Source organism: Boleophthalmus pectinirostris, unplaced genomic scaffold (assembly GCF_026225935.1).
Source record: "Boleophthalmus pectinirostris isolate CB_2022bp ecotype Guang Dong unplaced genomic scaffold, ASM2622593v1 HiC_scaffold_11, whole genome shotgun sequence".
In the NCBI taxonomy this organism is placed as follows: Eukaryota; Metazoa; Chordata; class Actinopteri; order Gobiiformes; family Gobiidae; genus Boleophthalmus; species Boleophthalmus pectinirostris.
In genome coordinates this window covers 11,181,631-11,428,961 of record NW_026570994.1, presented here as the reverse complement: position 1 = coordinate 11,428,961, position 247,331 = coordinate 11,181,631, and the positions used below count along the sequence as shown (strand labels likewise).

The window sequence follows — 247,331 nt, the reverse complement described above, 5'->3', positions numbered from 1 at the left end:
CTTCACTCTGGGCTTTGCACCCAGCGCTCACCCAATTTACACCTCTCCTCTCAGCGCAAACCCCACCCAGGCTCCCCCCGGTGACAACCCCTCTCTAACCACGCACTCCCCACTGGCATGGCTCAAAGTGTGTAGAGAAAGACTTGAGCTTGATCTACAAGGGGAGAGCGAGGGGGTGTACAAGCGTGTTTATCCATGTTGTATCCTTGAAGCTGTTCAGACCTTCATGCAGACCGCCTTTTGACAGCAAGAGGTCATGTAGTTTAGCTCTACTGTATATTCTAGAGAAAGAATGAAAATCTACCAGGAAAATATTGTGATAGTGTGGCTGCATGTATGTTTGTAGACAGGAATAGTTGTTGCCTGAACAGCCAGTCCTCTCTACATTCTGTTCGAATCCAGAAGGGACTGGGACTAGACCACAGAGCGTGAAAAACCTCCGTCCAAACATGAGGCTGTCCAACCACAGCTGCTGATTTGTCACGTGTCTCAAAAGTTTAAGACATCTCTTGAAAATTCTTGTACATTCAGTACAAAATATATTGCTTCTTTTACCTGAGATAAGTAATAGTTTGGTGCTTTGATTGTTGATTCTGAGAAAATCCACGCTGTTTTTTAGTCATCTGTGTTCTTTTTTTCAATTTTTTTACTGTAAGCAGCCATGTTTGTTTTTGATATGAACAGAGCATTCGTGTCTCTGATTATTTAATCTACCTGTCAATCATGCTCTCTGAAATCAGGGAGACAGGATATGGCTCCAGATCCACTTGTCTTTGTAAAGTTTTGTCAAACCACACTTTTGACAAAATGTGTGGTTCTGACTGGGGAGATAAGGATTGTTGTGTAATGTATACATGTATTTTGCTACACATTTTAGTCTTTCGTTGGCAAGTTTTAAGGGGAAGAAGTGGAGAAATTACATTCAAACGGCCAGAGAGCATCTGAAGTTTCAACTAGGGATGGACCAATATGGATTACTTGAACCAATACCAATATCTGATATTTTCCACAAAAATATATGTTAGTGTCCTCCAAATGTTTTTTCTGGCATTGGATAGTTTGTTTTCAAGTAAGACAGTGGGTTGCATTTTGAAGTGTGGAAAAAAATGCCTTCAAATTAAAGGCCCCATATTATACAAATTTGATAACTAGAATGTTGTTACCTCATCAAAAACATAGCTGGAGCTGAGTTTCCAGGGCTGAAATTATCCAAATGATTCTAGTAAAGGTGTATGGAGTTTTAAAACACAGTGGAGCACTTCCTGTGTTACCTCATAACACCAGAAGGTGGAACAGAGTGTTTTCAGTATGAGTGAACACTACTTAAATATGCAGAGTTTGTGTGTTAAACATGTGTGAATGAAACAAAGCACAACTCTGGGTATGTTTTTTGATGCGGAAACAACATTATATCATAGATCAGAAAATAATGTACATGGACATAAGCAATACTTTAATAGCCAATGTAACATCAGTGTAACATCTTAACATCACTCTCCATCATCTCCCCTGGTCTCACTTTCTACTTCCTGATCTTGGCCAGGAGCAGAAGCAGCAGAAACCGTCCGTGCAGAGTGGTCTTACAAAAGCCCCTGACACGGTTGAAATGATGTACCTACTGTACGCGAGGCCTGTTTAAACATCCTGACAGGATTAGAGTGGAGTTAAACTGCTTTGCGGGCACAGTTAATTGAAGCGGATGAGGTTTTTAATAAAGCGTGCAGTGTTAGCAGCTGACAAATGGCTGGGCTGACACACAGGGGAAATTGCATTTAATGGCATCAGGTATGTGCTTTGCTGGAGCTTATCACATTACACTGGTCGGTGCACATGCATAGACATATACAGAAGGACAGAGAGAGCATGGAGACACACACAAGCCTGTTTGCGCTCACCTGAGTCAATCAAGATGTTTTTTCCCCACTTGGAATTTAATTATGGTTCAGAGGGTGCAAAGGAGCAAAGGGATTGGTGGAACATCTCGCTGTAGCCAAGTTTGTTGACCAATCAGATTTGCTTTTGCCATTGAGGAAGTACAATTTGTTAGATCATAATGACACTCCACTAACATTTATTTTTGTACACAGGTATTAATAAACAAATGTTCACTGATATTCTTTTGACAGTAGGAGAGATCCGCTGTACTGGAGTGGCGTTACCCTCTGGGAGCATCAGTGAAAGTTAATGGGTAATGTTGCATGTGTCTTACTTTTATTCTTGTGACGCCATAGAGCAGTGAAGCAATATAAATACGCTGGTGACCCAAATTGACCTTTTAGTTGTTTTGCTCACGTGCTGAATGAAGACACCTGGGAGCGAGTGCAAACAATAGACTTGTTTTTGTGGAAAGTCAGATCTAAAAACAATGCTGTTAATATGATTACAAGAGACCACAGTTAATTTTCTGTTTCATGAGATTTCATAATTTTATATTTTGGAAGAAAGGAAATTAAAGTGAAACATATATATAGTTTAATAATGACCCTAATTAGGTGCGCTGTGGCAATTTTTGATATAGGGTTCATCATTTGTCTTGTTTCTATGGTGAGGTGATCACTTTATTTAAAATGCCTGGAAATGAATTAATTCAAAAACGATACTTTTAACTGACAACATTCCAGTCAAAGCAATAAGACAAGCAGGTAGTGGACTGTAGAAAAGTTAGAAAAGTTACACAGTTAACCTTTAATTCATGGTTGTGATAACATTGAGCAGGGGTTGATAAACACTCCTAAAGACACTATAATAATAGAATACCAACAAAAACATACTATACTATATTTATTTTACCCCTCATTTAAAGACTTACAATTAGGCCTGTCACGATAACAAATTTTGAAGCAGGATATATTGCTTCTCATGAATATCACTCTAAAAGATAATCTTGAAACTACTTTATGCCACTGACAGTAAAATTAAAGCAGGATAATCCCACTGAACATTTTTTCTAAATACAGTATCAACAAAGGCATGAGCTACTGTATAACAAATAAATACCAGAATTAATAAATAATTTGTTCTGGTATTTCCTTTTTTATCCCTCCACAGCTCAAATCGTACCATATTCCGTAAAAAATAGCAGAAACTCCCCACTATTGCTGTAAAAATGCAATATGAAATATATAAATACTGAGCCCCAAAATATATTGATCCAGCTTTCATATATTGAAGTCGATATAGCAATTATCATGACAGGCCTACTTAAAACTGGCCAACAAAAGCTCTCTTTATGCTTTGACCAAGAGCTTCCAGATCTGTTTCCACCCTGTGATGTTGTGTCTGGACAAGGCCACAAGACGCTACAAAGGCAAGGAACTGTCAGAAAGGACAAGCAGACAACATGAATTATTTCAAGTGATATGTTAGTAGAGCACTGCGCACATGCCCTTTAGGACTTGTCACTTTGATATCTCACCCAATACTATGCACACTCACACATTCACACATGCACACAGCAAAATTCCTCATATAGGAAGACAATTAGAGGGACTCATTTTCCCCTAATATCAATCACCCAGCTCATGAATAAAGACAATTAAGGTCCTGGCCATTCCATACAATTGCACGTGGCCTTTGCGCTCCCCCTTGGATTCGGAGCAATGCCTCTTGGGTATGTGTCCCTCTCTCTTTCTCATCAGTGCGACGCAGCGTGGGCCTCCCCAGTCAATAATAGGAGCGAAAACAGGGGAGACAAGAGCCCGGTTTGAGACTAGATCAGATCCTGCGGACGCGTGTCACTCTTCATTAGGGAGGCGGGGAGTGGGGGACGCCCTTAAGGTGAGGATGGCCACAGAGCAGAGGGGAAGAGCGGGGTGGGGGTGTGTGCGGGGGGGACAGTGGGTGCGGATGGGTGAGGGGGGTGGGGGTGAGTGACAGCTGTGGAACAATGACAGGGTCTGTGTCCAAGCGCCCCCCAGGCCAAACACCAGCTCCGCTCCTCCATGAACTGATCTCCTGCCTCTGGACTGAACTAAGACCAGAATAGACCAGTCACACTCTCACTCTCACATGGTACTCAAGACTTGAACCTGACATTGATGTAACGCACCAAATCAATGCCTCTAATGCCATATTCATAGAAGTCTGATTGGTTTACCTCAGGCGTGGGTGGTTCCCGACAGCAGCAGTAGCAGCAGCAGCAGCTTGGATAATGTCAGGTATTAATCTTTTATAGCATTCATTAAATTAAGCACTTTGATTTACTTATTATTAATTTATACTGATTGCTGCAATGTTGGTGTACACACAGAGAAAGGCTGTTACTAAAGGACACGCTACACTGGGTTTTGCCATTTAAAAAGACACTGATCTTTACACCAGTAAGAGCTGAGAGTGAAGGATGAACCATGTGCTAAAGCTCAAGATAAGATGTTAAACATAAGGGCTATAATTAGACCTGTCACGATAATTACAAGAATAACAATTGCAATATTTCTCTGTAGCAATATATCACGCCGTAAAACTTAGCTATAATCTTCTTAAATATTTGACTTTACTTTGTCATTGAAAATCTTTACATATTTCTCAAGTGAGCTCCTTTAGAAAGTAGAGATTATGGTTAAAACAAAATAGAAAAGTAGTTAGTAGTAAAAGTAGTAGTTGTCTATTCAGTTATATTTACTAGTATTTAAGCTAGTTTTATATATGAGCAAGCAGAGCAGTGTATTGTGTTTCATAGAGCAGTGATATAAGAAAGTGTGTGCCCACTGATGTTTGGGCATGTTTTTGTCAGCGGCCATACATCAAACTAATAACGTTGTGTAAAGAGGACAATGGGAGGTGTGATGGAGGCAGCATTCTCCTTTGCCAAACGTAGGTGGCACACACTCGCCTTATTAGCCAGGTCAAACATAATCAGTGATAGACACGGCAGGCCTGTTTAATTATGGCTGGCAGCTGGCAGCGGGGGCCTTCCTTTAGGGCCGGGTTATGCCCATGCATGAACCCCCCCGGACCCCACCCTCCCACCTAAATGCACTGCCCCAAATGAAGAATAAATCTCACCTCCCTTTTGTCTGGGCTGAAGCATGTGGCAGCCCCTTCATTTAAAGCAAGAATAGAAATGTGGACTGAATTTGCGATTAATAGAGGGGAATGGGGCATTAAATTAGTGTAATTGTGAGCTAACAGCAGTTCATGCATATGTGCATGTGTGCTCATCTGTTAGTGTGTGCAAAGGTAATAACATTTGTTCCAGCACTGACAAAGATTCTGAACAAACCGTCAAACAAACAAAGCACCTGAGCTACTTAAGGGCTTGAGTTTTTCCATTTCATAAAGCATGAGCCTGACAGCTTGTTTGCAGCAGTTGGGATGACACAACAGATGTATTCAGGCGCACTCTCCTCCCAACTAGCATCTTGAAAAAGGCACCTCGCCTCATCTCTGCAAACAGCTTGTAAATCTGTGCTTAAATGAGAGCAGGCGGCAGGCGACTGTGCCCGCGCTCGCCTGCTGCGTCACCACAGAGACGCGGCTCTGAAGTTTGGACGCCACTCGAGGCCGCTGTCATTATCCCGTTCTGGCTCTAAATGTCCATTTAGTTTGGAAAACTTATTACGGCTGTATTTGTGGCTGCACTGCACTAAAAAGCAGCTGTGTAAGTGGAGCTCTTGTGTCTCCCAAGGCTGTCTGTCTACACACACCCTCACACATGCAGAGCCCCCAATTCAGCCCTCTCTATATTGATCCACTTCATTCTGCCTCAATGAGATGCAGACAGCACCCTGCGCCCAGACCGCTCATAATCTTGATATAACACTGGGCAGTATTGAAACCTGCCATAGGAAGGCATAAATTGGATAATGCTATGGCCTGTGTGATGAACAATATATTTGCATTTTCATGTGTAATAGTTATATACAGTATAGTGATTTTGAAGTGATGTCTTTATAGAGACTTGTGCAAAGCTACGACATCATTTTATCTCCATCAGTTTGCGACAGTCTGCTTCAGGTGAGAAAGCAGAAGAGGCACACACATTTTCCAGGACCTTGGACAGCGCTCCATTCAAACTCAAGGGCTGTTGGTACTGTGCGTGGCTGTGTCAATGTATGGCTGCATGCTGTGCTAGACTTGGATCTGAACTTAAATCCACTCTTTTCCTGCTCCCCTTGCCTCCAGTCACTCCCCCCTCGAAACAACCCACCGTCACCATGGCAACTACTCTGATCGATCCGGTGCCATCTAATACCAATCTTTGTCCAAACGAAAACTTAAACAATCGGCGGATGAGGAGCTGAGAGTGCTGTGAGTCCACTAGAATCACACAGAAGAGGCTGAATTTACCGTAACTGTAACATAAAGCTTTACTACTGTTGGGAGTGAGTGGTACTGTAACAGAGAAGAGGAGAGAAAAGCAAAGATGACACCACCTTAAAAAATATTATCACACAAGATCAAAGGTTTATTCAAAAAACATTTTACATATGAAATAAAATTGAGATGTAGTGCATTGTTGGATGATAAATGCTGAACAGACAAGTGTGTGTCTTGGAGCATGTGGGGTGTATGTGAGGAGGAAAGTGTCATGTTAACTTTATGTCAACAGTCTTGGGGCTGGTCTGAGTTCAGAGTGCACATTGTGATATTTCACTATAGCTCTGTTTCCAACCAGAGCTTTGTATCCAAAAGCTGTTTCTCTTGCTAGTTGTTTGTTCAATTAATTGTTCTGATGTTTATGGTTACAGAATGAAATGATCCCAGCAAATCAACAGAGAAAGCAGTGCATTTGAAAAGGGTGATACAAGGAAAGAAGAAATGCTAGAAAGAGTGAATGAAGAGAAAGCTTATTACCAGAAAACAGATGGCCCCCAATTCAAAGAGGCCCCTGTGGGACATGGAGGGACGACTTTTTGCACCTCCGGGTTACCAGCGCTGCAGAGAGGGTGGAGTCCTTAAACACCACTCTGTGTGTGTGCACTTTTGTTTGTTAACTTGTAAACAAAAAGCAAATTTGTGACATCTTTGGCTCTGTGCCATTCCTCACATGCACATTTCCCTGGGGTTGCTGCTTATAGACAATTTGATTTGGATGGTTTGTTACAAGTATAAAATAGAAGCAGCCTCTGTGGACATTATAGTACAGAAATGCTCAAAACCAAAAAGTGGAACAGTTCTTTGAAAACAGCCCAGCATCATCAAAGCCATCACTCAACATCATATCTGGATGAGCTAATGTCATAACATCCGTAAAATGAGATCTCACACGTGCTCGAACATTCACACCCTTCATTTTGTGTGTGCATATGCAACTATACGAGTGGACACACTCGCACATGACAGCCACTGAGTGGAAATGAAGGATTTGGAGTTCCATCCCGTTACATTATGCAGCAGATGGCGTTCAGGCCAAGCCCGGCCAGGCCGCTCCCAGGAGAAAAGGAGTGAGAGAGAAAGAGGGAAGGAGAGAAGATGGGGGAGGTGTAGAAAGAGGGTGAGGGACAAAGCTGTTGTGTTTTTTCTTTGCATTAAAGCACGTGTTTGTTTTCTGTGTATTTTTGATAGACTCCCACTTGGTTGGCTTTTGGGACAAAGTCCTGCTCTCCTCTTTCTGCTCCTCTTTTCTGCCCTCTCCTCCCCCTTCTGCCCAGCTGAGCCTACACCTGAGCCCAGCCGCGAAGCCCCCGACCCCAGCTGACCTGACACTGCGCGCAGCACACACCAGGAAGAGGGTGAGAATGTTGGAAAGGAGAAAATTACACCAAAGTTGAAAGGGCAGGTGTAATGGATGCCTATGTCAGAGACTGAAAGAAGTCACTGCTAGTGTATACTAAACTGCCTTTTTACAATGCACTTACAGGCACTTTACAATGCACTGTTGTGTTCTCTCTGTTTTCACAGACACACAGTGGAAAGTCAGCTTTTCATTGGAGCTTCTAAGATTTTTAAAGATTTATGGAGTTCACTGGGGGTAATTATCAAAATCTGTATTATTGATGACATTTTATGATGTTTCTCACACCAATTCAGTCAATTACATAACTTCACTAAAGATTTAATGATATTGTTAATTGTAGCTTTTGCAAATCAGCCATTGAAATCATAGGTTTCTAGTTAAAAAGTCATATTTTTTTATCTGTCTTTTAACTGGAGCATGTTTTGTTGAAACAGATACACGTCCATGTGTCCACACATTGCAGCTGATCAAATGCCACAATCAATACACACACACACTCTTCCAGACACCAATACAAAGCGGCCTGTTAAGACCCCCAGATCTTTGCCCTTGGCGCTTTTTGTTTTGTGTTTTCTGAATTAATTGAGCTGAACACAAGTGTAGGGCCAGATGTCACTGCGACCTGTGGGGATTATTAGAAATCTGTTTCCCTCATTGTTTATGTGAACCCCTTCAGACCACAACGCCTCACAGTCTTTACACTGAAGTTTCACACAGAGGCCAGACCCAAACCAGATTGCTAATGCACAAAATAACAGTCTCCAAATCCAAGCATGGACAGCGAGTGACTCTGGACATGTGGGACTTTCTGTACCACCTCCAATGCCCGTGTCCGGTGCCCAGTGGCGTCTAGGGGCCCATGATGCCCTCCTAGTTTGGCCTGAACACTACGATGCTCCTTGGCAGAGCTGAGGGTCTAATGAACTCATCAGCCAGCTGGAGGCCCTGGATGGTGGGGCCAGGGCCACTTGGGGTTTGGGGGCCACAGGGAAAGAGGAGCAGCGGACTGAGAAGGGTTTGGGGTATGTGGAAGGATAACACACCACTATAAGGTAAATGAGGCAGGTGCAGCTTTGGAGGGGGCAAGGGGCCAGGACAGACAGGTCAGAGCACAGAAGAGATATGAGGAGAGAATATAGGTCTGTAGTGGGTTTGAAGAAACCATTGACCAAACAATACTATTCATGGGTTTCAGCTTGCTGTTTTAGGCAACATTTTTCCCATTAAATTTCCCATTATGTTTTAAATTGTTAATCACTATGGCGACTGTCCTAATTTTTCATCATGAGACCCATGAACAGGTGAAAATTAACTGTGCAGTAACTTGTGATAGCCAAACTGATAATACCAGTCTTCAAGTTAAGCATAGCATTATCTATTTACGCTAATTCAGTTTCTAAACTAGGAAAATCAAACCATTATGCAACATTTTACCCATTCAAAACTATTATGCTTTAAAATGTTAATCACTATGGCAATCGTCCTAATTTGTCATAATTCTTAGACCCATGCGTAGATGAAAATCAACTGTGAAGTAACTTGTGATAGCCAAATTGATGATAGCAATCTCCAAGTTAAGATAAACATTACCTAGTTTTGCTAATACACTAATTCAGTTTCTAAACTAGGAATATCAAACAATGGCAAAATATTAACATGACCCAAAAACATATTTCAAAATGCTCATTAAGGGACGTAGGGAAGGAGGTAACTAGATGTAGGAAATGATGTAGTTTGGCCCAACCAGTAAAACACAGCTGGGTCGTTTGCTGACTAATAATCCTGCCTCTCTCTCCTCTCTCTCTTCTCTCTCTCAGCTGAAGTCATCACACTTATGTCAGCATCATCACCATCAGGAAGCTACTGGCCCCATTCACAACCGTAACAACTCCTGGCCCTCGCTGCTCAGACTTCCTCTTTTCCTCCGAGAAAGCCGAGCAGAGGGAGAAAGAGCACCTTTGTATGTCCATATGCGTCTGGGTGGCGGTGAGCGTGCCGGGGCGTCCTGCTGGGAGGACAGATGGCGCCAGAGCCTGCCACGACAGCGCTGACGATGGCCACATTCTCACATGGGACTCCTGGTTCTCGGAGTCCCACACCTCCTGTTCAGGCCTGCACCAACACTCCCCCTGTGAGCGCACACATGCACTGTTTCCCATTAATAGAGGAGACTATAGTGACCCTCCTCCAATTTTTCTTCATAGACAAGCTGAAAAATACTGGTACTACTTTATGTGGTAGATTTTTGCTGCAAGAGTAAAATTCTGTTCAAAGTTCAAATTTTAAACATGCCATTATTATATGAAAATACTGTATAGAGGAAACTATTGTATATTTGTTAACTAGAGATAGCCCAGTGGGTTTGGGTTATGGGTTATGGTTTGAAATGGCAACAAACTTGGCCTTGACTATATTTCGCTGCAAACCCATCAGAGAACAGTGTAGTCACATTTTGAACAGTGCCCTCTTAGCATGCCAGTGTTCCAGTGAAGCTAAAGGTTTCTCTATCTAAATCAGTCCTATTGCTAACATATTGGAGTTTTGATTGTGATTTATCTTGCAGGCCTAATTGATAGAACAACTTCAACTTTTTGCCTCTATCATATTATTATAAGCATGTAAAAGTTTATTGACTGTTCAGAATTGACTGCTTAAATATTAAAATAGACATTCATTGACACTCTTCTCAAAAAATCTTTCGAAACAAAATGATTTTTGAAGGATCACCAATACCACTTTAGTCTCAGCGTGGATCGGCTGGGGTCCCTTCTCTGGCAGAATAATGCAACATAACACATGAACACTGCGCTCACACTGCCCTCACACTGAGTGATGCTTGTGGTGCAAATGCAGAGTGACTGTAGAAGTTAAATGATCAGTTGCCACAAGCTCGTCAGAACGAATGGCCTGATTTGACACTCCGTCTTCATTTCTACCTGCTTGTATTCGTCTCTTCCATGTTTGTTCTTCTCCGTCTGTGGCCCCTAATTCTTTTCTTTGTCGCAGGTGCCCCCCGTGGCTCGTGGTCCACCTCAGAGGAGCTTCATACGTCTCCTGACAAGGTGACTAATCCTTCCCATTTCACAGCTCCGTCCCAGTGCATCCTGGGAATGTTTGGACCCGAGTGGATGCACTGGTGTTGTCAAGTGTGATGGGTGACAGGTGGGTGGGGTGTCACCAGGGTTCAAGGTGTTTTTTTGTTGTAACGAACCAGACAGGCACAGCCTCTACTGAGTTCAATGGGGTTATTAAAAATACCATTACCACAGTTGGACATGAAATAAATGTCTATTGTCTTTAGAAATTCAGACATTTTGCATTAACTGGTGAAGATTTGTTCCTTTCTGTAAAACTGTTATTTTCACAGATACTAGAATATTGGGTCTCAGCTGGAGCTTTGAAATAAACCCAGCAAAGTAAAATCATAACCATAAATCACTGTTCACCATGACTTACAATGACTGAATAATTGCAAGAATCAGAGTGAAAGGACAGTTTGCCACAAAAGCCCTCAAGGTTTTGCTGCCCACTTTTCAAATTGTTGCTAAATATTTGTTGTTATCATCTAAAACGTTAGTGTGTATTGTGTTTTATTGTAAAAACTTTGAAAAGTTGCCTGTCAGTGCATTACATTGTAAATGGGGTGAAAATGGCAAGTACATGGGGGTGTTTGAGTCACTGACAATCAGAGCTGAAACTGATAAATACTCATGACTACTGCATACTCATCTGACCCGGGAATAATGCATATTAATTATATTGTCACTAAAAACAAAAGTACATTTATAATCAAGCGTGCCCGTTGTCTTTTGATAAAAAAACAGAAAAACACAGGAAAGATGACTTAATTGAGTGTACAGAGCTCAAGCAAGATGTCCATGTGAGTGTGTGAGGTTTATTACCAGAAATGACTAAACCAAACGTCATCCTTGAAATAATTGACCATCCTCTGGTGACTGAATCACTCTACTGCTCTCTGTCTCCAGAGTCCCTACATCAGCTGTGGGAAGTAACTGCAGCAGGCACAAACAAAACCGCCTCGGAGGGGTCCTTCATGTCATTGGCCCAGAGCCTGGATAAGTGTGGAGGGGTCCGGGCACAGTGGACCCCAAGTACCAACCTCTCCATCTTTGGTGCAATTAGAGGTAGTGTGTTGTGTGTGCTGTTTGTGTGTGTTTTGTGTGTGAGGGGTCCAGCTGTCAGGAGGCCTCTGTCTCCTGCTCCTGACATGTCTCTGATACGCCCCACTGTGAGTCCCTGAGTGTCACACACTCTCCCTGGACACGGTCAGAGCCCAAGGCAAGCTGTCCATCACTTCACACACACCGCATGCAGCGTCACATACTACACACATACAAACACACACTACATTAGGTCTGGTACAGGCCTTCTGGCAGCAGGCTCGTCTCTCTCACTGTCTGTGTGGACGTGGCTGTGGGCCACAGCAAGTCATCCATGGTTCCTCTTATTGTTTTAATCACCTCGTTAGGCGCAGCTAGTCGCCACACTTACTGGCCAGTGTCGCTCCTCTGGATCCATGCCCTCCCAACCCAGTGCTGGTGGTGCCACCAGACATCGAAAGATGCATGATGGGAGGAAAAGGTGGCTGAAAGTGAAGAAATGATGTAGAACCCAAAATGTACCAGGTATAAAATTTCAAATAAGAACAAAATGTGATTCCCCAAATTATGAATGTATGAGGAGTGATGTTTGTTGTTGGTAGTATTTTGAAGTATTTTATGTACTATATATATTCTATTTACAACTCATTACATTATTGTATAATATTATATAACTCATTATATTTCAAAATATAAGGTACAAACAGAAGAAGCAGTTTGGTTCAATCAATGTTATTATGCATTATTAAAAATTCTCTTCAGCCGAATGATTCTTGAACATGTCTATAATTCAGCAGAGAAGCAATACTGTCATAATAATGACACTGATAGCGAAGCTAAGTGATAAGATTTGTTGTAATGGGATTTCATTCTGTTGTGTCTGACATGATACATTTTAAGCACTATTGACCTTTGATGAGTTTTAATCCGAGGTTTACATTTAAATAATCCTCTGTTTGGGCTTATACAAGCAAGATCTTCATCTTTAAACCATTACTGTTCACTTAAACACAAACGTGCGCGATCTCACACTTTGTTTCCATCCTTTATCGTGCGCACACATCTCCGCTTTCCCTTTGCCCACCGCTCCCACGGGAGCGGGAGCGCTTGAGGGCTGAGGAGAGAGAGAGAGGAGTGAGGGAGGGAGGGGGCGGCGTTAGACAATACCATTCCTCAAATATATTCCGACCCTGGAGTGAGCCTTTATTAGTGGGGCTCGTCCGGATCTTATCTTGCACATGACACCGAGAAAGACAGACCGGATTATCCAGAGCACAGCTTCCGATCCGCACGCTCCTCTCGCCGGAGAGCCGCGCGTATATCTCGCCTTTATGCTCCTTCTCATCTCGCGGATCGTGCACTTTCCTCACTCCGCACATCTCTCCTATTGTCTATCCAACCAAGGTTCCGCGCACATAGGACGCTCCATTAGTATTTTATCTCCACATCTCTGATCTCGTGCCGCACTTCAGGACTGCGCATCATTCTCCTGCCTATATGCTTATCCATCTCTAACTCATGGTGCTAAATAGCCAGAAAGTCCCGCAAGTATTCGTATAGCTAACGTTACGCGCATTTTGTGCTTTTACGCACAGTTCAAAACTCACTTTGCCGGTGGGATATGAGTTAACTTCAACTTCGCACCAAGGCCTGTAATACACGACAAGACTTAACTAAGGTAAGTTTTAGTTCATGTCACTAACTTAAATTTATTTATTCATTTTTTTTTTTTTTTATCTTAAAATATCGACTGATGTCAACAGTACATCGCAGTGTTCTGCTGTCAAGTCAGTGTGGCCTTAGCCAAGCAGATGTGTTCATCACACTGTGACAGATGGCCCGTTCTGATTATGGTAATTCAGAAAGGAGAACTGTGCCATTAGAAACGGTCACTTCTATTTTTCATAAAAAAATAAAATAATGTAGAGATTGATTTTTTCATTTAAACAAACTTAATGTCATTGTTCCATGTATTTATATTTTTTGCTTTTCTAATACATAAACCATTTATACAATATATGCTTGTGCATTATTTATGAACTGTAATGTTATTACGCAATGGGTGTAGACTACACTAGAATTTATAAGGCGTTTATTGGCCATTCTGAATAATTGGCTTTAAATCTCAATATAGCCATCCTATAAGAGAAAATGTCTATATTAATATGTTTTGTTTTGCAAGTGAAATAACTGTAACGTTTATGTACCTGTGCGATAGGTTCTTTGGTGAAGTGAGCCCTAAAGCGAAGCAAAAATGATGCTGAGCCCGGACCAGGCTGAGGCGGACCTCTCGTGGACACAATCCGACCCCGAGTCGTTGCTCAATGGCCTGAAGTCTGCGGGGTGCACGTCAGACGAGCCCATGGAGGGTGACGAGAAGGCCAGATGCAAACCTGACCCGCCGCTCAGCCGCGAAGAGAAGCGCAGGAGGCGGAGGGCCACAGCCAAGTACCGCTCGGCCCACGCCACGAGAGAGAGGATCCGCGTGGAGGCGTTCAACGTGGCCTTTGCTGAACTTAGGAAATTACTGCCCACCTTGCCCCCGGACAAGAAACTCTCCAAGATTGAGATCCTCAGACTGGCTATATGTTACATCTCTTATCTTAATCACGTGCTGGATGTTTAGGCTGTTCGTAATTCAAGCGCACTGAACTAAGGCGCATGCCGTGCGTCATTTGGGCTTGGCAAGGCCGTGAGAACAACACTAAAATCCAGTGTTTTGAGCTGCTAGACCTCCTGTCTGTGCTTGTTCACATTGGCACATTTTGATCTGGCCGCTTTTAGAAAATTCTTTAACACTGAAAGGCACACAATTTGCTCCTAACTAGATAATCAAAATGATGTTGACAAAGTAAATGAATAGCTATGATGTTGCGTTACAGAATGTAGTATTTCAGAATTTACTGTCGGCACAAGTGAATCCGTTGCCTTCTCTGGGGTCAGTAAAGGTTCCACCTGTTAGACGCTGTGAGGTGCTGTGCCATACCTTTGACTGAGCTGACACTTATGAATAGTCCAAGTCTACACGCGCAATGGGTGTCTTGAGCGCTTGGTAAGTGTGTTCACAGAAAGGGAAAAGGTGATAGTCAGCAGCTGTAACCACGTTGTAGCAGTTTAGAGTTGACAACCTCAACTTGCGGCAAGTCCTTTGAGCCTTTAGATGCAATAACAATTACATACAATTATATAATATTTAAATGCCTTTTAAATTTGACAGTTTACCTTGCCCAAGGATTATGTGTGTTTGACGCCATGCACACTCTGCCTAATGTGATACAGACCTATTTAGTTTTTTTTAGGAAAACACCAGGGCACGTTCCCCGGTGGGACGTTCGTAAAGGCCGATGTAAGAAATGATGCCGACGAAATAGCTGCTTTAGAACTAGTTTAGCTTTCCGTAATGGGAAAAAAAAAATTCACTGAGTAAGTGCCACTTATGACATATGAAATTGTGACCTTAATCATGTCTCAAAGTGTATAGAATAATTTATTTATCTGTCTTTATATTTAAACTAATTTATTTATTTATGTTTGTTTGTATTGTGGTGTCCTTTGTACAAATTAATTATATTGTTTGTTGCTTCTATATTTTACATATTTCAGCTGTAAAATTGACATTGGAAAGTGATTGTGTTACTTTCAAATTGCACTTTTTGTTTTCATGGGTTTAAGCATAGCAATGGTTATTTGTTTTTAATGTATGTTATGATGTATGTCATTATCTCTTGGTTATATTGTTGTCAATAACAACGATAAGCACTTCAAGATGGCGCGTAATGGCTCCATAAATGTTTATCCCCCTAAACTGTGTAAGGAGGTGTAGAAATTGGCTGTCCTAAACATAATTTCAACCTTAATTTATTTAGGCTAGATAGGCCTGTAATCACACGAATATTATCATTGTGAAACAAAAACTAAAAAAAAAGAGCATCGCCTCCTTACGCTTTGACCAAAAATGTATCTTGAAAGTTAGACAAAATTATCTTTAATTGTTCTATTTATGTGGTTTAGATTAATTGCGTGTTAATTTGTCTCTGCTTTGTATTATGAAACCCAATAAGTAATTTTCTAGTAAAGAAAACATATCCTCTATCCAAAGATTTTCTGTGTCTTCAGGGTTGTGTAGGCTACTTGTTGCTTTATGCAGATCTTTTGTAGTAGAGGTGTCGTGTGACAGCTGGTTTCTAAGGAACAAACTTTTCATATATTCCGGTGTTATTTTTCATTAAAAACAAAAAAACCAAATCAAAAACATTTGCGTCGGTACATGTTTGTTTGTTTTTTAAATAGTGGAAATATATATGCCAAATCATAATGTTGGACTGATACAGTTGAATGTCTTGATGAATCGAGCGGCGTGACGTCAGACGTGCGTGCACCACGGTAAAATAAATAGAAAAAAAATAATAAAATGTACGTGCAGAATAATGGCCTACATGTGGAGTGAGCAGGCGAATTAGCACACGTGGGTCGTGGTAAACACACAGTAACCCAGTATAAATTACGCAAGGAGTGCAGTGATGAGAGCAGATTGGAGAGGGGCAGAAAGTCAGTTTATACTGTACACACACACTGTGGTCAGCAGCTTAAGGCAGTGGTAGCCTACATGTGTGCTCCTGGCTGAAAGGCTCGCTCCCTCCCCTGAGAGGGGGCAGGTGTTACTCCAGACGAGCCAAGACAACCAAATTACTGGCCGTCTGGCACCTCCCGTGGGAAAGCCGGGCAGAGAGGAGAGATGGGAGCGATGGAAATTTATGAGCGAGCAAGCACTGAGATGTAATATTGCCAAATGGTACGAGCAAAAGATCCAAATATTTATATTCATTTGTAATATAGGCCTTGCATTGGCCATTGGTTGTGTCGAAATGGCTTGTTGTCAGGTGCTGAGTTATGTTTTTATCCAAGATACACTGGATTATCATGAGTGAAGCTTTTAAAGCTTTGGTGGTCCCGCTGGGAATCAGGCCCTTCACCTCTGAATGGCCATAAGCTGTCCAGAGAGGAGCAACAGTGTGTTATGTCATATCCATTTATCCCCTTTGAACTATAAGGGACACTTCTCCCATTGTTAGCCAACTTTAGGACATCTGAGCATTTCTTGTCCTTCATTAAGTTATAGCTTTTATTTGTCAGTTTGTAACTTTGCCTCCTCTTCCAATGTTTTCGTCTTGTAACTGAGTTAGTAAAAGTTTGGTGGCGCCTGTTTGCTGTTGCTCAATACAGACACCAAAACAGAACTAATGCAAAAACTGGCACTATTTGGCATTTCTGTCACAACACAATTACTTTGAAACATTAAATAAATGTCTGATAATTGCTCCATTTCCATTGGAACATTGAATTATTCAAACCTGACTGGTCCAATTTTTCAAAATGACATGAATTTGCTCAAAATCCAAAAACACCAATTTGTCGCATCAACAGATTGTCCACTTTGAGAAACACAAAACACGATTCTGCATTTCTGGCATTGCGTGGAGAGAGACAGACTTCTGCCTGAGCTTATTGAATAGAGCAGTCCATCTGTACAACGCCGTGAAGCACAAGGCCATTTGTGCATCTCATCCCAAAGCTTCCGTAGCATCAGTCCTCTTCAATTTATTCTTTAGAAAGCCCAGAAGGGTCCAGGGGAGAGCGGAGGAGTGACAGGCAGGGCGCGCAGTGCTGTGGGGCAGTGGACAGGCCGGTGCGTGTTTGACTACTACACCCTCTCTGTCTGTCTCCTCTTTAGGCTTATGTAACTGTGGAGGCCTCTGAGTGACCATATGCCAAGGAGGTGTATGAAGACAGCAGGCCCATTATCAGAACTTGGACATCCCTTCTCCTCATCACCATTCAGGTAGAAGCCAGGAGCGCGCACACCCTGCTCCACACATGCTCCATTCTGAGAGGCCCTGTAGAAATTGGACTGGGATCTCGAGTATGACAACAAACTGCCATATGTTCACAGCGCGCGGAACAACATTTGGGCTTTTTGTGCTTTCTTCTCCACCTCGTCGCTTGTATTAAGGTTCAAGGCGAGAACTCCCCCACGTCAATATCGCAAACTCCCTCAACCCTCTCCCCCTCCCCTCTCTCCCTCCCAGTCTTGTTGAGGTGTGCTGTAAGAGTGCTCGTGCCCAAGTACAAAAAACCCTGATCCATGTGTTGAAATGCAGCCCCCGGGATGGGCCGCATTATCCCTGCCTACTTCACCAGCAGGGTCCTACGCTGGGGGTTCGGGGCTGGCTCGTGGCCCCTTTGTCTCCAAACAGATGGAAATGGGCGAGAGGAGAAGGGAGAAGTGGAGAGAGAGAGAGGAGGAGGAGAGCAAGGAGGAGTGGCATGAATGGAGGAAGGAGGGAAAGAAGGAGGGAGGGGTAGGGGGGCGATGGAGTCAGTCTGTTGTCATTAAGTGCTGTATTGAAGACCATATCCCCCCACAATGCGTCAGCAGCAGTGGATGGTCCCCCTCTCATTCAGAAGCACGCTCGCACCATCTGTACTCTGACTGAGGGCCCGTCCTGAGGTGTGTGCGCATGCATTAGGCCCGGGCACCAATCTGGACAGCCAAAACGCTCATATTCATTGGGCTTTCCATTTGATTAAGATCTTTGGAAATCTAATTGTTAGGCTTTTGTTGTGAGGGCTGTGAGTCCCTTTTGAGGCTACAGATTTATAATTACTGAGTTAAAAACAGCGCATAACAGATTACATTTTAAAATCAATTTAATCCTATTATAACAAATAATTCTTTGTAAAATGAGTCTCACAGTGAAAGTATTTTTTTCCCTTGCTGTAAACAAGGACGTTAGATTATTAGAACTTCATGAGCAAATTTTTCTAATTCACTATGTTTTACACTGAATGAAGGTCGATGTCACTTTGAAATAAAATACACAAGGGGTCAGTGTCACTTTTTTACTGCAGTCCTTTTAAAATTACAGCACAAAAATACTTATTTCTTGCAATTCACGTTCTATCATGAGAACTTCAATAATGCCCTTTGCTTTGCCCAAATAAGTGACTGAGAATTTCCATCACTTAGTTGATAGAACATGCATTCCCCTTTTATTTAAACTTAATGAAAATAATTTTGTAGTTTTAAAGCCTTGTAGTTTTAAAGCCTTGTAGTTTTGATTGTTCACAAGATAAGACAGAACTTTTGAACATATGATTTTCATGTCATCCACCTGGCTGTGCACCTGGCGCTCCTCTGCCTCCTTCCTCTCCCTCATATGTTTGCGTGTGGTCTCATAAACCGTATCTCTTTCCGCTTCGTCTTCATTTTTACGCGCTTTCATTTTTCTGCCTCTATTTACAAAAAAAAAAAACAAAAAAAAAACTCCTGCTTAACTCATAAACTCCGTGTCTTTGGGGAGGGATCCATCCATCTTCCGGACACCAAATTGAATTGATCTCAGGGGCCCCGCGTCGCCGTCTCAATAGGGGCCATCTGCGCGCGCTTCCCCACTTTGAATAAACCTGAAAAATTGACAGCACGTGCTGCTTCTGCCGCTCGCTGTCACAGGACACGCGTGGCCCACAAAAACGCAGACTCGCGACTATCACCTCCCCCATACAGCTGTGTAATGTGATTTCAGCGCGTTCTCTGCAGCTGATGGGTTCACACACAGCGGCGAGGGCTTTTGATAATTTCAGCTGCAATTTAATAACAACAAGCTGGTGTCTTCCTCAAATGCATCATCTGAGCAAAGTTTTGAAAGACAGAGAGATAAGTCGGATATATTACCAATTGGTACAAACTACATTCATTAACTAATGTAGGTCAGTAGGACTATCTATTTCCCAATAAACTGCACGTTTCCTTGACCAATTACAATTTACATGACCTAATTTCTTATCCCTGTGGCCATATGAGGTTAATCATCGTGGTACAGGCACATCTAATGTAATGGCGGGAGCAGTCCACATGGTGGCGTACCGATCATAAACTACAAACTGCTATGCAGACAAGCTGTACTCAAACAATCCGGGCAAAACTGTTACATTTAATTGAAGTTGCTTGCATTTTATGGACAGCAGCTGTTCATATAGGCCTAGTAATTTTATTTACAAATTTGAAATGACCCAGACATTGCTATTACAAATTAATTTCCCATTATTCCCCATCCATAAATACAGGTTATAAAAATAATATAGGCTTTCTATATGGGTGTTTTTGGAAGGCACACCCTCTTTAGCCCCCATACTTGACATTGCATTGATGTTTATCTGTCTCCCAGTGGAGCGGGGGCTCGGGGTCATGTCCCAGCTCTGACCTCCATTGTGTTCTGGAGGGGATGACTTATATCCAGGAGAGTGTGAGCTGAGAGCGCGCTAAAGGATGCGCTTCAAAGCAAGACAAAATATTGATTCATATACAGCCGTGTAATTGCTGGAGGCATCTGTTGCCGTGTGGTTTGAATGCTGTGTGTTTGGACTGTGAATGAGCTGGCCCGTGCCCCTTTGTCAGACACACAATAGAGCAGAGAAGAGCAGTAAAGTGAGAGAAATGAGTAATCAATCAGACATATAGAGATTTATGTTTAGATTGACTTTATGTTGCCTTATAATTACACTACAGACCAAAGGTGCCATAACATATAGCAAAGGCTAAATGATTCATGTGCTCTTTTACAGCACAATTTATAACCTGTAACAAATGAAATCTCTATTTATAGAATTTATTAGCCAAGTTAATTACAAACTGACTCTGAAACATTGAACAAAACTGTCAAGACTTGCATCTGACACATTATTTACATCAGACACATCCAAATATATTACAGTACATCATATTCATTAGTAATTATAAAATAGATCTCTATACCTAATAATTGTTGGAATAAACTAAAGCATGCATAAGTTAAAGGTACACTGCATGACTTTTTGGTATTGGCTTGTCTCTATTTTATTGTTTTTGCTTGGAATGTTCCACAGTATGGCATCAATCTCTATGGAGACATGTGAGACATGTGATGCCAGTGGGCCTTTTTACAGTCCAGATCTATGCAAGGGTGAGCCCCCTCACAGTAAGAATACATGTTGTTTGCTTGATTAAAATATGGAAATCACAGTTATTTGGGTCATAATTGAAATCATGATTATATGAAATAAAGTTTCAGAAGTTAAAGGTACACGTTGTAACATTTCAGGTGAAGGGTAGGGTCTCCGTGGTGATGGTACTGCTTTGAATATTTTTATTTTATTTATTTTTTTGAGCAATGTAATGCCAGATAGACATGTCTAATGCTGTTGTGTGGAACATTCCAGGTAAAGTAATGGCACATCCATAGGGAAAAGCCAGACCCCACCCCACCAGAAAAATTGCATAATGCACCTTTAACCTGTAAAGGAAGATTAGACTTTTGATTTCATAATACATTTTTCCACCATTAACCACAACAATACTGGTTGTCACAATGAAAATATGATGAATTGCACTACATGTTTAAAGTTTACATTTTACCTGAAAAACCTTGAGCTGCTCTGACAGTTGTTGTGCATCGATCCCTCTTTACAGAGACTTTAAGTGTTTATAGTTGTTCTTGGCAGAGAGGCCGTTTGGAGTCTTGCCATTGTGCTTTTTCAGTGACTGTGGTCAAACCTGATTTGTATCTATGTTTATGTTGTTCTAGTCAGTGGTTTGCAACAATAACATTGATGTAAATGTCTGTAGTAGATACAGCTGCTATTTCACAGCTCTGGGTCAAAACAGGAGAAAGAAAAGTATTACATTCAAATATTAAATTTCACCTTTAGAAATAATTATGTGCATTACTGCTACTCCCTTCGACCCCCCTATCTGTTAGATAGATATACTGACAGCTCATAACATTTGACCAGTATTTTACGAGTATACCATTTACGTTAATTTATACCGGTGCTTTCTATTCCATCTTTACTCATCTCATTATGCAGTTGTTTCCCATGACAATTATGTATGCTCATTTATTTTCAGACTCCCCCTACCGACTGCTCCGTGGACTACACCCCCTGCACTCTGAAGCACTGCCCCCTGTGAAATTCCTGACTGCCAGGGTGATTCCTACGGTTACTAAGGGCTGCTTCCTATACTGTACGCTACCGTGATCTGTGGAGCAACTGTTTTATAACGCTTGGATAAATAACCGACCACGTGGATGATATCCCCGCCGACAAAGGGTGAGTTCGGTTTAATTAGGAGCATACGCGCGATCATATGTATTCTGCAGATGTGTAGCTCGCGGGTTCAGTGGTGTGAGAAGCTCCTCACAGGCTAAAACGTCCTGTCTGCATTCCCGTAGCCGACAAAGATGAGGGTTACCGTACGTCTACCTGCTTTTACCACGGAACAATGGCTGCTGCGCTTCAATACCAGACACGGTTTGTGTTTATAAATGAAAAGAACAGAGAACACGCCCTTGCTGTTTCCTACCTGTATCAAAGGGAACCCTTCAACTTCATCAAAATGCCTGAAAACTGTGGTCAGGCGAATGCGTAAAGCGGCTAGGTGAAGTTTACGCACAAATTGCGTCTTTTCTCTACCTGACTATTGTTCATTGTTCAGAATAATAACAGAGCGTCTGTTCAACTAGCTATTCACAGTCATTACATTGGGTCAGGGGAAAAAGTCAACTGTGTTTCATGCGGTTGAGTGGACATGCAGTAGCCGGCTGCTGGTCCCTGCCGCCTGTCATCTGTGAGTTGCCGCGGTGTAGCAGACGCGTACGGGTACAGTATAACCGAAGAGGCGTTGAAAACTACCGATTATGAAAAATGAAAGTTGTGTGTGCTTTAAACACTGATGTATAGTAAGAGTCTAGACGTGCGCCTTTGAGGCCACGAGAAAACCGGGGAGTTTCCTACGTGTTTGTGCGCTTGGTCACAGGTAGGAGCAGGGCGGTACAGCGTGTTCGCTCCACATCATTTACTTTGATCCATAACAACAATAACATAACTGACAGACTGTTTCTTTCTTTACTTCTCAATGTCGCATTGGTTTGGTAGCAATGAGTGCTACCTAATCAAACACAACTTTGCACGTGTGCGGCAGCTAAGCCTGTTGGACACAAGGGATGGATTAACATGAATGACAGTACATGCAAGCTTGTCATTTCTCCTACAGCTGACTAACTGACATAATTATTGGGCTATTGCCTGTATAATGATGCATAGTCCTCTTGTACACTCCAATTCAATCTTCTATGACCTGACCTAAAAGTAACTTATTTGTATGGAATAGTCTGACTGACGTATGTCTCAACCTTTGTAAGATTTTGAGTAGGACAAACTTAAAACTCATTTCCACTCCATATCTGACATGCCAGAATGAACAGTAAACAATGTTGACATAGTCAGAGCAGCATTAAAGACTGACAACAACAGTTGCTTCCTCACTATTAATTATTCAGGACCCTCATTATCATTTTGACTTTTATGTTTGGAGACAGGCTAACGGTTGTGACAGAGCTGCAGGGAACAGGTTTGATCTTCCCCTGGGTCTGTATGTGCACAGAACAGGCTGCCTTATCTGACAGTGCAGTGTTTCCACTGACTACAACACCTGTCAAATGTTTTGTGATGGGAGATTGACAGCTTAGGTGCCATGGTGATATTATAGACTATATCTGTGACAGTTCTTATAGTGTTTGTAATTGTTAGCTGGCATAATTTTGAAGAGTACATGGAGTGATGGATTAGCTACACATAGTTTTGAGCACTTAATTCTTGTCACGTATCATATATCAAGGGCATAGTGTTACTTTCACACCCACCCCAACATTTTCAACAACCGACTCTTGTTTCCATGGTGAATTCATAAACAAAAAGATACTATCAACCCCATGTTTCTCCATGTGTTGTTGGACCCACTGCTGTACATTCTTTTAGAAATACATTGTAGTAGTTAGTCAGTAGTTGAAGAACAGAAACCACTTTACCTTAAACATAAAAGTGAAATTATTATATATAAGGCTTACTATAAACAAGTAAGCTGTTGGAAAAAGCAACCTATTATAATGTGTTAGGCGAAATATGAAAACCTGTCACTATCTTGTTCTTTAATTATTATTATGTAATAACAATTCAAATGTCAAAACAGCATGATGTTCATCTGACAGTTGAGGATGTGCTTTCTGCTGTTTCCTAGCAACACCACCACCACATAATGCAACAGGTAAATTTGGCCCATAATAAAAGTAATGTATTATTGTCAGACTAGAGCTGAATAGTAGGGCTGTAATTTACTACATTAATTCTTGGTCGACTAAAGACATGCCTTGTGCATTGATTAAAAGTGAAACTGGGTGTGGTGTGACATCAGCAAAAGCTCTCAAAATTGTAGGAATCTTGCACTAAATTTTGTACTAGTAAACAACATCTGGACAGTGCATTCTCCTTTCTGTTGCTGTGCATACAACACCTTATGATAATAATGAATAATTGAAATTTCTGATTGTTCTTAGAAGTATTGTGATTGCAAGATGTTTTAAAATTAGGATTCAGTTCATAGAGGAAAATATCAGCATTACTAAGATCTTCAACATTTGAGTAAAGATACTTTCCAATATAATGCAAGAGTCATATGCATTTCAGAACATGTTTGCAGAGGTCTAAACTATACAGTTACCAGATCGTATACATTGTTAGACTGTATAGAAACAGGATATTTTGTTCTTTGTGGAGATATAACATTATCTAAATAATTCCAACCTTTGTAACTTGCTATTCTCGACCAATCAAGTTGTAATTTCTAGGAATCAGATGGCGGATCAATCGATATCAGTTCAGTCGATATATTATTGGTGTATTCAAAGTTGTTCTGTACTTACTTAAAATGTTAACCAACAGTTACAAACACATTTGTATATTTTTTTACCTTATATTATATTATTGCCTTATATTGTGTTTAAAGGAAGTAAATTATACTTTTACTTTATTACAAGCCAAAATATTGGCATCGTTATCTGAACAGAAAAAGCTTGATCTGCTCATCCCTAGTCATTTCTGTTAATTGTAAATAATGTTTCACCCTAAGCACAGACACATCTCATATAAATAGTTAGACGCAGTTATCAACAACGTGATGATTAATGCGATCAACACCACATCCTAACGCAATCTCCAGATGTACAGCTCTTGTGCCAAAAGCTTGTACCCCTGTGCGTCTATGTGCGAGGTGTTAAGTTCACTGACACTGGGGAATGCTGATTGAATTCCACACAGCTAATGACCCTCATTTGCTCGGCCATGGACAGAGATGCGCCCATGTGACCAGGGCAGACTCAGGCCACCTCTGTTCTCCACATGTCCCAGCCTGTCTTGTGATTGTTGCTCCTTCGCTCCCCCTCACCTAAGTAAGTAAGTAAGTCATTATGATTGTACATGGACAGCGACGTGTCTCTGATTATGAAGTGTTATGATGTGTGTAATAGAGGCACCACAGCCAGGGTGTCATGGTTACGGACCAGGGAGCTTGCAGCTGTGAGAGAGGCACAAAGGAGCTGCAGGGGAACATGATTTAATTTCAATGTGAGATAGAATGGAATTTGTATTTTTGCTGTTGTATATTGTTGTACAGGTCATATTTCTTGTTATTTAGAATTGGGCTTATTGGAGGTTATTTTTACAGTTAAGTTTATTTGATTTTTTCTTGGAATTGATCTGATTCGAAATCAGACATGGGAAGAATACTTTAGAGATCTATTTAGTTACGGAATACTGAATACCTGAATCAAAATGTATTTTGCAGCATATTCAGATACATGGGCCAATCAGAGTACTGTATTCTGAATACTTAGAATACATTTACACCAAGTTTTATTATATTGTAGTGAAAAAAATACAACATTACAAACTGTTTATGCACTAACATGTCTAATAAGAGAGAGAAAATTGCACACGCTGTAACAGAATAGAGTTACTTAAAATTTGTGTTCTGAATATGTATTTTCGGTACATATCTTCAGTTACTTCCCAACACTGTTAAAAATCCTGGTTTAGTCTTTGTTTATTCTCGGATCAGCCCCTTTCCTATTGTGTTAACTATTCCTGATACGTAATTTGCATTCAAAGATTTTCACACATAGGTCATACACTGAACCAGACACTTAGTTGTGAAAGTTGAAGATCTTAAAATAGCCTCTTTGCTCAAATTGGCACAGCTCCCATGCCATGTGCTCCTGCCCGGGTGACTCCAATCAGGGAGAGCAGTTTTGTGTCAGATTCACCACAATGCTCTTTGACCACTTATATGTGTCTCCTACAGAGGAAAGTGCAGTTCAATGGGGTGCCAAAGAATATCTACAAAAGGACCAGGATTAAGTCTCAAGCTAAAGGGGCAACATGCTGCTTTGCTCTTGTAGTCACTGAAAGAAAGAACGCGTGATTGGCTGGTCTGAAAGGAGCTTCCAAATGAAAACATAACACAACATCTCATTTGGTTCATTAGATGCTTAATTTGCTGCTCACTGACTCCAAGAATTAGTTTTCCTACTTAAACTTGTACTCAGAATTTCTTTTGGAATTTGACGACAGAGTTTGATTTCTGAAATTCAATTAGTACAATAATAGTGGCATCACAAAGCTTCAGAAAAATATGCTAGTGCTTTAGTTTATTTTGTCTTGAGGGGATGATTGTTTGCAATTTGGAATAGCAGTTAGTCTCTTTTTAGTTTAATAAGAGTTGCAATACTGTACCTTGTCACTTTACAAATTGTAAACTGTATTTCTAGGCCTGTCACAGTAATTACTAAATTGATTTATTGTTCAGTATATGAAAGCTGGATTTTTTTTTTCGTTACTTATTATGTGTACCTTGTCTTTGTACTACTGGGAAATTTTAAGTAATTTTTGGGCTATACTGTACAATTTAAGAAAGGTTGTAAAAGGTTGAATGAATAACATCTCTGGCTCATAACACATGCAAACTAAGTACTAAAGTGTTTCATTCTGCTATTAATTTATGGTAATTTTTTTAACACTATTGCATTTAGAATAGTTTTTGTGGTTTAAATGTGCTTTAGGCTTATTGTGTCAGTGGTATAAATTAGCTCCAATATTATCGTTTATTGTCTCTCTCTCTCTCTCTCTCTCTGTATATATATATATATATATATGTATTTCTTAGCTTCACATGCAAACTACTCCCCATTTTTACTGCTACTGCTATTACTACTTCTAATACAAAGCCATACGCTTGTCTATAAAAAAGCAATTAGCCTTACTTATGTTACTAACTTTTATGTCCATTAGCAGCTTTGTTTGAAATGGTGACATGTTTCTCTCGGCTTTAACTTGTTGTCAAAGATGAAAGCAGTTCTCTAGAGGGGTATTTGCCTTTCTTGCTAGTCGGATGTTTACTATTTGCTTGGCTCATGTGAGTACGCTCTGGTTGTCACACCTGTTAGCCTGTGTGTGTTTGTGTTGGGATACAGAAAATTCTTGTTTTACGTCTCTCCGCGCTCTCGCCAAATTGTTATTGCGTTTGCTCCTTCTTCAACAAAACAACACTATTTTTATCAAGTGTAATATATGATTTGTAGATAAATTGGCCGTCTTATACCCTTCATGCTGTATTGCCTTGGTAAAAATTCACAGCCTCTTTCCTCGCTGAGTTGCCAGTATTTGCCAGGACAAACAGACATGCCGGCAGCGCAGTAGGGGACTTGGATTACTGCAAAAAAGCTGCCCAGGCTCCCCTCCCGTTTTGACACGGGGATTCCTGTTTCACATCTCACCAGAAAAGTATTGCTCATAAGTGGTCTCACTCCAACACACAAACCACATGAAATATACCGCCTTATACTGCCCGATAGTTTGACTTTTCTGTTTGTTAATACATCGTTAGGAGGCTTTAATTGTTGCTTTCTGAAGGGTAGGGCTGAATCAATGGGGTTTTAACCTGGCTGCCCTCCCATCTCATTTCTGCACTGTGTCTGAACTAGGAGCGTGCACTTGTTTAACCCATTAATCTCCCATTTAGCCATGTGCCATTGCTTTAAGAGGATTAGCTCAGGTGATGGAAACACCTCTTAACGGACCATATTATAACGCAAGAGTTGTAAGCTTACAATATATCCACATTGAGGCTATGAGCTAATTAATATCCTTAATTAACTATTGCAAATTATAGTTCAATAAGCCACCCGTAGTTAAGTCAAGAACCCATAAAAACTCCACATGCTCTGTTACTGGCAATGCAGTTTGGAAAGTGGAAACTGTTTAAAGTGCCTATGACAAATTAGACTACTAATTTTACTAAAACAAAGATAACATCATTAAATAAAAGATTTTTTGCAAAAACCTTCATGCTTGTTTTCCCAATTTGGTTCAAAATTATACTTGCCTGTTGGAAATCATGAAATCACACTAGAGAATTCCAAAATGTTACCAAGCAAAAGAATATTATCTGACAAATACAAATATAAGAAAACGCTTTTATTTTGTTGAAATCATGTTTGAAGTATCAGAAAAAAATTTATTTGTTAAGGGTAAATTATGCAGAACATTTGGATAGAATTCTCCCTAGTGTGACGTTATCCATGTTTTAGAACTTTCTACTTCCTGTAATTTAAAAATTTTCTTCGCTAATTGCTTCTTGGTTGGTGTAAAGTGATAATTCATATTTAGTTTTAATCTCTCCAAATTAAGTAATTAGATAATCAAAAAAAATCTGTCATATGCACTTTAATGACTGGAGTAATGGTAATTTAGACTCCTCCCTAGCTAGTATTGTAGCTCTTGGACAAATATAATTTAATATAAAATATCTTGAGAAAAATAAGGTCTCAATTTACATGTTCATTTATTTAGATATATGGATTTTGCTTCTTACAGAATTTTACAGCAATCACGCTTGCACTCTCAGTTACACTTTAAACTAGAAGATTTCACCAGTTCCTCAGCTGTTCTGCCCCACTGTGCCCAATCACAGTTTTTACTCCAAATAACTTCAAAAATCTCCTGGTTTTCAGTATAGGAACATGCTGCTCCAAGTTGAGTAGCTCGTAAAAATCCTCAGATCACAACTTGTCAGAGGGAGGATTTGTCACTATGCGAGCACTCATGATTCAAGCCTTTAAAATGATCCCGAGAATGAGCCTATCCAAAAATGTTGTTACACAACCTTCAAAGACACTTGTTATCGTCACGGAAACATGCACGCGACATCACTATGCACACACCATACAGATGTGCGGACACCTCACCCACTTCTGCTCACAACTGGGTCACACTGCGCAGAGTATTTTTGGAGCCAGTGATTTGTGCTTCCCTCCCTTTCGCCGATAAGGACTTTGGGGGAGAGTCAAGGAGGGTGAGCACAGGAAACTGGGGAATTGTGTCTTCTCCGTGTTTCTCACTACCTTTAGGAAGAGCTCAGACATAAATCAGAAATACATTTTTAGGCTTAAGTTGAGTGGGGGAAACATAGAAAGTGGATTTGATGTAAGGGTGACCTGTTTTTATGGAGGTTATGTTTCTTTGCCTGGAGTGTTCCACAGTATGGCATCATATCACCATGAAGACAAGCAGGTGGTACCTTGAAATGAAGTAACAGGTCAGATCTGTGGAGAGGCAGTTCCACTGAAAGTAATAATGGAAGATTTCAAATTATTTTCCTAGCAATGAAAACAGTTCTAATTGAATAAATACAAGCTATAAAACACCAATTTCTCTTAGAATATTTGTATTAATATTTCTAATTATTTGTAAAATTTGGGATTGATATAATAACACAATTGTCGTATATTTTTTCAAATTTTCAGTAACAAATCAGGACAAATCAACGAGCATCAAAGAATGTATGTAAAAAAGTCAATTTAACACAAATGCATAAAATACTAGAAGTCATTTTAGAAAGAAAAACTTTGGTCTTTTGTTCTTGGGGTCTGAACTAACCCACTGTAACACTGGGTGGAGTACATGAAGACTCCTAAATAGTAACTTTAAATTTCAAACTAGTATTGATTATTCCTTTCACTGCGCTTCTCATAGTGTTTGCTATTCGGACAGCATTATCTGAAAGGCGATGGGATTTAGGGCTTTTTGAGTTACGTTTTAACTACCTGCTTTACAATTTTCTCCTCCCGCCTGCAGCTCTTGGCCTGTGCAGGTGCATGACTTAGTCCCTGTGGCATTTACAACCAAGCCACACAGGTCCCTTTGGGTGTGTTTACCTAAATATATGCTTTAATAACACTAACGTTGACCTATATTTCTTTTTTATTCATTCAAACTGTGCCTCCATGGTCCCACCTTTATTATTTTTTCCACCAGCTTTGTCAAAACCAGAAGCAGCTCGATAAATGCCCTGTTATCAGATAGTGTAGGCTTTAATGCGGTTGGCCTGAGCTCTCCACCAGCTCAGAGGAATGCACAGGGCCTTGCTTAAGACTGACCCTGACTTTTATTGTATATTGATCTCAGAGATGAAGAAAACAGCTCAGTTTTAAAAGACAGGAAATGAGTTTGTGTAGATTCAAAGAGCTGGAGTAGAATTGAAGTTATTATTGGCAGTAAATTGTATATTTTATTTATTTATTCTTTATAGCAGCAAAAAAACAACAACATTGAAACTTAAAGGTGCATTGTCTAACTTTTCCAGTTGAGGACCTACAAAATACTATTCTCTATGGATATGTTATTGCTTTGTCTGGAATGTTTCACAGTATGGTATTAAACCTTTCTACCTTCATGAAGATCAAGCCAGACCAAGTTACATATCAGATCTGTGGAGAGGCAGCCCCATTCACAGTCGGAGTGTAGATATTTTTGAGCTGTAAAACAACCTGTAATTTAATAATTGTAAGATAGAGCTGTTTAATGTCATACTGTGGAACAATGCTTGGTAGAGCAATAACATATCCATAAAAACTAGGCAGTGTCAGACCCCAAACTAAAAAGTTACATAGTAAACTTTTTCATTAATTTCACTATAGTCATAATAGAATATTTGAAAATTATGTAATCTATTTATACTATTAAAGTAGTAATGTCAAAATTTTTAAATAAACTGTGCATATCAAGTCTTTGATTTGTCTCCCAATCTCAAATGCAGAAGGCCAAAAAGCAAGGCTAAACAAGTACACTTAGAAGCAGATGATTTACTGTGGGACTTTTAAAATTATATTCAAATTTTAGACAAAATATATGAATAATATATGTTTTAATATCACAAAAGTCAAATAAGGACATTGTCTTTATTCTCTGCTCCTCATTTCAAACTCTCATTATCTTGGTCTCAAAGCTGCGCCGCCTTCATCTTCTTCAAGCTTTTCGAGTGAACAGGCTGCTTTCATGTGTCATCTGAAAGCTCGTCAGTGTCAGCCCTAAATTGTTTGCGTGTGTCACAGAGTTGAGGCCGTCAGCTGTTTTGGGAATAGGAGCAAATTGCTGTTTCACTGCAGCTTTTTTCTTTTATCTGCTCGACTCAGCTGGAATATGAACCTCCTGAGAGAAGCAGAGAGCTGTCACTGTGCACTCTGCTGCTGAAGATTGGGTTTAATGCAGCTGCAGCCAAAGAAAGGGACTTTTTAAGGAGAAATCAGAGCGCATAGAAAAATAGCCACCTGAATGAATATGTTACAAATTCCCACTTAATTAAAAGTATTGATTTCTTCACTTTTTTTATCAGTGCATCAGAGCTTGTTTCTTGTGCTGAATTCTCCATTTGTCTGTGTGCCCCCTCCCACAGGTTGATGTTTCCTCACCGGGTGCCCCCTCCGCCCCTTTCAAGCCTGACTGCTGACAGCTCTCCACCTTTGTGCGTCTCCTGAGTATTGATCTCCCCAATCTGGACAAGATCAGCGCACACGGTCCCGGCGCGTCAGCCAGCGGTCGGGCTGAGCACCTGGGGCCCATGCCCAGGCAGGAAAGCGTCGCCATGGACACTGAGTCCACATACTCGGGCTACTCCTACTACTCTGGCCGGTCCCGGGGGTCACATCGGCATGGGTAAGTCCCATCTTCACCATTGGGTAAAAACATGACATTTATTAAAAAGAAGAAGAAACACATCTTAAAAAACACAAGCCCTGAGTAATTCTTGACTAAAACCCCATTGAAAAAGTAAAGGAATCATATACACTTATTCTGGTTCCACAGGAGTATTTCTGCAGTGTTGAAAACTTTTGTTCATTTGTAAGGTTGAAAAAAACTTATCCACTCAAAAAGTTCAAAATTATTAAAAGTACTTATTACCACCTGGAAAATTAAGATAAAAAGACATGTTTCTGCCCTTTGGCCTTCATCAGGAAAAACTGTTAGTTAATAAAGACTTTTCATAATTTTGTACTTTTTGAGTGGCTCGGCATTTTTTTTTTTACTTTGTATTTGATACTGGTCTCTACACTGAAGAAAACCAAAAGGACAATTTTACACAATCTATACGCTATGTATCAGTACTTAAAATTTCTTGCTGGTTGTTTTGTTCAGAAATTGACTTTTTTGTTGAAATTTCGTAGTAGTATCATGTCTTTCAACAAAAATATTGACCTATCCAAAATGGGAAGACTTTATCTGAAACACTATGACAAAAGGAAGTTTGAATATTTCCACATACAGTGACACTTTCTCTGCCCTTTGCTTATACCTTCCTGCCCTCTGGCTCCCTCCCTCCATGCCACTCTCCCTCTGCTCCACCTCTCCCTCTCTTTTCCTCTCTCCCTCTTTCAGTCTCCCCCCCCCCCCTCTCTCTCTCTTGTATCATATGTGTGATGGTCTGTCCGTGGCGGTGTAGGGGGCATTAGCCTGTCAGCGTGCAAATAGCCCCAGGAAGGCAGAGGAGACAGGTGCTGAGGAGGTCCGCCCGACTGATGGCTCAGCGGATACGTGGAGCGCCTCTCCCCACCTCCTCCTCCTCCTCTTCCCAGTGCTGCATATCTCTTCTTCACTGCCACCTGTTGCAACTTCAGATCCTTTGGCTTCCCTCAAGGACCTCTGGAAACATGAGAGCGCATATACATGCTTTCCTCCGGCTTCTCTTAAGTCTCTTTGTATCGCTCCTCTTTCACTCCTTATCTCCGGTCATGTACGTCTTCTGCCTCCGTTCATCCCATCTCACCCTCTCCTCTGCTCCTGCACTGCTCCATGTGTCCATTGAGATGCAGCCAATGCCCTTCTCTGGTTCGTTCTTGACCTCTTCTCCTCCTCCTCCTCCTCCTCCTCCTCCCCCCCTTCTCCTGCTCTCCGAGGATGGACTGGTGTAGCACTTGTTCACTCACATTCCTCGAGAGGAGGAATGCGCTCCCTTGGCTTGCGGTGACATGAAGTTAGATTGGTCACACTTGAGTTTGACGGTCAGCCTGAAAAGTGGTGGTGGATGTGACACTGGCATACAGCCCTTTGCCCTCTTTCCCGTCTCCTGTTCCTTCAGTTTTTTGAATCCATGGGAGAATATTGAAAGGGACATATGGTACCTCCCTGCCAGGCAATTTTTCTGCTCCTCAGCTCCTTGTAAAACGGAGCCAAAGCCACCAGCTGGCCTCTTAATTTGATAAACAAAAGCAAATCGTTGCCTTTGAAACCCCTCGCGCTTCCATGGTTGAAGGTAATCTTTTTACACTGTGGGGTGCCACGCGTGTAGCTGCTTTGCATCACTGTGGTCTAATTACACTAACGCCAGGGATAGCAACAGTGGGTTTGACACTTGTGGGCACTGGGCATACATTCAGACCATTTACAGTTGCATGTCTATATGGGCAGGACTGCGTTTTGATTTATTTAAAAGTATCATATTGTAGTAATAATAAAGCATTAACTAGGCCTGTCACAATTATTACTACATCAACTTATCATTCAGTGCAGTTGGAATGAGCCGATATTTCTTGTGAATACTTTTTCTTTGCAGTAGTGGGGACATTTTTTCCATTTTTATGTAATAATGTAAGATTTGAGCTGCAGAGGGTAGAATAAATAACTTCTGTGGCTAATTGTCTACTTTTTAATGACACTCTCTATTTAAAACTGGTTTACAGGCATTATCTTGCTTTGTATCACTGGCATAAAGTATCTTCAATATTATCATTTATCGCAGTATTTCTCTGTAGTAATACAGTATATCATGCTTCAGTATTTGTTATTGTGACAGGCCTAGCATTAGTCTTCCCCATACTCAATAGTGTGGTTCTTTAGCCACAGTTGCCCTTGGGTAGACTGACAGTAGCATGGCTGCCAATCTGCACCTATGTCTTCTCCAACCACCACTAATCACTCACTCACACAAGGCATTCACATATAGGCAAAGTGAATGAAGTTTCTTGCCCAAGGACACAACACCAGAATGCACTGATTAGAGCTTTGGTTTTGTGGTTTAGAACTTCTGAGCTTTTCCTTGAGTTGTTTTGATCTCAATAGTGGTAAGAAAATTGAAGGGTAGACAAAATGATAATGAATGAACACACACAAGAATTCATTCTTGACTCTTTGCATCTTGTTTATTTCACAGTGTCATTGTCTGTGATGATTGTCCATTTTTCCAATGTGTTTTTTTAACTTTAAATGGCAAATAAACTAACATAATCTAACATTCATTCACAGTAGACAATGCCTTGTTCTTATCAGTATTCAGTCTCTGTTAAAAAGTTAACTTACTTAAATCTGAATCCTTACTTGCATTACTGCTCAGGCCAAATTCCCATGACCCCGTAGGTTCCATCTTTAACAATGCTGCCTGGACTGCACATTAAGTAGAACCAAACTTGCTGATCTTACTTCTTCCCTTTATTAGTGTGGAGTGGCACTGTATAATATCTCTGCAACTTTCACCAGCTGTGTCTAAGCAAAACAGTAAAATCAAGAAGGCAGTTGTTTCTGTCATTATGGAGTATGAGAGCTCAACCTCATTTATTTTTCATTGATTCAGAATCCAGAGCTGTATAATGAACCATGGTGGAGTGAATTAACATGATTTGGAGTCCTTATGCTAACTATTTCATTACCGCATGACCTCTGGAGAGCCCATGACATTTGGGGATAAGATAATATTATGCTGTATGAAGCCATTGGTTTATTTAATACAAATATTGAAAAAAATGTTAAAACATTTTTTAAAGGTGCACTGCGTGGTGAATCACGTTCTAGTTGAGGGTCCGCCACCTGTTTGTCTCTCTGGAAATGTTCTATAAGAGAGACAGGCAGTTTACAGCACTATGCTACATTACATTCAGGTCTGTGGAGAGTCGTCCTTATTCACAGAAGGAATTATTGTATTTTTGAGCAATAGAAACACTCATAATAAATACATGGTAGATGGATATGTTTAATGGGAAAGCAATAACATCTCCATGGCGACAAGGAACTAGCAGACCATCCACCAGAAAAGTTGTGCAGTGCACCTTTTAACAGTTAAATTGCTGAGTTTTTTATGTAATTAAGTTCTGAATATGAAAATAACTTTATATGGAAAAATTCACATTACCAGCTCCTAATGTGGAAAATTGCTTCATCTGATTGGTGGAACTTCAATTATATGACAGCTCACAGTGTTTGCCCAAATTCAAGGCAAATTTGCATATTATTATAAGTAGGTCAGTGCATTTATGAGGATGTCTGAGCACAGCAGAGAAGTGGGGAGTCAAATTTTCAGCATTGTGTATCAGTGGGTTCATTTTAATGTGGTACAGCCACTTTCAGCTTTTGTCAGGTTTTGATTAGTCTGTGCAGGTGCAACGGGAACTTGGATAACTCACTCTCACATTGCATTCATATAGGCAAAGTGAATGAAGTTTCTTACCCAAGGACACAACGTCAGAGTGCAGTGATCAGAGCTTTGGGTTTGTGGGTGAACTACCAAGCTTTTCCTGGCTGACTTGAATTGTTTTTATCTTACATCTCGATCCTGGTAAAAAAAAAACTGAAGGGTAGCTATAATGACACACGCAACAATCCACTCATAACATTCTTCTATTGTAGTGACTGTTAAATAAGTGAAAATGAGTATTTGGCCATTGCTAAAGACCTGAATCCTGCCTTCTTTGTAGTCAACTAAAGAAATTCTTGGTTAACTAAAGAGGGATGTAGAAAAAACTCTCAAAACTATACCTTGCCATGAAATATCCAAAAGGTAAATTCATTTCTATTAGTCACTACACCCAAGAACTCACTGTATTAAAATGTGCAATCCAGCTTTATTATAATTATATTTAGCTGACCCTCACCTGTATAAAATAATTTAGGCCATAGCATATCTGTATGTATTTGGGAAATCAAATTTTCAGTATTGTGTATCAGTGAGCTCATTGGAAAGTGTTAGGGCCACTTTCAGCTATTGTCAGGTGTGGATTAGTCTGTGCAGGTGCAATGGAGAGCTTGGATAAACATCAACAGTAGTCGCATCACCACCTTCTCTGTCCAATTGCTTTTCTAATGATCTGGTTTCTTAATGTGACTTGCTCATGAGTTTGAAAAGTCTTCAGAGAGCGTTTGGTGGCTGGGTTTTGACTTGATTTCAGGTTGACCCATTTGGCAGCAGTTATGATTGCACTGCACATTTGGCTGTGGGTTCGTGCATCCACTCCAGGCTCGGTGTCACACAGGTGGGTGGAGTGGCCTGCCAGGAAGAGAGGGAACAAATTGGTCCACAGACAGCTTGCCGTACCCCTATTGTTGGCACCACTTTGCAGCTCTTCCTCTTCTCTTTCTAAATGGCGAACACGATCACAGACACTCATTCTCAGGTGTTAGATGAAACTGTGGCTTCCAGGGTCTAATTGGCATCGCTCTGACCAAATTCGCCAGGTATCCACGCCCTCACGTCACCCTCGCTCCACCCCGCTCCTCTCCCAAAGCCTGCCCCATTTCCGACATCCTCACTGGAAGTCAAGTCCCATTAATCAAATCATAGCACCGCACTGTTTCGGAATACCAACAAGGCTGTGCATGGTAATGAAGCAGGAAGGATGTGGGTGGGGTAACCAGGGCTGTTGCTCCATGTGGCGGGCGCAGGAGTGAGAGAGGAAGGGGGCTGGGGGAGGGGCTGAGACACAGAGGCCGATCTGTTCAAACTACTGCTGTGCACCCGCAGGTCTGGTCCCAGTGCACATCCATAACACTACATTAGTCTCCACTGCACTCTCACACCTAGTCCAAGAGTCATCACATTTACAAGTTCCACTGGCTCTTCTGCTGCCATGTCTCACCCCAGAACCAGGTGGTGCACTTTATATTGGGCACCCACTGTGAATAATAATTTCCATGGGGTTGAAAAATGATTCATATTGCAACATAACACAATAATGCAAAAAATAATTATATATTATTACTTTGCAGTTGATGTCATCAACATTTCCTGGGGGTGTGATGCTAACTGTAGGCTCTACTTTCTCTGAAGCTTTGTTACTCAAGTTTTTTTCATTTGATTTAGCTGAAACTACAACAGGTGAACTGATCTGTAATTTGCTAATGGCCGGATCAGTGTTTCCCGCAGCACTTTATAGTGGGAAGTCGAAATGAGGCAGATTTTTGTCATGATTTTTTACCTAATTTACTTTTGTTTTGGTAATTATTTTTTTTACACCTGTTAACTACTAAATTAGTTATTTTGTTTTAATTTAACTGAATTATTGCGTTAAAAGGTTTACTAAAATATTACAAACATATAGTTACTGCAAAACCCATCATACTTATTCAATTTTTTCCATTTTTCTTCTCATACTGAACAAGTCTACCTGGCAAACAACTGAACTGCATTGCCCATGGATAGACGTATTTGAATGCTCTCCTAGTTTATGCCCTCGCCCTCTCCTGTTACTTAAAATTCTACTGTCTGCTTCTCAGCTTTGACCTAGTGCTGGTGCCAGGCTGTTTATAATTCCACTCAGGATTTAGAAGAATGATCACGTCTTTCTGAGTCTCACTGCTCAGGTTCTCAGTGCAGTCCCTGTCAGTTAATCGTCAGACAACAATTGAGTGGTAATTACTCTCCTTGGAATAACCCCAGACTGGAGAGATGAGAGCAGCCTTAATGACATTTAAAGCAATAATCCTGTCTGTAATGTAGTTAAAGTCTTGCATCATGTTAGACTGGCAGTAAGGGTGAGACTATTTTCACATCATAATTAAAAAAAAAAAAGTATTAATTGTATTTGCTGTACAGTTTGCAAGATTATCTGGTTAATCGATAATTGTTTGATCAGAGAGAGAGCGCGCGAGAGAGAGAGAGAGATACTTTATTGATCCTGAGGGAAATTCACGATTTGCTGCAACAACATTTACACTGCACTTCTCGGTCACCTTTGTGTATCAGTCAGAGGTGTCTGTGCAATTTAACAGAAGTACTGCTCAGGTAGATTCAGCTTATCTGTGTCAGGGCAGCTGGACGAGAGAAAGAGCCCAAAGTGTCCCTCTTCTGGGTTCAGCAGCATTGCTCAAGTCAAAATAGAACTAGATGTGAAAAAAACTTTGAATGGATTGTTATCTTACTGTTTATTTCAAATTAACTTTACTTTAACACACAAAAGTTGGATTTCTTAAAGCTGGTCACAGACTGCTGATCGAATAGATAAGGACAATGAACACGGATTAAGGTTTTCATTCCGCACTCTTCTCTCCAATTTATGTCTCTCTTTTTTAATTTTAATCTTCATGATTATTTATGTTTTGATTTGTTTTTATTATGATTTTAATGTATTTCTTATTCTGTAAAGCACTTTGAATTACTTTGTGTACGAATTGTGCTATACAAATAAACTTGCCTTGCCTTGCCTTGCCTAATTTCAGTGTTGTGGCCTTGGTGTCAGTATTTGTGAATAGTACAATTGTGATGTTTCTTCTTATAATAATGTTAATACTCAGTTTTATATGGTGACCTCCTTATTTTACTGCATAGTTTGTACCAGCTGTTTTGATTTGGTTTGGAAACATAGGTTGTGTGTAAATCTAGCCAGCATAGGAAGTGTGAGAGTAAAGACGGAAGCAGCCCAGTTAACTCCCTTTATTCAGAACACTTGGAGCCAGTACAAGTCTATTATATTACAGCCCTGCACGGCCCTCCATCACTCTAGTTTCCTTCATTACCGCAGAGCAGGATATCCTCTGCATTATGGCCTATGACGGGGCTGAGAAAGCAATCAATAGGCAATCTGATGGTATTATTTATGTGGCTCATGTACTTGTCAGTATGTATGCTGCAGCTATTTACTCTCTGTGAGGCCTGCAAGAAACTGTAACCAAGAAACTCAACACATGGAGCAGTTTAAACAGTTAAGTTTATACTAAGGTTGTGCTTATATACGTAACCTGGAATGACTGTTTTAGCTTTATTTAACCAGGTCTCACTGAGAGGGAAATAGAAATGGAAATCCTCTTCTGGAACTAGAGGGAACCCTATCATATATACTTTTTAAAATAGAGATTAAGGCAGTTATCATTCAGCAACACGTGTTAGTTTTGCATTATACTTGTTGAAGCAATACATGCAGACTAGCAAGTTAATATTCGAAAGTTTGAATGTTTTTGGAGTCAAATGCCCCAGATACTATAAGCGAGTTAAAATTAAGACAACTGGATTTACTTAGATTATTTTTTAAAACAGCATTTTGCTATAAATCTTATAGCTTCTTTAGGGCTTATGTAGGTAAATCAAAATGTGCATCAATTAACCCCAGATACTCTTATACAAAAATAAGAATAATTTTAGATAGGCACAAAGATTGAAATTTATTAGGTAAATGACACCTCTCAACCAAAAAAATATTAAAAATGTTTTGCTGAATACAGAAACCTCTTATACCTTAACAGTGAATATTACTTGTGTTCATTTCATTATAAAGGACATGTGGTGGAGGGCAGGGATGAGGGATTAGCGGTAGCTGTGCTAATGTAGCCACTATCAGGGCACTGTGCCATGTGGAGACCCGGCGCTCACTCCACACACAGGATTATAGGGCTGTAAGTGCACGAGGTCCCCCCCTCTGATGGAGCTCATATGTTGCAGCGCACGGCAACAAGAGGGCCTCGCTGAAAAAGCACTGTGAAGATAGGGGAGGGGGAGAGGAGAGGGGCAGAGGGGGAGCATGGAGAAAGAGGTGGAGATATATGGGCCAGAGGTCATGTAAGCGTGACACGTCCATTGACAATTATAGGAGGAAACAATACTTGAAAAATATTGCACAAAATTGACTCTTGTGAGCTTTTAGCCATGTTATAAAACTGATACCTCTTCAGAAACATACCCAGAATTGTTTCATTCACACATGGTGGAGTAATCCTGCATTATTAGTCTGTTTACATCTCCAAAGCTCAAAATGTTCTGTTCCATCTTGTGATGTCATTAAGTGGTAGTTTTTAAGTTAACAGCTACATTTACCTTTAGTTCAGTAGAGATTGGCAATTCTAGGGCTGAAATTATTCAAATGATTCTAGTGAAGGTGTACAGAGTTTAAAAACACAATGCAGCACTTCTTGTTTTACCGTATGACATCACAAGGTGGAACAGACTGTTTTCTGTTTGAGAGAACTCAGCCTACATATGCAGGGTTTGTGTGTTAAACGTGTGAATGAAACGAAGTACAACTTCAATGAGGAATGTGTTTTCGATGGAAACAACAATATAACAGAAATCAAAAAATAGCATAATATGGGTCCTTTTTCCCCACCTTTACACAGAGATTGGAAAGCTTTTCTTACTACAACACAAGTTTAATTTTCCATATAGGCACTTCACCTACAGCATTTTCCTTTAAATTCAAGTTCAATGCAATTATATTGTCTGGCTGTCATTTTCTATCAACTGCTTTCTTCTCCTCTCGTTATAGACTTAGACTATTGGACAGGTCTCTGTGTGAATATTGTGAACACAGTAGTAATTGGACTGCGTTATTGAGTGACTGCACAGCCATACAGACCCAACAATTGAACACTGATCACAAAATGAGAACTACTACAAACTACAGAACAAAATATGCTCCTAAAACCCTTTTCTTCAGTTTCTTTCTTCAATTTGTCTAGTTTTATATTTCTCTTGTATTCACTTGCAGCACACATCTGTTATTGAGCTTCAATTAAACACGGCTCATTGGAGTTGCCACAGAAAAGCCAATTAGGAAAATCATGACTGTGACTTGAGAATATAAAGCAAAGGTTTCTATCAGCTCAAGAGGGTCTATTCAGATCCTATGGGCTTCCTACATGTTATATAGTATCATTTATAATGTTGTGTATCAGGTTACATATTTAGAGAGAAAATGACTTATTTTGAAGTCAGTGATGGGATGAAAAATGTATTTAGTTACAGAATACTGAATACCCAAATTCAAATGTATTTTGTAATATATTCTGATACATGGTCCAATCAGAATAGTGTATACTGAATACTTTGAATACTTTTACATCGAGTTGCATTGAAATTACAGTGAAAAAACTTGATATATATTTATAAACAGCTTGAGTTTTTATTTTGCATTAACTTATGTCTAATTAGAGAAGGAAAAATCATACACAGACACATACATTGCTAAAATTCAATTATCACCATGTATTCCTTTTAATTAAAAAGTTAACTGTATTCTGAATACCACCAATTGAAAGAGTAACTGTCCCGGAACACATTTAGTCAAAATTTTTATTAAGAATACGTATTTTTGGTACATGTATTTAGTTACTTCCCAGTACTTTTAAAAGCTTATAATAATACAATGAGCAACAAAGTCTAATTTTGTTATGCCTATATAGTCCAGGTTGTTTTTAGACTATGGGGGAATATTTTAGTTTATGACCATAGTTTCCTGTATTAATGGGAAACAATGGTGATGTAAACAGCAACCATTTATCCACATGTTAGCCACATTGTTTTGTTTTTCTTGCAGAGAGAGAAGTCGGGACCGGCACAAATCGCGCAGTAAAGACAGTCGCTCAGAGAAGTCTGTCACCATCAACACACCACCAGCCGAACCACTGCTGGGGGACTCTTCTGTGCGAGGAGAGCCCGTCCAGGTGAGCCTCTCTTGGGCTTAAGGTCGCGCACAATCACCCCTCTGTCTCCAGACCTCCATTTCCTGTAGGGAGAGCCAGGCTGATTCCTGCAGGATTTGGAGCAGAGGAGATTTATCAAGCACTAGTCGAAATGAGGGAAGGAAATGATTGTGTTTAGTCCTTTGGCAAGCCATCTGGTATTTAGGGGCAGAGGGCACGGGGGCTAGTCCACTTTTGCAAGTCTAGGCTCTGGTATGCTATTTATAACACTACAGCATTTCTTCAAACTAGTCTAATTATTTACAATTGGAACATTTATTTATATAATTTGAACAAAGCCAGAGATTATAGTTAATAGCTTCCTTTACTGAAGCCATGCGTGATTGTTGTGACACATAAGGTAATTTCTGGATTATGTTGCATTGATAAAATACCCTTAAGAGGTTGTTAACAAGTTTAAACATGACATTATATACAGTAAGGCAGCACTCAAGGTTTCGAGTCCAATTATAATAATCCTGATTGACAATTTATGGGCAATTTGTTTTTAAATCTTTAAATTGTATCAAATCATATTCATTTTCTGCTGTCTATATATAATTACTTTTCATTCGTAATCTCATAATCTTTCTCTCAATGCTGAAGTGTATACAGTCCATTGATTAGCAACAGGCTGTCTTATTTAGATGCGTTCCGATATGACTTGGTGCCGTGACGATGAGAAATTGATTTATTGTCCTGTCTGGCTTCTGGCAGGTGTTACATTTTATTATTTTTCCATTTTAATAAAAAGAATAGAGACATTGGCGCTTCTTTACTCACACAAGCTTAGCCCCTCTCTCAGCCAAAAGTGTCTGGCTCCATGTCCTTCATCAACAAAAACCACAGAACACAGAATCATCCACTACTAATGACCTACTTGGCACTTCCTTTTGCTGGAGGGGCTAGTCGCTTGTGTTACTCACCTATCATGTGGTTTTAGTATAGGTGGGTGATACTGACAAAAATCAATTGATACTTTGATCCTGATACTAGAACTAGAACTATACAACACATGAGCTGATTTGTGATGCTAAGTCCCTCTCAAATTCCATTGGTATCACAAGCTAGCTAGCATTAGCTGACAGTTTTTCAGTTAGTTACTCTTACCTTTTTTGTTAAAAATCAAACACTTAAACAGGATCATGAATGCTCGTATTGATCACAGGCTCCTGAAAATGTGTTGTTTAAATCCATTTTGCATTTTATGTTTTCAGGTTTCAGGTCATCTTAAAACGTTTTTGACAGTGTTTGCTCACATGTGCATTGTGTCTCCATGGTAACTCCCAAACATTCCACCATTAGAAATACATTTGCAGCACCCCCAGCATGATGTCACTGCAGAGTATCAACACCTCAATAGGGCTGAACGATTTGGAAAATAACTGTAATTCTCTAATTGTGATTTTTCTGACAAGCAGTTTATGTTAGATTCACAATATATGTTTAAGTAATAGGATTCTGTCCATAGCTCACATTTAAGAACATCCAGAATTGAAAAACAAGAGACTGAAACATGAACTGCAAACAAAGACAAGAATAATATTTTGAAACATGTTTGTACAAATCTAAACTACATGATAGCTGTCTTTATGCAGAATGAGACAGGGTATGCTGTTGGTGGAGAAAATGTTGGTACTTCAAAAATTGCAGCCTTTGTGATTTGCTAATTGCATCCTTTCAAACTGTAGTTTTTACTTCAATATTTGTGGGCTTTCTTTCTATATCAATGCTCAGATAATAGTTTTGCAATGCTTTTGAAAGGTGCTAGCTTGTTACCTTAATTGAAAGTTTGCACAGCTAGTTTCTGCTTTTTATTGTCTGTTTTTGCCTCATTGACATTGCTATAAAAACAAAATTTGTGGTTTAATCTTGCAGACAGTACTGTGTATGGCCTATTTAATTTCAGAAAGCATGTCGAATTTAATTTTGTAGGTGGAGACTACACTTTGTTGTTCACATCTTATTCCTGCCATGGCTTGCTGTTGCTTTGCTGTGATGCTGGGCGGGACTGTTTGCCTGAGTGTGTAATCAGGGCTACAGCAGAGTGAGAAAGGGCTTAAACCGTGTGTCTGTGTGTGTGTACCATTTGCATGTGGTGTTCACATTGTGCGTCAGTCTGGTATCAGTGCGGTGCTTAATCACAGAGCAGGCTGAGGGAGCAGGGCAGCGCTCCAGGCAGGGATGTCCTCAGTCTGCCAAAGCTAAAGTTTCCCAACAATAAGACATGACTAATGAAATGTATGAGTGGAGAAAACTGTTCACACCAGTGTAGTTTGTAAATAGTAGCTTGATTTTCCAAAATGGTTTCTTGAGCTGTCTTCTTTGTCAAAAAATTTATCATTTTAAACTTATTGGTTTTCTCTATTTGGGTGAGTTACTGTAGCCATCCTTGACTGATAAAATAAACGGAACTGTATTAGCTAACTATATAATATTAGCTATTGTAATCATACAAATAGAAGTCATTAATCTTCTTAAAAATGTAAGGTAACTGCAGCCCTCAGACCAGCCTTTCTTGGCCCTCATGCTTCCAGTTGGATTGGCCCATACTTTTTACTGCAAGTTTTTGAAAATCTACCTTGATAAAGCCAATAACAACTATTTAATGTGTCTTACTGAGGATCTAAACATGAACAAAGGTCTAGTATCTCATTTTAATCTGTTATATATTCACATATTTGATGCATTCACTGTATTGACCTCTAGTCTATCTATGGCCCTCAATCAGCCCTCTGTTTTGTTTGTGTTTCAATATGATGAAAAAGTTTGGGCACCCCTGCTCTAAGCTATATAAAGCAACCCGGTGCTCTTAACAAACATTGGTAAAATTTGAAATCATTATATCTTTTTATCTTGAATTGGTTTCATACTTTGTTTGACAGCTGTCGTAAATTATCAGATGTTATGCAGTTTTCTTTGAGTCATTACCAAACATAGCAAATAGAGTTCTTTGTATTGACTCCTTTCTGCTTGACTACCGTAAATTATCTAAAAAAAGAACACCGTAAATTCTCTTGTTGCATTGGATACAAATTACAAAGCCAAACAACCAAGCCCAGTTTCTACTCCATATAACCCTGTGATTGCCATTGATTGCTTTTTATGTTCGTTTAGCTTTTCCAGCAAGTTAGACTTTTGTAAACAAGCCAAATGCTGTAGGCGGTTTACTCATGTGAATAATACATAGAACTGAGCGGTCTTGACATGGGCGAGCACGCTGTCAGCAGACAGTGAGAAACCTGTCTTTGGTTTTACTGAAGTACAGCTAAATCATGTGAGTAATTGGTTTCATTCACTTACAAGAATGTGTTGATGTTATAATTCCAGATGGCGGGACAGGGGCTATGTACTAGTAAGTCTGAAGGGAATTTTGAAAGAAATATCCAAACTGATGATCCACAAGTGTTAAAATGTATCATTATTTGTCAGGGATAGGCTCAGCAAAGTTGTCATATTAATATCAAGGCTTAAAGTCCTTTCAACTAACAACAATCACGTATTTTGTGTTGAATAAAGCCACCACTTTCAGAAGCTATTGTGAAAAAATGATGCCTCTTTTGTTTGTTTAAGCTGACAAAGAATACATTGAACTTTGTGCCAGTTTTTTTGTTTCATGTGGATAGGCCCAGTATTACAGAAATATTAGCCATAAACCAACTCTTCCACCTGACCTGGTTAAACAGCAAATGCCACCATAGAATGACCTGATCTCCAGCTCAGTATTAAACTTTAGTGATTTTAAAATGTCATGTGAGCACAAACTGTTTAATACTTTGCAGCTGATATCATCAACTTTCTCTGGGGGTGTGATGCTAACTGTAAGCACTGCTCTGTCTGAAGCTTTGTTAGACTTTAATCTGTGCTTTATTTTAACACAATCTGAAAGAGCTGACTTTACTGGAACTACAACAGGTGAAAGGATTTGTGCTGTTAAACAAATCTCTCACATATAAAATTATTAGCCAACACTTTTCCAGTTAGTCACACGCACCTTTTTTGTTGAAAATCATACACCTAAACAGGACCATGAACACTTGTTTGAATCACAGGTTCCTGACAATGTGCCAATTAAAATGATTAGTTTATTTCATTTTGTTTGTTTGTTTGTTTTCAGATGATCATAAAACTTATTTTTGTAGTGTTTGTTAATGTGTGCCTTGTGTCTTCATGGTAGCTGCTGAACATTCCACAATAGATATATATGTAGAACACCCCTAGCGTGATGTCACTGAAAGTTGCCGCTACCCTACTATTACTGCTGCATCTGCGTGAATATTTGTGGTCATGAGACGTGAGGTTTGGACCAGGCTAGCATGGGTTAGCGTGGGTTAGCGTGGAATGCTAAGAGAGCAGCTCTGATGTGGCTGTGGCATTGTGTAAAGTGTCAAACAGAAGAAATGTGATCCGTTTAAACCAGAACACATTCTCAGAGCATTAGCGCCTCATAGTTTCACCGCTGAGAAAGTGCTGTGTAGTTTATATTTAGAAAGTGTTTATGCTTGTGTTATTAGCTGATTATTTTTAGGTACAACTTCTTTCCTGTCACACAATCTGAATTTAACATTGTATTTGGGTTCAGTATCTTGGCTTTATTCGTTGACTTTAACCACAAACATCAAATGCCACAGACATAGCAAAGTGGTGAATACAAAGATACTTTTTGACACACTCAGATTTCAAAGTCAAAAAGGTATATATATATATTTTTTTTTTAAATATGCAAAAAAAACAATACAATAATAAACATGAAAACAAGACTCACATAATCTTTAATAATGATTCCTTTTTCTTGCTTGTTCCCCTGATCCTCCCACTGTGGCTGCTCAGTTCATTCAAATCATTGAAGTCAGTTGCTGTTCTTAGAAGCCTGCTGCTTTCCAACATGAGTCAGACCCAAACACTCATGGGAACATATACAATACAACATATTTTATGCATTTAGCTATGAGTAGTCAACAAAAAATACAGATCACTTGGAATGACTTATTGACTAGATAACTGTTTACATTTGGATGGCTGGTAAAGAGGTCAAGGATGCAATGAAATGAAAATTATGGATCTGTGGTGGAAATGACTGTCTCCAGGGCCGAAACACTTGTGTATAATAATCCGCTGCTGCAATGCTGATGGAGTGTTGTGACTTGTTGCTGAAATTGCAAAAAGTAGGGGAGAGAGAGTGCATTTATATGAATGGCTTGTGCCAGTTTTTGTTTCATGTGTATAGGACCAATAAAACAGAGATGTAAGTGAACAACTCTGCCACCTGACCTGATATTTTTGGGCCGATATGTAGGTATTGATTTTGATTATTTTCCTCAAATTATGTGATTTATTTACTACAAACTCACCTACAAACTTTTTTTAAGGGAGTACATCACATTTAGTGTAGTTATCTAATCATATTATTGCGTTACAGCACACAGTATTAAAATAAATCTTTGTGTGTTTGATCAAGGCTGCAAATTGGCCAAAACATAATACCGTTAGCCAATATGTTAAGAAGTTCAAATATCGGGTTGATATTTTTTTTATGAGTTTATAGGCATGTAACAATAACCAAAATATTGTGATATTGTATCGTCCAAAGTCTCACAATAATATCGTAGACCTTCACAATATATCGAATTACAAGTCTCTTTGCTTATATTCTTTGTTACTGCAGGAGCTAAAAAAAAAAAAAAAAGCAGGGAGCTGCAGAGAGGATTATCTTTTGATCTTTTTCAGTGGAGGTTACATGAAGAAATAACTCTTATTAAGAACTTTTAAATGTTAGCTTTTTGGATTATAACAGTATCAAAGTTAAGGAATTTTAATAGGCAAAAGTAGCATATTAACAATTTGCTCCAAAAAAAATTGCAATAAATATCGTACCGTGAGATGCATATCGTGAACATTTATGACAAATTTCAAACCACTTTTTATACTGTATATTGCGTCATTTTGAATAGTGTACTCCAAATGTTGACGTTTCATACTAAAATTTACCCAACATTTCATGTCAATACATCTTAATTACAGTCTATGTTAAGTTTCGCTCCCATTGTTAGAAGTGGTAGCTCTGACTAATCCCTAAATAGTTGTGAACTCATGTACCCCTCTCACTGACACAGCCGCACTACCAAACCACAATGTTCACTGGGCCAGAAGCAATGGACTGAGAGTGGTGCAGAGGCAACACTGAGCACAGAAAGAGAGGAGACGCCTTTAGGGCAGAAGACATAAAAGGAAGGATACAAGGAAACAAGGAAGTGGTGAACACGGATAATGGAAGATCGGCAGCGCTATGTGGACGCTGATGGCACGTAATTGGAGTGTTATTTTATTTACAAGAAGGAGGGGGGTGCATGTTTACTTTTGTGCAACCCCCCCTCCCTACATAAAGCTTTACATTAGCTGGCGTGTGCAGTCCTCCCAAGGCATCATGGGAGTTTTTTGTAGCGTATAAAGCTGGCTGGACTCCATAGCAGCGGGGTATCTGAGAGGTCACTCACTCCGAGATGAAACAAGGGGGAAAAGAGCAGATTTGAAGCGGAGATGTGTGAGTGAAGAGCCGTGACATTTAGCTGGTAACAAATGGAGGAGCTGACAGCGCAGTCGCCAACGCTGATGGAAGATGAGGTGCTGCAGGTGCTGGAAGTGTGTAAGACGGTGGAGGAAATAAAGCAAGTTATTGTCACCACGCTGGATCCAGACTCAATCACTAACTCACCTCAAGTGTCAAGTGTAGCGCCAGGAGACAAGACAAATCAGGTAGGGAGATGGGGGAGGAATGGGAAGATGCTGGGAGGCAGGTTTCATCATCAGAGTTGGTATTGTAATTGGAATTTGAAAAGTTGCACCTAGTAAATTACAAAAGCTTTAGTTATTTGGGCAACATAAAATTTGCCAATAAAAGTTTGCTGTTGTAACATGTCTTGTAAATGTATTGAGATTTAGGTATTAGACAAATGTGAATGGGTGTAAAATGCTAAAGATTTTAAGATTGTATTGTTATTGTCAAAGAAAACAACAAAATTATGTTTAGAGCATCAAACACTGCATAGTTTTCATATATCCCTTCATACCCTTCAAAAAGATGCTGAACTCTCTAATGATATCTTATTCATGGATGATTATAAATTATAGATTTGTTTATTTATTTATTTTCAATTTTAAAAAAATACATAATAAGATGCATTATACAGTAGAATGTGAAGGATGGTTACCAAAAATGTGCTAACCTCCATATAAAATGCATAAGGCTCTAATAAACCTGTGCAAAATTCATAAAATAGATCAGTAATTTCTTTAATTTTTTTTGTTTTAATGAACTCTTTTTTCATATTTTGAGTTTTTGTATTATAAACAATATATCTGATTTATAATACACTTTTGCATATTGTCTTCAAACCAACTTTCATATTAATATATTTTCCTCAAATCCTACTCCTCACTGACTAAATAAATGTGCGTGATTGAGATCCAGGCCTTCTCAAGCATGAAGTATACAGGTCCCATAGGTTTTGTGTAGTCCATATTGTAAAGTCATGCTTACAGTGGAGCTTCTTTAGATTTGTTTATTTTTAGCTGTGCCTCAGGATGTTGAGTTCTGGAGGAAAAGAGAAATTACTGTTTATGTCAGTTGCATTCCATAGCGTGCTCGGGAATACATCATTTTGTTGAAATTTAACATGTGTGTTGATAAATATCTCTATTGGGAAGTTGTGCAATCCTTCTGCTTTTGTGAAAATTCTATGTTGGTTGTGTTTGGGATGGGTTTTCTAAGACTTTTGTCAGGCCCAAACCATAGTAGGGTTATTAAAAGTATCAAAAATCAGATACAAATTGAAACTAAAATTAGTATCAAAACTAGATACTCATTTTAGCATTCACAGGACAAAAATTAACCTTTCCTGAATAGTTTTAGTGATCTTGAGCATTGTCAGATTAAGTATAAAACCACATAGACTAGTATATTCTCATGGACCTCTAAGAAACCTATCTGGACAACTGAGCAATTACACAGCTATTAGACCGAATGATAATATAAAAGGAAGTACTGTTATTTAATGTTCAAAATCACCTTCTATTCTAAAGAAAGTTTTTACTATTATTATAATTTCAGAATCAGTATTGAGTATCAAGTTTATTCCTTAGTCAAAATGGAGTTTAAAATTTTAGTATTGTGACAACACTAACCCACAGATTATAAATATGGACTTTATTATTATGCTAACTAAAAAACTCTCCCAGTTGTTCTCTACCATCTTAGCTTGTATTTTCAGACATTCAGTCACCCGGCCTTCATTGTCTTCATGCTAATCAGTTTTCAGACATGCTTTCAGTCTTGTTTTACCATTGCCATTGGGAGCTTAGTGCCCTCTCCGTGCTTTAAACAAAGATAGTTTTAAATGGCGTATTCTCTGGTTGTGTTTTACCCAACAAATGCACTGCTCTTCCTCCCAGGAGTAACTAGAGTGCACTTGTTCATGACCTCGGTGCTTTGAATACAGCCCTTGACTCACCGCGGAAACAAAAACAGCCATTAGTGAACTTTGATTTACCGCAAGAGAATAGACAATAGTTATTTTTATCTATAGTGGAGAAAGAAAACATGACAGAAGGCTTTTTAAAGGTGCACTGTGCAAATGTTCTGGTGGAGGTGGAGAGTCCGCTACCTACTTGTCCCCATGGAGATGTTATTGCTTTGCCTAGAATGTTCTATAGTATGACAGCAAACTTAAAAATACAGTACAGTTTGTGCACAGGGGCAACTGTCCACAGATATGAATTATAATGTAGCGTAGTGCTGTAACCTGCTTGTCTCCCTCCTTGTGAGATAGGTTTAATATATACTGTGGAGCATTCAAGATAAAGCCTTAACATTTCCATAGAGACAAGCAGATGGCGGACCTTCTACCAGAAATATTACACAGTGCACCTTTAATCTCCAGCTCTATTTTTGCATGCCCTGTCGTGACCTATATTACTGTACATGTTTAAACACCTATGCTATAAACCAATTTGCCTAAAGTGCATATATATAGGCTGTACTCATTTTTATAGATTATAGATCTTTAAACTTGCTTTGACCTGAAATCCTCCTCTTTCTAAGCAGCCACGTTTTGCCTTGATCAGCTTAAATGTTAATACCTTTACATAAAAAATCAATACGTTGCCAGGTTATGAAGATATGAAGATGAAAGCACCGCATTTTAGTAATATCATTTGACCCTGCATTTATGTGTTTAAAGTGCCTTTGATGGACTGAACTACTTATTTTACTTTTAAAACACATTAGACAGTTCTACCTTACATTTATTAAATTACAAGTGGTTTTATAACTCTAAAATACCTAGAAAAACAGACATTCTGACTGGGAGGGTTGCCTTTCCAAACCATGCTGCGAAACATTCCTGACAATGCAACAACATAAAAGCATTTGATCGACAGAAAAGTTACACAATGCATTTTTAAGTAGAAATGAGAGAATCCTCAAAACCTGTCAAACACACTTAAATGCTTACCAGCCATCTCATATTGCACTCTTTAATCTGTAGCCCTGCCAAATGCACTATATCAAAGGAATACCTAACTGGCACATTCTTTGTCTTATCGGCTGCTTTTCCCCTCTGTTTGAAGCTGTTTAAACTTGGTCGTCTGAGTGGAGCTGCTGCTGTGTGGAGAGTGATGGAGAAAGATCTTTGACTTCTGCACATGGCTCCTGTTAATACCGCCTGATTAGAGGCCTTTGTTTTTCTTTGACGCAGCTTCTTGCCTTGTTAAGTTCCACGTTTGATTGAACCGAGCAGTGCAAATAAACATTTAGTTGATTACATTTTGGTTGCAGAAACATATAGGGAAACTTAAATCAGACAGCTCAAGCATCTCCCTAGTAGGAAATATTCCACTACAAAAATCTCACAACCAAGTTAAGCCATCCAGAACAAGGCAAAGAACAGTCAGAGATGGAGATTCATTGCTCCCTACAACCCAGAGTCTTAATTGGCAGTAATTAAGTAAGACTGGAAACTTGTCCTCTCTATTTGGCACATCCTTCAATGCCAAATTTTAATATAGGTTTTGTCAGGAGTAGTACCTAAGAGAAATAGAATTTGTTTTTTCTACAAGATTGTTGTTAATTGGAAACCGGAATTATCATAAGAAACCCACTCACATACAGAGAAAACATGCAGACTGCAGAAGTAATACATTTTGTTTAATATATCGTTTTTCTAAACACTGATAATGAAATGTGTGCAAATTACTTCTACAATTACTTATTTATTGCTAGTATTTTAGTATATTATATGCATTGAGTCCATATGACATTTTCCCATTTGCCAGCCCAATTGAAGCCCGTCTCTTCTCTGTTTAGTTAGTGGCATTTGGATCGTGACATTCCTCTTCTCTGCTTCATTATGCTTTTCTATAGTCCCTCCTGCTTGTCTCCTCCTCCTCGCTGGGCCCAAGTTTTCCGTGTAAAACAGTCTTCAATGGGCATAAATCAGCCCAGACATGAAACAGGAGTGAATCTGACAGGTGTTTTGCTCACTGTAGTTCTCCCTGTTGGCTTGTGTGCACGGTAATCATGGAACCATCTCTCTCTTTCTCCTCAGATCAATCCTGCTCTGGAGTAATTGGCTGCCTGTCTTTGTACCACACCTTTCGGCTCTTTGTTTTCCCTCCCTTACACACCATTACCTCATGTGTGCATTGTCCGGGTTACTCCTACTTTAGAGTGATAAATGGGAATAGGCCTGAACCAGATCACGTCCTGGTGATTGGTTAATCCCAGCAGGAAATGTGGGTCACTACCAGCTATTTTTAGTGTTGCTAACACAGGGAAAGCCCAGGTAGCAGTGAGGACACAGTATGGCAATAATGAGCAACACTGCAAAAAATATACTCGGGTAGTCTGAAAAATTGCAAATATATATTGTCCCCAAAATCTTCATCCTTAGTGCCCTAAAATTACTATAATTCAGAATAGTAATCTCAAGAGTGGAGTCATCTCATGTACAGTTATTTATTTAAAGTGGAGGGTCCGTTACTTGGTTCTCTCCATGGAGATGTTATTGCTTCCCCTGAAATGTTCTGTGGTATGATTTTAACCTTTCTATCTAGCATTTATTCATTATGGGTGTTTCTATTGCTCAAAAATGCAATTACTCCTTCTGTGAATAGGGGTGACTCTCCACAGATCTGAATTGTAATGTAGCGTATTGCTGTAACCTGCTTGTCTCCCTCATGATAGATAGGTTTAATCTGTACTGTGGAACATTTTAGACAAAGCAATAACATCTCCATGGAGAAAAGGAGGTGACGGACCTTCCACCAGAAAAGTTACACAATGCACCTTTAACTTGTTTCATGGCATTATTACTAATAATATAATTTTATTCATCTTATTTTATCTTGTTTTAAAATAATTCAGCTTAAATTGAATAAATAATAATAAAACATTTTATTTCTATAGTGCCAAAAGAGCAACAGACAAATAATACAGTAAAGATCTGCCATTGTGGTAAGTTTACTTCAAGTGTAATTTCTTTCAATCTATTGTCTTAGAATTGGACATTATAAATCAAGTAATAAATGTAATCTATTGACAAAATTCTCAAATTAAAATGCATATCAAAACATTTAATCTGTGAAATTATATGTAGCAGAAGAATGAAGGAAGCATTTTATAGTATGATGATAATGTCACTAAATAGATCTACAGATGTTTTACAGTTATGTCAGTGACAGTGATGGAGTTGTAATCCGTCTTGGGGCTTCATTGTCATGATCAGTGCCTCCCCTGTGTATCCATGTGCTCAGTCTCAGTAACTCCTCTTCACATAAACCTAATGTCTATTGATTTCCTGTCTCAAATGTACTCAGAGCTTGGACATGACCAAAGAGACAACAGACAGGCTGGACTCTAATGATTATACAACTGTCTGATATGTTCTGCAATGTACTACACATGTATTTCTATCTGCTACATTTCTTTTTGATCCACACGTGTCAAGAATCAATGTTTCCCATAGATTTTATTAAAACTGTGGTTGACTCAAAATATTTTATTCCATTTGTAGAGTATAAATGTCACTTACTGTCATCTTTTTTTTAAATATTGTTGTGCCCAAATACTAGAACTAAACCCTATAAAAATGATTCATATCTACACCATTCCTCTGCCTCCTTGAGTCTACCCTTCATAGCTTGAGTGCTGCTATCACCCTGTTAAACCCTCACGCCTCTTGCTTCTGTGTGTAACTGACTCTTATGTAAAACGCTGCTGTCTGCTCATACAAAGTGAGAATAATGAGGTTTGTTTTGTGTTTTGATCTGCGTCGGGAGGGTGGCTGTAGAGGAGAGTAAACAGCCTGTTGCTCCAGTCTGTGTGGAAATACAGAGAGCCTCTCTAGAGCTCTCCTCTCTCACATTATTAATGAAGAGGCTTTCACTGGGCCAGTCCAAAAACAACTCACTTGAACTGACCGCACTGCACCATTCATTATTAAAATATGTGTGTGTGTGTGTGTGTGTGTGTTACTGTGTGCTTTAACATTGTCCAGTGGGGTAGCTCAGACAGAGTATATAAAATGCATTGTTGCATTGCATTATCAGATGACACATAATATCCATATTGTAAGAGACTAAATCTGTTGCCATATGCTACTTGCTTCAAATTGACAGTTTTTTCTTCACATATGTTGAGATAGATGTAAAATATTCAGGAAGACAGATTTTAAGCCTGTTATTCTCAAAATGTTGTTTTTTTGTCCACTGATTCAAAGGTTGGCAGTTCGAATCCCGCCCTTGGCATAAACATAAATAGTAGAGCAGTCAGATCCCAACTCCCACAGATGAATACTGTCACTGGACAAGACACTTAACCCACCTCACCCCCAGTGTCTGCTTACACTGATGTATGAATGAGTGAGTGGTTGCTTGATATAAAACGCTTTGAGTGCCTTGAAGGTGGAAAGGTGCTATTTTAAAAAGTAACAATTTACCATTTATCCTAATTTGGCCTTATTTCAGTCTCTTTTTGTTAAGTTTGACCAACATATTTCATACATAAGTCACCATCTATGTTTTATTTACATAATGGAAAAAAATATTGCAATATATGAAATCAATCATTTTTTTGTTTCTAACTGTATGTCACTTTCACTTTCAGCCTGGGCGGTTTGCTGTGTCTATGTCGTAACATCTTAGTTTGTGACCTATTGGCTCTTGATGTAATGTGTGTGTAACAGGGCGGTGGATTTGGCCCTCATGTTGTCTGAGATTTTAAGAGCCATGCCGACACAAGAATTTAAATTTACGACCATGTTGTGGGGTTAAAGGTGAGCTGAAACTGAGACAGTTTGGAGTGCCAATGCTCATATGAGAGCCTGGATGGGAAAATCTGATCTTGGACAGTTAGCATTCCGGCTGCAATTCCTCCTGCAATGATTGGCAGTGATGCTAAAGATAGAAAGGTTTGTCCTCAAGCTACAGGCAAAATTCCATTACTGAACACTCTGACCACTAGCGAATGCACATTTAAAGAGACACTATGTAACTTTTCTGCTTAAGGGTCTGCCAAGGTCTTGTCTTGTCTCCATGGAGATGTTATTGTTTTGCCTTGATTGTTCCACAGTATGGCCTAAAACGTGTATGTATCGCCTTGTTACATTTACAAAGTTACAAGTCATCTGGATAAGAAGAGGTCTGTGATAGCAATGATCAAATCACAAAGGCTGCAATTGCCTAGATAATTTAAACCGTGTAGTTTAGACCTCTACAAACATGCTCTTAAAAGACTGTGATTCATGTTTAAAGATCATATATTACACAAGATCGACTTTTGTGAGTTTAAAGACATGTCATGATTTTGTTACCTCCTCAAAAACATACTTGGAGTTGTGTTTTGTTTCATTTACACATGTTTGAGTAATGTTGAGATTGCAATTCCAGTTCTGAAATCAGCCAAATGATTCTAGTGAAGGTGTATGGGGTTTACGAACACAGTGGCACCCTTCCTTTTATTACCACATGATATCACCAGGTGTTTTCTGTTTGAGCAAAGAACACAGCCTAGATAGATCAGAAAATATTGTAATATGAGCCCTTTAAAGCTCAATAGTTAGTTTGAAATATGCACTGTAAAAGCATAAATAATACCACACCATAATATATTTTTTCCAATATTTTGTAGTCCATCCGATGATCTGATGTGATTGTAACTGTATTGGTCTATGTGACATGCTTACTGTGTGTGTCCTCTAGTCCTCTGCTTCACCTCATTCAAAGCTGCTGTTGTAACCCTGAGGCCACTGGGACACTCTCCATTGCACTGTACCATCCCCCTCCTCCTCCCTCTTCACCCTCCTCCTCCTCCCTCTCTGCCTGGGAACATAATGCATCTCTTGGAAAGCCCTCTGTCATCTCCTTTCTCTGTGTGCTGGGGTTTGCTAATGTCATTGATATTAATCCAACATAAAGAGATTTGCACTTGTGTTAAATGTTGGAAAAAAAAAAAAAAGCCATTGCATGTCTGGGTGAAGGAAAACATGTAAGTAATATCAGATCCTGTCACTGGTGGCAGCTCATTAAAAGCACTTTTAGCTGGCGGTGGGTGCCCCAGGAGCAGCTTCACAGCACAGCAGCATTGGCCTGTTTTGACTGGTCTGTAAAGAGTCCTTATCTTTGTTGTTATAACATTTAGCTCTGGCTCTGCTGACCTCTATTATCTGCGGATACAGTCGGAGGCACACGTCAGAGGACTTGGCAATATCTGACTGGTTTTTTTTTCCCACACTGATGATTTGAATAAAACTTTACCTTATTTTAGTAGATTCTATTTATCAAATTATCTTCCAGTGTAATGAGTGTGTTTCTTAATTCACAACACATTCACGTGCAAAGAGTTGTTGTTTTTCTTATCTTAAAGGTGCCCTACATAACTTTGTGTTTATATGGATATGTCACTGCTCTGCCTAGAATGTTCCACAGTATGACATTAAACACATCTACATTTACATTTATGAAATTAAAGGTGGTTTTATAGCTCAAAACTACCTAGAAAAACAGGCATTCTCTCTGTGAGAGAGGTCATCTCTCCACAGATTTGATCTGTAACTTGATAAAAAACATATAATACCATATTGGGAAAGATTCCAGACAAAGCAATAATATGTCCATGGAGAAAAGCTTCTTACAGATATTTACACAATGCACCTTTAAGTGTAGCAAGATATATTTTCATATTTTAAGCACAAAAAGTCTCGTTCCATTGGTAGATCATTTAAACTGTCAAGTGAAATTTACTCAAACCATAATAAAACTTTCTTAATTCAAGTAATTTTAACTTGGCTAGATTTTGTTTTTGCAGTGCACTTCCTAGATCCTCCTTTCTCTCTCACATGTGTGGAAATCAGTACTGTTTTCTATGTTGGGCTGTTGCTATAGCTTACGGCAGAGCAGTGAACTTTAGTTGGAGGAGTCTGTGCTTTAGGCGAACGTTACTGCTCAGGGAATACACTCACAGGAAAACGCCAATTGTATTCTAGGAGTGCTCTTGTGATGTTTTCATCTTGAATCCCTTGGTATTGTCTCTTAGATGTTACGATAAACAAATGGAGCCTCGTACCAATTCATAGACTTGTCACAGCCACTAGATATTTGTTTGGTTGTTTCTAATCACAAAAAAAACATTGGGAATATTTAATTGTTTTCTTATTTTTCATCATAAGGTGCAACAGCATTTTGAGCTTTGAAGATGTAGACGAACTAATAATGAAGGGTTACTCAAACATGTGTGAATGAAACAAAACACAACTCCAGGGATGTTTTTGATGCGGTAACAACATTCTAATATGGCTTAAAGCTCACAAGTATCAATTTTGTGTAATGTAGGACCTTTAAAGGTATGACCTCTCTGTGTCTGGGTAGGTTTCCTCTGAGTACTCCAGGCTCTCTCATTAATACACAATTGGCTATTCCTCAGATACAGACTAGTGCTCAAAATCCAAGCTCAAAATCACAAAAGGTGGGGCGCTGCACTGTGGTTACCCATTACATCTGAAAGGTTCTCTCAGCGGCACATAGAGCTTTGGATAGAATATCAACAAATTGGACGTTACTATGGAAATCCGCCATATTTGTGCCAGTAGTGTAAAACTCTCATAGGGATAAATTAAAGTACAGAAAAGCACAGTGGAACAGCAGCAGATAAACTGCTGGGTCACTCTGTTGTGTCAGAAAACATTTGAATGAATGCTAAGGCTAGTATTTAGTGTCTAAATAATCTCCATTGGTTTAATATTAGGCCCACTGAAAATTCTTTTCAGTGTAACGCCACAATTCCAAGCTCTACTGGAAACTTGGCAAATGGCAGTGGATAATTGCGTTTAATTTGACTTTAATCGGAAAATTTCAACTTAGCACTGTTTCTCCTTACCCAACTCTTGTATATAGCCGAGATATATTTTGTATTACTATATTTCTATATTTTATTTTTGCTTTTACATATACATTTGTATAATTATGCCTTATTTGGCATCAGTCTCTTTCCATTTTTGCTACTTATTTAGAATTTATTCCCATTTATATTTTTGCTCTTTGTTGTTTTAATACATTGTGATATGCGAGCTTCTATGTTTAAATAATTCCCCTTGTGGATCAATAAAGTTTATATAAGTCTAAATGGAAATAGACAAAATGTTTTATTATAAGTAAACAAACTTATATTTTCTTTTTCTCATATTTTGAAGGATGACAATTGGGGCGAGACCACCACTGCAGTCACAGGAACATCGGAGCACAGTCTGTCTCAGGAGGACATCGTGCGGATCACTAAGGACCTGGAGGATAGCGTGGGCCTGGACTGCCGGCGCTACTTCACCCTGACTCTGGCTGTGATCCTGGGCTTGCTGGTCTTCCTCACCCCCCTGGCCTTCCTGGTTCTGCCCCATGTGCTGTGGCCGGATAAGCTTCAGACCTGTGGGACAGCGTGTGAGGGGCTGTTCATCTCCGTGGCCTTTAAGCTCCTCATTCTGCTGCTGGCTGTGTGGGCGCTGTTCTTCAGGCCCCCGCGCGCTGGACTTCCTCGCGTGTTTGTGTTCAGGGCCCTGCTCGCGGTGCTGGTGCTGCTTTTTGTCGTGTCCTATTGGCTCTTCTATGGAGTCAGGATACTGGACACACAGGTGAGGCTTTAACACTTTAAGTGCTTATTCCTGCCACTAATTATTTTAACGACTTATGGTTCAGCATATTAAACCTGGAAAACAATATATTTTAGGGGTCACTCTTTATCGTCTGTACAATTCTTTGCAATAGTGGGGAAGTTTCTGCTATGTTTATGTAATGAGGTACGATTTTAGCTGTAGAGGTTTAGGGTTTATGGCTAATGCCTAATCTTACTGTTTATTGGAAAATAGTTTACATGGATAGTCCTGCTTGTCTGTGGCATAAATTAGTTTCAGTATTTTCATTTATCGTTTGTATTTTCTCCAGCAATATATCATACTTCAAAATTTGTTATTGTGGCAGGTTTACAAATGCTATAATAAATATGTGTAGAAGTTTTGAATTATGCTACCACAAATGATCACAAAAAAAATTAAATAACTGTTTAGTTTTGTGATTTATTTTTAAGGATTTCAGTATACTTTGAGAGAGTAAGTCAATTTACTGTTATAAAAAATGATAAAACAAGGGTACATTTGAACTACACAAAGCTCACTCTTTTACATTTTATTTTTGCACAAAGCTTCAAATCTCTGTCAGATAGATAGTCCTACCTAGCCTTATTTTCATTACAGTATTTTCTTGTGATTTGGGTATTACAGCACAGTAGGAGTCAGTTGATCTACTGTGGCAGCGCCAGAAGGGAAAACAAATCTAAAGAATACTTAAATACCCATTAATAATTTATATCTTTATGATGGTAACACTGACTACTAAGCAGCTTCTGGTTATTTCAAAATGATGTTATCTTCCATTTTTACTGACAGTATCAATTTAATTTTAATGTGAAGCATTGACCATATAAAAAAGTAGACTAAGTGAGTGTGATGTCTCCCATAGCGTTTGGCTCCAGTCAAATGAGGTTAGCAGTTACGGAGCAAATTTGGAGCCAAGTTCCATACTGGGAACAGGAATTTATTTACGGACAAAATAGGGAAATAAAAACACCAGGATCATGCAGAATGAGTTAATACAAACATTTTAAAACCAAAATGACGAGACTCACTACAGGAGTTACAGAGAGAAGGGTGACAATTTTTCAAATCAACTGAAGAGTCAGTGGAGCTGGAAATTCCCCCATGCTCACTTCCTATTTGAAACATAATGACTAGCGGGTTGTCCATGTCCTTTTATATATACATTCTATGGTGTGAAGCTTCTTTTTCTGAATTTGATTAGTTAAATTGGTCAAATTTGGTTACTCATAGGATAGCACTAACATCAAATACTACAAAAGCATAATTGTTTTCCCAATGCTACATGTTTACTGTATAATTTATGGTTTAAACTCCCTGTTGGTTTGTTCCTCCAAACGCTTGAAGGCAAATGCAGTTGTTTGAAGTAAGTTTTAATCTTCCCATGCTCCTTTCAGATATCTTTGCACACCCCAGGCCAAAAAATGATACATCTTTGAACACTTTTGTTATTGAATGTTTTTATTATAATTTCAGGATGAGAACTACCAGGGGATAGTGCAGTACGCTGTGTCTCTAGTGGATGCTCTGCTCTTCATTCACTACCTGGCCATCGTCCTTTTGGAGCTCCGTCAGCTTCGAACGTACTTCTCTGTCACTGTAACTCGGTCAACAGACGGAGAGACACGCCACTACAACCTGGGGCAGTTAAGGTGAGGCAAAGTATAAGACATCCAGTAATTATAGGAAGGTATTTACCAACTTGCTATTGAGTTCAAATTTTTTTGTCCTGGTTTGATCCTGGTTTAATCCTAATACGTATTTCCGTTCCAGTCCTGATTTATTCCTGGTCAGGTACGGGTTTAGATTTGAGTTTAGTCCAAGTTTAGTCTCAAATGTGATGTATTTTGTGTGTAAGTAGTCTTATAGATCTATTCAGAATCAGGCCAGTGCGATCCCAGAATAATTATTGTTGAATCAGTTATATAAACATAAAGGTAATGATGAATTGATCAATCAATTTATATATTCCTTTATATCTAGTTAAATTGTGCTAAAAAATACTGTATTCTTTTATGTCCAACATTCATGCTTGGCTATTGTTTCCATAGAGATGTAGATGTGGGGATTCCAGTGTAAGGGACAAGACAGATAGAGTTAGCTGACCATATAGCACCAGGGGACAGAGGAAGAGGATAAGAAAAGATTTGTGGACCACTGGAACCACTACAAAAACTGGGGCAAATCTACTAAGAGAAATATGGAGAAGATGGTCAAATACCAAATGTAAGAATTATTGCAGTAGGGACCTTTGAAAACCGAGCTATACCACTGGAAAAACGAAGGTGACTTAGGTGATAGTGGGTGCGAATAGAAAGATAGAGCCAGGAAGCTTTGCCAAAAGAAAAAGTGAAGGACGTCGAGAGGAAATGCCTTTTGGATAAGAACTGCAAACAGTGGGCAGAAACCAGAAGCCCACGAGACGGGCTGGAGAGAGCTACAGAGAAGAGAGGATTAATAGTTAATATGAGGGTTAGAGACGAAGATTCCCAAATTGTATGAGAGAGAGAAAGAGAGAGAAATAGGAAGAGAGCGAGAAGGGGAAAGGCGTGTTATCAGGAAAGTACAGCACTGACTAGACCGACCAGGTTTTTTACGACCTCACTGTCTCTGAGGGAAAACAGGAAGATCCCATTTTAGCCCAGGCGCTCAAACGCAGCACCAAACCACTGCATATCTCCAAGTATCAATATGCAGGCCCCGATCGCACTGGCATTCCTGCTAGAGGCCTTCAATAAAACCTGAAGGATTTATAGATGAACCGTTTAGGACAGGAGGAGCGCTGAAATATAAGCCACATCAGCTGGGACTGTGGCTCAAGGATACTAGCAGAAACTTTCAGTATCTGCTTTCAAAATTGTTTTTTATGTATAAATATATATATATATATAAATAAGTGTGTGTGTGCATGCCAGGTGTTTACATCATCTTCTTCAATAACTTTAAATATTACCTTGGGATGGTAATTAAAACTGCCTTCTTCTGAGAGTGCATGTTTTAAGGCGTGACCAAATACCGTGACCATACCAGCTTGTCAATGTCTAACCTCGCCAGATATTAGAAGCTAAGCAAGGCCGGGTGTTGTAGGTACTTGGATTGGAGACTGCTGGATGCCACAGTGGACAACAGTGGTTCTAGTTGAAATTGTTTTTGTGTCCTTAGGCAAGACTTGTACCCAGATTGCCAATCATCCATTTAGAGTTTACCAATTAACTAACCGGGACCAGAATCTGACCAAAAGAGTGGGTGTTAAGTTAAGTAGGCAGCTTGGGTCTGTGTTTAGTCATAGAGGTACATTAAACAAACTGAAGAACTGAATTACAATATCAAGATCATTTCAAAGTCATCATATTGTCTAACTTTATACATATTTTTGTAGAAATAATAATTTTCACATTGAAATCAAGCTTGTTTGTTCTCAAAGGTGCACTGTGTAACTTTTTAAGTTAGACGGTTGTCTCTATGGAGATGATGTTGCTTGGCCTGGAATATTCCACATTATGCCTTTACATGTATATTACCTGCATTTACTCAATAGTAGGTATTTTACTGCTGAAAAATACTGTGAAAACCAGATAATATTACATTGAACATGCTCACCTCTCCATAGATCTGACCAGTAATTGGCCTGGTCATGTCACCTGCTTGCCTCAATGGAGATAGATATAGCAGGTGACGGATTCTCCAGCAGAAAAGTCACCCAGGGCACCTTTAAGGCCTCTTACATAATTGAAATTTGCTTAAAAATGTGAAACCTTTGCTGTGTCCCTTGATCGACCTCTCCCAGAATCGCCCATGTTTTGTCCACTTTGATAGTTGATTGTTCAGAGCAGGTCAGACATGCGTGCGTCTGCTTGGTACGTACCCACTGCCTTGGGGGTGTTGTCCTTTGTAAATTGTGCCATTGACGAGCTCTTGGCCGATAGCCTCCATGGCCTCTCTCTGCACTCCGTCTGTGACTGTAAACACACGGCTAATTAAAGCTCCCTATAGGCCACAGCACAGCATCTGGTCTGAACCATGCACGAGCACACACGCACTTATAGACACACATGCATGGTTATATTATGCTACGCTTGTCACCAGAATAGACTTTGACAGAACCAAGACCTTACTAAATACTGGAAAAAATCCAGTTTTGCCCTAATTATTTGATGTTTTTCTTGTTCAAATCTAGTTTTGATGCTAGCTTGGTATCGATTAGTATCTGGGTATCGATTTTTGATATTTTGCACAATCCAAACATGGAAAGTCCAGAACTCGCTCTTTACATTTACATATTGACCAATTCTGTGATTATGTCATACTGCCAGATGGGGGCAAAAGACTGTTTCCCTTATTGATTGCCTTGTACCTTGCAATTAAATACCCAAAAGGTAAACACGCAAATGTTGAACCATCAGTTCATCAATATTAATTTTAGCGGTCCCCCATCTGGATTAAATAATGAATGCTGTGATGTCCACTGAGTTACCCAAACAGGCTCACAAACCTGCTCTTTATTGCAAGGTTTGAGACTAAATCTGAACCAGGACTGAATCTGCTCCCAGCCTCTGACAGTCCAGTTGTCATGGCATCGGCCCTGCTGTTATCATGAACCCTGCTCCTTTTTGTCCTCCTGTCCTGAAGCCACGTCTCTGTCTGTTCTTTGATGCCAATCTGAGTCCACTCATCACACCAGACCAGTTAATATCAATGCATTCCTCACTGCAGACTCAGAGCAAGGTTTAACAGGGTGATTTGTTTTAGTTGTTACATTCCAGAGCTTCTTATGAGATGGTGAGCTGTTTCCAAATATTTTGTTTTGGTGGACTGTTATTCTTCCTCTCCTTTTAGTTTACATTATTGGTGAGTTGTTCATTCATTTGAAGGCTAGTGTATCAGCTAGCTTCATTTTCTTTATTTTTTAGTGCTTGGTTTAATTATTGATAGATAAATAGGGAGTAAATTGATAGAAAAAAATTTTGAAAGGGCACCGCAATGTGACAAGGTTTGCCAAAAAAAATCCCGATTCCCAGATACCAATCAATAATAAAATTTAATCAGACAACTTTGAAAAGTGTTGATACATTACATAAATAGGACAGAACTGGATTTGTCCTGTTTTCAAGGTTATAATTTGTATCATCCGATCTTGTACTAAATAAGACCTTATGGTAACATTAAACAAACTACTGCTATTGTGATTTTTTATTATTATTGTTGCAAAATATGTATTGGGAATCATTTGGGAAGCATTTTTCTGCGATAGAGTTTAAAATTTTAGCTTTATGGCAACACTAACTTTGACTCAGCAAAACAAGAAAATAGCCACACTAATTAAAGTTGCAGAATGATAATATCTCTTAATGGTATTCAGGGCTAGTCTAATGTAATTAAGTTCAGGGAGCATCTTTCGGAAATGACCCATCTGCGCCTGTGTGTTTTCCTGTCTCATTTTATCTATACAGAGATCTTGGGTGGTTTCTTCTCATTATGTTAAGGCTTTACACGTACTCAGAACAATTACTTGCCTGTTCTTCAAAAAATAGTCACTGTCATGTGCTTCTTTGCAAAGGTAAAAAGACAGAAGGATTTTGTAGCGTTGACATAATTACCTATTTAAATTAAAGTTGTAAAAGTTGATTTAAAACACTGCTGGATATGTGCAACAGCAATCAATATCCAATTACATCTCAGGTAGGAACATCTAAATCTGTTTTTGACTGTAGTTTCTCATTTTTGGTTAGAGTTACATAGTGTTATTGAATACAAATCTCGTTTCTTATGTAGGAATTGAGTTGTAAATGTTCAGTAATCTTGTGTAGGCTTTGTTAAATAATTAATAGTGCATTAGCTTTCTTTTCATTGGATATCACTTAGCGGTTAGAGTGCCAAATTTTGTGTAGGCATATTAGAGGGGGGTCAAAGGTTATGACTAAGAGAATAAAAGACGCACATTAAGCTAGCTGTTCTGCTTGTTGTGAATTGAATTAGACTGGTGATGAACCGTATTTACTGTGGGCTAAGCTAAACAATGCAATCAAACTAATATCTACCTACCATTATAATTAATTCACCTAGGTTTTATTGGGCTGTGAATGAGGGTGAAGTGTAGAGAGAGACAATCACTTTATATTGCGATCCTTTCACTTTGTATGTATCTACACTTAGACATTATTATTACATACTAAATGCAGTTGGCATGAAAAGGAAGCTATCTTATGGACAATATAATGATAGTGTTTTGTAGGACAAGACCAAACACGCTACTTGATATGGGCAAAGCTATTATTATTTCTTCCATGTTCTGTTCTTCCTGTGGGATATTTATTGTCCATCAGTTAACCATAGACTCACATAGCACCTCATCGTATTATATTTGCCTTATATAGGGTTGTCAAAAGTATCAATACTTAAATTTGTTTTGAAACTAGATTCTCATTTGAGCAAGTATCGATATTAAAAAGTCACATTTACAGGAGAGAAATGAACCTTTGCTGAATAGCTTTAGAATAATCTTCAGCTGTATCAGAACAAGTATAAGACCACACAGACTAGTATACGCCCATGGATGACTGTGGAACCTACCTGGAAGACTGAGGGATTACACAGACCACATGTAATATAAAAGAAGTTCCTTATTATTGAAATCATGTTTGAAATGTTAGTATCATGACAACAGAAATCATTATACTAACTATAACTCTAGAGATTTAGTTGCCTGTGTTTATAGTTGACAGTGTTGTTCATTGCCACTGAACTCTTGAACCCTTTCTACGTATGTTTTTGTGCCTTTTGCGTGACGAGGAGTGCCCCTAATTGGTTTCTCCATTTGGTTTCAAACAAATGGGAAATTCCCTGTGAAATTATAGTGTTATAGCAAAACATGTGTTGTCCTGTTAGCATTGAAGACAACATGTAATTTTATTTGATTTAGTTGATGCCATACAATTATTGACTTAATTGTGTCTTTTATAGTATTAAATGAAGATCGAGGATTTCAAAGATGATTTTGAAGTTTTAAAATGAAGTAAATGGAAGGGTATTAAGTACATGGACATCTATATAGACCTGTCATGATAATTACTATTCAAATAGAGGTGTTTACTGTTCAGAAATACATGTGTTCCTACACTGAGTGAGCTCATCTCTCCACAGAGCTGAACTGTAACTTAACCTGGAGGGAAGAAAAACCTGTTTCCATGGAAAGATACGTTTAATGCCATGCTGTGGGACGTTCTAGACAGAGCAGTAACATTTCAGTGAAGATAAGATGGTGGCGGACCCTCCACCATCGTGTACCTTTGAGCTGTATAGGGTTGAATAAATTCTTTTTATGACTCAGCTTTGATGCAAACTATCTCACTACTTGCATTTTAAACAATATTGTACATTTAGAATAGTGTTTGGGGGATAATCCTGCTTTAGGGTTATTGTGTAATTGGCATAAATTAGTTTCAACAGTGTCATTTACATTTTCTTAAAGTTGCACTATGTCCTTCCACAGTATGACATTAAACAGCCCTACCTTATTTTATTAAATTACAGATGGTTTTACTGCTCAAAAATACCTAGAAAAACAGTCATAGAAGGTTGAATTATGTCCAGTTGACAGAATTAAATGCTTTAACTCTGCTTCCCCCAGTGTAAGTACAGTGTAACATGTTTTTGCCTTTCCTTTGTTGTAGCTCTCTTTGAATTTTTCTTCTAGTTTCAATTTCACAGACTTTTACATATTATTCCTGCATGTGTTTCTTTGTCCAGTATCCAGCGGGCAGCTCTGGCCATCATCGAACACTACTACTGCGATTTCCCTGTCCACAACCCAGCGCTGCTCTCCGCCTCTAAGTCCAGAGCAGCCAAACATCTAGCTGGCCTCAAGGTCTACAACGTGGATGGTGAGTTCCCTGCAGCCCAAGGAGAGGGTGAGTGGGACATCTTTTACAGCTTTCTCCCATACCTCAGTTTAAAGATGCACAATGTAACTTTTCTGGTTGAAGGTCACCGTATGCTCATCTCCATGGAAATTTGAATGCTGAATACATTAAAGAGCCCATACTGTGCTATTTTCTGGACTTTGTTATAATGTTGTTTCCTCATCAAAAACATTCCTAAAGTTGTGTTTTGTTTTATTCACTCATGTTAAACACACAAATCCTACATATGTAGGATGAGTTATTTTCTCAGATGAAAAAGAAAACACTGTGTCACCATGTCTGTAGTACAGGAAGTGCTCCACTATGTTTTTAAACTCCACACACCTTAATTAGAATGATTTGAATAGTTTTAGCCAATTTCTACTGAACTAAAGATAAAAGGTAGCTGTTAACTTGGAAACTACAGCTTCATGACATCACAAGGTGGGACAGAGCTTTTGAGATGTAGACAGGCTAAGTAATGATGAAGGATTACTCAAGCATGGGTGAATGAAACAAAACACAACTCTAGACATGTTTTTGAGGAGGTAACGACATTATAACATGGTTAAAAGCTCACAACAATTCATTTTGTATAATATAGGACCTTTAAAAAATACAGTGGAAAAAACTTGGCCTAGTGGTATCATAGGATTTATTGCAATACTGTGGAACTTTCTAGGCCCTGCCACCATCCAAAAAGTTACATTGTGCACCTTTAAGTTCCTCCTTGTAAAATGTAACCTTATGACATTTTTATTATTATCTAGTGTCAAGCCTCTACAGGTAGCCCTGGAATGCACTGAAAAGCGCCTGGGAGGAGGAAATCGATCTACATCTAGTATAATTTCCAAATTGTCTTCAAATAGCAAAACCATGTGTGATTTGTAGTTGTTGTAAAGTGCACTTGATACCTCCTGTGATAAATCTACTCATATTTCAAGCCTTTTCTGATTATTGTCTCTCAATTTTCTCTCAAGACCTCTTTAAAGCTAAACTAAAAGCCTATCTCTTGGACAGTAAGTACATGCTAATGAAACGCACTTGCTACTGTTTACATTTCTTTATTTAAGGGCCTATATTGTGCTATTTTCTGTTGTATGTTATAATGTTGTTTCCTCATCAAAAACATGCCTGGAGTTCTGTTTTGTTTCACTCACACATGTTGCATATTTAGGCTGAGTTCCTCCTTCAGACCTAAAACACCACATGCAAGAAGTGCTCTATTGTGTTTTTGAAGTCTATTCAACTTCACTAGAATCATTGGATAATTCAAACGTGTGAATGAAACAAAACACAACTCAAGTATTTTTTTTGAAGAGGTAACAACATTGTAACATGGCTTAAAGCTTGCAAGAGTCATTTTTGTATAATATAGGCCCTTTAAGCATTTCACAGCTCCGACACTCTTGTTCGCATGCAACAACTTGATGAAAAGTTCACTGCGGCCCTTCACACATCTGGTACAATGTAACACAAAGCTTCTATTGAATTAGTGGTCTCCCTTAAGTGTCCTCCAGCTCCCTCGTATGCGCACTAACTTGACTCACTCCCTTCACTAGAATTCATTTATCTCTCCTCCTTTCCTTTACTCTGTTCTCCCCCTCTTCCACTAGTCACACAAATCAATAGCCATTACATTGTGTGCAGGACAATACAGAGGCACTGCAGGGAGTATGATGTCCTATTAATTCTACACTCTGTTGTGACAAGGATAGCCTCTTGACATGAGAGCTAGCTGTTTTCAGTCACTGGGCTTCAAGTTGTTAAGCTAGTGTCCTATAGTGCTTCTGTTTTATAGTGTAAGTGTATATGTAGTACAAATGAGTGCTCTAGAGTTGGCTTGTCAATAAAATCACTACCCTGACACTTTATTTGATTCAAAAAACTGCAGTAGTTTTAAAACTAAATATTTCATTTCATCATTTCAACAGTTATACTATAAAATTGGTAGGTTTCCTGAAAAGTTTTTGAATGCTCTTTATCTATCAGAACTAGTCTAAGACCACGTGGTAGTGTTAAACAACTACTATTTTAGGGAGAAATGTGTATCCTGTGCTAGCTATAGTTTTTAAATTAGTATTGAATCTTTTCCTTAGTATAAAAATTGTTATTGTTGTATTGTAACAACACTACTCTGGAGTTCGTATCATTGTCGTGGACATATTTCATTATCTCTGAATGCAGAAAATCTGATATATATTTTATATGAAAATCCCAACCTAAGGTCTGTCATTTTGAGTAGGTTTAACATTACATAAACACATTAACAGTTTAATAGTCTTTTCATTTATATTAGTTGCTTGTACTGGGTAATGTCCTATACTACAGTTCTGAAATGTAATGAACTTAAAAATGTACTTTGAATTTCACTCTTAGCATCGATGTATACCTCATAATAGTGCAATATTTCAACACACTACATTCTCTTCTTACTTATTTTATATATGAAAGACTCAAATGATTCATGGATGCCCTAAATATAAGTTGATATTTTTACAGTGAAACACATCAGTTAAAATAAAATAAAATCATTATTTCAAAGGCATCTATCATCTGTCAAAATGCTCAGGGGAGTCTAACCTGTCTGAGTCCCTCCTTTTTACTCTCTCTCTCACATTCACATTACAGTTATAATAAATATGTCTAACTCAGGGACAGACAATAATCTCTGCTTGATTAAACTGAAGTAAATCCCTGGGCACGCTGCAGCTATAACACTCAATAACAAATGGACCCGGGCGATTGTATGATACTTGACAGGCAATTTGGCTCTGATAATATTTCCTCTGCTGTAGATAGTCCAGGTAGTAAATTAATCTCACTGGATGAAAAGTGTATGTGGTTTGTGTGTTTCTAGGTCTGCAGCAGCTCTTTCTCCAATACAAAACTGCACTTATCATTAAAAATAGTACATTTTTAAACAGGTTAAGAATAATTTCTCATATTATTCTTTTTCTGATGCAATATCTTGCCCCTGTATCTACTTTTACTTAAGAAACAAAATTTAAACCCTAACATGTAAAATATTCTGTTTATGCATTATTCATACTGCTTGCTCACATGCACTCACATTTTTTCGTGTTAACCCCATCCTAATATTCACATGGAAAGTTGTGAATATGCTTGTAGCTTTTGGGCATGAAAAATCAGTGAATTAGGACTCAAATGTTAAGTCCACTTGTAGCATAAGTAAGTAAAAAAAAAAGTTTAACTTTTGCAGCGTACAAAAAGCCAATATTTTCAATCGCCTACTCAATTTACTACAGTTTTTAGCATCCGATGGCCATTTCGTGCTAGTCCATCAGCTGTGGTCTGTTTACTATGTTCTTTTTTATGATATAGGATGAAAGAAGTTTATAATAAAAATAAGAGGGCTGGGAGAAGACACAATTTCCACGAGACAAGATGAGACACAAGATTAGGTTCACAAGCACAAGATAGGACAAGATTTTAACATAATTTACAAAAAAAAAAGTTATTCTGTAATTCAAGTCACAATTTTGGCCTCACCATTTTTATTTACTTTATTTAATATTTTGCTGTCATTGTAAAACAGCTTTTTGGACCTATGGCTTCTCAAAACTTGGGAGCTCGTAATCCTTATTTTCCAATCTAAATTCAAACAAACTGAAAAAAATGTCACAAAATACTTTTCTTGTGGCGATTTTGTCTCGCGAGATCTTGTGGCATGAGATCTCACCCCATTCCTAAAATATAATAATAATTTTCATGCTTTCTTTTATCCCTCACAGTGCATTGAATGACCAAAGCTTCATTCACCTGTAAAAAAAAAAGCCCATAAACCAGTGTCACCTTCAGTAAACCCTTAACCTTCTCTTGTATTTGTGTGTACAGGTCCAGGAAACAATGCGGCTGCTGCAGCTGGTTTGGCCCAGTCTCAGTCCAGAGCCATGATCGCTGCGGCCGCCCGGCGCCGTGACACTAGCCACAACGAGCTGTACTACGAGGAGGCGGAGCACGAGAGGAGAGTCCGAAAACGCAGAGCACGGTACGAACAGGCAGCTTGACAAATGTACTAGGCTCTGGGACTATTAAAACACTACATTGAAGGAACATTTCCAAATTGTTGGTAATATTATTATGTGAGTGTTTTTCTCAGAAGTTTGAAGAATGTAGTTTAGCATAAGTACAACTGGGATTCATTAAGGCTACTTTGTGTATACAATGCTCATTTGTTTTGGAGTCCCAGCTTCACATGCAGTTGTTAAGTATGTTATTGATCAATCAAAAACATCTAAACAGGACCATCCACTAAGTTCATCACTTTTTAATTTAATCACTAACTCCTGAAAATGTCCTATTTAAATGCATTTTGCAATTGTTTTCTTGAGTTTTTAGACAATCTAAACTTGACAGTGTTTCCTAATGTGTGCATTGTGTAACCGCTGAGCTGAACATTTCACCATAGCAGTAAATGAAAACATCCCAAGCCTAACATCACTCCAAGTTATCAATTGTTATATTGCTTCATAGCTATTATATTATTCATAACATGTGATTTCAGTTACAAGAAATAGTAATACTTTTACTTTATTTAATACTGATAAAATGCATCTGATCATCATCCCAGCCTGGTGGTGGCAGTAGAGGAGGCCTTCACCCACATCAAGCGTCTGCAGGAGGAGGAACAGAAGAAGTCCCCAGGTGACGTGATGGACCCTCGAGAGGCGGCACAGGCCATTTTCCCCTCCATGGCCCGAGCTCTGCAGAAGTACCTGAGGACCACCAAACAGCAGCACTGTCACAGCATGGAGAGCATCCAGCAGCACCTGGCCTTCTGTATCACCAACAACATGACTCCCAAGGTACCCACGTGTGTTTAACAGTCACTATAGGGGATTGGCAGCCACATTTCTGTCCACCAGCCCCAGGCCATCTGTGGCTCTCTTTGGCTACACAAGTAACTGACCACCTAACTGGGAGTGATGAATGATGCAATGCTAATTTATTTTGGGGCACCAGAAAGCAATATAATATTAATGCATACTTATTATTTAAGTCATGTAGTTGTAGTTACTTGCTGGGTAAATTAGGTGAATTGGATGAGAATAACAGCATAAATAGAGAAGTAGTGTTACATTTTTAACTGAATATTTCTACTCTATTTGTTGATTTTTATTGATGCCATTTAAAGGCGACTGGGCTTAAGAACTGGATCATCTGTATTAAATAATATGCACTGACTATATGTACAAACTTGTTACAATAATTAATTACATTTTCTGTTGTGTGCAGGCGTTTTTGGAGAGCTACCTGAGCCCTGGTCCCACTCTGCAGTACAGTAAGGACCACTGGCTGTCCCGGCAGTGGACACTCATCAGTGAAGCCTCTGTGACCAGCGGCCTGAAGGACGGGTCTGTGTTTCTGCTCAAGTGTGTGGACTTCAGCCTCGTAGTGACCACAAAGAAAATCCCATACATCCAAATGTCCGAGGAGTACATTGATCCCAAGTCTCACAAGTTTGTCCTGAGGCTACAGTCTGAGACCTCTGTGTAGGATTTAACACTTTCTATGTCACACTGTCTCGTTTTGACCATTTCTTTTTGGATTTTTTTATATTTTATGTATGACTCTTTATCACACATTTGAATATATTGATCTTAAAAAAGACCATTAAGGAATTTGACTCCACGGACTTGTATTTAGGCGTGTATGCGTGTGTGAATGTATGTGCAAGGGTGCCATTTTGTTGTCAAAGCTGATATTTGAAGGGGGAACAAGACATTTCATGAAGACTTCTATTTATCCTGGCTCAAAACCACTTAGGATTTTAAACCATGGATAACTTTACAGACTTAACCACCAGATTTGCTGCAGATTTGACTGTATCTTTTGGATGTTTTTCACTTTTCAAACCAAATGACTACAGACTCCACAGGTAAAACTTCTCTTCACTGTCCAGCTTCAAATGTAGCACCACCTTGTGCTTTTCTCCAAGGCCAAAGTCAGACTCTTTATTGCTGCACAATCTTCGTTCAGGTGCAATGAAGCATATCGAGTCATTTGTTAAACAGCTGAATGAACTCCCAATGAACCATATGATAAGAGACAGTTACATACCAGGACAAGCACAGCAAAATACACCCCCAGCTTTCATGTGGACTGCTCCGCTGAAATGATAAAGAGAAGACTACTGGGAATCTATGAGACTCTACCAACTTAAAGGGCCGATATTTTCTGTTCTGTAGTATGTTATAATGTTGTTTCCTCATTACAAACATACCTGGATTTGTGTTTTGTTTCATTCACATGTTTAACACACAAAACTGCATATTTAGGCTGAGTTCTTTTCTTAAACAGAAAACAGACTAATTAGGGACTCAAACGTGTGAATGAAACAAAAGTCAACTCCAGGTATGCTTTTGATGAGCATTATTACATGGCTAAAAGTTCACAGGAGAATATAGGACCGTTAAATAAAAATACTACTGATTACTACACCTGTCCCTAACAGCTCCAAAAGTCACTGTTAACAAGGCTGTGTGGTCATGAGCACAAACAAAGCTAGTGCAAAGAACTGCACCATCTGGTTTCCCCTTTAAAATCCAGGGCTCACCTTCTGCAAACAGCAAATTCCTGCAGGTCAATCCATCTACTCACTCAAGTCATTTTTTATCCTTTGCAAACCATTGTAAAGTCGGCCATGTTGACAAAGCACATATAAACATCACACCTATTCCATTGGCTGATTTATTTTAACAGTTTCTGTAATGTTTAAAGGTGCACTGTGTAAGTTTCGGGGATGAGGGTCTGTTACTAGGGAGATGTTGTTGCTTTGCCTGGAATTTTTCACAGTATCTTATCTATTTTCATGGAGATAAGCGCCAAGCCAGTGTACAGGTCAGATTTATGGAGAAATTGGCCTGTTAAAAAAGTTCAAGGCATTGTTTTATTGTAAAAAAAAAAACAAAAAAAAAAACAATATAACTGTGGTACATTTCAGGAAAAAAAATCTCTAGCATATCTCTATGGACACAACCAGGTGCTGGACTCTTACCAGTTACATAGTTACATAGTGCACTTTTAAGATAAGAAAAGAATAGAATTTTGTAATGTATGGTCATGAGCTGAACTGTCCCATAGTGCCCTCTGGCTGGTGGATTCGGTATTACTCGACTGCCTCAATTCACAGCACAATTTATATGGCTTTCACTTAGATACCTTTACTCTTACACATATTCGGTATATCCAACACTTTTGTGATGTATTTGCAATGGCAGGGACAGCACAGATCTCTCAAAATGCCTGTTACCAATCAGACAGATTTTGTACTTACCGTCACTTGAACTTTGAATGAACTTCAGCAGCTCCCAATGTGACCGTGCCTCCTGTTTTGACACTGTATCTATTTATGTAAACATGCATGTGCGTATGGGAGTATGCGTGGTGCGTTCAGATGCCATTCCCCATCGACTCTCACTTTTCATCTCTGTTTCGTCAGTCGGGCCTGGGTGTGGACATGACATTGCAATCTCACTCATATGGTTTTCACAGCGCAAGTAAAGAATTTGTAAACAAAAATCTGAATAAACCATTTTTTATGAACATTTGTAAATCTGACGTCTGAGTAGTATCTTAATTGTACCTTATTACAATTATGTTTTGCATATAAACACGATTTTCTAATTTGAAGTTAAGATAGTAATTTACATAAAAGCAATACTATGTCAATATGTATTATGATTTCTTAGCAGTGCGCACTAGGGAACTTCCACTTCCACTTTGTTACCATGGAGATGTTATTGCTTTGTCTGAAATGTTCCATATTTATTCACACTCGCCATTATGTTTGAAAATCATCCATTATGTTTGAAATTATTTAACACAGGCTCCTGAAAATGTGTTGTTTAAAGATATGTTTTGTTTTGTTTTCTTGAGTTTTCAAACTTTCTTAAAACTTTTATGGCTGTATTTGCTAATTTACGTATTGTGTCACCATGGTAACTCCTGAACATTCTGCCAATAGAGATACATGTAGTGATATCAGTGCAAAGTATCAATTCTTTTGCTTTTATGTAAATAGGGTTGTCTAATTACAGTCAGTTAAGAGAGTAAATCACATACAAGTAATACTATGTGGTTTATGATGATTTCATAACAGGTAACTTTTTGGTTAGGGTTGTGCATGGAGATGTTATTGCTTTGCCTGAAATGTTTCACAGTATGTCATCTAACTAATCTACTTTGCATTTATTTAGTTACAGGCGTTTTATTGCAAAAAATTACCTTGAAAACATGAATTCTTACTATTAGTGGGCTCACCTCTCCACAAATCTGACCTGTAAATTGGACTTGTGGCAACACCTGCTTGTCTCTACAGAAATTTACAGTAGGGCAGGCTATATGTTTAATCTCAATATATCTTCAGCTCCTTTTAGCCGCTTAACTGTTTCTGCTGACTCAACTCTCTGCATTTGTCACACTGCCATTGATACTTTGCAGTTTTTAATTTACTCTTGCTTCTTCTTCTTCTTCTTCATCACAATTTTTATTGAAACTCAAACACCTAAATGGGACCATGAATGCTCGTATTGATCCCAGGCTCCTGAAAATGTGTTGTTTAACTTTTTTTTTTGTTGCTTGTTTGTTTTTTGTCATGGTAACTCCTAAACATTCCATCATTAGAGATACATGCAGAACACCTCCAGAATGATGTCACTTCAAAATATTGACATTTTTACTTTAATTGTGAGTACATTATAAGTTGATTACGCCTTGTTCATTACATTTTATCATGTTTATTTCATGTGTCTCTCTACAGCTCTCCATCCCCTCTCTGCTCTGTCCATTACTCTGCTATGTCCCACCCTCTCCTCTCCACATCCTCTCTCCCGCTCCAGACCAGACCCTATTTCGGGGGCTTTTTGTTGTCACAGACGTGGGGTAATTGGCTCCACCGCCGGCTTCTGTCACCGTCGCGCCGCCGGGGCTCGTGGGTAAATAAATGTCAATGTCCGGCGCTGGATACGAACAACCTCATCCCGTGTCGTGGTACGGCCTGTCGGAACTCATCTGTCCCAGGCTTAATCCACGAGAGCTCGGGTGGAGAAGGGGACGAGGCGGGGGGCGTAAGGGGGAAAATGAGCAGAATTTGCATCTAAATGGAAGTTTTTCTTGCTATCGCCCCTTCCTGTCTATTTGTGTGTAATGACTTGGTTATGGGCGGATGTGGACATGAGGAGACACCATACCTGCTGCTGTACTCTTCTATCTGTGTCTTGTTGCTTTTGTTCTGAATCTAAAGTGTTGTATGATCCATAGTCTAACGTGTATTCAGTATTGTGCTATATTCTATTATGTCATACTGAATCATTATCCTCATTCAGACGCAATCACCAATCAAAATTACCTATTAACAATAAGAATATAAATCTCAAATCATTCCTACCATTTCATTAATGACTAATTCCTGCCTGTAAATGGCATCACAACATTTTACAGACCCTGCCTATATAATAATAATAATAATAATAATAATAATAATACATTTATTTGCATAGCACTTTTCAAAATTATCATTACAAAGTTCTTTTGCAGTTAGAGAAAAAAAAAATCATTAACATTACAAAGAAAACGTAATTATTAAAACAACCAGAGAGCAATAAACAGACATTTACAATAAAATTAATTTAAAAGCCCTTCTGTATGATTGTGGACTTTTTAGTTGATTAAAAGAATATAATACTATAATATATATTTTCATTTTTATTATAATATGAAAATGCTGTGAAATCAAAACAGAAAATACTTACATAATGACAATCTGTAAACTCTCAATCTAATTATTTGATTAAGAACATTTCATTTCCCAAGTCACTTAATGTACCTCTTTTCAATAAAGCAGCAACCCACAGGAACAGAGGGACAACATGTTGGAACAATTGTTAAAATTAAATCCTTCTAAATTAAAGATGCACTGCGTAACTTTTTTGGTAGATTGTCCGTCACCTGATTGACTCCATGTTTTTTTGTTGTTGTTTTTTTTTTTTTTTTTTGGAATATTGTACAGTATGGCATTTACTCCATGGAGACAACCAGACCACAAAAACTGAAGTTACAGGTCAGATCTGTGGAGAAGTGGATGCACTCACAGTAATAATTCATACTTTTGCTGTCATTTTGAGAAATAAAAACACCCATAATTGAATAAATACAAGATACTGTATATTTGTTGAATGCCATACTGTGGAACATCCCTGTCAAAGTAATAACATTATCATGGAAACAAGCAGATGGCGGAATCTCTATCAGAAAACTTTAAATAAATATTTCCTATAGGGATCTGTTCTTCTTATAGCCTGTTAATTACAGTGTATATACGAGTCCATCTTGTCTCTCCATGTGTAACCCAATATACTTCATGCTTTGTGTTCATTTTACACTCACTTAATTTCTGAACTGTCCGTTACAAGCATCGTATTTTCTTTTGACCCTTATTTATTTATTTATGTCTAGACTTCAGCTCTCCACTCCATTGTAGGTTTTTTTTGGTTGGGGCCCCAGTGGACGGCCTCTGTTGCCCGTGACCTCCCCCCAAGCCTCTCAGACCAGGTCCTGCCTCCCATTAGCAAGGATAACCGTGCTCAATTATTCACCAGAGTCTGAATAATTCAAGGTAAATAGCTCATTGACTCGGGGAGAAAACATGGCAATCTGTCACCCCGAAAGACTGTCTGGACCAGCTTAACAACCCTGGAACAAACTGCGAACATATATTTACTCATTTGTACTCACAATTTTATTTTATTGTATTACAACAAAGATTAATATTTCTTGAACTGTGAACTTTATTAATTAGCGATTGTCAATTTGAATTTCAATCAAAAGTGCACAATGCAACTTTTTTTGTTTAAGGATCTGCCATATTTCCATAGCGATGTTATGCTTTTCCTGGAAAGACTAGCAGGTGACACCACAAGGCCAAGTTCAAGATACAAGCTATTGTTGAGCCATAAAAACACATCATAGAAAGTAATGCAAGATAGATACATTTAATGCAGTACAGAGGAACATGCATGCACGTGCAGCTATAACATTTCCATGGAGACAAAAAGGTAGTGGACCCTAGATCGGAAAAGTTACATAGTGCACTTTTAAATTTTGGTTTCACAATGAAAACAGTCTTGCATATTCACGAATATAGGTTATTTTTGCAATGTATAACGCGATTTCATTCATACACACACATTCACTTGTAACCATTTATTATTAGTGTACATTGCTAAAACTTAACATGTTCTGTTCCACCTTGTGATGTCATGAAGTAGTTAAGTTAACATCTACTTTTTATCTTTTATTCAGATAGAGATAAACAGTTCCAGGGTTGAAAATATCCAGATGACTCTTTAAAAAAGGTGTATGGAGTTTAATAACACAATGAACAACTTCTTGCTTTACCACATGACATCACAAGGTGGAACAGAGTGTTTTCAGTTTGAGAGAAGAGCTCCTAAAGCCTAAATATGCAGGGTGTGTATGTTAAATATTTGTGAAGGAAACAAAACACAGCTCCAGGTATGTTTGCATAATATGGTTTGCATAATATGGGCCCTTTGACTCTCCAAACATTTCTATTGTAATCCATATTAACTTACAGGCCATCCAGTACTGATTTAAGGACCCTCTGTGTCTTATTGCTTTTGGCTGATTGCTATTTGACCCATAAAAAAAAATACCACTCTTGCCTTTAAACTTGACTTCTTTTACCATCTATACTACTGCTCCTATCCCATTCTGTTTAATCTGAATCTTCTTCATATTGATCCTGCCCCTCCTCACTGTCCTCCTCTGTGTCGTAGCCCTGATGTTCTTCCTCCTCTTCATCATCTCCAAAACCGCCATCATCAGCCTCAGTGTTCACCCTCCCACTCAGGACATCCTCGATCCAATCCTCCAGCTCCTCCGCCGTGGGGAGGTCCTCATCATTGGACATGTCTAACCACACACTGTCCGCCTGGTAGAAAAGGTAAGACGTTTTTCAATAGCAGAAAATAGGACTGCACAATAATTTACAATAACATGAACTTTTTGTAAATGTGGTAATGCATCTGTAAAAATAAAAAGCCAGATATCAGGTCAGTCTGGCATAATATTCTTAATAAAATTTATATTCTGTACTGGTTCAACTGCTTTGACTTTTGAGCTTGCATTTGGGTCAAAATTAATTAAAAGGTGCACTATGTAACTTCTAACCTGCTTTCATTGTGATTACCAAGTTTATTTTCATACTGTGGAATAATCAAGGCAAAACAGTAGTATCTCCATGTAGTAATGCTCAAGCAGGTGGCAGGCCTTCCATCAAAAAAGTTACACAATGCACCTTTAAGTATTGTTAACATATGGAACGTAACTGAAGTATCACATTTTCAGTCTAATGTATTTTTAATCTTACTAACATCTGTGACGTTGACCACTCCAATCTGTGGTCTGAAGAGGTCTAAATTGAAGGTTTTCTCCCAGTAAGTAGTCAACTGGCAACAGAAAATAGTATAGTTAACGCAGGTTTACATTTCATTGGGGAAAACTAATCTAGTGAAATCTGACCAGCGGAAAGTCATCAGGGTCAATCCAAACGATGCTCAGCTCAAGGTTGTTTGTGTTGTCTCTGGCCACGTCCTTCAAAATCTCCAAAAACTCATAACCATCTACAGCAATAGAAAACCCACTGTTTAATACTTTAAATATATGATTTGGCAATAGATAATTGACCAAAACAAGTAAAAAAGTTCAGTTTGCATTTTTTAACAGTAAGTTGGCTTAATATTTGGTATTCACTTGCAGTCAAAATTGTCATTTGTTGGTTCCAAGATGAAGTTAGTTGTTGTAATGTTTAGATTTTTTTCAATTTAAATTTAAAAAGCTAACCTGGATCTTCCTCTTCTGCAAAGGCAACTATATGTACTCCGTCCATGTCATCCTCCTGGGGGCAATAAGGAACTTAATTTTGTAAAGTAATAATGTATTTAGATCAGTCAACAAAATGAACATACCCAAGTCTCAAACATATTCTCAGCCCGCAGTTTCCTCAAGGTAGCCCTACAGAAAATAGAAAAGAAAGATTTAGTTTACTTATAACATGCTATAAGTTTTGCTCATGTGATGACATAACATTTTTACTGGTATAGATCATAGATTGTATAATAAATGGAGAGCATGAGGGCAGTTACGGCTCGATCAACTTGTCATTTTGGTCTTAAGATGATCATATTAACTCCCTCTACATGATCCTTGTGTTTTTATTTTTGTCCGTAAATAAATTCCTTTTCCGAATATGGAACTCAGCTCGAAATTTGCACCTACAAATGCTAGCCTTGTGAGCTTCATTTGACTAAAACTGAACACTGATCACACTCCCTTAGTCCACTTCTTTAGACAGCCTATAGTACAGACACCATTTAGAGGACTTTTGACGATTTTAAAGATGTGTGTTTGTGGACCCAATCCTTAACAAAAATATTCAGTTAATAGATTATTTGTTTTAGAGATTTGTTTTCTCTCCATCTGAAATTTCAACATGAAATTCTGAAATTCAAACTCAACATTTAGACCCCTCACTGACCTTCTGTGTTGGGTGACAAACTCCACTATGTCCATTTCCGTGAGCGGTCGTCCAGGCAGAATGGCGGGCTCCTCCATGAAGGGCTCATAGAAATTCACCTCGTTCATCTTGAGGGAGAGATGTTTGGCCACCTACCGCAGAGGACATGCCAGCTCTTCATTATGTTAACAGACGGGACTGAAGAAATTAGGCCGTTTTAATGAGCTAGGGATAATTAAAGAGAGGTTCACAACTGGACTTACAGATTTGTCAAATGTTGCGAAGAACTTGATGTACGGTTGGAAATGCTCAGAGGCTTCTTTGAATGCTTTGAAATCTGGAAACAAAAAAGAAAGAATTAAAATGTATTTTCAATTTGATTATAATGTAATGCACAATTCTTGCACTTGTTTATTTTGGACCTATGACTTTGTAATAACAGAATCAGGTCCTATATTATGCAAAATTGACTCTTGTGAGGTTTAAGTCATGTTACAATGTTGTTACCTCCTCAAAAAACATACCTGGAGTTGTGTTTTGTTTCATTCACATGTTTGAGTGACCCTGCATTATTATTTCTACATCTCCAAAGCTCAAAAATGCTCAATTCTACCTTGTGATGTCACGAAGCAGTAGTTTTCAGCTACCTTTTACCTTTTGTTCAGTAGAGTTTGGCAATTCCAGGGTTGAAATCATTCAAATTCTTCTAGATTCTAGTGAAGGTGTATGGATTTTAAAACACAGTGGAGCACTTCCTGTATTACCACATGACATCACAAGTGTGTTTTCTGTTTGAGAGAAGAACTCAGCCTAAATAAATGGGCATAATTTGTGTGTTAAACGTGTGAATGAAACAAAACACACATCCAGGTATGTTTGTGCTGAGAAAATAACATCAAATATAAACAAAATCAATATAAACTATTTTGATCTTACAATAATACAACTTAAAGATGTGCTATGTAACTTTTCTGGTAAGGCATCTATCACCATCTGTCACTATCTGTCAATAGAGATATTAATAGATTTTTCAGAATTGCTCCACAGTATGGCGTTAAAGTGATCTGTATACTACTACTTTCATCGAGTCTACTGAAAAACACTTGAACACCAAACATTCTTACTGTGAGTGGGCTGGCCTCTCCACAGATCTGGCCTTTAACTTAGCGTGAATGTCTCCAGGCAAGTTGTGTTTCAAGAAAAAAAAAAGATTTATATATTTATATTATTACAAACAAGGCCTGATAGATTTCAGTTTTCTGCATATTACAGGTTGAATACATGTGTTTGAGAAGATAAGAAACTAAATTATCTAGACACGATCACTAGTTTGCTGTTGCCAGAATCAAACCTGCAACCTCTTTTTTTTGCTCATGGGCTCACTGTGCACTCCCAGATTCTTATTTCTCTCATCTTGCTTTATTAAATTTCCTCCTTCACCCGTGTAACCAAGTCCCCGTAATACCGTTTTACGCTGGTACCACTCATCTGTCCGGGGTCAGGTTCAAGGACCATCCGATGACGAGCTCAGTAATGAAACTCCACTGTCATTTTCCTCCACAATCGCATCTTTCCTGTCTCACCTTTACTGTCTCTTTTTGTGTGAAGTGGGACCATAATTGCAGTTTGACCTATTACAGAAGTAGGAGCTATTTGAAGGCTCTCCAGAGACTGACTGTAGCGACCATTTTGGGGACTCGGGTTTCCTTCAGCAGACTGTGATGTGGGACCATTAGCCACCAGATCCCATTAGCGTAGAGGGGACTTCAGAGGCGATAAGAACCAGAAAAGGGCCGGACAGGGCTTTTAAACTGCATTAGACCGAGACCCCAAACACATCTGTGCCTTATGGATAAGCCTGCTGTAATCCTATTCTATACTACCAGAGGAAATCTTTGTTTTTATGGGTAATAGGAATACTTGATTATGGCAAAAATGACCTGAACTGAAATACTGACTATTTTCAAACACTAATTTTATATCAACTCTATTATTAAAGGTTAAAGGGCCCATACTGGTCTATTTTCTAATCTACTGTATGTTATAATGTTGTTTCCTTATCAAAAACATATCTGGAGTTATATTTTGTTTCATTTGCCCATGTTTAACACACAAATCCTGCATATTTAGGCTGAGTTCTTCTCTCAGAAAATACTCAGAAAACACTCATGGGGTAATACAAGAAGTGCTTCACTGTGTTTTTAAACAACAAACACCTTAACTAGAATCATATGGATAATTTCAGCGTGTGTGAATGAAACAAAACACAACTTCGGGTATGTTTTTGATGAGATAACACCATTCTGACATGTTTTAAGTACATTTTTGCATAATATAGGACATTTAATGATGTAACTGGCATATTTGAAACCTGAATTAAAAATTGACAAAGTATTGCATAACCCTAATGTCCAGTGCTAAAATCTTAAGTGAAAATACATGAATCTTCTCCTTTGAAATAGCCGATTAGACGGATATCTTCTTCCATTCTCTCAAAGGCTCTTATCTCCATGGCGTTATTGATCATTTCTACGGGGTCCTCCAGCACCTAGAGGACCACATCAAGCCATTCATTAATCTTGTAAACATACTGTACAACAAAGTCATTTATTAAAACTATAGCACATTTGTTTTTCTATAATGAGACTCACATCTAACAAAAACTCCACTAAGGTGTCTGCGGAGAGCTCACCATCAAACTCAATTATTCGATCGTCTTTGAAAACATACAGGCTGCCCACTTCTACCAGCCCTGTTAGATAAAAGTACAAATATTAGCTTTTCTTCTGGTCATCTACTGTTTAAATTTAAACAGCAGAATCCTTTGATATGTGAGTTTTACAATGATCTGCTACATTTTGTACTTACTCTGTTACAAACAAAATCCATTATTAAATATTTATGTAGTTATTTGAATTTGTGTTTCAAAAATTTCTAAAAGTTAAGTTTTCTTGTAATAAGAAACATGTAAACACATTAGAACACAGTGATTAGCTATGGTCATTTAAACAGCGTATGGTCGTACCTAGTTTTTGCGCCACTTTGAAATCCCTTTGAGCATCCACCATCCCAAAACCAATGTCTTTATTTTCCAGGACCTGAGCTGTGAGCTGCAGACACATTGTACAGTAACATTACACACAGGAAATGATCTATGTCTGCCTTTTCAACTGTTCGTCATTCATTTTAAAGATGCATTGTGTAACTTTTCTGGTGGAGGATCCGCTACCTGCTTGTGTTCCTAATAAGTATTTTATTGCACACAGCATTCAACTTTTCTATCTCCATGGAGACAAGAATGCCACCAGGCCAAGTTCTGGGTTAGATCTGTGAAGAAGCAAGCTCACTCTTTTTCTATGTATTTTTGAGCAATAAAAGCGATGTAATTTAATATATATTTGATAGATAAGTTTAATGCCATTGTGTGGAACATTCCTGACAACCCTAACCCACAGTAATAACATCCAGTAGTATAAACTCAACCAGAAAAATTACACAGTGCAGCTTTAACAACACTTGACCCCGTTCACTGCACTGTAGTGTGTTCAGAGCTTGTATGTTTCTATTTCATCTGGCTCTGCTTTTGTCTTTCTCATATGTTTTTTTCATTATAGAAGAATATATAGGCCCAACTTGGATTTATCTTGTTAGAGTGAGCGGTTTAGAGAAAAAATAAAGTTTTTTTTCTACTTTTTCGAAAGTGCACTTCTACGAAAACACACAAGGCTGTTTCCATTATATTGCAAATATTTTTAGAGTTAAAGCTCATTCCAATCCTGGCATACTTTTTTGGATCAGCTAATTAATAGAATGACCTAGAAACAATCCCAGGATACTTGAACCACAAAGGAGTAGACGTGAAGAGCCTGACAACGCTGCTTTGACCCTGTGAGAGTGGGACGACTATAGACACACTGGCTCCTCTCACCTTACGTTTAAACCAGATAGATTCAGAAGGAGAATCCTGTTCATGGTGGACTGTGCAGGCTGCAGTTAATCCTGAGGGGGGGTTGATGGAGTTGAACCTTATCTTACCTTTTTATTTTAGATTTTTTTAAATGATTTTTATGACATCAGGGTTATGAGAACGCAGTGTGTGCTATTAGATCTATTTTAAAAAGTAGGAAGTGACTCAATATGACTAAATGTGTAGTAGGGCTGAAGGATTTGGAGAAGCTAACTTCAGTTCTAGGCTTGCAATTAAATTTGCCATTTATACTCAATGTTATGTCATATGACCAATGGTGGAAGAAGTACTCAGTTTTGTTATTTAAGTGAAAGTACAGATACTGGAGCAAAAAAGAAAAAAAAACACTCAAGTGAAATTTACTTAAAAGTAAAAGTATTAAAGTTCCTGTTTAAAAATGTACTTAAAGAGTAAAAAGTAAAAGTATTGCATGCAGATTTTGGGATCTAATAAATCTTCAAATGTAGTGATTTTGATAAAGATTTGTGGTGAATTTTGTTCAACAGAAGAAATTTAATTGATAGCTTTCCAGAGCAGTTTTGTTGTTGTTGTTGTTATTGTTGATGTTATATTTTTGTTTGATCAAAGCCTCGGCCTTTTCAGCAAGTCTTAAACAATAATAAAAAATACTTTTAGTTTTTAGTCATGGAATAAAAAATAAATAAATAAATAAATAAAAAATAAATAAATAAATAGTATCCACTTTAAAATATCTACTTCTATGTTCAGATACCTAAAATGATTGCTTTATTTTAGCAGTCTACCAATGTGTACATGTTTAATTTGTTCAGTGCCCTGTACACTTACCTCCAGCACCAGCTCTGTCATCTGAAAACGCTTCTGCAGGCCCTTGTGGCTGGGTACGGGCTCGTGGTAGAAGAGGCACAGGAGATCAAATCTCCTCAGAGCCTTCTTGTAGTTGCGCTCATTGATGTCCAGCACTCTGTCTTTACCATCAAAGTTTGGGAACTCCAGGCCCTCTTCAGTGCTGCAAAAGAAAACCTGTGTGAAGAGGAGCCCCGATAGAATGGAAAACCACCACTGCACCATTGTTCCTTAATTGGAGTGAGAAGGAAAAATCAAATAAGGTATTCAAGTACAAGAGATGAAACAGAATTCATCCACTTTATGATTCCAGATCTTATAAAATCAATATCTTTCTTTCCTTGTAGCCTTCACAGCATCATGTCTTGCACCCCTGCTGTGTCGCCCTTGCCACCTGCCTTCAATCTCTGCTTCTCACTTTCTCTCTCCCGGGCAGCTTGTCTCTAGGGGTCCATTTTGCTCCTCCATTTCACTTCCTAGCTGTGACAATCTCTGTAATAGAATAATATAGGACATGCGTTCCTGCGGTCATTCAAGCCTGAAATGTATTCTGAAATAAATGTAAAACCTTCAGGGATTTCCTCACACATCTAATCATGAGTGACATTAGCCATATTAACATGCCTTATAGCAGACTTTATTGAAATGCACAGAAATTCAACAAATACCAGAAACTACTTATAAAGCAATCAGGTTAGTTTAATAGCATTTTGCTCTATTAATATAAGATTTACGGTAAAACAATTCGTGATGGACATTACAAGGGATATTACGGTAATTTTTTCAGGCAGAAGTAGTAGACCGCGGAGCGCATCTTTGTTTTAATTCTTTCAGACCAAACTCGCGGATTTAAAGAAAAATGGAGCGCTTTTGGCTGTTTTTGGTTTTGCTACAACTGCATATCCATTGTTTTGGATCCGTTAGTGCCTCAGGTAAGCCTCATAAATCTAGAATATTCAATGTTATGATGCTAAAACAAACTTGTGTTGTACGTGTTGTAGCTTGAGTCTGCGAACTTTTTGTTGGAGCATTCATTCATCACTTAACAAGCTAGCTAACGTGTTTGCCTGCTAACTTAGCAACACTACGAGTTATAAGATGAGATTTTTGCACTTATGTTTTTATTCGTAACATAGGGAGTTTTGCTTTACAATTTACAAACTTCAGAAATTGCTCTAGATGTGTTTAGGCATCATCAAACAGGTCTGGCAAGTTGCAAGAGTGTGTTACCATTAATTCTTGTTGCAACATGTACAGAGATTGTTTATTCCTAATATCTGTGTTATGATTGTATGAATTGTGTTACTTAATATGTAAAACGTATTGCACATTTTACATCAGACAAAAACTGGAAGATAATTAAGGATAACATTGCAAACGCCATCAAAGCCTACACACCCTGCAACCCTGACAATTGTGGTTGCCATATAAGGTGAGGGAATTTTAAAATACTATTACTGTGACACTTCTGTATAATATTGTGACATTTATTAACTTTGTGTACATTCAGTGTCCTCCATGATGACCTGCGGCAATTTGAAGGTGGTATTTCTGAAGATTTCATGGCTTCTACCATCAAAAGAGGAGTGGGCACACATTACCAGATCATTGATCATAAATTATACAGGGAACACAACTGTATGTTTCCTGCCAGGTAAGCAAACTATTGTAATTTTCTTGAATTTTGTTACACTGAATTGATCTTAATTGTGGAGTGGAAATGTTTGTTATGTTTAGGTGCAGTGGGGTGGAGCATTTTATCTTGGAGGTGATTGACCGGCTCCCAGATTTAGAGATGGTTGTGAATGTTCGGGACTACCCTCAGGTTCCAAACTGGGTCCAACCAATTCTGCCTGTCTTCTCTTTCAGTAAGGTTAGGTTTTTACCAACAAGAGCTGATCTAAAATATATAACTGTAATAAATTAATATTGTTTTATGTGTGCAGACCAGTGACTATCAGGACATCATGTATCCTGCCTGGACCTTTTGGGAAGGTGGACCCGCTGTGTGGCCAATATACCCCACTGGATTGGGACGATGGGATTTGATGAGAGATGACCTCAAAAAGTAAGGTTAAAAATTTTAGATTGACTCATATGGTTTCTTTAATGGTCAGTGTTGATACGAACAAGAGCAACCGATGGCTGATAAGATCTACCGATATTTTTATCCAAGTTATAATATATATATCTTATGTAAATATTCTACAAACTCACCCACAGCCCTTTTTGTACCACAAACCTTTAAGAGGTTGTGAGGCTGTGTATCAAATTTAGTGCAGATATCTCATCATGTTAAAGTGTTAAAATAAAGCTTTATGTGTATTTTTAAACAGCAAATCAACCAAAATATTGGCCTGTGCTTGAGATTTATGGGCTTTTAATTATATTGGTTAATGGATGCATGGATTTATTACACTAAACAGTATGGTAACTTTGTATTATCTTTTTTAGGTCTGCATCACAATGGCCATGGGAGAAAAAGGAATCCAAGGGTTTCTTTAGAGGCTCTAGGTCAGTATTTAATTTAATTTTATTTTTTTTAAAGCATCTACAATGTACTTACGTTGATGGTATTGTCGCCATTTTCTCAGAACTAGCCCTGAGCGTGATCCTCTTATCCTGCTATCAAGGGAGTCACCAGAACTAGTAAACGCAGAGTATACCAAAAATCAGGCCTGGAAGTCAGAAAAGGTAAAACTCAATAGCTTTATTTATTATCACCTATTACTCCTCCATACAGTATTTATTACTGCTGTGCATTTTTCTTGTTTTAGGACACATTGGGTAAACCTCCAGCCAAAGAAATCCCACTTGTTGATCACTGCAAATACAAGTAAGAATCACTAGTTTCAACTATAACTCTTTATTTCACTTTTATATTGTGTTAAAATGTTGTTGTACACCTTTTAGGTATTTATTTAACTTCAGGGGAGTAGCCGCCAGTTTCCGATTCAAACACCTCTTTCTCTGTGGCTCCCTGGTTTTTCATGTCGGTGATGTGTGGCTGGAGTTTTTCTATCCTCAACTCAAACCATGGGTTCACTACATACCAGTCAAACAAGACCTATCAGATGTCAGGTAATAAACAATATAATTTAACTATTTAGAAATGGGCTATTGAATGTTGTTGTTATAGATGCACTATGTAAATTTTTGGTTGGAAGTCTGCCACCTGCTTGTTTCTATGAATAGGCCATTGCTTTGCCTTGAAGGCTCCACAGTATGACATTAAACTGTTCTACCTTACAAAAAAGTGCAGTTGGTTTTATCGCTCAAAAATACCTAAAAAACAGGCATTCTGACTGTGAGCTAGGTTGCCTCTCCACAGATCTGACCTTATTTGGTCTGGTTTTATTTAAATATAGAGATAGAAAGGTTTAATAACATACTTTGAAACATTCCAGACAAAGCAGTAAAATGAAGAAAAGCATTTGATGGACCCTCCACCAAAAAGGATACAGAATACACCTTTAACTTATGTCTGTTTCCAGGGAACTTCTTGAATTTGCTAAAGACAACGATGCAATTGCACAAGAGATTGCTTCAAGGTAAGAATAATATCTACAAAGTGGTAAGTTGTAATCTTGGTATTTTAATTAAGACTGGGGTTGTGTTTTTTGTTTACTCAGAGGGCGGCAGTTCATCCTTGACCACCTTAAAATGGAGGACATTTCATGTTACTGGGAAAAACTTCTCACCGAGTACAGCAAACTTCTGACCTACAAACCAAAACGAAGAAATGGCTACAATCAGGTTATTAGCAAATTTAGAAAAACAGAACTCTGAGGATGGTACAGTGCCTTAGATGAACAGTAGTAGTATAAAAACTGCAGTATGGAAAAGGGAACAACCAACTGAAACAAAAGTGCTCAGTGTGCCAATACAAGCTCAAATATTAGGTGTATGTTTTATGTTTCACAGTGCCACAACTCCCTGCAGTAGTTTCAGTGCCTTTTTACTGTGATGATAAGGCCTTCATCATTTGTTATGTCTCAAATTCAGATGACATCTTTTGAACTACAGTGCCCTCTACTGACCAGTATGGGAATAGTTTTATCTGCTATCTCATACACAGAAACAAAAAACTGAAGCACGCTTCGAGCTCTCATGGGCTAAAACTGTGTCAGCTTTAGGTTTCTTTGAACATTTAAAGAACACAAAAATTGAACACAAAATAGATTCTTCTGAGCTTTAACTATGTTATAATGTTGTTACTGCCTCAAAGCCATCCAGAGTTGTATTTTGTTTCATTGACACATATCTGAGTAATTATTAGTCTATCTACATCTCCAAAGCTCAAAATGCTCTGTTCAACCTTGTGATATCACAAAGCGATAATTTTCAAGATGACAGCTACCTTTACCTTTTAATTCAATAGAGATTGGACATGACATCACAAGGTGGTGTTTTCCATTTGAGAGGCTGAGTTGCCTAAATCTGCAGGGCTTGTGTCTCAAACATGTGTGAATGAAACAAAACACAAAGAAACACAACACAACATTCTGACTGCTTGTGCGTATGTAGATGTATTGTGTTTGATTAATGACTTTTGTCTTGATGGTAATGTTGTAATACTCATGAATTTGGTAACTACAATTTAGAGGATATCGAGAACAATGATTTGGATTTTTTTGTATTTTTAGAAGATAAATGAATTTGAAACTTTATATTTATGGGAATTAGTGTTCTTGAGTTTTAAATGTGTAATGATGAAGTGGATAGTGGTTATTTAAGGAGGCATTGCTATTGATGAAATGTGGTGGTTTAATGTAAATAGTCTCTTTAGTCCTTGTCCTTGTTTAAATAGATAAAAAAAATACATCTTTTATACCAGTGCAGTCAATCAAAACCATTAAATTGACAATGCAGTCAGTTAAAAAAGTCTAAATGATGCCTTCTGTTATATAATTTATTATGAGCGAGCACATCTCATGTTTCTCAGTGTAGTTTTCGCAAAATAATTACACACTGAATGTGTTGCCGTGGCTACAGTGAATATGTTGTAATATTCACATTGTACCAACACCTAGGGTCAGATTTCTGTCAATGATTAAAAAATGGCAATCCACGCTTTGCTACAATAATGTACATCTGACCAAAACACTGTGATTTTTGTACAAAGACAATTTGTGTGTTAAATAAATATGTTAAAAATATTAAATGTAATCTTTGTATGACTTTCTTTTAATAATGTTTTTTTCCTGTATGTTTTTTATTTTTAGGGTTAAAGTCAAAAATAATTTCTGATACTTCTGGTACTTGCTGCAGTAGTCCTCCGGCCGCAGGGGGCGCGATTCCGCTGTGCTCGTGCTGCGGGGTCAGGGGTTGAGAGACGCCGGTGTGTCAGTGAGAGGACACTTGTGCAAAAACTGAAGTTATACTTTAGTTACGTGCTGTTCTTGCCAAACTGTTAAATTTCCTGTATCTATTGGACCTTGGATGAACACGCTACGTTCGGCGGTAAGACATGTTTTCACGGTTAGCTATGAATAAGCCTAAGCACTACAACATCGGTTCAAAGCCAATGATAAATCTCTGTTGTGTTTCTCACATTTTCTTAAAATGGCTATTTACAAGCACAGTGACGCATTGTTTATGTGGTTTAGGTTGCGTTTTACAATGCAAAATTCGTGTTATTTTGCATTTTTACATTGGCTAATACTTGGTGCACTTGAGCCAGGTGTTCTGCAGTTTTCAATCAACACAGTCACGTGTGTCGCTGTGTTTTGGAGCTACTGGGACACCTTTCACATGTACTCTTTTTCAGCATTATATACTTTGAAATGTATTGTAATATTTTCTTTATAGAATTATTTTTAATGTGCTTTTTCTTATTTCCAACTCATAACATTATATTTAGCACAAATAATGTGAAATGGGTACTGTAAATATTGTATCACTTTTATACAGTCAAACTTGTTGTAAACTTGTAAGTTCCATATGTTATGGTAGGGCATCCCAATCAAACATCTGCTGTTTAGGAGGAGGACCACGCCATATTACTCCATCTTCTGGCAATTAGTTTTAGGGATAGAGTTTGGAAAGTGCAAACCTACAGCCATGTGTTCTGCCTCTGTACCACAGGCTGACGCCAGCTGAGGCGTGATGCCCCCAGAACTGCCCCTAATGCGCCATGCCCCCTGGAGACAGCGGGCAGACTCACACCCCGAGGATACACTACACACCGGTTTAATACTGGACATGATAAGGGGCTTCTTCCACAGAGAGAGGCCGGTTTCCTTCTGCCTCCCCCTCCCTAGGGTCCATGCAGCTGATGGAGAGGCTGCACAGTCTGCACAGTTTGCACAGATGCCCTCCCATAGCTCTGCATCTGTGAATGGGACCTTGCCAGCCGTCCTGGGGAAGCCAGAGTTTCCTGACACTGGATGGGACCGTATAAAGGACCTTTTTGAAAGACAGTCAGTGTATAATCCCTATCACATTGTTTTTAAGAATACTGTATTTAAAATTATTTCTACTATAACTTACTTTGAAAAATTCACCAAAAATATAACTGTGAATTCTGCATTATTTCTTGAGTTCACATTGTATTGTAAAATAAGTTAAGGTGCATATGACAGTTTAGACCACTCACACACAATAAAACATGAAATATAAAAAAAACATATACATACAGGAAATTAATGAAAAAGAGCATAAAGAAGAGTAATCTTTTCTGCCTCCTTTTCCAGACAATACAATTAACACTGGTAGCCTATAGTTTTTCATAGGTTGCCAATTTTCCTATAGCTACATATGACTTTTCCTCTACTATACAAAGGCATATTAAAAAGACAGAACCCTTCTGAAGCTCAGGCTAGGTGACCCAGTCCCTCCCTGTTTAGTTGAGTTTAGTCCTAATTCAGAAGCCTCAGTACAACGGCGTTATACTAGCAGAGAGAAGGTACTGTACTAGAATATGGAGATAGTAATAATATTTTCCTTGTATATATCTCCACAGTCCCACACAGAAGTATTCAGAAGAGCTCACCAATGTGCTTAAAAGTGGGTTGGTTGCGGCAGTTGCTGGTCTTTTCTATGGTGGTCTGCCTGCGGCCCGAGAAGCCAGAAAACGCTACATCCAAATGAGTCAGGCTGAGATCTACACAGGCCGAGTCGATGCAGTGGTGAGTGGAGCCGGACTGCTGTCTATAGCATGACATTGTTTTGTTTAGAGACAGTTTTATTCTGTTTATCCTGTTCAGCGCTCGGCTCATAATGCTGCCATCCGAGGCTTTGTGAGGTACGGCTGGAGATGGAGCTGGAGGGTGGCTGCTTTTGTTACTTTGTTTAAGTGAGTTTTTTTTATGTGGTACATTTGACTTTGGAGTTTGAGAAATACAGTAGCTGTGCACTCTGAGAAGCAAACTGACTATTGCTGAAATAATGTACCAATTTTGATGTTATGTTTTAATACTTAGCACTGTGAGCACCGGCCTGTCTGTGTACAGAGACAAGTCTAAACTCAGCCACTACGCAGCAGCTGGAGGTGAGTGTGTGAAGCTGTAAATGATGCACCAGAGTTTTATGAGATTATTATCAACTTGTGTAGTGCTACAGTGCCACCTTGTAGATACTGTATATTTAAACTAAAATGATATTGACAGATTAGAAACTCATTATTATAGACTTATTTGAAGAGTTGTTTTGTCCCTCACAGCTGTGACTGGAGGCCTGTTCAGACTGAACCTGGGTCTGGGGGGACTGGTGGCAGGATCAATCATTGGCGCTGTCCTGGGGTACGGCTGGCTTCTTTCACTGAAGTAACAAAACTACACGAAACACTATTGAACAATTGAAAAAGTTTCACTTGAACATCAGTGTGTGTAGCCACATATATGGTACATCGTTTTGATGTGTTTTGTATTTTAAGCAATTATCAACATGCACAGATACATATTTGAGGCTTGTTTGCTCATGCTTGTGCGTTTTGCCTGTATGCCTCTGGTAGCCAGCTGCGGCCCTCCCAGCGCCCCTCTGTGGGCCAGCTGAACCCCTTCCGCCCTCCACCTCCAGCGGAGGAGGGGGAGCCAGAGGGCTCATGTGCAGCACAGAAGGCTGTTGTGGATATGAGGGAGAAGGAGCTGCCAATGCGGCAGCAGCAGCAGCAGCTGTGTTTCACCCATGTCCCGTCCCTCTCTGTTGAGGGCCATGTCCAGACTCAGACTTGAGTCTCAGACTTGAGTCTCAGACTTGAGTCTCAGACTTGAGTCTCAGACTTGAGTCTCAGACTTGAGTCTCAGACTTGAGTCTCAGACTTGAGTCTCAGACTTGAGTCTCAGACTTGAGTCTCAGACTTGAGTCTCAGACTTGAGTCTCAGACTTGAGTCTGGACATGGCCCACCTGTGTCCCCTCTCAGCTCTCTGTCCTCTCCCCTTGTCCCCGGACATGGCCCACCTGTGTCCCCTCCTCTGTCTTCTCCTCTGTCTTCCTCTCAGCTCTCTGTCCTCTCTCCTTGGCCCCATGTCCCCTACTGTCAGCCCTCTGTACCTCTCTGTCCCCTCTTTTGTCCCCCCCTCTGTCCCCTCTCAGCCCTCAATCCCCTCCTCTCATCCCCCTGTCCCTGTGGTCTCTTCCAGCTGAGTGCACGCACACGTACTTGCTCCCATAATGCATGTGGAGAGTGTAAGAGACTCCAGGGCCTGGTTTGGATGGTCTTTGTGATCATCAGCTTGTTGTTGGCTTAGCCTGAGTCCTCTCCTCGTGTTGGCCTCATTCTCATATTAGGCCCACTCCTCTTCCTCTTGTGTCTGCCTGACTGACCAGCCACCTGGAGCGTTTGATGTGTGCAAACTGCCCCGCTCTGCCAGGTGCAGTCAGGGGGCAGAAGGGAGGAGAATCAAAGTGGGCAGCTAATCGGAAAGCACATCATGCTCCAAATCTCAGCCCAGAATCGTTCCCTCGTCTGGGCATGAGTCGTGGTACAATGGGAGGGTTGGGGCTGTGGAGGAGGACTGCAGGGGGTTAATTTAATACAGTAATCAACTTCCACTTTTTACACAGAAAAAGCCAGAGGGGTGCCAGCTTTTCTACATCTACATTTCCCAACTTTAATCAGACTCAAACTTTGTTTTCAGAGCCCCTGCTGGTTTGATGATCATCAGCATGCAGTCTCTGTCCGGAGAAACTGTTCGTGAGAGGAGACAAAGGGAGCGCAGAGAGCTATATGAGCTAAAACTAGCAGAATGGTAAGGGTAGATTGTCTTTAATTTTATTTTGTAGATTATTGCTAAATGACAAAACGTTTATGTTTGTGTATTTTCGTAGGGAGGCCCGGCTGCAGCTGACTGATGATCTGATTGGAGATCTTAATGTAAGCTCAAACACGGATGAAGCCACCAAAGACCTGCAAAGGATCGAGGAGTTGCTCAGTTCACCACCAAATAAAACCACATCCAGCAACCAAACCGGTGTGTTGGATAATCAGACTCCACACAGCTGAGAGGACCAACATGTTTCACAGGTTTCACTGGACTAATGGAACACAGACCTTTTAAGGTGTGAGTGTGCACCTTGTGGACGCAACGGGAACCCCATCTGATGTGATCATTGTCAAACTCCATCCACTTTTAAATCAAACAAAACCTTAATGTCAAATACTACATCTTCATTGTGGTGGTTAAAGAACTCTCGCTCTGGATATTTTGAGTTGTGAAATAAATTCAATGTTTGACAGTTGACTATAGTAGCTGACGGTACACCTCATTTTTAACCATATGTTGCTAATAAGTAGTTAAATTTCAAAGCACTGAACGTGTTGCTTTTTCTGTTGTGACTTTGCCTCTTGGGCTTTTCAACAACTAGGTCAGTCATGGCTGTGGCCCCTGGTGTAAACAAGATGTGACAGAGCAGCAGCTGTTGCCTGGGACGCAACCATGGTGATGACGAGCGCCACAACAATGCCAGACAATCAATAATCAGGTGCCTATGGAAATAAGTCAATCAATAAAGCTTTTCAGCCAAAAAATACACTAAAATAAAATCATTTCATTCTTTCATTGGATTAAAAAACATGCATAGTTACTGTGAGTAAGCTCGCCTCTCCGCAGATATGACTGATAACATTTCGTAGTTTGAGACACCAGGCAGTAGTATTAGATATGACATATGTAATTGAATAAGTCAAAGATGTATATGTTTATTACTATAGACATACCAGGCATTGCTGAACTGTATCCATGGAGACGAGCTAGGGCAGACCTTTCACCACAAAGTTACATTGTGCATCTTTTACCATTACCTAATAGTTGTCATGCTTTGTGCCCTCCTGACAAGAGCTGGACTGACATCTAGTGGAGAAGATGGCTAACGACCTTATAAAATTATTAAAATCTTGAATGTGATTACTAGTTATTTTATCTGAAAATCTATAATATTTTCTACACTAAACATGATGAGACCAATACTGCCACCTACAGGTTGGAAAATAAATCAAATTGTGTGTGTTTGTTTTGTTTTTTTTTTTTTTTTTTTTTTTTTTGTTTCATGTTCATTGACTATTATAGCGGTGTAATATAGTGTAGCCTATATCTGACAAATATACGTAGCCTAAATGTCCTAAATACGTTGGTTAATTCATTTAATTGAAAGCACCCTTAAGATGCTTTTAAACTCTTCATATGCTTACTCAGACTTGTTTACAATTCACCTACTCTTAATATTTGGCTATGTTGTTGAGTTGTTGCTGTTCATAATGGGCTCTTACTTTTGCCTTTCTATTTTAGTTTAAAGAAGTTGCAGTGCTAAGCACCTCACAGTCGAACTGAGGCGATTTGCTTAAGCAACAGGCAGGTGACTATGATTTGTTGTTATTTCATAACACTTTGTGCAAAATAAGAATTAATCTCTGCAGCGCTCCGCAACAGGCACGACTCATGCAGGTTAATAATAAACGCAGGACTGTTTGGGTTTGTCTATATTAAACCCTCTGGGCTTTCACGCGAAGAAAGTACACTGTTATCGCTCCTCGTGAGCTGCTCCTCTGACTTTTATTGCAGACGTGCTGCATTCAAGTGCGCCTTGTAAACCGCTGCTTGAAAAGCGCATTTTTGCGTGTTTGATAGGTTGCATCTGTTGAAGACCGTCTCAAACACAAGAAATGTTTCGGCTGATACTATAAAATTCTTACACCAGATGACTTTGCGTTAATTCGTATTTACGTTACTTAATACATTTTTAATAATCTTCTTGAACCTTCACGTCTAAATGGTTATTCAACTACATGCTTTCGCTTTTATTTATTGCGTCAATTCGTGGATTTGCCAAATGCGCGCGTTAGTTCCGTGTTTTGTTAACGAGTTACCGGATGAGTCCGTGAAGCCGTCACACCGCTGTCCTGAACAGCTGCGCAGTGGGAGACGGCGGAGTCTTGTCGTCTCTCGTGTTGTCACGATGTGCGCTAACTGTACTTTAATGAAGTCTTCAGTCAGTTGACCACGGTCCGCTGTCTGCAGGGGCTCGGGCTGCGCTCCACTCGCTCCGAGGACACTGCGCAATGACCAGCAAAAGCAGCCCACTGGCGCACGCCGGTTGCCTCTCCAGACTGTTCCTCTGGTAAGTTTTCCACTTTAGTTGTAGTCTTCAGGCGCGCGGCTTTAAATGAATTCAGTTTGGAACATAGTGATCCCACTGTAGGATATTCTGCACTATGCTGTATGTCCGATCGATGTCCTTTATGTGAGCCATGGTGACTATAGACTAGTCATATGCTCTGTGATAAACACATGGGATTCAAGGCTTTTGCTGCACTTGTTTGTCTGAAACCATTCCTCAAACTGTTTAAAACACGCATGGGACGAACGTGCTCCAAAAATGTGTGGTATGGTGGTGTTTAAGTCAATGCCGGTGTTATCTCAGTCACAGAAGACGATCACTCTCTATGCCGTTATTTATCTACATAGAGTAATAAAAGGGTGGTGTCTCTTTAATGTTCATAGTACAACCAAAACACGAGCTTAATCAGTGTATCATTAACTGTTGCAGCTGGCTGTCCCCTCTACTACAACTGGGGAAAAAACAGCGTCTAGAGGAGAGTGACATGTATAATGTTCTAGAAGAGGATCGCTCTGAAACTCTCGGCAAAGAGCTACAAAGGTACTCCACATTGCAACATGCAGTATTAGAGTTTTAAAAATATACACCAGTCATTCATCTTTTTTAGTTTTTGGGACCGTGAAGTAAGAAAATCTAAAAAACAGCTTTCTGAGCCCAGTCTAACAAAGGTCCTTTTCCAATGCTATGGAGCCTCATATGCAAAGGCTGGACTCTTTGCCTTTTCTTTGGTATGTTTCATAACAGTTCTACTACATTCTACTTGTCACCTGTGCAGTGTTCGAACCAATCCTAGAATATTTACAAATGTATATGTTGTATCTTTTCCATTCAGGAAGCTATCAAAGTCATCCAACCTCTTTTGTTAGGGAAAATAATTTTATTTTTTGAGAATTATGACCCCAATGATGATCAAAGTCTCTGGTTGGCATGCACATATGCAGCAGCCATTTCCCTGTCCACGTTTGGTCTAACGTTTCTGCAGCATCTGTACTACTACAACTCCCAGAGGATTGGCATGAAGATGAGGGTCGCTGTGTGTCACATGATCTTCAAGAAGGTACCATGGCCTAGTTCTTTTTACACAGAGACAGGTGTTACATATACACAGGTGTTGTGGAAATGATCTGTAAAATAATACCAAAACATATAAGAAGACTGTCTATGTTGGTTTATTACATTTGCGTCAGTAACAAATGGTCCCACTACTGACAAGAGTTTCTGTCAGCAGGGAGCCCAGAGCAATAGGGTAACAACACTTAAATACTGTTTGAGATCCAAGCCCTTTCCCAAGAGTAGTTTTTAGAGCATTTAGGTCAGTCTTTAGCTCAGACACGTAACACCTGTACATGAATGCATTTGAGTACAGGTCAGGATGATGACAGTTTGGAAGGCCAATGTCCTCAAAACGTTGTTAAAGTAAGTAGGCCTATGTTTAATAATTTGCTGAACATCTACATTTAGTTTTACCCTAGTTTTTCACTTTTTATTAAGTTTTTAGTTTTACTTCCTGGTTGGACATGTGCAGTAGCTATGTAGAGGTAATTGTATAACTTCCTTAGCAACCATACTGTAGCCCAGTGGTGGATGAAGTACTTAAATTTGTTAAGTAAAATAGAGATACAGGGGCAAAAGATAATTCAAGTAAAAGTATCACATGAAAAAAAAATATTTAAGATAAAGCTACCTGTTTTAAAATACATTGTAAGTTAAAAGTATTTTGCAGAGACTTTTGGAAAATTAAAGCTTTTGATAAAGAATTTAGTGTATTTTAAATGATTCAGTAATTTCTTAAATTTTCTAGCTGTTTTGGGTATATGGTTTGCTCAAAGTTGGGACGTTAACCCAAAATGTGCTAAAAATACATCTTAGTCAAGAAAAGTACTGTTTACATCAGTTCAAATTAAATTCAGATCTAAAATGTAGTCTAGATACCTGCTTTCAAATGGAGAGAAGTAAAAGTAAAAATGTATCCTCTGTTAAACATACTTAAGTACTGTCATGGAAATTATCTGTAAAATACCAAAATGTACAAGAAGACTGCCTAGGTTGGTTTATTACGTTTGCACTGGTATTCCATTAGTTACTGCCACCAGTGAGCCCAGAGCAGTGGGGTAACAACACTTAAATACTCACTGAGGTCCAAGCCCTTCCCCAAGAACACTTTGCATTTAGGTTAGTCTGGCTGGCCATTTGGCTTTCTTATCTCAGAAATGTAATGCCTTTACATTGATCAACCTGACCTGTACTCAGATGATAAACACTTAGCATGTGAAATAAACAATGGACATGCAAACCCAAAAGGATAACTATAGCCTTCCTGTGACAGAAAGGATTAGACAAAGAATAGTGTGGCTTTTAATACTTCTTACGTAGACAACAGAAAGAACAACATCCAATACTAAAATTTCCACCACAGTACATACACCTAAAAATTGTACATAAGAATTGTACTTTACTTCTGTACTTTGTTACCTTCCACCACAGCTGTAACCAAGAGCCAAATTTTGTCTGATTTGCACAAAAGTTATTATTGTTCCTGCATTTTGGATGGAGCTTTGTGTATTAATGCCAGACTGGGCGATTTTCTTTTTTGAACTTTGTGCCAATTTCTTTTCATAACCGAATGCCACTTGACAGATGAAACACAATGACCAATATTGACCACAAATACCATCCCATCATAATAATAAAAAAATATTATAAACCTGTCATATGCAATTTATAGGCCTGTTACTATATTTACTATATTGACTCTTACTATATTGTTGAATATATGAATGCTGTAATAATATTTTTAGGGGTCAGTATTTATCATATGTACATTTTCTTAGCACTATTGGGAAATTTGTCATTTTTTGGCTATATGATGACATTTTTGCCATAAAAGGGAGAATTAATAACTTCTATCACTCATTACTCATGCAAACTGCAAAGCACAACAGTGTTTTATTGTGCTGTTTCTTTAATGCAGCTCCTGATTTTTTATTTTATTTTACTAGGTTTGTTTTTTTATAAGATATAGTAGCTTTAGAATAGCTTTTGTAGTTTAAATCTTGTTTTATTGTGTTGGTTGCTTAAATTTGTTTCAATATTATAATTTCTAGCCTAAGTACTGACATTGAAATATAACTCAAGTCAGTAATAATGAATCAAAAAAGTATTGAGAGTAGGGTTTGCCAGTTAGTATCCTTTTCTAGCACTACAGGCTACAGCTACTACTTGTCCACCACTGCTACTACTACTAGTTCAGCTACTACTATGAATAACTTATTTTGCTTACTTGGTCCAAGCACTTGTACTTCTAAACCTATACTACTTTTTGAAACCACATTTAACTCAGCTTAACATATTCCTTATGTTCAGGCCCTTCAACTCAGCACTGAATCTGTTGGACGAACCACCACTGGCCAAATAGTGAACCTTCTCTCCAATGACGTGAACAGATTCGATGAGGTCCACACACTCGTATTCAGTGAACTCTTAATTCAGTTTTTGCATCTTGTACTCACACTGCCCCCCTTTGTTCATAGATCACTTTAAACCTGCACTACCTGTGGATAGGCCCCCTGCAGGCTGCAGTTATCCTTGCGTTGTTGTGGTATGAGATCGGCCTCTCCTGTCTGGCTGGAGTGACCATAGTGGCTCTCATGTTGCCTCTACAGACCTGGTTTGGGAAGTTATTTGGGCTATTCAGGTAAATTACACTAAAACCCTCTTGTCAATGGTGGAAGCAGGACTCAATTCTAAAAAAGTACAGATACAGCAGATTTACTCAAAAGTAGATCTGGCAATAAAATAATTGTAAAAATCTACTTAATGATGCACTGTGTATCCTTTCTGGTAGAGGATATGCCACCTGCTTGGCTTCATGGAGATGTAATTGCTTTGACTTGAATGTTATGCAGTATGGAATTAAACTTTGTTATCACAATGGAGGCAAAGTACTGGACATACCTATGGGGAAGCAAGCCTGCACATAGTAAAATTCATGTTTTTTCAAGGTATTGTTGAGCTAGAAAGAACTTGTAATTGAATACATGCAAGGCAGATACGCTGAATGCCATACTGTGGAACATTCCATGCAAAGAAATAACATCTCCATGGAGACAAGCAAGTAGCTGACCCTCCACCTTTTGAAGTTACATGCACCTTTTAAGTAAAAGTATTGTTGTATCAGTTGATAATTCTGACAACTGTAACATTGTCAAATGCTGTGATCTTGTGAAAAACTTGTGCTGATATTTACTAATCAACCAAAAGGACTGAATTGATCAATTTATCTGGTCATTTTTATCTACACAGTTCTGTATGTTCTAAACCCAGCCTCACTCAAACCTTAAGGCCCCTAATAAAAATTACTTTACAGTCCATTTCAGAAATCTGGTGGAGAACTGCTCTCAAATGTAATCAAGTTAAAGTAATGCGTTTCATTTGCAAAATGTGCTTATAGGCCATATATTACGCTATATTGACTCTTGTGAGCTCTAAGGCATGTTGGAACGTTACCTCGTCAAAAACATACCTGGAGTTGTTTTGTTTCATTCATATGTTGTGATGTCATGTAATGGTAGTTTTCAAGCTAACAGTTACCTTTAACCTTTTGTTTAATTGGAATTGGCTATTCCTGGGCTGAAACTACTCCCATGATTCTAGTGAAGGTGTATATAGAGTTTAAAAACATAGTGGAGCAATTCCTGTATTACCACGTGACATAAGTTTGTGTGTTAAACATTTTTGAATGAAATAAAACACAACTCGATGTCTGTTTGTGATGAGGAAACATCATAACATACATAAATCTGAAAATGGCCTAATATGGGCCCTTTAAAGTACACATGCCATTTTTTCTTACATTTTCTTTTGTACTTGTAACTTTCCACCTCTGCCTCGGGGCTTGTGTTGTCGTCATCCAAATGTTAATGATGTTATCTTTGTCATTTCAGGAGTAAATCAGTTATCTTTACAGACAACAGGATCCGCATCATGAATGAGGTCGTATCAGGCATCAGGATCATTAAGATGTACGCCTGGGAAAAGCCATTTTCGGCTCTCCTCACTGGTGTTAGAAAGTAAGCCACGTATCTTCTCTGTCATTTTTTCAATTTGGCTTGCAGTTACATTTCATTAGCCAGTGGTGGAAGAAGTACTCAGTTTTGTTACTTAAGTAAAAGTACAGATACCAAAGCAAAGAAATACTCAAGTAAAAGCATCACATGAAAAATCTACTTAGAGTGTACTTTAAGGTCTTTTAAGGCTTCACATTTATTGATTTTGATAAAAATTTGTGCCAAGTTTTGTTCAACAGACACAACTGAATCTGTGTTTTTTCCTATCTGTTTGTTTTTTGGATATTTTTATTTGCTCAAATTATGTTAAAAATAAACTTCAGCCTTTCAGCAGGTCTCAAACAATAATGAAAAAGGCTTTTACTTTTCAGTCCTGTTAAAAAAAAAATGAAGTGGAGTAGAGAGATACCTGCTCTCAAATGTAATGAAGTAAAACTAAAAAGTACCCACTTTAAAATTCAGTAAATTGCAGATGACTAAAATGTATACTTAAGTCCAGTACTTTACTACTACTTTTGTTATATTCCATCACTGCCATTAGTTAAACCAAAGACAGGAATTTTCTGAACGGAAGGATCTTGCTCTAACGTACACCCTTCCTCTTAACCAGTTTAATATTTGTAAAAGCCCATTTGACCTTTCTTCCTCAACAAGTGTTAACTCATTGCAGGCAACTGCTAAAATCTGAAGGTTTAGTATTTTTAGTATTTGTTAAAAGGCTAGTTCAGTAAATTATAAAGTTGTTATAGTTCTCTGTAGTTTATGTTTAACACAACATGTTACAGCATGCATGTCTGCACACATTGTTAGGGACTCATTTTGCTTTTTGCATTTGTTGTTCTTTAGACATGAAATTAGTCACTTAAAAACTAAACATACATGCTGTGATGTCTTCAAGCTGACCATTATCTAAAAGTCTTATGGATACGTGTATTCAGACACAGGCATGTACTATAATACTAGTTAGGGATTATTTCTATTGTACATTGTGATTTTTAAAATGTTTTAACCAAATTTAAGAATGAAGGTTTGAAATACTGTGTCTTTTTTGGATATTTAAAGGTCCCATATTATGCAAAATTGACTCTTGTGAGCTTTTAGCCATTTTAGACCATTGTTTACTTATCAAAAACATACTTGTTCTATGAGATGTTTGAGTAATCCATTTATTACATCTCCAAAGATCAAAGTGCTCTATTCTACCTTGTGATCTCATGGAGCAGTAGTTTTAAAATTAACATGTGTGAATGAAACAAAGCACAACTCCAGGTATGTCTGTGATAAGGAAACAACATAACATAAATCAGAAAACCATGTAATGCCACTGTCATCTTTATAAACCAACTTTGGGCAGGAGTCTGTATAGCCCAGGTAATGATAAAATAAATGTATCTTTATTTTTTATTTATTTATTTTTTTAAGTCATGATTATTCTGATTAATCATTGCAGCCCTTAATACCACTTTGTTACAAAAAGTCTATTATGTATTCTGTGACATTTTTGCAGAAAAGAAATTCATCAAATCATGAAGAGCTCCTACCTCCGGGGTCTCAACATGGCGTCTTTCTTTGCCAGCAGCAAGATCATTGTTTTCTTCACATTCACTGTTTACGCTCTTCTGGGGAATGCCATAACAGCCAGCAGTGTGTTTGTCACTGTGTCTCTGTACGGGACCATCAAACTCACTGTGACCCTCTTCTTCCCCCTGGCCGTAGAGAAAGTCTCAGAGACTCGAGTCAGCATATTCAGGATTAGGGTAGGTGCAGGTTTGTTTTGATATTTGGTATCTTAGATCAAATTCCCACCTGCTGTAAGGGGACCCCTGAGGCACACAAGAACTTTCTTACTTGAATTATTTGTTTTGAGACTAAGTTGAATAATGTTTGACTAGTGCTAGGGAGAAAGATATTTGTTGTTTCATCTTCTTACTTCAGAAGATTCAAACAAAGTATGATTGTCATTGTACTTAAAAAAAAAAAAAAAAAACTTTTAAAGGTAGGCTGTGTAACTTCTTCATTGCAGGGTGCATCGCCTGCTTTAGTTTATTTGTCACATACACTCATGCACGCAGTACAGTATGTAATAAAATTATTTAGTTGCAAGTGAGTTACAGATTAATTACAGATATTTTTATTACCCTCTCCACATATCTGATTTGTAACTTGGCAGCTTGGTGTCACCTGCTTGTCTCCAGGGACATAGATCAGTTTATTGCCATACTGTGCAATATTCTAGGCAAAGAAAAGGAGGCAAGCTCCACCAAAAAGCTTCTATTACCATGTCCTCATGCAGTAAATTTTACTACTGGAACTGCTCTTTTAGATGTTTCACAGTATGAGACAAGTGTTTTTCTCTTTCAGAATTACCTGCTGCTGGATGAGGTTGAGAGAAATGATGTCGTTCTCGCTCTAGAAGACAAAGAGATCCCTGTGGAGCTTCATGACATGGTACTGGGACAAGGTCAGGAGGCAAATTTTTAACTTGTATGTCTTGTGATGTTATGGATTAAAAATTACTCTGGTCTCGCTTCAATATTTGTGTCTAGAGTCTGGACGCGCCTTCACTGCAGAGCGTTTCCATCACAGTGAAACCACAGCAGCTGTTGGCCGTCATTGGGCCTGTGGGAGCAGGGAAGGTACATGCATATACATCTGTTTAATGGTAGAATTTATTTAATAGAGAACTGCATGCTAATCCAATATGTCATACTTTAATTTTACAGGTGCAAGAGACAATTTTCCTAAAGTGGACAATCATATTAAATTTCATCTTTCAATCACGCCTTACATAGAATAGAAACAATTTAATTTTTAAGATGCTTTGTTAAGAAAAAAAATATGAAATTAAGATGACCAGTTGTTGTGTTCATTCAAAAGTAATTTGGCATGTATTGTATTTACAAATGATGATCCAGCAGATTATTGGGTTGTTCCACAGTTTTTGTTAATGGATCTCCTATGGACATTTACTGTTTCATGTTGTGTAATGTAATTTCACAAATTCTATGGTTCGCTCTTGTTCTTTGTTTCTAAGTTGGAGTGGATCTTGCAGCTTCCTTTGACTGTTGAATTTTCTAAGCCTCTGTGACACCGCTCAGTAATTACACGTTGTCTTCCATCTGAATGGTATCTAATGGTTCTAACCTACAGCTGTTTGGAACTCTTAAAGATCCTGTTAAAACATTGACAAATCGAGCACTTAACATTTCTCACAAGTATTTGTTTTGTGTGAGTATGAAAGCAAGGGTGTTTAAGACGCAGACTTTCACTTACTTTGTTTGAACATGGAGGCCTTGTTAGCCAATGTTTACATTAGGAAACAGAGGTGGACCATCTTCGGAGGGCAGACAAGGGGTCACTCTGGCGAGGCAGGTTTTCTTCTCTTCATTATTGCATGTCATATTTCCTAAAGAGGACTCAGGCTCGTACTATGCTGTCATTTAATGGAAGGATTTTCAGGCATGAATTAGGGCTGAGCAAAAAACTGATTAACTAATTAATCAAATTTGTTCAAATCGATTTGTTTAGAAGAAAATAGATTTTTATTTTTCCCACTTTGCATTGAAATGCAATTGGCAAAAATATGCTCACTTGAACGATTTGCAAAAATGCTTCACTGCATGTTACAGTGGAGCCAAAGGGAGAGTTTTAAATTCTTTTGAATTTTAAGTCAAAAAAATTAAAGTTTCAATTAAATGGGGCTACATGTTTAATGTAATAGTTTTCTTTATCTCATTCATAAAGATGCCCTTATAATTAATTTTTAAGGCCAATGGGCTAAAGGTAATGATCACACATAATACTTTCAATCTTCCAAGGGTTCCAATTTTAAAACATTATCCCTTTTAAACAATTGTTAAAAAAGGATTTCAGGTTATTGGAATAATGATATTTATTTAAATGATTTATTAATATTTATGATTTGTTCACTGGTTGTGTGTTTAAGAGCCGTGTATCAGGATGCAGACATCTACCTCCTGGATGACCCTTTAAGTGCTGTGGACGCTGAGGTCGGAAAGTTTCTGTTTGATCAGTGAGTTCCTCCATTTGTTTTGAATCTTCAGTCTTCTGATAATGTCGTAATGCCGATCTAATGCTTGCTCAAGCAGTTGTAATGCCTTATTAATGCTGTATCCAGAGGTTCTCAAATCTATAATTTAATGCCAAGTTCGGTCACTCACCAGCTGCAGTACCTGAAAGGGGCCGACCACATCATCGTTCTAAATGGAGATTTGGTATTTGAGTTGTTGTTAAATTAAATATCTTATTAAATCTACTGCGACTAAAGCGACTGACTGTTACATTACAATGGATCAGGACCTCAGTAATCTGCTACTTTTAAGAAATTCCTGGTTGAATACTTGACATTCCTCTATTGATAATCACAATTGTCTGTTCAAATTGTCGACTAAAAAGAGGTGCGTGCTCTGAAAGATCATGTTTCTGAAAATGATTGTATCTAAACCAATGACTGTATCTTACTCAATGCAGACGAAGTGTACCAAATTTTCGTCATATATTATAAAAAGACATAGTGAAACTTTTCAATCTGATGTTTCATTGGCTTTTACATATAAATTAAAAAACCTGGAAATGTAAATAGTTAGCACTCAGTAACAGTATTCTCTTTTTGCTGGAGTTTTCATAAATATACTATCAAAACTTCATCCGCTCAATCAAAATGTTGACTAAGGCACCGTCAACCAAATAATTGAGTAAAGGAACTAAATTGACTAAGCTGTACAAACAACCGCACAAATTGACAAATTACGAACCTAACTTCTTACTAACCTTATAGTTGTGTACCAAAACATAATATGGTCACTCAACAATGAATGTTTCTACAATGCAAATGTCATCGAATTTGACTAAAGTGTTGCATTCGAACATTATAGGACTGTAATGCGTACTTTTAAAAGATGGAAATCAATTATAATCTATGAAATTTTCAGCCGCTATATTCCAAGAAAATCGAGAATCCTCGGTCCAACATTACATTTGATAATCATAGTGGTGTACATACAAGTTAACTTTATATCAAGTTAACTGTATTTTTGTGTTTCAGGGTCACATTGTGGCTCAGGGAACATACCAAGGGCTGACCGGGTCTGGATTTGACATGGTGTCTTTACTGAACAGTGACGAGGAGTTGTGGCCTCGTACTGTTGAGGAGCTTCAGACAAACCTGCTTCAGGAGCTAGAACCACAAACCAGACTAGAACCTACAAACACAAATCCCACAGCGCACCGCTCCTGCAGCAAGACAGTTCACGCTCTCTTCCAGCTTAGTTGTGTTTTAAAAGATGCTTCCAGTTATTTTTGGTCACATTAGTCCTAATTGCAGTAGTAACTAAAATGTCAAAGCTTAAATGGCAAAGTTTGCAGTCATTTAAGTAATGTTGTTTTAACATACAAGCTTATACAACAACATATAGTCACTGTTGTTTACTTAGTTCGATTTAAGATATTTCATAGACTGGTGAAATTTAGGGATGCTCTATTCCAGGTTTTTCTCTTCTGATACCGCTTTGATACTTGGGCCTTACATATCTGCTGATACCTGATATCAACCGATACTAGGGTAGAGACTGAAAATGTACTTTATTCCTTTTAAACACAAACTGCATGAGGGTACACCAGGGTGTATCCCTGGTGAAATTAATCATGGCAATGTCCTCTGCATAGTTTACTAGGGGTTGGACAAGAGACAATTTCCACGAGACAAGACGAGACACAAGATTTGAAACGAGAACGAGACAAGACGAGATTTTGATATTTGTTACAATTGTTGTTGACATTGTTGCACTGCTTTTTGGGACTACAGCTTCTCAAGAAGTGTAATTTGGCAGTACTTAAATCCATAAAAACATGGAATAAAATCTCAGATATAATAGAAAATAATTTTCACCATGTGTGCACAATCTTCTTGCAATTTTGTCTCACAAGATCTTGTGGCACAAGATCTTGGATTCTTGGACATATTGGATTCTTATACAGTAATTGTTTCATAACTGCTCCTGTACATGTTTAGAATAATGCAATGTGAACTAAACATTAGACGCAATAATTGTACACACACAAAACGCAGCCCTAATCTGCTCCATGTTTCTAGTCCTACATTAAGACCAGATGTTTGTGCTTCTCTCCAGATTGAAACAGTTCATACCATCACAGAGGAAACGCGCATCGAAGGAAATGTTAGTCATGAGATTTATGCACGATACTTCACTGCAGGCTGTAGTTACCTCGCTCTTCTCTCTATAGTCTTGCTCAGTATCGTAGCCGAGGTGAGGCTCTGTTATTGCACAACAGCCGTATGTGTGTTGAGTAAGAGTGCATAGTTTCTGTTGTGTTTCCATAGGCTGCATACATCCTACAGGACTGGTGGCTGGTCTACTGGTGAGAACACTGTACTTCCTATGTTATATAAATATTCTACTTGCAATTTTAAAAGTGCAATATGTAATTTTTCTGTTGGAGCATATCCCGTTTGCTTCTCTCCGTGGAGATGTTTGCCTGAAATCTTCCACTGTATGGCATTAAAGAGCACATGATTCTGTTTTGGGTATTTTGTATTTAATTATAACATGCAGATCATTAATTTACATTTGTTTTGATGTAATAATGCGTGTTTTTCCAATGAACAAACAAGGCTGTCATAATCACTAGATACATTACCTTACTGCCAAACTATGAAGCATTTTAAGCAAAGCAATAGCATCTCCATGGAGACGAGCAGGTCACCAGAAAAGTTATATGGTGCACCTTTTATACAATAAAATGAGTGGGTTCATGTATCTGCAGGTCAAATGGAAAGGTTGCAAACAACACTACTGAAAGTATTCGAACTCTCCACAATGAAACCTCCTTACTTGAACACACCGATCTGAATTTCTACCTCAGCGTGTACTCAGGTTATAGCTGCCCTTATGTACTTTATAAAGACAAGATATTAAGTGTACCATAGACGAAGAAAGCCTTGTACTTCCCTTACAGGTTTGACCATAGCTGCTGTTGTCTTTGGATACGCGAGGAGTTTAGTGATCTTCCATGGCCTCGTCCGATCCTCCCAGTGTCTCCATAACAACATGTTCAGTGCTGTCCTTCGCTCACCCGTCCGCTTTTTTGACATCAACCCCATTGGTTTGTTCGTTTATTATTATAAAGAGCCCATATTACACTATTTTCTGATCTGTTGTTTTCTCATCACAAACATACTTGGAGTTGTTTTGTTTCATTCACACATGTTTAACACACAAACCCTGCATATTTAGAGTTCTTTTCTCAGACGGAAAACACCCTGTTCCTCCTCGTGCTGCCAAGTGCTGTATTTTTAAGCTGTATAAAACCTTCACTATCATTTGGATCATTTTAGCCCTGGAATTGTCAATCTCTACTTGAAAAAGACTACTTCATGACATCACAAGGTGGAACAGAGCATTTTGAGCTTTTGAGATGTACACAGACTAATAAAGGTTTACTCAGTCACGTGTGAATGAAACAAAACAACTCCAGGTATCTTTATCTCTTTCAGGAGGTAACAGCATTATAACATGAATTACAGCCCGCATTCAGTTTTATGTAATATTGCATCTTTAATAGCAACAGATTCAAAAGTAAGATCTTTTTTTTTCTCTTGTAGGAAGAATTTTGAATAGATTTTCCAAAGACATTGGCCAAATGGACTCTATGTTACCTATAACCTTTGTGGATTTTTATCAGGTACATGGAAAACTTTATGAAAATGCCTTTTTTATTTTATTTTTTCCAGCTTGTTTTTAAACAATGTGGGGGAAAAGTGACGCTTATTAGCTTCATTACAGTTTTATTTCTATCTAGTCATAAATTCATACATAAGTTAATTATTTGAAATTAAATATGAACAGCTTGCTATTTGCTTGAAAATTGTCTAAAAATATGAAATAATTCTACAAAAAGTCCTTCACTTGTGCTTATAAGATTTACATGAAATATTAAGATCCCCAGTGTTGTTAATCTCTTAATTTTGGTCCGATGTTGTAATATTTGTGTTAACTTGTGTCTTTCTGTCTTAGTTATTTTTGCAGAATCTTGGTGTAATTGCTGTGGCTGCCTCCGTAATCCCGCTCATCCTTATTCCTGTCACATTTCTTCTTATACTGTTTTTATATTTGAGGCGTTTCTACCTCCAGACCTCTCGGGATATTAAACGTCTTGAGGCTACCAGTGAGTCCATTTCCTTTGCACCATTGTAACTTCCTGTCTAAAAAAATAATTGAATATTTTAAGGGAGTTAAAATGAAAACAAGTCCAGTCGTTTTCGTTTTAAAGGTGCATTGTGTAACTTTTTTCAAAGACTTTTCTACATGGAGATGTTGTTGCATTGTCTGGATTGTTTCACACTATGGTATTAAACTTGTCTGTCTTCATGATGACCAAACCAGACTAAGTTACAGGTCAGATCTGTGGAGAGGCAACCCCACTCACACTCAGAAAGCTTGTTTTTCTAAGAATTATTGAGCTATAAAACTAAAAGCAACTGAATAAATGTAAGGTAGAGCTGTTTAATGTCATACTGTGGAACATTCCAGGCAGAGCAATGGCATCTCCATAGAAACAAGCTGGTGATTGATCAGATAATTTACACATTACACCTTTAACTCTCTCATAATAGCTCATTCGTGGATGCCTCAAAATTTGGAGCAATTAACTTTACCTTGAATAACATTGAATAACTTGAGTTTCTTGATTTCCTTGCAGCCCGTAGCCCTGTGTTCTCCCACCTGTCCTCGTCTCTTCAGGGTTTGTGGACAATCCGAGCGTTCCGAGCTGCCGACGGGTTACAGACGCAGTTTGATTCATATCAGGATGTCCACTCATGTTAGCATCATTCCTTTTTCATTAAAGAACCTATATTACACAAAATTGACTCTTGTAGACAGAGAACTCCAGGTATGTTTTTGACGAGGTAACAACATTATAACATGGCTTAAAGCTCACATCTCCAAACCTCAAAATGCTCTGTTCCACTTTGTGATATCATGCAGTGGTACAGCTGCGTTTTACCTTTTGTTCAGTCGAGATTTGTAATTCCAGAGCTAAAATTATCCAACTTAGTCGGGTGAAGTTGTATAGATTTTAAAAACACAATGGGGCACTTCTTGTATTGTCACATGATATCACAAGGTGGAACAGTGGTTAATATTTAAGAGAAGAACTCAGCCTGTATATGTAGGGTTTATGTGTTATGTGTGAATGAAACAAAATACTACTCCAGCGATGTTTGTGAGGAAACGGCATTATAATAAAGATCAAAAAACAGTGTAATATGGGTCCTTTAACTGCAGCTCAAAATCCAATCTAAAAAAACTAGAAATATTTTTTTATTTTTTATTTTTTAGCGACCTGGTTTTTGTTCTTGATGACGTCCCGTTGGTTTGCACTAAGACTCGATGGAATTTGCTCAGTCTTCATCACCCTAACGGCATTTGGCTGTATTTTACTTAGAAATGGTGAGAACAATATATTATTCTTTGAAAATATGCACAACGCAAGGGTCTGCCACTTTCTTGCTTGTTGCATCGTCTGGAATGTTCCCCAGTATGGCATTAAACTCAAAATACCTGAAAAAACATTTGACTGTGATTAGACCATAGTTTGTATAAAGAAGTAGACTAAGGTCGTGTGGCATCTCCCATAGCGTTCCTCCCCATGTTGACTCCTTATTTGGAATGCGGCGGTTGGTGAGTTAGCTATGTCCATTTTTATATACGGTCTATTGACTAGACTCAGCACTCTAATGTAGCCTGGTCCACTGGCATCACCTGCTTGTCTACTGGAGATGGTTGGGTTTAATGCTATACTATATTCCAGCAATAACATCTTAGTGGAAAAAAAGCTGAAAAATAGTGACCTTTTAAGAATGTCTCTGTTGTTGCTGTTGTCAGGTTTGCACGCTGGAGAGGTGGGCCTGGTGCTGACGTACGCTGTGACTCTGGTGGGCAACTTCCAGTGGACGGTCAGACAAAGCGCCGAAGTGGAAAACATGGTCGGACCTCAACCCTCATTTAACGTTTATTTTAAGAAACGCATTTCAGCAGAAACTTACAAAAATTACCCTTTGTGCTCCCAGATGACCTCAGTGGAGAGAGTGGTGGAGTACACAGAGCTGGAGAGCGAGGCACCATGGGAAACCGACAAGAAACCACCTCCTGATTGGCCGAAACATGGCACTGTGACTTTCAACAGAGTAAACTTCTGCTACAGTGAGGATGGGCCCCTTGTGTTGAATGATCTCAGCTTCAGCTTGCAGCCCAGTGAAAAGGTAAAGCTTTAGTAACTATAAGTAATCTATGTGTTTGAATGATCAGAAAAGAGAAAAATAGAAATAGTTGTTACATTGGACATTTTTTCTCTAGTAGCCTATTTATGCGTTTCAGCTTTCTGATGTGATAACAGGACTGTCATGATAATTACTTCCATATACTGCATGTAAGATGGAACAATATTTTTTGGGGGTCAACATTTACTGTAGGTACTTTTTCTTTATACTAGTGGAGAACCTTTTGTTATTTTTCTGTACTACAAGAAGATTTAACATGTAGAATGTGGAATAAATTACTCATGACTCATTAAATACAAATTACAGCGTACTAAAGTATTTTATTCTGCTATTTATTTAAGTTTGCGTTTTTTGGGTTTTTTTTACCGTTTTATACATTTAAAATTATTTTGGGGGATATTTCCAATTTAAAGGTATTGTGTCAGTGACATAAATATAATCGTTTATAGTGTATATTTTCTTTAACAATATATCGTACTTGAAAATGTGTTACTATGACAGGCTTATATGGCAGTGGTGCTAGGTTTTCATCACTTTGAAACCAACTGATATGATCAGCTGTATAACACAATTCCTAAACTCATTGTAACCAAGTATTCATTTTACTTTTTTGTAGTATCAACTAAATATAACCATTTCTAGCTTTTAAAATATTCACAGTTGACACTTGCTTACCTTAAAAATGTTGTGTTCATTAGGTTGGTGTAGTGGGCAGAACAGGAGCTGGGAAGAGCTCTCTGGTGTCTGCTCTGTTTCGTCTTTCGGAGCCAGAGGGAAAGATTTATATCGATGGAGTCCTGACGTCAGAGCTTGGCCTCCACGACCTGCGTCAGAAGATGTCCATCATTCCTCAGGTTTGAACGCTGCTCAGTAAATCTAAATACAAACTTATGTTATTTGTGTGGTTAAAGGGCCCATATTAGATGTTTTTACATCATCAAAAACATACCTGGAGTTGTATTTTATTTCATTCACACACATTTAACATACAAACCCTGCATATTTAGGCATATTTAATTCTTCTCTCAAACAGAAACACTGTTCCACCTTGTGATGTCATGTGGTAATATGGGAAGCCCTGGAAATTTCACTGAACAAAAGGTAGACAGAAGCTGTTAACTTAAACTACCACTTCATAACATCACATAGTAGAACAGAGCATTTTGAGCTTTGGAGATGTAGACAGACTAATAATAAATAGTTACTTGTGTGAACAAAAACAAAACTACTCCAGGTATGTTTTTGATGAGGTAACAATATTCTAACATGGCTTAAAGCTCACAAGAATCAATGTTGTGTAACATGGGACCTTGAAATTAACTGTTATAACTTGTTTCCAGGATCCAGTGTTGTTCAGTGACACTGTGAGGAAGAACCTGGACCCGTTCTGTCAGCACACAGACGGAGAGCTGTGGAATGCTTTGGAGGAGGTGAGTTTACCTGTATTTGGGCGTCTGTTGTCAGTGGTTGGTGTTGGCAGTGTTTGGTAAGATGCTTAATTTATGACACACTCTGTGACCTTATTGTCCAAGAACATTTGCCAGTTACAAACCACCTGTTCAGGTTTTACCACTTCCTACGCGCACATCTCAGTGGTCAAAGCCTAACGCCTAAAACCGGTATTTATAAGTGAAATGTGTGTTCATAGAACGTCAACATTAAAAAGTCAACATCAGGATGAATGGTGGTGGCTCAAATGTGAATCCAAGTGTTATGAAATACAACTGTGGAATTTCTTTTGTTTTTTATTCCAGTTGGTGCTTCATAAAATTACAAAAACAATTAGTACAAACTCACATTTAGAATAATATGTCTTCCCCACTCTGCCAGGAGCTAAGTCGCTGTTCTAATGTACAGTGGCTTTTTAAAAAAAAAAAGTAAAACACACAAAACTAAAATTACTAAGAAATAAGTTATAAATAGGAACGTTTTTTCATTTTTAAATGATTAATAAATAAGTCACTACATGTAATCATGCAGCTCTGCCTTGAAAAAGAAGTAAAATTTCTCATAATTTTTCTCACATTTTGAATGAACATTAAAGACATTTAAGTTTGTGATATCTATATTTATATTTTTTGGGGGGAATACAGTTTAAATCAATACACAAACAGTTCATATTTTTCTGTAATTGAAGTTTGCAACAAAAAATATGCAACAACATGAAAATGACAGAATTAAACGGTCCGGTCTTTAAATATCAGTGACCCAAAGTCACACCTACTGTATAAATAAAGCGAAAACGTGTTTCCAACCCTTAAGAACTGTGGATTTTTGTATCTTTAAAGAATGTTATCTGCTCCATTTGATGTATAGCCCATACTTTCTTTAGCCATATTATTACAAAAGTGATCTGGTTTGAGCCATTTAATGGTTATACATTTTAAGGCAAATTTATAATTTATTTCTGAAACTTAAATCCAGAATCTGCAAAATATCTATAAAAAAAAATCAGTTTTAAACCAAATTAATTAAGGACATGACTTACCACATGGTTATTTGGTGTCCCTTGTGCAGGTGCAGTTGAAGAGTGTGGTGGAGGATCTGCCCGGGCGTCTGGAGACTGTCCTGGCTGAGTCTGGCTCGAACTTCAGTGTGGGCCAGAGGCAGCTCGTGTGTTTGGCCAGAGCTGTTCTCAGGAAGAACCGCATCCTGGTCATCGACGAGGCCACAGCCAACGTGGACCCCAGGTACCAGCACATGATATGGGTTTAGTGCCAGTGGAGCAGATGAATATTAAAGATGCACTATGTAACTTTTCTAGTGGAGGGTCTGCCAAGTGTTTGTGTCCTTTGAGATGTTATAGTTTTGATTTGAACACTTGAACTTTTGACATTTGAACTCTCCATGCAGACAAACAGCTTGTGCACTATATAGACATTTATTGTGAGCACTGCAGACTAAAAAAACACATGATCCTGTAATATTATATATTATGTAATAAAAATAATAAGGCAGTTGGTTTCTAAATGCTTAACGTTTTTCCTCTGTTGCTTGCTTTTTGGCTTTCTGGAGGAGCAGTCACATGATTTTCTCTATGGAGATGTTTTTGCTTTGTCTCTAATGTTTCACAGTATGAAATTAAAACTTTCTATCTGCATGGAGACCAACCAGACCAAGTTACAGGTCCCATCTGTGGAGAGGCCACCCCGCTCACAGTCAGAATGCCTGTTTCTCTAGATATTTTTGAGCTATAGAAAGCTCCAATTAAATAAATGTAAGATGGAACATTCCAGGCAGAGAAGTTACATATCCATAGACACAAGCAGGTGACAGACCCCCATCCAAAAAGTTGCATAATGCACCTTTAATCAAGGGTACAATATTTCAATCATTGAATAACAGTGAAAGGTGGAGCATTGGTAAACAGGCAGCTCTGCACACGCCTAAGTGTTTGTAGCCTTTTAATAATCTGTTGTTTTATTTACTAATGACAACTTTTCTACTTGTTTCTATGGATACGTTAAATTGCTCTGCTTAAAATGTTCCACAGTATGATATTTAACAGCTCCACATTATATTTATTTTTGAGCAATAAACCCACTTGTAGTTTAATAGCTAGAAAAACAGGCAATCACACTATGAACAGATTTGCCCCTCCACAAAGATAAAGGTTTAATGCCATACTGTGAAACATTTCAGACAAAGAAATAACTTGTTTGATGGGCCCTCCACAAGTAAAGTTACACAATGCACCTTTGAACTAAATATGGTCTAAAATTATAAATATTATAATTTGTATATTTCCATCCCGATTTCATTTTTTTGTTTGCTTTCAGGACAGATGAGCTGATCCAAAAAACAATAAGAAAGAAGTTTAAAGATTGTACAGTAGTTACCATTGCCCACCGCCTGAACACGATCATTGACAGTGACCGAATATTGGTGAGTAATTTATAGACCCTTTAAAATCCTACATCATCAGAATGTTCAAAATTCATGAATGGACGCAACTGAAGGCAACATAATATATTTTTAATTATTAACTGATAAACAGATGTAAATGCTGATGGTTTTATAACATAACTTTTTTTTTTACATCAAAATTATATTTGAGGTGCATAAAAAAAAAATGTATTGTGGTAATGTGTGATAAATCTGTAAATGAAGTGACAAACTGTAGTGGGCTTAACTTTCCTCTAACGATTTGTCCAGTAAACCCGCAAAATCAGGGTCTATCATCTCTTCTTTAAAAAAAATGACCATTTGTTGATTTCAGAGGAGTTTTCATTTACCAGGTTTTCTCATTGAAATCACATTGTTTCACTTGACCCTCCATTATGGAATTCTGAATGTCTTTGTTTAAAAAAAAAGTCAAGGGTCTTACATTACATTCAAAGTACTTTTATTTTAAACATAATGCCATAGAGATTACATTGTGTGTCTAAATATGGCTCTTGAACCCTTTAAGGTGCTGGACAACGGAGTGATCCAGGAATTAGACAGCCCCTTTGCACTTCTTCAGAACACAGAGGGAGCTTTCTTTAAGATGGTACAGCAGCTGGGTCAGGCTGAAACCACTGCTCTCATGGAATCAGCCAGACAGGTGAGCTTAAGGTAACTTGAACTTTGACCTGGTAGTACTTTAAGTTAAGACACTGCTCTTTAACAGGCTGCACACCCACAGCGCCCCCAGGCTGTTGGCTGAGTGGCATGACATTCATTTGCTTTTCTCTGTAAGTACTGCTTTCCTTTTGTAATAAGACAACACTGCTTATTTAACAAGTCCTACTGTAATTGCAAAAATAGTGTATACAAGAACAATTGCACTTGAAGTTTTTAGCACTTAAAAGACCTTAAGTCTGTCTACATTATAAACTGATTCAAAGGCACTGGCAGGTAGCGTTTGGATAATATGCAATACAATTTTATATGTACAGAAAAATAAATAGTGTCCTAAACAACAGCAGCAGTAGTATTGCAGACTGAACAGGCCCACAGGCTAGCTTCGCCTCTGTAGACAGTAGCACCAGTCTCTGCACACAGTCTCTTTATAGTGCTGTTTCAAAGATGACCAGGCTCCCGTCTTCTGTCATCGCATGTCCATTTGAAATGCTTGGACGACTCCGTTTGTTGTAGGCCTGAAACCAAAATGAAGTAATTAAACCTGATTGTCGTTATTTATAGTTAAATGATGTCAGTGGCCCTGAAGCCTCTGCTGGATTCCCTTTTGCAGGAAATCAAGACTCTACAATCTTCATTATCCTCATGTCATACTTTGCTTTTTTATTGTATTAGGTACGTAGTGGACTGAAATCTTCTGACGTTTAATTCCTTTTAGCATAACTGAATAGGCATGAGTTGTTTTTGGGAAGTTTTCCTCCAGGGGCAGAACTCCACATCTCACTGTCCTCACATTATATTGAATGTAAAACTAAATTATCCTATTTTCAAATCAATGAAGTAACAATTAAGATGGAACAGCAGGGCTACACTTCCACTATAAAGCCACAACCCACTCCTTTGAGATAATGAGGTCTGGATTTTGCTCCAGGAGGAAAACTGCCCAAAACAACCCATGTGCATTCAGTTATGATAAAGGGAATTAAACTTAAGATTTCAGTTGACTACAGTATAAGGTGTGTAAACAAGTGACACAAGCATGCATACATATCTCTATTTTGTACAAAATACCTGGACATGAGGATAATGAATATTGTGGAGTCTTAATTTCCTGCAAAAGGGAATTGTGTTGACCCTTTCCCTCAACGTATAGTCCCGTTTTGCCACTCTGAATGCTTGTCTTGTATGGAGCAATAGAAATGTAAACTTGTCCAGTCCCTCCATATTTTCAGACACTCACTACAGAAGCAGCTAATGTACAAACCTCGCATTCGATTTTATAGCCAGATGAAGATAATGAAACTTAAACTATTACACATAAGACAGTAACTCAAGTAACTTAAGTTACATTATTATCTTCACTTCAGGACCTTTTGTTCTACAACCTCTAACCCCATAAAGTAATTCAAACTCACCTGTTGAGCTGCTTCTAGTAGAGCCAGCGCCTCCTGTTTGCCCGTCTGCTGTACCATTTTGTAGAATATGCCCTCATGGTCCTGTAGCAGAGTGTAGGGCTCATCATAGGCACTGATTCGTCCTGCTTCAAGAACCTGCAAGAAAATATGAACAGAATCATTACAACATCCTGGTTTTGTTTCAGGTGATTAACTGCAACTGAGCCATGGACGGAGACAAACACAGGCGCCCTCTGCAGGCCACTCACGATCTGCTATTCTGACAAATACAGTGAAAAGCTCCCATTTTTAAAGCAATTAAGAAGCCACTGAGATGCTGCCAGTGTATTTTTTTTACTTTTAAGTGTTTAGAAAAAAACATGTGATTTTACAAAGTAAGTTTGTGTCTTTAGCAAAAAATGCACTCCAGTCTCATATTAGACATTGTTAATTCTACACGTAACGTTCGACAGAAATTATTCAATATAACATAAATGATGCATTTCAAGGGGGTCCAGAATGTAATCTGTCCTGTATAAAGGCCAAATAAAATGTTCAAAGTGTGTCAAATCCTTAATGAACCCAACTGTGAAGTCACTTTTAATTTTTTTGGCCATCAGAGGATGATATTCCCTTGACTGGAGACAGAAAGACAAGGACCTACCAGGATGCGATCACTGTCTATGATGGTGTTGAGGCGATGTGCGATGGTGAGGACAGTGCATTCTTTAAACTTTTCTCTGATGGTCTGCTGGATGAGCTCATCCGTCCTACAAAACAAACATTCTTTATGAGATCTGGTATTTTCCATCATAAAGGTTTCATGGTTACAGTATAACAAACACTAGCACGTATGCAGATTCACAAAATCTCTTTCAATTGTTACAAATGATTAAAGCTTGGGGCCTTTAAGATCTAAATCTACAGTTAATCCGTCAAGTCAAACAGTGTGGTTTGGAGTTCGGATAATCTTTTGTGTCACTGAATAAAAGTGTCTTGTTTAAGTTCCTACAACTTATATTCAAACCGCAATCTATAGTCATTTTTTTTTTGTATTTTTACCCATCTTCTGCATATCAGTCAGTGCCTTGGATCAGTTTCCTGCAAAAAAATATTCAGGTGTGGTAGTGAGCTGGTACCTGGGGTCCACGTTGGCTGTGGCCTCGTCGATGACCAGGATGCGGTTCTTCCTGAGAACAGCTCTAGCCAAACACACGAGCTGCCTCTGGCCCACACTGAAGTTCGAGCCAGACTCAGCCAGGACAGTCTCCAGACGCCCGGGCAGATCCTCCACCACACTCTTCAACTGCACCTGCACACCACACAGGACCACATGAGAATACAGAAGCACTGGTGAGGTAAACCTATAGACTGTAAAAAGAAGTGGACTAAGGCTACGTTTATATGACAACGGTCTGAACAGAAGACCCAAAGTGGCGCCTCGTTATCGGGAGGAAATCTGCGTACGGTGACGCCAAAGTGTGTGGAATTCGATTGGGTATGCATGGAAGGTGGCTAGGGGGTGGTGTATGTGACGTGAGCAGAGTTTAGTTTCTTGGACAGTGTAGACGGAAAGCATATTCAACTTTTCCACTCTGGGGGGTAGTTTCAGATTTTTGCGTTTTTAAGCCCCCAAAACACCGTTACCATCTAAATGAAAGGCACTTCTGATCAAATATTTTGTTGTTTTTACCCGCAAGTGCTCTTGTGTAAACAGGCCCTAAGGGAATGTGAGGTGACCCACCCTGCTCACTTTCTATAGTCTGGCACTGGTTAATTGCATTGTTGAGTGAGCAGCTCTGAGCCTGAGGAGGCACTAGGGTGTGAAGGGTGAACAGGTTTGTCTGACGCAAGTTCAGCAGAATCTACAACATCTGCCAACGTAACGGCTGAGCAGTACACTCGAGCAATCAATTTCCCAGGAAAATGTTTTCAGATAACTATTATCAAGTTTTCCTTAAGTTGTAAGAGACCATTAGACAGTTTTGTTTTTGTATTGAACTTACTCTGCCCAACCTGTTTTTGCCTCTGAAACGCTATGGTAATTCTTTGCGGTTGCCCTTCTGGTTAAGCATGAAGTTGAGAGAAGTTTTGCTGCTAAAATATGATAAAGTAGATTGATGACGACAATGAAAACTTCTACAGGCTTAGAATGGTGAGCTTAATGCAGGTCAATGCAGGTCAGGTAGACTATACACCGAAATCCTTGGATCAGCTGCATGAGCCAAGACACCAGGAATGCTATAATACATTTTCAAGTCATGTCTGTGTAGGTTGTAGTTCATGTTAAATGAAGTAAAAAAAAGTGGTAAAAACACAGTTCATTGTAATAGATAAACCTCACGTATAAAAGACACAGGGTTAAAAGACTTGCCTCCTCGAGTGCAGTCCACAGTTGTTCATCTGTGTGTTGGTTAAAGGGGTCCAGATTTTTCCTCATGGTGCCAGTGAACAGTACAGGGTCCTGAGATCATATATAAACATTATTTAAAAAGGTCCTATATTTTGAAAATTTTACCATTTTATTTAACCATTTTATAATTAGTCTACACATAATTTACATCTCCAAATCTCAAATGCTATGTTCCACCTTGTGATGTCATGTAGTGGTAGTTTTCAAATCAACTCGGCTCCCTTTTATCCTTTGTTCAATACAGATTTGCAATTTTAGTAAAGTTTTGTGGTGTTTAAAAACACCGTGGGGGGGATTTCCTGTATTATCACATGACATCACAAGGTGGAACAGGGTGTTTCGAATTTGAGAGAAGAACTCAGCTTAAATATGCAGGGTTTGTGTGTTAATGAAACAAAAGACAACTCCAGGTATGTTTTTGAAGAGGACACAACATTATAGCACAGATGAGAAAAGAGTCCCTTTTAAAAGACGGCCCTTTTCTTTGGGTTGGTGCTTTGCTTTATGACGTCCTCCTGTTACCTGAGGAATGATGGACATCTTCTGGCGCAAGTCGTGGAGACCGAGCTCTGACGTAAGGACTCCATCAATGTAAATCTTTCCCTCTGGCTCCGAAAGACGAAACAGAGCAGACACCAGAGAGCTTTTCCCAGCCCCCGTCCTGCCCACGATCCCAACCTGATAAACAGAAAGCGTTACAACTCTCCCCGGAGGCCATTTTGGATTGTCATGACTTGTTCAGAACACACCAACCTTCTCTCGAGGTCTGAACATGGCTTTGAGTTTGTGTAGCACCACGGGGCCTTCAGGGCTGTAGGAAAAGCTAACCCCATCAAAGGTCACCAGGCCTTTGCTCGGCCAATCGGGAGGAGGCTTCTTCTTAGTTTCCCATGGTGCTTCACTTGTCAGCTCTGTGTACTCCACCACTCTCTCCACTGAGGTCATCTGAACCGAAATAAGACAGATGGTTGAATATTAAGAAATGATCAGATAGCAAAGACATGGAAAGAGAATCATACAGGTGATGGCAGGTTGTCTATTTTTTGGCTGAAAAAGTCCATACTGTTTCTTTAAATTAAATTAAAATTATGTTGAAAACTATTTTATTATTAAACATGCATTATTTTCTGTATCCACTACATAACATTTCTAGTGGATGGTCTGCCACCTGCTTGTCTCCATGGAAATGTTATTGCTTTGTCTAGAATGTTCCACAGTGTAGATTAAAACTGCCCAACATAAGGGTGATAAGCAGCACTACACGACATTACAGTTCAGATCAGATATTTTTGAGCACTAGAAGCACCTGTAATAAATGTTTCATGGTATGACATTAAACATATCCATCTAACATTTCAGGCAAAGCAATAACATTGCCATTGAGACAAGTAGGTAGCGAACCCTCCACCAGAAAAGTTGCGCAGTGCTCCTTTAATATACATCGATATCTCAAGTGTATCCACAAATCATTATTTTCACTCCTGATCATTGCTAGTGGCTGTTAATTAAAGTGCAATTATACGACTCATTACGTTACCATGTTTTCCACTTCTGCGCTCTGCCTGACACCCCACTGGAACATGCCCATCAGAGTGACAGCGTAGCTCAGGGCTAAACCAACTGAACCGGCATCCAGCCCTGAAACAATGAGATCAAGTTAGCAGTGAGTCAGTGTGTTATGCGAGTGCAATTATTTGACAGTGATTACTTTATCAATTATACAACACTGCAGCCTAACAACAGCTCTAGTACCATCTAGTGGCGTTTAGGTTGAAAACAGGATAAAGATGTTTGTGTAGGAGTGCAGGTAGGAGTCATAGCAAAGGAAAAATTCAATTTGTCAACTGGACAAATGGTTTCTGATCGACTATGTTTCACAGCTCATCCAGGCTGCTGCTTCAGTTCTGGTCAGGTTGTTGGTGGACAGTGCCTTATATCTACCTGAAAGGAGGAGCTAACTACACTGAAACTAGCACACCTACTTGTTTACAGTTTGTGTTTGTTAGTGCAGTTCAATAGAACTAGCTCAGTGGGGAGTGTGTCTGAGTCATACTGGCATCATTCAGCCCTTGATGGGAGCTTTCACACCTCTGAGCATACTCTCACTATTGTTTTCTTTGTTTTGATTTAGGTTTGAGGATGAAGTTGTAAATAGGACATAGATGATGTCTGAGCCCTCCATTTCTGTTCAAAGGAGGATTGTCTTTTCTAACAAATATAGCCTATGTAAGGTTTTAACAGTAATGTTGTAGTAACTTCATTTGAGTGTTCAGAAAATCTTTTTCATCTCCCCCTTATCCCTGCCCACATTCCTGTACTTCCTATTTATATTTGGAAAAACAGACTCCGGGTGATACATACAGGTTAAAAAATCTGCAGCTATTTTTCTATAAAGAAACGTAAATCAAATTCTGCTGCTGGTTATTATGGGAACATGGCATTATGTAGAGAGTGCTCAGCTCAGTGGACCCATTTCTATTATTAAGCTATTTAAGATCAATATTAACACCGATGAATGAACTAAATCATAATCTACATGTGTTATAGTTTATCACTAAAAATAGAAATAAAGCATTAACATAAAAATGGAACCCAGAATAGCTTACGGTCTCCAAGTAGCAGACATCCAAAAGTGGTGGCAGTCACAAAGATGGCGCAGAGGCCGTCAAGGCGGACAGCAAACCAGCGAGATGTGGTGAGAAACAGGAACCAGGAAGCTGCTCAGGGCGAGAGGAACATAAGTCAGCATAACTCAGATGTGTAACCATAAACACAATAAATGTAACAGACATCTTAAGTACCTGAGTGTAAGTCCTGGTGAGCATCAAAAATATTCTGAAACTTCTCTGTGGCTCCAAAAGCTCGGATTGTCCACAGCCCGTGAAGAGAGGAGGAAAGATGAGAGAAGACAGGACTGCGAGCTGAAAGGAACAATAACATGATATGATATTAAAGTACCTATGACAGATTAGGCTACTCATTTTAATAAAACAGTTATTACATTTAAGATTTTGGCCAGTTTGGCTATTTATAGATTTCAAATTTGACTTCCACGCTAGGGAAGTACGTAACTGTTACCTAACAACCATGTCCCATAACTCCTAAATAGTAAAGAAACTACCGCTATTAGCCTTTAGCCGTAAAAAGGTGCGCGCCGCGGTAATTAATTATTTGCATAAATGTGGATCATTCACACGTCTATTCACAGCTCATTTACTTATCAATGCTGGTCCAGTAACAAATATACGGACAATAGTCACTTTACAACAGACCAATAGAAAACAGCCTGTTTATGTGTGGGAGCTACAGCAGCTAATCGCTAACAAAACCTAAACTAGCTTCAAAGCCGATGTATTTCCAATACTCACCGCTCACACAGGCTCCTCCTCACATCACAAGTCTGCACTAATAAAAGTTCTTTTAATCCAGACTCAAACCGATTGTCCGTAAAAAGAATATAATCTCAGTGTTGCGCACGGCTGTGGGTGTAAATAAACACACGTGAGTGAAGTGACGGTGACTCTGGTGTGTTCAGGGACAGTACGGACACAGACAAATTACACCGCAGATAAATACTGATGCGGAGCCACATATGAGGACATTTATCTGTCTGTAAATTGGATTAAATGAACATAATGTAGAGAGTCTAAGCTTTATAACGAGGTATAACATGCCCACGTGAAATATCGGCCCATATCAGCAAGCATATCGGCCGATAGCCGATATGTCTCCAGGTGCCCATATTGGCCGATAATATCGGTCAACTGATATATCGGTCGGGCTCTAATTTAAACCCGCACCACATTTCTGAAAAAGGAGACTTTTGTGACTTTTCTGGTGGATGATCAGGCACCAGGTCTTCTGGTGTTTATTACTTTGTTTACAATGTTTCACAGTATGACTTTAAACCTATATCTCCATGGACACAAGCGTGTGAAGCCATCAGAACAAGTTACTAGCCAGATCTGAGGAAATGTGTGCCCATCTACATGTTTAGAGTATTAGACCTAGTTACTTTTTTGTACCTGGTAGTAATTATCAAAACATTTTGTATCTTAGTAGAGTCACATGATTTTAGGTTATACAAAGCTCTCACTTGTTGCTTCGAGGCGCTTGATGTTCCTGGATGTTCGTAGGAAGTAGCGTCGGACGTAGATGAATACCCCGAACAGAACTGCCACTGGGACGAGGATCAGGGGTATGACAGAGGCTGCCACGGCAACAACCCCAAGAATCATGAGAAACAACTGCACAAACAGACCACATTATCAGCCCAACATGGTCTTAGTAGTGATGGCAAGAGTTAAATAATCACACCTGCCAGCATTGAGATTGAGATGCAATACCAAACACCAGGAAGTCTAGCAATTGTATATTTGTTTTTTTAATCTATGGACTGATACGGTATTGAATGTAGAAAAGGTAGTAAGGTTGTGTAACTCAAGATTCTGTAAATACTTAATATTACCCTGTTTTCTGATCTATGTTATCTCGTTTCCTCATCAAAAACATACCTGTGTTTTGTTTCATTCACACAAACAGGGCCAGTTCTAGCCCATTGGCTGCCCTAGGCAAGTTTGATATTGGTGCCCCTCCATCACAGTTACCTTGCCAGTCCTCACTTACGATTGATTACTATTAATTTGTGAAGCAAGTGCGTTACTACAGACTGTCGCTATATTACGCACTGACTGGTCCGCCGTTTTCTTTCGTTTGGTTCAGGGTTGGACTGGGAACTAAATTCCTGGTCAAGCATTCAGTATGGTAGCTCCCCATTACGCACACTATGCACAGCGTGTAGTGCACCATGGTCACAGGGTCAATGGTCACATTTTTCTATAGCACTCAAAGCGCTTTACAACAAGGAACCACTCACCCATTCACACACACATATGTACGCAGACACTGTGGGCAAGGTGGGTTAAGTGTCTTGCCCAAGGACACGACGACAGCATTCATCTGTGGGAGCTGGAATCACACCAGCCAACCTGTGGGTCAGTGGATCTGACCGCTCAACCGGTGATGTTTCGAACCGCCAACCTTCAGATCAGTGGGCGAATGCTCTACCAACTGAGCTACTGCCGCGGGCTGGGGAGCAACAAATGCTCAAAAATGTGCATTCTAAGTTGCTTTTCTTTACAAACAAAAACCACATTAGCTAATAAAAACACTGAGTTTTAATAAATTATATTGTTTACACACAAAATGGAAAAAAGAACAAAATAAAAATGTAAATGACATGTTGGGGTCTTGAGCCCAAAGCGCCCTGATTAGAAACCAACGACTTAACACAGTGATCTAAACTACCTCACCTGCCTCTTCTGGCCGCATGTCTAAATGTACCAAATGCGGCGGCTAACGCGCCTTGTGAACAGAATGGGCTCTCTAGGCCAGGGGTGTGTAAAACGCACCTTTGCAAATATTACTACTGGTATATTAGCCAGAGGACCATAGACTCACTATATAAAATAGACAGATTATTTCTCTGTCAACAACTATTTTAGGACAAATTATGTGATTATTTTCAGATTTTTAATAATAATTGACAAAATTTAAAATACTGTATCGACCTATAAATTTGGCCACAATGCTTTATGGGAAGGTGTTCTGTGGGACTAGCTACTAACAGGAGTCATTTTCAGTAGGTGTGTTTGGACTATGAGTGAGGCAGACGTGTTCAAGACATGACCCTGCACCGTTTGTTTTTTTTGAGTAGTGCTAAATAAAGATGAAATGTGAGCGAACCCGTTTCCACAAATTTTTCACATGTAAAATATGGTGATGGCCACCACTAGATGGTGCCCCAGACACATGTCACTCTAGGGGAGTGCCTAATCTGCTAGTATGAGGCGCCAGGCCTGCACATATTCACTTAGATAACCTGGAATTGCCAATCTCTACTGAACTAAAAGTAAAAAGTAGATGTTAACAGACTAATAGTAAAGAGTTACTCAAACATGTGTGAATGAAACAAAACTCCAGGGATGTTTTTGAAGTGGTAACATTCTAACATGGTTTAAAGCTTACAAGAGTCAGTTTTGCGGAATATAAAACCTTTAATCCTCATTGCTGAGATGTGTGTGGTTGCATTGCACATGAGTGATATTGTGTGTATGGGTCAGAATGGATTATTATTGGTGTAACTGCACAAACTAAACTAAGTTACCTGGAGAAAGTCTATGAAGGTCCATGGTAAATTAGTATCCAGCAGGCCGATGTCTTTAGAAAACCTGTTCAGAACCCTCCCTGAAAGAAACGTTACAACGTATTACATGAAAAGGATATAAGATTTGTTTATTATTAGTAGGGTAAGATCATAGTCTGTATAAAGAAGTGGCCTAAAGGAGTGTGACCTGATCCATAGCTCCAGTCAAATGAAGTTCATGAGCCTAGTAGTTATAGGAGTGAATTTGGAGCTAGTCCAATATCGAAATAAAAACACCAGAATCCTGTAGAGCAGGTTAATACAAACATTTTAAGATCAAAATGACAAAGCTCATGGCAGCAGTTACAGAGAGAGGGGTGACAGTTCTCCAATGTAAAGTCAATTGGAAACCTTTAATGGAGCTGAAAGCTCCCCCTTGCTTACTTCCTATTTGCAACACAATGGCTAGCGGGTTAGCCATGTCCATTTATACAGTCTCTGTGTACAATACAGTCAGATCAGATGGCACTTACCAATGGGGTTGATGTCGAAAAAGCGCACTGGAGTCCTGAGGATGGCCTTAAACATGTGGTTGTGCAGATTCTGAGCACTGCTCACAAACATGTAAAACATGAGGATGTTTCTAAAGAAGCCCAGGAGGATGGTGGCAGCCGTCAGACCTGGACACAAGCAACAGCAAATAACAGTTCATTTAAAGGCCACATATGATGCTATTTTCTGATCTATATTATGTTTCCTCATCAAAAACACTCACTTGGAAAATTTCAGCCTTAGAATTGCCCACCTCTACCTATCTAAAGGTAACAGGGAGCTATTAACGTGAAAACAGCTGATTTATGACATCATAAGGTGGAACAGAGCATTTTGAGTAGTGGCAGCTGGTGGTCACTATTGGGTTTTTTTGGAGCAGGATTGTCTTTTTAAATGTCTATACAAATAAACCTTGACTTTTGAAAGGCAGAAAATTAAGAAACTAACAGATTAGGATATATTTTGTTGTGATTTATTTTATTTATGTAATATTTAAAGACTGAAAAAAAAACCTGTCTTTAACATGAACAGTCATGCCAATTTGTAAATTAAATTTGCATGATTGATAGGGAGGACGGTGCCCCATTGCCTATTATACACCAGCTGGCACCAATTTTGAGCTTTGGAGATGTAGATCAATTAATAATAGAGAGTTACTCAAACATGTGTGAATGAAACAAAAAACTCCAGGTATATTTTTGAGGAGGAAACAGCATTATAATATGGCTAAAAGCTCACAAAAGTCAAGCATGATATAGGAGTTTTAAGAGCATACAAACAGGAAACACTAGGAGCACCATTCATTACCATCAAATCAAAATTGGGACTGAAATGGTCGCAAAATAATCAAAATGCAAATGCTGTGATTCTTCTGTAAGCAATGAAATAGTTTGCCTTTTGATTGGAAAAAATAAAAACAAACTTTGGACCTCTCCAAACATGTTATGAAAGATAATTATGCCTCTGGATGAGTTTGACACTTTTACAGCTGATGTCATGAACATTCTCTGGGGGTGTGATGCTAACTGTAGGCTCTGCTCTGCTCTGTCAGAAGCACTGTTATTCAATTTAGACTTTAATCCCAGTTTTGTTTTAACACAATGTGACCATAAAGAACTCACTTAGCTGGAACTACAGCAGGTGAGAGGGTTTATGTTTGTCTATCACACATAAAACTACAGTCACAACCTTGGTAGCATTTGCCAGCAGTGGGAGTTAGTCACTCTCAATTTTTGTTCAAAATCAAACACTTAAACAGAACCAAGAACATTTGCATCGATCAAACACTCCTGAAAATGTGTTGTTTAAATCCAGTTTGTATTTTTTTCTTGAGTTTTCAGACTATCTTAAAACTATTTTGGCTGCGTTTGCTCGTGTGTGCCTTGTGTCTCCATGGTAACTGATGAATACCATACAGATACATGTAGAACCCCCCAGCGTGATCTCACTGCAAAGTATCAATATTGAACAAAACTCTGATCTAAAACCTGAGAAGTACAGCACAGATGTCTTACCTCCATAAATCCCCAGGTAGAAGTCTCTGTCCAGCTCTTGGGTCCTGTTCGTCACAGTCACATTCTGATTGGTCACTTCGTCCTGTTTTTTAGCCCTGAGCGTTCAACAGGTCAAAGAGGTCAGTAACAGTAGATGCAGTTAGAGGCTTTGAATGTGCACAAACTATCTGTCCTACCAGTAAGCCAGCCACCAGTCATTCATGATGTAGGACACCTGGGAACACGTGGGCAGGGGTCAGTACAATTTTGGAATGCATTTTTTGCTAGTCAAAAAAGCAACACGTGTGTCAATGCTGGTGGGTGACTACTTTGTTGGGAAAAAAATTAAAAGTACATAAAATAGAGCTGCTTCATTATGGCATAAATAATAGTTATGATTTCACTCATTGAACTCAATTTTCACTCATTGAATCAATTGAAATCAGTTATTTCAGACAAGACTTCCATACTGTCCAAAATCACCTGTACAGAAAGTATAGATCTAATACACTGTGCTAGTAATGTTTTGAGACACTTATTTAAAAGACTACGTAGATTAGAAAAGCAGCTTTAAGCTAGACTTTGAGAGGCCGACCAAGTGCACATATTCTGAATCGAAGCCATTTCTGACAACATTTTTTGAAATTTAATAGATAAATAGAATTATAATTATAGATTTGATACATTTGTAATGAATAAATGTAGGGTATAAAAGGTGCAGGTGAAAGATCCCCAACAAAAAAGTTAAAGTGCATTTTAAAATTGTGGAACAATGTCTATCAATTTTGCCAAAAGACACAGCTGAACAAACACCTTCTAAGTGGAATAATTTGGGGTGAGGTGGTGGTCAATACAGTGAAAAATTCAACAATGTGTATTCAAAACAGGCTAGAATGAGTCCCCCCAGGTAGTTTGGACATGGTTTAGACTATAGGATGAGAGAGTTTTCCCATAATCCTGTGTAAACATGAGAGTTATATACCTGTGCCAGCAGGTTGATGAAAAGCATGAACACTAGGACCAGAAAGCTGGCTCCAGCTTTGAGATATTTCACATAGAGGCTAATTTTGATGGTCCCCTGGGCACGGCTCTCCTCCACCACAGTCTGAACGGGCTCCACCTACAACCAGTTTGAACATGTGTGAGTTTGAGCCTTATAAGAGTTATTTATTATAATTATGGGTGGAACAATATCAAGTGTCAAATCAGCTTTTACAACATAGCACATTATTATTACAGGTTTAAAATAAAATGATTAGTTACAGCAGCATAATAAAAAAGCAGACACCTACATAGACCGTAATCCTTTGCTTCATTTCAAAGCAGCCAACGTAGAGAAAACTATTTTACTGTTATAAAGTTGTACTATGTATGTATAAAAGTGTACCTTATTTATTGCTATGCCCGAAATGTTCCAGTGTGACATTAAACTGCTCTATCTCCATGGAGACAAGCAGGAGACACCTCCATGCGAAGTTCTTATTTTTATTTAATTTTTTTAAAGATATTTTAAGTAACATAAACACCTGCAAATGAATTCATGTAAGAGATAAGTTTGAGGCCATACTGTGGAACATTTTAGGCAAAGTAATAACATCTCCACAGAGACACAAAGGTAGAATTTAACATCTCCATAGACACAAGAAAGTGGCGTTCCCTCTATCTGAAAAGTTCCATAGTGCAATTTTGAACAATTTGGAAAGTTACACTGATGACATGTAAACAGTCAACACCATTGATCAGCAGCTTTTCTAGGACAAAGTACATTTATTTATTGATACTAGTCCATCTACTATAAATATTATGTACGCACCGGTAGCTGGTCTCCATCTTTGACCGAGTGCACATCGGAGGCCTGGGACATCACAGAGTTCTGGGACAGGGTTCTGCTCCGGGACGGTGTCTCTGGAGCAGGTGTCTGAGGCTCCTCCTCGTCCTCCACCTGCAGTAGAGACGTGAAGTCCAGCCCCGAGTGCTGCAGCTCAGTATAAGTCCCCTTGGCAACCATGTGACCCTGCACAGGAAAAGACCAATGCAACTTAAACATATTGCTAGTAAAGAACTTTAAGCCATGTTAAAATGTTACTTCCTCAAGAACTTACCTGCAGTTGTGTTTTGTTTCATTCACACACGTTTGAGTAACCCTTTATTATTAGTCGGTCTATATATCCAAAGCTCAAAATGCTCTTTTCCACCTTGTGATGTCATGAAGTGAGTTGCAGGTACTTTTTACTTTTAGATTAACAGATAGTCAAGCCCAGGACTGAAATTCTCCAAATGATTCTAGTGAAATTCTATGGAGTTTAAAACACAGTGGAACATTGTTTTCTGTCTGAGAGAAGAACTCAGCCTAAATATGTAGGGTTTGAGTGTAACATGTGTGAATAAAACAAAACAACACTAGGTATGGATGGTTTGGGTTTTTTTTTTGTTTGAGAGATTATGTAGCAAGTTTATTTCTTTTATTTACAGCTATTTTGACATTTCTCTGAAAAAAACTTAACATATTCAAGGCATAAAAACCTTCTTGCATTTTTAAATATATAACAAATAGGGCTGGGTATCAATACGAAGTTGCTGGTACGATACATACCTCGATACATAGGCCACAATACGATACATATCTCGATACAGTGCACTTTCGATTCAGTATGATACATTTCAAATCCATTCGATACAGTTCAATAAAAATAATGACTAAATAATGAATATGATACTAAAAGTCTTTGTTAAACCACTTCTTGTGCAAAGTTTATAGAAACACACCCATTTTACTAAAATTTTACTTAAAACAGTGAAAATGTCAAATGTGTTGCATAAACGAGTTTCCTTTCACTAAACACGCAACAAAACTGTAGCGCTGTAACAAAATAATTGAGTAATATTTTTGCACACCCCTAATGACAAATGCATAACATTCACATGTGTGCTGTCCGGGATGTTTATGCGTTGTCCCTCCCGCAGCGCTGCTCTACAGTTTTGTTTGATCGCGATCTGTACAAAAGCTGCTCATTCACATGAAGCTGTTTACAGCACTATCTTAAAGTGTGTTTTTGTACCCTGACTGCAGGGTACTGCTCATGGCACGGCACCTCCTTATATGAGCACCCCTCCCCGTGTGTTCATGGTTTAATCCATGTCCGTGCACAAACATTTATATAACAGTAAACATATTCCATAATTCGCGGACGTGTTTGGGATCAAATGCAATGGACACCTGTGAGACAAGAATGCGAGCGGTCAGCAGTAGCAGGCGGGAATAGGTGCGACCAGAAAGAGAGATCAGCAGGTCTGATGTAGGATGGGGAGCACACAAGAAAGACACATCTGCTGCATAATGGGAGGCAAAAGAACGGAGGAACACAGAGTAAATTATAGTTAACGTGAGTGTACATGGACCAACAGGGACACATGTACGTGAGAGGGGTGCCTGTGCGCACGGAACACAAGCCCAGCCCGTTTTGTGATGCCCCATCCATAATTCTATAATCCTGATGCCTCTACTGGTGCGTGGGGCTCCAGAGCTGTTTTTTGTACCCATACATATGTTCTTACTTTTTAAAAAAAATTTTCCACAACCCCTTTGCTGCCTGGTAATGAGGTAAATACTGTATACATTACCCCCGTTGGTCGTGAGTTAAAATGCCACAGCCGTCAAAGATTGGTTCAGATGCCATCACCATATATGTACTGTCCCACTCCAGCCCCCAGCAGTTAAGTACAGCCTGAACTGGACCTGTTCCCTTGAAAAACACTTGCATTTGGGCAAAGACTGGTGGCAAGATAGGGCCCTTTAAATCACCAAAATGAAAAGTAAATGAAACAACCTTTAAAAGTAACTGCCTTTGAGAATTACTTTACAGGACTTTATCTTTGATAGGATTTGAGTCCACAAACATGCCATATTTTTCTTAGGCTTAAAATATTTTTATCTTAATTCTTAATTCATCTGAGCTGACAGAGAACTTGTGGAACTTTGCATGAGTTTAGTTTCGTGTGAACAGGCCCAGTAAATTACAAACATAGCATATAGTAACTGTTAGATGTCACACCTCTTTAAGGACAACGATCTGGTCGGCAGCTTTCAGATACTGGAGCTGGTGAGTGACCAGAATACGAAGTTTCTTCTTCAGCAGCCCACAAATACACCTGTGAAATAGATGCAGTGTATACAAATCACTACCAGTCAAAAGTTTGGACACACCCTCTCATTCAATATTTTTCTCTATATGTTTACTACTTTCAACATTTGTTACAGATAACATTTGTTATAGATACTGAAGACATCAAACATAGGAAGCAAGATGTGTAGAATTATGTTGCAAAAAAAGTGAAATACTAAATATTTTTTAACTTAATATTTAACTTTTTTTCTTTGCGAGATAATTCCATATATCTTGCTTCATAAAATTATATATGTCTCCTTTATGTATGAAGTAAGTAGTAAACACATGGAAAATAACAGTGAGTCCAAACGTTTGACTGGTAGTGTATGTTTCATTTAGCACAAATTCCCACACAAATTACGGCTGCTCGGTGAAGTGGACTAGACACACTCCCAACAGGATGAGACAAGACACAAGATTGAGTGCAGAAAAACGAGACAAGATGAGATTTTTACATAATTTGTAATAGATACGAAGTTTTGGTTCAGTTCACAATTTTAGCCTTACAACTTTTGATTAATTTTCATATTTTTGCTGTCATAGAAGATGTGAAACAGGCCTCTGCTGCGACAAGGCGGACTCAAAGCGGGGCTGTTTTGCTGCGCATGACTGAAAGGTTTTTATTCTGCAGTCTTCCCTTTCAATGTTAATTTTATGATGATTATTTATCTATCTATATTTTGATATGTTTGTATTGTAATTTTAATGTCTTTCTTATTTTTTAAAGCACTTTGAATTACTTTGTGTATGAATTGTGCTATACAAAACTTGCCTTGCCATTGTATTTTGGCTTTTTGTATCACCAGCACCAGCCCTTCACCCTCTTTTGTTCAAGACAAATGTACACATAGATCCTGTTGCATGAGATCTTGTTCCATCCCTTTCTCTTAGTATAAACTACAAGGGGTAAATATGCTTTTTTGTACAATCCAAACTTACTGCTCAAACAGGTGCCTCCCGACCTCAGCGTCTACAGCACTTAAAGGATCATCCAAGAGGTAGATGTCTGCTTCCTGATACACGGCTCTGAAACAAAATGCAGTGAACAAATTGTGTAAGCTAGTTAACACAACTGAAATGCTAATTCTTTATAGATAACATAGCACTTTGATCGTACCTGGCCAAATTGACGCGAGCCTTCTGACCCCCACTAAGAGTTGCTCCTTTGTCCCCGATGACAGTCAGGTCTCCATCAGGCAGCAGCTCCAGGTCCTGCACAAAGATCAGTGTAGCGTATGTGGACTCTAATCATTGATATTGTTTTGCTCAATGCTAGACACAACAGGTTACACAAAATCAGAAGCAGAAGATGGAAATGTTATCCAGTATTAACTTTATAACAGTATTTAAACCTGTTTGTAGCAACAACAAGACATAAATTCCACGAGACAATAAAAAAGTGATATTGACATTTTTGCCATATTTTTTAAAGTATACATTTTGTTCATAATTGTTTTAATTGGCTGCATTTTTTATATAGCATATTTAAGGTGAATAATTTTCACTTTAAAATTATTATTATTTTAAGCATTATCTTCAGCTCTCTGAGGTAAGCCAACATATATTATTTGCAAATTGGTGCCAAATTTTCTAAAAGTCACAGGCTCATTCTCCAGAAGAACTAAAATCTTCTTTGATTTTGATTTTGTGGCTAAGGCTCTTGACCTACGCCTAAAATACAGTATTAAAAACCTTCAGTGCTTTAATGCACTGTAATGTTTGACAAAGCAATTCTGTTTTTATTATTATCACTGTATCTACACACAAGGGCAATCCCATGACTTAACACCCTCTCGGACAAGTCTGAACTTGTAAAAAGAAAGAATGCAGAGCGTCTCGTCTCCTCCATGATGAGTCCTTTTGTAAAGCTAAAAATCGACCTTTGACTTTATAATAAAATGATTCAGCAGTTGTTACACTTCCTCAGTGTAATACGGTGAGACTGGCTCCTTTTCAAGTTTGTCTTATCATGGCACAGGAAGCATGATTTGACACATTTGGAGAGCAGAGGTTTCTTGGACTATAGTTCATGCTTCTGACGTATTGCTGTGCTTCAGTGTAACTCATTTACAAATCACTGGCTCAACCATGGGGTTAATGAGCAAACGCTTCCAAGCATCAACTTTTTTGTAGTGGGAATGACTATGTGGTTCTGAGATCTTAAACCTCTGTGATGCAATCTGTGGAAATAGTAATTTATTTACAAATACAATCCAAGACTTATCATCACGGAGGAACATCTCAACAATAAGGGGCCTTATCTCTCTTTTTATAGTCTGTTTTATGGAGCTGTCACAGGTCCTCTGCATGTTTAATGCTTAGAAAGCAGAGGGTATAAACAGCACTGACACTGGCATTACTGTGTTCATCTCTTACCCTCTTGAGCGCACATGCTCGCAGGACTCTCTCATACTTCTGAGGGTTCAGATCTTTCCCAAACAGAATGTTACTGCGAATGGTCCCAGGAAAGACCCAGGGCTGCTGAGAGGCGTACGTCAGTTGACCTGTGACCTTCATCATTCCCTTTTCATTGGGCAGTTCCCCCAAAATAGAGCTCAGCAAGGAAGACTGAAGGAAGATGAACCAAGAAATTAGCAGGACTTTTAAGAACACAAGAAATATTTTAATTACACAAGCTCACTTTTCCTGCTCCCACTGGTCCAATCACAGCCAACAGCTGATTCGAACTCAAATTCAAAGATACATTTTGTAAAGTTGGAGCATCCAGAGACTGTAATGTACAAAAAAAGCAAAATTTTAGAAATGCGTTGCCTTTATACTATATATTAAGCAATTACTAAGCATGATTCATTTAAAAGCTACCTTATCCCAGTAGCACGTCAGGTCTTGAATATCCACAGACGCACTTTTCTCATCCTCTTCGTGCAAAACAGCATTCACTTGGCGGATCTCATCGAGTTGTAAGAACTCCTGAAAGACAGTATTTAAGCATAAATATGACTTACACAAGCTTACTATTAAGGTATCCAGGTGAAAATATTGTTAGCAAGTACAGTAATTGATATTTTGCCACTGATTTCATAAACATTTCCTCAAACTTGCTTATGCTGAAACATTACATATTTGATTGAATGTGTGTCCATCAGTGAGAGAGGAGCACCTGTATCCTGCGCACGCTAACTCGGCTCTCAAACAGTTTCTCGATGGCGTTGGGGAAGAAAAGCGTGACGGTGAGGCGTACAGAAGAGTACAGAGACACAGTGACAAACACACGAGAGGCTGTCAGCGTGTTTCCCAGCAGCACGTACACGGTGAATGTGAAGAACAAGATGATTTTACTGGCACAGAAGAAGGATGCCATGTTGAGTCCACGCAAGTACGAGCTCTTCAAAGTCATAGCGATCTCCTTTCTGCAAAAGACAAAAACACTTTACAAGGGGCCAGCTCTTTCAGGATAAAGTAATCTGAGGCCCTCAAGGTGGTGCTCACTACCTAATCTTAGCCCGGCTCTATGATGAAGAATCAGTTTATCACGATACAAAACCATCCCCTGTGATATGACTATCATAACACTAAAACACAGTGGTCATTTGTCTGGCCATTTCTTTGCTTATTATGAAATGGAAAAGAGAGACTTCTGTTATTGCAATCACCAGGGTAATTTGGGGTTATAAAGCTTTCATGTGGATGACGTTTGTTTGTGTTGGTAATATTTACTCATAAAGTCATTGTTACCTTCTTAGATCAGAGACTAAAGCAGCGAAGGGTTTCTCCCAGGCGTACATCTTTATGATTCTCATCCCTGACACAACCTCATTCATCGTACGGATTCTGCTGTCCGTCAAAATTGCAGTTTTACTCCTACACAGACATAGCATACAATAATGAATTCATACATTTGAAGCATGTGGTAGGTAAAGTTGCTAGTAAACGCGTTTACCTAAACTTGGAGAAGAGTCTCCCGAACATGGTTTGTGTGGGCATGAGGAACATAAGGACCACCATACCAATCAGACACGAGGGGCCGATCTCTGCCCACAGCAGCCCTACCACAGCAGCCGCCTGCAGTGGCCCAACCCACAGGAAGTGCAGGAAAATGGTCACCTGTTGGACACATGCTGCATGAGTGGAGCTTTCACTTGTACATCACTGGCTGCTAAAACAGGTTTGGCAAAGTTGAATCTGGAAATGAATTTAGCATACATGGCTACATAACAGCCTTTAAAGTCAATTAAACCTTTGTCATTTCAGAGGGTGTGAGGCTTAAAGTGTTTTTTCCAGTGACAGAATGTTTGCAAATCTCATTAAATAGGTCACACACACAAACCAGTTCAAACAAATACTAGAATCTGCTGAATCTGCAACTCTTTTTAAACAAAGCATTGAATACATAGAAATGATGTAGCCAAGTTACTACAATTCATGACTTTCTTACTTCATCAAATCTGTTGACGTCATTGGACAGGAGGTTGACAATTTGACCTGTGGTGGTCTTTCCCATGGCTGCACTGCTCAGACACAGGGCCTTGAAGGAAATGAGAAATTATTATCAGAATGATTTAAAGGTGATTACTACATGAGCGGCAATACCCTCAGTGATTGATTAACCATAAATCAGACCAACCTTTTTGTAGATCATGTGACACATTGCTACTCTGATTTTCATGCCTGTCCTCTGGACATAGTAGAAGTAAAGATGATGTATGAGAGCCAGGCCGATGGAGCAGACAGACAGCCCTGCGGCGAAGCACAGAGCTGAGTGGAAGGCTGCAGTGTTCTCTGGGTCATAACTCTCAAAGTATTGGATTATCTTGCCCAGGAAAACTGGCTGCACCACTTTGATCACCTCCTGATGACACGAGAGAAAAACAAACATATTCAATTCCAAAGATTTTTGAGAGAGCTTGTTAGGGGTCAGCTTTTTCAGTTCCCATATTATGGATTTGCAAGTATTTGCAAGACCCAGTATCAACCAGCGATACAACAAAAGCAACTAAAAACTGCATTTATTTCCTTAAAACAAAAATAAAATGAGACAAATTTGACCAAATGTGTTATGTAACTGTTATTTATCCCACAAGTAAATACTGAAAAAAAAAAAAACCATATAAATACAACCAGTAATTAGTCTTATTACATCAATTTATATTTCAAACCAGGTTATCAGCTGAATCATTGGGCATTGTGTCCTAAAATATTATGCACTTAACAAAACATCTGGCTATACCAGATATGTCTAAGGATGAAATGCCCAAGGCCACAATCACAGCATGCACAGCTCCGAACCAGAACCAAACCCTCTGAGCAGCTGTTGTGACCATAGACTGTAAATGGACATAGCTAACCCACAAGCCGCTGCATTCCAAATAGGAAGTGTTCATGGGGGCGTTTCCGGCTCCACTGACTTAAAATGTTCATATTAATCTGCTCTACATGATCCATATTTACCAATTTTGTACGTAAATAAATTCCGATTCCAAAAATTGACCTGGCTCCAAATTCGTCCCTATAACTGCTAGCCAGCCTCTGAGCTTCAATTGAATGGAGTCGAATGCTGTGGATGACATCACACTCCCTTAGTCCACCTCTTTAAACAGTCTATTACTGTGACAGTTATGATACACTTCATTGTCCCTGTAAGGAAACTGACCCTCTGCATTTGACCGATCTTATCAAGAGCAGTGGGTGATCTCAGGACAAGCACCTAGGGACCCATCTCCAGTTCCACATCAAAAAAGAGCCTCTAGTAAACAGAAACACTGGGGTTTTTTGTGTGCGCTTTTTTGTTATGTTTTTGACAATTCCACAATCAGAAAAAGAACCAAACCCTGATTCTTAATAATAATCGTAATAATAATACAATGATTTTAAGACATTGGTTTTATATAGCACTTTTCACGGTAACTCAAAAACACTCTTACTGTCACATGTTACACATAATTATCTATGAACAACCCATTTGGAATATCTAAATGATTTGCTTAGTACAAAAAATTACAATAGCCCAAATAAAAGCAATATAATCTTTGAGTGTTGGTTTGAGTCTGACCTCCACCAGAGTGAAGAAGCCCAGCACTGCATAGGACTTCCAATAGCAGCAGATGATGGCTCGGGATAGACTGGGAGACTGCATTTCTTTGGTGGCCTTCTGAACATTCTGGTCCCAATGTCTAAGAGACAAAACAGAGTTCAGTGTTATATGGGCAACAAAGGTACTATTCCTGTAATAAACAAGTGAGAAATTAAAAGCAACACTATTGCTGCAAGATCAATCATAACTGAATTAAAACAAGCTGAATGGTCATGTTAACCAAACAGCAAAGACTGCCATTGTTAAAGTTTATGTAATATGTCTCTATGGGGTGTTAGCATTTAACAATCTTGTTTCAAATGTTAATGCTCATAAATCTTCAGTTTAAAAACATAGAGACTTTGTCATTGTTCAGTCTATCTAACTTTCTAGACTCTCTTTTGTTGTTATGGTATAGCAAAAGGGACCCCAAAGCAGAGCCAGAACTAAGTCAAGTTTTAAACTGTTTATTTTCCAAACGAGAGGCAGGCTGAGGAGGCAGGGAGCTGGCTGGCTTTTCCAGAGGCTACGGCAAACGACCACGGAGACACCTGGGCAAAAACAAAAGCAGGTAAGTCCAAGAAGAACATCAAAGCAGCAAGCAAAATGGATACATTTCCAAGAGCCTGACCTGACAGAGCACTACCGAACAGGATGGAATTATCTGGCAAAGTGGTGGTGAGAAGACCAGGGCTAAATACAGAGGCTGATGAAGGAATTGATTGCAGGTGTGTCTCATCTGCTCTGGAAGAAGCCAGCCACGCCCCCTGCCACACTCAAGCTCTGCAACAAAAAGAGGGAGGGGGAGAAAACACACACACAAAAAAAATCCGAACATTTGTTCTGTATGTAAAAAAATATCAGTAGAGACAAAGAGGTGAGGAAGTGTTTTTCAAGATACTTTTGAGCAATAAATGAAATAACTACAAAATGAATGTTTACTGGCATACTGTAGAATGTCCCAACCAAAGCAAAAGCATGTCCATTGAGACAAGCAGCTAGCATAACCATCAGGAGAAAAGTTACCCAGTGCACCCATACATAACAAATAATACGGTACAGTGAAATAGCTTCATGACCTGCAGCTTCCCCTTTTAACTGTGGTACACATGCTCAAACCACAGTCATGTGGTCTGAACACTTTATAATACTCAACTCACAATGTATACAAATATCTCATGTTTTAGCTTTTTTTTCACTGACATATAGAAACAGAACATTCTCAGACAGGTTTAAAAGGCTGTTTACATTAAAGATTATATAGCATAGTGCAGCAGATAAATACACAATGCTTAGAAAGAATTCAAGAGCGAGACAAGTCTCTAGAAAATCTTAATTTGAGTCAGAAAATCTTCATTTGATTCAGGATAAAAGCGTGAACAAAAGGATTTGACAAACGTGCTTTTAAAGCAGACCATATCATTGGTGTATCATTAGTGATTTTGTGCAAATACAGAGTTGTGTAATGCAGGCCAGTGTCTTGGTCCATGCTGAGAAGACTGAACAAAAAACAAAACAAAAAGAGAGTACATTTTACATACTATAAAACCGGTCACTATGGTAAGCTCAAAATATTCACAGCAGGATCTTTGTTTCATTTGTGTTTTTTACGCCAGTCTCTCTTCCTTCTACTAAGTTGCTGTAGCTGATCTGGACTCACTAAACTTGCCCTTAAGAGACAGTGTGAATTACTGTTCATAAATGTCACTCATGTAATTAACATTTGGTAAAGAATACCCCATCACAACATGTACTTCATGTTCTGCTCTTGTTGTCCACCTGTACTGAATAAGAACAATATGTTCTCTTTCTCGATATAGAAAGTCATTTATTATCCCAAATTATGAGAAATGGTCAGTGATTCAAGTCTGCAAACCTTCAGAGCTCATCAATACAAGAATCAATGTTGTTTTGAGTAACAGGAAGGCCACAATGATCAAGGACTGTGCTCTGTGAATTGCAATGTCATTATTATCAGACAGAATGCCTGATAATAATACCTGGAGTTGTGCTTTGTTTCATTCACACATGTTTGAGTAATCCTTTATTATGAGCCTGTCTACATCTCTATAGCTCAAAATGCTCTGCTCCACCTTGTTTTCAAGTTGACAGCTACCTTTTATATAGTGAATATAGATAATTCCAGGGCTGAAATTTTCCAAATTATTCTAGTGTGGAGTTTAAAAACACAGTGGAGCACTTCCTGTATTACCACATGACATCACAAGGTGGAGTGTTTTCTGTTTGAGAGGAGATCTCAGACTAAATATGCAGGATCTTTGTGTTAAACATGTCTGAATGAAACAAAACACACATGCTTTTGATGAGGAAATATTATAACAAAGATCAGAAAATAATGTAATATAGGCCCTTTAAACTAGAGCCCGACCGATATGGATTTTGCTGTGGCCGATATATATAATAATGGGAGTTGGCGCTGCCGATAGCCGATATAATCACCGATATATTTAGTGATGTAAAAATTCACTGTAAATGTTGAATTGTTTAAAAAACTTAGGTTTGGCTCTGGTGGATTTTAAATTGGGTTTATTTAGGCAACATTTATTGTTATTCTGCCTCTTTACATCATATTTACAGACAGTAGGTTGGCTTAATGGCATTTTTGCATCACATTCTAGACACTAGTGATGGGTATTCCAGTTCTTTTTAGAGAACCGGCTCTTTTGGCTCGGCTCACTAAAAGCTGCTGGTTCTTTTGGCTCCCAAGTGGCTCTTCAGATTGTTTTGTTGCAAGCAGGACTAAAGCACGTCTAAAGCAGGACTGAATCAGGACTGAACCAGGTCTAAACCAGGACTGAAAAAGGACTAAACCGGGACTTATTTATTTTATGCTAAACTACAGTCAAATATGCTCGTTTTTTTTATTTTTATTTTTTTTAATCCTACGTACACGCAAATTTCTCAAAGTTTCGTTTTGAGCCGCTGCCGCTGTCAAACCACGAATCACGCGGCGTGAAGAGAAAAAAAGTGAGAGAAAGAGAAAACACGGCTCCCAGTAAGGATCAGGCTCCCGTCGTTCCCTTTAAAGAGCCGGTTCTAAGAGTCATTTCGTTCGCGACGGACCCATAACTAGTAAAGAAACTAGCGCTATTAGCCTTTAGCCGTAAATACGTGCGCGCCGCAGTAATTAATTATATGCGCAAATGTCATAATTCACACGTCTGTTCACAGCTCATTTACATATCAGTGCAGGTCCAGTAGCAAATATACAGCCAATATAGTCACTTTAGAACAGACCAATAGAAAACAAATGACAAAAACTAGCTTCAAAGTCGACATATTTCCAACACTCACCGCTCACACAGGCTCCTCCTCACATCACAAATCTGCACTAATAAATGTCCTTTTAATCCAGACTCAAACCGATTGTCCGTAAAAAGAATATAATCTCAGTGTTTGGATCTGTGTCTGCAGGTGTAAACAAACACACGCGAGTGAAGTGACGTCACTCTGGTGGTGTGTTCAGGGACAGTACGGACACAGACAAATTACACCGTAGATAAATACTGATGCAGAGCCACATATTAGGACATTTATCTGTCTGTAAATTGGATTAAATGAACATAATGTAGAGAGTCTAAGCTTTATAACGAGATATAACATGCCCACGTGAAATATCGGCCCATATCAGCAAGCATATCGGCCGATAACCGATGTCTCCAGTTGCCCATATTGGCCGATAATATCGGTCAGCCGATATATCGGTCGGGCTCTATTAAGAATGGTTGCTTTATATCTAGAAGCCTGTCACATTAATCACTAATTATACTTATCATTCTATACATTAGATTAGATGGAACATTAGTACTTTTCTTAGTACTAGTGGGGAACTTTTTGGTGTTGTTCTGTACTCTGCTAAGTTTGAGTTGTAGAGAGTTGAATAAGTAACTTTTATGTAAGTAACTTTTATTACTTTCATGACAGATACAAACTAACTCTAAAGTGTTTAATTCTGCCATTTATTTATTGCAGTTTGTGTTTTTAAAATAGTTTTTAGTATAGTCGTGTTTTAGGGTTATTGGCGTGTCAGTGGCATGAAATTGTTTCAATATTATTGTATATCGTCTATATTTTCTTCACCAGTATATCGCATTTCAAAATTTCATATCGTTACGAGCCTATGACTAGATTATTACTAAGGCCTATAAAGATAGTAAAGTTTAGTTACATATACGTTGGGATGGTCCAATATAGATTTTTCCTGATATTTGCTGGTATCAATAGTAGGAAATCTATGACAAAGCTTGTAAATTCAAGTGCACAAATGAACTTTTTATTTTTGTAAATAAAATTTACATGTGTGTTTTAAAGATGCAATATGAACTTTTCTGGTAGAGTCAACCTCCTGCTTGTCTCCATGGAGATGCTTGCCTAATGCTACAGTATGGCATTCAACCTATTCAATGTAACATGGCCACAGGTCAGATCTGCCGAGGTGAATAAATGTAAGATTCAATAGAACATTTCAGGTAAAGGAATAAAATCTCCATGGAGACCACCAGAAAGGTTACATAGTGCAATACAGCCACCTATTTAGCTTCACTGTTAATTCTATTTACACATTAACTCACTAGACTGTTATAAAATATACCCGAGTCACTGAGAACACATGGCTCATACTGACTGGGCAACATTGTACAATTCCTCATCATTAAAGGGCACATATCACACCATATTCTCAGTGATGTTATATGCTATTGTTTCCTCATCAAAACTATACCTGGAGTTGTGTTTTGTTTCATTCACATTTATTTAACATACAACCCCTGCATACTTAGGCTGAATTCTGTCAAACTGAAAATAATCTCTACTGAACAAAAGATACCTTGAAAACTACTACCACATGATATCACAAGGTGGAACAGAGCATTTTGAGCTTTGGAGATGTAGACAGACAAATAAAAAAGTGTTACTCAAACATGAGTTAATAAAACAAAACACAACTCCAGGTATGTTTCAGAAAAGGTAACAATTTTATAACATGGTTTAAACTCATAAGAGACAATTCTGTGTAATATAGGAGAAGGGTTGATATTTTTCCCACTACCAATACATGGAAAAAATCCTACATATCGGCCCATATCAATAATGACACCCTGTTTATTATGTATTGAGATGTGCTCATATAATTTGTACCTCTGCAGCTCTTGACCCAGAATTTGGGATCTGTCTTCGGGGAGCACTTCGTACATGTCATCTTCCCCCAGGTTTCGCTTGTATCCAATGCTGAACAAGGGGTTGAGCCAACTATGGCAAAAACACAAAAGACTCAATTACATAACAGTCAATACACTAGTTATTCAAATCATGCGGCATTCAGGTTTAGCCCCGTAGACTCAGAGGAGTTAACTTAATTTATTTTAAAACATGAGACCTATAGGCTTGTCAATTAAGCCTAAGTGGATATAGGATAGGAGTAGATTTACATTGGCTTTTGGTAAGTTTTGACCTGGTTTATTCCTAGTTGGTCCTGATAAAGTCTCATTTTAATCCTGGCTATCAGGAAATTAAACGTGGTTTAGTTCATACAATGGGTTATGAAAAAGCCATGTGTTTTCTGGTAGGTTTTTATTCTGCACTCTTCTATTTATGTTAAAATTGATGAGTATTTACGTTTTGATTTGTTTGTATTGAGGTTTTAATGTCGTTCTTATTCTGTAACGCACTTTGAATTACTTTGTGTACGAATTGTGCCATATAAATAAACTCGCATGGCCTTGCCGTTGTCGTGCAAAACAGTCGCTGTATTTAACACGTATTTAAACACAGCTGGTTCAGATTGCAGTAGTTAAGTGAGCTGGAGTCTTACATACGAGTAAATCCTCCAAATGTGAAAGTAACAAAAGCAGTGAATCAACAGGAAGCACGTTCATAAACACAGGTGACAGGAAGAAGTAATCTACACGAAACCAAACATGCGCAGAACTTTCAAAAGCAGAAATGAAACACAACCAAACTACTGTAACTTTAATAACCAAGATGTTATTAACACTTTGTCTGAGTTTATCAGGACAGTTAAGTTGTTATTACACTATTATAAAACAGCTCTTGCATAGTTTAGCCCCTGTTTAAATCGCCCGCTCGGTGGCTCAAAGCGTTCACGTTCCACTCACCAGAAAAATATCTTGGAGAAAATATTAGCCGTGGCTGCCGGGTTGGTCTTAACATCTTTACCGACTTTATCCATGGCAGGCCACACTTCCCCGGGCCTCTGCTCGTCTCCTATTACCTTCCTCTGGCGGGTGGTGGTTCTTGTAGGGGAGGAAGTGTTTTTGGGCTAAACTCGCACATGTCCCACAGACGTTGGAAGCCCCAATCCCGTGCGTTACTTATACCCGGAGGCGAAGCACAAATGGTGAAGACGCACACGGACGCAACGCACTGTTCCCGCCCCCCAGAGGCACGATTGGACAAATTCACGGTCACTACATGCTATTGGCTACTCGCTCTTCTGCGAAGAGATCCCATTGGTGGAAAAGTGGGATTATAAAATATTACTCGTCCTGTAGTAAACCTCATGAGCTTTAGAGATGATAGGTGCACTAAAACAAATTGGTTTCGGAAGTATACGTAATTAGGAACAATTGTGTAACTATTATGTATGCGTTATGATAATAAAAATGCTGTATATTTTAGTAATTTAACTATAAACAATACATTGCATTGCATCTCCATTATATGATGTTAAAATGACATTTCCTATCTTTTTTCCTCATCCTCACATGTCTATCCACACTCTTACAGTAGACTAGGAGTCCCCAGATAACTAATGAAAACACGCCAGCGTTGATAAGAGGAAATGCTTACTTTCCTGAAGCAAATGTGACTACAAAGGCCCTAGAAAAAGCCTGTTGCGAACATAGACATTGGTAAATCAAAAACTGACCCTTGCTTTGTTTGATTTTCTCATGTTGCCTGCACAAACAGTGTCAAAAGTGTACTCATGGAGGATGTCTATAAATAGAACACAGCACAGGTAGGAGATGACAGACCCTCTGACACTACAGGTGTTTCCTGTGCTGATATAATGGACAGAGCTGGCATAGGGGCGCACACTCCACCCCTCTGTGCCCCTGCTCCTCTCTCCCGCCCTCTCCATTGTTCAAGGAAAATTTCAAAGTATATTCAGTCCCATGTGAAGGAGTTAAACTGTTTTCCTGACAAAATGTGGTCCAACAATAACAAAAAGGCGTTCAACCTCTACTGTTGATGTTTAGCTAAAAACTAAAGGAGGCACAGCAGGCGAGCAGACAGGGAGCAGCCAGCCCACTGCAAGGATCAACGTTTCTTTCTCAAGCTCAACCTTGTGATAGGCCTGTTTTCAACTCCTCACGTTACCACTGTGGCCTCAGAGCCTTTGTTAACAGTACTGTGAGGAACACACTGGAATATGTCTAGTACTTTCCACAAAATTATAACAATAATAGTCGAAAGAGAGTGCAGTTCTGAAATAGTCAATGTGTAATGTAATTTAATTGTATTCTAGACCATAATTTGACTTTTTTTTTAAGCAAACAAATGTCTTTAAATATTATGCCCTTAACATAAGCAATACTTCTAATCACTGCCATTTAAAGGGCCCATATTTCTTTATTTTTTAAAATTTTTTATGTTATAATGTTGTTTACTCCACTGCTCCACTATTTAAATTCCACACACCTTCACTAGAATCATTTGCAGGGGTGTAGCATCAAATTCTGGCCTGCACAATGAAAAATGCCCATTTGGACCATTTTAGGCCTGGAATTGCCCATTTTGACTGAACTAAAGATAGTTGTTAACATGAAAACAACCACATGACACCTCAACATCACATGACATCTCAACATCACATGACATCACATCACATGACATCACAACAGAGCATTTTGAGCTTTGGAGGTGTAGACAGACTGATGACTAATAACAAAGGATTAGTCAAATGTGTGAATGAAAGAAAACACAACTCCAGGTATGCTTTTGATGAAATAACAGTATAACATGACGTACAGCTCGTAAGAATCAATTTTGTGCAATATAGGACCTTTAAGAGAAATTGTCAAATTTTCTCCACCAAAGTGAACTGAAACTCTGATCCAAACCACATGATTTTATAGATTCATATAAACCTCAAAAAGACCTAGGATATCACTGACAATTGCCTGAATCTCAATCTTGATTAACATTCAATTAATTCAGTTAATTGCAAAGTCATATGTAGTGTATTTGTACATTTTGGTTTTGTGTGTTTTTGGAATTTTTGGTTGGAATTTTATGCACAAGAGGGTAGACAACATCTTCCAGCCATCTCTTATAACAATTTACTTCATAACATATTATGGTAGCAATTCAATACATTATCAGTGCAGATATCAAGCAGTCCCATCTGGTTCCACTTCATTAACAGGTATACGGGATTATCAGCACCAGGCAACAGCAGCCATGGAAACATCCTCAAGACTTCTCCAAATCTCTGGAGCTGTACCAAGCAATGCACGGACACTACTCTTTGTCCCATGAGCCTGCAAAGGGTTAACTATGATAACAAGGCAGAGAGAGAGAGACTTCTTGGAACGCAATAAAGAAGGATTTGAACTATTTCCATTATGTAAAGTTATAGCTATGTAAATAGTTTACAACATCTTGCAAGAAACTCAAAGCACTAATTTAAATAATATTCTTTTCTTTTAAAAAAAAAAAAATCTTCTCCACTAGGCTAAGTTCACTGCAATCCAATCTACTCTATTGTGGTGTTAAAATACACATATAGCTAAAGAGTCCATATTATGCTATTTTCTGATCTACTGTATGTTATAATGTTGTTTCCTCATCACAAACACATACACCTTCACCAGAATCATTCTGGATAATTTCACTTCTGGAATTGCCAATCTCTATTGAACTAAAAGTGAAAGGTAGTTATTAACATGAAAACTACTACTTCATGACATCACAAGGTGGAACAGAGTCTTTTAAGATTTGAAGATGTAGACAGACTTATAATAAAAGGTTACTCAAACATGTGTGAATGACACAAAATTTGAGTAGGTAACAGCATTATAACATGGTTAAAGCTCACAAGAGTTAATTTTGCGTAATATAAGAGCCAAAAGAGGAAGTCATTTGGTTAGACAATGACCTATTCCTTGTGACGAATGGGACAAATTTCCCAGTGAGTTGATAAATTGTAGCTTCATTTTGAATATTTGTTAGCCTATTTTAACTGACCATAACACTATTAAAATGTAACTGTATATGAGTACTTATTTCTTGCATAAATGTTAAACGTTCACCTTTTTCGGTTTAATTCCTTTTACTCTTGATCCAAACCATAATTTGTATTTTTAGATAATCTTTCTACAACATATATTCATTTATTATCACGTAATAAAAACGGAAAAAGAATTAGATAACAGAATTATTTTAGAGTGAGTTGCAATGTTTACTGTGTATGGCAAAGAGGAAAACCAAAACACACCCAGTAGATGGCGCTCAAGTACAATGCAGTTGAATGTATACAGGTGAGTAGTTCTGTGATTCATCAGTGCGCCCTTTGCTATCACTGCTCCCCATCTAGTCCTCATGACTTTTCAGATCCTTCCAATTAAAGGCTTCCTCTGTGACAGATCCCCTTGCACAGACCCTCCACCTGGTGTTGAGTGATGCCCAGTGAATAATATCTGCCCCCCTGCTCTGCCCCCTTCATCTGAACACACAATATACAACAAGTGATTGTGCAAAAACGTGTCATGCCACTTTGAATACTGACGTACCTTTCCTGGACAGATCCTCCCACCTCACCCATTTAGTCCCACCTGTGCACCCCGCCGAGAGTCCCAAATCAAGGCCAGAGGAGCGGAGAGGATGGGGAGCATGGGGACAGAGATAGTGGCTTTTCTCTTGACTATTTCAGGCTGGATTCTGGTGTCATCCACGCTTCCCACTGACTACTGGAAGGTGTCATCCGTAGATGGGACAGTCATCACCACAGCAACATTTTGGTCAAATTTGTGGAAGACCTGCGTCACCGACTCCACTGGAGTCTCCAACTGCAAGGACTTTCCCTCGATGCTGGCTCTGGATGGTGAGTCTAGCCCAAGTGGTAAATAGTTTTATATACCTGCTCAAAAACAAATACAATGAAATGTATAAGACAAAACCAGACAAAGTGCAAAATCAGATGTCAAAATGTTACATTTGTTAAAATGTTAAAATAAATATTTAGCTTTAGCTGTCATCATCACTTAGTAACATTGTGAAATCCTGTGGAAATCTATATAATGTGACACTCTTTTTTGCTTAATGTTTGGCTCTAAACAGATATTCAACCATAAATTAATAATTTTCAAGCATCCATGGATTTCAAAATGCTAGAAAATTTTGAACATTACCAGTAACTGACTATTTAAAGCTTTTTTTATTCTGAAAAGTCTCCTAAATGTCACAGAAAGCTAACACACGATTTGTAATTCAATCAGATGTTGTTGCTTATACAATTAAACAATCTCTTAAGTTTGTAATTTCTATGGAACCCACAAATGCTTAAATTACCAAACTCGTTACCAAATATTTTTGAACAGTTGTCATTTTTTCCTGTTTGGTAGCTTACATTCAGGTTTGCAGGGGTCTCATGATAGCAGCAGTGTGTCTGGGGTTTTTCGGAGCTATCCTCGCTCTGGTGGGAATGAAGTGCACCAAAATCGGGGGCTCAGACACCATTAAAGCTCGCCTGACTGTCCTGTCCGGTTTTCACTTCATACTATGTGGTAATCTGCAAATATATGAAATTAAATAAATACATGCAAAATGATACCTTTTTTTTTTACATTTCTTCTTCATAGGGCTGTGTTGTATGACTGCCTGCTCCATATACGCTCGCCGAATCACCACAGACTTCTTTGACCCCCTTTTTGTAGCCCAGAAGTAAGTCTTAAGGATTAAAGGGAGAATTTGGCAGGTCAAGATCAAGATCAAAGTAGTCACACATACCTCATGATTTCCTTCATGTTTTGTTTTTTTTTCTAGATTTGAGCTGGGGGCTGCTTTGTTCATCGGCTGGTCGGGTTCAGTTTTATGTATTATTGGAGGATTCGTATTCTTTCTGTCGCTGTCTGATGGATTCAGTTTGAGGCAAGTGTCAATGACCACAAATTGGAAAAGTAATTTAACATTGTAAAACAAACCTGCTCAGATATGTTTCATTTACTCAAAACAGTCCACAATCTAATCCCACATCTTGTTTCATAACTTAGAGTCTAAATGATTTGATGGATATTAGTGATACAGCGTGTCATTCCTGAATGTTTCCTTTGTTTTCGCTCTTGTAACATTTCTACAATGAAAGTCACCTTCGCCTGAGGTACTACTGAAAACACTGAGTCTTAGAGCCATTTTTGCCTTTTCATTGCTATGTTGTGAGGCTCTTCAGTGAATTAACCCAGGACCACTGCCTTAATCTTGTTCTTGTTGTTTGCACAGGGCTGAGCATTCATACAGAGGAGCAGCATCTTTTGAGACATCACGGCACTACCCCAGTAAAGCAGCAGGCAGCAGTCAGCACAAGGACACACACGAGCAGAGACAGTTTGGGAGAAACGCATACGTGTGAAAAAAACTTCTGCTTTGTTCCACGTGTTTGTACCAGCATCAGCTTATTCTGTCAGTGACTTGTTAAAAGTACACACTCATTTTTGTGATGGAACAGGAAATTTGATTTGGCACAAAGCTTGCCTAAAACTCACCAGTCTCCTTCAACAAGTTGTCTGTGTCCAAATCCCCTTTTATAATTCCAATGATATTGAATGTGTATTTGAGAGATTCTTTGGACATTCCTCTATGAATAGGATAAGAGTATAATTTAAAAAGTTTATGTGCATTTACATGGAGATCATAATAACATGTATTATATGGTTTATTTCAGTTACATGCATTTGTCTATAATGTCATTTCAAATGGATTTAACCTCCAGGTCACTGAGTGTCCAGCCTGGTGCTATCTCCTCAGATCAGAGTTCTTCTGACCAGACGTTCCTCGTCCATCTCCACCTGTGAATATTATCAGAAGAACCCCAGTGCTCTGTTACCAGGTCTGCTCTGATACCTGAACCAGCAGAGGCTGTGCTTCACAACGTTAGATCAGTAAACAAGTGTCAGGTGTCCACTGCACTGGGGTAAAAGGATGCATTGTTTTCCATCTATAAAACTATTCACTATACTTTATTTTATTTGCATCGTATAATCAAGACATTTGTAAATAATAAGATATACATTTGAAATTGTTGACTAAATGTGTCTCATGCACTACCATTCCACTAGATGGCAGTAAAACATCACAATGAAAATAACCAACGTTTGAAGACTGCCCTTTTTATATTTAAATCAAATACAGATCATGCATTTAATAAAGGAGAAGATTGTTGTTCAGTTTGTTTGGATATACTATAATCTGTTGCCTACACTACAGTGAGTGTCAGACTCCTTTATAGTTTTAAATAGAGGATTTATTCATTGCTCCTATGTTTAACTTTGTCAATATTTCAGGACTTAAATGTGAAGAAGACGTCTTTCATCTCATCTTAAAGAACATTCCTCCCCCCCTGTATCTTATATTAACCCACATGTAAGAGTAATTATAATTTGGACTAAGACGTTGGTGTTTTAATGGGCCCTTCATACAAAGAGGTCATGTTGTATGACTAATAACAGGCTTAAGGCCTCAGGCAAAGTGAAGAATGTACATCGCCTTCAGTGGAGAAGGTCAGAGCATCCATGCTAATAACTTCTCACAGCCAATATGTATGAGATTCTTCAGGAGATTATTGCAGATTAGTGTCATTAACATTTCAACAGCAATGCTGAAAAGTCTATCCTCAATAAGTTTGAAGCTTGTGCCAACCAAAAATACATTCTAATTACAAACACAACTTTCTTATTATATAACAGATAAAGAGATATTAAATAAGGAAGGAACTGACTGCAATATGAGACATTTGCTTAGCACTCAAATTTTAACTTGCCAACATCTATGGGAACTTGGGTGCAGTCTTTCACCCTCATGTTTTGTTTTATAAAGTCGCTGAATGGCTCAGATTTGTACCTGAGATTGTCTTCAGTTGAGAGCAGCTCAGTGAGTCCTGTAGCCCTTTAGGATGAACAATGATCTGTGGATAGTGGAGAGACAAAGGACAATCAGACTGGATTTTATGGATTAAAAACATCAAGGACATTTTTAGCTGTGAAGTTTGGCAAATACATAATATGAAGATCAGAGTGGTGCAGATATGGGGCTTCCTCATGACAGTTCTTGGGTGGATTTTTGTGGCCTGCACCATGGCGATGGAGGGCTGGAAAATCACTTCTATTGGAGGCATGGCTGGATCATCCATTATCAAAGTGGCTTGGTACTGGTCTAGTCTGTGGAGGTCTTGTTTTACAGACTCCACTGCTGTCAGCAACTGCTATGACTTCCCAGTGTTGTGGTCAGTGGAGGGTAAGTCCGTATATTGTCTTCATATAAAAAAAAACAAATGATTCCCACTTGCTTGTTTTATTTCTTTTCCAGGACACATCCAAATAGTGCGTGGGTTGCTAATGGCTGCCCTTTCTTTGGGCATGCTTGGCTTTGTGCTTAGTATGTTGGGAATGGAGTGCACATATCTTGGAGGCCAGGATCTTTCTAAATACAAGAAGGTCTACGCTGGAGGATGGTGTCATATTATAAGTGGTAAATTAATGTTTGTTTGTTTGTTTTTTTCATATTTATTTATCTATTTTTTTCTTGTCTGTAATATTTTGTTGTCAATTTTATGTTATTTGAAACCTTTTTGTTCTGTAAAGCACTATTGATACTTAGCAGTGACATACTGCAGTTTCCATGGTGACACTACACACACTGGCAAACACAGACAAAAACACTTTAAGATCGTCTGAAAACTCAAGAAAAAATACAAACAGGATTTAAGAAAAACATTTTCAGCAGCCTGTGATCAATATGAGAGTTCATGGTTCTTTTTAGGTGTTTGATTTTGAACAAAAACGGTCAGAGTGTGTGAGAGGCGTTTAAATCAGCTCTTTGCGGTCAGATTGTGTTAAGCTAAAGCTCAGATTAAAATCAAACTTGAGTAACAGAGCTTCTAATAGAGTAGTGCATTCAGTTAGGGGGTGGTAAGTAATTAACACCCCCAGGAAATGTTAATTAATTACCTTCCTTAAAATTGTGCCTATATTTTTGTGTTGCCTTCATTCATTCAAATCACATGCATGTTCTGAAATCTGGAGGTAATATTTTATCTTTAGGTGTGCTGTCTACAAGTGGATACGCTGTTTATGCTCAATATGTCTCCGTGGAATACTTTAACCCTGACTTCCAAGACCTCAAGTAAGTACAAATACATATTAAAAGTCCTATATTAGACAAAATAGACTCTTTAAACCACATTATAATGTTGTTACCTCAATAAAAAAAAACATACCCGGAGTTGTGTTTTCAGTAGAGATGATCAATTCCAGGGCTGAAATTATCCAAATGATTCTAGTTAAGGTGTATGGAGTTTAAAAACACTTCCTGTGTATGACATGACAGTGTTTTCATTTTGAAGGAAGAATACAGCCAAAAAATGTAGAGTTTGTGTGATAAACATGTGTGAATGGAACAAAAATTCCAGGTATGTTTTTGATGAGGAAACAACATTATAACATAGATCTGAAAATAGTGTAATGTGGGACCTTTAATCTGTTTTTGTGTCACTGAGGTGATTTTCAATTCATGTTCCACATCTTGAAACGCAGATATGACCTTGGTACGCCACTGTTCTTGGGCTGGGTTGGTTCTGCCTTCCATATGGCCGGTGGTTTCTTCTACCTGTGGTCTGTGTGCAAGCCCCTGTGTGGAGGAGGAGAGCCAGTGTGAGTGTACAAAACATATCATTATTATTTCAAGAAGTTAGAGGGGCCATCGGTAAATAAAGAGCTCCACTTCCGCAATAAATAGCACGAAAGTTAAGGCGACATGTTTCCTATTAAATACCACATGTGTGTACACTTCGACTCAGTAAGCAAACATGGCCTAAAGCTATAGAAGGGAAGAATAAGGGAGTATTTAAAAGGATTTCCTGTTTGCTGTAGATCTATACAGCTTTATTTAATTACGGTATTACTTTAAGAGCTTTCCCAGATGATAAAACATGTGGATCATATTTGACTATAAACCTGCCCATAAACTATACATAAGATTTGCATATTCACGTTGGTTGTAAGAGGAATTCGATGAGTCACCTTACATAAATTTCAAACATGTACTGACTTGAAAGTAATATTTGTATATTGTACGGCTTTATTGGTTTAAGAAATAGCAGTGCACTTAGAACTAGGCCTGTTGCGATAATTACAATGTTGAGTTCAATATATGTCAGAAGGAACAATATTATTTTAGGGTCAGTATTTATCGTAGTACTTCTACCTATTGTTTGAATATTTGAGGACCAAATCACAAAATGTGAACATGTATTTTTTTTTCCAGGGTGGTAGCTGTCAGAGGTTTACCAGACGTGGAGAAAAACACCACAACCAACTTAAACAAGTCTACCACAGTGTTATCCACCCAGTCGGACCTCACCTCCCAGTCCAAACTTTCCTCCATTTCTGAGCTTTCATCCAAACAGTCAGATGTATCGGAAATCTCCTCCAGGTCGGCTCGCACCTCCAAAACAGGACGGACATCCAGAACATCCAGGACTCCCAGAAGCCCCAGGGCAGCAGGCTCCCGGGCTTCCACCTCCAGATTAGGCTCAGAGTCAGGGAGGTCTTCCAGGTCCAGTTTATCCACCATCTCAGGGTCTAGCAGGAGCAGTAGGAGCAGTAGGAGCAGTAGGAGCAGTGGGAGCAGTGGGAGCAGTGGGAGCAGTGGGAGCAGCCGGACAGTGTCTACAATATCGGGAATTTCCAAGAGTGAATCAGCGCAGTTTGTAAAGAATTCCTACATATAAATTTTTTTTTTTTTTTTTTTAAAGACTTAAGATCACTGGTTTAATACATGAAGGCCTGACATGTGAACTATATTGTAGCATTTTGTAAAATATTGTTGCATAATAAAAAATGTACTTAAATTTTGGTTGATTATTTTAAATCAATACATTTGGAGGCTGGAATTATAGTTCAATCAAGCAATGAAGAACAGACTGTACACACAAACAGTATAAGTATGCTCATTCATGTTACTGTAATAACTCATCTCTGATTTGAACTACAAAGAGAAAAGAACAAACAAATTTGTATGTAGAGAGATTCACCGATCCAGTTTTTTGAATCCGATACTGATTTTGACCAATATTAACTATTTCCTTTAAACAATATCTTGAATTTAAATTGGTATCAATAAATTATCTCTCACTCTCGCTCTAAAATAAGACAAAAGTGATCCAGATGTGCTATGTAACTGTTATTTATCTCTTTGTGTAACGTTGCGTAAATAAAAGTTCAAAAGTTCATCATTATGGGGCTGACTACAATCAGAAAATAGCCTTATTACATCAGTTTATACGTCCAACCAGGATACTGAATAAACCAATATTTGGTAGCAGATATCTGACCAAGGAAAATTTTCTGTATCTGCACCAATATCAAACACCAGTATCAGATCGGTGCATCCCTAATTAATATGTTATGATAATGTTAGAAACAACATGTGTTTTGCATGTGTGCGCTCTCAGGCAGACACCTCCCCATTTGTAAATTCACTCACTACTTTGTCTTGTTTTCCTTACGTAATGTACTGTCCCTCAGTCAGGCCTGAGCAGTGTTGTTTACACCTCAAACAATTTCCAGATTCTCCTGCCACACAGATGGAAGAGACTGTTGAAATACATTGACAGTAAAATGTTTTTATGAGGGAAGTAACAAAATACATGTTTGTGATGTATTGTGGAAATTGAAGTAAAAAATCAGCAACTTCAAATGTTCTGTTCCACCTTGTGATGTTATGAAACTGTAGTTTTCAAATTAACAGTTACCTTTTACCTTTAGTTCAATAGAGATAAGCAGTTCCATAAAATTACCCAAATAATTTTAGTGAAGGTGTATGAAGTTTAAAAGCACAGTGGAGCACCTGCTGTATTACCACATTACATCACAAGGTGGAAAGTGTTTTCTGTTTGAGAGAAGAACTCAGCCTAAATATGCAGGATTTGTGTGGTAAACATGTGTGAGTAAAACAACTCCAGGTATGTTTGTAATGAGGAAACATTGTAACACAGAGCAGAAACATTGCATAATATGTGCCCTTTAACATATATGTAGTTACATACAGTATGAAATGAAGTGTTTTTTAGGAAATAACAGTTTTGATGATGCTTTTAATAAAAACAGTGAACTGGTAATGTACTGTTTGCAAAAGTAATGGTACTAGTAGTTATCATGTGTAACAGTGCCAGTTACCAACAAAGCGGAAAAACCTTCAAATAAAAACAAAATAAATTATAGTTTTAAGTATAAAGCCATTTTAAACATATGACATCATCTTTCTGAGCATTTCTGAGTCCAGCCCTGGGAACAAAAAGGTGCTTATGGAGCAAAACAATCTAACAGATAAGAACTGGCCAAACAGCTACAGCCCTTTGTCGTGAATACATCAGTGAAACCACTAACAGTCTGTCAAAGTTAGTGTCTTTTCTTTGGGGGAAATCTACTCACCATGAAGTATCGGACAGTGGTTATGTATGTAGAGATTGGCTGTTTTGTGAGCTGTTTATGTGGATGGATACTGGTCTGCTCCACTCTCCCCACAGAATACTGGACTTTCTCTGAAGTAGGTAGCATTGTCTTGACCACAGCCAACTATTACTCTAACTTGTGGAGGGATTGTGTATCTGACACTACTGGGGTCTCAGACTGCAAGGAATACCCCTCCATGTTGGCTCTGCCTGGTAAGACTTAAACATATATAAGAAAATATAACATCACAAATTTAAATTACTGTAATTATTTATGTAATGTATTTTTTCCTAGTGTTCTTACATGCATGCAGAGCTCTGGCTGTGTGTGCAGTAATCACAGGCTTCTTTGGTGGAGTCCTCACTCTCATTGGGATGAAATGCACGAAAATAGGAGGATCAGAGATTGTTAATGCAAGAGTCACCTTTGCTGGAGCACTCACCTACTTAGCTTCAGGTAGAAATAATAATAATAATGAATTAAGTAAGTAAGTAATGTAACAGTTAATGACAAGTATAATAAAAGTGTGTTTTCTTGTAGGATTCTGTGGAATGATAACCTATTCCTGGTGGGCCCATAAAGTTATTAGTGAGTTTGTGGATCCAAATTTCAGGGCTCAAAAGTAAGTGAAAGTTTAAAGGTCTAACTGCGTAACATTTCAAGTGGTTGGTCTGTCAGCTGCTTGTCTCCATGGAATTGTTATTGCTTTCTCTAGAATGTTCCAGTACAGTATAGATCTATGACAAGGGTGACAAGCAGGTTACAGTTTTGAGCAATAGAAACACCTGTAATGATAGATATGTTAATGTCATACCATGGAACATTCCAGATAAAGCAATAACATCTCCATGGAGGCAAGTAGGTAGCAGAGTCTCTACCAGAAAAGTGGCACAGTGGGCCTTTAAGTGTGTTTTACAGAAAATAAGAAATACTGTTATATATTTATATACTTCTAGATTTGAGCTTGGTGCTGCTGTTTTTGTTGGATGGGGAGGCTCAATTCTGCTCATTTGTGGGGGAATTGTACAAGGATACTTCTCAGGGAAAGAAAGCGTGCCATCAAGGTAAAATGTCAAACATTTGATACTGAAACAATACAGATCCTAAATATTTTGCATAATTATCAGTTCCACAGACAGACGCAGAGTGTATGGGACTTATGTGACCAGCCGCAGCAGGCGCACCTACATGGCTCCTGCCTCCAGAGTAACCCTGGTCCCACCTCTGTTCTACGAAGGGAGAAAGAGCAGAACAAGAGGGACAAGATCTGCAAAAACCATCAACACATACAACCGAGACACTTTTGTTTAAGGGTATTGTTAAAAAAAATACATACAATACTTACACAGATAAATATAATACACACACACATGCATTCACATTTTGACAAGAACTCTTTTGAGAATACATTGTAATGAAAAACTTTTATTGTTCTGTATAAATACTTTCTATACATTTTTTTGTTAAAAACTTACAAAATATATTGTACAAAACACTGGTAACATAGTAATAAATGCGTCTTTACTAAAAAACAACTCATCTGTGACCTTTGAATTTACGTTAATAATAAAACAGTTCATAGGCGTACAACATTGGCACAAGGTATTCCTACATTAGAATAGTGCAATCTAGTCAAACAAAGGTATGTTATTTCCTTATTTCATAAAGATATTTTTAACAGTGTAATTCCCTTGAAATTGAAATATTGTCTCCAGTATATTGCTATTTGGTGTGTGTAGAGGAGTTGTAGCGGTGCTGGCTGAGGTTCATGGTTTTGCCAGTGTTGTGCAAGTTCACACTTTTCATGAACTAGTTCAAAGTTCAGTTCACACTTGTTCAAAGTGAATAGTTCACGTTCATAGTTCACAATTTAAATTTTGAACTAGTTCAAAGTTCAGTTCATTTTATATTTAGATGAGATCTGTAAATGAAAGGCTGCATTTATTTTTCAAACTGACTTCTAGTTTACAACAACTTTACAAGATACACTGTTGGACAAGTGACTTTAAAACTGTAATGTGTTATTTATGACTTGTTACTGTCATTTCAAAGTCATTTGTTACATTACAATATTACTGTATTTAAAATGTAAAACATTACACGACTATTGCAGCACTTTTAATTTACTCTCACCAAAAGAACTGTTAAGATGCTGAACCTTTGCGCCGTATATGGACTGAACCAGGACTGAACCAGACTAAACCAGGACTAAACCAGGTCTAAACTAGGACTAAACCAGGTCTAAACCAGGACTAAACCAGAACTGAACCAGGTCTAAACCAGGACTGAACCAGGACTGAACCAGAACTGAACCAGGTCCAAACCAGGACTAAACCAGGTCTAAACCAGGACTAAACCAGGTCTATACCAGAACTGAACCAGGACTAAACCAGAACTGAACCAGGTCTAAACCAGGACAAAACCAGGTCTAAACCAGGACTGAACCAGGACTAAACCAGGACTGAACCAGGACTGAACCAGGACTAAACCAGGACTAAACCAGGACTAAACCAAGACTAAACCAGGACCAAACCAGGACTAATCCTGGACTAGAACTTGGAATCTAGGACCGCCCCTGAGAGAACCCCGAGTGCGATCGGGCGTCAGCTGCGTTTATCTCGGTGGAGCGCGGACTTCTGCGTCTGTCCTTTCGCTCAGGATCACGGTCTACGCGGGCGCACCTCCGGCGTTTCACCGCTGCTGATATCGCGGTGATTTTAGCAAATTTGTATGAAGAAAAACGAAAAACCCACCGTTTCAATCCAGGTTAGAAAAGCATTGTGACGCGCGTTACTGACATATGTACCAAGTAAAATAATACGCGCGCGGAGCAGCACGTCCTGTGCGTGTAGATTTCAGAAAATAGGATCCATCCTATTTTTTGACGCTCTACACGAGCGTCCCCGTCAAAATACACAGAGAGCATGTATTTATTGTTGTATTTGTGCATTTACCATCAGCACATTGTGCTCCCTGGGCAGTTGTGTATCATGTGAAAGAGCCCAGATCCACATAGACTGTTAATTAGTGCCTTGCGTTTGCCGTGGTCAGCCTGTACAGAACGCAGCTAAACGCGCCCAGTCAAGTTTGATTGACTTCCCATTGAGAGACACAAGAGCCCGTACGTTCCGCTAAAGCTGCCGGTGGAGTCGCCTTCGCGTTGACACGCGGCTGTGGTTTCGCGAGGTGAAGTGCGAGCAGATCTTCACTCGTCAAATTCCGACGTTTAACTGAACCCCAACAGTGACGTACGTCGTTCATCACACATAATTTGAACAAATTCACGTTCAAGTTATTTATTTACAAAAGTGTTGCGTTCAGTTCAAAGTTCACTGAACTCGTTCATGCACAACACTGGGTTTTGCATATGGCCTTCGTAATATTTTCTATTTAATTATTGCTAAAGTCATCATCACTGGCATCACTAATGGAGTAAATGCTGCTCTTCAAAGTGCTTCCTGTACTGGCTTCAGTCAAACCTTTAAAACAAAAGTCAAAGTTAAAATGACACTTAATTATACTGAAACATATTTGTGGTATATATCAAGCCCTAAGACTACTGACTTGACTTGGGTCCCTTTCCGGTGGACGTACCCCACACACTGGTGCTGGCTGAGTCCAGGCTCTTCCTCAGTGGTACAGAGCCATGGACAGGTTTAGACACTCTCTCCTCTAAAGACGAGACCCACTCATTGCTCTCTTCTAGATCTGTGCACTGCCACAAACAAGCAGGACATTAGCATTTTCAATATTTATTTAAACTATGCACAATTTTATCATTATATTTAATTTTGAACTCAATTAATTTACTTAATCATAAAAGGTCTTACTGAGAGTTCTTGGACTTCATCTTTCCTCTCAGGAAAAATGCTAATGCCCCCTGCTGGTTTCTTGCCCAGCCTGTCTGTAAACTGCTTTTCAATTTTTTTGCCCATTTCACTGATTTTGTTCTCTGAAAAAAAAGAAAAAAACAAAAGATTAAACCATACAATTGTTGTTAATTAATTTACAGAATACAATTGTTTGTATTACCTTTCCCAAAGCTCTTCCTCTCCACATTCCCATTCTGGTCTTTGAAGCTCTGAAGCCCTTTAGGATCGATCTCCTGGAGCTCGCTAACTTCGGACCACGTTTCCTCATCTTCACTGTCTATCTTCATCACCGTTGTCTTGGTAACTTCTGTGGTCAGCCCTCTAGTAGGCAGGCTGCTGACTGAGGTGACTGAGGCCTGTTTGGTTAGAACTGGAGTGGTTCTGTTCTGGACCACACTGGATTTTTTCCTCTGGTCCAATTGAAGCTCTTCCTCGGCATCTGTCTCTTCTTCTTCAGATTCTTCGTCTGAGCTGAAAGGAGAGGTCCTTGAGAGTTACACAAAGATTGTTCAAAATAATTAAGGACTTTAAGCCAATGTATGCTACCTTGTCAGAAATGCTATAAAATAAATGATGAAGTAAAAATGTATAGCACTATCAACATAATCAACTCAAAATCAAAACCTGTTGACCAAACAATAATTTAGTGAATAGGTCTATGTAGGTCTTTACATGGAAGGGTATCTTCTCAACGGGGTCTTGTCCTTGGGGGTGGAGGTTTTTGGTAGTGACACAGACTTAGATCTCGGGGCGGGCTGTGGGGTTTTGGATAGCCTCTCTGAAGAAACAGACATCACATTTGTTGCTTTGGAAGGCAGGCTATTGGAACGAGGATAGATCTGTAACACTACACAAACACATGCTCATTAAATACACTGAGAATGACAAAGCATGGTCCACATACCAGATTGTGAAAGCATGAGTGATTTCTAATACCTTGCATTGGCTGTTTGTTTCTGTGATCGTGGCTCTTCTTTGGGCATCCCAGTTTGTTGTCTACAGTATCGCTAATTTCCTGCCAATAAGACCAGTAATCAGGCTGCTCTTTCAATTTCCTCTCTCGCTCCGCATGCACCTTGACAAGAATAGACTCCATCTCTTTGGTCTTCAGTCCAGTACGATTCTGAGAAGAGAAACAGATGAAATATTAAATCTAAAACTCAAACAAATGTATTCTATTTCCAATAACTATGAAGCTTAACAATGGGTAAATCAAAGTTTACTAAAATATTTTTAAAGCCAAAACTGACTTTTCAAATAATAGCATAACATTAATTTTCTAAATGCTTGCTTCTGTATTGCTATGTGTCCTCCAGCAGATGGCATCATATGCACTTGGTGTATAGGGCTCAACAGTGACCGTTCATTCCAGTTTCGGAGGTAGGTTATCCATTCATTTTTCCCATAGACTTTATGAAAAATTCAAATATTAAGAGTACAAAGACATTGCAGAGGCTAAGCAGCTACGTGATAGCTAATATCCGTAATGTTGTTGTTTTAAGTCTCAAAATGCCTTTTAAAAATGCTAAATTATGCAAAATGTTTTAATAACTTTGAGGTTTATAAAGTTTCAGAAACAGATTAAAAATTAAAAAAAAAATTCCCAGAAAATCTATGATCTATGAAAAATTTGAAAAGTTTAGTTTCAGAACTGCCAGAACAGTATGTTTAAATGTATAATTGATAATATTGGCTAATGAAAATGTGTATTAGTATGACTGTACTCACAGGTTTGACTCCATAGCTCTCGAGCTTTGTAATGACAGATTTCTCCAGCTCTGGCCTCATCTCTCTCCTGAGGTTGGGGTTTCTTCTTAGAGCACTGATGGCGGTCCGCTTTTTCTTCTCTGGTGCTGGCTCTGGTTTTCTCTCCACTGGCTTTGCTTCAGACACACTGCTGGACTCTGGAAAGTAGCAGGACACTGTTAGTGTGTGTTTACAATGTCGTACTGAAATATAAAGCAGCGTGATACAAGCGCTGCATGCCAAGATAAATGAAGAGATTTAAGGTTGAGTGGGGAAGCCAGACGAGAATGCCTCCATGCAAGTGTGCGCCATCAAGGCACAAAGATGTCACTCTAAATAATGACTCTGAACTCTGAACTATTGGCACTGCTGTAAGAGATTATTATCCAGTTTAAAGGGCCCATATTACACTACTTTCTGATCAGTCTTATATTGTTGTTTCCTCATTGCAAACTGCCTGAAGTTATGTTTTGTTTCATTCACACATGGGACAGTGTTCCACTGTATTTTTAAACTTCATACATCTTCACTAGCATCATCTGGAATTGCCAATCTCTACTGAATTAAAGGCAAAAGGTAGCTGTTAACTTGAGAAGTAATACTTCATGACATCACAAGGTGCAGATGGATGGATGGATGGATAAGGGGTTAGTGAAACGTGTGAATAAAACAAAACTAAACTCCAGGTATTTTTCTGAGGAGGTAACAGCATTATAATATGGTTTAATGCTCACAAGGATCTTTAAGAGGGATGAGGTCATCTTAATGCCTTTGCGATCAACATACTAAAGTGATTTAAGATGGTTTAAGACTAAACTCCTGATGAAATGACCTTTAAGGACAGACTGATACATTCATGCAGACAGCATGCACTCAGGCGGCTCTGCTGCATCTATTTTACCTCTGTCCTCTTCTGACAGCTCCTGTATAGGATCCAGCATAAGAGCAGAGGGGGGCTCCTCTTTATGGACAGCACAGGTCAGAGGTCATTATATATGTCAGATAAATGAAGCGAGACAGTAAGCATGCTAGACCTGATATGATTTTTCTTTATAAACATAATGCTATGACTGTGCATTTTCAAAAAGGAAAATAAGCTCTGTCTTTGTAAAGAATATTACTTACCAAGAACAACTCTCTTTTGTTTAAGCTCTGGTGCTGCAGATGTGTGTAGAACTGATGAAAAGAATAAATATGTTTTATATTTTTATTTTAAATTTGAAAATAAACAAAAAGTAAACTTCTTTAAATTTACCTTGTGTTTCAACAACTTTGGCTGGTGGGCTAGACGCCATCTTCTTTATCTGTAAAACAAACCAAATACTCAGCAAAATTTCTTATAAATTGAGCTTACAGCGTCACCTCTTTTGAATGTACAGTATGGTGTCTTTAAACATTGTATGCAGCTAATAAAGGAAATCCTGAACAAGGCCTGACCCTGTGGTGTGTTTCCTGTCGGCGTAAATGGCTGTGTGATACTGTGAATGAGGACTGACCTGCTCCTTCTGGTTCTTGATGATTTGTTCCTTCTCCAGCAGTTTTCGGCCCCACTCCTGCTTGAGCTTCTGGCTGTGCTCCTGTTGCTCTGACACCACAATCTGCATTCTGTTGAGCTCGTTCAGTAACTAACCCACAGAGAAAGACAGATTATTCTGTTATGATATATAAGAAAATTATAAATAAAAGTCAAAGATGAGCAAAAACATACCTGATTTTTCTCTGCTTCATGCTGATCCTTCATATCCTGCCATCTAGATTCAAACTTTTTGTCCTAAAACACAACATTTTTAGGGTATTTGAGGGTCTTATCTAATTTACTTTTATTTACATTTTGTGCAAGTAATTTTTAGTTAGAGTCACCTGCTTCTTGAGTTGCTGTTCAAGTTTATGTATCGCTTGTTTCTGCATTTCCTTATAGTTGTCCAAGTCTTTTTCTGGTTCCATTTGCACAGGACTGGACTTTCCTGGTTTTGTTGATAGCTGCTGATTTGCTTCCTAATAATTGTTATTAGATAGATTAATGCCTTACTATATAACATTACACATGGAGGGTAAAGGTTACATCAAACTGTGCGTACATTAAGAGCTTGAATATTCCGAGTGTACAGAAATTCCATCTCCCGCCGTATACCGTCTCTACAACCCTCAATCTTTTTGTCCATTCGAGCCATCTCCTCTGCCTTAAAACGATCCAGCTCCCTTGTTAGGTCTCTGTGCAAAGACTCCTGCTCTTTTTCCTGAACCAAAAAGGTAACATGATTTAACATATAAGCTTTACCTATTTATATATACATGAATTGGAATTAACTTGTACCTGGGCTATTTTGGCTTGTAGGGTCAATTGCTGCTGAACAATCTCCTCCTTTAAAGCAGTAATCTCTGATTTGAGGCTGTCGATCTCTGACTTCCTTTCACCATCTGACAGCAATTCTGAGAAATACAAGTACCGGTATTACAATTAATTAACAACAGACAGATGAAAATTTAATGAAGCATTTTATTTAACTTACTGGCATCATACTCCTCTGGATGGCGTCTCTGCATATGATTTTGGAGAAAAGTAGCATTTAGAAAGGATTTTTCACAATGCAGACACTAGAAAAACAAACAGAAAAAACAAAAACAAAGAATAAGTCTGTTAATATTACACTGTTAAAAGCACAAAAAGCCTTAGTTAAGTGGTGTCTCCATAAACATAAAATCAACAATGATCTACTTTATAGAAGCTGGTAATCAGAAAGCAAATCTAATTCTGAATGAGTCTTCAAACATAGAGGGTTATGGATTTGAAAGCATGGCATCATATCCAAACTCTAGACAGCACAAGTAATGCTGCTCTACTCCCTTAGGCAGGAGACGCTACACTCACACGCTCTCCCCGCCATAAACACACACACACATCACACGCTACATTTAACTCTACAGCTCAAACGCTGTGACTTCATTCAATGTTAATCGGGCTGATAGTGATATCTTGTCGCACCATATGCCAAGGATTTAAGTATAAACAACAGTTTCAAATTGAGAAGCCTGATGCTAAATCAAATAAAATATACTAAGGCCTCTTGGAGGTGAAAGTAGAGCTAATATATTTACTCAGGGCAAACAGCACAGGTCTTAAGAGGACACATGGCTTCTCTATCAATTATTGAGCCACTTGTGTTAGCCGAGCTGCTAGCACACACCTAGCAACCACATGCTGTCAAGACACACTACATAAGTTGCCCTGGTAACTGCTTGGCTAGGTTAGATGTCAAAGTCTACATCAAGATGACAGCAGGGGTTATTAAAGAAATTAGATTTTTTTTTTAAACTAAACAATAATCACATACAAAAACAATAAGATGCCACTCCAGTTGGAGTTTTGTCATGTTTTTATAAGTGGATTTTACAAATAATTGTAACCTAATGACACCATCTGCTCTGCCCCTTTTAATCCTTAACCTCAAGTTCAAAGCTTATTAAAGCCATGCCAACAACATAACATGAATGTGTACAGTTTACTGTGATGTTTCTCATAGATATTACACATGGAAATTTTCATAAAATAAAACTAAAATAAAACCTGTAATAATAACACAAACAAATATATTTGCTCTGAATTCAAAAAGGATACATTTTGCTTTGGAATAAGGTTGTGACATTTTAGTTCCAAGCTGCACAAAGCAAGCTATGAATATATCAATAGAACAATGACAGAGGCATGGGGGGAGGAGACAGGCGAAGGAGGGGGAGAGCTGTCACCGTGCTACACACATGTTAAATGTAAATGAATTCAGATGGCAATTGTATTAAATGAAATACCTTGTGGCTGTTGACGATGCTTGGTGCAAGTATCCTCTGCTGTGTGCGAATGACCTTCTTTCTCTGTTTTAGCTCTTCATTTAATGTCTTTATCTGTTCTTCTTTCTCCTTTTGCTGAGCCAGCAGCTGTAAACGGTCCTTACCAGCGACCTCAAGCCTTTCCTCCAATGCATGCATTTCCACTGTCAATAACTCCTGGCAGTGCAGCAGGTACTCAACGGTGAGCTGGGCCAGGCGAAAGAGCTTGATCAGAGCAGGGTCTACTGGACTCTGACATCGCGGACAGCGCTCATCATCCAAGCTGCAGTACGTCACCGCGTTGATGTAGTCCTGAAGGACCGCCACATCCATCTGACTGACCACCGCATCAATGTCCACAGCATTTATTCGTCTCCAGTCCACGCTCTCCCTCCGCGGCTGAAACCTAAAGAGGGGAGCCGTGGAAATGCCACTGGAAGGAGTCATACCTGGTGCACAATGACCATTCACAGACTGCTGGCTGAACGGAGAATTAAGAAGGGAAGGAATCCCAGCTGAAGAATGGGCCCCCTGGTTGTCACGGTTGTAAGGGTAATAGAAGCCACCTTGAAATGGCTGAAATGAAATGAGAAAGAGAAAATGCTAATTACACCTCCAACCTCATCATGCAGCCTTGAACAGCAAATACAAAGGAGAAGCAGAGCTAGATTCCACCACTGCAGTCGCTATCTACCTAACACGCAGGTGCCCATACACAGCCGCGTTTTCCTTACCATCGTCGGCTGATGTTTTACGCCTCTACCGACCACAGGACACGGAGCAGCCGTCGTCTCTCTCCGGTTCCGCCCCCTTGCCGCTCACAACGCCGCCGTTACTATGGAGACACACTCGAGCGTCCCTGGGGAGAAAATGTTACCAAAACATGGGTAGCATTAGGACATGTTTCCCCCACTGTACCTGAAATACAGAGTCCATGAGGGATTTGGGAATACCTTTAAGTCAGCGATTAAAGCACACAAACGCATTATTAGTTTTGACAGGGAAAAAAACTATAAAATTGCTGCGTTGTTAGCTACAAACAAAGGTTCAACTACCTAGTTACGTTGTTAACTTTTAAAACTAGCCTATTTTACGTGAATCTTAGGGAATCAAATTACCGAAAACAATCGTTGAGGGAGACTTTTTTTAATGATTCTTCTTGACCTTAACAAAGCCAACCAAACGTGCATGAACATGTCCAGGCCCATTTCATCCCTCTTAAATTACAAAGTAAGCACATTTTTTTCATTTCGCGTTAACAAAAATAATCCAAAGTTAGCGTCCTACCTTTTGTGACCTCTATTTCCACATAACGCATAATAATACACATTAAAGCCGCGCGCGGCGATGGTGGCCCTCGCCCCGGCGCGGGCCAATAATAATAAACAAACAAACGTAAGAAACCGACGAAAAACAATACCCCTCGCCCCTAACTTTGTTAGTGGCGAGGGCCAATCATGGAAAATCTTTGTTAAACCACTTCTTGTGCAAAGTTCATATGAAACACAAACATTTTAATCCTCAAAACAGCGAAAATGTCAAACGAGTTTCCTTCCACTAAACAAACAACGAAACTGTAGCTGTAACAAAATCATTTAGTAAAATAAACCAAAAATACTCTTGGTGATATATCGATAGAGCAGCCCACAATATCGATACTGTGTCATCACATTAAACGATACGATATATCGATATTTCAATATTTTTGCACACCCCTCTACTCTTTATCACACGAAAACCACAGTTCTTTAGTTTAAGGTCATGGTTTAAGGTCGAGTATATTTCCTCTGTTATTTCTGGCCATTTTTGTTTTATAATTGAGTTGTTTTGTAAGTGTTGCTGTACTTACTGTTACGCAGATAAAAAGTGCGACCTACTCTGTGAAATCTACTCTGTAAAGTCTCCTCTGTGAAGTCTACTGTTTGAAATCTTTGTACGATTTGCTCTGTGTCAAGCTCAGCTAAATGTGCCTTTTCCGTTAAGCGATATGTGATTTTTGATTTGTGATTTGCGATTTGCCTACTCTTATAATCTCCCCGAGGCCAAACAAAGCTTTGAGTTAAAGCCCACAAAGCTTTGAAGTTTAGCTTTGAGTTCCGGAGTTTCCATGGTAACAAGGCTTTATGGAACTTTACATGTATGATGTCATCGGCGCCGTGAACCTGATGGAACTGGGAGGTTTTCAGGTTCTAGAATGTGATGATGTCATACTCCCAGACGGGGCAAGAGCCACGTTTCCCTGTTGACTGAGGCTGAGTGTTGTTAAGAAGTCACTGATATGAGACAAACCTCGATACAGTGCGCTTTCGATTCGATACGGTTCAGTAAAAAATAAAGGCTAAATCATGGAAAATCTTTGTTAAACCACTTCTTGTGCAAAGTTCATATGAAACACAAACATTTTAATCCTCAAAATAGCGAAAATGTCAAATGAGTTTCCTTCCACTAAACAAACAACGAAACTGTAGCTGTAACAAAATCATTTAGTAAAATAAACCAAAAATACTCTTGGTGATATATCGATAGAGCAGCCCACAATATCGATACTGTGTCATCACATTAAACGATACAATATATCGATATTTCAATATTTTTGCACACCCCTCTACTCTTTATCACACGAAGACCACAGTTCTTTAGTTTAAGGTCATGGTTTAAGGTCGAGTATATTTCCTCTGTTATTTCTGGCCATTTTTGTTTTATAATTGAGTTGTTTTGTAAGTGTTGCTGTACTTACTGTTACGCAGATAAAAAGTGCGACCTACCCTGTGAAATCTACTCTGTAAAGTCTCCTCTGTGAAGTCTACTGTTTGAAATCTTTGTACGATTTGCTCTGTGTCAAGCTCAGCTAAATGTGCCTTTTCCGTTAAGCGATTTGTGATTTTTGATTTGTGATTTGCGATTTGCCTACTCTTATAATCTCCCCGAGGCCAAACAAAGCTTTGAGTTAAAGCCCACAAAGCTTTGAAGTTTAGCTTTGAGTTCCGGAGTTTCCATGGTAACAAGGCTTTATGGAACTTTACATGTATGATGTCATCGGCGCCGTGAACCTGATGGAACTGGGAGGTTTTCAGGTTCTAGAATGTGATGATGTCATACTCCCAGACGGGGCAAGAGCCACGTTTCCCTGTTGACTGAGGCCGAGTGTTGTTAAGAAGTCACTGATATGAGACAAACCTCGATACAGTGCGCTTTCGATTCGATACGGTTCAGTAAAGTCGTCGATGTTTAGGCCCTCAAAATCGCGATCGTTTGCAAGGAAAAATAATAATAAAAGAGCGGAAGAAACCGAGCGAAAACAATACCCCTCGCCCCTAACTTTGTTAGTGGCGAGGGGTACATAAGAATCCAAAGAAACTACACTAAAAATGAGTTTGCAATAAAAATCACAAATGTTACATTATAAACGCATTATATTGGTTTGAAAGTTGCTATAAAACTTACCTGAAAGGATGTGTTCATGGTTTTAAAAAGTTTCTAAAAACAGGACCCCGGGCGGTTTGAGGGTGACGTCGCAGGTCTCCACATTCCTAAATCCGAGCTCAAAAGAAACACGTCAATACCACGTGATCGGAACATACACTTCCGGTAAATGATTTCAAATTAAAATAGTCCCCAGGAAATAAACGTTAGTATTTAAAAAAAAACTTCACAAATTGAGCTAGTTCATATCACGTGTGTCAATTTTTAATCCTGTGTATTATGTAAAATACAAAAAATTGGTAAAACGAACACGTTTGTAATATTTAATCTCGTTGGGCTTTTATTTTCTGACAAAACCATTTCTAGATCCGGCGTTATTGTCGAGCGCTTGGTGTCAGGTTGCAGGATAAAGGGGGAAGGGAGAAGATTGTGGGGCTTTGAAAAGGGGGTGTCTAAAACAGCGGGTAGGCAGTTCTTGTAAGCCGCATAAAGAAGCCATGCAAACAAGATCAACTTATTTTGTTGGAGATTGTTGTTGAATCGTGAATGTAGAATGCCTTTTCATAATCTTTTAGACTATGGAATTGTTTTTAAATAACCTACATTCATGCAAGATCAAGCAGTGGTAAAATGTTATATATTGTATTCAGGCTGTAGTAGCATATTACTAAGACTCTGTTTGAAATACCTAGGGAACGAGAAAATTAGCTGTGATTTGAGTGAGCTTTAGAGTTTACACTAATTTTGGCCAGCAGATGTCAGCAGAGATCGTAGCTCGGCGCAGCTGTTCCCTCCCTTGCTTCACCTCCCTCGGATCTATAAAAAAAAAAAAAAAAAAAAAAAACACCCTCCTTTCTCTCTGTCCGGGAAAATGCTGCTTACCGCTGTTGTGATGGAGAGGAGCTGCAGGAGGCGGCAGAGTCCCTTTTTAAACGGATGCACAGCTCAGCAGGGGTGGATGCACCTCACTTACACACACCTACAAACATGTACAGAATTTGTACTCAAAAGTTAGACAAATAAATGTAACAAATAAATGTCATTCTGCTTGTTTCAATTGAGTTCTTTAAAAGCACAAAACTAAAAAAAGTGATTATTTTGAGATCATTAGAGTTGGTAGTGCAATAAAATAAAGTGAAGGGGGATGAGAGCCTGTTTTAACACCACACATGCTGTCAAGACAACAAGCTGCATGGGCACGTCCCAGCGTGTTGAACTCTGAGGCAAAGTCCCAGTGCTATAAGAGGCTGACTGTGTGCCATTTTCCCTGGTCAGTCCCCAGACACCCCAGTCGACGCTTGATAAATAGAGATTTTAATTCTTGTGGACAGGGCCTGTGACTGTCAGTGTAGCCCGGGGGCAGAATCTTCTCTCAGGCGGTGTCCGGTAAAGACACCCTGCTCCTATCAGCAGCATCACAATGAGGGGAACAAGTTCAGCTGTAGGACAACAGATTTAGGTATATAGACAATAGGGTTGTTAAAAGTATCACAAATCAGATACTAATTGACAATAAAACTAGTACTGAAACTAGATAACAAGTACTGATAATAAAAAAGTCACTCACAGGACAGAAACTAACAGAAATTAACTCTCTATAAATCCATAATTCTCTCTCCTCATTGCATAATTGTTAATATCACCACTTGACGAAATGCCAAAGAAGCCATCACAACTCATTTGTCTGTGCCATTTATCTGCCCTGGTTGAACTCATATTCACACTTTGCAGAGACATCACCCTGGAGTGTTCTACATATATGTGTATTGGTAGAATATTCACCAGTTACTATGGAGACACATTGCACACATTAGCAAATAGATGAATTTGAAAGTTTTTAAATTTTAAGATAGTAGTTGAAAACTCAAGATAAAATACAACATGGATTTAAACAACATATTTCCAGGAGTCTGTGATTAATACGGGTGTTCATGGTCCCAAAAAGGTGAGAGTGACTAACTGAAAAACTGTTAGCTAATGTTATTGGAGAGATACTTGTTTAACAGCACAAATCAGCTCACCTGTTACAGTTCCAGCTGTCAGTTCTTCTGGTCAAATTATGTTAAAATAAAGCTCAAATTAAAATCTAAGATGCCTTTGATAGAACAGTGCCTACAGTTATCATCACACTCCTGGGGAATGTTGATGACATCAGCTGCAAAGTATCAATACTTGAAGCGCACTCCATTATACCGAGTTCCAGTTTCTAAATCTGGTGCACATTTGTGGTGGGTTGGCATCTATTGGCTGGAGTTTCCCACCTCTGCCGATGCTCCTCCTGTTCCCACACTGTAAGCCTGTGGGCCAGAGTTAAGAACAATTTTTTTGTGATAAGTGGGAAAGACATGCGTTACAGAAAAGTGCAGCGTTGCATTAGTCACACGGCAAAAGAAGCTGGTTCTTGTGTGGAGGAAGAGGACCGGACCTCTTGAGATGAGTAAGCACGGCTCTACACTCAATTTACTGCTTGATTTATGAGTTCATTTCCTGCTCCAACTTCTCAGCGGGGGTGAGGTGGTATATCTTCCACAGTATAGGTAGCACTGGCTCCACTTCCTAATCCCCCCTGAGACCCACTCGCGCCACTCCGGGCCCAAGCAAGACTATAAATAATGGCCACCACAGTAACAACAGAGAAAGGAGATGCCTAAACTATCTTTATTCATGAAGGGGGTGCTTATGATCACAGCAATAGGACACTGTGGTGTAAATGCAAAGATACAGGTTTCAAGATCTTCCAAGGAACATAATATTAGAAAGGCCCAACAAGCTTTAAGTTGTTTCCTTTGAGGAAATGAGAGCGCTGGATCATAAACAACTTTGTACGAAGTGCTGGAATCCCGGGTCTCGTGTTAACGTTAACACACCATGTGGGTGTATTGGCAAAGGAAGAGAGCTCACCACTGCACGGCCAACTCCAAGTCCAAACGACAATCTCCAACTGCCCACTGGTTTTCATTTCAGACACTTTGTTGTCTATTTTGAATGAGGCAGCCGTAGGGTCACAAGTGGTGAATCAGGCTTGTGGGAAGGAGAGATGAAAAAGCGTTGCATGGGGAGGGGAGCAGGCGAGAGGCATCCCACTGCTTGCTTTCATTGTCCCCTATGAATGTTGCGCAGGTCAGATCAGGTGCCGCTGCTAAAGAATTATATATAGCAGACAAATAACAGCTTTTGCACTGATTTTTTTCTCATCCTCCTACTGAGCCAAGAGCCCTGTGCACCATCAGGCCAATCAGTCACCACAGCAGCAGCACATCTTTCTTGCGCTAATGGAGATTGAATACATGGTGAGAGTAATGTAAAAGTATAAAAGTTAACATGCACGTCAATCGAACATAGTCTAAAAGGGGACCTAAGCAACAAAATTACTATTCACATCTCAATCTGCATTGCTTTCTCACAATGCAATAGCCATAGACTGTATAAAGAAGTGAAGAAGTGGGCTAAGGAAGTGTGGCGTCACCCATAGCATTCGACTCCAGTCAAATGAAACTCACAAAGCCTAGCAGTTATGGGGCGAATTTGGGGCTGAGTTCCATAAAAGGAACAGGAATCGATATAAAGACAAAATAGCAAAATAAAAACACCAGGATCACGTAGAGTCCGTTAATGTGAACATTTTAAGATCAAAATGAATCTGACAGCAGCAGGAACGGAGAGAGGGGCAACGTTTTTTTCAGTACAAAGTGAATTGAAGTCGATGGAGCTGGAAGCATGCCCAAGCTCACGTTCTATTTGGTAATACCATCTTTACCAGTAAACTGTAATATTAATGACACTGTGGACCTGAGATCCCAATGCATTTTCTTATTCAGCACAATAAAAACATACATTTTGAAAACTGTTAAGGGCCTTTTTTTTATCATAGGCACATACTATTGTATTGTGTGGTACTTGGAAGTACACAGCCCTAGTTTGAGAAAAGTGCTGCTTTGTATTGAATTCCATCACATTTGTGAAAATAGTTTATGTACAATTAAACCCACCTGTTCAGCGGCATTTGAGTACCCACATATGATGGTAAAACAGAGAATGTTTGTATTGGCAAGCTAGTAATTAAATTAAATTACACAAAATTGACTCTCACTGAAAAGCTTGAGCTTTAAGTCATGTTATAATGCTGTTACTTCATTCACATATGTTTGAGTAATCCTTTCTTATTAGTCTGCCTATATTTTCAAAAAATAAAATGCTCTGCTCCACCTTGTGATGTCATTAAGTGGTAGTTTTCAAGTTAACAGCTACCTTGTGCCTTTTGTTCAGTGAAGAGTGACAATTCCAGGGTTGACCAAATTATTCCAGTGAAAGTGTATGGTGTTAAAAACACAATGGAGCACTTACTGTATTGTCATATGACATCACAAGGTGGAATAGAGTGTTTTCTGTTTGAGAAGAAAATATGCAGGTTATAAATGCTTAACATGTGTGAATGAAACAAAACACAAGTGCAGGTATGTTTTTGGTGGAAACAACATTATAACATAGATCAGAAAACAGCGTAATGTGAGCCACTCTGTCAACATCCACCCCATGGTACTGTAGGCATTTCAGTACTAAAGGCTACTTCCAAAATTACTTTCAGTCCATATAGCTGCACTGCAAACTTTAGGTTAATTACAACCCTTGGTGAATGTTTCATTAAGTAGCTTGTAAAACACCAATTATTTCATATATCCTGTGGTCATAGAGCATTTATTCAAAATGGCAGTGAAGAAAACAGCAGTTTTTCAACCTCTTATTTGTGAACAAACAAGCACACAAAGGTGAACAAACATTGGCAGTCACTTAATGGAAGGGATGTTGTAATGATTAAAAATATGGATTTGTCCCAGATTGAAATTCTTTGTGAAAAACACCCCTGAGACAATTAGCGATCAATTAACACAACAGTTACCTGCTCTTTTTTTCCAGACCAAGACAAGCATATCGTCTGGCCCCGAGCTGCAACTGTTCTTGCTATACTCCTTCACCTGGAAAACAGTGATGTGGAAGCAGCTATTAGGAGCAAACTAACACAGAGCGATCTCATTTCTGTCTCACACTCCAATCACAGCAGCAGGCGGATAAAGTAGCACCTTGTTATGACATTAGCATTTAAAGCAGTCATCATTTCTACAACATTGCACTCCTGATTCCTTACCTGCAAGATCTAATTATGCCTCTCCTGGTATTAAGTTACAGGGCAATTAGAGAGCAACATACAGCAGGATGACAAGAAGGGGACTATTATTTGAATTATATGGACTATGATGTTAATAGCAGCTGTCCTGAAAGCAATGATTTGTGTTTAATGACGACGGGCGAGCACTCATATTCAAAGGGGAGCACAAGTGAAAGTGTTTGGTAGCCCTATTAGAGACTAAATGTTACTTTTGACAGTTGGAACAAATGAGAGAGCGAGCCGGAAAGAGGAGAGGAGATAACTGTCGCTCTCTTTGAGCTATGGCAGCCGTCCAATGCACAGCTCCTTTGTATTCTGCGGGAACCTCGTTTTTGTGTCAGCGCGGGACAAGAGAAGCACTTAACGTGACATTTCGAGATGCCCGGCGATTCTCTCTGGAGGCCATGAGGATAGAGAAAAGAACCAATGATGTTATCGCAGACATGTGTTTTAAATGCCAGGAGGGGTGCTTCTCCACAGAGCTTTGGCCACAAAGATAAGAGAATCACCCGGCCTTGAGGAGGCGACACCTCTTGCACCGGTTCTGGGGCTCACGCTAAGCTCACCCTGAAATGGTTTCATCTCTTTTCTATCAGATATGATCTTTTAAGGGCTTACAGAACAATCTTCTTAGCTTGTACATTAGGGCTGCTGTTATCCCAGGAAGAAATCCACACGTACACGGTGCATTTTAAATAGTGGCCAAGAAAAGGGACACTCTGAGCTTTGAGTGGGCGACACAAGCTTTCTGCAAAGTCTCAAATCTTAACCAGATGGTAGTAATGCTCATCTTTACAGTGGATCACAGCCATTTTAATGATTTCTACTCCTCTAAAAATGACAAATCTTCTTTCCATTTTTACCAGACTAAATATCCTCTTTGATAAAGCGCTATCCTGAAGGGACCTCCACAACAAGACAGCATGAATATGTAACAGGTACCAAAAGGTCACCACACTTATGGACAAAGAGATTGAACTAATCAATCACTATTTCACATCGAAATGTGCTCCAATTAAAAGCAAACCTACAGGCCAAGGGATACAATGAGTCACGGTAATTATATTCAAAGAAATATCAACATTTAAATATATGTCTTAAACAAACAAATCCAGGGAATGTGAGCCAGCATATTTTGCAAGTCAAATAACCACAGGCCATCTATCTTACAAATGAGCGAAGCTGTATTTTTCTTCATGCAGGCTATGTACGCAGCCGCACTAAAGCGTTTGATGCGAGGTCTTGTGAGCGTGCCGTTCTCTCTAATAAATCAGCCCGAGAGGTAGAAGTATGAAGATAGAATTGCATAGTGATGCAGGCCTAGTGCAGGAGCAGAGTTTAGGAAACAAGGTTAGCTATTCATCATCTCTCGTCCTCGCCATGTGTCCGCTGTTCTGGGAAAACTTTCACACACTCATTTTTCCATTTGTCTCTAATAGAGCAACTTGTTTGTGCACTTCCTGCCCCTTCCCAAAGTCAGACACCCCAAGCAAAGCATTCCCAGGTCCCTTATGCATCACAATATCAATACAGTCAAACCCGACTTAGAGGCCTGGATGTATTTATTAAAGGACTATTCCCCTGAAGCATTTTGAGGGTAAACAACTGCAACTGTTTGTATTATCATTTCCTAATGATATCTAACAATGTAACGTCTTTCATTTAAAGGTCCAATATTACACAAAATTTACTCTTCTGAGCACCTCCTGTATTACAATGAAGCACTTCCTGTATTACCATATGACATCATAGGGTGGAACAAAGTGTTTACTATTTGAGAGAAGAACTCAGTCTAAATATGCAGGATTTCTGTGTTAAAAATAGCATAACAAAGGCTCTTTAATCATGTAATAATTGCCATTTACAAAATTAACTGGAAAAATGTGATCACTCTGATACTGAAGCAAAGAAAATTTCTCAACTATTTGATTTTATATTTATTTTCCTCATCACTGTATTTTCCATCTCATCACAGCACTTAAATTTGCCAGCTGCTTCTCTACAGAAAGCCTCTCCCTCATCGCTCCACTCACTTACATTCTGTGTTTACTCAAGGAGGAATAATCCATTTGTACATTCCTCGCCATCTTAAGGCTCCCTGAATATTTAAGTCTTTGATGTTACGTAGTCTAATGCAGTTACCTAAGCGGCTTGCCACAACTGTCCTCCTTGAGTTTCTCCAGGCACGCTTTCTCACGCTTTCTTTCTTTTTTTTTTTTTTTACAGCAGTGTGTCGGAGTAGCACCAATAAAGTATGCGTTTGAAGCAACATCCGGGAAAGGTGTTTGCTGGAGATAATGACTTATTTCAAATCCTACTTCAACGCCGCAGCTACCTAAATCTACCTTTTAATTTTCCTAAAAAATTCATAACTACTTAATACTGTGAATTTCACCATGACCCACTGGAGAGAGTGTATATGCAAATTGTGTCTGGACATGAATAATTCAATCCCTATGGCTAGAACAACAAAGAGGCCCCGCTGCCAGGTAGATGCCACTGGTGCAATTTGGATAAAATGGAGGAATAAACAAGACGACAGAGGAGGACTAGCCTGTTTTCAGTGTACATGTGACTGGAATATGTGATGACCAAAGGCGTGCGGCGGGCTTAAGCGGCCACGCTGTAAATTGGCTGTAAAAGTCTAAGTGTTGAGAGTTCTCGGGCAGTGGTCCCAGAGAGTCCCTGAGTCAGCTCTAAAGGCAAGGACGACCTGGCACAGACACGGACCAGCCAGAGGGAGCATTATCTGCCATAATCAGGATAAACCTCACCGGAACCACTGTGCCTGCAAGAACTCTTTAATACAAATGATGGCTCTACAAACAGGTGTTTCATCATGACTTTAAGAAAAGGTTAATGTAACTGAGGGCAGCATAAAAGTTGAATAATTTACTAGTAAGAGCACAGAGAGCAGTTTGGCTACCTTCCCGTTGTAAATGCTTTGAAAATGCCTTTTAGCTGTGTTTTACTGTGTTATAAATGGTCTTGAAAAATATTCTGCAGCATTTGCTAAAATAAACTTTCTTCTTATAGTGTATAAGTGAGCCATTTTAATATTACAGTGCAAACTAGTCAGTCACAGATGTAGCCAGGCCTCACTCTTGCTCTGCTTTAAAGGTCCCATATTATGCAAAATTGACAATTGTGAGCTTTAAGCCATGTAAGAATGTTGTTTCATTCACACATGTTTAAGTAATCCCTTATTATTAGTCTGTCTACATCGCCAAAGATCAAAATGTCATGTAGAGGTAGTTTTCACGTTAACAGCTATCATTTACCTTTTTCAAAAAAGGCAATTCCAGGACCAAAATTATCCAAGTGATTCTATTGATGGTGTATGGAGTTTGAAAACACAGTGGAGTACTCCCTGTATGAGATGACAACACAAGTTGGAACCTTTTGAGAGAAGAACACAGCCTAAATATGCAGGGTTTGTGTGTTAAACGTATGTGAACGAAACAAAACACAATTCCAGGTAGAGAAAATGACATTATAACCTTTAGTAGAGCAAAAGTGATACAGAGAATCATAATGATATGAAATGTAAATATTGAAATGGATTTTGTATAATTTATTTGATTCAGTATTACTTCTGTAAACCAATGTAATGTTAGAAAAGGCATAAGGGAGATAAAAAAGCTGTGTGTACTGTGCAGAATGCAGGAAGATTTACTATATGATTTTTCTCTGATAAATTGCTCTCACATTGGACTTCAGATGTTGCTTTTGAATACTCCTAACCCACAACCTGCTTCATACAAAAGAAGGAAGGAATCTTAATTAAAATGCATTCAGCCTTACTTGAAGCTCACCCTAAACATCCTTCTGTTGCGTCATTAATTTTTGTGTCCTTGGGTTGGTCACTGAGGTTTTTTTCCTGAATAAGAAAGTGTGAAATTCATCAAAAGAACATCAGCAATATACTGATATTTAATCCTTTGGATAAGACAGTCAGAAATGTAAATTATTTAGTTTCACACTTAAATTAACAGCAAAACAGCAATACTTTTGGTAAATTCTGAGAAGTCGCAATTTTTTCCATGAATACAGGAGACTATGGTGCCCCCCCCATAGTCTAAACCCCCCACCCCCACCCCCCCACCCCACCAACCCCATAGTCTAAAAATAAGCTTGTCTAAATTGATGTTGTTGCTCATTGCATTATCATAAACTCATATTTATAAAAGGGACTTCACTGGTCAAAAATAACTGCTTAAAGCTCAAATATAAGCAGTAGGTAAAGATGATACTCCACAAAATGATTAAATTATTCAAATAAAAATGTTTTGTGCCACCATATTCTTAACAAAATCTATGAGAAACACTGAAGTCGCTATATGTTGACATCTCAAGGGCTATTTATTTGAAGTAAAATTTGTCTGAATGAAGACAGTATCAATAGTCATGCATGTGATTTGTTTGGCAGGGAAATTGCACTACTGTTTCTTAACGAATAAGAGAAGCCTAAAAGCGTGACCTTAATATGAGGGTACATGCTACAATAAAGTCTGACAAGTAAAATTATAGTCATTTCAGCTGTGACATTCATTCAGCTGTTTGAATCTACTTCAGTGCAATGTGACACACAGGCCTGGTCCTCAGAAACTATAAACATCCATCAGGGCTCATGGTGCAGACAGGAAGGCTGATTAGAACACCACAGGACACATCACCATCAAGCAAGCTTCAATTACCTGTGAGAAAATGTAGATTGTATCACAGCTTTTCTCTGGGAAGTTACTGGGCCAATGATGGGGATTCTCCGCCTGGTTGCCAAGGAGCCGAGCGCAGTCCAACAGTGCTGCAGTCATCCAAAACAGAGTGGAGAGTCGAGTATCCAGGGCATCCAGGTGAGGACAGAGGACTTCACACATCTACTGGATCCTCAAACACAAGCAGTAACGGAAAAAATAACTGTCAAGACAACATTCTCATTATTATCATGGGAAAATAATCATTAATTCAATGGGCATTTGGGCTGTTAACATAATTATGTAACTAAACTAATTATAATAAAGTTGGAAAATCATCGTTATAATCATTCATTAAAATAAGTAAATGCTTCAAATATTTAAAATTTACAATATTGAGTACTGTATGTGTACAAAAACTGCTTGATTTAAGCAAAACAAACATTTATTTGAACATACTAATTTCTTGGCTTGTACATATAAACTATCAATGGAAAATTTTAGATTTTATTGGTGAATCCTGAAACACATGTGCTAATGTAAAAAATAACTGATGTCCTCATTATTATCATAGAAAAAAATAAATATGATTTAATTGGGCTTTTAGACTGTTAACATGATTAAATGACTAGTAAAACTATAATAAACTTGGATAATCACTGTTATAATCATTCGTTTCAATAAGTAAATGCTTCAGATATTTTGAATTTAACAATATGAACTACTGTATGTGTATAAAACAAAGTGCATATGACAAGTTTGGATGATTCTCACATTTTTACTTAATTTGGTGGGATAATACCTGTTGCAAATATAAATTATAGTTTTATACTAGTCAAAAAACAAAAAGTAGAAAAATATGTTGGAAATTATAGAAAGTAAAGAGATCTATTTCAGAAAGATCCATACTGATTTACACACAAGAAACACAATATTTTAAACATTATTTCAGCAAAGGTGTTTCTTATATTTTCTTTCATCAATTTCTGTGTACATAAGAAGTTATGGAATTCAGAACACAAATTAATTTCTCTAATCTACGCAAATTTTTTTGCTTATATATCTAAACTATGAATGGAAGATTTAAGATGATAATGGTGCATGAATCAGTATAACACCACTCTGACAATGTCTCACCTGTTGTACTAATACCAATAACAACAGGTTGCCAGGCACCACAAACAAATGCAGAAGTATGAGTGAGTCAGCAGACAGCGCATGGAGAAGTGGTATCAGGCTGTGCTCCCAGGCCTGTAATGAGGTGACCACTGGATCCCGGTGGTCAGCTGGCTTCAGTCAGAGGGAATTTGGGCCTACACAGAAGAAAAATGACATGAGAAAAAAAAATATAGACACAAGAACAGCAGCACCTGCCAAGACACTGCTCTCCAGCTGTGTGATTGACTTGAAGCTTAAAATATACTACACAAAGTACAACCTTAGATGTGCCTTTCAAAGCACAGATAAGTCAATCAAAGGACTGAGATCAGCATTACCGGTACTAAAAAGTATCTAAAATGGAAAATTGTGGTGAAATCAGTTAAAGGTTCTATATTATGCAAAATGGATTCTAGTGAGTTAGAATGTTGTTACTTCATCAAAAACATACCTGAAGTTGTGTTTTTTGTTTTTTGTTTTTTTTTCATTCACACACATTTGAGTAATCCTTTATTATTAGCCTACATCAGAGTTCAAAATGCTCTGTTCCACCTTGTAATGTCATGAAGCAGTAGTTTACTTAACAACTACTTTTTACTTTTTGTTCAGTAGAGATGGGGAATTCCAAAGTTGAAATTATCCAAATGATTCTAGTGAAGGTATATGGAGTTTAAAAACACAGTGGAGTATTTCCTGTATTACCACGTGACATCAGAAGGTGGAACAGAGTGCTTACTGTCTGACTGAACATAATTATGCAGAATTTGCGTGTTAAACATGTATGAATGAAACAAAATACGAAACAACATTATATCATGACTGGCTATAACATTTTTGTGATTTTTTTTTTATAGTTGTCAATCTCAAACTCATACTCACACCTACTTCCCATCTGGGGCCTGCACCACAGTTTGAGACCCACAGTATTAGACTGAATACATTTTATTTCCCAGTTGTAAACCAGACAGAAAAACAAACCAAAATTCAAAGTGCTCTGTAAGGTTTCCATTGTGTATTTAGGCTTGTTAGGATGATTAATGCGACTTTGCTTTTCACAAAGTATGAGTTACAATGCTGGTGGCAAGAGGCACATATTTGTATTGATGCCCTGGAGTTTGATATGGCTCCTAGCTAAAAACAGCTTTCACATTTTCCCTTTAATTTTTCTTAATCTTTCCTGCGCAGCACTCCCAGATTTCATTTGGTTCTTTTAATAGCATCTCTGGCTGCTCATTTGCTCGGAATGCCCAGCTATTCTCTGCCCGCCAGGGGGAGGCTACCACTGCAGGAGCTCAAAACTTCTCACCGCCACAACTCTTCACATCATTTCAAAATCAATAGTTAATCCCCATAAATAGCAAAAACATAGCCGCCCAGTCATGCAGGGTTTTGATACACAAAACAAAACCCAAACAGATATAAAATAGAAATCCCCAATCCAATCATAATTTCCAGGAAGCTTGAGTTCCATTATTGGGAGAGCTGTACAGTATATAGCTGCAGTCAGCTGATTCAGCACATCCCAGGGTTATTTCTCATAAGGCTGGTGTAGTGAGCGCCAGGGACCTCGTAAATATCCCCGCTGCACAGCCAGAACAACACAAGTCTTGCTTCAGTGCACAAAACATTAATGCAGATTTTTTTTCCTCGTCCTTCGCCATCAGGGACTATGCTCACTTTTTAATCAGCATGCCATTTGTAGAAAGCAGCGTGTCATATCTGGCTATAAGAGGATGCCTGCAGGTAAAGAGCAGACTGACACAGGATATTAGCATCTCTCAGGCTATCGTCCAACTTGTGTTTGACCTTTAGAAAACCACATGCGCCCTGTCTTAACATAACGGATTCACCTGGGCCCTGGGTGAAGGATGGTGGTCTCCTCTTAGAGACAATGGGAGCGGTAAAACTCCCCCCATACAGATTAAGCCCGTGTCAGAGCCAGGGGCCAAAGAGGGCATGCTTCACAAAGAGGATTGAACAGAATACATACTAGAGTGCACGCGGTTAAATCCCTTGATGGATATTTCTTAGGCAAAATAACAAAAGCTTTTGATCAGTGCAGCTTACACAGAATCCATTACTGCAAGACCAAATGCCTTTAGTGCAAGCCATTGTGAATTTGTAGTTTTTTTCTTAAATATCCTATATTGCGCAAAATTGACTCTAGTGAGCTTTTGGCGATGTTAGAAAGTTGTTCCCTGCTCAAGAAGATCTGTTCAAACAAAAAGATGATTTTACTGTTAAAAACAGTTGACACAATTACCAAAAAAAACCCCCAAAACATTGTGTATATATATATATATATATATATATATATATATATATATATATATATATATATATATATATATATATATATATATATATATATATATTAATATTTATATTTATATTTATATATTTATTTATTTATTTAACTATATCAGGTCAGAAACCATATCAAAAATATCAGGTCAGAAGTTCCACATGTTACAGAACTGTGCCCTGATCAGTGTGTGAATCTATTATACGTCATGTATTCAAGCTTGTCGTAGGAAGGTGATGACGAGCTCGCGAGCATTCCTCCAGCTCGCGCAGGGCCAATTATTGACGTGACACGATCGCGCTGGTATCTGTCCATGGTGCTGAAATGATTCGCCGCGGATTCAACTCTTTACACTTGGCTGGCTGAGCGGCAATCTATCAACCACGTGACAAAACAGTGACATAGATCTAACAGCCCGTAATGCATCATCGAAATTATTGATATCATGCCCAGGACAAGCAAGTGGCCGGAAAAAAATTGCAACTCCGCAAGCTACGAATACAATTCCACTTTTAGCTGTTTTAAAATCTGTAACTAGAATGCACAACGTAGACAATGGTTTTCCAACGGAACGCTCAAATTGCCGGGTGTGTGTGAGAGTGTGTGTATGTGTGTGTGAGAGAGACAGAGAGAAAGAAAGAGAGATTAGAGAGCGAGTTGCGTCACAGAGTCGGTAGCCGGGACAGATGACTGGCGCAGATGTAGAGCCAAAGACGGAGAAATGCAGGCGGAACAAGATTTGTTCCCTTTTCAAAATAAAAGGAGGTCTATACCGGGCTACAACGTGAGATTATGCTTCTTCAATTGTAATGTCCCTCTGGATGTGGATCTTAAAAGATATAGACGGTTTTTGTTACAAAAACTAATTTAGATGTTTGAAGGTTTGGGGTTGATCATATGAATGACTTAGCAGATAAAATGCAAGTGTCTAAGCAGATTAGAACTGACTAGAAGTTAGTCAACTTAATAGTTGTTCAATCATATAAGCTTACACGTATATTTTGTATATGGCCTATTCATTCAAGTCCTATATTCTATTTAAGTGTTTGATTTACGCTGCCATTAGGACCTTGATTTTGTAAGTGTTGCACGGAAGCGGCGGCGGGAGCTCCAGGCACTTGTCGTGGCGCTCCTGGCTCAGATAGTGATCAGCAGTTGACACTGGCAGGACAGCCGAGCGTGCACAGTGCAGGCGCGGGGATGTGCCGCTCCTCTGACGTCCCCAAGGTGTTAGCGCAGTGTAGACGTCTAATTATGTCAAGTATCAGGCATATTTAAATCAGGACATGTGCACAGGAAAGTGACGGCTTTGAGTGACGGGAGAAAGTTTGAGAGCTGCTCTGATGCGGGACGCAGAGTAGAGCCGCGCGGGACCAAAGTTGCAGCGAGGTTTTCAAGTGACAGGATGGTACGAGGAGAGCAGGGGAACCACCGGGACGTGATGTTCATGTTTGTGGCCACGGAGTGACTTAAAGGTTTGCATTATGGAGGAGAAGTTCAATAGACTTCTGTTAGTCCCCATTGCAGCGGTGCTGTTCCTGATGATCGGGTACCAGTACGTGTGCCCTGCGGACAGCAACACCTGCTACTTCCGAGGGGACGAGAAGGGGCTTTTCCAGCGCTACTCCGCTGGCTTTGAGTTTGTTTATTCGGACGAGGCGGACGAGGATCTTCCGTCCAAGATCACCACCAAATTTAACTTTACGGAACGGGACCTGGACAGGCACGTTGACTTCGATATCCGAGGGGACGACGTCATGGTGTTTCTGCACATTCAAAAGACGGGCGGGACCACGTTCGGGCGGCACCTGGTCAAGAACATCCAGCTGGAGCAGCCGTGCGACTGTATGCCCGGCCAGAGGAAGTGCACCTGCCACCGGCCCGGTAAAGCCGAGTCCTGGCTCTTTTCGCGCTTCTCCACGGGCTGGAGCTGTGGGCTACACGCGGACTGGACCGAGCTTACGAGCTGCGTGCCCGTGGTCATGAACAAGAGGGACAAGAAGAACGCGCAGAAGAGCAAAAGGTGATCCAGCCCGTGCATTCACAGTCACGTAGATAAACTCTTGCATGAACACAAATGCGCTTAGATCAAACTGTGGGCGCGTTTGAATGAGACCAAAACTTGGCTTCCATCAGCCACGAATTGGCAAATTAAAGAGTTGGGGGAAATGGTAGGCAATTAAAATAGTATTATCTTATTGGCAGCCCACAACAACTTGATAGCTTCTATAATATCCCTTAATATTCCTCAATAAACAGAAAAGTTAGATTTTTACAAATTTTTTGTTTAAATAACTCAAAATATTTTTGAAGCATATTATATATTATGACTAATAATTTCAAATAAGGTAATTTAATGAATTTGCCACTACTAACAACCATCAGTAGTCAATTGGGCATGTAGATAAAACATAAATAATTAAATTGATGAAGTGATTATTACATGATCTAAAAGCAAAGACACAATCAACACACACCAAAATCTGTGTGACGCTGCTGCATGTTTTATCCACTAAACATAAAAATATATAGGATATGATGTGATCTTTAAATGTGCTGCTTACAACATCTATTTTAATCAATAAGGCAAAGATCATTATTGAATGTGCCTGTGAAATCACCTTCCTCTGGGGCTCACTCACTAAACTCTGGTACTGACTGCCAGCACTGTCAGACCTACTCTTTATTGTGTTAAATACAGACCAATCAGACTCCTTTGATTTCACACCAAACACACATACCTATACATCGCCAGACTGTTACCTTAATCTGCTGTAGGCCTACCTCAATTTCCTTTAATTACAGCTCAGCTTAAGGGGCTAAACCATTTAAGAAGGCCACAGTCCTTTGAGGTGTGGTGCCTGAGTTGAAGCCAATTTGCCTAGTGTTAGGTTCAGGGCTCAAATCTCCATATGTTACAGCCTCTTTGAACACAAGGGGGGGGGGGGGGGGGGGGGGGCACTGCCATTCCTTCAGCTGTATTGTGTGTTAACGTAATGCTCCAAAATAGTATTGGAGATCCGCCTCACAGTCATATCAGTAACACAAAGTGAATTAAGTACACTTAACACTTGTCAGCTCTGTGTTAAAAGACACTGGAAAATACAACTCATTAGTGCTGTGGTGCAAACAAGTCTAACACTATTACTGTTACTTAAAGGTCCACTGTGTAACTTTCCGGGTAGATGGTTGTCTCCATTGAAATGTTGTTTTGCCTGGGATGTTCCATGGTATGACGTTAAACATATCCATCTAGCATTTATTTATTATGGGTGTTTCTGCAAATACATTAATTCCTTCTGTGAATAGCGGTGACTCTCCATAGATCTGAAATGTAATGTAGTGTAGTGCTGTTATCTGCATGTCTCCATTGTGATAGATAGGTTTAATCTATACTGTGGAACATTCTACACAAAGGAAATTCCATTTCCATGGAGACAAGCAGGAGGCAGACCTTCACTAATAATATGTTACACAGTGCACCTTTAAGTGGTTATCAAGGTATGTGGCTCAAAAAATAAACAAATAAAAATGCTGCTATTTCAATAAGACCAGCTTAAAGATTGAAGAAGACTTGGCAGATTTACTGGTGATTTTTTTTTCTCTCAAAAACGCCTTGAAAAACATGCATTCTTACATTGCGTCAGGTCACCTCTTCACAGATCTGAGCTGTAATTTGGCCTTGTGGCGTCTACTGCTTTTCTCCACGGTGAAAGATAAGCTTTATGCCATACTGTGGAATATTCTAGGCAAAACAACATTTGATTACCTGATTTTTTATTTTTTTTGCCACTCTGAAATGTTTTACATGACACCCAATTATTTGAATGGTAAAGTTCCTGTTGCTTGGGGGGAGGTGTTGATTGAGGACACGTGTTTCTACTTGCAGTTCATAAGCACTGAATTAGTACCTGAGTTTCCTTGTCTTCTCACAGCGGCAGTGGCAGCTCCTCCGAAGTGCTCCATTACCACTGCGCCACACTATATGATACAGCACGGAGCGTATTGATAAGCACTTGCTGATAATCGGATACTCCATCGAGTGGTTCAGTCTGAAGCCTTTACACGAGGCCCTTCCACGCCAGGGGCAAAGGTCAACAGCTCCACGTCGCAGCCAATTAGACGTGGACTTGTTCAAGGGCATCAGCTCCATGACATGCGTAGTTAATATGCAGGCATGTCATGATAATTACTGTATAAATACTTAATATTTACATGTGTACAATTTCTTTGCAATAGTGGAGAGATTTTAGACATTTTTCTGCATTGTTATGAGAGATTTGAGCCATAGAGGGTAGAATAAATAACTTTTGTGGCTAATTATTTATTTTATTATTGAAGATCATGCCTATTAATGATACAGTATAATTAAAAATTGGTTTGCTGAGATTTGTGCTGCTTTGTGTTCATTATCATGTATCGCAATATTTCTCTGTAGCAATGTATCATGCTTCAAAATGTGTTATCGTGACAGGCCTACTTATATGTTATCAATAGAAGGCTTGTTGAAATAATTTCTTAATTACTTTATTTGTTTGCATAAAGTTTTTTTTTACTCAGAGGCCTGTCACTACTTTATGACAATGATACAAAGCAAGATAATGCAAGATAATCCTTGTATACCATTTTAGACAGTATCATTAAGAGGTATGAGCTGCAACAAATAAATCACAGAATTAAACAATAAATAGCAACAGAAGTCACTTATTAAAACCTTTTAAAGCTAAAATCTTTTTGTATTAAAACAAAAATACCCAAATTCAAGAAACTGTGCACACGTTTAATTTTGAGATCCAAAGTGTATTGTACCAGCTTTCATATGCCTATTGAACAATAATTTGACATGGCTCTTATTGTGACAGTAGTAGTTACCTCTTTTACACAAGATAAAGTAAGATGGAAATTAAGAGTTTGGAAAGACATTCAGCAATCTTGAAAATTCTAATGACACTAAAGCCAGCAACATGATCAGTAGTAGTAGTAGGTGTGACAATCAATAAATATACCACAAATCAGAGTGCCTCTGCCATCCTTTTTTTCTACTCCACATGATCAGTAGTAATGTTGCAGTCTAAACCTAGAATATTAAGAATGTTGTGTACCTGACCATCAACAAGTAGATTGCTCTTTTATTACATTCAGATTTACTGCTTATAATTAAAGCTGCTTTCAAGCTCATTTATAATTTTAGGATAACTGGTTCAGGGGAACTGGGGGTATTGTCACTAGCCTAACTGACAGATAAACTGTGTCCATGTATCATGATTTGAAATATATTTGTATTTGCTAAAATGTACCCAAAATGAAGCAAACACGCTGTGAGTCACATTCTGTTCCATACCTGTGAAATTGTGAGACGAGTTTATGAGTCATCTCAGCTTCATTTCCCCTGGATGATGTCCAGTCTATTTGGCGTCTATAGACAGCTCGGGCCCATAAGGTTAGCAGGTAACACTGATTGCTGCCCTGGAAATAGATGAACAATTAGGTCTCGTCTGGTGATATGGAAAGAGCTGAGCAGAAGCTGAGTGGAGCCTTGGAAATCTTGTACTTTATATTTGTCTGAATATAGGGCTACACCGTTTAATACCATTTTATATGAATTAAAAATATATATTATTATTTAGAAGATGCACTGTGTTACTTTTTGGTTGGGGGTCATTGCTGTCATGTCATTGCTTTGTCTGGAATGTTCTATGTTTTATGTTTTATGTTTTATAGCTCTAAAATACGCAGAAAAACAGGTATTGTGACTGTGAGCAGAGTCGCCTCTCCACAGATCTGATCTGTAACTTGATCTGGTTTGATCTCCAGACAAAGCAATAGCATCTCAACAACAAACCATTCAAGGGAAGCTCCACCAAAACACAATGCACTTATGTTAAAAATCACATTTTAATGTTTAAATCATCTTTTCAAGGTGTACAGCTACTCCTCTCTGTAAAATCGTGGAAAGAAATTTGACAGATTTTGGAGAAATGATTAGTATCTTTATGTTAAGGAAAATAATACTCAAATCGATTTTATTTGTTTTTAATTAGACAAACTAACAAAATAACACTGAATAGAAAACAGTTATCAATCAATACAAGAGAAAAATGGAATAAATATTGCCTAGCCCAACATGAATGCTGCCTCTTTCTGTTCCTTTGGCCCGTGCCTCCTATACGTGAAGGGCTGTGACGCATATGCAGACGACAGCACAGTAACGAAACTGTAGAGTGTTAGCTTATATGACGTTGGCAATCCTCAGCTTAGTGCAATATTTTTTTTCAGTAAGATGGCTTTTCAAATTTCATCTCTTATCCCTTTGTTCCACTAAGACAAAAAGGGGCCATTCTAGTTTTAGCAATAATTCTATATAATCCAAAGAGCACTGGTGGAGGTACCTGTACTGAGAGATAACCACTGATTAGAAACACTTCTCATCCATCTTTAGGGTATTTTTAAAGCTCTTGTCTAGCGTTTTGTGCGTGAGATTACAAAAGCCAGTCCACCTCACAAAAGTGCATGGATATAGAAGGATGACTCCTGTCTTATACAAGTCACTTATAGCAATGGGAGCAAGGATCAAACATCACAGGAGCGGAAGACGCCCACTCACACCCAGAGGCTACACGCGGCAGGCTGTGGAGTACTTTACACGTGTCTCATCTGTCTTAAAGCGGACATCCACTGAGCTCTGTCTGAATGGCTTTCCCAACACATTCAAACTTCATATCTAGGACTCTGGATGTGTAAATGAGTGGGAGGCGTGGCCATGTATTCTTTCACATTTCACATTGTCATTGTTTGAATCAAGGTCATGACGAGTGTTAAGGTACAGCAGACAGCCTCACCTCATTAACAGACTTTATGATCAGAGGAAGTGTCATGCTTGGTGCCCGCTGCTCCCATTGCTACACAGAAGCTCCATCTGGCTCCTTTAAACACCTCCTAGTCACCTTCAGTTCACCTTTCCCATCACCTCGTTTACCAGTACGTTAAATGTTAACAACTGTCACTGTTTTTGAATAGAAATAACTCTTTACTATTGACGCTTGATTCTAGTGAATAAAGTAGCTGGTAAATAACAAAAACAGTTTCCCCTTGGAGATCAATGTAAAGTCAATTCTGATTCTGAAAAAGGCCTAATGATGTATTAGCAGGGAGACCACAGTCACTGATGCAATATTTGACCAAATGTGACTTCTCTTTTTACATTGGAAGTTTAAAAATGAATCATCATTAAGGATGTTCAGTGCTTGTTATTAATTTGTTTGTTTAAATGATTGTGGGCGGAATCACTTATAACAATTAGACGTTATGTTGTAATTTTGAGAGCTGAAAACCTCTGGACTCAATTAAATGATAATGATAATGACAGAAAAAAAAGGGTTGTTTATAAATGTAATGGTGTCAAGCCAGTGATTAATCAAATACATCAACCAAACAATTGAAGTAATAAATGTTATGTGTGTCCTTCATTAACAAGGAGGAAAAAGTATTTTGGGTGCTGGGAATCCACTAGGCCAAGTTACAGGTCTCATCTGTGGACTGGTGACCCCACTTAGAGTAAGAATGCATGTTTTTCAAGGCAAAAAGATTTAAGGTAATTAAAAAGAAATTAAGATTGCTAAGTAAAATGCCATACTATGTGAACCTTCTAGAAAAATAAAATAATAATAAACCTGTCCCTGGAGACAAGGAGGAAGTGGGCCCTTCTCCAGAAACTTACATAGTGCACTATTAACAAGTGATTAAAATGTAACAGTATCCATCAACTTCTAAACCATGTAATGTAGTGAATACTTGACACTCGCCAGATCACAGTAAGCATAGACCATCAGTGTTGGGAGTAACGCGTTATAAAAGTAACGAATTACAGTAATGCATTGCTTTTTGCTGTAACGCAGTAACGTAAGGCATTACAGGAGAAAAAATAGTAATATTTTACTCGGTACAAATGTGAGTAACGCGCGTTACAATGCTTTTTTAACCTGGATCGAAGTGGTGTGTTTTTCTTCATACAAATTCGCTAAAATCACCGCGATATCAGCAGCGGGGAAACGCCGGAGACGTGGCCGCGTAGACCTTCAGGTAACCGCGGGGAAAGGACCGACACAGAACTCTACGCTGTTTAGACCTGTCTTAGACCTGGGTCAGTTCTGGTTTAGACCTGGTTTACAGTCGTCCGAAGTGCTGTATGTTTGCAAGTTTTCTCCCCGACAAAACCCACAACGTCGACAAAATGTTCTGCACTGACAAAGGCTCCTGCGCTCGCACCCAAAAGGCAGAGGAAGATGCTCACTATCGCACAAAAAGTTGGACTTCTGGACACGCTGAAGGAAGGTAGAAGTTACGTGCTGTAGCAGAGTCTTACACCGGCTCGGGTACCCGCAAATAGTTGCTGAAATCAAGGCCGCGAGCCCGCGGAGCACGGTGTCCATAAAGCGCGATCGGGCGACAGCCGCTCTTACCTCCGTGAGGTGCAGAGCCGCTCCTTTCTCCTGCGGTCACCTTCGAGCCCGTCCCGACAGAGAGTCCTGTTTTACTCCTAGTTCAGTTCTGGTTTAGTCCTGGTTTTGTTCTGGTTTTGCTCTGGTTTAGTTCTGGTTTAGTCCTGTTTTAGTCCTAGTTCAGTTCTGGTTTAGTCCTGGTTTTGTTCTGGTTTAGTTCTGGTTTAGTCCTGTTTTAGTCCTAGTTCAGTCCTGTTTTAGTCCTCCTCTTCAGTCCTGGAATCAGCCCGAGGTTAGTCCTTTTATGGTCCTGGTTCAGTCCTGGTTCAGCTCTGGTTTAGTCCTGGTTTAGACCTGGTTTAGACCTGGTTTAGACCTGGTTTAGTCCTGGTTCAGTCCATATACGGCGCAAAAGTTCAGCATCTTCGCAGTTATTTTGGTGAGAGTAACTTAAAGTAATGCAATAGTAATGTAATGCCTTACATTTTAAATGCAGTAATATTGTAATGTAACGAATTACTTTGAAATGACAGTAATAAGTAATAAATAACGCATTACGTTTTTAAAGTAACTTGCCCAACAGTGTAGACCATACTGGAGATCTTCTAGTTCAAAGATAACTACTCTAACCAGAAATGCTCTTTAGACATCAAAATAACCTAGCACAACAAAATACATTCGGGTTTCTTTCAGGTAATTATTCAAATATGGCAGTTAAAATTGTTATGCAAATCCATTCAGTGACCTCTGGTGGCATGACTATATGGACAGGAAGATATCTCTTTCCACTGAACTCACTGACTGTAGATTAATACAAATTTTAAAGTCTGATTATGACTATGACTATGTTGTTGTGTTTTGTTTGTTTAACACTCAAGGCCTGCATACTTCCACTGAGTTCTTCTCTTAAACTGTAAAACACTGTTCCACTTTGTCTACTGTGTTTTTAAACTCCAAACGCCTTCAGTAGAATTATTTAGATGATTTAAGATCTGGCATTGCCAGTCTCTTCTGAACAAAAGGTAAAAGGTAGCTGTTAACTTGAAAAATATAGCTTCAATGACATCACAAGGTGGAACAGATAATAAGATTTACTCAAACATGTGTGAATGCAACAGAACACAACTCCAGGTTTTTGAGGAGGTGACTAACATGACTAACATGAATTCAAAGCTCACAACAATCAATTTTGTGTAGGATCTTAATTGCAGCATCAACAAACAAAGCAAACAGATCCAGCACATCAGAATGCATAATCTTTTTGGCTGCAGGAAACGGGTTCTCAATATTTCTATTTGAGTAGTGAAGAAGGAGCAGACAGCATCACATCAATCATCCTCTCAGGGCCATAAGGGAAAAGAGTGGACTCAAGTGCTACCGAAACATTGTCTCCTATTGCGTCGGTCCCAGTAGATGAGGGCAGACTGAATTGAACAATTGAATGCAGATCACCACTTGTAAAAGTTTAAAGTCTTGAAAATATGCTCAGGAAATGGAAGAAACATCACTAATTAGCTCCTTGGTCAGACGAGGAGTTGGCATAGCAACCAGTTTCAGTTTTGATAAGAGACATTAGTGGCACAGCTTTAACACATCTTTGTCAAAACGCAGCTGAATTTAGCTCCTATTTAGAAGCAAACCTGTGGCACCATTTGATCACTGCAATTTCAAAGAAAATGAATTGTTTTGAATCTCTTATCTAACATTTATTGCATTAACTTTGGTGGAGTTAACATTCTACCTACTCATTCGCCCTCAGTCTACCTGGCAATTTTCTTCCGACATGACAAAAATGGCTAAGTAATATAGTCTGTTTTGAGTAGTTTTTTAAAGGACCATGAAGGCCAGAGTCTCCTGCAGATCTTTGCTCCCAGCATGTAGCCAGAGCATTCACATCGCAGCAGGTCACAAAATTGCTGTAAGGCCAGACGTCAAAACCGTTTCAATTGCAGAGTTGCCCTAGTCGTCCTCGGCAGCTGCCCCACACTGAGCAGTCAGAGAGTGTAACCTTATTACTGACCTCATTATTTCAGATTAGAGCCAAGAATGCAGGTCGGCCACTACCAATACCAGCCGGGTCTAATTAGCCCACTTCATTCTGGCCACATTTAGGCTTCTCACAGGTTTAAGCTATTAATTTGGCAACGGGACCCTGCTTCTGATGATGATAATGGCACTTTCCCTTCCTAAATATGTTAATCTATGCTAGAGCAGAGGTCTAACAAGGTGCAAGGATTGACAATAAGGTGAAAAAACTATACACCGACTGTTAAACATGTTGAATAGAGCTGGGAATCACAGGGTTCCTCATGAGTCGATATGATACATGGCTCACGATACAATAATATCAATAATCAATATGGATGATTCATCAGCCACAGAGGTGTCTGGTATCTATTATATGAGCACATGCATAGATGTAGAGGGTAATGTCAGGATGGACATTCAGCAAAGAAAGATTATAATATGCATGTCATAGCACTAGCTGTAAAATAGAAATTATTTGTGGAGGGTAGGTTCTAATGAGGACAAAGAACTCAATGTAAAAAGATCTGTGTATGTTTATTCACAAAAAGTGGCCTTAACCTGCAAAGTGTTGTGAGTCATAACTCAATAGACTACTGCTGTGTATTAAGTCTTTGCATTTTTTGCTATACTACTATACGCTTGTACAGTTCTTCTGTTATCTTTTCTTTGCCTGAGCTCTCACATTGAGGTACACCAAGCTGCTGAGTGATGTGCATTGTTGCAGTGAACTGAATACGACATGAGCATTTGATTGTCAAATGATGTGAGTGCTGTTGTAAAAATGTGACCCTGCATAGCTAACAAATCAAAACATGGCCACCGATCTGTAATGTGCGATTGCAAAAACATGGAGAGCAAAGGGAGCTAGAATCTGCTGCTGATTTAGAAGACAGTTTGCATTTCACTCAAGTCCTATTCGTCACTTCTTGTAGGTGGAATTGCAGTACCTGACACTACATTTTTATTTTTGGCTAAAAGGGTGAAAGTACTGGCCCTCCAGGGAGAATGGAGCTAGAGCTTTGACGTTGAGATGTACGCACTAAAATCATATCTGTTGTTTGAATCAGTGAATGAGGGGGCTGGATGATGACCTCACAGATGTATCTTCTGAATGCATGCTGACGATAAACGTGCAGCGCTAATGGCACAACATATGGCAGCATTTGGCAGAAATTAAATTATTACGTACCTGTCCATGTGTGTATTTATGCAACTGTCAGCAGGTCTCATATATAAGTGACCTTATTAACGTTAATCAAGACAGCTCTTATTTACATAAAAAGCTATACAACCAGTGGTAGATTTGTGTAATGATTTCAGGGCCCTGTTTTCTGATATATTAAAGGTCCTATATTACACAAAATTTACTCCTGTGAGGTTTAAGCCATATTAGAGTGTTGTTACCTCTTCAAAGACATACCCGGAGTTGTGCCTTTTTTCATTCATTTGAGTAATCTTGCACTATTAGTTTTCTCCAAAGCTCAAAATGCCCTGTTCCACCTTGTGATGTCATGAAGCTGTAGTTTTCAAGATAATAGCTACTGTTTACCTTTTGTTCAGCAGAGAATGGCAATTCCAGGGTTGAAATCATCCAAATTATTCTAATGATGGTGTACAGACTTTAAAAACCACAGTGGAGCACTGTTTTAACACATGACATCACAGGGTGGAGTGTTTTCTGTTTGAGAGAAGAAAATAAGCAAGGTTTGTTTAAAACTAGGATTTTTTATTTATTTTTTGATGAGGAAACATTATAACAGATCAGTTAATAGTGTAATTTGGGCCCTTTAATTCATTCAGTTTTAGATCTGTTAGTTCAGTTCAGTAATAAAGACTCTTTCAACCAGAACAGCAATTACAGCATAAAAGCAAACTATTTAAATTAATCATTCTCACAAACAAGAAACATGTATTTTACAGCATATATCAATATCTCCATAGAAAATATGTATTTATCACTTCTAAAGTAAAATCATCAAGTGCAGCATATGTTTTGATTGGTTTAAAATAGAAGTGATAATGAACTGACAATGATTGTGAACTCTTTCTTGTCAGCATGGATTGTTTTGTTTGTTTATTGTGAAGTCACATCAGGACCATCACATCATATTATTCAAAAACTTCCTTTTTGACAATGATCAAATTACTTGAATAAACCTTGTGTGGAGATGGAATGACATTAAAAGCTTGTGGCTGAAAAATATATCTACCTTGTTCCATGATGATAGTGTTTTAGTTTCTTGGATTCTTGTGAGAAATGAGATATACAGAGGATCTTGTTAATCTCCCTACTCCTTATGAGGATTAGGGGCAGTCGAAGACAGGTTTTATTATATAGGGAGGAAGAAGAGGGGGATTAATACAGAAGTTGAGATTTAAATTACAACAGCATTCGGTTCACTATTTTAGTCCAATATTCAGAATATTTCTTGTGAGCTTGTGTCTCTTTCTCTCTCTCTTTAGAAGTACAATTTGTATTTTATACGTACCTTAAAAGAAAAAAAAAAAAAAAACTAATTGCAAATCAAAAAGGTTATAATCAATACTTGATTTTGTTTGCAACAGCTCAGAGATTCCTGTGGTATAGTTGTGTTGGTAGAAGTGACCTTTTGCTTAGTGCAGTCTTCCATTTATTCGTCCATATCTACATGGACCTCGAAGACTGTCTGACACCTCACAAAGCTGCAAAGATTATGATGTCAAGCAAAGGTTAAAGCTAAGACGCTAAAGCTACTAAAGCTGCACATAGCAGGTTGGTGTGTGTGTGGATCAGCTAAACAGCGTGTTTAACAAACCAAATGGAGTCTGGAACTGTGCTGAATGGAGCAACACGAATCGCATCCAAATGTGAACAAGCAGATGGATGATTTCATCGAAGATTTATCAGCAGAGAGGCACACACTACACGGTATTGAATCCACAAGATGTGTGCCTAATCTTATTTGTATTTATGGTTTTGTTTAGACTTCCACAAACTCCCAGCTCGCGTCACATATGGCCTGTATGGCCCTGTCTTTCTGGAAGCCTTTTCAGGTTCCCCGGTCTCTGCTCCAGCTTCCCCGGGGCTTTTCCTTTATTGCCCAAAAATAGCATCTCATATGTGAGACCAGTGAAGATCACATCACAGTGCAGCACCAGGCTCCTTGCTCATCACTTCTCACTCCCTTCCTCTCAATCTGCACTTCACAGTGATTTATCAAATACTGTTAGCGGCCAGCAGCCCCACCAACTGGGTTACATTGAATTTTGGACAGCCAAGACACTATTAATGGAATATTTTTAGCTAAACGCGGGTGTCTGTAGCTCTGTTTAGTATGTGTGCTGGGAAGCCTGTAATTGGCACACAAAAATTAAATTAGTGTGTGAGAGAGGAACAGTTGAGTGGAAATGGCTCCCACTTGACCTCTTGGTCTGGAGACTGATGTAATGAGACTTTTTCTTCTGCGCTTTGCTGCTGCTGCTTTCAGCTGATCTTCTTCTTTCAGAGCTCTAATAGTCACTCTCATTTGCTTTTGGAGATTGGTGTTCTTTGGTTGTGCTTCCAATGATTTTATTGGTTAGTCTAGCTTTTCTACACCCATCCATTCACCACAAGTCAGGTTGACTAAACTGAAAATCGAACTTCCTCAGATTTTATCTGCTCTGCCTAATGCAGTGTGATCTATAAACCTTTCCTGGTCCACGAGCTTCATGTTCTCTTTTTAAAAAAATCCACTCTACAAGTCCATGCAGCCCGTGTGAGTGCCAATAGGGCTAAAGGTGGCATCATGCATTCATAGCCTCCCTTTTGTGTGAGAGTTCACACTATAAACTTTTATAGGTCCATCAGTGTGTGTCATTCCTTTTATTTCACTTATTTAGCAGGAATAGGTCACTTTTTACAACCAAGCTTTAGAAAACATCAAAAAAACATGCAACATCGTTTTTTATGTCATAAAATGTAGAACAAGTTGAGATGCACTATTATCATAGTCAAAGGTTGGTCTCAGAGGGACCTGGGAGGCGACCATGAAAGTGGAGGTGACTAATCCCAAAGGCTGCTGGGTGAGGGTCCCCAAGCGTCCACAGAAACACCCTTAAAATGGATTTGCTCTGACTGTGCCAGTTATCAACACCCCGACTTTAGTGTGAAATCGATGTGCGGTCCTGTGCTTGTTTTCAAAGCTGCTTCTTCTCTCAAGTTCACTCATCCAAATGCCTTTATAAGTGATACCTCTTTGACAGTACCCAATGAAGCAGTGTGAAACCATTTTACCCAACAACTGAACTAAAGGCAACATGATATATTTTCATTTTTTGAAAATGAATCAAATGAGATTGTTGTCGATCGGCCGGGTTTTTGTATGGGCTGCTCCTTCAGTAGCATAAATAGTTTCCATCAAGGCTTTTATCATGAGTCTGATGGTGTCCTTGATGGGAGTGAGTGAATTAACAAGGCAGATATTGATCTTGGGCTGTGAGTTTCCTCTGTAGCTTTTTGATGGTGATTTAGAGAGTGAGAGAGAGACAATCAGAGGCTGAGATGGTCGATAGTGTTTGCAGGTTGCTGTGTGGAGAAAGGTGACAGGCAGCAGAAGGGCATGAACGAGGCGTCGCCATTGATCGCCTGCAAAACGCAACAAGCTGATTTTACTTTCTCTCCAGAGCAGCACACGGCCACGCACGGTCACACGCAGAGCCTGGGCTGATTGTGCTTTTATTTGACAGTGCAGAAGAAGAATCGCTCTGACAACAGAAGGTTTTCACACAATCAATCAGGTTTCAGTGAAAACCCTGAAACTGTTCCCATGTTCTCCAGAGTGACTTAAAAGGCCATTTAGCACATGCAATGAAATTATAGCACCAACACAGGAGAAAATGCACTAGATCACAGATGTTGAGAAAGATCGATGTGACAAAAAGTTATTTGGTTTAGAAAACCTTCAGAGACCTACATCCATCACTTAAAGACAAGTTGTTTTCTGTCAGTCACATACATTTTGTGCAAACAACATATTTTAAATTTAATTATTTAACAACAAATTCCAGAAATGCAGTTTAATTTTAAAGACATTTAATTTACTTTCGCTATAGCCAATCAAGTGCAGTTTCACACATTTTTCTCCACTAAAATTCCATCAGAAAGACTTGAGCCAGTATAAGATATCTCACTAGTTGAAAGTTTTTTTATATGTTGTACAGACGTTATGGCAAACAGCGTTTCTTATCGCACTTGGCACTTTTCCGACTGGTAATCATTGCTTCCTTTCATAATCTGACCCTGTTTCTGTCGCTGACACGGGTAAGAAGAGAGCTTTGACATTTGCTGCTCTTTGTCAATAGGTCACGAAGAAAACGCAGACGCAAAGAGGCGGGCTGCATGGACATCTATTGATCCTCTGTCTCACGGTTAGCTGTACAGATAGATGATAGGCACAGGAGAAGGAAAGACTGAGCCATTCTGCAACAACTACAACAAAGGCAGCTTTGTGAGGCGGCCCTGCTCGTCCATCTATCTCGAGCTGTCCGTTCAACCCGCCGAAGATGGCAGGCTAATTCACTTAGATTCCTCTGTGGATGGCCATTATCCCTGGGTGGTGTGCTGTCTGCGGGTGTTCTCTGCCATGATATCATCATGGCACTCACTTAAATATATATCACAGCTGATTGATATCTGCTGGCCGCCAATAATTGCTGAATTGTGGACCTTTTAGGGCTGTTTGCCTGCACGCTCTGTGCACACTGAGACAGCTTCTCTCTATTTAATCAAATTTAGCAGTTAAGTGGTTGAATGGTCTCTTTGTAAAAGCTCCAGCTCTAAACAGCTCACTGCTTTGCAAAGAATTATCTCAAATTATACAAATTTAAACAGGCCATATATTTATTTATTTTCTATTCTATAATCTATTTAGAAACACAAATGCCTAGTTATTAATCAACCAAAATAAATATTTATGCCAATAAGAATATATTTTGCCACAGCTGCACTGATGTGTCAAAGCAGCCTTGAATCAAAGTCTTAATTTAGCTGAAAGCTTACAGGTGGACTGTGTCTGTCGAATGAAGTGTGAACCCTGTGGCTTTTGACTTGTCTTTAGATGTGGTTTGCTTTCCATGTGACACGGGAGGTTCACTCCGATCCAGCACACCACACAAACATTTTCTTTTCCTTTTATATGTGCTACCTTCCTTTTAAAAACCAACTAAATGTGTGAATTTCTCCCAGCACTGCCTCCTCCAGTCACCTCGCTGTGAGGGTGGTCGTCGCTGAACTCAAAAGATAAGGAGCTGTAGTTGCTGAAAGGGTTAGACATAGCTGGGCAACAGTAATTTTCTCAAACGTTGTTTAGGGCACATCTGAGTGGTCCTGAATAAAAAGTATTGGTAATGGAAAACTCATAATATAATACAACTTATATATACATTAAACAATAAATATTATTATGAGGTGAAGCCTTTTAATAAATGTTATATCCATGATGGTTGTCTAAACTACTAAACACAAAATGTATCAATTAAGTTCATGAGTTATAATGTATCACAGTGTCTGCTGAACAGGTTTGATCATTAGACACCGGATCATTGTTCATGCCGTACCACATGAAAGCATAACTGTGTGATGCTGCAGCAGGAGCAGCAGTGTGACATTACTGGGACATAAACCTCACTGCAGTAACTGCACCTCACTCCAGGGACCACTTCCCCATTCTTCTGCAGCTCACAGTCTGAACACAAATGTAGCTTATCCACACACTACACTTCAGTACAATTACACAATTTCATTTAGTGTTGTTATACTACTATTAGAAACATGTGAATGTATGAGCAATGTTGTGACATGTGTTTTGTCTTGTTTTGCTGCAGAAATTTCTACTACATAACGATGCTTCGAGACCCTGTATCCCGGTACCTGAGTGAGTGGAAGCATGTCCAGCGTGGAGCCACATGGAAAACAGCCCTCCATATGTGTGATGGGCGTCCGGCCACTCAGGACGAACTGCCCGCCTGTTACAGTGGAGACGACTGGACGGGCGTGCCCCTGACAGACTTTATGAACTGCCCTTCAAACCTGGCCAACAACAGACAGGTGCGCATGCTGGCGGACCTCAGTCTGGTGGGCTGCTACAACATGTCATCCATGAGCGAGCTGGAGAGGGGCCATGTGCTGCTGGCCAGCGCCAAGGCCAACCTGCGCAACATGGCCTTCTACGGCCTGACGGAGTTTCAGCGCAAGACGCAGTATTTGTTTGAGAGGACGTTTGGCCTGCGCTTTATCCGCGCCTTTACGCAGATCAACAGCACTCGAGCTGCCAGCATAGGCATCAGCGAGAAGGTGCGCTGGCGCATCGAGGGCCTCAACGCTCTGGACGTAGAGCTCTACGAGTACGCCAAGGAGCTGTTCCTGCGTCGATACCAGTACCAAAGGCAGCAACAGCACCAGGAGGAGCGTCTGCGCAGACGCCAGCAGAGGCAGCACAGGCAGCGGCTGCACAGGACATACTGGGCCCAACTGCTCAGACTGGGAGCAGAGGAAGAGGACCAGAATGAGGTGGTGAATGCACTTGAGGTGGTAGCCACCACAGAGGATTACAGTAGTCAAGTGGTTAGATGGTAACAGGACCTACTGGAAATGACTGGAACATAAGCTATTCTCTGCTACCTTTGCCCTCCATTTCTGCTGTGCTCCAAAACCTGCTACCCTACAAACCTCTTTGCGCTTATTGGACTACCCAATAGTGTCTTAATATTTATGATGGATGTATTTGTCATGGCAACATTTTGTATTTATGTTTTTCGTAAAGCTCTATTTAAACAAAGCACTGGTTAATTTATGCATTAGCTTTGAATGTTTTCCAAGCAGGGACAATGTTCCAAAGCTTCACTTGAGCAGACTTTTATGTGCAGGTATTGTGCTTTCTGAAGGAGGTGGTTTGAGTGTGAGGGGGAGTGCTCTGTATGTGATATAGCGCTGTGTTGATCAGTGAAGTATCGTAGCTACTCTGTGGTGTTTGGCTTCATACAAATATCAAAGCACAAACTTGGCAATGGTCTGCTGTGTTTTTATTCTGACTGATTTAGCTGCAAAAATCACTAACAAGGCAATGTCTTGCAAGTAATGTGTTCAATAAAAATAAGCAGCATTCAGTGATGTAAAAGTGTTCCTGATGGACTCTCTGGTCTGCATGTGTACATGCACGTGTTTTGCCTTTCACAGCATGTTCTCACCATAAAAATGTGAAATCTTTGTGCACTGTGCCAACTTCTTCTCCATGCACCATACACTCAGTCGCTCAAGATGCAAAAAGGAGGAATGAAAGACAGGCTGTCAGAGCTGGTCTCAGTGCTCTTACATCACAACAGAGAACATTGGTATTTCCACCATTAGGCCATTGATCACAGCCTCTTCGCTTCCAAATTGATCATTTAAAGTTCAATTGACCATGACTCTAGCACAGCAGAGAAAAAAAGAAAGCCAGCAACTCTGAATGCTTTTTCCCCTCCCTAATCTGACAAACGTACAGCACTCAGCTCCACTGGCGTTCCATTTGCACCACACCGGCAAAACAATCTGTTTCCATGCGTTTCCGCAGACAACAAGTCTTGACGATGCGTGGAACGAGAATCATTGCTTCATATTAATTTTTTGATTTGCAAAAAGGAAAATAAGCAAAGGAGATCCATGAGGACGAAAGGAAGAAAACTGTTCTCTCCACAGACAAAAATAGATTTCTATCAGCCGCTATCTTCTCTTCTACTCAGCATGGAGCCAGACAATAAAATGATTGTCACTGGTCAACAGCGATGAGTCCTTTGCATAGTTTGTCATTTGCATTTATGGTACATTATAACATTTGCATTTGTTTTTATGCTACGGGCAATTAACTACTATGCAAAATGGTCTGTAATAAATTTGTAAAATATGACAACACAGCATCCATAGGAAACATATTTATCATTGGTGAAGGATTACTTACCTGAGGGGAGAGATTTTGGGAGGGATTTATTCTTTCTTGTATTAAGAAATTCTTGAAGTGTGTTTGGTGTGCTTGTATATTTCAAAGGCCTTGTCATTCTAGAGCCTGAGCACAGAAAAGTAGGGTGCTGACTTTGAGAATGAGGACTGAGCTGCTGCCTTGTTAACTTATGACAAGGTGAAAACATGTACTCTGAGGGCTAAGTGCTCAGATACAACCTTCCAGTCTTTCACAGATCAGTAGCTGCTGGAGGTGTTGTTGGGTCGCTAAATCACATCACTGCCTGGGAAGACAAAAACAGCAAACTATCCTGATTGATATTTAGTAGTTACACTTATTTTTTATTTTTATTTTGAATTCCATTTATTTTGACAGATGCCAAAATATGGATCTATAAATACTGAATTTGCAGATACGCTGAGTGAAAACAATAAACATAAAAAATATGTCAATGTGTTTACTTACTAACTATACAAAAAGAAGTCAAATAATGAATACAAAAAAACACGAATGTACTGCCAACAGGGTATGTGTACATAGTAGCGGAAGTATAAGTATATTTTAAGTGGCACGCAGTTCAAACATGACACACTCCAGTGCAAGTTATATGGTATACAAATTGACTAATTACATTGAAATCTCTTTTTACTAAGAGCACAGTTCAAACACAAGTTACACCACACATCCTGTCTGTTGGTGCTTTCTCAGCTATGGGACAGTAAGTGTTGAGCTGTTACTCCTCTGCTCCGTCAGTGCTGGACAGGCTGGACTGATGAAAGCCAGGTTCACCAGAGAGGTGCTCTTTCTCAGCCAGCGTTGGCAGGAGAAGACACTGACGAAGGCCTTTTTGAATACTTCTTCTAACAGAGTGAACAGAACCAGGTTGAAGAAGGTGTTGAATGCAGCCAAAGGCTTGGAGATGATGTAGGCTGCATGCACTGTGTTTCTCAGTGTACATGAAAGGTGTGGCATGTTGCGTGTTTCAATGCGCAGTGCACGCAGGATGTGATAGGGCAGAAAACACAGCACAAACACCACCAGGATGAGAATGGCAACTCGCTGAGACCGTATCTGAGAGGTGCTGCTGGTTTGAGGCCCTTTATGTAGCTGCACAACAATCCGAATGTAACATATGAAGACCACGAGCAGAGGAAGCACATATCCAAAGGCTGTGATGAGCAGACTGTACAGGCAAATGGCATCCACATCAGTGGTGCTGGCAAAGTCCAGACAATAGGTCTGATTGTCTCCCTCTCTCATATCAATCAAAGTGAGTATTGGAGTGACCTCCGCTGCAGTTCTGATCCACACAACAGCAGAAGCCAGGAGGCCCCAATGTTTCTGCTGCACCCAAGGCGTCCACAGGGGACGCATCACCACCACGTACTGGAACACAGCAATACACATGAGTGACATGATGCTCCCATACAGGTTAAAATGAAAAACAAAGCGTGCGAAACGGCACATGAAGTCACCAAGTGCCCACTGGTCCCCGTTGCTGTAGTAATAGACGAGATAGGGCATGCTCAAGGCAAATAATAGGTCTATGACAGACAGGTTGACCATAATGATGCTGCTGCTCTTCCATGGGTGAAACTTCAGCACATACACGACTATTGCAGTCGTGTTCCCCAACAGTCCCCCAATGAAGACCAGGGAATATCCAACGGGCAAGAAATAATGCTTCACCAAATCATCCACATCTGTGCAGAGCTCACTCTCTTTTGCCATGGCCAGGTTAAAGCTATGAGAAAAGTTACAACACTTTAAGAAATTAGATCTCCTGCTATATACAGCTTTACAATAATTATTATGGGCATTAATGCTATTCATATGAGTAATATATGAATCATTCTATTTGTAAACACATTTGTATTCCTCTATGTTTTACTGTTTAACATCAATCAAACAGAACATAAAAACATATAGAAAACATTGTGAGCAGTTAGAATAGAAGCAAATCATTATTCCTTTTTCCCCAGGTGTCATATCACTGTCAGAGGCAATTACTGATGAAGGAAGGAGGGATGAACAAAAAGGAGAGGAAAAATAACGGGGCACGGGGTTGGCAAGAAACAAACAATCACACAAACTCAGGGGGAACAAAACAAATAATAGTGTGTTTTCCTTGTCACAGATGAGGACTGTGAACGCCTCTCAGGATATGACAGCGCCTATAGCATTCTGGCTTGATGGCAGCTTCCTGTAATGCTGCCTGTTCAATCTACTCTCATTACAGTTAAAAAGAGATGTGCAGGGAGTCATTTGCACCTTCTAATTGTGTTTATTTAAAGGTCCTATATTACACTAAATTGGTTCTTGTGAGCTTTACACCATGTTATAATGTTATCTCATCAAAAACATACCTGAAGATGTGTTTTGTTTCATTCACACATGTTTGAGAAACCCTTTATTATTAACCTGTTTACATCTCCAAGTTAACAGCTAGCAGCTAAAGGTAAACTTAAGCTCAGTGGAGAATGGCAATTCCAAGGCTGAAATCATCCAAATGACTCTTGTGAAGGTGTATAGTTTTAAAACACAATGGAGCACTTTCTCTATTACCGCATGACATCTGTTTGAGAAAACACGTCAGCCTAAATATGCAAAGTGTATGTGTTAAAAATGTGTGAATGAAACAAAACTGCTGGTAAGTTTTAGCTGAGGAAACATTATAACATAGATAAAAATAGTGTAATATAAGGCCCTTTAAAAGTGATAATTACATAAAATATTACTTCCTGCCTATATGTTTTTAAAAGGAAATAAAATTAGAGTACAAATGTAAGTTGTACTCATGTTTGGCTGACATGCCCCTATCAGTCCAAGCTTTGAGAATGCCATCCTGAGAGTGCCATCCCTGTTTCCTGGTCCAGTCCTATATGGGTCCATCTCTTAGCTCTTCCAGTTTTCCCCACCCACAGGGAAGCTCCAGAAAAACACCTTTGTTTGAAAATCCTGAGCATGTTTTAACCCTAAGTCATGTGTATTTAATATTTCCCGGTAGAAGCTGAAGGGTCACTTAGACGAAGGAACAGGTATTTGAGTCAGTGACAGCAGACGCAATGTATCCTGTTCCTATTATATATATATATATATATATATATATATATATATATATATATATATATATATATATATATATATATATATATATATATATATATATATATATATATATATATATATATATATATCAGTGTTTCTCATAGATTTTGCTGAGACTATGGTGGCTCAAATCTTTTTTATTTAAATAATTTAGTCTTTTAATTTTTGTGGAATATAAATGCCACTTTCTGCCTATATTTACACTTTAAGCTGTTATGATCATTGTTGTCTCTTTTATGTGTATGATAATACAATGAGCAACAAGGTCAAATTTAGTTCTGTCAGTTTAGTCCAGTTTGTTTTTAGACTATGGAGAGAATTTTAGACTACGGGAGGTCACCATAGTCTCCTGTATTAATGGAAAACACTGAGCCTATTTAAAATTCCAAGCAGCTACGATAAAAAAAAAAAAAAAGAGACACAAATGCCTTACCTGGCCACATGACACCATATTCCAGACAGATCAAAAATGAAGGACAAAAGAGATAAGTACATGTCTGAGCTATGAAATGCAAAATTCTGTCAGTTAGGCCCAATTGACAGACATGTTGATGTCAAATATAAACTAAATATATCATTATGGAATACCTTACTATGCTATACCAAGTGTTTCTCATAGATTTTGGCACAAATAATTTTTATTTGAATAATTTCGTCTTCAATTAATTCGTCTTATTTAATTATTCAATTAAATGTTAATCATTATGCAGTCATTTTGACCAGTGTAGTCTCTATGTCTCTACAAATGTATATTAATGAAATGAGCAACAACATCTATTTATGTCATGCCAATGTCTAGTTCAGTTTATTTTAGATTATGGGGGGGCTATTTTAGACTATGGGGGCCACCACAGTCTCTTGTATTAAAGGGAAACACTGTTGTACTATGAGAAAAGTGTCAAACTAAAGTTAATTTAATAATGAATAACATTTGCGTTCTTTCTTCTCTTTAATCAAGAGTCAGTGTTTTCTTCTACTTTAAGATTAAGTGTCTTTGAACTTTCACTATTTGTTGTCTGTAAATACCAGAATATGTGTGTATTTTATGTTTTGTCTGGGTAGTTACATAACACTGAAACGTAAAACACAGAATGTTAGTTATTAGCATCATTAGCATTAGCATTTTATAGTGCTGCTTCTTGGTTTACTGCTTTTGATAGTGCCAGAAGAGCCGAAGTCTTTACAAGTTTCTGTGTAAAGCTATTATAAACTCATTCAAGAATAAGGTTATATTTGCTTGTCAAATAGACCTACTACTCATTTACACAATGATTTATCCAAGGCCAAGAAGTTTTCCGCTGCTGCTTCAAGTCATCCACGAGTCCAGTCCTTGGTCAGGCGCAGTCACGTCGGTCATAATGTTTTATTTTGTTCACTTTTATAAATATAATATAATGCAATGTAAAATGTAATTAAATTAAATAAACAATGAGTTTAATATAGGGCGCTGTGGTAATCTCAGGTCACTCAGCCACTACTTAAATGTATTTGAAGAGTAGGGCTGTATCAGCAATCTGCAGCTTGACTGTAAAACATTATTGTGTTGTGCCTTGTAGTCATTATTTGTAGATCACACAAATGATTAAACAATATAGATTTACAAATGTTTATTTTACAAAAGAGCTAGAAATGATGTAAACAGCTTTACAGATACATCTAAATGTTTTTGTTGCTGTGAGAGATGGTATGTTCTTTGAAGAGATAGAAATGTCAAAGATTGACTGATGACACAGAAATCCGAGTTCAGAGGATGAGGATAAAAGATGCTTGAGGTTTACAAAAAGGGGAAAAAAACTACAGTTTGGGCATCCTGGCAGCGTTGAGACGCATAGACACACAGGAGGAGCCAGCAGCATAACGCATCTCCCTCAGCATGCCACTCCACTGCTTCTTATCTTCCTCGTACCTAAAACAGAACACAGGCGGTCGCTAATGAAAACGAATAGCCTACCAAAGCCATGCAGTTTTAATGTGCAGAGAGCCCCCGGACGCCTATAGGTTTAAAAGACTTACTGCCAGACGTCTGTGACCTCCGTGGGAGCCACCTCTTTGTTCTCCATCTCCACCATGGCAAAGCCGCCCACAGCGTACAGCAGCCCGCCAGTGCTCACCAGGTTGACAGAGCTCCTCTCCTGGGGAAACTCTGTGAACGGCTCCCACCTGAAGAGACAAAGCACCAGCAGAAGGTCAACCAAAGACAAAGTGGACATCTGAAATACCTGCTGCATGCACCGGCTTTGACCTTAACCCAGCGGGTAAATAAGACATACTTGTTTGAAGTAAAGTTGTAGGCTTCACAGGTACCAGTGAGACCATCCTCATTCACTCCACCTGCCACTATTATGTTGCCATTGTGGATAACTGCTCCGAACATGGACCGAGGGGTCTTCATGCCTGCCAGCTCCCTCCACTCGGACTGCTTGTGGTTGTACACAAACATCTTGTTGAGGGCTTTGCTTTATAGAAAACAAAATGACAAAATTGTAAAATAAAATTCAATAGCACACTTAGATTTTTTTCAAACTTTGATGTATGAGTGACTCTTTGTCCCTTAGTCATGCAGTGATTTCAGAACAGCATAAAGAATTATGCAGTTCCACCCACTGGGGTCTAAAGGTCAGACTCTATACATACATCTAATGCTAATATTGGTCTGCCTTTCTGAGAAGCTCTTTCTGCACTCAGACATCTCACTGAAATGTTGCGAATTAACTTTTACAGGCTTTTGTTGCCCCTGTCTCAGATATTCCAGTGTGTTCCTAACATTAAAAGTACCTATTTGAAGATGATTTACTAATGCAAAACAATAAGAAAAATCTAAAAATAAAATGTATATTCCTGTTGTTTCTGGCACTCAAAGTTTCCATTTGTTTGTTCTTGAAGTTAGCTCTAACTGCCGACAGCACGATAAGCTCCACCTGTGGGCTCTTGACAGTGCTCGCCCAACAGCTGAAATCACTGAACCCACTGATAACCTATTATTAGGCAAAACAATCTGTTACACTCATTTTCTCCCAGTCCTATACATTTTTTTTCTATTTTCAATTTCCTGGCTTTCCTAGCATTATTAACTCTCATTTTGATTCAGTGTGATCTATTTATGGTGCTGTATTGTCAATGATTCAAGCGGTCAGACAGATCATGTTCTCATTATTAGAAGATATTGCTGGACTGCAGGACTGTAATTGTTGTATATGATGTTGCAGCCTGCCACAGTGATGGACCAAGAACAGCTGCAGGGTCCCTCACACCCGCGCTCATTAACTCACTTGTCATCTGTCTTTCCTCCAATGCAGTAAACCAGTCCTTTGTGGGAGACTACAGAATGTCCATGGATTTTCAGGGGAAGCTTTTTCGTCTCGCTCCACCTCATTTGACTAAAAAATAAATAAATAAATTTAATTAACACAAGTTTTTTTTTTTTTTTTCATTTTCTGTAATTATTAATTATTGTATTTATTGTGAAATGACTTAAAAAAACATGACTGAGTGAGAAAAGCAAGATTATTTTAAAAGTGAATGTGAATATTAACAAGAAATCATTCCATTAATTTTCTGCAGTTAATTATCACCTGAAACTTTGCATTTCTTGCACGACAGGGTGAGAAACAAATAAGAAAAGAAACTCACTCAATATCATAGCACATGACAGTATCCAGCGACTCATTAGTTTGGAGGTCTTTGCCAGCAATGGCAAAAAGCAGGTTCTCACTCTCTCCGATGTTAAATAGGCATCGCGGAGAGGGCATGGGCGGCAGAGCCAGCCATTCAGACGAAAGAGGATCCAACTGCAGAGGAAAAAACAGGAGCATTAACATTTATGTTTATCTATGAAAGAGAGAATGTACATCACACTGTATCCACATATTGATTTAGCTGTAAAAGGGAGTTATTCAGAGCTTTTATCACTCCTCTCTCAACATGTGTGTGTTGCTCTGTTCTGATGGGCAGCGAGGGAAACATAATCCAAGCATTGATCACAGACAGCAAGATAAGTGTGTCCCAGTTATACACTGAAAAATTCATATGAATATCTGTCTCATTTTTCTATCATCATGCTCCCCGTCAAGGACGAATGAGAAATAAGCTCGCCAAAAATGCTAAATTACTTCAAGGTTAACTCAAAATAACACTCTTCATTTTGGGGTTATTGCTGACATCAAGGTGTGTCATTAAAGTGTTTGCCAACCTATAATAGAAAGCACAAAGGGAGTGAATCTGCCAACATGTAAATGTATAAGAAAGTTGAAAATATAAATATAAAATATAATATAAAAATATGAAATCTTACCACATAGAAGTAGCACTGCAGGGGCACATCCTTGTTCTCTTCATCCACAAACAGTCCTCCAATAATGAACACCTGATTCTTTTGTGTCACTACGCTCACATGGTTACGTGGAACCTGCTCGGACATGGCCGCCAGGAAGCACTCATTCTCATTGACATCATAGGCCACAGCCGCTGTGTCATTGATCATAACAATGAAATCTCGCATGTACATGCCATGCCTGGGGTTGTCGTTCAGGAAACCAGGGAACAGGTTCTCCTCCTCTTCACCCTCCTCCCCCTCCTTCTTCGGGGGTTTCTCTGGAAGCTTCCCTTTGAAGGCATCCTTGATAATCTGGATGGTCTTCTGCAGCTCGGGATCAGCCTTGATGATCTCGTCTGTCTCAACTTTTTCTGTGAAGTATTTCTCAGGAAGGAGGCGGAAACGGACACAGTTGAAGGCATCTTTGAGGATCTTGACACGACTATCCTTATCATGGCGGACCCAAGACATGACAGCTTCAAACACCAGCTCCTCCTTCTCCACATTCAAAGAATCGCCACCAATGACTGCAAAGAGTTCATGAGGTGCGAGCTTGAGGAACTCCTCGTCCTTGTGGAGGAATTCAAAGCGGTCAGCAATGAAGTTACGTGCAGCTATGGCTAGCCTGGGACAGCTGAGCACCAGGCCCATCCGAAATATGGCCATGCAGTTGGGCAGGGAGATCTTCTTCTGGAGGTAGTTGACACAAGCTGTGAACACAGAGGGGATCTGGAAACGGTTTGCCACAGCAATTATGTCCTGCACATTATCGTCGGTAAGGTCAATCTCAGCTGAGTACAGGTATCTGATGATCATGTCCAGAATGTTGGGGTTCACGTCATCCAGGACCACTTCTTTGGTGTTCTCTACCTCCTTCCCGTCCTCTGTGAAGAAGAGCTCTCTGAAGTAGGGGCTACAGGCAGCCATGATGAGCCTGTGGCAGGGGAAACAGCGGTCGCCCACCTTCAGGGTACAGTCCACAAACTTGTTCTCATTGAGCAGCTCCTTCAGGCCGTCCTGCAGGAGGGTGCTCTGGAACAGGCGCAGCTCCTCCTTGATGGCGCTGGGGTCCATAACTGGTCAGGAGAAGGGGGTCCGTGGAGAGAGGAGAGGAAGGAGCAGGCAGCCACAGGTCCTTCTGGCTCTAGTCCTGGCTCGAAAAGACAGAGTGGCCAAAAGGTTCCTGGTGTGAAGACCCTGCAATTTAATCCCATCCCACTCTATAAATAACCTCCCCTGCCCCTGGCCTACCCCGACTGCAGTGGAATCTGACAGGGCCGAATCACAGGCCTCATCCTGAGCAGCTGCTGTCATAGACTGAAAGAAGCAACTGGTTGCTCAGGATATGCCACCACGATTCAGCTAGGGAGGTGTCGTGTGCTTGGCCAATGGGGAAGACAATACAGTCAAAGCCCTGAATAGAAAGAACTACCAAAAGGATAAAAGTAGAAGGAATAGGGTCACATCTAGCAAATAAAATAAAAGTCTAATGTTATGAAGGAACTTGGTTGGGACCTGGAAACTTTAGGTTTGGGTAATAATAGAGTTGGCGTTTTAAGTCAGAAATTAATTGCAGCTGAATGAGTTCACCAATTTCACTTATCACTTATCAAACAACTAAAAACAACAATTAATTAATTCATAATTTCAATTTAATTTAAATAGTATTTGTACCAATGAGAGCCTGCATTTTTATCTTGTAAAATGTTGTTCATCCTTTCATTGCATTAAAAAAAAAAATCTATCACAATGGAACAAATTAAACCCAAAGTGGCAACAAAAATATTTAAAATCTATGATAAACTCTTTTTAAGAATCCTTTAAAAAAACAAAAAAACATTACACCTATTGTGCTAAAAATGGTACAGTAACGTTTGGGTGCAGCAGCTGTTCCAAAAACAGGTGATAGACGCATAGACAAGTGAAGCGGCCAACCAATCAGGCTTCTCTGTCCCCCCAACTGTGTGAAATCAGCTGCTTGTGTGAGTTTACGCAGTTCATGAAAATTTAAAAACATTGTCATCAGGGAGGAAATCTTATGCTCTATAAAGCCCTCTCACTGAGCCATTCACATTAAACAAGTGAATGCTAAAACTGGCAATTACAAAGCTTGCTGATGAATTGTCAGAATCAATAAGGTCCTATGTTGTTTGGTTTTCATCTCGGAGGCCTGATAAATCATGGAGTGAGTAGAGTTAGATAACATTCGTCCCATGGGCAGAACTAAAGATAGATCAGACTACGCCACTTCTCTGGGAGTGTCTCACATGTAATTTAAGCAGAAGGGGAGAGTATAAAAAACTGTTCCACTTCCCCAATAAGACCAAATGTCTTTAAAAAAAAATCACATTTACATTTTGTTGTATGTTACAGTTTAATTAATTTTTTGGCAATCCATCAAATGGAAAGTCAACTCATGAGGCACACTGGTGAAAAATGACAAACCAGGTTATCACAAGAACGGATTTGTGTCTAAACAGAAGGTACAGCTTACCTCAGTTCAATGACATGAGCTAGTGTTACCCAGTAGAGGGCAGTGTGTATACAGTATGTGTCAGTCCATCAATGCTCTGTAAGTACAGCTTGAACAGTCAGATTAGTAATAAAGAACTAAAACGATGTAAACATGAAATCACATTTTGAGTTCTATAATGAAATACAAACATATTCAAAACACAAATAATCTATGTAGCAGTATCAGTATTTAAAGTGAAAGACACTTTGAAATAAGCAGAGTGGGGCATTGTTAAGTAAATTATTGCAAAAAAAAAAGGCTATTATGGCTTCGTAATCTCTGCAGTGGCTAAAACAGTGTAAAACGTGTGAGTAATTCCCTTGAAAGTTGGAAAAAGACACACACACACAAACAGTGCTGGTCTGTACACCTGAATGAAGGTGATGGATTATCTTACCTTCAATGAACAATGAAAAAAACACTGGAGGTATCTATCAAAGTGAGGTTCGACTTGATAGTGATCAGTGAGTGAGTAATCATTTAGAAGTGTGGTAGTACTGTTGGGGCAGGAGTTTACTGCAGATGGGTAGAAAAGTTTCCTACCTCGAGAAATCCTCGCATCAAGCATATATGTATACAATATGCGCCTGAGATTCTGCTAAAAAATTGACTAAAGTAGAAAGTGATTTTAGCTGCCCCTCGTTGGAAGTATGTTGATGTGCAGATGTGCGGCAGATGCGTTTCTTTATCCCCCTGTAAAATCAAAACACATGGAAGAGATAGTACAGTGAATACACCAAACCAGGCGTGCTGTTATGACCTACATTCATAGGACATATAAAGAGGTGTGATTGGCACATATAAGGGGTTGAATCAGGGGAGCATACCGGTGGAGCTGACTCTGACACATGTCCTCTTACACTCCTCCTCAGTGTCAAAACGATTCTTGTTGCCGTTACATCCTCCGTACCAGAATTGGGCGCACGCGTTGGCTTGCTTGTCGTAATACCAGCGGATGTTGTAGTCCCGGCATGTGCCCTGGTCCAGCACCAGACCGCAACGAGGGTCTAATGGTACAGTCTCTGAAAAGAAGACAAAAGAGAAGAAGATAGATTAGCACATTTTTTGTTCAAATCAAAATGTCCTTATAATGATGTGATGTCTTTTTTTTATGTGTTGAAATCCTTTGCTTCTCTCTTGTACAGAAAAAGAACATTCCATTAAGTCGGGCAGAGCACATCAAAAATAATTGGTCTTCCAGCTCCTCACCTACCTGCCCCTATTCCTGGACTTGTCAATCAAATGGCACTTATCAAAACCTGTGACCCAGACCATCAGCACCTTACATTCACCGGGCACTGGACTGAAACAGGCTGTGCAACTCCACAATTGTGTGCCACAAGATGGAATAACATCTTTTTTATTTGAGGAAAAACGTTGTAATGTATGATTCAATTCTCTCTATAACCAGTTAATTTCCTGTTGTCATGACAATAGTCTTGAGATCATAATTAGTTTAAAAAAAGAAAAAAGCTTTAAAAAAAACACTGCAATTGATCACACAGTAGGAAACATTTTTGACAGTGCATTTATATCTGTATATTTTTTAAATGTCTCCCGTCCTGTGGTATATTTCATGTAACGTAATAAATGTGCAAACTGATCACAGGTAATGAATTCTGGAGGCATGTCTCGCCTTGTTGTGTCCTCCTCTGAAGTCTGACTCTATTATTGCATGTGTCCTTCACTTCTAATTTTATTCCCATTGTTGACAGCGTGTGTTTATAATTATTCACAAATAGTGAGGGAAAACCAGATTGTTTTTACCCTTGTAATTAATTTATATTGATACCTGCACAGACTTTTAAATATGAGAGTACCTTTAGGAAGAGCTGGCCTTGGAGGAGGCACGATTGGGACTGAACCACCTGAAGTTGATATTGTTACATTCGTAGTGGATGATGATGACGATGATAAGGAAGTGGATGAGGATGAAGAAGATGATGAGGAGGTGCCTCTGTTTATAGAGTCCTGGCGATTGAATGTGTCACCACGCTCAGACCCCCACGTCGAAATACCAAACTGGCCCCCACCACCCTGAAAACAAACCAGACCAAACGCATTTTACTCTAACAAGGATGTTAAGATTAATTGAACAAAAAATATTGTAAGAATTTAGAGAGATATTATTGGTTCTTTAATAAGCAGAAGTGAGTTATATTTATTTAATCTATATCCAAAAACATTTAAAAACTAGAAAAGCAGTCAGAGAGCGCAGACCTCCGCCAAGGACTACCCCCATTTTTTATATAAATTGCGATAAAATCAGTCTTCTGGATCAGATCCGGATCAACCTTTGGAATATGAAAGAGGATCCCATTGTCCATCCCTGAGTCAAATTTCATGGGGTTTGATCAATAATTAACCGAGATATTGAGAAACAAAATTTTTGGCCCCATTTACCAATGTTAACTAAAATTTCAAAGTGATCCAGAATCCAGGATTTCTTCCGGATCACCCCCAAAATGAAATCAGTTCTTCCTTTTCACATTTCCAACAAATCCAGAAAATTTCATCAAAATCGGTCCATAACTTTTTGAGTTATGTTGCTAACAGACAAACAAACAAACAGACAAACGCCGGCAAAAACATAACCTCCTTGGCGGAGGTAAAAAACAATGAGGTCAGAAAGCTAGTTATATAGTACTAAAACTTACATGAATGGTAATCTATTAGACATGAATTAAGGATTTCACCTTTTCTTAAGTCACAGTTTCAATAATTGTGTTGTTTCTTCTGACAATAATTTTATATTTATATTTACTGCTGCTGCCTGTGAGTTTTATGATTGTGTGGGGCCGGGCTGTTGTGGGGTAGGGTATAAATAAAGTTTGCTTTGATTAGATATTCTGATAATCATAGACTTTGAAATCATGACATTCCTAATTCTAATTGTTAACTCAACCACTGGGAGTCGTAAATAAGTATAGTATAATAGTATAATAGTATTTACAGTGCTGGATCCTTTGCTAGCTGTCTGGGTGACCACAGAGGCCCCTCCCTGGGTATGGGTGCTGGTGCCAGTTTGAGGTCCACTGTTGGGATGAGGCCTGTAGCCGAAGCCGCCAATGGCATAGTTGCCGTTGACGACGTTCCTGTTGCCGTTGGTGCCGTAGCCATTGTAGCCGTTGTTTCCATGTCCATTGTACCCGTTGAAGCCATTTGTTATTTTGTTATAAATCAGGGCTCCATTCTCGTCCTCACAGAACTGGCTAACCAGCTTGGATTCCAGAGCTGAGATGACGAGACACAGAGGAGTCAGAGAGACAAGACAAAAGTACAGTAAATTTAGTATTTCAAAACATATAGACCATAGTTCCCTATAGAAAGTTGCTTTTCACAGTATCTTAGATTACATTGGTGCAATCCCTAAAAATACCAGAATGGGACTGTATAGCCTATATAAAAAGTAGAGGTTCAAGGACTGAACAAATGTGAAAGGACTGAAAAAAAGATCAGATATGTTAGTGACTTTTTGTTTTTATCAGATTTTTGCAGTTTTCTCTTTTATCAACATACTACTTTGAATGTTTTTAAAACTACTATTTTGAAAGTATCTTGTAGACAACCATATATTACTCACCTGTAACAGTCCTGGCCCTATAAAAAGGTAAAGATGATGTTGTGGTTGCAGTTTAATACATAGGTATATGGCACTTACCTGGCAGGGTGTTGAAATCATCTATGAGGAACATGTGCTCGCTGTCTGGGTCTGACGCGATAAGATTGAGCTCTCGCAGAAACTCGCCTTGGGTCGGGTCAGACGTGTTCACAATCCCCAGAGCGAACATCTCAATATTGGCAGCATGTGCTTCCCTCACAGCTATATCCAGCTTCACCGGCTCCCTCTTGTCCGTTTGCCCATCTGTGATAACTATGGCCACTTTACTGACTCCGATTCGTGAGCTGTAGAAGGCGTCCTGGGTGGCTTTTCGGATAGCGGTGCCGGTGTAAGTCCCCTCTCCCATGTATGGGATGTTACGGATAGCTTGTTTAATGTCCTGTTTAGTCACATAGCGTGCGAGATTGAAAACGAGTTTGACCTCCAGGCTGTACAACACCAGGCCGATCCGTGTGGCGTTTCTCCCCACGGTGACCCGGTCCACCAGTGCATTAACAAAGTCCTTGATGATCTCAAAGTTCTCCGGTCCCACACTCTCAGAGCTGTCAATGACAAACACCAGCTCCATAGGCCTCTCCTTACATTTGATTCCGCAGCCTGAAATTACATCACATGGATACATGAGAAAATGGCCGGAGGTTTCTGATAAGGTCTGATCTTTGCTATGTGATCTGCTGATTTACAGATTATACCAGACAGAGTCTTAAGTTTACACAATGAGTATTCTCTGATAACACAGCAGGCAAAGTTCAATCAATACACAAAACGAAATAAAAATAACACCCATAAGAAGATACGTTACCACAGATCTCCTTGATCATTCGAATGATGTCCTCTCTCTGTAATCGATACACCAACACACCGTCAAGTCAGTGAACAGGCAGTGAATTAAGTGTATAAAATGAAAGATAAATTAGATTACTCACGGTGAGTCCTGCTTCACCTTTGATTCCCTGACGGCCCTAGAACAACATTAAAATAAGTTGTTAACTTTTTACTGTAAATCATAAGCGGAGTAGCAAGACCCAGCATGCAGATAAATAGTGTGTTTTAGACAGACCAGGCTGCAGAACTAGACACATATCTACACCTGAAAACTGAATACAATACGGTTTTCTTACAGGAAGTCCTGGAGTCCCTGGGTCTCCCAAATCTCCTTTGAATCCCTTTTGCCCTCTCTCTCCCACTGCGCCTCGGTCGCCCTAAGATACACACAATCATTAGTTTAAACACAAAGCGCACACAGTCATCCAAATGTCATGGGACACACTTTAGCTCCTGGGAAGCCCTCTCCAGGGAGTCCTCTTGGTCCTGTCACTCCCTGTGACCCCAGCTCACCCTGAAAATAACACAAACAGCAGGTAAACGAGCAGGTCCCAAACACTCAGTGTAAATGGCTGTGCTGGGTGAATGCAAGTTGCAAGTAAGCTATACCTTTGGCCCTTGAACTCCTTGTCCTGGAGGTCCAGCTGGTCCAGGTGGGCCAGGCCTGCCTGTGTTACCCTAAAACAGATTTAAGGATACATTAAGTTCGTTATCAGTATGCAAACATATCACTGTCTTCTAACTCATCAGAGATTCATTTATTTCAAGCGCAATATTAGGAGTATGCTGAGAAGGTGGCCATTTTAAGGATCTGAGTCACCCTACTCTGTCCCACATGGATCCAGTCTGAAAGCTGAAATCCCTTTATATTTGACAAGTCAGCTGAGTGCCTAATTAAACGGTGCCTTGTGCCTGAAGCGCTCAGACCTGCAGAGGCACCAGCAGAGTCCCTTGGGTGCAGAACGTGATGTGGAGGGCAGATGGGTGCAGTGTCACTGCAGAGAGGCCTGTTAGACCAGGAGCTCCTCATCACACACATATGCCCATAGAGGTTCACACTCAAAGTGAGGTGGATCATCATAAACAGCCTGAACAAAAGTATGCTGCGCTGACTGAGACCCTGCAGTGAGGAGCTTCACACAAGAGACCAAGCACAGCCTTTTTAATTTACCGCTTTATGACAGGAGCTAACTCTTCTGAGGACATGACTCAATCTGGCCCATCTGGCTCTATGTCAAATACAATTACAGAAGGCTTTGGGCATTAGTAAACACATTATTATGTTGTCCTTGTCATGTGTAAGCAGAAGCTGAATACAAATGTGAAGGAGATGGAAAGTGCTTTGAGGGAGACACGAAAAAAGGCATGTTCAGTTTAGCTGCAGATCATTTGTAGTCTGAATAGGAAAATGTTAATACGTACTGGAGGTCCTTGGAGGCCTTCGCCCGGAGGTCCGGGTAAACCAGGCAGTCCACGGAAGCCAATATCCCCCTGAAAAGAAGGCAACGTAGACACAATACATGAATATTTACACACAGCAACACACAATCCATCAAGCAAATGAACCTCTGTGCTGTGAGCACCATCCTGTTTCCTTTAATTAGTTTTCCTTGAAAAAATGACCATAGCTCTCACAGTAAAGATTTTCTTTACTTATCTCAAAACCAATCTCAAACAACAGACCCCATATGATTATAAATACTGTGGATATGTTTTAAAATCTTACATCTTGATGTAAAATAGTATTCCTTTAACTACCTATAATTCTTTAAAGAAAAGTAAAAAGGACAGTCAATGGAGTCACTGGGTGCACTCAGTGTCACACGGTCACACTATGGGACAAATGAGATGTTGTGGTGTTTGTGGTTCACACAATGGTTTCAAGTGGGATCATGGAATTTACTTTGTTGTTCTTCTTTATAAAAATGGCCTTCAATTGTTTCAGCATGTCTCCTGTCATGTGTGGTTCATTCAGACAAATGCACAGCAGTGTAGTTTATGCCCTCAGAGCACTCTGGGTCTCCAGTCTTGTTACCTTTGGTCCAGGGATGCCAAGCCCCTCTTGCCCAGGTTCTCCTGGAAGTCCAGGGAGACCAGGAGGCCCCTAAAATCAAATAGGGAAAAGTGATTTTATTATTAACATTAACACATCTATACAAGAAAAATAATCTCAGCATACATCTTATGTCTGCTCCTGCATAACTTTTACTATTAAACTGGTGCCTGGGACTGTAGACATGCATTATAAGTGAAAGTAGTCTCTGCAGATAGTAGCACACACGAACAGGGTTAGAGGTCTGAGAGTGAATCTTACCACAGGGCCTGGATAGCCGTCTCCTTTAGGACCAGGTGGACCCCCTGATCCTGTATCTCCACGGTCCCCCTTTGAAGAACACACAGTAAATCTACATTTCACTAACATAACAGCAAAGAGCTGATTTACACACACAGCTACATACGACCAACAGGAATGTAGAAGTAAAAGGAGGCATATGCTCTCCGAAGCAGTCAATACATCAAAACCCAAAATGTAACAACTACTAAACAGGTTGTGGCCTTTCACAACAGGACTCTTTCAACAAACCCAGGTCACTGACGACATCATGTGAAGATGCACAATTAGAACACAACATCATGTTATAGTAATTACTTTTTCATTCTTATCGAATGATGAGAAAAGTGTGGATGATGGATCTCATAATCAGAAAGTGCTGCCAGATGCTGTGACTGTGATTAAAATGTGAAATACTGACATGATAATTTCTTAGTTTCTGAATTATTAAAAGCTTTCTGATCAACACACGGCACTTCTGTGCAGAAGACATTAAAGACATTAAGAAACTTTTACCTTTGGACCAGGGAGTCCATAGCCAGTCTCCCCAACTGGGCCAGGTGGACCACTTGGGCCTGGATCACCCTAATAGTAAAAAGTACATAGTATTATCTTAAGAACATTTATTAACAACATGTATGCTTTTGAGTATTACCTTAGGCCCAACAACAAAGCGCCCAGGTGGACCAGGTAAACCTAAGCGACCCTGTGACCCAGGTTCTCCCTGAAGAAGCAATCATTAGCACAATCATTATTGTTTCATTTAGCTTCCATCCATCTCACCTTTGGTCCTGATGGTCCAGCAATACCAGGTGGACCGGTCAAGCCTCTGATTCCTCTTTGACCTTGATCTCCCTAAAAGGAGACATTACATTAGAGGAGGCATGGGGGTTTGAGTTTACTGTCATCACATTTAACAGTGATGTAATGAGATACCTTCTCTCCTTGAGTCCCAAGTCCAGGTGCCCCTTCAAGCCCACGGAGACCTGGTGCTCCTACTTCACCCTGAAAAACACAGCAGCTTGGATAATAAGTGTCTGAAATGACTATAGAAGAGCTGTCATAGCAAATGTAATATAGCATGAGTGAAAGGACCTTCTGGCCTGGTGCCCCATCCTCCCCTGGCAGGCCGGGCACTCCTGAGATTCCTGGGGCCCCTGGATCTCCCTGAAACAGAGGAAATAATCACTTGAATGAAATAGTCACTAAAACAAACACTTGTGGTTAATGAGCATTTAAACAGCGCTTTAACCCACCTTGGATCCCGGTTCTCCAGCCCCTCTCTCTCCCGGAGCACCAGTCTCCCCAGGCAGTCCTTGATCTCCCTTCATCACACAGTTAATTCAACACAAATACACAAAACCATATAAGTCTTATAGGTCAATCTACAAACCTTGGGTCCTGGTAAGCCCTCGCCTGGTAGACCCCTTGGCCCAGGTGGCCCCCTTGGACCCTCCACACCCTAAAACACACATAAGAGTTATAACATCTGCAATGACTGCAATGATAATGATAAAATAACTTTTAATACCTTTTCCCCCTGTATCCCTGCCCCTGTGAGGCCAACAGGTCCTGGAAGTCCTGCAGGACCAAAATCACCCTAAAGAAAACACAATTCAGATTAGAGAAACCATTCAACAAGCAACAATAATACTACATGGTTGTTTTAGACTGGCCTACTTAGACAATGAAAAAGTACAAACATGTACAGAAAATATGCAATTTACATTTCTTGCTTCGCTTCCTACTGACATCATTTCCACTGTAATTACACACAACTTTAACTGTCCACTGTCTTTTTTCATTATAAATTGTGACCATGTGTTCACCAGTCACTCTGCCAGTTCTTGTGCTCCTCCCAATCTGCTCTGTTATATTCTTTTGGCTTTGAGAGAAAGCATTTTGGAGGTATTTTATTTACAACTCTACCTTATCACCTTTGATTCCTGGCCCCTGTGGTCCTCTGGGCCCCCGTGGACCCTCTAGGCCTCGTTCACCCTGTGAGGACACAATGGTTACATTTAATTTTCAGTAAATGAAAAACAAACAAATAATAAAATATACAATTTTAAAAACACATTCTCATTCTTTCTTTGTTGATAATTGAATATTGGGTATGTAGTCCTGTTTTTCTTGTTCAAAAATGTTTTTAAACTAGTGAAAAGGCCAGAGCAGAGCCTCTTTGTTTATAAGGAAAAAGCTAATATACTGTAGATTGTTGTATTATTACATTGGTGTTTTAACAGAATACATCACCGGAAACTCCATTTACATATTTTATTTGAGATACAATAAATCTGTTTATGTCGCTGTGGAATGCTGAAAAAATACATTTTGCTCAAAACCCAATGTAAACTAATCTTTTTTTACTTTAGCTTGTAACCACAGAAACAACCCCAAAGGAATTCTGGGATGTGTTCCAAATTGGTTATGTGAGACATTTGTGAAACTGCTACTGTACTGCTGCTGCTATCACAGCATTGAGTCCGGCCAGCTTTAATTCCATCTTCTGCTGCTGTAATCAACGTGTGTGACCTAACCATGAATAGGGATCTTAAATGTCATGGTATCTTTTTGAAAATCTAAATCTGTGCAAAATAGAAATAGCAGGCTAAAGGACCTTTCCTTTTTTTTTTTTTTCCATTTTAGAAGAGAGTTAAAGAACCTTGCTATTGATCTATTGTGAGCACTAGACAACATAGCATTTTAGCTGGAAAATCAAATGACTGTATGTTAGAACTGGTGGTGAGCTCCGATGCTGACTGCCTTGGAGCAGAGTGCTTTTTGACGTAACTTCTTTAGGGTTTGGATTTACCTTACCAAACGCATGTTTTCGCATTTTGTGTATGAACTCTTAATGTCTTCTTGATCAGCGTGTTCTTTTAACGCACTACTGCTTGTGCATCATTTGATAATCAGTTTATTAACTATCAGGTATTTGTGTTATTACGCATTATAGCTACGATTTGATAAGATTTCAATCAACAAAATAACTATGACTTATTACTCAAGCTTGCTATGATAATCACGAATCACAAGCCCTCCAAAAGTTTTTCTTGTTGTTCTCCCGAATAAAAATGTACTCGGTAGAAACGGAAGGATGTAGGTAGAATCGAAGACTGAGTGATGCCGCAAATCGCAAAAAGTTTGAAAATGTTGTTATAATGCATACTGGGTCTAGTGGAGCGTACGCGTGCATCAGCGAAGCACGGTCAGCAGATCTCAGCTGAAGCCAACATTTCCATTCAAACGTCAAAGACTATTGTCTGAATTAGTATTGTTTGTTTTAAATTCTGAACATGTATTAAACTTTTACTCTTTATACCTATGGAAGATACAACACTTGAGGGGTGATAGTTTTGACTGCTGCTTGGTGGATTAAAGAAGAAAGATATATCTTCTGGGTCAAGCAGTACGTCATAGAGCCATGGGAGATTGATTTAATATATAATTCTTTAATGATAATGGCATGTCAGTTAAACTATACAGTCATTGTTTTAGAACGTTGGCCTTTGAATGTCGGTATAATTACTTGAGCCTTAGATTGTGTTAACTATATCGCCCATAATGAAATGAGTGCGAGCGAGAGCTGAGATGGTTATGAATAATTTTTTCATGTTTGATTAACTGGTGCCAAGGAAGGCTAGTGAACTCTCATGTTATTAGCGCAAAGCGTGCAAATATATATAGCTAATGGCACTATAGGGAAGCATTAATGCTGTTGTACGTTAATGCCTATATTGTTAATAAGTCACATAAAGTCTTATCTGATGACTGACAATTTACAATACCACTGAGTCAACACAGTACAGTCGCAGCGTACATTGGTGCCACAAGTGACGCTAGGAACTGGGGGGTATTGTCGCTACTTAACATGCTAAATAAATAAAGAGGCAAGAAAATAAATTTAGTATAAGATAATAAAGTAGACATATATTGCGCGATCCCATGATTTCAGTCTTAATGTTTACCGTTGTTTGTCGGGCTCATCTGGGAACGCACCAAGGTGAATGAGTCTTCCGAAGCTGCACTACCTAATAATATAGAGGTGGTCAGAAACAAAGTGGATGTTATTCTTGTCTCTGGCTTAAGCCACGACTCTTTGTGAATCTGTCACTCCATTCGTTTAGTCTAGACGCGATATGCTTCATAAAGACATATAACAGAGCTGAGTATGAACAATTGCAATAAATGACTGTCGGTACGAACTTCAACTAGTCCTTCTGATCTTTGGCTCGGAGCGGCGAAACTACACACGATCTGAGGCAGTGGAACAGAGGGATAGCAAGGGTGTCATATCTGAGAATAATTTAAAGTCGAGACAAGTAATAACTAGGATGGGCGTGCATGAATCGACATCGATTCAGATAAGCAGTCGAGTTGGAGAGAATATCTGAGTTATAACAAAGGTGATAGTATGGGGGGTATCTGATATAATGATGATGAAAGTTATCAGCTATCATAGAAAATTAAGGTACAATAATTCAGTGGTGACTTGTCAGGTTCAGTACCAGCTGCATGGATAGTGTATGCAAGGTGTAATACTGACATTCCAGAAATTAAAAAGTTCTAATGGGATTAAAATCATAATGATATACGGAGGTGTTCATCAGAAAAATCACTTATATGCAACAATCATCCATTGAAGAAGCTGGTTCATAGAATCCCACAAAGAGATCTCATAGTCAATACTATAGTTCTAGTTGTCTTCGCTACAGGCTTTTAGTTTTTTAGGACGGACGTTTTCATTGATACAAAATGATATTTTGAGTAATATTGTCGTTTAGATGGTGACTTGGTGAATGAACACTGCTCAGCTAGAAGCAGTATACAGACAGAGAGTACTTACAGAGTAGGGTGAATCCTAGATAGATCTGACACCCAATCAGACAATGGGTCCAAGACACATTTGAAGACACAGACTGTCCATTAGTAAGGTCAAAAGTGAATGTCTTATTGCTGCTGTAGAATGGATACATGGCATCCCAACTTTTCACTATTTTCTCAAACATTTAGACAGCTTAGCATGTTGCTTTCAATCCATTTTGATTGGATGAAAAATGAGTAGAAGTTTATGTTGTATGGTTTAGTTGTTCTTCGCATGACGTATAACGGTGAACTAAATAGAGTAGTTAAAAGCCCACAGGAGCGCTGAGAGCAAAGCCAGATAAAGTGTAATGTTAGATGATATGTGTGCTTTGTTGAGTGTGTGTATGCTCTGGAGACGAATGAAAATAGGTGGGGCAGGAGAGCGAACGAGGGGGTCACCTCTATCTTACAGAGCTCAAACTTGGGTCAACTAGCTTGTCAGCTTTTCCTCATTTCCGGCTATATCTCTTTTGTTCTTTTTCCCATGGTAAAATATTGAAATAGGTCCTATGTCCACAGTCAGATGTGTTTCCCTTCTGTCGGGACAATCCAATGAACCAGACACACGTTATGACTCCCTAAGGATTTATCTAATTGTAACGAGAACGGAATAACAGCTACACAGCACTTACAGATTGTTCTAGCACAGAACGTGGAAAAGTTGAGCTGATGCTTGAATAATTAAGTGATGTTGTATTGAAGATAAAATCGATAATATTCAATAAATAAATAGCTCTGCGAGACTTCTGTCCTTGAGTGTGTACTTATTATATTAGGATATACATTGGAGAGCAATCTAGACAGATCGCTAGATGGTAACTTGGTGCACTAATGGTCACCCTGGGGCAGGATGGAGAGATGTTACGGTACCGATTGTTCATGACAACAGGTTCACCAACCGCTATTGGGTTTCCATCGAGCGTACGCGGTCGTTGGGACAAGGGGTCAGAGCTGAATGTACATCCTAGTTAACATATAGAATAAAAGACTGCTACTATAATCACAAACTGATTGATGGGATGTTATTAAATTACAGAGAAGTATAGAATATAACTTGTATTGACGCTGGTGGGATAACTGATCTCAATCCAAATTGCTGATAGAAATTGGGGGAACTACAATTCTGTCTTGCTCACTTAGAATCTGATGATAAAGAAATTGTGTGACACTCTGATGGGGGCCCTTAGATGTGCTGCGCATAGGGAAAAAAAAATGTAGGGAAGAGGGAGCTGATGGGAGTACGTAAGTGTTGTGAACGATATGCTAATACATGATGACACTGGTAGGCTCGTACTCTTGAATGATGCTTGCGTCTGCAGTTGCGTGGATCTAGCTGTGTTAAACATATCATGCGATCAGGACTTCTTCCACTGTAGTATATGAACAACTCCCTAAGAGGTGTTTCGTCTTGGAGATAAAATAAAAGGAAAACAACCCTAATTAAACATTGTTATTTACCTGCGACTGACATACTATTCACTCCTATATATCCATCAATCATATAAAAAGAACCGGTGTGGTATTGGGGCTGTGATCAGATGGAGTTTGTTGGCGCCATAAGCTTCGGGGTAGGATCGCTTCAATGGAGTATCCTACATCATCGGTTTCCACTCAGCCTCAGAGAACTACAATCTTATGCAGAAAGCGAAGAGACAAGGATGGAGCAAAAAGAAATGTCATAATGCATGTAGAGACTTTTTAGGATATCGTTCGATTATATATCCTAAAATTCTTCTCAATTGTCAAGTAAGAGAGAGATAGCAGCACTTTGATCTTCAACTTACCTTACTGCAGTTGCACGAAGGATAACAAGTAATTCGGTTCTTAGCCTGCTCCTCGTTCTCTTGCACATGGATGTGGTCCTGGCATGTATATTATCATAGCTCTCATGTATCACGGGCTCGTTATTATTTAAGACGGAATGGCGAAATTACAGTAGAAACATCGCATGCAATAAAACTAAGTAACTAACAGATATGCAATAGCTATTCATTAGACATTACGAGATTAGCCTGTCATCATGTCCCTCGCGACAACATACCCCAGTGAGGTAGCTGTGTCGTTTGTTTGGCTACACTCTACACGCATGTTGCTTTTGGGTTTTTACAGAATTCCGATCGTACCTTACACTAGCCCTTGGACAAGAAAATAGATACATGAGGAGTACAAAGCAAGTTGGTCTGAGCAAGCTCCTGATATTCTGTCAAAAGGATGATTAATACTTAAGTTGAACTAATTAGAATAGTAATAATACACGGCAGATGATCTGGTCATTAAGAGAATTCACGTATTTCCATGAATAGTGTATTACATGTCTATTGAGCTAAAGTGGGCGGAATCTATTCGCGCTCGTCGCTAGTGACTACTATTGGCACAAAATTAGATGTGTCTAGTTTGATCTATGGATATAGACATTTTGTAATATCTCTTTATAGGATAAATCCCTACACATTAAGACTTCTATGTTTACCATTTAAGATTTATTCAGTCAATAGGTGAGTTTGTTGAAGCAAGACAAAGTGTGTGTAACTGTGTGCTATAACTATAATGTTCTCAATTGGAATGGTGATGAAGTATCTATAGAAATACACTGCGGTGCGTATTATTATCCTGCATAACAATTGATCTGGACTTCAGCATCAACCTGATCACCAAAAATATGTACATATGTATAAGCGATTTATATCTAAGATAGGAAAATTCTAAAGTTAATTGAAAATTTAGCCGCTATGTTTACAGAGATGCTAGTGTAAAGCTAGTCAATCAAAATCTTTAAGGTATGAATGTTGTATTTGTTCTTTTAAAGAGGTTATGGCTTTTTGACATCACATTCCCGAGAGCATTAGACATAGAGATGAGACGGAACAGGTGGATGTGTATGAGTGGGTGGTGCTGGGAGAGAGTTCGAATGTTACTTAAGAGTGGTGACATACGCAGTGATACACCTCACATTATTTAGCCTCGTATAATATGCTCAACACATCCCAGCTTTGTAGCAGTTAATCAAACGGAAGAGTGCAGCACTCTGCAACGGTCGTTTATATTGGAAGGGATAGTTTGCTTGATGTTAATGTACGTAACGTCGATGGTAGTGATTATCGCTTGTATACTCTTTTTTCAATCTCTGCCGCTTCTGGTGTGACAGCGCTGTCGTTAGAGTCAGGACCCAATAGTGTGTTATGAAAAGTTTGGAAGGGATTGTTCCTGACATCGTCCTCATCCTGTCCTCGGAACAAATGCCCTGCAGCAGTTGGCACAAGCGACAGTGTTGGAATCTAACCAAGTGAAATAAGGGATTTGAAATGGAGGCATGACAGCTGCGCTTCACTTTGGCATGATAGACTGTCGATGGAACGCATTGCTCTGTGAGCCACAAAAGATAGATTACGGAGATGCTTATGACGTGCTGTTGTATTCTGGTAGCAGGAGGCGTAGATGTGTGCTCCAGAGCGGCCTCAGGTATTGTGAATCCGCTAAGAAAAGGCAAGTTGTATGAGGGGTGCCTGTATGAGGAATACATAAGAACAAGTCGTGCGAACTAGAGCATAGAAGTTCCAAGTTGTGATGAGTATACAGAGGGAAGATATAGTATAATAACAGAATCAGACATAGTTATCTATAAGGGTATTATGCAGTACCACAGCGTTCCACGCTCGCATAGTAAAGATAGTAACTCTAGTGACTTACATACATAGTGCAGATCGTTATTGCCAATTAAATTTAGTTCTTGCTGCTCGTTTGTTGTGAGTGGCTATGTTGTGTGGATCTTGCCAATACTACACATCAGATGAAGGGGATGCACGTATCTCTTTGAAATGGAACATAGGCTTGGATTGTACTCTGTTAAGGGCTGCTGTACTTTCATGTTTCTGTTGCATTGGCAGTGAATAAGGTAGTTGATAGGGCTCTAGCCTTCTTGTCTGTTTAGCACACATTCACTTCAATTTTGACTTGAACACACCATAAACATCGTTAACATTATGGGCATTCATGAAAGTAAAACACGATCGCGATCAGCTCGCCCTCGTTCTGCTCTGCAGTGCAAGCAACGATGATAAACTCGACAAATCTAATCAATGGACGATTTAGTCACGTTAAGAGAGCGCTGATCCAGGCTCATGAATATACATGGGATCCAGCTTGACTCCTAGATGATATTGACGAAGAGCTGCTTCTAACTTTCACTTAAGCACACCAGACCATGCAAGCTGCTGTTGTATACTCCAATTGAACTGGAAAAACACAAAACTGGTTTTAACAAAATAGTTATCGAAATGTTTCTCTTAAAGTAATACTGAGACAGCAGTAGAGTGTACTACTTAGCAACGCTTTTTGGTGCTTAGTAGGTGCTAGCGCTTCAGCCCTTTGTACAACAGTAGCTATCTTACAATAGTAAGTATCTTATAGGTGAGTGAAGAGACATGGTAGCACGAAGAAACTCTTGGAGCGTACATGGTTTTGTATGGACAGACATTACACGCTCATTTAAAAAAGATGAAAGCAGGTAGAGAGCCAAAGATGTTTCAATAGTTCATTTGTTCCGTGGTGTTTTCTGCGAGGTATTCTTTGTGTTTATTTCTGACCAGGGGCGATTTAACTCGTGACTATCTGTGCTGAACGCTCTTCTTCCACTGGCTACACACAACAAAGAGAAGAAAAATAACTAACAAATACTGTGAAACGCACAAACACAACCTCAGGATGATTTCTTTGAAGAATTATCGAGTCACAACACTAATTCAGTCCAAGCTTAATACATCTTCTAGTATTGCTGTCAGTCATTTGATACGAACTCTCGATAATACAGTTCAGGGCCAAGCCATACTACCGAGTGCTGGAGCCCCCGAGTGAGCTACATTGATTTTGCGCGCGATAGCTTATCGGAGCACAGAAATATGGGAATGGATGATAGTAGGAGTAAAGAATATTTACACGGAGAGAGAGTTGAGATCCGTCACGGGAGAATGCTTCCAATATTACTATGATCCATGTGTGTAATAAGCGCTCGTGACTGGGGTACTGCTCGAGTTATTTAATTAAACACATGCGAATTTAACCGTTAAGGGCTTCTGATTCAAGCGACATCTGACACGCAAAGTCCCTCAGGACCCTAAAGTAAAGCCAAAGACGGACATACCTGAGATATTTACATCATTTACGTAACAGCACACATGGCATATCGTCTAATAGGAGTTTGCAATCCTCATGGCATTAATTTTAGCAGTCTACATTCGCTAATCTGTATCTATCCACAATTGTGTGTGATATAAAACTGGCTGACGATAATTTTAGGGCTTTTCAACATATACCTTCACGCCATATTCACGTATTTACTCTTCCATGTGTGTGCGGTTGGGTCTTATTGCCTTTAATCGTATTGTTACGGGTATCACCTAATTTCGCCTGCTCGAGCCTGCTAGTCACCCCCAGCGTGCAACGAAAAAAATGTGCAACGCTAAATAGTGACTATATGCACATATTTTACTTTTACAATTTCATATGTTAAAGAACTCAGAGTAATAGAATGCTGTTTATTTCATTTTCGAGAAAAAAGCAAAGTGGAGTTATACAGCTAATAAGAGAATCATGATTTAGAACTTAGACACACAATACACATCGATTTATAGGTCTGTCATCCTTCATCTGCGCTCACATTCTAGCTAGTATTGGTTATTTCTGTTTTTAGATATGTGCTCATATCAATTAATTTTGTCTAGTAACACTCAGAGAATTATTTATGTGTTACAAAATGTTCTTCATCACACAATAATATGATACGACTCGGACGTGAAGCGTATAATGAAGAATTAGTTATAGTGCACAAATAATAGTGGGGGGAGGTAGGGGGGCGTTGGTAGGTTTGCGGATACGTACCGGTATCTTCGCGGTGGTCTAAACGCTAATGAGACCTGGTTTTCACATGCTTTAATTGTACAACAAACAAACGTTTAAGGACGTATAGACTAATGAACATAAGACATACTAAGAGACAGACCAAGAAATACAGTTTCGTCATTCATAACACACAGTATCATACCTAACTCACGAAAGTCGTTAATTCTAATACATGGCTAATTGTCGGGCATATAATGAGCAACACGAACCACTAGGTGAACTAAGTTAGGACAGGGCAGCTTTCATCCAAGGACAGCAACTTGGATAAAAGTGTCTACACAACTCTATATACAACCTAAGCACTTCACTTCTCATTTGACTAAGCTTTCTGATGTGAGACTTGACTCCAACACTCTCAGTTCAAAGACAGATACAAGTGAGTGAGCCCATGGAGGAACCGCCTGTGAAGATTACACCTACTCTCTTCGCTACATCCAGAGAGAGATAGACTCACATTTTGATTATATTACAAACAATGTAGCGAAAATGAGGTTAGGTTGACTATGCTAATTAGGATCAACATTTCTACGTCTAACATAAAGCAGATATATCAAATACATATGAAATTATATGTTAAATCTAGTATGTATAGCATCTTTTGATTATAGGTACATTGATCTTGGACATGGCATTTCAATGTCACTTGCACTTGCAGACCCTATCGGAACTATTCAGCAACGTTCGCTTTGTTTCATGCCTGGACGAACTTTAAAATGTCTGTCTCTAGCTAACTTTAACAAAAAAAGCGGTTAAAGACATGAAAAAAGGCTATAATATGATTATGGGTATTAAATAAGCTTTAAATGAAAAATTTAATCAATCAAATTTGTTGGTCATCATTTGTTGGTTTCATATTATCAGGAATTCTGTAATAATGTTATTATGTTGTTTTAAGGATATGACTTGTTAAATTTGTCTGAGGGGTTCTTACTGATGTTTTGATCTGTCATTTAAACTCTGTTTTGTGAACAAGCAGTGTAAGCCATAGGGAAAACCCACATGTTTGAGATGAGCCAATTATATATCACTAAGTGTAGAAGGTGAGTCAGCAGAGAAGAGGTGAAATCTGTATTGGATGGAATGTCGTTTAGTCAGTTAACAAAGTCCTATATTTGATCTGCGTGTAAACATGATGTACCAATATCTTGTTTATCGAAAAACAGTCATTTGCATACAATGGCAATCATCAAATCCTCTTCTACAGATATGTTAACTGAGCAAAAGAAATGCGCATATTGATTACTGGTGTCTGTGATATGAACCAGCTTTTGTTCTCTTTCTGTGAATGTACATCAAAGCAACCACTGCGTCTAATTGCAGCTGACCTTGTTAATAATAAGACAGACTCTGCATCACAACATGAATAGAGTTGTGTAAGAGTGATCTGCTTCTTGTGTCCTCAGCCAATCCCAAAGCAGGCGAAACCTTCAAACCAACAAGATTCTACTTATTTCCTCATGTAAATGTCTGTTTAGGCATGTTCTCAATAAAGTGTATTGGAATGTGAGGCATTCTCCTCACTCTCACTGCTGCTGGGCTTTACAGCTCTTCAAAAAGACCACACCATTTACTAAACCCTCTTAAAACCCTACAATTTTGTAGCTTGTAACAGATGAGTATGCCTTTGTCAGCTGTGGAGCTGTCAACGGCACTTCAACTGGAGTCTGTTTGGGAGTAATTGTTCTTAAGAACAAAAACAGTGCTTTTCTAAAATGCTTAGACTGAATAGGGTGGAAAATACTTACAGGGGGGCCGCTGGGTCCCCTCTCGCCCTTGTCACATGCACACTTACTCTGGGCTAGTGGACACTGGGCACATGGAGAAGCAGTGGTGAGAAGGGGCACAGAGATCACAAACAATCATGTGAAAGACTCCACTGTTGAGGCTTACCCCTTCATCTGCCAGTGTTGTCTGAAAAACAAAGAAACAAGAAACCACGCTGTTACATTAAATCCATATGCTGAATGTAAAAGCTCAAATGAAAACCTATAGGGTTCATTAATAGACCCAGCATGCAGCTGCCAGAATTATACTTCCTCATTTGGCTCACAATGTTGCACAAATAAAAAGAATCAAAAGCTCACATATAAAACTTTACTGTAGACTTAAACACATTCACGCCCTGGTACTTAACACATTTGGAAATGTTTTTTTCACATAACAGCGGCTAGGATTTAGAAGGAAACATACTTTACACTGTATATGCCAAGCTTTTTCTACAGCCCCCAAAGCTTTCCCAAGGCAAATATCTATTCTGTCTTAAATATCGTTTCATTGGATTTGACTGAAATCCTACACACCTTCCTTTCACCATATAACTCAGTTTCTCCATTCGCAGGGATGGTTTTGTCAAATGGCCTTCCACCCTGTCCACCTGTTTGTGCGTGTGAGGTTTGACTCACTCCTTTTACCGAGGCTCACATCTTTTCATAGCGCTGCATTTTACGCCTCGGGTTTCTCAACACATGAAAGTTGACCACGGTTTCTATACGAGGGGTCAGACCGGAGACTCAACGCGAGCCACATGCATTGTTCAGGAATAGCAGCAGCATCTCTAGGTAGCAGCAGTGAGAGATGTGTTTTCAGGGAATGTGTTTGAAAAGAAGGCACGCAGAGAATAAAAGACAGCCTCTGAGCTGGGACAGAGCTGGAACATGCTTATGACATTCAGATGCCGTCTCCACATCCAGATCAAAGCAGGACTCAAGTAGGGAGGAAAACAGAACTTGGATTATCAGATGAATATAATCCAAATCATATTTTTGCAATCCATCAAAAATTTGCAATAGTGCTTGTAAATGTCATGGCTGAAGTAGCTGTAAAATTCAGTACAAAAGTGCAGACACATCCCCTTACACCATTGTTTGGAAGATCACAGTGCTCTGTTCTTCTTCCTACCAAATCTTTTGGACTGTTTTCTTTTTCATGCTTTCATAGGCAAAATCTTCAACTATTTCAACAATCCTGCTAATGGCAAGGCCTCTAGACTCTTGACTAGGGCTGCACAATTTTGAAACAAAAAAAATCAAAGTGCGATTTTGTGATTAGAAATGTGATTAGATATGCAATAATATATCTAATCGTAGATAGATAATCGATAATGTTTGTGATATATGTTTGAAAAGTAGATTCAGTTTTGGAGTGCATATTGTAAACAACTCCAGGAACATAAACATGTGAGAGAAGACTGAATATAAACTGAACTCTGTTTCATGAAGTTTAGAACATATTTCTAGAGGTCTAATCTACAGCCACTACAAGATTTTTCTATAAAAAGGACTTGTTGTTCTTTGCGAAGGACAGCAATTTAATCTAATCTAAGTAATTACAGTTTTAACGATTAGATAATTGCGCAAACTTAAACTGTGGTTTAATTATGGTATACTGTGCAATCCTACTCTAACTGCTACTGGGCTCCTCCATGCCAGCCCCTGTCAGTTAAAATTCTCTCAAAGTCACAATACACCATTTAGAACATTTCCTTTACAGTATTTTGACTTGCACCACCTGAATCAACAGCAAAGATGGGTTTTGAAGTGGCTTTGTCTGAATGATGTGGCGTGCATATATGTCCTAACTTGGTTCCTGCTCCTACTTTTTCCCACAAAGCGATTTAATGTAGAGCACATGTTTCGGTCAATAGCCTGGTTGTGACTCCAGGAAGTTCCTGTACTGCACATGTTCTAATTAACTCACTGGAAATGCATCAGTGCTTTATAAAAGAAAGGCCAAAACAGAATAAATAATTAAACACAAGGTTGGATTTTTTTCATATTGAGGAGAATGTGTCAGGAAATTGCTGGGAATTCATTTTCTGGCAATGGCTTGTATGATCTGTTACTATGGTAGCAGGCAGCAGGTGTAATTCAGAGATGTAATATGATAGCAGAGGGTGGTGTAGAAAGCCACACAGTGAAAGTGCTGATTAGGTGGCCTGCAAAAGTCAAAAAATAATTTGGTTTCATTTACCTTGAGAAAAAGAAATTAATACGCCTTCATCGGTTGCAACAATGGCCTTGTTACAGGATAGGCTATAGAATCATAACTGCAATCAGACCTCCAAGCTACAGAAATGATGAGGTGTTTGAAAATGTCTTTGCAGGTCTGAACAAGTTTGGACACATATGAACTTCTGCAAAATTTCAAATGAAAATGTAGAACTAGGAAAAAACTGTTTAAAGGGCCCATATTAAAATATTTTCTCATTTATGTAATACATTGTTTACTCATCACAAACATACCTGAAGTTGTGTTTTGTTTCATTCACACATGTTTAACACACAAACCCTGCATATTTATACTGCATGTTTTCTCAAACAGAAAACACTGTTCCACCTTGTGATGTCATGTAGTAATACAGAAAGTGCTCCACTGTGTTTTTAACCTCCGCACACCTTCACTATAATCATTTGGATGATTTCAGCACTGGAATTGCCAATCTCTACTAAACAAAAGGTAAAAGGTAGCTGTCTTGAAAAGTACCACTAAATGACATCACAAGATGGAACAGAGCTTTTAATAATAAAAGGTTACTTAAATATGTTTGAAAGAAACAAAACACAATTACAGGTATGTTTTTGACGAGGTAAGAATTATAAAATGGCTAAAAGTCAGTTTTGCGTAATATAGGACCTTTAACTATCAAATCTATATCATATTCAATGCTTTCTTTATTTCATCCCCAAACAGATTCAACTAGTGGCAGTTGCCTATTTTTGTTCTTTTTGTAGCCAAAAGAGAATTATACTGCTTATCAAATTATTGAATTATCTAACTGATAGCATGAAGTTACTTACGATCTCCTTTATGACTTTATCCACAATGGCTCTGTCCTGTAGGTTGTGGAGGTAGCGGGAGGCGGGAGAACTTGCTATAAGCCTCAACTGTGCAATGTTTGTGGGTTCATTGGCCTCTGGAGTGATGCCGATGGCAAAGAAACGCACGCCTTGATTCTTAGCATCTGCTACAGCCGAGAATATGTCCGGATTTCTGGGATGGGAGATGCCATCAAAGAGCAGGATGGCCACTTTAATGCTATTGGGCTCAGACTCCTCTAGGTAAATTCGGGTGAGGTTGGTGATAGCGTATGTGGTGTAAGTGCCATGTCCGATGTAGACGATGGGAGAGATTCGCGCTTTGAAATCATCTGGGCCTTTCCATTGTTTGAAGGTCTGCTCTATGATCACGTGACTACTGTACTGGAGCAGAGCAGCGCGGGAAATGAGGCCTCGACCTGTCTGTAGACGCGCAGCCTGCAGACGGTCCATCACATCCGAGGCAAAGCGCTTTTCCTGGGCATGGTTGTCTTTGGCACTCTCAGAGCTGTCGATCAGGAAGGCTATCTCCAAACTGCAATCTTCATCAGCAACTGCTAAGAAGAAGAAGGGAAAAAAAAGGATTTATAGACCCCTATGTGTAACCAAGCAACTAGACATTTTTAGAGACTAGACATTATCTGTATTCATCCACATACTGTCACACTTGCCCAGTATTTCCTGTAGCCAAGATTTACAGTTCATTACTTTCATATCCGGTCAAATATAAAGAGCTAACTCATCACAGCTAAGTGAATTGCGAGAGGCACAGTGACACTTTTATCTGTGGTGCATTCAGGGTGCCTATAGGTGATTTATTGAACAGTTATCGGCCAGTGCCTTCGCAAGAAAAGTGTAATAAGTTCATGGATGCCACATATAATTTTAAAGAGAAATAAAAGTAACGGAACTCACAGAGGCACCCTTCAACAACAGAAGGAGGTCACTGATTTAATATGGGCTGAAGATAAATCACGTTCATCTCCAGCAAAATATGTCAGTGAGAGAATGCGCCTGGGGAAAGTGAATTCTGAGCAAATAAAACATTTGGATAACCGAGCATACAAGAGTCACACAGCAGATGGATGGCTGGAAGATATGATCCATCCTCTCTGCATCTTCCAGCGATGTCCTTGTTGAGGATCATGTTCTAGTTTACTCCACCTGTGGCAGCACTGATAAATAACTACCCACCTGACACCTGTAGTAAGCCTCAACTCCATCCCTCTTCAGAGAGTAACAAAGACAACTTACTTTTACCATTCTTGCCCGCTGAATTAGATGTATAGACTTTGTTGCTCTTCTTTCTTGTTGACACCTCTTCTTCTTCATAGTCTTCGTCAAAAACTTGCGCCATAAGACCCTGAAGTCCCCAGAGGAGTAGGAGCCAGTGCAGAGAGGGGACCATGATTCTTCAGAGTGGAGACAGAGAGAGAAAAAAAATACAGAAATACACTCATAAACATGCAGGTCCACTGAACTCTCCACAAACCTGCAACAAGCTCAAACAGGCTCTGGTATCAGGGGCTTAGAAATGAAGCAGGCATAACTTACAATAGTGCTGAGTCGTCAGTGTATTCAAAAATATGTAGAAAAGTGCACAGGTGTTCTTCATTGAGAGAAAACTTAGGTATAGTTTAGGTATCCTATGTATCCTTGAGGTGAAGGTCCTGATTATGTTAAGATAGAGGTCAGCCAGGTATCATGTAGTGACACCAAATGCAGAAGTGTGTTGCCCAAACTTTTGCCTCTATCTCCAGAGACTGCCTCAGACGTGAGCCATTCTGGGGTGCAGTAAATGAAGCCAGGCCAGCCCTCTTTGAGACTCACTCCCTTTTTGGAACAGGGAGGGGGACAGACATCCAGACACATCAGAAACATCATGTCAAAGAGCTGCCTTTGAATAGAATTAGGCTTTGAATGATTCCATAAAACAACCTTTTCCATTTTTCCAGAGCAGTTGTCACTACTTCTTAAACTATTTAAGAAGATGTAAACCCAAGGGCAAAACAAAAAGTCTTGGGTTGCTTGGTAACTTTTTGTATATTACTATACATTTTCCATAAACCACACAGTGCAGATTTTATGTTTGATGGTTACCTGACATTTAGAAACCTCACCTGAATGCCTGAACATTAGTAGCTGTAGGCTAAACACCTTGCAGAAACAGCATACCATGATTCACCTGTAAAAACACAAAGAGAAAGCATTAATTAAGGCTGGTATGTGATTACTGGAAACATGCAAGAGACAGTGAGATAATTAGTTTTAAATGAGCAGGAAACATAAAACAAAGGGAAACACTTCACTTTGTGTTTCATGTTAAATAAAGGAAATTGTAATTTTGATTCAAATTTACACAGACCAAGAATGCATAGATGTTTTGTACCTGATGGTTTGAATTTCTTCTCTTCTTGTACAAATATGAGATGGGAAAACAAACAATTAATTTTTGACAGTTACATATTGACAAATGACATCAGTGTGGAAGACTAAGAAGAATAGGTGACAGTGTTTTACCATCTACTGTATTTATCAAAGCAAAGCTGCCAGTCAAGAATGCACAAACATCCCATTTTTGTCATTATAAATCTAAACATATATATTATCTAAATATACACAATATACTATTTAAAGTGTGGACTTCACTGTATATAATTGATTTTTATTTATCTCATATCTATTACCCATGTTTTTTTTTTCTTTCTTTCTTTGTTTTTTTTTTTTTCTAAATCAAAGATTACAGCATAGATCCAACTTGCTGCCTTTTGTAACAGAGTTGAGTTGGTTGCAGATCAAAAGGACAAAAGGCATGGCAGGGCCTGTTTGAGGAGCCACACTGGACCGTTTACTTCAGGAGAGTGTGTGGCACGAGGGAGGAGGAGAAATGTGAATAGGCTGCTCTTTATGACACAGAGAATGCCACCACTGCTTTGATTTTCCATCCCCCGCAGGTATGTTTGCCGCGACATTTGGTGTAACCACTGTTTTTACAAGCTAATGCATGTTACTTAAACAGACTCTTAGACCAGCAGGAGACTGATATGTGGCTGTTGACGCTTTGTCAGATGAATAAAATGATCCAAGATACACATTTCTATGCCTCAACAAGTCTTCTGAAAGTCTGAACTGCCAGATGTATTGAATCATGTATTTTACTCATAATAAAGTATGAACTGAACAGATAGTCTCAAATATTTGGCTTAACACAAAGGTTATGGAGGTCTTTACAAATAAATAAGTCAATAGATAATAAGACTTTTCTTCTCACTGACCATGTTCTTGTAGGCTATTGAAGATACGTTCAAACTGCAACTGGCCTCTTACTGCTCCAGTCTCCAGCCGTGTCCAGAGCAACAAAAATATACCACAACATCAACACAAAACAGCATGAAAAGAGTAGATAAAGGAATTACCAGGTAATGAAAACAAGAACAAGAACAAGAAGCTACAGTACTGTTAAGATAATCATGCAATTAGTTTTGGCAGCGTGGTACTACAGTGTGCTGACAGTGTGTTGATGTTGCCCCAAAACAAGAAACGTTAAAACCACCCTCTTGATTCAGTGGTGTAGACCTACCTCACTTGTCTGTTTTTATAGACTAAAGCTTGATACACAACGCACATCAAATCATTAAAATAAAGATAAATATTACTGCAGTGCATTAAACACACTCAAAGAACCTCGTGCCTCTGGAAAAAAAAAAAATTTCTTCACGTGGAATGTGTCATATACTTGGACTATTTTTTATACTTGGAAGGTGCAGAACACAAACCAAACCATTATCTTATGTTTGCTACCAAGATAATTATTTCGAAGCAATAAAGTCATCTCGTTGAATGGGCACATGATCTTGGGTTTCAGTTATAGATTGTACAGTAGGCATTATGGTTTCAGTACTCTTACTGTAAAAAAATAAAAATCCAGTTGTTTAAAATTAGTAATACTGAGAAGTATTTATTGAACATAACGATTCTCATTAGCTCACACAAAGAAAGAATACTTCTACCAGGTATGAAGAAAATTACCTCATAGTCATTTTCCTCCTGTGGTTCAACAGCTCCCCCTGTTGACAACAAAATGTATTACAAACAGGCGTTCACAATTTGTACTTTTACCACTGAGATAAAAAACAAAAAAAGTGGGGATAATTACGTAATTATGTTATTGATTTGCAACATATAACAATGCACAATCAGTGCAAATGCATTTTAACAGGTATATTTTTTGTAATAGTGACCTCGTGTATGGTTCAAACTCATTTAAGACCACAGGAGCACAGTTCGTCCTTACTCCTCAGTTGGTGGTTGCTTTTTGGAGAGCGCTGCAGCAGCGCCCGTGCCCGTCATTTCAATGGAGGGCAGAATGTCACTGAGGTTATGCGCATGCTCCAAACAGTGTCGCGCAGGACGCAAGCGCAGTTGGGCTGGGCCGCGTATCATTATAAAGCTCAGAGTTCCGCTGTCTCTTTCCACCTTCAGCCATTTTAACCATGCTAGGAGCTCTGGGACGCTGCTGCACCGGGGCTCTGCAGGCTCTGAAGCCTGGGGCCCAGCCCCTGAAAGCCCTTGTTGGATCCCCCGCTGTCCTCTCACGTATGTTATGCATGTCTATGATATAAGCAAAATAATGCCATATGAAGCAAACGCGAGTGACACAATGTCGTGGCTAGGCTAACCTAGACTTGTGCTAGCTAGTCACCTCCACGCTGAATGTGCACCGGTGGAGCTGAAGGCCTTTGAGATGATATTGCTTAAATAATTTATTAGTGCTGTAAATATTCCTTACTTGCTTGCACGAGTGTATTCACAGTGGATCTCTCTTATTGGGACGACACGGACGAGAAGCTTTGCGCGATGTTGTTTGTGTGTTAGCAGAATGACCTTTGTAGATGACGTGAGGCCATGTTGGTCAACTTTCAGTGCAGTGAACAATCCAAACTTAAATATGCTAGATTCATTTAAAAATGAAAGCCCCTTTTTGATAATGTTACTCATTCTCATCGATGCGTTTGAAGGACACCATAACTTGTGACCGTAAAGAAGGTTGTTGAAGCAGCGTTAGCATAACTAGCTCAACGCAGCTCATTCATTTGAGTCGTTGTCAGGCTGTCACCCAGTGAGAGGCATGTGAACATTTTGTACGGTTTACTTGGTTGATACGATAAATGGCTATTGACGAGATTTTTTATTAAACAAGAGTTACGAAAAATAATTTTACGGCATTTAATATTTTGTAGGCCGAAACTATGTTGCCCCTGCCGCCGCCGCAGCTACAGCCAGTGGGAAGATCGTGGCTGTCATTGGGGCCGTGGTCGACGTCCAGTTCGATGAGGGCCTTCCTCCCATCCTCAACGCTCTGGAGGTCGCTGGCCGTGACTCCAGGCTTGTCCTAGAGGTGGCTCAGCATCTTGGTGAGTGCAGTTTTATATCAGACGGAGTTTAAAATATGAAGGCACTATAAATTCCTATCTTTCCCTTTTCATATCTCCAGGGGAGAACACTGTGCGAACCATTGCCATGGATGGTACTGAGGGTTTGGTTCGTGGGCAGCAAGTCCTGGACACTGGGGCTCCTATTAGAATTCCTGTCGGCCCGGAGACCTTGGGTAGGATTATGAATGTAATTGGTGAACCAATTGATGAGAGAGGACCCATTTCAACGAAACAGTGAGTTAATGTTAAAAATAGAACTATAAAACCTGTAGACGTAAATGCATTCTGTTACTGTTTTTTTTTTTTTTCCCCCTTCCCCAGGACTGCCCCAATTCACGCAGAGGCTCCTGAGTTCACAGACATGAGTGTGGAGCAGGAAATTTTGGTCACTGGCATTAAGGTTGTGGACCTGCTTGCTCCTTATGCCAAGGGAGGAAAAATTGGTATGTCAACATAACGTCTAATGTGAATTACCAATGAACTTGACATTATATTAATAAAACTATATATTCTGGTTTTCAGGTCTGTTTGGAGGGGCTGGTGTTGGCAAGACTGTGTTGATCATGGAGCTTATCAACAATGTGGCCAAGGCCCATGGTGGTTACTCTGTGTTTGCTGGTGTGGGAGAGCGCACCCGTGAGGGAAATGACTTGTACCATGAAATGATTGAGTCAGGTGTCATTAACCTGAAAGACACTACCTCCAAGGTTAGTGAGTTTTTTCATGTTGATGGTATTGATGGTATTGAAGCTATTAGTGGCCCTTCGACTCACTGCATTTGTTTCACTAGGTGGCCCTGGTGTACGGACAGATGAATGAGCCCCCAGGTGCCCGTGCTAGAGTGGCTCTTACTGGTCTCACCGTGGCTGAATATTTCCGTGACCAAGAAGGTCAAGATGTACTGCTGTTCATTGACAACATCTTCCGCTTTACACAAGCTGGCTCTGAGGTGAGTAGCTTTTCCAAGTACAAGGTTATAGGTTAATGGACAGATTTGTGTTTTGGGCTTTTTGACAATGCTGTGATTATTTTTCAGGTGTCTGCCCTCCTGGGTCGTATCCCATCTGCTGTGGGTTATCAGCCAACTTTGGCCACTGACATGGGTACCATGCAGGAGAGAATCACCACCACCAAGAAGGGTTCCATTACATCTGTGCAGGTAAATTAGGTCTATATAAACTGTGCCGTGAATGAGGTAGAGCAATTAAAATCTGATTGTTTTTCCAATCCCAAGGCTATTTATGTGCCTGCTGATGACTTGACTGACCCTGCCCCAGCTACAACCTTCGCTCACTTGGATGCCACCACTGTGTTATCTCGAGCCATCGCTGAGCTAGGTATCTATCCTGCTGTGGACCCCTTGGACTCCACCTCCCGTATCATGGATCCCAATATTGTGGGTGCCGAGCATTACGATGTTGCCCGTGGTGTGCAAAAAATCCTTCAGGTTTGACTGAATTTACGTCCACATATTCTAATCTACACAAATATTATGCTCATTAGTAATCTTCTCCTTTTGTAGGATTACAAATCCCTGCAGGATATCATTGCTATCCTGGGTATGGATGAGTTGTCAGAGGAGGACAAATTGACTGTGGCGCGTGCCCGTAAGATCCAGCGTTTCTTGTCACAGCCCTTCCAGGTGGCCGAAGTTTTCACTGGTCACATGGGCAAGCTGGTACCACTGAAGGAGACCATCAAGGGCTTCAAGGCCATCCTTGCAGGTAAGGAAAATTGAAATGGCCACTGCTGTGCATTTATTTGTCCATATTCCATAATAGAAATTGCTTTTTGTTTTTATAAGGTGAGTATGATGCCCTGCCTGAGCAGGCCTTTTACATGGTTGGTCCCATTGAAGAAGTTGTCCAGAAGGCTGAGAAGCTTGCCGAGGAGCACTCTTAAAGATCCAAATTATAAACTGTCCTGGAAAGGGGTTAGGAGCACTTGGTTTGTAAAACATGTCAAAATACCAATCGTACCTGTCTTGTTCATATAAAGTTCTATTTAATGTTTCCTAAGAAAGGATGAAATAAAAGCGGTCTGTCCACAACATCTGTCAGCTTCATACTGGTTTGTCACACTTGTCCTTTTAACTACAAGTTCAAAGGCATTGAGCTATCATGCCTAAATGTCTGATGGAAATAAATTGTTGAACATGACTTCAGTTATGGTCTTTTACTCCACATATTGTAATAACCACCAGTAATTCTGTATCCCATGTTTTGTGCTAATGGGAGAGGTTCAGTGGTTTAATGCCATTGTTTTTGCGGAGTCTGCTTAAGCCTCAGAGGAAAAGGGAACTGAAAGGAACAACTTGCAAAAGCCAAGTCTTTCTGAGGATTTGTTCTTTTATTGGAGCACTAAATAGATGTGAATACTAGACCATACATACATGAAATGGCATGCAATAAACTTGAATAGGAATGCTCAAACTGACTTTGTAGTAAAGGGAAGCAAAATGTCACTTTCAACTTTGTGCTGTCAGAATATAATCTGAGATCCATGATGGCATGTATGACAGTGGCAGCCAGAAGAACTTGGCATCCCAGCCAGGAGAATAGCGCGTCCTGGGCCGGACTGCGGAGACGGCATGTTCCATACAGTTGACCACCTTCATCAGATCACCATCACTCATCCTTGGCAGGTTACTGAGTATTTCTTGAACTGTACAACAAAGCAAAAACTTTCCAAAACATCTGCACAATAATTGTAATACAAAAGGAATACCATATAAAATGTACCAGTGTCTATATAATTTGCTCCATAGCCATCTTTAACCTCTTGGGGCAGGTTTTCCCACAGAGACGTCACAGACTTCATAATCATATCAGCATTGGTCACATTTGTTTTGAAGAAGCCAGGCTCAATGCAGAGGACTCTGACACCAAATCGGCGCATGTTAAGCCTGAGGAGAAGCTATTTAATTATTAACTAGACTTACAAAAAAATAATGATTCTATATGATTTATTGCTTAACCTGAGGGAGTCATTAAATCCTTCCACTCCATATTTCGACACAGGGTAAGGACCTCCTGTCGCACTGATTCTTCCAAATACACTAGCGACATTGACCACTCTTCCTCTGGCCTTCTTTATCAGTGGTAAGACACTCAAGGTCACAGCTATGACCCCATTCAAGTTCACGTCCAACATGTTTTTGTAGTCATCTATGGTGAGCCAATCGCAGGGGGCAGAGGGGAGAGCCAGACCTGCATTGTTCACCACAGCCCACAAGCCTGAAGAAATCACAATTAGACATATGTTAGTTCAGTAAAATACAGAAAAAACGCCACTACTGGTAAAACAAAATCAAATAAACTGGTAGCTTTAAGTCAGACCATCATACAAGATTATCACTCACCACGCTCTCCTACTTTGTCCTTGATCAATGTTGCCACTTTGGCCACACTATCTTTGGATACAACATCAAGGTGCACTGCAGTTAACCTTTCAGAGCAAGACTTCTTCAGATCTTCCTCTCCTTTCTCACTGTAACAGCCTGCAATCACTCTGAAACCCATCTTGTCCAGATGCCGTGCCAAAAGGTTTCCAAAGCCAGTGTCACAGCCGGTGATATACACATACTTGTTGCTCTTGTCCGAGACCCTGGGTATCTCTCTGATCCATCGGTATACATAATAGAGAGCCACAAGTGCCAAAAAGTACAGGAACATTTCTGCAAAACTAAACAAATAATTAATCTGTAACTGTAAAAGTTTAATTATTCTGTGTGGCAAATAACTGTTATGCAAGCAAAAGAAAAAGACTCAAACTAGGCTCAGTAGGCTATGCTATGTTATAAGTTATTATACGATAACTAGCTCTTCATGGAGACGGTATTGGCATAACTGAAGCTTAACCACAAAATCATGAGCCTAAAAACCATAAATTGAAACGGCAAAAAAAACAAAACAACTATTGCCTCAAATATTTTGGTTAACTTAACGTAGTCCTTTAAGACTAAAGAAATAGGTGAAACTGGGGTAAGTTGATCCACTGATTGCTTTGGTGTGTTCTTTGACGAAACAATAGTAAATCTGAATTAAATAAAGCACTCTACAAACATTTTGGGATATTTTGTAACTATGTACATTAAGGACTCCAGAACACATAGTTTTGGTTTTGGACCATAGTGTGACCAGACGTCCTTTTTTTTCCGGACATTTCCTCCTTTTGGGACCCAAAAAAACGTCTGGGAGGAATTTCTAAATTATGCCAATGATGCCAAGATTTTGACTCTATCAATAGACAGCTTTGAGTGGGACACTTATTTTGGTTTTGGGGACAATCTTTGCTCTCCTGATCAGACACAAGGATTCCAAGGATACAATCACCTGCGCTTTTACTGCACTGTGCACAGCGAGGGCACAGACCGCTCAGAAAATAAGCCTACATTTATTAAAAGTATTATTACGAAGGCATATTTGCTCATGTGGAGAGATTGGATGATCATGACGCGGTTCTTCATGTCTCAAACTATACACGACCACTTTTTATTTGATGAAAACTGACCTCAAATTCCCGCCGCGGAGATATGTTCATAAATCCCACATGGAAAAGTGTGGAGCGTTGTGGACTCAGGAACGTAACCGTGGCGCGCACTCGCTACACCAGTCCAATAGTCCGTTCTGTTCAAACGTCCTGATAAAACTAAGGTCTTAATGTTCATCCTGCTCTGAATCCAAGACTGAAAACTCCTGTCTGTGAGAAGTGACAGGAGCAGCGCTGTATCATAGCAGGGGCAGGGAATATAGACACTGTCGGGAAAATAAAACCATGCCAAAATCAAACACCACCATATATCGCCGGTTACAAAGTACAAACAGCACCAATTTTTTTCGCCCCCGTACCCGGTGTTCCTTTTAATAACCCCAATCTGGTTTACTCTAGTTTTGAATCGATTCATTTTAATTAATTTGCAGGAAATAAACAGCGCCTAACTAAACTGTTAACAAACATTTTATAGCTTGCACGGTTTAAGAATGCATACTTTCAATGTATGCCATGTGTAATAAAAGTTTTGAAGATTTAATAGATGACCCAGTGGCCCAACTTACCCCAGTAACTCCTACAAACAGATTTTCATATAGCTAGGCATAAATATATTTTTCTATTGTTGCGTTCCACAATTCCAACTCTTTTGCCGTATGTTATAATGCGCAAAGACGTTAGGGCTTAATTGCAGAAACATTTTCAAAACCTTTGTCAAGACGTGGAGCTCAGTCTTCGTAAATCCAGATTCCAAGTCTGTCCCGGCAGAGGAATGCTACATGATATGTAGAAAGGCCTTGAAATGTGATAAGCTACAAGCGAGTCTAAGGTCCAAACAACTACAACCAAGCCCACTTCCTCCAGAACCAATTCCTGGCCAAAGAGGGCGAAAAACCGGAAGTTTGAGAACAGTCTGTTCATATGTCAATATTATTTTTTATTTATGCATTTATTTTGGGCAAATAAGCAGTTTACTTTCTTTTACCATGGAACATAGTATCATCCATACTGAAATTAGTGCAACCATAACAACAAAAACAAAAACAAAACAACAACAACAACCAAAATTGCCCAAAAATATGTAGGAAGAAGAAAATGTATTTAATCCCACCCCCATCTTCTAATTTAACATGATGAGCTTTCTTTTGCGTTCTTCAGATATTTTATGAACTATTTACATGTAAGAACAGTGAGTAAATGTTATAGTTTGGTAATGTAACTATAATCATATGCAATAATATAAAAGGATAAAAACAATAGTAACATACAGCAGATACAAGTAATGGTAATGGACAGCACAATGGTATGGAAACAACAAGCATAAACCAGCACTACAGAAGACCCTCTCTATATATACTGTGACCAGACCATGTGTTTATATAACAACTTGAATTTATGGATGTTTTGGCATTGCTTGAGATGTGTATCCAGACTGTTCCAGGAATCTTTGGGAGCTTGGACTAAAATTTCTTTATGGATGATTTGCAATGCTCGTTTCTGCAACATAATCAATGGATGAAGAATACATTGGTAAGTGTTCCACCACACTTCAACGCAATATGTGAAGTAAGGGAGAACCAGTGAACAGTGTAATGTACGAAGGGCATTCTGATCAAGGTAATATTTTATTTTGTTTATTATAGCAAGACTTTTTTGATTTTTTTGGTTTTGCATGTCTAACGTGGGTTTTCCAAACTATTGGTCAGCTCTTTACTGAGGGGAGTGCTGAAAAACTTTATAACCTGTTCTTTCTGACTAGGTAGGCATTGGACCTAGACAAGCGCTGGGTCTCTTTTCTCTCTTCCATCCCAGCACGCACTCACAAGATGAAACAACTGCAAACATCCAATGACCAGTCTACGTCTCTTGTAACACTGCTGTCAGTACAGTAGATTTAATGAACTTACAAGAGGTTGTTGACTGTGACACTCCACTACCACTAGATGGCACCACTGTCTCGTTTTTGTTTGTTGACCACTCATCCATATAGAGCACAGACTGTATATAGCCTATTGTATTGATAGTTATAGATATGGATAATGTATACTTCTTTATACAGTATACCAGGAAGAAATTCTTTATTTTATGCTATACTTGCTGTATAAAAATACATATTTTATGATTGACAAATAAGAATAAGGTAACATAGTTATTGATTAGTGGCACTAGAATAATTAAAAATAAGTTCACTTGTAGCCTACGTGTAAAGTTCATGTGAGTACAAAAAACCCCTCTGCTCACACAGGAGTTTAATTTGTTCTCTTTTCCAATTTAGGGTATCCAAAGGTACTAGTTCTAAAGAGCATGAGAAAGTTGGGGTCAGGGACCTTGCGTACACTGACTGACTGCATTAGGCTCATTTTAGAAAAAGCAAATGTATGCTGAGTAGAGTTTTCTCTGGATTACATTTTTCCTCAGCAGTTACAGTGGTTTGTGTAGAGATATCTCAGGAGGTTCTCAAAATGTACAGCATAAAATGCATTATTTCCAAAGGCGTTAGCCACAAGGGATGCAGATGGAAACTAGCTATTTATCTGTTTTATCTATTTCTGTCTTTATGAGCTTAATGTCTCAGCACATGGTCCCTTTAAATAAAGACTAAACTAAACAATTAACATTAAATATTAAACCAGTTACAGCTTCCCCCGCCGATCCCTTTGGTACATGTAGCTACTGAAAATTTGCAAAAACAGCTCACACAAAAATCATTCCAGAATTAATGTTTTCCTAAGCAAAATTTTATCTCAGCAAAATGCAGTTTTTTGATCAAAATTTAGCAACCATCCTCCAAAAGCAAATTTTCCCATCAAAACTCATTTCACAGTGCAGCTCAGAAGTTTCACAGAGAATCAGGTGGCCTGACATTGGGGGTTCATACTTTGCATACAAGTTTGGACTGGAAAAGCTTTGCTTTTTTGTCTAAAACATGTCTGTCTGTATCATTAAAATATAAA

At 39.1% G+C, this 247,331-nt stretch overlaps 18 protein-coding genes and 1 long non-coding RNA gene across 26 annotated transcripts; 11 read left to right on the top strand and 8 right to left on the bottom strand.

Annotated features, from left to right (window-relative positions):
- Window positions 1-14,053: 14,053 nt before the first annotated feature.
- On the top strand, window positions 14,054-14,425 carry LOC110153181 (helix-loop-helix protein 2-like). Its single transcript, XM_020917060.1, has one exon. It carries the CDS (start codon window positions 14,054-14,056, stop codon window positions 14,423-14,425), a length of 372 nt encoding a protein of 123 aa, XP_020772719.1.
- A 7,384-nt stretch (window positions 14,426-21,809) lies between these two features.
- On the top strand, window positions 21,810-74,346 carry LOC110153254 (vang-like protein 1). Of its 2 annotated transcripts, none has more exons than XM_020917136.2 (9): window positions 21,810-21,945; window positions 31,457-31,716; window positions 41,565-41,691; window positions 58,449-58,880; window positions 60,375-60,550; window positions 66,645-66,778; window positions 70,655-70,808; window positions 71,391-71,625; window positions 72,056-74,346. In XM_020917136.2, the coding sequence occupies exons 2-9, from the start codon at window positions 31,622-31,624 to the stop codon at window positions 72,314-72,316; spliced, it is 1,614 nt and encodes a 537-aa protein (XP_020772795.1). In that variant the 5' UTR covers window positions 21,810-21,945; window positions 31,457-31,621; the 3' UTR covers window positions 72,317-74,346. The 2 variants fall into 2 exon arrangements, with proteins under 2 accessions (XP_020772795.1, XP_020772793.1); XM_020917134.2 differs by having other exon boundaries at window positions 66,645-66,805.
- A 3,551-nt stretch (window positions 74,347-77,897) lies between these two features.
- LOC110153291 (calsequestrin-2-like) lies at window positions 77,898-87,796 on the bottom strand. 2 transcript variants are annotated; one of them, XM_055165737.1, is made up of 12 exons: window positions 87,716-87,796; window positions 85,132-85,312; window positions 83,383-83,467; window positions 83,009-83,109; window positions 82,797-82,905; window positions 80,621-80,694; window positions 80,379-80,509; window positions 79,810-79,855; window positions 79,685-79,739; window positions 79,364-79,464; window positions 79,216-79,290; window positions 77,898-78,773 (listed from the first exon to the last, which is right to left on the bottom strand). In XM_055165737.1, exons 1-12 carry the CDS (start codon window positions 87,733-87,735, stop codon window positions 78,558-78,560), a joined length of 1,194 nt encoding a protein of 397 aa, XP_055021712.1. In that variant the 5' UTR covers window positions 87,736-87,796; the 3' UTR covers window positions 77,898-78,557. The 2 variants fall into 2 exon arrangements, with proteins under 2 accessions (XP_055021712.1, XP_020772834.1); XM_020917175.2 differs by lacking the exon at window positions 87,716-87,796 and having other exon boundaries at window positions 85,132-85,374.
- Window positions 85,943-90,313, top strand: poglut1 (protein O-glucosyltransferase 1). Its single transcript, XM_020917184.2, has 11 exons — window positions 85,943-86,081; window positions 86,491-86,581; window positions 86,660-86,803; window positions 86,887-87,022; window positions 87,096-87,217; window positions 87,604-87,663; window positions 87,744-87,843; window positions 87,927-87,985; window positions 88,063-88,230; window positions 88,644-88,700; window positions 88,782-90,313. Exons 1-11 carry the CDS (start codon window positions 86,009-86,011, stop codon window positions 88,936-88,938), a joined length of 1,167 nt encoding a protein of 388 aa, XP_020772843.2. The 5' UTR covers window positions 85,943-86,008; the 3' UTR covers window positions 88,939-90,313.
- A 110-nt stretch (window positions 90,314-90,423) lies between these two features.
- Window positions 90,424-95,895, top strand: timmdc1 (translocase of inner mitochondrial membrane domain containing 1). Of its 4 annotated transcripts, XR_008633533.1 has the most exons (10): window positions 90,424-90,612; window positions 91,237-91,571; window positions 92,114-92,279; window positions 92,358-92,446; window positions 92,574-92,641; window positions 92,813-92,915; window positions 94,231-94,341; window positions 94,421-94,563; window positions 94,958-95,074; window positions 95,878-95,895. XR_008633533.1 is itself a non-coding variant. In XM_055164495.1 (9 exons), the coding sequence occupies exons 2-9, from the start codon at window positions 91,258-91,260 to the stop codon at window positions 94,984-94,986; spliced, it is 1,023 nt and encodes a 340-aa protein (XP_055020470.1). In that variant the 5' UTR covers window positions 90,424-90,612; window positions 91,237-91,257; the 3' UTR covers window positions 94,987-95,122. The 4 variants fall into 4 exon arrangements, 3 of the variants coding, with proteins under 3 accessions (XP_055020470.1, XP_055020464.1, XP_020772825.1); XM_055164495.1 differs by lacking the exon at window positions 95,878-95,895 and having other exon boundaries at window positions 94,958-95,122; XM_055164489.1 differs by lacking the exon at window positions 95,878-95,895 and having other exon boundaries at window positions 90,426-90,612; window positions 94,421-95,122.
- A 30-nt stretch (window positions 95,896-95,925) lies between these two features.
- On the top strand, window positions 95,926-108,175 carry LOC129407192 (ATP-binding cassette sub-family C member 4-like). Its single transcript, XM_055166867.1, has 15 exons — window positions 95,926-95,944; window positions 96,607-96,706; window positions 97,136-97,246; window positions 97,314-97,434; window positions 97,539-97,763; window positions 100,070-100,159; window positions 100,237-100,400; window positions 101,650-101,775; window positions 103,280-103,529; window positions 104,134-104,220; window positions 104,319-104,408; window positions 105,732-105,805; window positions 105,911-106,007; window positions 106,838-107,038; window positions 108,134-108,175. Exons 2-15 carry the CDS (start codon window positions 96,648-96,650, stop codon window positions 108,173-108,175), a joined length of 1,737 nt encoding a protein of 578 aa, XP_055022842.1. The 5' UTR covers window positions 95,926-95,944; window positions 96,607-96,647.
- Window positions 108,176-108,582: 407 nt separating this feature from the next.
- Window positions 108,583-118,627, top strand: LOC110153280 (ATP-binding cassette sub-family C member 4-like). 2 transcript variants are annotated; one of them, XR_008633530.1, is made up of 14 exons: window positions 108,583-108,686; window positions 108,769-108,915; window positions 109,415-109,494; window positions 109,827-109,977; window positions 110,512-110,631; window positions 111,153-111,263; window positions 111,699-111,799; window positions 111,884-112,075; window positions 112,792-112,947; window positions 113,434-113,523; window positions 114,611-114,783; window positions 115,873-115,978; window positions 116,505-116,769; window positions 118,257-118,627. XR_008633530.1 is itself a non-coding variant. In XM_055164474.1 (14 exons), exons 2-14 carry the CDS (start codon window positions 108,861-108,863, stop codon window positions 116,739-116,741), a joined length of 1,506 nt encoding a protein of 501 aa, XP_055020449.1. In that variant the 5' UTR covers window positions 108,583-108,686; window positions 108,769-108,860; the 3' UTR covers window positions 116,742-116,978. The 2 variants fall into 2 exon arrangements, 1 of the variants encoding a protein (XP_055020449.1); XM_055164474.1 differs by lacking the exon at window positions 118,257-118,627 and having other exon boundaries at window positions 116,505-116,639; window positions 116,706-116,978.
- On the bottom strand, window positions 116,422-145,211 carry LOC110153279 (ATP-binding cassette sub-family C member 4-like). 2 transcript variants are annotated; one of them, XM_020917161.2, is made up of 31 exons: window positions 144,985-145,211; window positions 144,008-144,118; window positions 138,830-138,950; window positions 137,405-137,629; window positions 137,216-137,305; window positions 136,721-136,884; window positions 136,516-136,641; window positions 135,941-136,190; window positions 135,643-135,750; window positions 135,461-135,550; window positions 135,196-135,387; window positions 133,937-134,031; window positions 133,759-133,845; window positions 132,706-132,802; window positions 130,467-130,667; window positions 129,636-129,773; window positions 128,851-128,888; window positions 128,675-128,769; window positions 127,142-127,288; window positions 126,630-126,709; window positions 124,560-124,710; window positions 123,265-123,384; window positions 123,070-123,180; window positions 122,001-122,101; window positions 121,217-121,408; window positions 120,986-121,141; window positions 120,425-120,514; window positions 119,190-119,362; window positions 118,715-118,820; window positions 118,072-118,206; window positions 116,422-117,174 (listed from the first exon to the last, which is right to left on the bottom strand). In XM_020917161.2, exons 1-31 carry the CDS (start codon window positions 145,056-145,058, stop codon window positions 117,085-117,087), a joined length of 3,954 nt encoding a protein of 1,317 aa, XP_020772820.1. In that variant the 5' UTR covers window positions 145,059-145,211; the 3' UTR covers window positions 116,422-117,084. The 2 variants fall into 2 exon arrangements, with proteins under 2 accessions (XP_020772820.1, XP_055020441.1); XM_055164466.1 differs by lacking the exon at window positions 144,008-144,118 and having other exon boundaries at window positions 144,985-145,147.
- A 3,218-nt stretch (window positions 145,212-148,429) lies between these two features.
- Window positions 148,430-150,458, top strand: cldn10a (claudin 10a). The gene is made up of 5 exons (XM_020917194.2): window positions 148,430-148,934; window positions 149,455-149,616; window positions 149,692-149,773; window positions 149,876-149,984; window positions 150,336-150,458. The coding sequence occupies exons 1-5, from the start codon at window positions 148,715-148,717 to the stop codon at window positions 150,456-150,458; spliced, it is 696 nt and encodes a 231-aa protein (XP_020772853.1). The 5' UTR covers window positions 148,430-148,714.
- On the bottom strand, window positions 148,654-150,701 carry LOC129412025 (uncharacterized). Its single transcript, XR_008633546.1, has 3 exons — window positions 150,592-150,701; window positions 149,460-149,621; window positions 148,654-148,970 (listed from the first exon to the last, which is right to left on the bottom strand). It is a non-coding gene; the product is annotated as an uncharacterized LOC129412025 (long non-coding RNA).
- A 1,273-nt stretch (window positions 150,702-151,974) lies between these two features.
- Window positions 151,975-154,842, top strand: cldn10e (claudin 10e). The gene is made up of 5 exons (XM_020917201.2): window positions 151,975-152,338; window positions 152,411-152,572; window positions 153,145-153,226; window positions 153,637-153,753; window positions 154,367-154,842. The coding sequence occupies exons 1-5, from the start codon at window positions 152,107-152,109 to the stop codon at window positions 154,830-154,832; spliced, it is 1,059 nt and encodes a 352-aa protein (XP_020772860.2). The 5' UTR covers window positions 151,975-152,106; the 3' UTR covers window positions 154,833-154,842.
- Window positions 154,843-156,468: 1,626 nt separating this feature from the next.
- On the top strand, window positions 156,469-157,944 carry LOC110153302 (claudin-10-like). The gene is made up of 5 exons (XM_020917187.2): window positions 156,469-156,767; window positions 156,850-157,011; window positions 157,096-157,177; window positions 157,512-157,619; window positions 157,683-157,944. The coding sequence occupies exons 1-5, from the start codon at window positions 156,536-156,538 to the stop codon at window positions 157,864-157,866; spliced, it is 768 nt and encodes a 255-aa protein (XP_020772846.1). The 5' UTR covers window positions 156,469-156,535; the 3' UTR covers window positions 157,867-157,944.
- A 122-nt stretch (window positions 157,945-158,066) lies between these two features.
- On the bottom strand, window positions 158,067-168,161 carry dzip1 (DAZ interacting zinc finger protein 1). The gene is made up of 19 exons (XM_055165561.1): window positions 167,873-168,161; window positions 166,730-166,854; window positions 165,978-166,571; window positions 164,684-164,768; window positions 164,488-164,603; window positions 164,252-164,410; window positions 164,034-164,168; window positions 163,882-163,944; window positions 163,670-163,798; window positions 163,429-163,477; window positions 163,299-163,349; window positions 163,075-163,134; window positions 162,156-162,331; window positions 161,364-161,550; window positions 161,100-161,274; window positions 160,588-160,898; window positions 160,386-160,507; window positions 160,120-160,270; window positions 158,067-160,034 (listed from the first exon to the last, which is right to left on the bottom strand). Exons 2-19 carry the CDS (start codon window positions 166,730-166,732, stop codon window positions 159,946-159,948), a joined length of 2,655 nt encoding a protein of 884 aa, XP_055021536.1. The 5' UTR covers window positions 166,733-166,854; window positions 167,873-168,161; the 3' UTR covers window positions 158,067-159,945.
- A 16,062-nt stretch (window positions 168,162-184,223) lies between these two features.
- LOC110153320 (heparan-sulfate 6-O-sulfotransferase 3-B-like) lies at window positions 184,224-200,799 on the top strand. The gene is made up of 2 exons (XM_020917206.1): window positions 184,224-184,762; window positions 200,049-200,799. Exons 1-2 carry the CDS (start codon window positions 184,224-184,226, stop codon window positions 200,797-200,799), a joined length of 1,290 nt encoding a protein of 429 aa, XP_020772865.1.
- Window positions 200,800-202,867: 2,068 nt separating this feature from the next.
- LOC110153203 (2-oxoglutarate receptor 1-like) lies at window positions 202,868-203,890 on the bottom strand. The gene has a single exon (XM_020917082.1). It carries the CDS (start codon window positions 203,888-203,890, stop codon window positions 202,868-202,870), a length of 1,023 nt encoding a protein of 340 aa, XP_020772741.1.
- A 3,005-nt stretch (window positions 203,891-206,895) lies between these two features.
- Window positions 206,896-210,720, bottom strand: LOC110153281 (kelch-like protein 41b). Its single transcript, XM_020917164.2, has 6 exons — window positions 209,559-210,720; window positions 208,898-209,055; window positions 208,537-208,644; window positions 207,538-207,723; window positions 207,281-207,427; window positions 206,896-207,173 (listed from the first exon to the last, which is right to left on the bottom strand). Exons 1-6 carry the CDS (start codon window positions 210,651-210,653, stop codon window positions 207,062-207,064), a joined length of 1,806 nt encoding a protein of 601 aa, XP_020772823.2. The 5' UTR covers window positions 210,654-210,720; the 3' UTR covers window positions 206,896-207,061.
- A 1,290-nt stretch (window positions 210,721-212,010) lies between these two features.
- LOC110153253 (collagen alpha-1(XXVIII) chain-like) lies at window positions 212,011-238,873 on the bottom strand. Its single transcript, XM_055166852.1, has 30 exons — window positions 238,693-238,873; window positions 238,481-238,518; window positions 237,727-237,787; window positions 236,572-236,636; window positions 235,706-235,863; window positions 234,434-235,008; window positions 231,528-231,548; window positions 231,383-231,445; window positions 220,803-220,871; window positions 220,405-220,473; window positions 220,267-220,335; window positions 220,130-220,198; window positions 219,969-220,040; window positions 219,810-219,878; window positions 219,657-219,728; window positions 219,529-219,597; window positions 219,390-219,458; window positions 218,856-218,924; window positions 218,577-218,645; window positions 217,964-218,032; window positions 217,151-217,219; window positions 216,987-217,055; window positions 216,838-216,918; window positions 216,643-216,678; window positions 216,519-216,555; window positions 215,756-216,313; window positions 215,048-215,328; window positions 213,915-214,131; window positions 212,922-213,116; window positions 212,011-212,787 (listed from the first exon to the last, which is right to left on the bottom strand). Exons 5-30 carry the CDS (start codon window positions 235,857-235,859, stop codon window positions 212,780-212,782), a joined length of 3,198 nt encoding a protein of 1,065 aa, XP_055022827.1. The 5' UTR covers window positions 235,860-235,863; window positions 236,572-236,636; window positions 237,727-237,787; window positions 238,481-238,518; window positions 238,693-238,873; the 3' UTR covers window positions 212,011-212,779.
- Window positions 238,874-238,888: 15 nt separating this feature from the next.
- On the top strand, window positions 238,889-241,938 carry LOC110153240 (ATP synthase subunit beta, mitochondrial). The gene is made up of 10 exons (XM_020917116.2): window positions 238,889-239,047; window positions 239,692-239,865; window positions 239,946-240,120; window positions 240,208-240,329; window positions 240,409-240,593; window positions 240,677-240,835; window positions 240,923-241,045; window positions 241,121-241,333; window positions 241,409-241,610; window positions 241,691-241,938. The coding sequence occupies exons 1-10, from the start codon at window positions 238,945-238,947 to the stop codon at window positions 241,786-241,788; spliced, it is 1,554 nt and encodes a 517-aa protein (XP_020772775.2). The 5' UTR covers window positions 238,889-238,944; the 3' UTR covers window positions 241,789-241,938.
- Window positions 241,939-242,201: 263 nt separating this feature from the next.
- LOC110153237 (retinol dehydrogenase 7-like) lies at window positions 242,202-245,244 on the bottom strand. Its single transcript, XM_020917113.2, has 5 exons — window positions 245,087-245,244; window positions 243,248-243,570; window positions 242,864-243,122; window positions 242,628-242,791; window positions 242,202-242,550 (listed from the first exon to the last, which is right to left on the bottom strand). Exons 2-5 carry the CDS (start codon window positions 243,558-243,560, stop codon window positions 242,354-242,356), a joined length of 933 nt encoding a protein of 310 aa, XP_020772772.1. The 5' UTR covers window positions 243,561-243,570; window positions 245,087-245,244; the 3' UTR covers window positions 242,202-242,353.
- Between the last annotated feature and the right edge of the window lie 2,087 nt (window positions 245,245-247,331).

Bases quoted from the DNA above. Each gene is read 5' to 3' on its own strand.
- cldn10a (XM_020917194.2), top strand. From the start codon at position 148,715: ATGGGGAGCATGGGGACAGAGATAGTGGCTTTTCTCTTGACTATTTCA. The intron at 149,617-149,691 runs GTAATCTGCAAA...TCTTCTTCATAG, and splicing joins TTTTCACTTCATACTATGTG to GGCTGTGTTGTATGACTGCC. The intron at 149,774-149,875 runs GTAAGTCTTAAG...TTTTTTTTCTAG, and splicing joins CCCCTTTTTGTAGCCCAGAA to ATTTGAGCTGGGGGCTGCTT.
- LOC110153237 (XM_020917113.2), bottom strand. From the start codon at position 243,560: ATGTTCCTGTACTTTTTGGCACTTGTGGCTCTCTATTATGTATACCGA. The intron at 242,792-242,863 runs GTTAAGCAATAA...GCTTCTCCTCAG, and splicing joins GGATTTAATGACTCCCTCAG to GCTTAACATGCGCCGATTTG. The intron at 242,551-242,627 runs GTACATTTTATA...TTTGTTGTACAG, and splicing joins AGCAAATTATATAGACACTG to TTCAAGAAATACTCAGTAAC.
- timmdc1 (XM_055164489.1), top strand. From the start codon at position 91,258: ATGCCCCCAGAACTGCCCCTAATGCGCCATGCCCCCTGGAGACAGCGG. The intron at 91,572-92,113 runs GTCAGTGTATAA...ATATCTCCACAG, and splicing joins AAGGACCTTTTTGAAAGACA to TCCCACACAGAAGTATTCAG. The intron at 92,280-92,357 runs GTGAGTGGAGCC...TATCCTGTTCAG, and splicing joins CAGGCCGAGTCGATGCAGTG to CGCTCGGCTCATAATGCTGC.
- dzip1 (XM_055165561.1), bottom strand. The intron at 164,411-164,487 runs GTACAAGTTAAT...TTTTTGGTTCAG, and splicing joins TACAAGCCAAAATAGCCCAG to GAAAAAGAGCAGGAGTCTTT. The intron at 160,035-160,119 runs GTCAGTAGTCTT...TTTGTTTTAAAG, and splicing joins CGGAAAGGGACCCAAGTCAA to GTTTGACTGAAGCCAGTACA.
- LOC110153302 (XM_020917187.2), top strand. From the start codon at position 156,536: ATGAAGTATCGGACAGTGGTTATGTATGTAGAGATTGGCTGTTTTGTG. The intron at 157,012-157,095 runs GTAGAAATAATA...GTTTTCTTGTAG, and splicing joins ACTCACCTACTTAGCTTCAG to GATTCTGTGGAATGATAACC. The intron at 157,178-157,511 runs GTAAGTGAAAGT...ATATACTTCTAG, and splicing joins CCAAATTTCAGGGCTCAAAA to ATTTGAGCTTGGTGCTGCTG.
- cldn10e (XM_020917201.2), top strand. From the start codon at position 152,107: ATGAAGATCAGAGTGGTGCAGATATGGGGCTTCCTCATGACAGTTCTT. The intron at 152,339-152,410 runs GTAAGTCCGTAT...TTTCTTTTCCAG, and splicing joins AGTGTTGTGGTCAGTGGAGG to GACACATCCAAATAGTGCGT. The intron at 153,227-153,636 runs GTAAGTACAAAT...CTTGAAACGCAG, and splicing joins CCTGACTTCCAAGACCTCAA to ATATGACCTTGGTACGCCAC.
- LOC110153291 (XM_020917175.2), bottom strand. From the start codon at position 85,374: ATGGTGCAGTGGTGGTTTTCCATTCTATCGGGGCTCCTCTTCACACAG. The intron at 80,695-82,796 runs GTATTTTCACTT...TTTTGTTTCCAG, and splicing joins TTTCAAAGGAGAAGATTCAT to ATTTCAAAGCATTCAAAGAA. The intron at 80,510-80,620 runs GTAAGTCCAGTT...CCTCTGCGGTAG, and splicing joins TCGCAACATTTGACAAATCT to GTGGCCAAACATCTCTCCCT.
- LOC110153253 (XM_055166852.1), bottom strand. From the start codon at position 235,859: ATGGTCCCCTCTCTGCACTGGCTCCTACTCCTCTGGGGACTTCAGGGT. The intron at 220,041-220,129 runs GTGGGTTAAAGC...CCTCTGTTTCAG, and splicing joins CTGGAGAACCGGGATCCAAG to GGAGATCCAGGGGCCCCAGG. The intron at 218,646-218,855 runs GTAAGATTCACT...ATTTGATTTTAG, and splicing joins ACGGCTATCCAGGCCCTGTG to GGGCCTCCTGGTCTCCCTGG.
- LOC110153240 (XM_020917116.2), top strand. From the start codon at position 238,945: ATGCTAGGAGCTCTGGGACGCTGCTGCACCGGGGCTCTGCAGGCTCTG. The intron at 239,048-239,691 runs GTATGTTATGCA...AATATTTTGTAG, and splicing joins ATCCCCCGCTGTCCTCTCAC to GCCGAAACTATGTTGCCCCT. The intron at 241,334-241,408 runs GTTTGACTGAAT...CTCCTTTTGTAG, and splicing joins GTGTGCAAAAAATCCTTCAG to GATTACAAATCCCTGCAGGA.
- LOC110153281 (XM_020917164.2), bottom strand. From the start codon at position 210,653: ATGGACCCCAGCGCCATCAAGGAGGAGCTGCGCCTGTTCCAGAGCACC. The intron at 207,724-208,536 runs GTGAGTTAATGA...TTTTCTATAAAG, and splicing joins GGAGGAAAGACAGATGACAA to CAAAGCCCTCAACAAGATGT. The intron at 207,428-207,537 runs GTATGTCTTATT...TTGTCTCTTCAG, and splicing joins TACAACTTTACTTCAAACAA to GTGGGAGCCGTTCACAGAGT.
- LOC110153181 (XM_020917060.1), top strand. From the start codon at position 14,054: ATGATGCTGAGCCCGGACCAGGCTGAGGCGGACCTCTCGTGGACACAA.
- LOC110153320 (XM_020917206.1), top strand. From the start codon at position 184,224: ATGGAGGAGAAGTTCAATAGACTTCTGTTAGTCCCCATTGCAGCGGTG. The intron at 184,763-200,048 runs GTGATCCAGCCC...GTTTTGCTGCAG, and splicing joins AACGCGCAGAAGAGCAAAAG to AAATTTCTACTACATAACGA.
- LOC110153254 (XM_020917134.2), top strand. From the start codon at position 31,622: ATGCCCAGGCAGGAAAGCGTCGCCATGGACACTGAGTCCACATACTCG. The intron at 31,717-41,564 runs GTAAGTCCCATC...TTTTTCTTGCAG, and splicing joins CGGGGGTCACATCGGCATGG to AGAGAGAAGTCGGGACCGGC. The intron at 66,806-70,654 runs GTGAGTGGGACA...TTGTGTGTACAG, and splicing joins CCCTGCAGCCCAAGGAGAGG to GTCCAGGAAACAATGCGGCT.
- LOC129407192 (XM_055166867.1), top strand. From the start codon at position 96,648: ATGACCAGCAAAAGCAGCCCACTGGCGCACGCCGGTTGCCTCTCCAGA. The intron at 100,401-101,649 runs GTAAATTACACT...TTGTCATTTCAG, and splicing joins AAGTTATTTGGGCTATTCAG to GAGTAAATCAGTTATCTTTA. The intron at 106,008-106,837 runs GTATTTGAGTTG...TTTGTGTTTCAG, and splicing joins TCGTTCTAAATGGAGATTTG to GGTCACATTGTGGCTCAGGG.
- LOC110153279 (XM_020917161.2), bottom strand. From the start codon at position 145,058: ATGGATAAAGTCGGTAAAGATGTTAAGACCAACCCGGCAGCCACGGCT. The intron at 144,119-144,984 runs GTGAGTGGAACG...TTTTTGCCATAG, and splicing joins TTCTCCAAGATATTTTTCTG to TTGGCTCAACCCCTTGTTCA. The intron at 118,207-118,714 runs GTAGGTCCTTGT...ATTTTCTTGCAG, and splicing joins TAGACAGTGATCGCATCCTG to GTTCTTGAAGCAGGACGAAT.
- poglut1 (XM_020917184.2), top strand. From the start codon at position 86,009: ATGGAGCGCTTTTGGCTGTTTTTGGTTTTGCTACAACTGCATATCCAT. The intron at 87,023-87,095 runs GTTAGGTTTTTA...TTATGTGTGCAG, and splicing joins CTGTCTTCTCTTTCAGTAAG to ACCAGTGACTATCAGGACAT. The intron at 88,701-88,781 runs GTAAGAATAATA...TTGTTTACTCAG, and splicing joins GCACAAGAGATTGCTTCAAG to AGGGCGGCAGTTCATCCTTG.
- LOC110153203 (XM_020917082.1), bottom strand. From the start codon at position 203,890: ATGGCAAAAGAGAGTGAGCTCTGCACAGATGTGGATGATTTGGTGAAG.
- LOC110153280 (XM_055164474.1), top strand. From the start codon at position 108,861: ATGTTCAGTGCTGTCCTTCGCTCACCCGTCCGCTTTTTTGACATCAAC. The intron at 109,495-109,826 runs GTACATGGAAAA...TTTCTGTCTTAG, and splicing joins CCTTTGTGGATTTTTATCAG to TTATTTTTGCAGAATCTTGG. The intron at 116,640-116,705 runs GTGAGCTTAAGG...GCTCTTTAACAG, and splicing joins TCATGGAATCAGCCAGACAG to GCTGCACACCCACAGCGCCC.